This window comes from Corvus kubaryi, unplaced genomic scaffold, assembly GCF_017639235.1.
Source record: "Corvus kubaryi isolate FWS band 111438036 unplaced genomic scaffold, C.kubaryi_AGA036_p1.0 136, whole genome shotgun sequence".
In the NCBI taxonomy this organism is placed as follows: Eukaryota; Metazoa; Chordata; class Aves; order Passeriformes; family Corvidae; genus Corvus; species Corvus kubaryi.
Window position 1 is genome coordinate 11,146,052 of NW_024580670.1, and position 266,495 is coordinate 11,412,546.

The window sequence follows — 266,495 nt, forward strand, 5'->3', positions numbered from 1 at the left end:
CCGGCCACCCTTCCCTCAGCCTGCGATATGGCATGGAGACTACGGATCTCCTGCTCTGCATCGGCAACAACTCCCTTGGCATCAGGTCCAGGCATGGCAGCTATGCAGATGCCAGCTTTTGTTACGCTCCCGTGACACGAAAGACTTACTTCATTTCCTCCCCGAAGTATGGAGAGGGATTAGGATGTGTTTGCACCGGTGTTGTCACTGAGAAAAATGATATCATTGTGGCAGGCGAGGCAAGTGCCCTCAAAATGTCTAGACAAAGGACCAGGAACATTGAAATTTATAGGTGTGTACCCTTTGTCAGAAATCCCCTAATTATTTAAAAAATTTAAATCTAAATAGTGTCCCTGGGGACAAAAAAAAAAGAAAAAAGACTGTTACACAAAGCGTTCTTTACTTAAATTTTTTTTCTTGGAGATTTTGACTACTTTAATCAATTTTGTCACAACTTATTTTCATAGCACTGAGCTATATACATACAACCAAATCTTGATGCCTCTTCTCCTGAAAGAATGAGGGTTTACTTTTGTGGTATCTGTGTGTAAACGAGCTCAATTAGATCAATGCAAGTGGGTTTTATATTGTCCTTACTCAAATCTCAGCATTTTCCTTCGATACTTCTTTTCTAGGTCATTAGCAGGGGGAAATGAGCCAAGTGAACGACCCAATGAGCCCAGTAACACAGGGAAAACATGCTTCTCTGTTGATGTTGATGATAGTGCTTCATAGATTAAAGATAAGACAGCTCTAAAACCTCACTCTGTTTTTACTCATGTTTTTTTCAGATGCACACATTTTAAAGAAAACCAGACATTTCCTGGATTAAAGATAGAATTTTAAAATGGTGACAGCATTTTCAAATGCAAATGCTTAAATTTGATCAAATCAATCCATATTGAGGCAGGTGAAGTGGCCTTATTTTCAGCAGTGTTGAGCTCTCACTGCTCCCACTAATTTCAGCAGAAACTGTGATTGAGCAGCACATGCAGAAATAAGTGACTTCTTACCTTAATTAGGGTCAAATATTTTTGAAAGGATGTCTAGGATCCCTCATACTAAAACTACTTGATCTTGCAAATATTGGGCTCAATTTTATAACTTCTCTGTGAAGGAGAGAGCTCCTCTTTCATTGTACTGAGTTAAACACTGACGATTAAAGTGGGTAACATTTCCAAACAGGCTGATGGGACCTGGGTGAACCAGGGCATTTACAACTCTGGATTTTCCTACAGATACCACCAGCGAGGAAACCACTTTTGGCACAGTCTGTGCACCACCCAGCTCCGTGAGCTCTACGCACTGGGCACTGCCCACAACGACCTCTACATAATAGGAGGGCAAATGAAAGTGAAAAATCAGTATCTGGTCACAAACTGTGTGGAGAAGTACTCCATGGAGCAAGGCACCTGGAGGAGCACGGCGCCTCTGCCAATGCCATTGGCCTGCCACATGGTGGTGACAGTGAAGGACAAGCTGTACGTGCTGGGTGGATGGACACCACAGGTTGAGAATTGTGCCATTTACTTTGTTTGCTTTGTGCACTAACAAGCAGTGTTGTGTAATTTTACAGTGGTTCTTGCATGGGAAAATTGCATCAGTGATAAGAGAAGAATAAATCGCTCACATTCCTCTGATTAAACCTATTTTGTAGGAAAATTAAACAGGCTGAAGAGGAGTAATATCCATCTATGCCATCCTCAACGTAAACACCAACTTCAGGGAGGGCAGTTTTTATGCACAGAGATGCGGACAGTGGGCAAGCGTTTAAAATACATCTCCTTTGTCGTTATAGGTTCCAGCCTTTCTATTCCTTATTTACCATCCTCTTAATTTTATTAGATATAGTAACTAATGTTATTTAATAATACAGGGACCCTTAACTGTGCCCTGTTTTCAAAAAGCGTGTACACAGGTACACTTCAGGGACAGGGACTTCAGATTTACATATGACATTTAAAGTTCACCTCGATTTCTTGGGAAGCTTCCCTGGTTAACTAAAGTTAATTTGTTTGATTTTCATTACATTACATTTTAAATGAAAAGTCAAAGCATTCTCTGGGAAAGAGAGTCCTTTAACCAATCCATTTATTTGTTTCTGTTGCATTGCTTGGCCATGTAAAGTTTTTACAGGGATTTTCAGCAGGGCCACAGATACATGTTCAGTAGTAGAGAGATTATACAGAACTATGCTACAAGGAAGATGGATCTCAGGGGCACTGATTGCTCCCTCCAGTTGCTCCCAGTGTCAAATATCTTTCTTTAAGAATCTAGCCCACTTTTATGTACTGCTTGGTGAATTTTAAATTTGAGTGCTCAGGAAAAAGCCCCACGTTCACTTGACAATGAAGTGGAGCATCTGTAATCCTCGTTGCAATATGTTCAAACTGTCATAACAACTAAATGGTTTCTGAGCTCTTGAAATAAATTACTGTTCAAAGTATTTGAAAGTGAGATGCATTCAGCTAACAAGACTTCCACCTCTTTGGATATTTTGAGTGAGGGAGTCCCCAAGGACACAACAGAAAGATCAGAGAATATTTCTGATGCAGAAACAACTGTGCAAGGGTATCTCATATTTAAAGAACTAAAGTACAAAAACACTTAATGTAGAAACAATCTGTCAGTAAAAAAACTCAAACAGAAAGGTATATCATATAACAAAGATAGATGTTCAAGTCAGACAATCAGCTTTGTTAGGCTTTTTTCCAGAACATATTGTGAGAGGGAAAAGTGACTTTGAAGCCCAAGTCAGGAATATTGAGCCAAGAATCATTTTTAAAAAAACACCTTAAGTGGATACCTGCCTACCAGCACTATCAGTAACAATGCATGGGAGTCTGATTTTATATATAAATAGGTTTGAGATGAGCAGATTAACAGCAGTTGATCAAAACCCACAGTTTTGTAAGATTATGCTGTACCTGAGCAGACCAGAATAAATTAGCTAAAGTTCTCCAAAAAGTGCTTTAAGACTAGCACTGCAGAGTGCTGAATTCTTCTGGTACCGTCTATCTTCCCCCTGTCAGATGCAGTGATTGTGTATGTGGGGCTGCAACAGCTGCACTGGGAAAGCAAATGAGCTGGCCAAGGCAGGGGCTGTCCCTGTGCTGGAGCAGCACTGAATGTTCTGTCAATCCTGAACAAACACTAACGACAGCACTGACAGAGTGCCCTAAATGCACGTGTCCATTACAGGACAGGGATAAATACATGTTCCCTTCCCACTCAGGCTTTGTAATTGAAACAAGACAAGACAAAGTCAAGCCAGGACATAAAATGACAGCTTAAGAGGGCAAGGACTCGCTCACAGCAGCGCTGCTCTGCTCAGCTTTGGTCTGGTCTCTGAGGCCAAAGTAACCCAGCCTTGTAACTGGGACCTGTTAAAATGGAAGAAAATGTTTGGTGAGGCTGAGAGGAAGATTTCAGACCCCTGAGACACAGAGAAGGGCTGCAGGAAGTTATGTTTTCTGTACACAGAGAGCACAGGGTACACTCCGAGGAGAACGTTACCACAAAAATGAGGTTGGCTGTGAATTTACAGCACGTCAAGTGGCGTCTTCTCCTAAGTACATGTTTAGTCTGTGCTGAAAATACACAGCTTTCAAATACCCCTCTTTCAGTGAATAAATTAGTGTTTCACACTTACCACAGAGAAAGAACAAGCCCCAGGCACTTACAGGGAATAACCAAGGGGCTATATATTTACTCTGTAGTTTGCCTCCTACTATCTTGTTCATGACATTAGTGTTGGAAAGGTCTTTTGGGAAAGAAAAATAACAAGAAAAACAAGGACACATATAACACCATCACAAGCAAGCAAAGTACTTCTCTCCTTCTCACTCTCTCTATGTGAAAACTTTCATCCCAAAATATTTCAGGATCCTCCCTCCACATCCCACTGCTAACATTCAAGGATGTCATACCCAGAAAACAGCCTCTGAGTTCCCTGCATTGTATAAGACAGGCAGAGAAGGGGAAAGAAGATTAGAGAGAACAAGAGGAGTAGGAGTGAGTATAAAAACAGTGTTATGGCAGCAAAGATATAGTGAGGGGGTTAGGAACTTAGTATGAAAACTATTGAAATTACAGCTGTTGAACATTACTGTGCTTCGGCTGACTAAATAAACATGCATATGTTTATTAGGATAATAGACATAGATAGATATATAGATATAGAGATATAGACATACAGAGATAGAGAGAAATATATGTAGGCCTGAGAAAGGCCAGCAAAGTACCTGACTGAGACTCACAGTACAGCCTGAGTAATAGTGGAAAGAGATTTCAACATTTAGCAGGGAAAAGAAGATGAAGCGGTTTTCCCTCATTATTATTAAGACTGTACAGCAGCCTTGTGGTAGGGATATGTTCTTCCAGAGCTGGGAACCTTAACCCTAACCCTGAATGTACTGCTAGTACCCAAATCCTTGGCTTTATTGCTGCAGGATATAGATACCCACTTATTCCCTTGTCTTTTCCAGCAGACTCCCAGCCACCAGCCATGGGTGCTGTTAAACCCTGGGGAGTGCAATCCCCTGCAGCTGTAATTGATGTGTTTATGCTATTTATCTGCCGAGCTGTCTGCTGTGATTAATTGCCTGCAGGCATGTGCAGAGGGCTCCAAATGTTGTATTATTACATGGCTGTCATATTTCATACAGATGGATCTGCCTGACGAGGAGCCGGATCGATTAAGTAACAGAATGTTTCGGTACGACCCGGGCCAAGACAAATGGACGGAAAGAGCTCCAATGAAGTTCTCCAAGTACCGCTTCAGCACAGCCGTAGTCAACGGGGAGATTTATGTCTTGGGTAAGAGGAAACAGATTCTTAACAGATAGCACCATGACTTTTTCTTCTTTCCAGCAATTTGCCTTTGTGAAGTGAAATATCTCACCCTTTGTGATGTACTGTAGGACAAAGTACCTCGTACTAAATGGAGAGTGTTTTTCAAAAGTTATTTGTTCCCCACATTATTTCTTCCTTCTGTAAATTATGTAGATTAAATTATGCGATGTTTAGTGTTCTGGATTTGTGCAACAAAGGTACTTCACTTTTTAAGATACTTTTCTTTGGGGTATCAGTGTGTGTCACAAATAATGAATTTTTAAAGGTGAGTAGAGAAGCCTTGTAAGCACCATTTCACAGGTGAGCAGTGAAATGCTAAGGAACATATGCAGCACAGTGAAGGAAAGGATAAGGATAAAGAAAATTTGGATTTCCCAAAACCAACATCATGAGTGTTTCCTGATAAAACTCAGTGAATTATTCTCTTCCACCTACCTCAACACAGTGCATTTTTAAAAAAATATAAATATTTCCTTTTGTCAATTTTCAGTTGAATCCTTTCGGTTTTTATTTCAAAACAATACTTTGACCAAAAGTTTTATAATTTGTGCAAATGAGTTCAATAACCTCCTACCTACCCCAAAATCTTTTGCCCCAAAATCTTATTGTACATAGATATATGACTGGAAAGTTCTTGGAGAAGCGGGAAAAAAGTTCATCCAGTCAATCAATCTACAGGTGGGCTGTGAGTGATTCATGCCCTTCCATGCTCCCGTGGTCTCACAGGCAGCTTTAGGCAGGAAGAAAGCAGCAATCACATCAGTACTTCAGGACATTTCAATCCCTTCTGCTTCAAACTACCCCTGCTTACAAGCTTATCAAAGTGAATACAAAAATACAGTCTTATCAACTTAATACACCTCCTGTATCAGGGTGTTCTGGCTTTGTCTGGGTTGTTAAACACCAGGGATAAAGCAGAGTTTGTTCCTGCAACATAATACAGAGAGTGCTTTGCAGGGGATGTATGCAGGAAAGGTGTCTTTAAAGCAGAAGAGGAAAGTGGCTTTAATGCTGCATTTGTCTTCTTTTAGAGCAATTTCTTTATCTTAAGTGGGTTGAGAGAGGCTCATAGGCAGTACCAGGAGGAAGGGTGAAAGAAGCCCATATGGAAAAGAGTTTTGCAAACAGAAAGCCGTGTCATTATTGTCAAAGGTTAGTGATAGAGAATGTCAGTGTGCTGTTAAATAAAGAGAGTGTTGGCTGCCCAGGTTCAAAGGTGCTTTGAAAATGTGGAGACTTCATGCTTTGTAAAAGGTTAAATATATATAATTATTTATACTGACACTGATGCTCTAATGGGGCAGCAGAAGCATCTGGAATAGCTGGGAAGAGAACAGCAGCACTCATGCGTTTCAGTAAAAAGTGCTCTGAGATCAAGACCTTGAAGGCTGTGATGACACAGGGAGTCAGGGAGCAAAAAAAAGGAGCCGCCTTGGGATGCATGTGATAAAACAAATTTGACAGTCCTCTTCACAGCAAGCCTGACACTGGCACAAGGAAAAGGAGTGGCTAATGGGGAAAACTGCATCCATTTTCTTCCCTCAAAATCTCACAAAGCAAGAAGCATATCTGAGTGATTACAGTAATGAAGTGTACCGATTGAACACAAAACACAGCCTTAAATCTGGAAAGTGCCTGTTTAAGTGGCATTGAGGAAAGTTCATGGTCTCACGGACCTTCAGAAGCATTTTGCTAATGTTAAAAAGTAGAAAGCCTTGGTTTTGTATGTGTAGCAGCCAGTGCTGCTAGTATTCAGGGAGCTGAACACTAACTTGAATTCTTTCTTACCTGCTGGCCAATACCAATAATTCTGTGTGTGTGTGAGAGAAAATCTTTGCTACAGTCTGATCTGCACATGGGTGGTAACAGGGTTTTCCTCTGTCTCCACTACTTTGCTGGTTCACACACCTTCCCATGGCAGTCTTTATTTGAGCCCATTCCTAAGGGAACCAATGCACTTAATGCTGAGATTAACAGTTTGCTGCACTGGACCCTTCACTCCTGCTACTAAGTCTAACTAAACATTCATAAAGGCAGTGTTTGTTCCCAGTTTTGACAGTGTAAATCTGGGGTAATTTCACTGTAATGGACAAACTTGCTTGCAATTTCTACAAGGGTAACAAAGCTCACACGCTGCTCCAAGGACCAGATTTCTTAGGAAGATTGGGCTGGTTTTACCATTATATTTCTGAGCCTGCCTCCCTTCTGATGCTCTTCCCACTCAAGGTGTAACTGCAGCAAGTGCAGACACAGATGAGTTACTATCAGGTAGCAGGAATAGTAGTTGCAGAGAAGACATTTTGACCTAGGTCTGGGCTGCTTTCACAAACTCCTCATTGCCAGTTTTCACAAACCTTGTAAGAACTTTAACATCCATAAATCTGCAAAATTTAGTTGAAACTGGCCAACAGGCACAACAGCTATGTAAGGTAGAGAAAATAATGTAAATGCAGATAGAGAACACACATATAGTGAGAAGAATTGCACAAGTCTTGTTTTCTTAGGAAGTCAAATAATATTATAACTAATTTTTTAATTGAAAGACAGGCCTGACACTGAGCCAAAAATGATTTGTCAACAAATTCTGCCTTTGAATATGCTGGTTTAAATCCACCTGTAAGAGTAGGGGTGGAAATAGAGATTTATCTGTTAAAATTAAGAATACAACATGGTTGTTAAATGTTAACCATCACAGTCTGAAAACTGTGTGGAGAGATTAAAGAATTTTCCAAGACCTCTCAAAGTGGTGAAGCAATTTCCAAATGAACTCTGGTTGGAAACAGTGATACAGACATGATACTGGCACCTTACTCTGCAGATACCACATGTGGCCTCATCTCCAGCTGTAAACTCACACTTGCCAGCTGTAATGAATCCTCACACAGAAAAGCTGCATTCCATGGTTTATCCGTGGTGACAGGTTCTTGTTACCTTGTGAGTTCTCAGGCTGCTGGGCTGTGAGGTGGGTCTGGTTCCCCCTTGGACACAGCTGAGATGGTAACCCCGGCCGGGGGAACGGGCAATTCATGGCATTGAAAGGGAGGCAGTGAAAGTGCTCCTAATCTGGCTGATGTGGTACTTGATCATGCAGATGACATTCAGGAGAGAATGGGAATGGAAAGAACGGAGGTTGATAGTGACAGAGCAAAGAATAGCAACTGTCATGAGGGTAGTAAAACCATTGCAGGCTCCCCAAAGGTGTGGATCCCTCAGACAGCACCCTGCTTCATAAGGCGTGTTGGGCACTCTGGGAGTCTAGACAGATGCTGTCAAGGGTGATTTGTGCAAAAAGACACGTTCTGAAGAGGATCATAGCTTGTAGGTTGTTCTCATGTAGTGGTCTCAGAGATAGCTCAGGCACAATGACTAAGCTTTTATGCTACAGATGAGAGAGAGACTTCTGTTGAGTCTCTACCCTTGCTATTGATACCCTCCCCGCTCCTAAAGGTGAAGTGTGTGTGCACCTAACATCTAATGGGCTCCTGTGCAGCCCCAGTCAGGGGGCACTCAGTGAAGGGGCCATTCAGAAGCATGGAATGGCACTGCTTGGGTTCCCACAGGTATCCCCCACTTCTCCTATCATTCTTGTTTCTTTTGGAGTGCATCATCTCCACAGGCATCCTGCAGTCTGCACTCAGCTAAGGAGATCCACTGGGGGCTGCTGCAGGTAGAGGAAGGAAAGGAAGGGAGGCAAGGTGGAAACAGGTAAATGCAAGATATCTTCTGTATGCCTGGAGGACCACACCCTGCTTCCCAGGAACAAAAACATGAAATAAAGAGATAGTTCTAGCTGGGCACATAAAGTAGTGATGCAGACAGATGAGATTTCTTTCAAGCAAGTCTTGAAAACAAAGTCTTTAAATGAAGTAAGGTTGTCAGTTCTTTCCAGCTGGATCTCTGTCTTCCTGTACAACTTACACAGGTGTCAGCACATCGAGGGACTCTAGAGCATAAATGAAAAATCACTGCAGAGAAAAGTGATCCTCTCTAATGTCTGTGATGTATAAATGCAATTTCTATCATAAATACGAAGCAGAAAGAATCGATGGAATACTAGCTTTGAATAAGGTGCAGAAGCAGACTCTTTGATAGACAAGTCTAATTTTTGTTCTCATCCATGTAGGTGTAAATCTCTAGTAAGTAGCCTGCTGATGGCAGTTGTGTTGTGTCAGGCTCATTTTATTCTCACCCAGATCAGAACCTGATGCTCAGCCTTTGAAGTGTTAATTTCTGAAAAGCCCTATTGGCACAGCACAGAGTACATAGTCACTGTCCAAAAACCTTCCCAGCCTAATTGCCAGCTCCAGTATGTAAAACCCTAATGACTTAAACAGAATTATTCTAGAGTCACACTGATGGAAGGAAAATGAGAAATAGATCAGAGTTTTTGGTCTGAGTAATAGCATTGTTCAAGAACCTGTACTGTGTGTCTTAATCAGCAGTCCTGCAATATAATTGTCTGTTTGTTGTGTAATGTTCCTAGAGAATCTCATGCTATTTATACACCATACATAATCCTCATAAGTAAATGAACAGCATTTCCTAAGGCTCAAAATCCTTTCTCCTATTCATCTCTTTTCACTGGTCTCAGCTCTTTCTCTTCATATTTTCCCAGGAACATAACTATATTCGTTGGAAAGCCCAAGAAAGAGCAGTATTGTGTTCTTAATGACAGAGGCAATTGAGACACTTTTGGAAGAAAACCAGATGGGAGGGCTCTATTTAAGGTCATGCATTTTAATCTCTCACTTAAAAAAATATCCTTTCCAGCTACTTCTCTGAAAACTTATCACAGCCAACATACAAATTAGGAAAATTATCCAAACGAATGCATTCGAACGCCATATTCATTACTTATGTTAAAACACACTCAGTAGAACTACTGTCTCTGAAATACAGGTCACTGGTAAAAAAATGTTGTATCACCGTGACAGCTTTAACCATGTGTTGCTTTTATGCTCTATAATTCCTGCTTTATAAATAATAACGTATTGAAGGACTCAAAAGAGAAATCCTATTAGGGAAGATTTAGGAGCCAAAGAATTTTTGTTTATCCTCCTCAGACTGGCATCCTACCTCTTACAACTTGGGGATTTTTCCCCCCAGGTTCTTGCTGAAAGCTTCTTTTAAAAGTTTTAAACAGTTAAATGAAGTTCAATTAAATACTGAATGTCTTGATCATAAAATACTTATTTGAATATGTACTTTGGGGTCTCTCTGGAAAAGAAAGTGTGTGTAGGAGGAGCTGGAAGGAGACATTTTAGCTTTCATGCTTGAGTATTAACTGTGCATTTGAATAACGCTTTCTTTTAAAATAAACATGTCTATTTATAAATATGCTTTGGACTTCTGACAAGTAGCAGCTTATGGGTCTGATTCTGAGCTTTTATACCTGTGCAACAGCCTCCAAAGCACCCATGTGCAGGGAGGAACAAAAATAGGCAAAATAATTGGTCTGATAGATGAGATTGGAACTGCTTTCTACACATTTAAGAATTATCAAAGGGAATTAGAAAAGGCATTTCGTGAGAAAAGAAGGACCTGTATCTGAAATATTGACCATGTTTAGGAAGACAATCATCTGTTTTTTCAGCCCTGCTTCTAATCAATCTTTTGGCCTCATGTCTTCTACGAGCTGCATTGCCTCATCTGCTGTGCTCTGGGTTAGCAAAGGCTGACAGTGCTCCTCAGTTTCATCTTTGGAAGTGCCTGCCAGAGCTGGTTTATGGCTCCCTCATTTCTCTGAGACACCAGCTATGCAGCCCTGCTTAGCAGACAGTGAGAGGGAAATGTAACTGCTGAGACTCAGCTTGAGTGCTGGTAATGAACGGAAATGTTACCTAAGAGATTAGCACTATTAAATCCATTGTGCATTCCAGAGATCAATTTAATAATGAATTACAGGAGACAAAGCTTGGATTTAATTTGCTTGTTGAAGAGTCACCTTTTTTTTTTTTTTTTTTTTTAACCCATTTCCCAGGTTCCTTTGATAAAAATTCAAAGAGGCATTAGTGAGAGTACACATTGCTTGGTATTGTGATCTGAGGACTCAGTTTTAGGATAAAGAATAACAGTGAGTACCCTGAGGGCACTAACAGGTCTTGATCATCCTGAGCAGCATCACCTGGGACCTCCACCCACCCCTTTTGCCCACAGGTCCAGGAGCATCTGTTAAACACAGGCCTGAGGGGTCAGCTCCTTCCTTGCCTTTTTGCCTGACAGCTGCTGGTAGGACCTTCTGCAATTGCCTGTCTCAGGCTCTGTGGAGCTGTGCCCTCACGGTGAGCTCATGACCTGCCTCAACTTCCCTTTGGAAACAGCTCTGCTCTTGTTGTTCCCTGATACACTGCCCTGTCTGAGAGACAGCAGTGCATGTCTAATTTCAGACGTCTGTTGGCAGGGGAGCACTAAGGTGTGAATCTAGTAGCCAGTCTCAATGGAGCACAGCCCTGTGTGGACCCCCAGCCACCTTGTAGGAGTTATTTTGTTCAACCATCCTGTCTGTGCAATGAGCAATCTAGACTTAACATCTGTGTGGTTTTCCTGGAGGAAAAGAAATTGTCCTTGTTGGACTTGGCTGCCTGGCAAATTTAATTCCGTAAGAGCTCGGTGTGGATGTGACTTAGAAGTGCAATTGCTCTGTGGCAGTGCCCGCTTTGTACTGGGGACACGGGTGAAGTCAGTGGGTGCTGGAAAGTTCCCTGTTTCTTGGAACTCAACTGCTTGTCAGGCTCACTCCTATAGAAATACTCAGAGATCCCTAAAGCAGTTTTTGCCTTTGCACCTGCTGAACCAATTATTTCCAGTGACTCTTCACCACTTCGCCGTCACTTACACATTCCAAGTGCTGGAAGGCTGTGCTGTTATTAGGGCTGATGTGGCTCTAAATTACATTTGCTCTTCTCAAATGAGCACGGGGTAAGGGAGAGGCAGCTGACCCCAGCCCAAGGTGGGTGCTTTGCTTTCAGCCAGCTAGGAGCAGTGTGTGGGCAGAGCATGGCACAGAACCGTGCCTCACTGAAATGCTGAAGATGTGCTAATCACATCGCCTGCCCTGCCTTCTTGCATCAAAGGCTTGTCTTCTTTATCCTGACTTCTTAATAAAGATCATGTATTTTATTTATATATTTATTTTACTAATGGAGCTTCATGTTAAATTTAAAGTCCATTAGAACCACTGCTTATAGAGTGCCCTTGAAAATATGTTTGATTGCAGACTCATCCAAGTGTGACATGGAAAGCTCTCAAGCATTAATGGGCTGGGGAACACAAAGGTGGCTTCATTGGAATTTTTTAGTCCTTCAGAGGCATCTGAAATACCTCCTAGGGAAAGTGCATATTGAAAAAAGCCTAAAGTGTTGAAAGGATGTGTTCGTAAGGGAAGGGAAGACTGAGTTCTGGGACTAAATCCTCTGGTGTGATCAATGTGATAATGACAGAAGTGTTCAAATCTCCCAGTGAGAAATCCATCTTCCCTGCACAAAGGACACATAATTGGGCTTTGGGCAGAGAATTGAACTGGGTGGGGTTGAATTTACCTGCTCTTCATGGGTGTGGCTTAATGAGGGACCCTCCCCACACCATGGGCATGGAAATAGGCATTGCTGCCCTTGGCACACCTGCTGGGACTCCCAGGAGGCTGTGACTGCAGCAGGTGTGTTTTACTGACCCCATCTATAGTTCTGGGTGGCTTAAGGCACAATCACAAGTACACCACACGCTGCTGATGGATCACTTGGCACAAGAATATCCCTCAAATTACATAAACCCCTATGCCCTCTTTTCTGCATCCTGCCTTAGCTCCCTAAAAGTCTCCTCCACTTTATGCAGAGGCTCCTGTAGGAGCAGAACATGAGCTCAGTTCTTCTGCTGCTCTATCCAGAGAACCTGAGCTAAAGACAATCTTCGTGGTCTTAACTTTAGTCGCCTACGTCTCCACTTGCATTCCTAATGGTTTCATAAATCTGAATGAAGAAGCCAGTGGGACAGGATGATCTGGATTTTTGAGTGATGGAGCAGACAGAGGCCAGAGTTGTCTGACACAGCAAGGGGTTTTTTCCTGCCAATTTGAAGTTTTGCCTGGTATATACACTGTGGATGATGAATAGCCTGGTTAATGTGAGATTCCTTCACTTGGTTGTAGATGTGAATTCATTTAAATTTGAGACTTTGTTGTTGTTGCTGATTTTTTTATTCGGTTCTTTGGAAAGAGTCTGGAGACATCCATTTCCATAGAGGAAGAAATACATTTTCTCACAGGAGTAATTCTCAACTACTGCATCTGGGAACACTGCAAAGCAGTGCTCAGAGAGTCCGATATCCTCAGTTCCTTTGTTTGTTACATTTCAGTGTTAGCATTGCTTTAGGAGAGGAGGTTGAAGTTCGTGATTTCTTGTTTTCCAGAATGCTCTTTTTCTAAGCTTGAAAATTAAGTTTTACTCCCCTCTGATTTTTTCCTTTTTCCTGTCTATTTGTTGAGAACTTATTTTTGTTCTTGTAAATTGAATATGAAATTGGATTTAGCTGGAATATCTGTGCAGGGCTTAAATAAAATAGAGATATTTTGTACCTTCAGGACTGTCTCTGATAAAGACAGGATTAAAGGAGGTTAAATATAAGTTGCTTAAACCACCCCATGAAGGTTTCATAAATGCTTGAAAACATGTAGTAGCTCCGACATTTTTGAAAAGATGCACCAATAGAAAAGCTACATTTCTAATAACTATACAGGAAAAATGTTTGGTGGTGGATCCCCTGGACTGGCAACTGAATGTCTTCACTAACAGGTAATGGTTGTGAGGTTTTTTTGCAAAAAGTCACTGACTGCTGTGTCAGTTTTGTACCTGATTATCTGTGTTCTTTCTGAAGTTACCTTGCCCCACAGTTACTCTATTTAGAAAATTACAATAAAAACACAGTAAGAAATAAACAGCTATTATGCTTCTAGAAAAGTTCAGGGCCATTTTGTTCACCTCCCCTTCCCTGCTTGAAATAATAAGGCAATCAGCAAAGTTATTGGTTTCTGACACGCTGCATGCATTCCCTAACTGGTACCATTTATTCCTCTGATTGAACAAGGACCTTTTTCATTTTTCAGATGAAGACTTTTCTTTTGGGTGAGTGCATGTTCTTCAGTAACACCTGGGCTAATTTAAGAATATCTAGCTTGATAACCAGCAGCCATCTGTCTTTCGCACCACAAAGCTGTATTTTGAAAGGATCAGTTTAGTCAGTGGGGAGTTTTAATATTATTGATTCCCAGTTAAAACTGCCTTGAGAATCTCTCTCTGCGTTGCACTGCAGTCTGTGGACTGTACATAAACTGGTGGCAAATTGTCTTGCATGCTGTACTCTGTGAATCTGCCAATGGAAGCTGTACAATAAGAAACCCTATGAGATAAGCAATTAATTAAATAGCCTGATCAGTTAAAAAATGTTATTAGCTCTTAAAGCCTTTCTTGATAAATTTAGGGGTATATTGTCCTGTCCTAAGAGTGGCACCTCTTTAATGAGGCATTAAGGAGTAGTGGAAAAGACTGCATAGGAGAGGATAATGCTTCTGGCATAAAGAACAATACAATAAGTAAATGTCTGAATTCTGAAATACCCCAAGGAATAGCTCAGTGAGACTCCGTCATGAGAAGGGCTCAGCAGGGTGATGCTTCCCTTTTTGGCATGGAAATGATTAGCAAAATTCCATGACCACAGTTAATCCCTACCCCAGCTATCTTAGGTGAATCAAGCCTCAGAGGAGGAGCCCATTAGAGCAAATTCTGCTTTAGTTGAGGGTGTTAAGGTAATACTGAACACATTTGGATGCCAGCCTGGTGTAAGCACACACTAAGGGGTATCTAGTACAAACTGCAAGGACCTTGCTGGTGGTCCTATTGAGGCAAGTCAAGATTTGCTGTGCTGGAAAGGGAGCTGAAAACCAAACTCAGTGAAGGTTTTCAAATTCAAATATTGAACGAAATAAAATGCTGTTAATTTCAGGCAGAGGAAAACTTCCTGCTGATGATAATGGATACTGAATTTTATTCTAAATTTTCTGCTCTGATGGAGGTTTAACTGATTTTATCTTTGCCTGGCTCTAAAATACAGATCAGGAATACAGTGCTAGCAAACCTGGAGCATTGTGGTCCCCATTTATAGGTAGCTGCCTCTTGCAAACACTTTTGGAGAATGCACAAAAGACTTAAAAAATAACACTGTCCATTTTAAGAGGTAGATGAAAAATCATATGCAAGTAGAACTTGGAGCACTAGGGGCTCATTTCTCTGACAGACCAGCTTAACAGCACTAGGGGCAATATATTTTAAAAGCAGCTGAACCAGCACAGGTTGCACTTGCAGTCCTTTCTCTTTGCATATGCAAGGGCTTAATTACATGCTTACAACGCATTTTGGATTTACACAATTGAGCAGCCCTACACGTGTATCTGGAATGCCAGCCCTCATGTGGAAATGGCTTGCCTACTGCAGTCATTTTATGTTTAAAAGTGGTCACAAACACACACATGCACAAAAGAACGCCATCAGTGCTCATTACAGGGTATTGTGTCCATTGGCAGATGGAAAACCTGCGCGGGGACGTCAGCATATTAATTCCCGAGAACCAAAGGCTGTGCATTCAAAACGTGGATTTGATCACTGGAAGGGATTTGGAAAGGCAGTGTTTGCACAGCACTATCAGGGTACAGTGTTTCCAGTGTGCATGGGGATCCCAGGTGTATCTGCAGCCTGTCCCAGCAGATCTGCTTCAATCCTGCACACTGACTTCAAGCACCCTAATTAACCATTCAACAGTAGGGCTTGTTGCTAATCACTCAGCTGGCACTCCCATGTGTTGCATGAGTTTGTTCCTGGAAGTTCATTTGCCTTAGGAAATAGGTGTAATTTGCCTTAAGAGATAGGTGTAATTTTTTTCTTTTATTGTAGAAAACTAACCAACAAATGCAAATGATTGTTGGTTAACATGTGTGAGGGTCAAATCCACCAACGGTATTTGAAAAACAGGTTTTGATCCACTGCAATTTGTCCAGCAAATAGAACAAATAATTATGACAATTTCTACTATATGGGAAGAAAACAAAACAAAATACCTTTGTGTTTTGAAGACATTCTGCTTGTCCTTCCTTTGATACGAGACTTCAGAAAGGATCTTGCTTTGGTGTCTGTGGATAACGTCCTGTAGCTTCTGTTTTGTGTTCTCTCACAAACTTCTGAAGCTGCAAAGAGGAAAGAGTGGGAGATGAGAAGATGCAAACAGAAAAAGCAGCCAGCAATGTATTTTTCAGCAGAGCATGAGACTGCTACATTTGACCTACGTATCTTTTGCAGGAGGAATTGGGTGCCTTGGTTATGACAGAGGACAGACACGGAAATGTCTTGATGCAGTGGAGATTTATAACCCTGATGGAGACTTTTGGAGGGATGGACCCCCTATGCCTTCTCCCCTCCTCTCCTTACGAACAAACTCTACCAGCGCAGGCTCTGTGGAAGGGAAGCTCTACCTCTGTGGAGGATTTCATGGAGCAGGTACTAAAATGAGTCCGACATTCCCTGTGTAGTTAAAATCACTGGACACCGACTGACCCGATGAGTGATCAACCCTGTCAGGTGGCACTGGCATGCCCTGGAAACACAGAACCTGATTCTGCTCTTTGGACTGCCAGCTCCTAATGTTAATATGAATCGTTTTCTGTTTGACCTTTGCTTTTTTTTCCTTAACAAAACATGAAACTTTAAGGATTTTTCTGATCTGTGCTAAACCTGTCCAAATCTAAAACCTCAGCAGAATTATTCTGGATTTACATTTAGAGTTACAGAAATCAGTAGCTTAGTGTTTTATGGACATAAGAGAACTTGGGCATATTTGTTGAAGAATAAGGCCCTGTCCATCAGTCCTTAGCCATGTTATCTCACTCTGCCTATTTACTTACATGCTTTTCGCAATCAGTGTTGAAAAGCTTGTGTACTTAATGAGTACCCCGGGTAGGGAACTGAGATACAAAGAGACTAAAGTTCCAGATCTGGTGATTTCAAATAATCATAGCCCCATGGACACCTTTCTTCTTTTAAGTCTTCTTCCTTCCAATTTTGCTTAGCTCTGTCTAGATCTCCAGTGTATATAACCTATATTTTTTTCATTATAAATGCATGGGATTGCAAAACAAATACACTTAAAATGATTCTGCTACAGCTGCTATCCCAAATTCCTTTCTAGGAGAAAGCAATAGCACAGATAGCAATAGCAGTAACCTGCTGCTAATAAATGTCATGTCAGCCTCACTGTTGACCAGGAATGGTCACATATTATCACTGGGAGATATGTCCTTCTCATTACACTTTTACTTGTATAACAGTGTCTAAACTTAAAGCTGCTGTTATTTTAGAATGATGATTTTCATCAGCTAGTTCACAACTTGCCTTCTACCTTCACTTGCTACTGCTTGAGGAAGCTGCTTCTTGAAAACAATTGTTTGGCAGCTCTCTAGCAGGAATGCTCTCATGTTGTCTCTGATGGAAGTTCTGTGATGTCAGACCAATTATGCTTATGACAAATCACTGTGTTTCCATAGCAAACCTGTGCCATCCTAGTTGTCTCTTTCTCAGCAATATTATACAAGCCTAAAGTTAGTGGGTAAAAATTTCAAAAGGCTAATCTTGGGAAGTTGTTGAGTCACCATCCCTGGAGGGATGCAAAAGACGTGTGGATGTGGAACTTGGGTACACGGTTTAGAGGTGGGCTTGGTAGTGCTGGGTTAATGGTTGGACTGGATGATCTTAAAGGTCTTTTCCATCCAAAATAATTTGATGACTCTGTGATCATTAGCACTGACAAATGAAGCAATTTTGTTCAAGATGACTAACAGATTGAGATTTTCTGACTAGGGTAGCTTCAGAGCCATCAAAAACCCTTCTGGATAATACCGCCACATTCTGTCACTGAGTCATGTATAAAGAGTGGTTGTTCTGGGAGAGGTTGAAAGTCCTCCTGTGGATTTCAAAAGGGCCATCTTTTGTATATTTGTATAATGCCAGCTCAATGGGGTCCTGATTCCTCCCTCTACCATTGCAATCTATATAATTATGTATAGAACTCCTCTGCACTAATAGTGTTATTTAGATTGGAAAACAAGAAATCAAAGTTAGAAAATGCCAGTTTTGCAGTTACCTGTGCAACCTGAATCCTGACCCCCTACGTGTGCATTCTGTATACCAGTAGAGAAGTACTGTGTGGTTGTGTTGTTAGACATTGCTATGGTGTCTATTAACGAGGGAGCCAAAATAAGAGTGTCACTGTCAAACCAAATGTAACCACATATTTTGGGAGTTGAGAGGAACCTGTGCCTTAAAGTCAGGCTTCTTAATCTGTCTTTCAAGTTACTACACGAAAAGGGCTTTCTAAACGGTCACAACAAGAACAGCTTCTAGCTACCTTCATCAAGACAAGGATGGGTGGAGGCCATAAGCTGAACCTGAAGAGGTCACCTAGCTGGCTTCTCTCCCTGGCCACACACTCTCTTCAGGCTGGAAAGGGCTCTTGCCTGATGTACTCTTTGGGGATGAAGGGTGGAGTGAGAGAGGGTTATTACTGCCACATGCGAGCTTGGAGAGGGTGACTTGACTCTGCACTTTCACAATTACAGCTGCTCAGCAGCTTCAAGGTACAGAACAGCATGTGCTGCTGCTGATTTGGTAGCAGATAGGGTTATTTTAGAATGTGTTTGTTTGGTTTTAGTCTTTTGGGCTTCTTGGCATGTCACTTTGGTTTTTGTGAGGGATGTGACTGGAAGAGGATATTCCAATTTTACAAAACATTGTAATTTAGTTTCAGCCAAGTGGAGTTCTTGGAACAAGCTGGAAGCACAGCTGTAGTCTTTGGGTTTTCTGCCTGCTGAAACGCCAAAGGGCTGCTGTGAACATTCAAGAATAAGCACAGCAGAGAAAAAAAAAAAGAAAAGAAGCCAAAATCATTGCTGCAATGCAAAGTCTTAGCCTATGAGACTGAAACTAACCCTGTCTATAGTACAGATCTGTCCCAAACTCTTCAGCCTTCACTTTTGCTTTTTGCCTTTGCATTTGCTTAAACCCACTCTTGATCCAGCAGGAAGTTGACCTAGTAAAGACATTGTTGCATGTTATTTTTTTTACTGGTACGCGTCATGCTCTATATGCCTTCCTGCGTGCCTACAGACCTAAATGGATCATTAGAGCCCAGAGATGCTGCAGCCAAAGCTGAAAAGCAGCTGTTAACTGCTTAAAGGGCCCTAAATTTGGATGAAAGGATGAGTACTGCTCAGCTACCATCTTTTCTGAGTCCCATATGACAATTGAAGCTTTGTGATGCCAGGTTTCCCATTCCATATGTATTGCCTGTCACAAGTCCTTGTCTGCCTGAAGGCAGAACAAGTGCTGCAGCCCTATCTTCATCCCCAGGAGCAGAGGAATAAAAACTGCAGCTACTCTAGAGGGAAGTCAGCTCGGCCAGCTAACAGTAGCAATAGGAGTCCTTCTAAAAGATGAGTGAACTCCAAAGTGTGTTCAAGCTTCCTCTGAACCGCAAGGAATATTTTTCAATGTTGAGGTAGGTTGGTAAAGCTTGTAAGGCTTCCCCTGTTGATGTTAGAAGTTTGTTCAAAGTGTGGCCACAGAAGAGGAAAGGGGATTAATTCAGCTGAATCTTAGACACTTCTCTGCAGTGCCTACACTAAGACCTTGGTAACCCCAGGCTCCCTGCAGCAGATGGAAAACCTCAGACACTTCAGAGGGAGATTCAGATCCCTGGTGCTTTATATCTGCTCTGAAAGAGCAGAAAGAAATTCAGAACCCTGAGGAGCTCTCCTGTCTCATAAAGCTTCATGTTTTAATCAGGATGTAAGGGACTCTAACTTGGCTTACCTAGGGCAAACACATCAGGAACTTGGTGTCTATGGTTTGGTGGTGCAAACACCTGAGAGACCTCTGTATTGCATCACCAGCTGATGAATGCTGCATGTTCCTACAGTCCTAAGTACCCAAAAAACCCACTTCTTGTTTTGAATCTGTTTCCTCCTTAGCAAGACTTGCAAAACTTCATCTGTTGGCCAGTAGTTTATACAAATTAGCTCATTTTCTACTAAAACTATAATTTTAGGCAGGCATTAATCTGCTTGTCTTAGCTCCAGCTCATGCAGCCTTGTGTCGTGAATGCTGTCATTTTCCAACACTGTTTTAGCATTCCTCAAGATAATCAGACATATTTTAAATGGGTTTTTTCCATTAGTTTAGAGTTCTGCACGGAGTGAAAACATTACCCCTAGTATGAATACTCAGCAGGGCTCAGTGTGCAACAGCCAGCCAGATTTCTGCTAAAATACTGCCACATCTCCTGCTGCAACTGCAGATTTTAAACCAGCCTTTGCAGCCTGACTGTACAGTATTCTTGTTGACATGTTTTATTTCCTTTGCATTGAACTAAAGCCTGTCACTTGCACAGGCTGACAGCTACTGACATCAGCCTGTGCCCAGCAGAACCAGCCTCATTAGTGTGGCTCCCTGATGACGGGGGGAAGTAGTCCTTCAGGTATGCAGGATTACACCCTTTTAAAATGCCTGCCAGATCAGGTTCCCTTTCTTTTTGACTGCTTCTGAGCATTATAAACATGTTTTCTGGTGAAAGTAATGAAAGCAAGGGTATGTGCCTGTTTGCTGGGACCATGTCATCTGCTGTCACTGTCCCTTGTAGCCTGTGTCTGGGGGCTGGAGATTGTTGGTTTAGTTTCAGGCTACAGATGTTGGTCCAGCTTCCTGTTTCATAGATTTGAACTAAGAAATTGAAATCCAGAGTTGATTTTTTTTTTAAACTCGAAGCATCCTGGCTGTATCAGGAGGACCAGGGCCTGACTGTCCCCCCGTACTGGGCACTGATGATGCCACACCTCAAATCCTGGGTTCAGTTTTGGGCCCCTCACTACACAAAAGACACTGAGGTGCTGGAGTGTGTCCAGAGAAGGGCAACAGAGCTGGGGAAGGGGCTGGAGCACAAGTCTCCTTGGGAGTAGCTGGGGGTGTTTAGCCTGGAGAAAAGGAGGCTCAGGGGGGACCTTATGGCTCTACAACACCTGAAAGGAGATTGTAGCCAGGTGAGGGTTGGGCTCTTCTCCCAGGTAACAAGTAACAGGACAAGAGGAAACAGCCTTATGTTGGACCTGGGAAGGTTTAGATTGGATATTAAGGAAAATTTCTTCACCAAAAGCATTGCCAAACACTGGAACGGGTGGTCTAGGTCAGTGGTGGAATCACCATTCCTGGAAGTGCTTAAAAGCCACGTAGTTGGGGCACTGAGGAGCATGGATTTAGTGGTAGCTCGGCAGTGCTGGGTTAATGGCTGGACTTGGTGATCCTAGAGGGATTTTCCAATGATTCTATGCTATTAATTAAAATGCCATCTTTGCTGTGATACTGTCACCCATGTGACATCAACTGATGTGCAAAGTACAGGTACAACCACCTCAATGCAAATTATGAAATATTTAACCAATCTGCTCTTAGCAGCACGTATCCCCTAAAAGGTCTTATAATTTCATCAAATAATGGGGCTTGATGTGGACTGTCTTTCTTTGAACTGGCAGTTTTGCCATCTCCCTCCTATGCAGCTTAGAGCAGAGGAGGTGAATATACTGCTTCCCTACCATGTGTATGTTGAAAATTTCTGTAATGTGTTTAGCCCCGTGTGGGACCAGAGCTGCTTAATCCAGTTTTGTTATTTACTTACTGATGTCAAGTAGAAATTAATTTTTCGCTTAAATAGTGTTACAGCCAGAGGAAGGGGAAAGGGAAGAAATATCTATGAACTGGACATTCCAGAATATAAATTACTTTGGTTTTGCAACTGTTACCCAGGATAGGTGACAGTGATACAGGGTCCTATTACCTGTGTTAATTTTGATTGTTAAAAAAAAAACAAGAACAAAAACTTATCATGGTTTAATTTTCTAGTCTATTCTTCCTCATTTACATAAACTGCAATTCTTGCATTGGAATAGAAGCAGCTCTGCTTGCAGCAGTGCAGAACTGTGCAGTAATTACTGTATTCCGGCTGAGATAATGAGTTTTTATCTCCACACTGCCCGCTCCTAACAGTGGACTGGCTTAATAGTTATTTATTTTGACTAATCTCCCATAAAAGTTGTTCCCCTTAGTCTCCTCCATTACGTGATTTAGATGGAGAATCATTCTAGTGCTTGTTTTTTATTATAGTGGTTATGGAACATTACCGGAATTAAATATAGACATATTAAGGAGTCTGGCACAGTAAATACTGCACTTGTGAAGCTTGGGGGTTGAGAGATTGGAACAAAACCTGTTTCTCCAGCACCTTCCCATGTTCCCAGCTAAATAAAGCAGAGGTTCAAACCCCGGGCTGCTTATCTGCAGCACTGTTTGTTTCCCTCTGTTAAAATTTACTGGGCACAGATGAATAATTAAAGTTTTCCTGCCCACAGTTGCTGCCATTTGAATAAATATTCCCACCAATGGAAGTGGTTCAGGGCCTCTGCATTTTGCTCAACACAGGACTCTGCTCAGGGCTGCAGGCACTGCCATGGCTCTGCAGCCCTCGAGCTGTGTCCACCCCAAAAAATGCTGCTTGACCTTTCACCAAATTCTCCCTCAGCACCAGCATAAGCTGCTGGCACTGGGAGAGACCTCTGCAAATGCTGCCTGCCCAGGGAGGGCTGTCGCTCTACCCTGCTCATTAGCTGGGAATGTGCTGCTATAAACGAGGCCAAATCAGGTCAGGGGAATTGCTGGGCAACAGCACCTGCTCATTTCACATCTAAATTTGACCTACTCACTCTCTGGAAGCATGGTGTTAGCAAGTCAGGCCTGCTTCTTACTAAGGCTCATTTATTGTTTATAAAGAGTTAATGAATGATTAATAGATATTTTAATGCATTTTAATTAATTGCTGAAGAGGTCAATAGGTCATTTAGAAATGTGGCTTGTAGCCATGTATGACATCTTCTATTGTGTTCATAACTGCCTGTCATGCATACAGTCTAAACATGTTTTATATCCTCTATAAATAATGTATGAACCTATTGTAAGGCATTTAGAAACAGTATTTCAGGATGGGCTGAGCCCAGTAGTTCTCACTCTGATTTGCAGTTTTTACTCTATGTGTTCACATTGCATTGACTTGGAGAGCACTGAGCCTGCTGCCTCTGGAACCTGTGATCCTGCTATCACCTGCTTGTAACATTGTGCCTGAAGCAGGCCTTGGCCATGAAAAACAGGCAAAATCTGGAAAGATGTTAAAAGCTTAAGTAGCTGGATCAAGCCCAAGGCTAACAGTTAAAGCAACTGAATTAGAAGTTCCCTTCTGTAAACTAGCCCATTCTTCTACATTTTTTTTTTAGATTTAGTATACATTGATTTATAAGGGAATGGGGATCATGGAACCATGGTCCTGAAGAATTAAACAGCACATCAGGAGGAGAGAGGACCTGTCTATGAGAATGAGTCTCTTACCTTACTCCATGCAGGTGCTCTGAAAACAGTAAGCTGCCACAGTGGTAAATTCAAGCCCCAACCTTCCTCCCAGCTTTGGCTGTGTCTGGTGGGATACACTGCCTTGGTACTTCACATCATGAAGGCTGGCCAGCATGTTAAACAGCCAAGCAAAGTTCCCTCTCCTGTGTATTCTCTGCCTGCTTCTGCCCATAGGCACAGATGATGGATGTCCCTGACCCCACAAGCTGCTGGCTGTGTCACGCCAGAGAGGCTGGTGGAGTTAGGGGGCAGCTCACACACACAAATGGGATTGAAGGCCACAGACTTGATGAACTTAATATTTTTCCTACTGCAAATGAGGAGCCAGGACATCTGGTGGTAATGATCTAAATGCACTTCTATCCCATTGCAACACAAACATGAATTCCCAGGTCACCTAACTCTGCCTCATGTAATTATGAAAGCAGCTATTAGTGGCAAGGAAGATAAGTAGCAGAGGCTAGTCCCATATGTTTGAAATCATTCTCTGGTACAGATAATGGCATGAAAAAATAGGTAAAAACCAGCAGTGGAGGCTGAACTGCTCCAAGGCAGCTCTGGGTGGCTGTTTCGTGTCAAGAACTGGGGAAAGAAGTGAAAGAAACAGCTGACTAAATATTTCAAGGACTGTTGAATCAGCAAGCACCTTGTGATGTTTAAGTGTTTTTTTCCAGGGCAAGAGTAGAGCAGGCAGCAGTTTAACTGCCACAGGTTTGGTATCTTTTAATTTTTTAATATAAATTGATTTATGGCAAAAGAACACAGAGCTTATTAGGAACCTTCAGACTGGGAAGGAAAAGATGTTGTGTCAACCTGAGAACCAACATCAGGAGGAGCTCAGGCAGGTGGCCTGTGTGAAGATGTCTCAGGGCACAGAGCTCAAGGACAGATGTGACACTGAGACTTCCCCCAGCACACAAGGTGGCCCTGGTCTGGATAAAGTTGCTGAGGTGCTGCTGGCCATCTAACAGTGTGTCAGTGTAGCTCTGTCACTGCTAGAAGGCAGGTGAGCTTGTCCCAAAATCCTTTGGATATCTTTGCCCTGCACTGACGCAGAGGCATCATGACTTCTGACTTGGCACATGCTCTCACTGTCTCCACAACTCTGCCTCCTCATTCCTAGGCTGGAGCAAACATCCCAGCTGATGTCAATGGGCTTCTGGAAGAAACAATGAAATACCAACCCCATTTCAGCAAACCTGCCATAGATTTAACTCCAGTGAATGGAAATACAGAATGAATTGTTTTTTTTTTTTAGTTTAATCCTCTGGACACTGAGCAGGCTACAGCAGAGTGAATTTATTTATCTTGGCTGAAAAACATAATAGCTGCATGGTTAATAGTCCTGGATGAACTATGGATTTTCTACCTCCTAAGTATATTGCTTAATTCTTCTACATCTGCCTCCCTTTAGCCCTCCCAACTCAAAACCTAATAATTGTACCTGAATTTTCAGTTACAAATGAGAAAGAAAGGTCAAAAAAACCCCAAAAGTGATAATAAATATTATTGTCATATGGAAAGTTGTTCCTTTCTTCCCAGCCTCCAAATCAGAAATGGAATGTGGAAAAAAAAAAAAAAAAAACCAAACCAAAAAAAAACCAGAAAAGAAAACAGATGAAAAAGCAGATCAAATATTTATGTTGCCTGCAGTCATACTGGGGGTCTTTCCAAGAATCGTTCATCCTGATTTATGTTCAATCCTGATTCAAATGGCATGAGAAAACTTACGGCGTAAAATGAAGTCTGGCCATATTTGTGGAGTGAATGATAAACCTTTCCAAGAAAAAACATGATTGTGTATATGGAGTACAGGCAATCCCTTACAGAAAATTAATATATTTTTTCTTTTTTCTGCACATTCAAAATAAAAAATAATTGTGGGAAAGTGTTTTGTTTGCAGACCAGAATACAAAAGATAATTTAAAGATTAGATTTATTTTGCTTTGACTACTGTATTTGCATATATAAAATACAGTTTTAACACTTACGAATTAAACATTTTCAGGTATAACTTGAGTCTTGTCACTGGGAAGAGATGGATTTGTAGGCTCAGTGTTAGCCCTCAGTCTGCACTTGTACATCAAAAAGGCATAACAGTACCAAAAGAGTTCTGCCTCTTTTCAACATACCACAGTTTCTGCTGGGGATAAAGTTATGCTGGGATTAATGATCCCTATGCTGGTTTAGCCTCTTTCTTTCCTGAGTATGAATAAATCACTGTTTTACTGCTAGAAAAGGATCTGCATCAGGGTTAGATTTGTACAATCGGAATAATTCTAATATAAAGTGGTTTAAATCCTGTGCAGAAAAACACAGTGTAAGAAAGTTTCTTAAAACTTCTCATGGTTAAACAAGAATGTGCAGAAAAACACTGCCTCATTTTGTAGAAATAAAATGAATTAAATCCTTTCATTAGGTAAGGTGGTTGTCTGGTGAGGCAGAATAATGCTATGAGGACAGAGAGTTGTGTGGGGTGGCTTTTTAAGAAGGTAGCCTCTGTAATACAGCCAATTTCTTCTTGTAGGTGTCACACGGTTCTCTTGTAAGCAAAATTGGCTGCTAAGATATAGCCTTAAAAAAAATAAGTTGCAATTAAATAAGGCAAATCAGTGAGGTAGAATCGGGTATTATTTGCACCTTCAAGCAGTTTATTTGGATTAAAGCCCAAATCCAGCATTACAGCCTGGAATCAAAGGTGCTCTTCTCTTTGAAAAGCACCACCTTTTCTGTCGTTCTTACCAAGAAAAATTAAGAGAAAAAAGTAAATTAAAAAAATAAGGCTTGAGAACTGAAGTTTTTCAATTCATTTCTTTTAAATAGAAAAGGTGTAATGTTTTTTCTGAAGTATGACTATTTTGAGCAGTGCTTCGCCTCACATGAACTTTCTCATCTAAAGGGTGCTGTTTCCTTTCCTTTAAACAAGATAAGATTAGAGAAATGATTGCTTCCCTTATTTAAAAAACATACTCTTTTTATCTCCCAAGGGTTAAGAGTTAACTAACACTCCATGTGCTGGAAAGCAGAATTTCTAGAGTGGAACAAAACCAGTTAGAATATCCCACAGAAAAGGGAAACAAGGGACCCCAAAGGTTGAGAGTCACCAGGGTCAGGAAAAAACACAGCAAGGCTCGTAAGGAAGGGTTGCTGAATCTGCCTTTGATGCTTTAATTATGAATTTTTTTTTCTGAAGTGTTGCAATCACTCTCAGAATGTCTTGGTTCCAGCATTTGATTATTTTTCCTCTGATTGTCTCATTTTTGTCATCATCCATGCCAAAGAAAATCCAGGCATAAAAATTTATTGCATAAAAGAGATGATCTAATAAAAAAATACAGAGACAGGAGCCTCCTGTGTCACAGCTTTGGTCTGTTTGTGTCTCTGTATTTGCCTCAGGAAAAAGCTCTTCACTCTTGCAGGGTCATACAGGAGTTTGCTGGTACTGGCACACATTGTTTGCTGTTTATCAGTCATGTCTTCTCTCTTCACATGTAAATGGCTTTTTTAGCAGTTTGCTGTCTTTATCTTGAATGGGTTGTTATTGTGTTGTTATTCTCCCATAAAATCCAGGTTCAATAGGCAAACCATCATAACTTGTTTCACAGAAAGGAATGGAACAAAGACTATTCAGCAGAGACTATATCCTGAAATCTTACTCAAAGCTCCTGGAGAGTAAGCTTGTGGAGATCTATGAGAGTCCCAGAGGTCTGGCTTTGGACCAAAAAAAATTATATCACATTTATGTGTAACACAACAGGAGGGAAAAATGAGAATGGGCTCTGGATGCTGGGGTAGAAATGCTGTGCTGCCCTCCTTTATCAGATGAAAAAGGACAGAGATGGTGAGTGGTTGGTGAGTGGGTTCCTTAGATAAGCACGACAAAAATGTGCAGAAATGTCCACAAAACTTGTGCAACATCCACAAATCTTGTGCATGTTCAGGACCTGCAGAATACAGAACTGTCCTGTATCTACTCAGCAAGGAAAGCAGTCCTGGGAGAAGAAGTCTTGTTTCCATCTGACCTCCCCACATCCCAAAGCTCCTCCTTGCAAAGGAGCCTTAGGGGTATTTTAAATCCCACCACACAACATTATTGTAACATCAATACCAATTTTGCATGGAATCTAAACCATGACAGGGAGTCTTCAGGGTACTAAACCCCCAGGGTTGCTGTCCCCTGGAGAAATACGTGGTCTGTTTCCAACATGAGAAGCAATCTGTGTCTCTGGATCCTCTTCTGCTTTTCATTCTTTTGCCCTTCTTCAATCCATTACTGTCAGTTACACATAAGGGCAGTGCCCAAACCATGAGGTGCAACTGATAGATGTGAGAAAGGGCTGTTGCTGGTGGTTTGTTTGTTTAAAAAAGCTTCCCAAAAAGGATAGCTGAATGGGAATCTCAGTCTGGAGCCTGTAAATTTTATCCTGTCACCAGTTTCTTAAGACTCAGTCAAACAGCTTTGAGTATTCAATGTTTCTTGATATGATGGTTCTTATCCTGGTACCTGTCTGCTCTTGGAAGTCTGAGACCCTGCTTTTAATACATCTGTCCTGAGGCTCATCTGACAGCAAAGCATGTGCATGTCCTCAGCTCAAAGTAAAGAAAGTTTAGGCTAAGGTTACTTACTGTGAGAAAGCAACTTTAAGATGAAAAGTGAGCAGAAATGAAAGATGGTTTTATTTTTAGGAAAGAACTTGGGTTTGAGTAATAACTGTTGCAGAGTTCAGGACTGTTGTTAGCAAAGAAAGGGTTTGTGGTCTTGTTTAATATAGCACTGCTGGTTCTCTGCTTCATGGCGATTCTTTCATTTTTAGTTTGTCCCTGTAAAAAGTTTTTTGTCTGGAGATTGGCTGTGATTTAATGGCATTCTTCTAACCTGCTCGTCCATGACCAATTCCTCAGCATTTCAGAGCATCTAAAGTGCATTTAGAGCCCTGGAGGGTTTTTTCTGTCTTTATTTGTGAGGGGCCAACTCAGTTTTGTTATGCCTCAACAATGGTTGTCAGAGGCATGTGGAGGAGGGGTACACATGTGCCATGTGCAGGAGGCAACTAGAAGAAGCCAGGATGTCCAGACTGTGCACCCAAGAAAAGCCATAGTACTTGAGTGCCTTCAGCAGCCTGAGAACTGCATCTTGGTCAGGGCAAAGAAAAGAACCCACTGCATGCAGGCATGCTTGTGAACAAGAGGCAATACTCTGTCTCTAAAAGATGAGCATCTGACAACTGATTGCAGGATAAAATGCCACCTGCATACTTGTACCAAGATGGAGTACTTGATGCTTTTGTCCCTGGAACCCAGAGCGTGAGGACTGAATGCACTGTGGAGACTTCCATCTGCACTATTTCATTTGCTGTATGTTGGTAGCTCGAGCTCTTTGCACAGTGTTAGCACCACAGAAATTACCTTTTTATTGCCCACTTTCAGAAAGGTCATAATAACAACTGCCCAAACCTCTCTGATCCTGTTTGACTTGCCCCCTGATCCCTGCTGTTGTTGCCTCTGTTTTTCAGCTCGTCATGAAGTTATCACCAAAGAGATCCTTGAGCTGGATACGTGGGAGAACCAGTGGAACGTGGTGGCCACCAATGTCCTCATGCACGACAGTTACGATGTTTGCCTTGTGGCTCGGCTGAACCCGCGGGATCTTATCCCTCCTCCCCCAGATTTAGTGGACCAATAGAAGTTCAGTGACCCTCAGCGCTTCCAGATTCTGCAGAAACTGAAGAATTTGGGGAGACAAATGCTGCATTGGCTCTGGATCACAGCAGAGTCCCACAGAGAGGAAATGGCAACACGCGCTTAAGGACAGTATTGCCTTTGAGCTGTGCTTCTCTGACGATGCTTAATTTGCTAGTACTGGTGCTCTGGACTTCTGTGGTTGAAAGCCAAGGTTGTCCAGCCTTTGTGTGTGGCTCTTCGTCTTCAATCTGGCTGTGCAAGCTCCAGTGTTGGGTGCAGCCTGGGCTGCTGGGACCCTTTGCCTCACAGGCGAAGTGGCAGCCCAGGGCTCAGTTCACAGCAGACATATGACAGAAAGCTCTAGCCAGGGAAATCCCTCCTCTGCCGTTCATCCCACTTGGATCTACTAAGCTACCCAGGAAGCTAAGAAATAGATGAACTCAGCTGATGAAAACAAGTGCCAGACTGTAATTGACTGATGCAAAGGGAAAACACAGAAAAGCCTTTGTGTGAAACAAAATCCCATTAGCCAAGGTCCATTAGCCAAGAACACCAGCTCCTGCAAACGTTATCTAAAGCACAGACAGGACAGTCAAGACATCCTGTCTTTGCTAATAGATGGAACCTGTGCTAGCAGAAAACTAATCCTTTGGCAGCAAGTCACAGATGAGTCTTTCAGCAGGGTCGGTAGGCAATCTCTACCAAAGGCCAGAAGAATCTTAAATTTTCACATAGATCCTATTTCTTACAAGGTCTGGTGTGACCAGGACCTTAGAGCTCAGTTAATAAACTTCCTTTGAGAGATGAAGAAGGGGGTGCAAACTAAAAGTAATAAATGAGAGCAGTATTTGCATATCAGCATTGCAGCTACAGGGAAAGGAGAGATGTGCTAAACAATAAAGGTTTATATAATAGGAATAGCTTTAAAGAAGTAGCATAAGGCAAATTCTCTACCAACAAAATTGGTTATAATCACAGGGAAGAGGAACAATTCAAACAGTGCTTCTGTTTGAAGGCAGTGTTAGCCTTTGTAGGGCTTGAAGACAATAGGTTAAAATGAAAATTGTTACCAGAACTGCTATCCCGTTTGAATTACCAATAACTATTCATCAGTTCTCTGGTGCCTACCTTGCAGTGTATCTGTCACTGCCTGGGCAGTACAGACAAGAGAACTGGAAATCTCAGTTGTGCTCTTGGGCCACAGTTGTAAATGACAGCATGCTGCAATGCAGACTGAATGTCAGAGGCAAACGTAAGAGTAAACTATGATATTGTATGAGAATGATCATTGTCAGCAAGAAGTGGCTTTTGATCACTACAAAAGCAGCAACAAAAGTGGAACAAAAAATGGCAAAGAAATGAGGGAGTCCATCTGGTAGTTTACCCATAGTTACTTCCAGGGTTTATATTTTAGAGCATCTTGATTTTCTCTTTCAATCATGTTTTACGCTGCAAGAATGTCAGCTTTTTTTGTTGCTTTTTTGACTGCAGTGTTTATGGCAGAGAGGGATGGAGAGGATGATCCAAAAGCCCTTTCTCAATTCTGACTTTTGTTATTCATGAATTATTCTATAAATATCCAGAGGGACTATTAAGCTGTCATGTAAAAACTGTTAGCGGGAAGATCAGTAAGTTTTCCTGATAACTCCAGTAGGACACTGAGGAATGCTCAGACAATAAAGGAGTTGAGGGGAAAAAAATTGAGGAAAACATGTAGAAAAGAAGAAAATCCATGAGCCTTACAGCTAATTGCTTGTCTTCCTTTGTGTTTCCCAAGCAGAATGTGTGTCACAGCCTAAACATGTACTCTTGTGTTTGTATCATTTCTGTATTATTCAGCCATCCTTTTTTCTTTCCGTTGCTCATATGTAGGTCATCATCGGCCTAGAACAGAGTTGTGACAACCATGAACTTCAGTGGTACAAATCAGTGACCAGTTCCTAAAATCTCAACCCCTCTGGTAACCAAGCACAGTTGTAGGTGTAAGATCACGGAGGCAAACTCTGCTTTAATAAGTTTTTAAACAAAGTCAGCAGAAAGTTCTTCCAATCAATAATCATCCAATACTGGAAATCCTTCAACTTTTGTTGTTACTGCAAAATAAAGGTAATTTTTTTCTATCTTCTCTACATGGCTCTTAAGGCAGCTGGAAGCAATGCTCTTGAGTATCCATTATGGGTTTCCTTGTGAAATTCCAAATTCTGCAACTGTATCTACTGATTTTGTTTTTTCATCTTTTTTTTCTTTTTTTTTTAAGGAAGAATGTTTTAAAGGGTTTTTTTGGTGTTTGGTCTCTGCTCTGTGGTCTATTCCTTATGGTTCTTGTGGTTTAAAGCCTGGGCTAATCTAATGGATTTCACTCTCTGAAAGACAAGTCTATTTGGAATATTTCAAGGGAAGAAGGGAGATACTTGCAATCTTTCATTAGTCATATTTGACCATGTATGTGAAACTCAGCTGACACTCTTCTATTAAACTTTTGTTCCAGTAGTGAGCTGGCAGTTTCTTTTGCACTTTGCTTTTTAGACTGATATTTAATGAGCTGGATGGAAGGAAAGTATATACTCTGAGAAGGTCTGTCTTGGTAACTGAGGAGAGTAATGACATATATTTTATATATTGGCCTTGCAATCAGTGAGCTTGAGTTGCACTGGGCAGTTAACAGAGTTTTTTTCATGCAGCATGGCTAAGTAACCTTCTGCCACCTGCACTGAGCATCACCTTTCCTGCTGCCCACGGGGTCTGACTGCCAGTGGGGACCCTCATGTGTCTGTCTCTCTTTCTGCCCAACTCAGAATGTCTAGCACTATTTATCAAGCAGGGGAATGGGGTTTTTTTCTGGATTAAATATCTAGAATGGGGCCACTAACTTCTTAATTTTATGTGGGCCCCATTCAGTTCCTGGGTTGCCCTTGGGATGACTATGATTTCCAAACCACTATTTGAAAGTGTAGCTTGTCTGAAGGCAGAAGCAGAAACCATGCTTATTGAGAGGTATAGAACTCAGCCAAAATCCTTCTGAGAGTATAAGAATCTGCAGGTCTGCTATGTCCATGGGTAATTTCACATTGCTGTGGAAGTCATTAAGAGTCTTGATTTCTTCTATGACAAAACCTGATGCAAAAATAAAAATGAAATAATTACAGAGTATGCATTCTCCAACCTTAACCAAGTGTGGGTTTCACTGAAATAATATTTTACTGCAGCCTCTTTCCATCTGAGCAGCAGGTAGCTGAGTGTTTCACCAAGGCTGGATTTATATCATCCATAACTCGAAAATGTAAGCAGTGCTGGAAGCTACCGACTGTTTAAATGAGTGGGGCGTTATGAAGCAAAAGCATATACTACAGTTTCACTTGAAGTGCTGAAGTACTTCATCAGTTCCCATACATGAAGAAAAATGTTGGAATGGTAGCTGGTCACGTGGCACACAGGGAATAAAGAAAAAAGAAATACAATGCTACAAAAAGCTAATTGAAGCTCTCCATTTTTATCCCCAGCGAATGTTTTATTTTGATATTGCCCAGAGATAACTGATTTCATAAGGATCCCTGCAGATTTCTCATGTCTGTTTTCATACATGTGCTCACACAGGAAACCATCAGGCATCTGACTACTTATCCTCACACAGCACTGCTGGGGTTGGTTGCCTGTGCCTCAGTCCCTGCCCACAGCAGGCAAACACACACACGCATTTTGCATGTGTGCAATATTGAAATTTATGGGGCAGCATCTGTACTGTGTTCCAGCAGACACACATTGCCACTCAGAAAGCCTTGATTTGCCAAAAGAAAATTCCTTGGTACATGCAGAGCTGTCACCTCTTCTACCAGCACTCCCAAATATGCTCCAGGGAAGAGGCTGAGGGAGCATCAATACAAGAGGCCAATAACAGAGATGGGAAGTGTTCCCAGGGTGTTACAACACGTGGTGGAGTCAAGGTGGGATGAATGATCCTCCCTATCTCCCCCTGGGGATGGTTCAGAAGAAAAAGGATTTTGCCCTGGATCCTGATCCTGTATTTTTTCCTCTACATGAGATGTGCACTGAGATCCAGGATCATCTACCAAACAATGAAAATAAAAAGCTAGAATAATTTTTTTTAATGTTAAGATATATTCATAAAGATCTAATCTTTGCTTTTTTTCTGCTGATTTGGAAGAGAACAACCTTCTTTCAATAAGCTGTTTACCTAGTGATTGCTGTCTTAGCTACGAGGGTGCTCCCTTTCACTGGCTGCTCTCTTAATGGATTATGTAGCTCCTCTGAAAATAAGTTTAATGAATCACAATGCTTTGGATCACCTGGTCAGAAATTCAGTTCTCATTTGCAAATGTCTGTAGCTCTCCCCACAGCTTTTCAAGTGGACTCTAGCTCCAGCTTCAAAGAAAAGCTATTTCACCCCCAGTTGTGCTCAGCTGGAGCTAGTACATTTGCAATTTACTATCATTTGACGTGTAGAGGTTGAAAGCAAAGGAAATATTTGGAAATGGCAAAAATATACATAGAAAGTAGGCGGAAGTACACTTGCCTTCCCTCTTGGTGAATGTCTCAGTGTGTACTGCCCTGCCTGGTGTTTGATGGAGTGATTCACTAATCCCCCCTGGCTGCACCCACGGCACAGGCCAGGCTGGGGCTGCATGTTTGTATTGCTGGAGCAGAGAGACCCAGCATGGTGTGGAGCTGTGGCTCCTGACAGGCTGCCCTGCCCTGCCCTGCCTAAGGAATTACCTTCAAACCTTATCTTTAAGTGTTCCACAATGTCCACAAAGTGTATGTGTTTTATATACATATGTATAACATTATTTTTAGAAGTTCTTTACTGACAGCAGTAAGATCCTTTTTATAAAACATACCTGGCAACTCTGTCTTCTGCCTAGCTCATCAAAGTACTTAGAAAAGAAAGTGTTGTTCTTTAAATAATTGTAACTATTCTGGGCTTCAAGTCAAAAAGAACCTTAAATGCCTTGCTGAGCTAAGGAACAAATGGAGAAATCTTTTAGTACTCCCCTGTGTCTTATTCCTTCTCCAATTTTTTGCTGTCTGTAGCGCTCTCGTCAGAAGCTCAGTGTTTTCTCAAAACCTTTGTGCAAGTCTCTTCTGTTTCTCTTCCCCTAATCCCATTTCTTCCTCGGCCCATTTATCTGACCAGCTCTTAAACTCCTTTATTTCTCCTTCAGTTCCCCAGAAGCTGGGAACAGCCACTTGGGGTGTTCACCAGTTCCTGACCTTACAGAAGCCTATCACTCCAGCCTCAAACCAGCTTTGAAGGACAAAAGGAAGATCACACCAGCTCCCTGGATTTGAGGACACTCATTTTCAGGCAGGTTCTAGTGATGCCATGAAGATTTTTTGCCATTTCTTTTATACCCCTGTTATACCTTTTTTACAACTTCTGTATTCTTAGTGCTTTTTGCCTACATTCTTGGACTTGTTTGTCAAGCTGAGAGACTAAACATTTTAGAAGCTTCGTAGCTAGGGATCAGTGTGCCCCAGACCCCAAGGTCCTCTCCAGAACACATTCTGTAAACCAAGATAGAACCATCCAGGGGAAGGTTCCTTGGGGAGGGGGGCTCACTTGAGCCTCTCATTGGGGAATCTTTGATAGATATGCTAATTAGTAAAACCTATAATGTTATACCAGATCTTTGGGGATATACTTGGGGGGTGCATTTAGATGCATATGACCTGAACGTGTGCACCTAAGGATCCTTGAAATAAATACCAAGGTAAAATCCCTTTTCCCCTTCTAACCGTGTTTGACTCTTGATTTTAAGACCAGGAAAAGGCATCACTAGCCCCAGCCCAAATTCTGCTGTTCATTCTCATACCAGATGAAACATGCCTGCTCTGCAATGCTACAAGTGCTGTGGCTACGACCAGGGCTGGGAGGTGACCTGCATCCACTCAGCCCTGCCACGTCTCGCTGCATGGTGCTGGTGAGTTTGATGTTAAATGCCTCGCATACTGTGCATGCCACGGCTGTAATGACTGCAGGCACAAGCCATTATCATTACCTCTGATTCCTGAACACTGGTTGCTACAAAAACTGCCTGAAGCACAGAGGGAGGCATCTTCATTATTGCATTATAGCTCACGTCTTAAAGCTAGATTTCCTTCTGCATTTTCAGTCAGGCCAGGTTTCACTAAAGAACTGGGTCTCTAATTTATCAGGTTTTAATATTGGTATTTCTTCTCCACTTTGTCCTTTTCTAGTCATTCTTTATAATAATACAAGTGATTTCACCAGCTTTTCTGTGGAATGCATTATCCAAGCCAGCCTCCCAAGGCCACTGGCTTTTCATTATCAGGGTCCAAGTACAGCCACTAAAGTGCCAGTCAGCTGCACTACTTTATTTTCTCACTCAGCAACTTCATAGTAGAGGAAATATATTTCATCCATACATGCAGTAATGTGAGAGGAAACCACTTCCCACATACACAAATTCCTGACTCATTCCTTTCAAATGTGGCTAAAACAACTGCTGAATCCAAACATAAAAAGCTTTGATACCCTTTCAATAGGCTTTTCCAGGCTTCCCAGTATGAGGAGGAGGATCACAGGAAGATGTCTTGTAATGAGAGCACAGATTGGAAATTTGAACCTCTGGGGTGTGTTTTCAGTTCAATTACTCCATTTACTAGTCTTGGGCATCTGGTCTCCCCACCCAGGTTCACCCATATGAAATAGTTATAATAATATATTCCTACTCATTTTGTGGGTCTGCCTTGGTGTGTTCAGAGGGAGTGGCTCACATGTCTGTAATGTTGAGATCCACATATCAGAAAGTGTTATACAGTGGTAGAACACTAGCACTGTTGCACTGCTCTCACCTCCTTGATTTTTGGTAACATACTTGGCCCTAGCACTGAGAAACTGAGCCTTTCTGGGAAAGGAGAGATCAGACGTTTGCAGCCAACAAGGGCATTTTGTTTACTCCTTCACAGAAAAGCAGCACCACATATCTAATTGTTGATGTGTTAAGTAGAAGAAGGAATGTAGGGCTTATTACATGTGCCTTCATAGCCAGTCTCACTTGTACCCAGGCAGAACTAATCTCAGCAAATTGAGAGGTCACTAACTGAGGCTAAATTTGAACATTAGTAATTAGAAGGATGAATGAACTGTATTTTTCTCAAAGCAGATTTGATTTAATAAAATATGCTGCTTAGATAGACACAGTTGCTATGAAGAAAAAAAGAGAAGGTGCTTTGCAGAACTGTAGTAGATTTACTGGGTAACTGAGACCTGAATTTAGATGACCTACCACATGTTTTATAGGAAAACTTCAGCTCTCTGAGGAGCTCTGTAACAAATCTGTGATGCATTTAACTAGCCACTAAAAGGCCCTGCTGCATCCAGGGAGTCACCTACAGAACATGCATAAAAGGGTTTTACAGTATTGCTGAAACAATGTGGCATCTACTTGCTCAGCTACTGAATTAAATAGAACTAAGTAAAACTTAAGAGGTTCTTAATTTGTTTATTGCTTGAGCATCCTTCAGTAATGACACCTTTTAAGGTTGTGTTGCCCACTTAACTACTTGAACAGTCTACAGGTACACTATAAAGTGTAGAGGGAAAGGTAAGAAGATAAAAAAGTAAGAAGAAAAGTGACTTTTAAAGGCGTCTGATTCCATCTCCTCTTTTCTGTTAGCAGGGACACACCTCCATTTAGGCAAAGCTATGGCCATCTTGCAGCTGTGAGATGTGATTTTAAGCTGAATAGATGTACCCAAGCCAGATGTAATGATCAGCAGTGAAGATTCAATAGTGCAGGTGCCAGCTGTCGGAGCAATTCAGTCTGATCTCTAGCTGGCTTGGACAGCCCATGCTGAAGCCCAAGCTGTTACATGCTTGCTGCTCTCATTAATTATCAGGCTCAGCTGAAGCTAACTAAGGTATTCACTCATGTTGCAGTCAGAACTCCTAAACGAGCATAAAAAAGACTAAATCTGTAGTTCATCTGCAGGATTTGAAAACGCATTTTGCAGCCAGATCATTTTGTAGTCCATGTTGCCATGAAGCTACAAATTGCTTATACTGGCACAGCACAGAAAGAGGCACTGAGAACAAGTGCTCGCTAAGGGGTGTGTGGCACAGCAGCTGCTTGTGCCAGCACTGCCACTTCAAAATTCACCCATCAAAGCATGCCTTCATGCACCAGCATTCACCTCGGCTCTGCAGCCAGCCCACTGTAAAGCCAGCTCTTTGGAGTGCTCTGAGGGGACAAACCGTCAACTATACAGAGACTGAAATTGCTCCAAAGCCTTGTCATAGCTGGTGCATTAATAGCTTACTGCTTGATGGCTTCTCAGGCTCTTACACAAAGATGCCAAATAGCAGATGAACAAAACCACAGGACAGGAAATTCACCCTCTTTCCAGTATTCACAGATGATAAAACCTTCCTGACAGTTATTGTTCAGTGTTTTTCAGAAGGGATGAAGAATCCACTGCTACCCAGCACTGCAGCATGGAGCAGCCATCTGATGCCCAAAATCACAGCTCTCTTGCCAGGAAATTTGCCATACTAATGCTGCTGCCCTAAGCTGCTCAGTCTTTAATCTGATTTCTTTGTTTCTTATTTCAGGCAAGCCGCTGTAACAGCAACGTTCACTAAAGGCTGCTAAGCCTCTTGGCATGTCTGTAAAACTCAGGCGTGTTAGCAATTCTCTTGCTCTTCCTAGTTGGCCAGTGTCCTGCTCACTTGCATTTAAGGAGGACTTTAATGTGTTTTTACTACTCTGATATTGCACAGATCAGAGTGTAGTTACTGTTTCATTTCCCTAGATGAGCTAAGTAAATATTAATAAAGATTTATATGGCCTACTTTCATAAGGAAAGTAAATCTTTATAAGTAAAAATTCGAAGTGAAGCTATAGCTTGCTTTTTTTGGAGCCATGTGTTCACTGTGTATTTAATCATATTTCCATTGTTATTGGATTTACTGGATGCATTTTATAAAGTGCATTAGGAGATCCACAGGGATGTCTACTCAGAGGATGTGACCCACCAGCAGGATTTTTGGCCAATGATAGAAATAGAAGCAGGATGAAACCAAGCCTGTTAAATGTTAGCATTTTAAAAAGCCTTCTCTGAGACTGAAAAATAGATAGTAATCAAAAGTCAATAAAAAGAAGTGTCATGTTGTCATTTATATCTAGTTTGGATTTAAACTGCAATTTTTGCAAGGAAAGGCATGTCAAGAAAACATTTTGTATGCCCAACCTGAATCCAAACCTGAAATTATCCACCTGCAGAAAGTCACCACTGTTCCACTGAAAAATATGGGTATAAATTCTAGAGAAGGAACCAACTATTAGGATCAATATAAAACCCACTGTTGAACCATCCATAAAGATCATCTGCTCGATCTAAGTCATAACAGGTTTCTGACGGATCTCAAATCTACACCAAATTCCATGTCAGTAAACCAGCTGAGACAAAACTGGAGTCAGAGAACACTGGAAATTTAGCTGCCTGGGGACAGCCCACAGTCTGACTGCAGAAGTGCTGGTCACTGGGTTAATGACACATTGAAACCCTTTTGTAGTAGGGGGAAAAATCCATTAGAAAAACCTATAGAGACATCTAGCTCTACGACCTAACTGCTGCAGTTGTCTGCCATACAAGGGATTATTATGGAGATAAGCAAGCATGACAAAAATGTAACAATAACCTTCAAAAACAGGAGACTGGAAATACAATGCTGTTTTACTTGCAAAGTGTTTCTCATGCAAGTGTCCCTGGGAGATGTTTTATAATAAAGTTTGAATGAAATACAATAAAAATCAAATCAAAGCTCATTCACTACGTACCAAATGGAACAGTTCAGGTTTCAGCTTTGGTTTTAAAACCAGGAAGATAATTTACTTGATGAATTTCTGCTGCTGCTCAGAATTCCAGAAAAAAAGAAAAACACAGTCACTCAAAAGGTAGTTTACAAAGAGTTTGGATTTAAAAGCTGATGTTGTCAAGAGATCAAAATTGAAAGAATCACAGAATTATTCAGCAAGAGCTTCAAATATCCATAAAATAAACAGAAATCAGTTCTATTCCAGGATCAAAAGCAGAATTTTACATGTACAGCATTTTCTTTTCAAGTATGCACATGGTAATTACTGCATGCAGAAATGTCAGTGTATTACATGTTTCATTTGCATGAAAAAGCTATGCAGCTACAGGCAGAGCTCAGCACCACTCTGTGTGCACCCCACCACTACAGCTTTGTGTGAAAGAGGGGAATGTAACTCCACAGCCCTGTGTGCATGAGGTTATTCAAATTCAATAGCCAACCATTGATTTGAAAAACAACAGCTGATGCAGAAGTCCAATGTTCATGTTGTTATTTCACTACTGTCAGAACTTTCCAGCTGGACTAGAGGGACCCAGTGTCAGGTAAGATTTGCTGACTTGAAAACTAAACAGCCTGCTCTTATTGGTACTTTTCCATTCCCAAATACAGGTCCAATGGGGTTGTAGCACGAAAGGTATTTTTGCTAATGCTTCATAAAATTCTAGATGAAGTTAAGGCTCTGTGCCAAAAGCTGTCTCTGCAAAGGTATAAAGGCTCTCAGGTTAAATAGTGGTGATTTTCAGCCCCGGCCGATTTCCACATGGGGAATGTTACAATCAAGCTGGCAGTGATTTTTATGTAAATTAGTCCATTATCAGAGCTATATGTATCTGGCTACTAGTCTATAGGCCCTTAAGGAAAATTGACATCAGTATTTGCAAAACAAGCACTTTTTCCTTAATGTTCCAAACACTGTTGTTTGTTGGGTTTTTGGGTTTTCTTAAACAATGGTTCCAGGTCAATAGTTTGATGATTAAAAAACAGATCATAGAAGCAAAAGCTAGTTCTTAATCCCTAGAAATATGAAAATGTTTGGTTTAGTTAGCTCTATTATAATTTTTTACAGTATCTAGTTAGATAAGACACAGAAAAACAAGTAGGGCATGAAAAATAACCAATCTATGGGGGGGGGGGGGTAACATAAAAAAACCATGTTGAAGACTTCAGAAACCGTAAAGAAGCAGGAAGAGAACACCTGGGAAACATTTAGATGGTGCAGCGACTTTAACCTTGTATTAGCTGTAGGCCTTTCAGTCTTGCTGAAACACTCACCTGTTGGTTCACCATGAGCAGGTACAATTTGCAGGCTGTCAGCTGAGGACCAGCCATTATCAATCTGGTCTGATGTTCTGTGGCCAACACTGCATCCCTCAGGGAAGGCTGTAAAACCACTTCATTCTTCTTGCATATATTTCAACTGCCCATATTGCATGAACTGGTGGTGCTAAGTATCTGTCTGACCTTTTTGGCTGATCTGCATAATTTTACCATAATTTGTCATAATTTGCCCCCCTCATGGCATGGTTTAGCAAACAGAAGGTAGCTCTATTACAGAGCTTTTTCTGAATCAATAGTGCTGCTCTCATTGCAAAACTGCACATTACCTTTCGTTTCTACTTGACATACTGAGGTTTCACGTGAAGATGCGGGATGAAACACTGCTCCTATTGCAGTTCTGTTGTTGTTCTTTGCTCCTGTTGCAGTTCTGTTGTTGCTCTTTATTCCTATTGCAGTTTTGTTGTTGTTCTTTGACAACATCAGGGTTTAGCCACTGACTCTTTGTGCTACACAAAATGTGTGTTACAGAGAAGATCTTTTTTATCAGAGCCAGAAATCAGGATCCTCGTTATTGAGAAAGCACTGCTGTAATGCTGCCAGCTGGGAGCACAGCTCGTTAAAGGTACAGTGTTATACAGTACTTTAGATACCTTATTAAGCATTGCCATAAATACATGGAATAAAATGATGTTCTAGGAGCACCTGGGTGAACAAATTTGAGAAATAAGGGTGTGAGTCATAACAGGAGTTCAGGACTCAAAACATTTCATGGAAAGCAGTAGCAAGATATTCAGTTAACCTCTCATGTCCTGATAATGATATAGGAAATGCTTTTGTGCATTGCAATTTTGGACTTATGCCTGGCAGGGAAATTAAGCTTACTTCTTTTGATATATTATATTTAATCAGTGGTTTGCATATCTCATTTTAGATATTGAAATTGAATTTTTTTTCCAAATGGGCACAGCTATGAAACAACCAAGTGCAGGGCCCAGCACTTCATAATTGTTGAACCTTGTATGATTGGCCTTGGCCCATCAGTCCAGCCTGCCCAGATCCCTCTGTAGTGTCTTGTCTGGCAGATCAACACTCCCACCAAACTTGTTGTCATCTGCAACCTACTGAGGGTGCCCACCATCCCCTTGTCCAGATCTGTGATGCAGATATTAAACAGAACTGGCCCCACTGTGGAGCCCTGGGGAACACCATTTGTAACTGGCAGCTGCTTGGTGTTCCTCAGGCAAGCTGGGAGATTGTTTGCTGATTACAGACTACAGGGGAAACTCTAGCTCTGTGGAAATCAATGGAGTCTGGCTGTTGGCCTTAGGGAGCTAGCAGCTAAGTCTCTTTTAGGTTAGTAGCAAACTATTTACTTCAGGAATGTGGTCTACTCAGGGTTTCCTGAAGGTCATCCTTATGTCTGTGCTCAGCTGTCATTTGGATCATGAGCTTCCACTTGTGACCTTGTTTCACACATGCTACCACCTCTAGAGCCCATCTACCTGCATAAATAAATCTTTATGGACATCTTAACAAGCACCTGTCAAACAGCCTGAGAGACAGCATGGGGGTGGCAGGCAAAGGGGATGTCAAGTATGTCACAGTTGGGGCTGGTCCCTGGAACACTCTGTCAGAGCACTGGAGACGCAGGTGCTCCATCTGAGCAGGATCTCAAGGAGCTCCCCACGTGATGATCTTTTCGGGGGACTCGTGGTACAGCTGTACTCTGCAGAGAGGTCGCAGCGATCTCCTGAAGCACCGCGTGGGGCCCGGGATCTGTCTGCAGCAAGCTCTGTGCAGGACTGTGGACTGTGTCATATTACACTTAACACAAGGACTTCTGGTCCTGAAAGGGGCCCTTGGGCATTGATGCACTGCAGCAATTAAATAATGACGGTAATAAAACTTGCCTACACAGTTGTGTGCATTTCATGTAAGCTGAGAAGGCACCATAAGTAAAGCAGTTCTTCCACCTTGTGGTTACACAGACAAGTGCTGGCAGAGAACTGGATCCAAACACTGCTATTGCTGGGCTATTGCTGCCCAGGACTGCTCTTGCAGACTGATGCTGCAAATCTGAGCTAGCCTTGTTTTGCAAAGTGAACATCCGTGTGTGTGTGTGTGCACTTACACACGAGCGTACAAACAATAGCTCTGTGATGCCCTCTGGCCATTCCAGCCTACAGGTGCTCTGAGACCAGGATCCCAACAGCTGGAGGGACTCCTCCATCTTCCCTGGTAAGGAAAGGCCTTTACTCAGCACAGCAGGCAATCCTTGACACACTGATAAAATGTACTGGTGTGGGAACGGGGCATGAGCAAGTCACAGACATGACAAATGTGACCAATGAGAGATTGTAGCTGGTTTCTGCAAGCAATGGCTAGAACAAAAGGGAACCATTTAGAGGCAGAGAAAAATTCATCTTTGCTGCTCTCCCCATTTCTACTCTCTGCCCCTGTTTTCTGCTTTTTTAGAGTAATCATGTAGTCTTTGCTGTTTGCATCAGGGTACAATTCAGCACAATTAAGTCCAGCATCTGTAGTCAGTCACCACAGAGCTAAGGTTGATTTGAAAAGCAGTAATTAAATGTCAGCTTTGCAGTAATGCAGTAGAGGTATATTGAGATACATAATTTTGCAGTAAAGGCTGAAGATTTGCACTGTGTGGAATGGTTGAACACACTGGCTAACAAACTTCAGTGCCAGTAAGTGAATACTAATGTTTTTAATGGTCCTAAATTACATTATTTCTGAAGCAGGATTAGCTTGGTTACATAAAAGGGACTGACTTGGTTCGAAGAAGATGGCAAAACATGAAAAGAAAAAGTTGTTTTAAGTCTATGTCTGCTTCTCAGATGCTGCTGTTCTCTACAGGGCAGTTTACTGATTACATGCTATCCTCCTCCTCCTCTTCATCATCGTTCCAGTTGTACCAGCTGGCACCAGTCTACACTGAGTCCTCTTGCAGTAGTAGGTGCTTCCAAAACAGTTTAAAAATCAGCCCTATTGTATAAAATTCCTTTTTGGTCACACTGTCTGCAATTGGCTGCCAAAATAGTTCCCCAAGATAAACTGTCAAGGTCAGGGAGTCACACCAGGCCAAAACTGGACTCAGTGTCTCACATAGCTTTACTGTAATAATGCCCCAGGAACTGTATCTTCAGTTTCTTTTGCTCTTCACTTCTACAGAGTGACACCTGATTATACAGAGGAGCTGAACTTGTCTCCTCTCTGTGTATTCTTTTACTGCAGTTGGCAAAACAGTTTCTTTTTTCCACTGTAGGATCCAAGGAAAGGTTGCTTTCAGCAACCCTTTTTTCTACCTAGAATTGAACTTCAATGGCAAATTTTCCCTGTAGGACTGTATCGTTTTCAACCTAAAATGTGAAGTTGTTCATGCCCAGGATGGACAAAATAGAGATGTAGGCAAAATCTAATGAGTTTTCATCCTCCCTGTCTAAGTAGAAAATTCTATGTAATTATACTTCTTTTTTTTTTACAGTAGAAAACCAAATTATCTTCTTGTCTAAAATTACTTTAAAAAATAAAAACAGGAACACAAGAAGTCTGACAGGTGGGCCATGTAAATAACAGTCTATTAAATATTTTTCTCTATTCTTATGGGACAGACAAAGTTTACTAGCACAAAAAGCACGTGTGACTGTGCAAATTCTGGCATCTCATTGCATGCTTCTACCATCACTGCCCTGATCACTGCTGTGCTTCCTTTTCCAGACTTCCACAGAACCACTGCTGGTTCTCCCTTTTCCACTTATCAGCTCTGATAAACCAGTAAAGTGTTCACATCACTAAGTCAAAACAATCTTATCAAATCAACTCTGCAAGACAGCATGTCAGATGGAAAGCAGTTGCTTTATCTCTAACTAGAAATGGGTGGATTAAAACCAGTTTCAATAATCTGGATGTTTTGACATGAGCAATCCTGGACAAGAATTAGAACATTCTCACATCCATTGGCAGATGTCTTCAGTAACTTACAGAGGAGATGCGTGGTTTCAGAAGCCTGGAAAAGGGCAGGTATACAGTCCAACAATAAAAAACTGTAAAAGGAAAAAAAAAAAGAAATGGAAACTAGGGCTGCTCTTTTAAATTAATCTCAGAAAAGTAGGGAACAAATAATCAAACAAAGCATACCTAAGTGCTTAGAAAGTATCAGGGAGATTTTGTGGAAACCATTATGCATTTGATAGAGTGTATACACTGACTTTAATAGCTTTGTATTAGCACCTCTATTTACTTTAATCTTTCCCTTGACTTCTGTTTACCTTCCCATTCAGACCACTGATAACTCCTTCTGTAAAGGCCTGGAAAATACACAGAACATTGAGTGGTTCTTGGAAAGAAACACCTCAAACAATCATCCGCCGTGAGCACGTTTCCCTTGTTGGTGCTGCCAGGTGACACAGCGATGTGTGGATGTCCCTTGACTTCCTTGACACGTGGCCCAAAGCTTCACATTTTCATATGTTTCATATTTTATTAAAGCTCAGCTGGACCTGGGTGCGTTACACACGGCCTCGGGCAGGCGGGGACTGCGGGACACTGACACCAGACACCTAAAATGCAGGTATCTAGGCTGAAGTTGTCACCTTAGTTCCCTCTATTATAAATAGAGATAAATACCTCTGGAGGATGATTCATCTCATCTGAAAACATGTGTGAGATAAGCAGAGTAATTTCTCCAGAGATGTAATGTAAGCAGAGTATTTCTTCACTTGTATCTCCATTGACCACAGAGAGTCCAGAGAACTACGTACACACGTCACTTCTAAATGGCCAAAGGCAGCTGAGCCATTTGGACACAGCCACTCTTTCTGCCATCTGATGCATGACACTCGTGTTTTGTGGCAGGTGCAAGGAGGTTCTTTCTGCAGAGCAAGGCCTACAACATCCCATACAAAAACATACAACCAGAAAAAAAAAATTCTAAGTGTTTATTTATGTATTTATCAGCTGAAATATTTTAAACCAGCGCTACACTTTCTGGTAGCTAAAACACGCGTTCCTCGACACAACCTTACACACGTGCGAGTGCCGTACCGCACCAAGATGGCGGGGGGCGCAGGACTACAGCTCCCAGCAAGCGGCGCGCCGTCGCGTCATCCGCGCCATGGAGGATACCGTTCGCTCTGACCGCAGAGCACAATGGGAGTTGTAGGCGAAGGGCTGCACCGCCCGGGCCCGGCGCATGCGCGGCGGCGGCGGCGGCGGACGCGGCGCGTGGCAGGAAGCGGAAGGGGGCGGCCGCGCTCGGAGCCTGACGTGTCCCTCCCTTCGCGGCCGCCGCTCGCTGCTGCTCCGCCGGCGCCGCCATGGGCAGTGAGTACCGGGAACCCCCCGATTTAGCCCCTGCTGAGTTCTTGCTTCTCCCCTCCGGCCGGGAAAGCGCTGTTCCCGGGGGTGGCAGCTTATCCCGGCGAAGGAACCGGTGCTGTGTGCCCCGTGCCGGGCGCCCCGCCCGGCCCCGCCAGGCTGAGGGTGCCGGGCGCGGTACCGGGGCGGGGGGGGGGGCGGCATGTGATGACCCTTCCAGAGACACTGTCAGAGGGAGCTACAAACTCTGTCTGCAGCCCGGAGTGATCCGGTCAATGGGAGTCTGCAGGATCCCGTACCTCGAGGACAAGCTGCTTGGAAAGCGTCTTAGTCGATTGGTGTATTAGTGTAGATGTTGGAGACACCCTTGATTTGCTTTAAATTGAATATCGCGGTCCAGTGTAACTGTTCAGACAGAATCGTTTGAAATTAAGAAAATCTCTTTGTGGGCTGCTCTTAAAGCGTTACTAAGTTGCCGCTGAAGCTGCAGCCTTCCATGAAGAGGTGGAAAGGCACCAGTAGTTTCAGTTCTGCACTGTTGTGCTCTTCTTGGTTCAAATCAGTCCAAAATACAAGCGCTACCTTATATTTGCCTTTAGAATTAACTCTTCTTCAGCTTCAGAGCTCTCTGTTTATGGGAGAACTTGTGACTTTGCAAATCCCCTCTTCATTATATGCTTATTTTAAGACAGATTTCTGGTCTAAGGATGCATCTTTTTGGCTAGAAGGGGATCATGGCGTGAGGTGTTCTGTAGACTAACTTGAATTGATGCTTCTGAATTGTGTGGGTAGGAGTTATTAAGCTGTATGGCCCAAAAGTGTGTAGGAATTCTTAAACTGTAGAGCCCAAAAGTGATATATATACAATACCCACAGCACTTTTTTCTCATATATCAGGCTGGGGAGAGACTACCATGAAGTAAAAGCTCAAGGGTATTGATAAACTCCTGTAAAGCAACGACAGAGGTTTTTTTGGTGCTGTCAACCTTCTCATTGAAATGGGAAAACACTTTTTAATTCTGTTCCCAGTCCATACTGTACTTAAAATGTGCTAGCTGCATCTCTGTGTATTTAGAACAGATAAGAATTTAATAACACAAAACACTCCCCCCCAACTAACCAACCAAAAATTCCCCAAAACTGGGACTTGTATTATATAGAGTACATGTCCAAATTCAATTCAGCTTGAGCTTTTCCCAGTGTTTGATGTATCTGTGTGTTCACTTTGTCTTTTAACTTATTTCTGTGCAGTAAAATTTCTTGAAGTAATCAAGCCCTTCTGTGTTATCTTGCCTGAAATTCAAAAGCCAGAACGGAAGGTAGGTTAATAAAATTTTCTTCCTAGGTTTGTATTTGTGTGCTATAAAATGTTTAGAGTTGGCATTTTTGGGTCTTGGGGTTTCTTCCCTGTTGGGAGAATGGCAGTTTTAGGCACAGTTGTTTTTAATGGAGTGCATGCGTGGTGCATCTCATCCTGTAGATGTGGCTGTACAAGAATAAATGCAGTTGTGCAGATTTGGTTGTGTTATGTCACAGCAGTGCAGGGTGAGATGTTGAAGGCACTTCAGATTGAAGTGTAAACTAGAGTAAGTTATAACAACAGCTTGAAAGTCTCTGCTTCATAAGATCTAATCTAAGATTATTTGCTGAGATAAGCTGCTCTCTAATATTGTTTTTTTCTCATCATAAGCTCTTTCTCATGAAAATGTAAGACTCATTTCTGTGGAAGTACTGGAATTACCTTGCATTGACATAAGCTTGTTTATTTGGATTAAATTTTGAATGAAGCTTTGTAGCGTTCCTTGGTCTTATGTGGGATAAAAGGGATGAACAGTAGGTTATTTTCTTTAGGATGTTCTGTACTTTGTCCCTTCACAAGAAAATCAAATGTGCTACTATGAAAGTTTGCTTGATGGACTAGGTCTTGTTATCTTGACAGCTTTATCATCTGTTGTTGGTTTTTGGGTTTGTGTTTTTTCCCTTTAGATTCAGTTTAAGGAAAAGGTACTATGGACAGCTATCACACTCTTCATCTTCTTAGTATGCTGCCAGGTATGTTTCCTTCCCTTTTTTAAGGAAGAGCTGAAATGTTTAAAGCATGCTGTGAAGTCTCTAATTTAATCTCTTGGTTGGAAATGCAGATCCCCTTGTTTGGCATTATGTCATCAGACTCAGCAGATCCTTTCTACTGGATGAGAGTGATTTTGGCATCAAACAGAGGTATGGTCAGTCTTTCAGGAGGGCATTTTTTTTTTACCTTGAATCAAAATGCTTTTGGACTTTCGTTGCAGTCCATTTTAATGAAGAAAAAAACAGAAGTAGAGAATGAAAAGTAATTTTTCTGTATTACGTAAAGTCATAAACTAGTGTGGCATTGGGAAAGGCACAACTTTCTGGACAAAATGAGTTTATGGCTGACTGTGTTCAGTCTATTATATGTACAAAAACTGAGCTTTTTTTTTTTTTGAGGGAATTGGTTAGGGAAGAGACAGTTCTTAGTTACCTGCATTGCTGCTGTTGCAATCTTCAAGGTTTGTGATTTGTGTTTCAAATCATATTCCTTGAGTGCTGTGGTTTCCTGGGTGACATCTTTGACTCTGTCACAGAGAATATTGAAATGCATAGTAATTTATATAAATTTCAGTTTCTTGTAGAGGCTTTCCAATGCAGTTATGAAGGTTAAAATTCATGATAGTTTATATAAATTTCTGTTTCTTGAGGAAGTTTTCTAATGCAGCTATGAATTAAAAATGGTGACAGTTTCCTGAATTCACTTTATCATTCCATATCATTTGGGCTATCAGTTTATATCATACTTTGTTTTATGCAGAGTAAATCTGTTCTTGACAGCAAAAGTCTTTTTCAATGAACATAGTACTTTTGAGGTACTGAGGAGTGCTACATATCAAACTGACTGCTAACAAGCTTCTGTTGTTATTGAGAACTTTTACATTTATGGAGGTTTCGAGTTTTAGGTCTTCTCCATTGTGATGTAAAGGTTGATAAAAACTAATTTTGAACTTCTCTGTTCTTCCTGTGTCTTCCTGGCAGGAACGTTGATGGAGCTGGGCATTTCACCCATTGTCACTTCAGGGCTCATCATGCAGCTCTTGGCAGGTGCTAAGATAATTGAAGTTGGTGACACCCCGAAGGACAGAGCTCTCTTCAACGGAGCCCAGAAATGTGAGTAACAGCTCATGTAAAGCACTGGTGGTTAGAGTATCTCACCCTAACAGTGGAAGGTGGGAATTTACCATGGGATGAATGGTTGAGTTGGACTTGTGGGTTTCTGTCGTGCTCTGTGTTCGTGTTCTGCTGCAGATACTTGTATTTCATCAGTCTTTTACTGGCAGCTCTCTGCCTTGTTGGCTGTTAAGCTTCAAAAAGGTGTGAAAAGGAAAAGTATCACTGCAATTGGCATTGCTGCTGTAATCTCCCCAGATAAGTGAAGCAATGTAGAGACTGTGGGGACTCAACTTTTGAACTGTGATGGTCAGTGTTAATCTAAGTATTTCATAGTGATTAAGATGTTGGTTGTAGCTGTTTATACCTTGCAGTTCCAGGCATGGGTCTTTCTCATCAGTAAGGGGTCTCTGTGGTCGGTTGATAATGACTTCTAGAAAAAACTGAGTTATTTGATGCTGTACACTACTTACTGATATGTGTACTGGGAAAAAATCGTGAATTGCTTGTAATATCTTAACACCATCAGAGTGTATCTAAAGCAGTCTTTGGTAACCAAACCCACCTGCTTCTAAGTGCATTTGTTTCTGAACTATCTGTGTGTATTTCTATTTCCAGTGCCAGATTTCAGACAGCAGAGTTAACTTGCTCTTGAATTTAAACATCCTCTGAGTTACGTATTCCTTCCCAAGTGTTGTGGTTTAACCCCATCTGACAACTCAGTGTCACATGGGACACTTGCTCACTCTCCCTCCTGTGGGAAGGAGAGGAGAATCAGAAAAAAAATAGGAAAAAACTCGTGGGTTGAGATAAAAACAGTTGAATAACTGATAGAAAGTAAAAAATAATAATAACAATAACAACTGTAACAAGAAGGAGAGAGAGAAATAAAACCTCAGGGAAACAAGCGATGCACAATGCAGTGCTCACCACCTGCTGGCCGATGTCCAGCCAGTTCCTGAGCAGTGATCAGCCCCTCCTGGCCACCCCCCCCAGTTTATGTGCTGAGCCTGACATTCCATGGTATGGAACATCCCTGTGGCCACTTAGGGCCAGCTGTCCTGGCCATCCTCTCTCCCAGCTTCTTGTGCACCTGCTGGCTGGCAGAGCATGGGACACTGAGAAGTCCTTGACTTGGGGTAAGCACTTCTGGGTAACAACTAAAACATCAGCCTGTTACCAGCATTATTCTCATGCAAAACCCAAACCACAGCACTGTACCAGCTACTGCGAAGAAAATTAACTCCATCTCAGCTAAAACCAAGATTCTCTACAAAGAAGTGATTTCTGTTTCTCTAATTGCCCACTGATATAAATACCCAGGACAAATACATACTTTTTTCTTTTTATTCTGTAGTGTTTGGAATGATCATTACCATTGGACAGTCTATTGTGTATGTAATGACTGGGATGTATGGAGACCCATCTGAGATGGGTGCTGGTATCTGCTTGCTTATCACAATCCAGGTAATTTCTAGTCTACTTACTCTTCCCCTGAAAGGGTCAAAAAATCAGCCTTATGGACAGGCTGTCCCACATGCAGAGAAAAAAGGCCCAAGTATACCTGCTGCTTCATATATAGTCTAATCTTTTAATGCACATTTTTTTAACAAAATGGAAAAGACATGGAACTAACGCTGTATTTCTTTTTTTACTGTAGCTTTTTGTTGCTGGTTTGATAGTTCTGCTCTTGGATGAGCTGCTCCAGAAAGGATATGGTCTTGGTTCTGGCATCTCTCTCTTCATTGCTACCAATATCTGTGAGACTATTGTGTGGAAAGCATTCAGTCCCACCACAGTGAACACAGGGCGAGGTAATGTGGCACAGTCTGTTTTCTTTACCAATAGTTTGTACAAAAATGCGACTTTTTTTTTTTTTTTTTCACTCTTAATGCCAAATGCTGTTACTACTGTCTTGGCTGTGGAGTGACTCTTGCTAATGCAGCAAGTGCTGCTGTGCAAAGTGCAAACACAAAGACATTTTTTTCTCAATTTATAGTATCTCACAAGATATTTACTGAACTTGAATTTCTTACAGTGCCTTCATTAAAAGTCAGCAGTGGTAGACTGCCATTGTATTATGGTTGCTGCCCAACTTACTGACCAAATATTAGCTGTTTCTTTCTGCTCCTTGCCTTTTTTATACTTTGCCCTAAAGATCTTATTCTCCAAACTCCACTGGAGGTGATCTTGTTTGCCACTGTACAGTAGAAAACAGAAGTGAGGTTATGCCATTTGCTGTAATTCAAACAGTAACTTGTGTCTCACCATGACTGACACTAGAAAGCCTGATGCTTCCCTGTAAGCTTTTTGATCAGGAGGAGGGAAGAAAGAACTTGGTGCTTGTCAATGTTTCTAGAGACCAATAAAACTATCCCATGTTGGGTTATGATTTAGTTTCTAGGCCACTACAAGGGGATTTTAAAAAAAATCTTGGCAATAACATAGCTGGTATGAAGGGTGACAGTGTAAAAGCCTGAGAGCACGCTCAAGATGCAGAAGACTCAGAGAACTCCCATTCTGAATCCTGTGGTTCAGAAGTATGCTTAATGGGACAAAGCACTGAAGCTTGGAGATACTCACAACTCACCTAACCTGTTTTTTCTTCTCCTTTCCAAGGCATGGAATTTGAGGGAGCCATCATAGCTCTGTTCCATCTTCTGGCTACTCGCACAGACAAAGTCCGAGCTCTTCGTGAGGCCTTTTACCGTCAGAATCTTCCCAACCTCATGAATCTGATTGCCACCATCTTTGTCTTTGCAATTGTCATTTATTTCCAGGTCAGTTGGAATAATGAGGGTTGTAAAACTATATGGAAGTAGATCTGAAATCTGCTTCCTTCTACAGGAAGTGATATATTCACAAGACTCATTTTTGTACCTGCAGCATCTGGACGTTCATTATACATTGCCTTCTCTTAATCAGTTTCCACACTTACTGTAGTCACACAGAAGACTTGAGACTTACTTTAGTCTCTGAAAAAAGAAACAAAAAACCAAACAAAAATGCTCCAGATGTATGTGTGCATGTGATATTGTCTAACCCAAATGCTATTGCTTTTTTACTGGGAAATACTTTCAAGTCTTTAGACCTGTGCATCTCATACTGTTTGTTTCTGAAGAATATAGGAAGTTTTAATGTTTCTGTTCCTGGATGCTTTGTTCAGTCCCCTTGAAGCTTCAGATTTCTTCTGATGTCTAAGTCTTTCATACCTTCTTGTGTGTGTGTGCTTAGACAGCCCTGCAGGCTTGCAGACCCTTTGCAGAAGGGTTCTCATGAGGAGCCCTCTGGGCAGAGTATTTGTAGTTGCACAGAATGATTGCAGCTTTCTTCTGTTGCTCTCAAGGCCTTGCAATTTATGATCTCTGGTATGGGTTCATGTTCAGATGTAATGGGGGACTTTCTCTTGAAAACTTTTCAGGGCTTCAGAGTGGATCTTCCTATCAAATCTGCTCGCTACCGAGGCCAGTACAACACCTACCCTATCAAGTTGTTCTACACTTCCAACATTCCCATTATTCTCCAGTCTGCCCTGGTGTCAAACTTGTATGTCATCTCCCAGATGCTTTCTGCCCGCTTCAGTGGCAACTTACTGGTCAGCCTGCTGGGCACCTGGTCTGTGAGTATTCCTTCTCATCTTGCATACATCTTTACAAGGGCACCATTGAAATGTGGGGTTGAAGAGATAGTCTCTGATTTTTAGGACACTTTGATAAGTGGTCATGCACACTGAAACTCCTAAATTAGTAATTTGTTTGAATTAATGGTAGCATATTAGACCTGCTGTGAGGAATGTAAATGTGTGTGCTGCTGCAGTAGTAATGATGCAAAGTGACACAAAGGTGATACAAACTTTTCTAAGACTTGGATTAATGGGCAAGAAATAGTGAGAGGGTTGGTGACTGACTGCTTGCTTCCTTCTTCCAGGACACATCATCTGGAGGCCCTGCTCGTGCTTATCCAGTTGGTGGACTCTGTTATTATCTGTCACCTCCAGAGTCCTTTTCTTCAGTGTTGGAAGACCCTGTACATGCAGTTGTTTATATTGTATTTATGTTGGGCTCCTGTGCTTTCTTCTCTAAGACATGGATTGAAGTCTCTGGCTCCTCTGCCAAAGATGTAAGTTTAAAATGACAAATTATGTAAGCATATTTGATGAAAACAGATGGGTTGTTGTAAGAATAAGACTGACTTCCTTCTGGAAAAGCTGTTCTGCTGGTAATGTTGTTGGTAATATTCATTGTTTGTGTAAACAGGGACTGTGTCTTTTTTGCTATTGGGAAAGATTGAGACAGAATGGGGGTCATTTTTTTCCTCTGTTTTCTTTTACTGCTTTTTCAAAAAAATATCAAAACTTAAATAATTGCTTTCATTGGAATTAGGAAATTTAGAACACACAACATCTGATGAGTGTGAGAGCAGGAAAGATAACAGGAGAGGTAGAAACTCTTTCAGTTCCATGTGACAGGTGCACTGTGTGCAAGGCAGTTGCCACTGAAAATCTTGCAGATAAAGCTCAGACAGCCATTCCTGACATAGAGAGCTCTGAGCTTCCTTTGTGAGAAAATTAACTAGAGGTTGTTATTTTTAAGTTGAGAGCACAGATAATGGAGAAAACAGTGCAGTGCATTAATGTACTTGAGCCTAGCTTCTCAAAAATTCCATTTGCCACAGGATATTTAATATTCAGGAACTATATCATCCTGAAATTGGAATTGGAAAACAAGACAGAAAATAGCTGTCATTGTGGTATGTTTGTATTGTGTGGTTTTGGATGGGAAGTGAAGTTTGGCAGCCATGTGGAATGGTTTAATCCATTCTTTAACAAATATATAGTTGCACAGTTACTGTAGCAGTGTGAGCACTCTTGTTTTGGACTTGCATCTTGCTGCTTGTCAGGCATGCAGGGAGGCACTCACAGCCATGTACAGTCAGGTTTTTATTTCAGAGTAAACCAACAAACAGTTTTTAACACTTTAATACTTTTTCCTGGTACTAAGTAAAATTATTTTAAGTTCATGTAAATAAAGGTCAGAAATAAAAGTTGATAAATCATTACTTATATGTTCATTGTGTAGTGGAGAACTGGCAGCTTAATCATGTGAAAGTGTGTTTTCTCAGTGCATGGAGTCAGTGATGAGCACCTTCATGTTCTCCTGCTGGAGTTTGCTACCCACAGTTGTTAGTAAAGTGTTTGCAGGACTCTGCTGTAGGCCTGTGCAACTGCAGAAATCCAGTTTAAGAGTAATGTTCCAAGAAGGGATTCTAAGTGTAGTTTCTAGTGTGGCTCACAAATAAATAGTTGACTCAACTGAATGCAGGAAACTGAAACAGAATGGACACTTCAAGGAATGGTTCTGCAACATCTACTAGACCCTCATCAGGAGAAGGGTAGATGGCAAAACACAGATTGAATTATGTGTATGAGAGCCTGCCAGTATCCAAATTTTCCTTTTCTCAGTAGGACTAGAATTATCCAAAAAGCTTTGTGTAATTGACAGGTAGAAGAGTGCCTGTGACTGTAACTTATCTGAAGTTAAAATACTGGATATTTTTAACTCAGATGAGTAATGTAAAAACCAAAACAATACAAAAAGTGCCCAACTCCTCCACCATTTACTGCACTGTCTTGCTTCTGTTTTCCCACAGTACTGCATTCCATGGCCTTGGTAAATGACACTAAACTTGCTCCATTCCTTGATTCTGTACAGGTTGCCAAGCAATTGAAAGAACAGCAAATGGTAATGCGAGGGCACAGAGAAACTTCAATGGTACATGAACTCAACAGGTGAGCTACACATTCACTGGCTGTTCATGCAAAGTGTTGTGGGCAAATACATGGCAAAGTTTGCTTTGACTTCCATTTTCTAGATCCTAGAACACTAGGATCCTGATATCTAGATCCTGATATTCTTTCAGCTTTGATGTTATATGCACGAGACATAGAACATTACCTCATTAGTGGAAGACTTGTACAGTACAGCTTATTTTTGCCTTGCATTTAAAGAATTTGCCTTAAATTCTGGACCTTCTGTTTTCCTATTACATTTTTTCATTTATATACTCTTCTCAAGGTAGCTAATAATGAGCATTTCAGTGTACTTTACTACTTCAAACTGACCCAGAAGTATTTTCTTACTGTAATTTTTTGTGTCTTGAGTACTGTTTTCATGCAGACTTTGCTTCTAAAACAAATACTTATTTAAATCTCCTAGGTGCAGAAGTAGGCAGGGGTTGATGTCTCTAGGTTTTCAGATTTCAGGATAGGACCTTTGTGTTATAGAAATGTTATTGAAACTTTGGATTTCAGTCATCTACAGGTGACTTGATGAGCCAGTAGCCATAAGTTTAATATTTGCTCATAATTGCATGGTGGACTGTAATACCTTCTCCTCTTAGTGTAGCATTTTTTTCTCCTCCAGTCAGGTTGAGCTTTTTATTTCCTTGCCCAGTGTACTGGCATTTATTGTGTGTTCCTTACAAGAGAAGAGAGTATTCTGCCACTGACTTTTTTTGTCACTATCCTGAGCAAACTGTAATGCCCCTTTTCTGTTCTCTTTTCATGTTTTACAGGTACATCCCTACAGCTGCTGCCTTTGGTGGGCTCTGTATCGGTGCCCTCTCTGTGCTGGCAGACTTCCTTGGGGCAATTGGCTCTGGAACTGGAATTCTGCTCGCTGTCACCATCATTTATCAGTACTTCGAAATTTTTGTAAAGGAACAGAGTGAAGTTGGCAGTATGGGAGCTCTTCTTTTCTAACCCTAGCTTCTCATGGACCCAGGAAAGAGAGGAGGGACATTCTCAAAGTGTAGCCAGTCAGGTGAAAAGAAGTATCATAAACTTGATAGTGTCATTCTATAGAAACACATATTTTAATAATGTTTCCAAAGTACATTCCCTTACGTTCAAACTTTTCTAGCATACTGTTTGCATTTTATAAATTGATGAGGAAGATGTGCAAAAAAAATTTTTTAAGAAAATTGTTTTTTAATTATGTGTTAGGAGAGTCAGCTTTTTGACTTGGATTTAATTCAATGACTCCTGAAAATTTTTTGGGCCCCTTTCACATTTAGTAACCGGAAGCCTTTACAGGTTTTAAGTAATGTTTGTTAAATAAATATTTGCAAGGGATTTTTTTCCATTTAACTCGTTTTTGCAGCTCCTTTGCAGTAATGGTGAGAAAAATCTCTCCATCTGATGCTCAAGTTCCATAATTACAGTTGTAAGCACAAGCAGTGGTTCATGTGTTTGGGTTTTTTTTTCAGTATGGCAGATTTGAAAGGCAGTTGTTTCTTTTTACTAAATGATTAATTCTAAATGCGTTGTCTTGTAATTACTGCACTAGACTTTGTCAGATGTTGAGTATTGGCTTGAGACTGTTGTCAGGTTTCTATGTAAGAAAAGAGTGTGTCCTTTCCCACCACCTCTCCTCCACAAGCAGAAAACTCAGGTAAATCTAGATTCTGCCAAACCTGTGCCTAAGAGTTGCTACTTTGAAACTTGGTTAAACTGACTTTGTAAAACCTTCTAATTAGTTTTTATTGCCATTGGTGGCTGTACTTCTAGTTGTAATGGTGGCTGAAAGGAATGAGTGTGGTGGCTGCTTAGATGCAAATCTGCTTGTGCTCTTTGCTAGGGCGAAGTTTCCCTCCTTGATAATGAATTCTGGTCTCGTAGCAATCAGGATGTTATCTGATTACTCATATCTAGTGAATTTTGAGTCTCATTACCACAAAAGAGTGGGAAGAATGGATGTTACTTGTCTATTCCTCTAGATCTAGATACGAGACCCTTGTCAGATAATTCCACTAAGGGGCTTATGTAGAAGACTTTTCCATCCTATAATCTCACAGATTTGAGTGGCACATAGGAAAATACTCTTTCAGAAGGTATTGGGATTCCTTTTCTGAAGATCACACCTTCAAATTGGAGAGGTTACAGTTAAGGCTGTAATGGACCCAGAATAAAACTTAATTTTCCATTTTAATTTAGGTTGTCAGTACTAATTAGGTGCCTAGGACCAAATGCAAATATTTGTGTACAAGTTTGTAAATACATTTTTCCTCAATCAGTATTGGACAACATGGAAACCAGAACGAGGAGTTTTAATGCTGGAACTTTCCTTTACACTGCCTCAATATGCCTTCTGTGCATTTTTGCATGTTGGGCAGACAGTATGTGAGTCACTGTTCCTGCTGGAGTGGTGGGACTGTTACACACCCAGGGAGCACAGATGACATCCAGAAGCCCTTGTTAATACCCTGAGCTCAGATACCAAACACGTGGGAAATCTGCAAATGTGGAATGAGATGCACCTATCAATGAAAGTCAAACACCTGGGGTGAGGATCACGATTGGAAACGGAATAAAAGAACTGGGATGAAGTATCCATGAAATGATTGCTGTCAGCCATTCAGTATGATGTCACACTACCTTCAATCATTTTTGTGTTTTTCATAAAGTACTAGTGCACCACAGCACAACTGTGATATGAAATGGGGACAGTTAAAAAGTGGCATTAAAAGGAGAGGGAAAGGGTTCTGATACGGTTCTGCTTTGGGGATTTTTTTGGGTTGTTTTTCCAGGAAGCCCAATGCGAACTTTGTTTTGATTCAAAAGAGTCCACTTCTGTGCATGCAGCTCTGGCTGGGCTGGAGCTGTACTTGTATTTTTGGTCATATCATTTGTTTGAACTGGTTGCAGTTTAGACCATTTGCTCTTTGGTGTCTAAGCAGCACTTGTTCTGTGCATTTGTATTTTTGTTGTCTAGTGGTAAATCTTTGTTATCAAAAAGCTCTGTCCTCAAAGCAGGATCTGCTAGCCATACAGTGGATGTTCACAAAAAGAAATAATGCCTAAAAAATCTGCTTTATAATTAAATAAAGTACATCTTTGGAGCTAGTGCTTGGCTTTTGGTGCTTGGATACTGTTACAGTTCTAACACTTGTAGAATAACCTTACCCACCTGTGAGACTGAGAAAGTGATACCCTCAAAACACCTCATCAGAGCATCAGTGTGAAATCAAGACAAATTGTATTTGCTTCAAGGTCTCTCAGTAGTGGGTTCCCAAAATAACTGAACCTTGACCATTCCCCTAAGCTTTTCTTTTTTGAGTTGCAATTCTAACGGCACTGCACAAGTAAATAGAGAGTGAGTGGGGTAGTGATGCATCAGTTTAGCAAAAACTGTTTTCATGAGCGATACAGTGCCAGTCTTTTTGTAGCACGATAATTGGAACAGCAAAACTCAAAGCTGATGATATTCCCGATACTGTTTTGCCCTCTGAGTTTTTAAACTTAGGGAAAATTTTGCCTTCTTCCTGAATAGAAATAGCCCAGTACTTGAAAGCAAATTTACTTAAAATACTGTATAGTACTGGATGCAGGAAGTTCAGCCACGCTTTTGGTCGTGTATGAAGTCATTCTAAAGAGCAGCCTGATTTCTCCCTTGCTGTTTTATTTTTCACCGGGAAACTTGCACTGATGACTGTGGTTGCTGTAGGAATATTGTCATCAGACATACGATCACAGAAATAATTGAGGTCACTAGATATGAGGAGTTATATGCAAGAGAGCTGGGTGAGAGACCAACACCAGGGCAACATCTGACATCATCTTTCTGCTGGTGGTGTTCGTGCAAAATTCTTGGCATAGCCTTTTCTTCTGCCCTGCAGGTTTCATGTGAAAGCTTCTGTAGCATTTAAGTGCTGGGTATTATAATTTTGTCCCTTTTGTCATTATTCATAAAGCCTTGAAAATCGTCTGGTTCATTCTAGTTCACTTATTCCTAGGGCCTATTTCCATATAATTTTGAGATGGCAAACAAATGGACTTTTTTTCCTAATCTCTGAAACATTTTGTTGTTGGATTTTTATATTTAAAAATAAATTAATTCCTTTTGGCTTCAACTGTAAAGGTTGTTGCTTTACTCTAAACGTTTCATGACTGTGCTCCCTTGATTTCTTTTGGGGATAACCCTGTCCCATACTGTAAGCAGACTTATTTGTGGAACAGGTTTCGCAGCCAGCTTTTGGTAAAGGGGGAAGAGGAGTGGCCCAGTAACTGCTTTCCCTGACTGTCCTCTCGCAAGGAATAACAAGCTCTAGGTAGCCCTCAGTTTTCCCACTGCTGTGGGGAGTCCCCGAGGTTCCTGTGCGCTGTTTGCTCACGGATGCGGTGTGACACTGCCGGGTCCTCGGCCAGCCCCCGCAGCCTGGATCCCAGGCCTGCTGCCGAGGTGTTGCCGAGTGCTGGCTGCGTGCTCCAGCGCTTCCCGCAGCCCGGGTGCCTCCCTGCAGCTCCGTGCATGCTGCACGGTGTTTCCGCCAGAGGACAAGGGGGCTCTGGGCAGGGAGGGACACCGGGACACCTCTGCTGTACCCGGTGTGCGCCTTGGCTGTCCCTCAGCTCCCCTTCCCCGCCGCTCCTCCGCAAGGCTTCCGCCACGATCCCGCAGCTTTCGGCGGCCTCCTGCCCCCAAAGGTGGGATTGAGCCGCGGCAGGGACGGGCGTGCGGCTGCTGGAGCAGCGCCGGGGGCTCCGGAGCGGCTCCTCGGCTCCTCCGAGCCTCCCGAAGCTCCGAGCCCGGCCCGGGAGCCTCTGCCCGCCGGGTGGCAATGTTACCCTGCGAGTCAAGCACGGCACTCGGGACCAGGGAAAGGCGGATCAAAGCTCTTCCAAATGTGTGTCCTTTCTTTGCCTTCGCTGCGATGCCGATGGGCGTCGTACAGTGTAAAAAGTTCGGAGCAGAGTTTGCCAACATTTATTTGTGTTTCCTAGAGCTGGGGCCAGGATTGATGTTGTTTTAAGCTGAAAGGCTGAAAATAATCTTTTAGAGCGTTTATAATATTTATAATATTTTCTAATATATTTCAAGCATGCTGGGAGTCAAGGGGCAGTTGCTGTTAGAGCGTCTTCGTCTGCCACTTAAGCCTAGAGTGAGACAGTCTATGGAATTGGAGAGAAGACAAAAAAGAAGCATTTAAAACCAGAAACAATATTCTAAGCTGGGGACCTAATTAGTCAGCTAGACTTTAAGCTGCTGGTTTATAATATGCTCCTGGATGGATCTGCTAAAATTGAAACTCTTCTGTGGGCCAGGTTCTAGCAATCCTCTGGCCATTGCCAGCGTGGTTCCAGCCAAGCTGGCAGCACTTGGCAGAAAGGAAATACCGTGACACTTGGCACCTCCTTTGGCAGCTGTATCACAGGGGCTGGAGACTGAACAAGCACAAACATGATACACTTTGTCATCGCAGAGGGGGCCGTCAAGGTCAGAGATATTTCTTGCTGGGGAACAAGAAGACCAGGCCAATTTTTCAGAAACAGGAATACCTGGGAGCTTAAAACAGAGGGAACAAATAGAACAGCTAGGATACATATTTTTAAGAAGCTGTTTCAAGATATTTTTATATTGCTTTGAAGAAAATCAGGATACATGGCACATATATAAAATCCCAGATTCCCCTTCTTAGATATTAAGGCTACAGTGGATGATTCCAAAAATGGTGTGAGCACTGCTGGGGAATATTAGCTATCTGAAATCTCAGATGAGTATTATCCACTTTAATCTCCAGCGTGTCTGAAGCTCTCTGATGGTCTTACAGCTCTGATGTGTCTCATCTTTATACCTGTGGTATGAAGATTTACAAAAGAAAAACGCAGGCCCAGACATATGGGAACAGGGTACAGTGAGCAGAACATTTTGCCTGATTAACTTCACTATACAAGTGTGACTTTTATTTTTGTTTAAATAGCTTTATCTTTTGGCCATGCAAGAACGTGAAATTGTTGCTGCTGGATTCCCTAGGGCTGCAGAGCTAGGCCTAATGGAGGTAGAGCAAGGGCTTCCTGTGACCACAAATGTGGTCACTTACAGAATGATTTGGGATTGCAGAGCTCAGCTGCAGAGAGTAACTGGTGGGAGTGTGGTGAGAGGCCGTCAAGGAATTGTGGGAAGCAGCAGTGCAGGAGCCAAGGCAGTGAGGGGATGTACCCTTGTGAAGCTGGGATGTGGTGCTATGATGTGCCTATACCTAAATCACTATCTGAAAATGCTTTTGAGCTCCAGGATTTTGAAGACTGCTGACAACAAACTGTGAGTGTGTTGTGTGGCTGGGGATGGTGCTTAAAATGCAGAGGGGCAGCTGCCTGCTGGATCTCCCCTGCCAGACAAGCCCAGAATACCTGTGTGCTATAGAAATCAATGATTTGTTTAACCTTGGCATCCCAGCCTGACCTCTTGTTTCCTTTGCACTGTACAAAGTTTTCTTTGTGTTCTGCTGATGTAGAAACTTGTAAGATAGGAAAGTGTGTTTGTTAAAATAATTCCTTTTCTAAGCACTTTTATCTTGGATGTTTGAGGATAAAGCTTGAACTGTTGATTTTTAAGTTATTAGAAGAGCATTTTTTAACCTATCCGCCTCGCTTTGAGTGACTCTTGAAAGGAGGAGAGATTTATTGGGGGGACATGTTAATTTCCTTAAGTAGGTAGAAAAGAGCTGCCTCTTATCTCAGTGCTTCCTATTTCTTAAGCAGTGCAGGCTGGTGGAAACAAGCCAACATTTGGGATAAGACTTACCTAATTTAGTGATGGAACACAGTAGCACAAGCCAGGGAGTCTGACACTACTTTCTGCAACTGAGGTACATCAAAGTCATTTTTATTTAGGTTTAAACACAGGTATCCACCTTTTTGTAGTGGATAGCTGGAAGCTCTCATGATCCATTAAACTGGGATGGTGACAAGGATATCACACGTGAAAAGAGAAGAGTTCTAGTTGCAGAGCAAATAGACTGGAAGGGTTTCCATTTTTATGAAGTGGGTTCTCATCTGTTACTTGTGTTGCAGGAGTTGTTTCCTTTGCATGTAAGCTCCCATTTTGTGGGTACCAATTCTAATTACAATATCATGGAGGTTTTTGGCTCCAAAAATTGTACACTCTGTAAAAAAACCTCCCACCTTTTTAAAAAAAAAAAAAAAAAAAAAAAAAGCTGTGGAGCATGTCAGGACCTGTCCCCATTCCTGATCATTACCAGAGTCCTGGCTCAAAAAAGTGTCTGCCATCTCTTTACTTGCCTCTTCCACAGATATTGCCTCTTCTTAAAGCACCAGGCAGAAGTGTTAACTCTGTAGCGACTGAGATGCAGATCCAAACTGCACAGACGTATGTATATAAAGTAGGTGTCTTTAAAGTGTAACTGTGAACAGTTAATTAATGAAATAATACACTTAATTCTGTCCTTAACCCCAAAATCAGCGTGTGAGCAGTGACCTCACAACTGTGGGAGAATGGGGGTCAGAGAATCGAGTGGTCCATGTGCCATCATGGTCATGTTTTCTTTTGTTCGTGCAGAATTGCTGATACATCACGGTCTTGATCCTACTTCACCCTTGTAGAATATCTCTGCTTCTCCAGAGAGTGTTTCTTTTATGCATAATCCATTAAACGATGATCAGAGCTTTGAGTGCCTGCAATTCATCAAGTTTAACACTTTACCTTTACTGTAAGAGAAGACAAAACCATTTCTCTATGGTTTTGGTTGTTAAACATAATAGCTATAAAATCGGCTCAAATCTAAATCTTTTACCTAAGCAGAGGTGACGGATTGACGCTATTGGGGTTCTATAAGGTGTTATTGGAGACATCATGAAGTTGCCTGAAGGCTGTTATACTGCTGTCACTCTGGGAAGTTTGTGTGAGCATAACAAAACAGCACCCTCCGATTGTCAGGAAAAAGGATCTTTGTTTAGCCCAGGCTCCAGCCCACAACTTGAAAGACCTGAGCAAAATTCTCCATCCTATTTTCTTGTATTCCACAGGTGGATCTGTGCTGGGAGGTTCTTGCACAAAGCAGGCATTTCTCATCTCAGAGCTTCAGTCCTTCTGTGGAAGTGACCCTTAGACTGTCCAAACCTCACATTTCCCATAATAATGTGCTGTTGCAAATGCAAACACGTTGAGGAGCACTCTGTTCCCCAGCCTGGAGCCCCCTCAGCAGGTACCTGTGCCATCTGGATAGACACTGTTTTGTTCCATTACCCTGCAGAGCCATTACTGCAGCCATAAAGTGCAGCTTTGCCTTTCTCTTGTAAATCCTCTGGCAGGAGCATGATGTGGCTCTTGCCAGCTACTTCTGGCAGGGGTAGCACAAGCCAAGGGGTTTGAGGAGCAGGATGAATGCCCAGAGAGGTGGGCAGCAGAGGTCAGAGATGGCCTTTCTTTCCTGTGCATCAGAGCTTTGTGCACACACATCTGTCTGCTGGAAGGCATAAGAGCCTCATGCCCTTGGCTGCCAAATCAGATGGGGCACAGGAGCTTTGCGACCTTGTTCAATGTGACATTTCAAAGGGTGTGAGATGAGCTTCACACAATTTGTTCTCATCTTACAGCAATACCGAGAGCACTTGACCATGTGAAACTATTTTGCTCCATTTCTGTCTAAAAGGCTTAGCAATTCCTGGATGTAATTTTTTGATTTTCTCACTTGTTCCTATGTGTGTGTTCTGTTGCTCTTTAAATGCCATTTGATGAGTGCTTTCCTCCTGTCCCAGCACAGGTGGGGTGGCGTTACCCTGCTGTGTGTGAGGGAAGGTGGCTGGGGTTTCTGAAGGCAAGTGATGATGTGTGTGGATAGTCCTGGCAAGATCTTGCCTTCTGGATTGGACAAAGCAAATTCATCCTCTGAAAAAATCTATCCAGAGGGACAGGACCCTTTAGGAATATGTAGTTATCAGTCTCTGTAATCTTAGGTGCCTATCACCTGTATCCAAGTTGTACAATACAGATGTCCAGAGGGGCTGGAGCCATTCAATAAAGCTGCTGAAATAGTTCTTTACATTAATACTGAGTTTGAACTCATCACTCCTGCGGTCACTGGTCTGGAAAACCACACACAGCTCTCAGACCTGGAGAGTGTTGGGGATGATAAAGGAACGGACAGGCTGAAGCAGGGCTGAGGATCCTGACAGTCCCCACTTGGGACCCAGCAAAGCTGGTGCTGGGGAATTGTCTTTGGCCCCTGTGGCAGCATTTGGCTTGCCAGTTCCCAGTATTTACCTAAATATATTTTGGATTGTTGCAGCTCCTATTGTTTGTGATAAAGGCTTGGACAAAAGGTCTATTGATCAGGCGGTCCTGGCCATCCATCTCTGTCTGCCTCCGGAGGCAGCCGGGCTGTGGTGGCAGTGATGCTGCTGAGCCACTGCTCTGCATCAGGCTGGCACAGAGTTGTGCTTCCTGGGAGGGAAAAGGTGTGATGGCACCGCAGATCCCTCTGCCTTTCTCACCACATGCACATGAGGATCACTGTATGAATACAGAGTGATGTGGGACGGGCTCTGAGCCAGGTTCAAAGCTCACACTCATCTTGCTCCTATGGTCTGGTTTAGTAAGCAGCAGTCTGCCAGGTTTGAATGCTCGTGACATTCAAGCCCTGCAGAGCAAAGAGATTATCACAGACAAAGGTGCTGAATTTTACAATTTATTTTTTTTTTAATGAAGTCAACTACTGAGTGGAGAAAATCTTGTGACTGGAGGAAAACCCCTGGGTTTCTTAGGAAAAGTGAAATATTTCCTGTAGGTTTGAGCTAAACTTTGACTGCTTGTCTAATGATGAAAAATGGTGTTTGGTGCAATTAGATAATATATGGAAAATAGTCATATTTCTGGAATACTTGTTATTTCTTTTACTGTGTCATAGTCAAAATACAGCCTACGTATTTTGCAATGAAATTGCATCTCATGCAAAGATTCTTGCACTGACAGAGAAAATGAATATTTTTTTTCCTAAAATAGGAGAGGATAAGATATTGAAAATAAAAGGCATCAATATTGCTAATGTGTATACGGAAAAGAAGGATATGTCTTGTGGCTCTGAAGTAGAACTTACATCCAGTCATAATAATGCCGATACATAAAAACCTCTGTTTTGAAGAACTAGCTGGGGGGAAAAACAAAGTGAGATTTCAATATAGATACTTTTTAATGTAGTTAACAGAGTACAGTGTTAAGGACTGACAGTAAAGTTGGCCAGCTATAAATGGGAGTTATAGTTACCTGTTTTAACATTTAATAAATTGAAGTACTTATTCATTTTAGAGGAAGCTTTTTTTTTTTTTTTCAAGCAGTGGAGTTCAGAAGTAACATTATCACCTCAAAAATGAATATATTTTTATACATGTTACCATGTGTTTCTAATTTCTTTTTTTTTTCTTTCTTTTTTTTAATTTGAGCCTTCCCTGTTTCTGACACCCCCTGTTCCCGATCCTGCTGTTGTGAAAGGTGGGGATGGGTGTCCTCTGGCTGATCCAGGGACTCAGCACAGTGCAAAAGTCCTGGCTATGCTGGGTCTAGGAAGTTTTAGAAGCCTGGGTGCGGGTGGTGCCTGTAGAGCACAGACAGGCAGGAGCGTGAGCCGTGGGGGCGATGCCAAGGCAGAGCTCCGGGCACCGGGACGAGCCTGGGTGCAGCCCCCGTGGCTGGGTACGAGTAGGGCAGGAGTGGGGACAGGAGCCCGCGCGTCCCTGGGATCTCTGCAGCCTTTGGACGTGTCCACTTGCCGGACTGGCTGATGAGAAGTGCTGAAGTGTGGAAGTCATTAACTTCACCCGGATGGAAAATTGTCCTGTGCCTGCCCTCCAAAGGGAGCCTGCGGTGCCTTCCTGCGGGTGCCGAGCGCTCGCTGTGCTGGCCCTGCCCGCCGCCGCTCGCCGGCCTGGCGGCTGCTTCCCCCCGTCCCCGCCGTGCCCCCGCGCCGGTCCCTTCTGTCACCCCTCGTTTGCCGTCGCTCACATCGGCCGGGCCCGGAGCCCTGGCGGCTCGCCTGTCACCGCTCTGTGCCCCGGGGAGATCAAGGAGCACTGGGACAATGGGGACATTGTCCCCGGGTTCCTGTGCCCTGGCTGGGGTAGCGAGCCTGTCCCCCGCAGCGACAGCCCCGTGTCCCCACACCCGGCAGTTCACGGGCCGGGTGACGTGGGACTGATGCCGCAGACGTGCGGAGAGAAGCTCTGGGGGGAGTGAATTGTGACAGCTTTTGGCTGGTGAGATAACTGAGGGGAACTGAGCGTTTTGAGCAAACAGTGTGATAAACGGGGTGCAGGATTTGAGGTCCCCCCATGCACATACATTTGGAAAGCATGTGGCCACGGAGATGCCTCTAATACGAATTGAATACATTATTTGATTCATAACTTGAGGTAAAACCTCTGCCTGGGGTTTTGGTGGATTTGCTTCTCTACTCAACATTTTTTTTGGTTTGGTTTGGTTTTGGTTTCTTTTTTCCTCTGTTTTTTTTTTAGTGGCATTAGCTTCCTGCCAGAGAGCCTGCTGCATTTTCCAGGGGGTCTCTCTTTCTCTTGCTTTTCCCATTTCACCTTTCTACTCTTCTGTTCTCTTTCCCTTCTCCTGTGAGGTACAACCTTCTTTCAAACATCCCATCTCACTTGTGCTTCTCCTCTTGCTTTCTCTGGGATTGCATCTGCTACACTGAGGATTTATTCCTCCCCTCTGGTTGTGCTTTCTCTTCTCTTTCTTAGCATATTTCTGCCTTTCTCTCTTCTTTTTTTTTTCCCCTCATTCTCTAGATTTTCTTTCTTCTGATGCCATGAAGGTTTTTTGCCTTTTCTTTTATACCCGTTATACCTTTTTTACAACTTCTGTATTCTTAGTGCTTTTTGCCTACATTCTTGGACTTGTTTGTCAAGCTCAGAGACTAAACATTTTAGAAGCTTCGTAGCTAGGGATCAGTGTGCCCCAGACCCCAAGGTCCTCTCCAGAACACATTCTGTAAACCAAGATAGAACCATCCAGGGGAAGGCTCCTTGGGGATGGGGGCTCATTCACTGGGGAATCTTTGATAGATATGCTAATTAGTAAAACCTATAATGTTACACCAGATCTTTTGGGGGTCCATTTTGGCGGAGTGCATTTCGGTGCATTTGACCTGGACGTGTGCACCTAAGGATCCTTTAAATAAATACCAAGGTAAAATCCCTTTTCCCCTTCTAACTGTGTTTGACTCTTGATTTTAAGACCAGGAAAAGGCATTACTTCCTCACACTTTCTTCTCCTGTGTTGAAAATGTTTTATTTTCCATTCTCTTCTTCCTTGTACCTCTCAGGTTTGCCATCCTCCCTTGCAATGTCTGCTCTGTGTTTATCAGCCTTTTCCTTCAGTCCGTTCTGTCCTCTCCTTGGCATCTCAACAAGCAATAGAAATAAACTGGAGTCCCTGGCCAGGCCAGAGGTTCTGTCCAGTGTGATGGGCAAATAGGATCCTACAAATGAACAGGTGAGTTTATCTGTGTGAGGTCATTGGAAATTACATCTACCTTGCCAGCTCCTCTCTCACTAGTACAGGAAAGGTGGTGTCTGCTGATCATCCTGACCTTCCAGTTAGGAAAAAGTGTTGCTGAGCCCTGCCCATGCTTGGCGAAAGCAGGGACATGGGTTTATTTTGTTAGGCAATGTGCACCTTGTCCCATGATCCAGTCAAATCTCATCACCCAAGAAATGCTGGAATTAATCAACTCAGATAGGAAACCTGCCTCAGATGTGGAGATATTGCAGAGAGCAATTTATCTGAGGATGGTCTTGGTTCTCATTGGATGTGGATGATAATCCCATATAGCAGAGAATTGGGATCCAACCTCACAGCACTCACACCTCCACACTTCATGGTGTTGCTTGTCACGGGATTGAGCCTGAAGAAATCCCACTCCTGGCCATCCAAGCCCAGTCTCAGTGGTTCAGGAATATTCCATACTTTCTTCTTTGGGCTGTATGTTTTCCCAGACTTTTCCAGAGTGTGTGGCATTACCTTGCTCCATCAGAGTCATATCTCGCCCTAGAGACGGCTGCTTCTTGATGGCAGATGGAGTGATTGAAGCACTACTAGGCTGGGCCACTGTAAATATTCTTTATCAAAAATGAGCCTTGCAAAGAGGGCTGTAATTCTTTTGACCCCCTCCCTTTTTTTATTTTTTCCTGTAGGAGCATTTCAGCTATTTAATTAATTTTTTTTTAATATCTCTCTTTCCAGACTTTTTGTTCTAGTCCCACTGCCTGTGATTCCTGCAGGGTGTGAGGAGGAGGGCTGAGTGACAGGCTAATAACCTGCTCTGGCTCTCGCTCCAAGCCCAGTGGCAGGTGTCCCAGAACCCCTATTGAATGCCACCATCCAAAAAAAAATTTATCAACAATCTTCCTTCAACAATGATTTATTATTGCCATAATTTGCCTTGGTACAATGAGCTGCAGAGTGTATTTCTGCACCCGACTGACAGGTATTTGATGGCTCCAGGTTCCTATTTTATTTAGTCTTGAGCCTAATATGATTTGGTTACCCTCTCCCCCTCCTTCCCATCCCTCTTCTCCCTCCCCACCCAACCTTTTCTCATTTTGTTTTGTTTTCTATGAGTGTGTTTCGCATAACCCTGGGCTGGCTGACAGCGCTTGTAAAAACCAGAAGTCGATCTTGCAGTGGCTTTTCACCATTAATCAAGCTGCCTGGAATTGGAAAGTAACACTGACAGGCTTTTATCTTGGAGAGAAGGAGGATGGCAGATGTATTTTATGGTGGATGAGCCTTCACGGCTTCTATTAGACTGGGACTTCAGTGGTACAAGGTGGTGGTTTGGGGGAGGAGGGGAGCGAGGGGGAGGAGAAGCTGGGGAGCAGCCTATAGATAAATAGATCCGTCAGTCAGGCGATGTGGAGGTCTCCAGGCGGCCAGCCATTGTAGGTGACAGAAAAGGCAATCAAAGACAAAACAAATCAAAAGGTACATCTTATCAGCAGCAGGCCAGCTGGACTTCCACCGCACTCGGAGGCCCCGCCGAGGGCAGGAGAAATTAATCGTGCTGTCGAGGCCAGAGAAATTGTCGCCGCTGAAGGTCCAAGTTCAGGCGAGCGGAGGTGGCCAACATTAAAGGAGAGGGAGAGCGGGGGGCGGGAGGAGAGGAGCAGGGAAGCGAGAGCCGCTGTCCCACCACCTCTCTCCCTCCCTCTCCCCCCGGCCACCGCGGGCTCCTGACAAGAGCATTCATCGTGCGATGATAGCTCGGCACCTATGATTGGTACCTTTAATAATATAGCCCTCGCTCAGCTGTCACCCTGAAAGAACAATTTTTCCTCCCGCTTTCCTCGATGCAAAGATACATCTGTAATGAGAAGGGTGACAGAAAGTGGGAGCGCAGGGAGCCAAGGAAAGTTTCGAAGAACATTAATCAAAAAGTGAAGTTGGAGGTGATGCTGGCTGCTTGAGGTGCCTGTGCCTCCAGCGGGGAGCCAGCGGCGGGTTTGAAGCTGTTGTCGTGTTTCCTGGCCTTCAGTGCTTGGAGGCCCCTCTGTGAAGGGAGAGGGATCCTTGGCCCACCCTTGGACAGCAGCAACTTTGAAAGCCACTGTCCTCCTGCATGGCAGAGCTGGTCATGGTGGGAGGGATTGGCAAGCAGCCCCATGTGCTGGTAGTCCTTGGTGTAAACCAGAATGACTCCATTGTGCATGGATTTATGCTGGGCAGGGATCTCCCTTCGCCTCTGCAGCCTGGAGGAAGAAACATGTGGTTACAAGTCCTGTGACTTTCCCTGCAGCAGGACCCTTCTCAGGTCCTGCTCTGGTCCATCCTTTACATCCAGCCAGACTCAATCCACAGTGCCATCATTAGCAGCACTGTGCAGAAACTGCCTTATTTCCCCAAAGGAGGAGTTCTGCTTTCCAGGGCATGACGCCCTTGTCTCCAGGCTGCAGCGTGGCTGCCCCTGCCTCATGTGCTCTTGGGGCTCCTTGTGCTTTAGCCCAAAGCCTCTCTCAAGCCCTGATTATGGACCAAGCTGCAGTGTTGTGCTGCCTGGAGCCACTGCTCACATGTTCTGTGCCCAGGCCCATCACAGGAGGTGCCCAGGGATCCCATTGCAGGTGCCCAGCACTGCACACCCGTCAGCCCCTCCAAGCAATCATGTGTGGGGGGAGGCAGCTGGGGCAGTTTGGGGGAGTGTGTTCCACCCCAGATGTAAAAAAGACACTGGCAGCCCTGCACTGGGGGGCTGGGAAGAGCAGAAGGTGCCCACATCTGCAAGAAGCACTGAGGGGGCTCATTTTGCTGTATTTAGGGAACATGCCTATTTTAATTTAAGGGATAAGCAGCAACATCCTCAAACACAGTTATCTCCTGTGGTTTTTAGCAGCTTTCCAGGCTGCCCTGCTCTGCTCTGCGGTTGTCAGTCCCTCCCTGGGGTGAAGCCCCTGGGCTTGAATTCTTTAGCATTAGCATTTGGCAGTCAGTTCTCTCATTCTGTGCTCTCTTGTCCCTACAAATGATTTGCTAATCTGCATCTGTTTTTGTTTTTATCCTAATAAAAGTGGGGATTATATGAAGATCTGGATCAAACAGGTTGTCTGTAAAATGGGGGTGCTGGTATCTGTGGTCCACAGTCTCAAATCCCACAGGATCAGAAGGAAAGCAGGGAGGGTTAGGCAGCATCTCCGAAAGAAGTAGTTTGTTCTATCTGGTTTCCAAAAATTCAGCGGTGATTACTTCCTGCCTTCTCCGTGGAAGCAGATAACTTCTGCACGCAGTGGTTGGTGGGTGTGTGAACCATATGGCTGGGATAAATGTTGGTGATAATGGGTGGCAAAAACTGTCTTTGAGGAATGTTTCCCTCATCCAGATGGAAGAGTTGAACCCAGAACGGACAAGCACAGCTCATGCAGGGAAGCAGAGCTCTGGTCTCCATGCAGATCTTACCAAGGACACACAGGAAGGGAAATGGGTCCCGCACAGTTGGTTCGGTCTGTCCATGCAGGAGCTTCAGAGGATGCTTAAAAGGACAAACCCTTCATGTATCCTCTCCAAAGATGATTCAGATATGCTTTGCTGGCACTAAAATGAGTAAATAATGCTTTTTCCTGGTAACATTTTCTGCAGTCCATAGCCTGGAGCTGTAAGAGCAGGGACCTCTAACTCAAGAGCCCAAGATGATTTTGAAAACTGAACAATGGATGTCCCATTCAGGACAGATACAAGGTTAATAGACAATTTAAAAAAACTTTTCTCCTTTACTTCATGTTCGTTGCAATGCTCTGGGGCTCAGTTCAGTTACCTGAACACACCTGGGTATGAGGTGTGTGTCTCGGGACCCCACAGCAGCTGTGGGGGTTGGCAGCTCTGACAGGCGGAGCAGCCTCTGCAGGGGCACAGTGGGTTTACGTGGGGGTCCTGTGATTGAATGTTGGGGTTTTGTGGCAGTTGCTGCTGTCCTTGGGCAGTATCTCCACTTCCACAAGCGAATCCAGAGTGTTTTGTGGTCTGTGGGATCTGGCAGTGCTGGTCTCTGTACTGCAGCTCTGTACTGCAGCAGTAGCTTCAGATGGGCTCCCTGGAAGTCACAGACTTGTCTGAAAGCAAAATCTGTTTTGCCCCTTGCACCAGTGCTTGATCCTTGCAGGTTACCACCATTGCTTTTGAGGGGGAATAATATCCAGGGCAGAAAACAGCAAGCCAGGCATCAAGGGGATGAATCATTGACCCAGAACACAACCATTGCAGTCACAAGTGTGCTGAGCACCCTGTAAGGCAGAGCTGCTTGTGGCCAGGGGAGTTCAGTGCACTGGGGGGTGACAATTGCAGGGACAGTGCCCCAGGTCTAGGGGATCAGGCATGTGCTGGGAATGCTGCTTTTGTCCTTGCTGGCACTTACTTGACAAAGGTCCTGAACAGGCAAATGACTTTTACTGTCATCCAGTGCCATCCCCTCTCCCTGCTCGCACAGCAGCAGCCTCTGCCAAAGGCTGGGTGAGGGCAGACCTGATGGTCTTGGCACCCCTGTGTTCCCAAAGCCCAGGAGCCCATAGCTGGCCTCTCGGGCTGTCTCCTGTGCTGCTTGAGCTCGGTCTGGAAGTTGTTTTTATCACAGCTGCCTTCAACAACCCCTGTGGATTGCACCCTCCCACGGGAGACAGCATCTGCACGGGGCTGTGGGATCAGAGGCCATGCTGAGCAGGCTGTAAAACCTCAGGTTGTGCCGTTTTCCCACTTTTCATTGCAGACTCAGGAATGTGAGCTTTCTTTGGGGGAGAAAGAACGCATCAGCCGCAGATGTGAGCGTGCTCTTTGCTTCCTCACCGTCCCTGCACCCCTTCCTATGCCTGGTTTCCGACCTGAAACGTGCTCAAATCTCTCCTCTTTCCCCTTGTTTGCCTGGTTTTGCATCAGAAAACCATCGCAAGCTCCCCTGACTGCTGGCAGAGGCGTGGGGCCGTCAGCCAGCGGAGATGGGCAGTGGCAGAGCTGGTGCCAGGTTTGGAGGTCGGGGCTGGGAGCCCAGCAGTGCTGTGCAGGCTGCACAGTACAAGGTCAGGTAAGTGTTATGTCCTCTCCTGTTTGGAAATCCTGAACTGGCACCCAAAATAAAACCCCAAGTGAAGGTTGTTTACAATGTTTTGTAATAAAAATAAAGTAGTTGTTAATTTTTATTGTTTAAAGGGGAAAAATTTCTGCTCTTTCCCTGGCCAGCTCACTTCATCAAAATGTTGCTGTTAAATAGATTTTGTGGCTGTAACTCCCAGGATATCAGTGCTATTGCTTTGCTGGTGCCAATGACTCACTTGGACATGCACAATTAAATATGTACATGGATGCACAGGCTCCAAAGCTATTAATGGGCAGAAGAGAGACAAATTGTGAACTGAGAGCCCAAAGTGTGTTTATGCCCAGCTCCCAGAGCTGGTGCAGAGCGTAGCACTTGTGTGTTCCTTTTAAAGATATCAAAATGTGAGGCAGGAAAATCTCCTGTTTGCTTCAGGGCATTTTGAGGCTGGATGAGAACAGTGGAGTTTTAAATAAACTCCTGCTGGTAATGACTCTTGATTACCAGGTTATCTTCTGTCAAAAGAAATAAAAAGCATCATCATCTTCACCTCTCTGAAGTGTTTCCCACCCTGAGGAACACTGATGTATCTCACACCCCACCTGTGTGCACAGGCATCAGTACAGAGGAAGGGTTTCCCAAACAAGTGTTTTTCTGGTCCTGGAGGGTGTAAATCAGGTCACTGGGGTAACTCCAGCACATCATCTGGCCATCCTGCAGCCTGAGGCAAGGCTGTACCTGTGTCTTGTGCCTGCTGAGCCACAGCAAAACTCTTACCATGCTTTGAGCTGCTGTGCTTGCCCTGGTGCTGTTTGTGGGTACCCCACTTTCAAATGGTAAAAGCCAATGCAAGAAGGGAATCAAAGTTTTTTCCATTGAGGGCATCTGGACCAATTTTTGAGATTGGGAAGATTTCAGGATGTGTATAGTCTTGAGTTTTCTTGACAGCGATGGTCTCCTGGCTGGGTCAGCTTTCCTGTTTTTCTCACAAAGGTTAATTGTGTTTTAAATGCTTTTGGCCACATGAAAATTAAGAGACAGCGATTTCTGCCCTTGGTGTGTACAAAGAGGGGGAATCAACTCTCAGGTAGTAGCAGACCATAGCATCTGCATAGGAGGCACGTACACTGGATTTATGTGTATCCCCTGTCTCAGAGCAGGATCCAAGTGTGGCACCGCTCCACATCGAAAGGAAATCACAGCTTATAATATTCAACTGGTTACTATAACCCCCACCCACCCCAGGTTTAATATTAGAACTATTTTTCACGTTGAAACCAAAATAGTACAAAATATGGGCTTGCTGTAATTGTTGTTAGATTATGTGTCACCCTGATAAGATGTAACAAATATTTTCCTATACAGCAGGGCCCGTTTCCCTGCGAGTAATGGATGGAGAAACTTCTCATAGTGTGTAGGCAATCGGTCGTAAAAACTTCGCTGAGAAGATTAATGCATTAAGTGCAACCTTTGTGGAAAATAGGAAGAAAAGAATTAAAATAATAATTTGTTCTTTCACGTTTAATATGAATAACCAAACTTATTTGGTGGGAATGTTCCTTGCTGCCTGTGCCTTCCTCCTTCAAGGGGCAGCTTTGTGTCACAAGTATTTCTACTTTTTCTGAAGATCTTTCAGCAGCACCTATTGTATATGGTGCAGTGATTCTTTCAACAGAACTATTTTTATCAGTAATATGAAAGACTTTTTTTCATGGGCAAAGCTTTGACACCAGTAAGTCTGCTGGACGTCACTTAATAGGCTAGATAAACACTGGCTCACCATTTAGCGTGGAAGGATTTTCCCTTTGTACCACAGCTCTACGTCTTCCTTAGGCACTTAATGGCCAGAGAGGTGGCACCCTGGGGACAGGGCCCTACGGAACTGGGGCAGGGGCTTGTTTGCTGTACAGACATGAAAGTGCAGAAGGGAAAAGTGGGGCCCTTCTAGGAGCAAACCCTGTAGGAAACTGCATCCCCTCCTGAGCACACCCTGCACTGAGTTCTGCTGCTGCCCATTAGAAGGGCCCTTGCTCCTTTCTGGGGATTCTTTGGGAGCAGCCCCTGCTCTGCCACAGATTTGGCAGATGGAAGGATGGTTTTGTAATCATCATCTTGATGATGATGTAATGTTGGTTTTTTTTTAATTGCTCAAGGTTTGGGAAAACTGATTTAGATTGATTGCTGCTGCTTTCCCCCCATGTGTATTTTGAGATCTTGTTTTCTTCTCAAAGTACACTTGTGTACCTGCAGTCAGTCTCAAGTGACAGGTACCATCAGTCATGAAGTCTGCTGTGAAACCGGGGTCGGATGGAGCTGCTTATTTGCAGTGTGCGGCACACAGTTCACTTCTCCCCAGGTCTTTGCTTGTATCTGAGGTCTGGCAGGCTACCCAGCTTGAGTTTTACAGAGAATCACTTGTTTTACTAGTTGTGAGCACAGATATTTCCCCCCCAGTTTTACAGAGCTTGAATTTTTATAAAGAACATCTTGTAAGCAAAGAAACAATTGGCTTGCTAAAGGAGAACCAAGAGTTTCTGCCCCTTCCTGCTGATGGTAAGTGGGAACAGTGGTCTTAAGATTTCAGTATTCCAGGAGGTAACCACCCTTCACTGCCCCAGTAGGTCTGTTGCTGCTGAGTGAACAGAGACAAATTTATCACTAAAAAGCCAATGCCATCAAACGCTGATTGGGCCTTTGAACTGCTCTGGCATTCAGAATTATTTAGGGCTTATTCAAACTTCTTTCTAAATTGATCAGTTAGATATTTCAAAAAACTCCAAGAAAAATGGTACTTATATTCTTGAATAACTGCATTCATCATTGCCAAGAAGGACTTTCAAACTGCAACAGGAAAAAAAAAAGTTCAATTTTGATCATGCAGCAGCTTAATTCACTGTCTCTTTCTATGCTGCCATAGCACTAAAACAGGATGTGCCATCCAGCCACAGTAAAAAGAGATTTTAGAAGCACTGTGAAAATTAGTCTGATGGTGTAATTGCAATCTTTGTTCATTTGGAGTCAGTAAGAGAGTGGATTTTTAGGTTTGAAAGCAGGAATGCTCCTTGGCCAAAAATATTCACAGATAAACCAAAAATCATTCATTAAATGTATCTGTCACTATTGCTTAGTTGCAGATGTAGAGAAAGGAGTAGATAGATTATTTAAAGTACAAAAGCTAATTAGGGCTGGCTGACAAGGCTACTGAATTTTACTTTGAAGAATGGGACAGGTTTTTACATGACTAAGATGGTAGAATGTGATCAAAACATTATTAAATCCAAACTACCCAGCTTGCTTCCAGCTCTTTTTTCTCCCCAGCAGTCTCTGCTGTCCAGTCCAGTTTCTGGAGCTGAAAAATCATTAGCAATTTCCACTAACGGCACTTCAGCACAAGGAAGACAAGCCTCTAGAGCATAAAGGGGTGAGGACAGAGATTTTTAGCAGCTGGACTCCTTCCCCAAAGAGATGATGACTGAGCTCCTGCATGTTTTAGAAGGCAGAACTCTCTGATTTAACAAGGGAGCTTTGTTACATTTGCTCTGTAGCAATTAAGCCATGTAAATATATTTTATACAAACGTGCATGCTATGGTTTTGTGATAATTTTAGCTTCTTTAATTACCACAAAGTCTTTCTCTCAGGAAAGCAAAATGAATAACAGAGGTGGATTTTACCTTTAAAACATAACAGAAAACCCCCTAAACCCTAAAAGGCCTGTGATTGCCTCATGTAGTATTACTGAGACACTGACATCTTGTGAAGGATTCATGGAAGGCTGAGTAGCTGTTTGGTATTTGTGAGACAGTGTCTCATTCAGGAACACAGATTTAAATTTCTGATGAGCTAAATGTATTAATTGAAAACTCACCCTCTTCACTCTGCAGATGCTAAAAAGGGCATTTAAAACTGGGCTCCTGTGATAAGTTACTATTTTTCCCCTTCCCCCCCTACCCCAAGAAATGCTTATTTAAGTAGTGTACATAGAGTTTTAAACCCTAAAGATTCTAATAAGGAACCTAGTGAGGTTATTCACTTAATAAGGCTTCATTTTTTCCCCAATACATCCATTTATGTGGTTACAGAGATTTGTATTTCAGTGTTACAAGGATCTAAATCTTTATTCAGAGTGCTGTGAAGCAATCAGGTATCCATGCTTTACAAAACAAGGAAGCACACTTTGAACATGAGACTAAACTGAAGTTCATCCAAAGTCTGTGCAGAGTGGGATTTTGGTTTTAGTTTGAAATTTTTTCCTGATCCTGAGTGATCAAGAAAGTGGGGATAGTGGAAAAAAAAAAGCTAATCATGATGGAAAGCAATTTTTATTTAATCTGCTTTAGGAAAACCCAAGAAAAGTTTAAGTTACTCTGGGGGAAAGGCTTTCAATAGGGCCAAGATAACTATTATGTATTTCTGCATTCTTCAAGGAAGTCTTCTGAAAATAAAACCCAAACCCTACAAAGAAGTAAACACTTTTTAAAAGTCCTAATCTATTTTTCCCTTTGCTGCAATCTATTTTTGTGTTGCAGATCCATTTTACTCATACTTGGCTTTGTTAATTCCAATTTATTTTGACTGTTCCTTTGACAGGCCAACACCCAGAGTGAACACACACTTCCAATATTCTTGACCTTTTTTTATTATAAAGCACTTCAGACAAACTTTGATTCAAAACCAAACAGTTCTCATCTGTAAAAGGAAACTATTTTAAAACAGGATTCATAATGAAAATAGACTGTTCTTAAGCATCAACTTCAGTTAGAGCTCTTCTGTAACGAAATCTAAAGACAAAGCTGATGGGTCAAGAGCTATTCATTTCATATATACTGATAAAAGGGAGACTAAGATGTTACACACACACCATGGAGCATCTTATTGTTGATAATGAAGTAGGAACACTCGATAGTTAATTCTGGCCTGACAAAGCAGTCCAACATTTAAATATTCTTCAGTCCCAAAAGAGACAAACCATTAACATTTCTCATTCAATAACTAAGCCAGCCCTGGCTAAGGGTTAAAGCTACTTTAAAGCATCTAACATGATAAGCTTTTCATTTCATGTACTTCTCCTGTTGATCAGCCAAGATTTTTGCTGAGGATTTAGCATCATAGAAAAGTTCATTTATTTCTTCAATATGCTCTTTCTCAATGCTGTCTTTCCCATTAATCTTGGCAAGCAGGTTAGCTGGGGTCAGCAACTGCACAGCATACCTGTGATCAAACAGAGGCAGATGAGCAATTACAACTCAGCACATGCCAGGGAACTGAAGATATGGAGGGGTGGGACATTTGCTGGGAAACACAGCTCTGCCACCAGTAAGAAAAAGTCAGCAAGCACTCCAGCACATGCATTCTTTAAAGGAGAAAAGAGGAGCATTACCACTCTTTTTTTAATGATTGTTAACACACCATGTCATTGTAAAGGAGAGGTTTGTCTTGCTTCCAACAGTGAGTTATCTTACCATGAGTGGATTTAGACTCAGTCATGCTTAACAGAAAAGTGTGCCCAACTTACCTTAGGGTTGTCTTGGTACCAATTTCCCCTAAGTGGTTTAGAGCTTCTTCACTGATATTAATCCCTTCTGTCTGAGCACGGAGCTTTGTGATCTGTTGGGAAGAATAAGTGAGGTAGGAGTCCAAACAATTAACATGCTAAATTACTTTAATTACCATCTATAAACTGTCAGCTTTGAGATGACATGCTACAAAACAAGATGGTGTGGAGAGTTACCCTGGTATAACTCACCACTAAACAAGAATTTGTAGAATTTTAAGTCTTTGAACAGGCAAATATAATGTTAAAAAAATTATTATCACAAAAGGAAGGTGAAGTAACACATCCGGAGTGCTAACCCTTCATGGTAACTGCATGGTTAGCAAGGCCTACCTACTAATAAGGAGCAGAATATGAGAACTTAAACAAGAAAATGGAAAATACATGTGAGAAATCAGTGGCAGCTGGAGTCTTGTGGACACACCAGTTACTGGATTCTGCAATGTATCACTGATGCTATACAGCAGAGCCCTCCAAAAAGCCCTACAGAAAGCTACACCCTTCCCATAGCAGCTCACAACACACTTTTTATTCAATTGACAAGAAGACAGTAAAATAAATCAAAAAGTTACTTTCTATGATTCACCTATTCCTTCAAGAAAAAAAAAATCACTAAGAAGAATCTAATCTTTCAAGAACAGTCTCAGGCTTGTACCAGTTTGAAGATCTTTACAAAGTTGGGGAGGAAGATATCACCAATAAGCCTGAGCATATAAAGCTGTAACAGAAGTGGCACAAGTCTCTCGGTAGTCTGTATTACCAGCTGAGTGATAAGGGGCAGACTGGATAATGATGTTGTGTTGTAGTGCTGAGATAACTCTGGAACTGCAAGCCTCATATAATACAGGTATTTTTCACTTTGGCAGCTTTGTAAACAAGATATCAAGAAGCGCTCGTTTAAATTAAAGCCATAAAAATGCGCTCAGGGAGCCAGGGTAGGGAGCAGAGTAAGAGAGGGGCTTGAAATGGCAGAAAGTTGGTGCTGAGATATGTACATTGACTATTGGCAATGCTGCTGCAAATCCCAATTTCAGGTTCAAGATTTTTACTTGCAGATCACCCAGATGTCCCCTTCCCTTCACTCACACACTGCTACTTTGTTCTTCCTCTGCTACAAACAACAAGGTATCAAATGCCACATCTTTAACAATGTTTTTTAAAAGAACTTTTTATGTAGCAACCTGGTAGAACACTACTGAAGGATTGGGGCCCAAGCCATTAACCCACCAGCTTGCTTACACATGGATTTACTATGGAATAGGAAAACAAGTGTTTATCAGGCAAAATACATTAGGAACAAAACATCTCAGTTATAACCTCTAATATCCAACAGGAGGCACATATGCAAAAAAGTTTGATTATAACAACACCTGACTAGAATAAGCATAAAAGTGAATTTTTTCCCTATTCTGGTTTCACCAAGGTTACTGTGTGTTTTGTCTCAGAGCAGCACTTCACAATGCGATTCCTACTTTATCAACATGCACAAAAAAGTATGTTGAACTGGTTATGAACAAACTTTCAGTAGATACATGACCAGATTCTGTGCTGATAAAGGAATCAATTGTGAAGGCAAGGGTCTCACACAGAAACATCATCTGCAGAAACCTCTTCCTAACATGAAAGACAAATGAGAGCAAAAATAGAGAATTAAACTTATGGGTGCCTTGTTTTTACCCCCCTTCCCCACCAGCTGTAGTCAGTTAGAAGCCAGAGTTAAATGTAATAGCTCCTCCTCTTCTCCCATGAGAAGCTGCCATTCAAAAGCCTTAATTTAAGGGAAGATGAGATTATCTGACTATGGGAAAATGATTTATGGGGCCCAGAGTCTGGACTCTATTTTTAGCTTTAGGCAATGCTACTGTGAACATTTCCTTTCCTTCAGCCCTGGGGAGGGTGGAAATAACAGCACTTACCCCGCTCTTCTGAAAATCTTATCTGCACGGTAATACAGCACTAACTACACAGAATTCACTTACACTACAGGGAAGTCCACACAGTCTTTAATACCGCCAGGCTGAGTAAAAGTCACACATGAAAATTTGTTTTGTATAGAGACTAAACCTAATTGTATTGTTAAATCACTGGGCTGCTTCTACTGCAATCTACACCCTAATGCTTCAAAGTGTCCTTTAGGTACAAAAAAATCATCCTGAGAACAGCTCAGAAAAGCACCAGTGAAAAGCTCCTCAAACCAAGTGAAATGAAGCTTTGCCTCTGCGTTTAAGTTCGATAAATGCCTGGCTTCACCTTGGCACTTATTCAGCAGCAGGAGACCATTATCTGGTGACAATGCTCTCCTCCACTGACACTATCTCTTAAATAATACAAAGAATTGACATGGTAAACCCTAATGTCTTCTGCATTGTGTCACTTCCCGGCATTGAGACGCTAATGAGGGGGGATCTTTGACACAATGCATCATAATGGCACCAAGCATTATAATCGATACACAATACATTGTGATGGCCCCACAGGAAAACTTCCAGGCATTTGGAAGGGTATCTCTGCAACACTTGCTGTGCTTACATTTCCAAACTTGACTTGAGGAGCATGAAAAGTCTCCCAGTTTTAGGAGACAGCCCCAGTACGTTAAAGCTACAGTACAGGGCATAAAGGCAAAAATGCAGCGCATGAGGTTGTACTCCTCAATCCCTTTTGTGTCTCATGTGAGGGAAAAGCCCGAGGTCTGGGACTCAAGATCCCATTATGTGACACTTCAACTTACACCACCTGAAAAAGCACTACCTGCTGAAATCTGCAAACTATAGAAAGCACACCAGTGCAAGAGATTTCTTCAGCTGACAGTTGATGCCTTCCCGCAAGTGAGGTGCCACTTTCAGCCCCAGATGTGCATAGCAACTCCTCAGTGGCTGGGAGTCAGACCTCTAGAGAAGTTGGGTGCAGTTTTAACTAGCTCACTGTATTGGCTCCTAGAGAAGCAGGCTTTTAACAAGCAGGAAGCTTTCTGGCACAAGCCCTGGTGACCACAGAGTCAGACAGCTCTACAGTAACAGAATAGGCAGAAGCTGTGCACAACTTTGGGGACTTGTAACGAGTTCTTTAAAACGCTGTGCATACCTGCTTCATTTCTTGGGGTGTATAGAGCATGGTTCGGATAATCATTACTCGATCCAGCAGGTCCAATGGTATTCCATGAGGAGATACGATATCCTCTGTGCCTCTAGAGGAGAAACCAAACAGAAAGACATCACACACTAGTCTGAGTTCAGTACATTGATTGGGTTAAAATCAGTAGAAAGTGACTATACTAGTTTACAATTGTTGTGTGTCCACAGAGACACACACCCATGGGTCAGAGACAGGAAACATTCTGGTCTAACGTTCATTCCAGACAGCCCCAAGGAAACAAGTACTATTGCTGGAGCTCTTAAACATGCCATTCAAAAATAGTGAGAGGTGCTTTCCTGCCTTTTATCTCACAATACAGTCTTATCTAATGTTCCAAGGTATCTTCCAGCAAGGAAAAAATCATTCTTACTAAGTTGTTTAGCAGGATCAGCAGAAATTATATATACTATCATCCATCTGGAGAACATGCCCTGTTGCTGAGCAAGCCATTCTTTCCCCAGTCCCTCCAGTGAATAGTTCAGTGGTTTACATTCCATGCTTGCAATCCAGCAAACTGAGAAGTGTAGGTCTCTGTATGAAGGACAGGGCAGGATCTAGATCCCCAACCATTTTATTTGTTTGATGTACAACACCCAACAGCAAAGCCTGCAGATACGTGTACTCTTGGTTTCCCAAGACCACCATAATTTGCTGTGAAGTCGAGAGTGAAAGATACCTAGATTTAATTTATGACCATTGCAGAGATCGCAGTAAAAACAGTGAAGTGCTGGTAAAGAACTATATTTCTAAGTTCAGTGCTAGTATTTAGGCACTGCAACTCTTGCCATGGTCCTCCAATACTAGATGCCACTGTTATATGGAAAACTTCCTTTCTTAAATCACAGCTTTTTCATAACAAGATCCACAGTGAATCCATGCTGACAGATCTCTATTTCCTTTACTCTTACAGTCTTTTTGTATCTTTGCAAAGAGAATGCTGTAATGTCCACCTTAAACATTTTCGAAGGGCTTATGATTTTCACTTTTAAGCAATGCAAACAGAGGAAGATTAATACCAGATGAACCACTATGAGGGAAAGGAAAAGCTGGTTATACAGCTGAATTAAATTAATTCAAAGAGTAGCAATCATTGTTAATGACAGCTTGTTTAGACATAATTAGACCTAGACCACAAACTAGTAGTAGAACTTACAGAAGAGCCTGAAATAGGAGAGCACTTTTACTGAACATGCAAAGAATGCTTTTTGTGGGTGCAAAATATCAAAGTGAAGGCACAAAGTGAAATGAAGATGAAAAACAAGTTGGTTGGCAAGACTGAAGAATCACAAAAAGCCAGACCAACATAGCAGGGAAAGGGAGAGGCTGAACTGTGACACATATAAGAGTAAGAACAAGAAGCTGAAGTCTGATGGAATTAGGATAGTAAACAGCAAAATAATCCAGAAGCAGGAAACAATGATTATTAGAGGTTTGTAGCTCTGGTGTTTTTGATGTCACTAATGTGCAGGCAACAGATGTACCGAGGTATACAATAAGAATGGTAACTGTTACAGATCACCCAGGAAGTGAAACAATTCAGAAGCTGTTAGAGGAGGAGAGATGTGCTAGGGGGAAGGAGGAATTTCAGTCAGCCTGGCATTAAATGCTTGTCCCATCATGAAGCTTATGAGCAGCTTTTGAGCACTGATGCACCTTGCAACTCATGCAGAGGATTATCACAGGTGTCAGTGTCACAGACAAAAGCCTTCAAAGATTGTAACTCTACTGATACAGCTAATTCCAAGGTTTATGGACCAATGCAAACTGGAAAATTCAAGTTTTGATGTCATACCTGATAATGCAGTTTCCTCGGTTGGAAGCAAAGATGACAATGGGGGAAATAGAAGATTCCAGAGCTCGGTGCAGGTATGTGAAACACTCAATATCCAGCATGTGAACCTCATCCACAAAGAGCACACCTGGCACTAGCTCTGCAATGCCTTGATCGATGTATTTGTTCACCACCTTATTTATCTCTCCTCGAAGTTTGTCTGAGAACAAAAAGAAACTGTTGGTTGTTCTGCTAGGGAACAATAGGTCAGTAGGTAAAGACTGAAGCAAGGAAAATTCTTCTTAAACTTTTTCATGGTTTGCTATCTTACTACCACAAGGAAAATATCTGCGACACTAAAATTTTGTGGCATTTCATACTGTACTGGGGAGCCATCTGTGCAACAAACTATTTAAAAATTGCATTTCTCACACTTATGAAGAATTGATTGTTGGAGGTTTGTGGAGTTTGGTGTGGGGGGTGAAGAAGTCAGTCAAACATCAGTTTAAAACATGAAACTTACTGAAGTTTCCAAGCATAGCTGAAAAGAACATCACTGAAAGAATGAAATCTTTTTATTCTATTTCAGCAAAGAAGTTGTGTTTAACAAAAAAAAAGGCTATATAAGTTTCTGTGAACCTACTACTCTCAAAGCTATGCCAGATATTACATCAATAAATCTGGTATTAGAATAAGCAAAGCAACCTCTGGGACAGACAAAATACTTCAAAAGATGGCCATTGAGTTAGGTATTGAAACAGATTTTGATTTAAATTTAGATAGTCACTTAGTGAAGCATCATTTCTTTCAAAGCAAAAAGGAGAACACATCTGTCTGTAGATACTGTTTCCTCCAAACACCTGTAGTTAAGATAGGAAGAGCAGCAGTGCATGTGGAGCATCAGGTCCTTAGACAGCTGTTCCAGAGGTGCCATTTTTCTATTCCACCAAAATTCAGAATGGTTGCTACAACATTTTTTAGACGTTGTGTATTACTGCTGTTCAGTTTGGCTCTTTGTTGAAAGCCTGAATCTCACACTGTGGCAGGAATGTTGTGGGAAGGGGGATGGCACTGCCATTCCGACCTCTCCCCAGGAAGATGGGTGCAGAGCAGTGTATACATTTTCCCACTATATGCATGAACTTGTTGCACTGTCTCCAGCCACTGCAATTCTAGCAACTGTATCACTGCTTTGTGAAATTGGAGTATTTATGAATATGTATTATGTAGGCATTAATTTCAATATTGTTACTCTATTTTCTAATCCTTTTCTAACTGGAAAACACATAGATTATATTGGTCTCAAAATACCATACAGGTTTCATACCAGTGATTTCAGTTTTCTTAGGCTTCATCAACTGTCCCATCATAGAAAGGATGTCTTGCCCTCCCTAGAAAAACAAAGTTACAGATCAGCTATGACGTCATGTATAAAGCACATACCTGGGGAATTTTATAGATCAGGAATTGGTCAAAGAAGTTGTTTCTTACAGTTAACTTGACATTTTATATCAGCAGTCTTTGATAATAGGTCTTTGTCAAGGTTTAGGCCATTTCACCACAACAGTATTCTAAACATAATCACCTATCTACCTCCTCATCCTTTGTTCAGCCTTGCTCATTTGGAGAGCATAAAAAATCAAAATGAGATATCCTCTCTTAAAAAAACTGTCACAGAGAAAATCTTGAGGAATGAAATTGTCAGGGAACACAGAGACTTCGATTGCCTGCATGCACAGTAGGTGTTCAGCCTGTCAACATGGGAAGAATTATTCTAAATTTTATGACTTTTGAATACCATTATTTTTATCAAATAAATTTTTTTTTGTAAATAAGGAGGTTTATTTTGAAATTGAGTAAGTTAAAGAGTTGTATTGTTATACTGTAGGGATTCCAGCCTTTAAACTTGTTAATGACTTTGTTTTTGACACAGACAAAATTCTCTCGAGTGAACAAGACACAGCAAGAAGTAATTCTCCTATTTTTTTTTTCTGCAATACATGCAGAGCTCTACTGAAACTCACAAAGAAGTTTAACAAGTGGCTATGAAACATTTCTGAACAAAGGGAGGACATCAGTGGAATCCACAGCGGAAAAAATACTTAGTACCTCAGTCCTTGCAGCTGCCATTTCACAGCCATGAAACCATAAACACAGAGCAGAATAAATTAATTTGCATTCAGAATTTCCAAGAAATGAAATGATGCAGGTCTGGCTGCTGCTACCTCACACCTGTAGGCAGCTTTCCTTCTGGAGAGAAAGCAATAATCTCTTTTCCTGGTCAGAGGAAACAGCCCACATCACTCTTTTCCTGCAAGTGATGGGGCACAGTGGTGGAGGGAAAGAGAGCAGGGTCTAGATTATGCATTAACTGTGAAGGTGGTGGATCCCAACCACGTGGAAGCTCTTCTACAACTCCAAGACTGTTCTTTGTAGTGCTAGAGTGTTACTCTGACCAGTATTCCATGATCAGGTGCATGAATTTTAAGGAAGCAACTGCATCTTTAACCTCCATGGCAGGGCCCTGAAGGCAGGCAGCTGCAGCATGACCTCCCTGAGGAGAGAAGAGCTAGACTGGCCTTCAAGGTGTAACACCCACTGCTTTTCCTACAGTGGAATCTTTGAGGGTGAGTGAGTTAGCTCAACTTCCTACATCTCAATTATTCTGGTAACATCACATCTATGTCAAATAATTTTTCTGAAAAGACTTCATCTGTGAAGTCAGATACCTGAGGTCGAGCATTGGCCACATCCAAGTCATGCAGGGTGACATCCTGAATAATTTCCTTTTTCTTGTGCACATCACCTTTTGGCAAGGGAACATACTCTTCAGCTTCAAGGTCAAATTCCGTAGCATAGGTATCACACCTGCCTTGCCTCTGAGGAACAGCAAAGAGAAACCCAGGTATAGAATTAATTTCAGTTCCAAAACCTTGAGTGACATGAACTCGATAACGGGGTTAGTTCACAATTCCAGTTCTGACAAGCTTCAGCTGACAATCCAGACATCCCACTCCCTGCTTAGCAACAGGCATACCCTATCTACTGATCAAAGCTCAAACACTCTGTTGAAAAACGCCTGATATTTTCAGTGGCAAGAATATTCCATTTCTCTCTCCCCTTCTTTTAACCGTATGCAATTCTTGCTAAAGGACAAATCCAGCAGATTAACCAGAGATTGGGAGAACTGTTCAAGACTCCTTTGTAGGTGGGTGATTTATTATATGATAGAAAATATTATGCTCATCCATTAAACAGCAAGTATCACTATACACTTACTTTCTAAATCAGATATGAAAAGAATGCTAACTAATGCAGTATTCCCTTCTACATGTATATATCTTGTGGAGAAAATACCAGAGCGATAAAAGAAAGATTAAATACGCTGCACATGTCAGCCTGAAAATGACTAAAGTTGCTTGGTTTTTCCCCTCTTCCCTAAGAGATGCCTTGATCTTACAGAAAAGAAAACTCATCCAGACAGCATCAGTGATAGCTTCCTTGCCAGATGACCTTAATTGTGAACCGGATCACCATGTTCTTTGGGTGCAAAAGAGACTTTTCTCTCCAGATAAGGACAGCACTGGGCTCTTTTTAAAATTTCCATGTAACCATTTTGTGTCAGTTAAGGTTAATAAATCAGAGAGCCTTCTGACAAAGCCAGAGAAAGGTCTACAAGAAACATACACCTGCATAAAAGTACAGAACTTTTCTTTTACCTTGACAGCTCCACTGTTTGCCTCAATATAAATAACGTCACCAGTTTCCACTCGCTCCTTCTGCAAGCTTTCAAAAATGCTTGGGTCCAGCTGGAGACAAGCAAACAGCACAGTTGGTCAAAACAGTTCCATATTGTTATGGTAATCAAGGTAAAGAAATTCAGTTTGAAGCTCACTCCCACCAGACAAAATTAAACTGCAACTCACCCCGACAACACCTCTAGGATTTTATAGAGCTGTAACATTTGGAGTAGGGATAGAGAATAAATCTGAAAGATGCACAGAACTCACTGTCTTACCAAAAAATCTGCTATCCAAAAGGAAGTGACAGTGCCAGAAACATAATGGTACCAGCTACAAAACATACCTCTAAGTAATGTGACAATGTATTTATACCTAGGAAACAGTAGTTCTCTAGATTTCTAGGAAAACTTTTATAAAAAAAATCTGGCTATAGCACTGAATTATGTTCCTTGATTTCTTGAGTCCTTATCCTCTGTGGAGCTCTGTGAGGGAGAGTGGGTGTGGAATACATTAGATGCCTTTGTTTCTCTTGGTACATGTTTATTCACTTTTGCTCTTCATTTCCTTCAGAGTGAACAAATGAAAGATGATACTTAACAGCAGAGACAGCTTTTAGTTCTCTCCTAGTCTGACTGGGAAATTGAATGGAGACAAGAAAACAAAAGGAAAGTGGGCCTGAGCTGGCAACACACCAGCTCAATTTCCAGTTCTCTATCAAATATTCACTAGAGCATGACACCCCATGCAGAAAGAAAGGATGTGACAGAAAGAACAATTTATATTTAAACAGGCAATATTTCCCTAGCCAAATCCTCGAAAATTTGGTTCCTGACAATTAGGAAAACAAAACCAAACAAGGCCTTTCTTGTATGTTTATTACCATGAACATGAATTTATAGCCAGGGTCAGAGTGTATCACAGACTGAGACAGAACAAAGTTCAGACTGCCAGCTCAGCCCATTTTTTGTGGTACTAGTGATCAACAAAACTGTATCAGGATCTCTTCCTACTAAAACTCACCTTTAACTCACTGAAGACATACAGTTATGTGCTGCCAGAGAAATAACAGCAGCTGCTAACCAAGTGATGATGGGTTTATCTCCTATTTCAATTAGTAGGAGACAAGACCAATATCCAAATATTCTACATAAAGCAGATAAACATGAACAGTCAGGATAAAGCTGTCTAGCCAAAGAAAGCAGCCTCCTGGCAGCCCCACTTGACAGAGATGGAGATCAAGAGCTTGAAATGGAAATAAGAAGTGCCAAAAATAGAAGCTGCTAACTCGAAATACTTAAGGAAATCTCTGAGACTCTACCACACTTACCTTCAACTGTTTGGTTCCCTTTGCAGTTTTGAGTCCTATAATTACATGGCTGATGGTTTTGCCATATCCCCCCATAGGGTTCTCAGTCTCACAGGGAGTTAGTTCTGTGACTTCTCCTTCATAAACCTCCTTGGTCTCTTTAATCCTCAGTCCTGCAACAAATTGTTTAGAATAGTTTCAGTATACACTTAGGAGTCTGCTGCTTTACTGTCAAAAAAATGTAACATATGGTTAGGCTGCATTACATTTCATGGTAAAATTTTACTTTTATAGGCAGAAAGATGAATTATTGTTCTCTTCTTCAATTTTAAGTGAGAATACTCATCCTGTGCACCAGAATGAAAGCTCAGCCCAAGTTCTGACCTGCTAAGAAGTTCATTAAACTTTTAGAAATTACTTTTTTCCTACTCATTATTACTAGTTTTTGAAGCAAATGTTAGGATCCTCTGTCTCTTTTCCCTCCCACAAAGAGGGAATTTGCTTGATTTTTTTCCCCTGTGCTAAAGCCACAAACACAGATCATCTTCTGAAACTAGTGACATTAATTTAACAGTGAGTTTTACGCAATTTTTGGACCATCAGAAAAGCCCTGCAAAGTTAACAAAAAGATAGGAAAAAAAAAAAAGGAACTCCATAAAAAACTTGACATTTTAGCAACTGAGGTAAAAATATTACATAAATTGATTAACAGGTATTGTGCTAGAACATCATAAAATTACTAAGGGGTTATTGTATAATTTCAAATATTTCTCAAGTTAATAGCAAAAGCTGAGCTAGACAAAATTTAGCAGAAACTGCTACAATGCAAATTTAAAACTATTTCAAAATAGCTGAAAATTACATCCTCACTTTGCTACTTTTCAGACAGACAAGCAATCATTAGAGTATCTGGTTCTAGTTTGTGTTTTTCTGCTCTAGTCACAACTACTGTTTAAATAACTAGGTTATTTTAAATTGATAATATTGAGCTGATGAGATTTACAGGTAGACCGTTTCAAAGCAAACCCACTATCATCACCACCACCACTACAATTATGTACGTTCTAACTACATAGAAGTTCAAAGAATCCACATCTGAAGAACTCTATGAAGTATTTTATGAGACACACATGCCATACGAAAAATAATGAATGGGCTGTAACAAGATATAAGGAAGTCATCCTGCCCAGTCTGAGGGTATTGTGACTCTATAAAACTTTCCTTGTTCCGTAACTTTTCATTTTGCTTTGAAATAGATCAGACACTTCACCAGTAATTTTGAGCTGCTGATAGGGGCTATAAAGAACTGACAAATACGAGTCTGTCTCCCTCTACTGGGCCTAAATTCAAACCAGGATATGAAATGCGAGAAACAGCGTAACTGTGGATAACATGACAAATTCTTGGTAAGAAATGATTGCTTCCTCTTACTTAAGACTACATAAAAAGTTGTGTATGAAGTTAATTTCAGTAATTTTAAAAATGTTTTTCAGGTATGTCAAAACACCAGACAGAAATTAATGAACCTTTGAGTTATAAAACTGACCTAGACGAGGCTGCATCACACTGGCTCATATGCAAGGAGTGTGAAGCAATATGGGAATTTGCACATTGAAACTGCTGTTGTCACAAACTGGACCAGGTTTGCGTGTTCTTTTTGTTTTGCTTTTAAACTTGCAGCACAAGTTCTATTCTGCTCTGAAAACCTGGCAGCCTGTTTGTGTTTAGGGTACAATTTGTATGCTGCTGAAGCATGCAATGAATCTTCCAGTTCCATTTCATCTGAAAAGAATCCAGTTCACGTGCTCATTCTGTTCACCAACACAAGTCAAAGCCAAGTCAGCAGGGCAAACGCAGGGATTTGCTTCAGAAGCCTGCCTCTAATCCAGACTAATGTGCTTTTAAGAGATGTGTCTGTAGAAAATATTACAGATGAACATGATCTGAACAAAGGTAATTGATGCTTTGAACTTGCTGCTGATTATCCTTTGATTTCAAATTAATCTGCATGTTTCAACTATGAACTTCATTCTCAAAAGAGTTCTTAGAGAGATCTACTTCCAAATCAGACACAAATCCAAGGCAGCAATTGTGGGCTATTTCATGTTTTGGTTCAACAGCACTCCATGGAGCTAAACAGTGCTTGCTTGACTCACTGGCAGGTACAACCTGGCAACACAAGGAACAGTCATACTATTGAAGTGGCTACTGCAGCAGTTATTTTTGATTGCAACTGAGCTCTAACATTAGCTGCTATCATCATCTTCACCAGCTGCTAATGAGCTCTATACTGGATTAATCTATCCCAGGTTAAATTTCTTTTAACCCATACAGCAATTCGATCTGCTCATTTCCCACTCTGTCGTTTCATATTTCTTACATATTATAAGCTCTCTACTGCATTCCAAACACTACTTGGCCTTGAGACTATGTCAAGTCTGTTATTAAAAGACTCTAAACAATAACAATTCTGTGAAGTCAGAGTAACTCCTACTTTCTTATAAAGTGATGGGTCCAAACCAGTCAGACTCTGTAATTTCCAAGAAAAAAACCCCAACCATTAGGTAAAAAAATTGGTATTAACATCTCTGATAATTAAATCAGGTGGCTAAACCCCTTGAAAGTAAAATCCATTATATGAGCAATGATGATGTACACAGAAGCTGCTACCAAGGAACCATACAAAAAGCCAAAACTCAGTAATACCTAAATGAATACTTCAAGTACTGATGGATGGGTGAGTTAAAGGTTCCCTTGCACCCAGACCCAGCTGCCACTGCACAGAATCATTTTTTTAAAAATGCACCCTTGTAAAGTATTTCTTTATCAAGCAGGGAAGCTAAAACCTACCTGAGATTAAAACCCAACTGGAAAGTGTTTCATTACAAGAAATGGTGATTACTAGTCCTTTAAAATATTTCATAGAATTTTTTCTTACATTCATAAAAATATTCAATAAAGGCTGTGTTATGAAAATGTGACATGGAATTCAACAGAAAGGAATAAAAGAAGTTCCATCTTTCATTAACACTAATATTTGTTTAGAAGTGTCTTTCTATTGACATTCAGGGAATGCAGGGAACTAACAATGTAGCTGGCTGTTAAACCTCAGAGAGTTAAAATACTGCTATCTCTAGAAATGACAACATGGATGGCATAAGTTTCATCTGTTGGTTCAGGTTTCCAAATCTCTGACAGGGAACTTCATCACATCAAGGAAATTTTGCAGACTACCGAGTCTCCGTCTTCCCTCCCCCAGGCCCTGCCAGTTTCATGGTAACCAGAAGACCAGAGACTACTGAAAGTTGCTCTCTTATAAAAGTCAAAGGAATACTTTTGTTTCACTGAAGAACTGAGAGACTTCTTCACCCTGCTGCTGCCAGATGAAGTCCAAGAGGAAACATGGTACTGAAACAGGAAAATGAACTGTTAATACGTTCAGGACTAAAATCAACTGGGCTCTCTTTAGCCAATCCTCACACAAATAAGGGCCACTTCTGTCTGCATTTATCAGCTGTCAGCAGCAATCATATAAGAGATTTTAGACAGTCACTGAGGCTGTGCTGCAAATAAAGCCAATTTACATCAAACTTGTAAATGCACCGTAGACTTGAGGAAGACATTGAGTTGAAGTGTGTGCTTGCTGGAACAGTAAGTCAGGCTAATGCTGCTGTTTGGGAGCTCCTGATTAAGACTGTTTAGTAGGGTGAAATCACTAAAACAAAAAAAATGGGAGGAGAATTTTTCTGTCTGTAAGTATTTCTGCTAACGTAAGAAATTAAAAATTATTTTTTCTTTCAGCTTTATTCAGTCACAGGCAAAACGGAGAGGTGAATGTGGAGGACGAGAGAATAATTTGGTGAAGTATAAACCATAATACAATAACTAAGTTACAGTTTGTAAACAGAAAACCTGACTCCACTAAGTGTGAAAGAGATTCACTAAATTAGGACCAGCACTGAAGAAAATAAGCATACAAAAATATGAGAACATTGTGACCACTGGAAACTTCTTATTTTTTAGGTGACTGGAAAAAAGCAAAGTATCATGCAAATACTTAATTCTTCTTTTCCTGAAACTTACCAATTGCACGTCGGAAGTTTTCCATTAGGACTTCTGTTTTCTTGATCTCAGTGGAATAGACCTCACTTCCAACCATAGGACAAAAGGGAACTTTGCTTCCCAGTTCCTGAGCAATAGCTAAAGCCAAAGCAGTCTTTAAAAGGAAAAAAAAAAAAAACAAAACCAAATACAAAACCCAGACATTAATTTTGAAGAGAATTAAGGATTCTTTTTCCACAAAGTTAATTTTCCTCATTATATCACTTTCTATATATCAACTATCAATTTAATAGTAAGACTATTCTGTCTGACATACATTTCTCACATATAACAACCCTCCTTCAACACAGGTGACTTTGGCCAAAGACTTTCAAAAAACCTTAAAGAGCCAATACTGGGCATTTGAATGCAAAAAGCCTTAAATAGCATGGCGGAAAAAGTAAACCAAACAAAAACTATTCTGGCTTTAAATATAAAAGTAACTTCTAAAACTTTTTCAGAGCCTGTGTTACCTATGTGTTTACTACCCCACAAGAGGTGGGTTCACACTAAAGATGCTGAACACACCACTGGATACTGCAAGTGTCGACGACATGGCAAAAGTAAAAGTATAAAGTAGGAAACTATACCAATACACCGATTGAAAAAAAATTCTGGTAGATGAAAACATTTTCTAACCACTACCCTAAAACAGTTTTGACAACAAATTAGAATAGATTTGGAAATATTTTATTTCATAACAAAATAGAAAAATAGTACCTTGCCAGTTCCAGGAGGTCCTGCCAACAGCACAGCTCTGCCAGCCATTTTTTTGCTTTTGATTAGCTCCACTATAACCCCACACGCCTATAAGTTAAGTATTTACACTGTTAACACAAGTACTGCTATAGCATCTTCTGTTCCAACACTACCTAACGAGTTTAGAAAAAATAGCTTTTACAAAAAGTAAAGATTTCAATTTCATGCACACAAAAAGAAAAACAAGATCAGAAAAACGTGATTTCTACAATTATTTTATCTAACACAGACATTAAAAATCACAGACAAGATAACTCAATCTGTGAGCTCTGACTCCTCTTCCCTCCCGCAGTCCCACACGCAGAGAGAGGTTGGAAAGTAAAGCAGGAGATCAATCTTCGCTGCCTGAGCCGCAGATCCTCTACAGATCCTCTTTCACGGCCAGGCTGGATGGCGCTCCGAACAACCTGGTCCAGGGGAAGGTGTCCCTGCCCACGGCAGGGGGCTTGGAATGAGATGATCTTTAAGATCCCTTCCAACCCAAAGCATTCTGTGATTCTGTGAGGCTTTTATCCGAACACCGCACTGAAACGGATGCTCGAATCCCTACTTGCACCAAATCTGTTAACTTTTGGTTGGTTCCGTTGCCTGTAACACCGCAATTTCTACGCCCGACACCCGGGAGACCGTCACCGTCCTCGCACAGGCGGGAACGGAGCAAGTACAGTCCCGACCGCCCCCACAGCATCTCACACGGCAGCAGCGACACGGGGGAGCCCAGGCACGACTCTCACTCGCTGTCGGGACTTGTCAGACGCCCCGGCCCGGCCCGGCCCGGCCCGGCCCCGCGCTCACCTCCCGCGCATTCTCCTGCCCCACGAGCCCGGCCCCCGCCGGCTTGGCGGCGCCGCTCTCGTCCAGCCCCAGCCCCTTGACATGGCTGTGGGCGGCGATGCGCTGGGTCTTCGAGGTGCTCTTCACCTCCTCGATCTTCATGGCGGGGCAGGGGCAGCGCAGGGGCAGCTCCGGCCCGGCCGCCCCGCGCTCCTCGCACGCGGCCCGCGCGTTACCGGGGCTCCCGGCGCGCGCCCGACGCGCCCCGCCCCCACCCCGCCATTGGCCCCCGTCACGGCGCTCTCGGCGCTCATTGGGCGCGGGGCCTGCCCGTCACCCGCAGGGGCGCAGGTTTTTAGGGTCCGCCCGCCCGTTTCCGCGTGCGGCGCGTGCGGAGGGTCCGGGCGGGCGCGGGCGCTGCGGAGGAGTTGGGCCGGGAAGGGGAGAAGTGGTGGAGTCACTGTCCCTGCGGGTGCTCGGGGAAACACTGGACGGGGCACTCGGTGCCAGGGTCTGGGTCAGAAGGTGGTGGTCTGTCATGGGCTGGACTCTGTGCTCTCGGAGGTCTTTTCCAACCTAAGTGGTTCTGCGATTCTCTGAATCGGCAGGGGCGGTTTGGGGAGAGGCGAGCGGAGCCCTCCTGGAGGGGGAACCAGCTCGTTCTTGCTCGCAGGTTTCTTAGCCCTGCAGTACCATCACCACTTTCTGCCTTCCTAGAATCCGGTTTGGTGCTGGAGCCAGCGTTTCTCCCCGCTGCCAGGGCTGGGGGAGCCCCGGGTGTCCCTGGCTCGGTGTGGGGCTGCTGCCCCTCTCCCGGTCTTGTCGCTTGCCCACCCCCAGCCGCCGACAGTGCGCCAGGAACCGTGAGCCTTATCAAAACCTCGGCTGGCTTTAGCTCACAAAAATAAGCTGAGGCTCACCAAGGGCGTTTTCTAAAACTTTGTCAAAGATTGACAGAATTGTTACAGTTGGAAGGGACCACTGGAGATCATCTAGTCTAACTCCCCTGACAAGGAAGTAAGGGTGGTCTCTTACCTGCTCGGTGTTGCTCACTAGTTTTTAGCATTCAGTGAAACTGCAGAATAATTCTATTCCACATCTCGGAAGGAAAGCCTTCCTGTAAGCATTTGAGGCTGTCACACGTGCTGCACCTACAGCACGTATTCGTTATGAGCTTTGAGCAATTGAAATGGGTAAAAACACTCCAGCTTCTCAGCAGGTCGTTTCATGGCCTCACAGAAACATCCACGTTTCATGAGGTCTGTGGTGTTACAGCTTCTAACTGTGGTTTGGTGGTAATTCTGCTGCACCTTCTATGAAGGGTTTAAAAGCTTAATATAGAGATCACTCCCAGTGACATTTTAGATGGGATCTGGGAACCTGCAGTTCCAGTGAGTTCTCCTTGTTGGTAGATATTGTGATCTCTCTCCCACAAAGAAGACGGGGGATTCTTCCCATGGATATACAGAGTTGTCTGTGATTATAAACCCCTGGCCGTGTCTGCAATTTTTAAACCCTGTCGATGAATGTGGTATGAAGCAGGACTGATGCCTGGTGGCATATTGGCTTTCCCGTGCACTGCCAGGGGAATTGCAAAAGCAGTCCTGTGACAGCACAAGCTTCTAGAGCAGTTTTAGGGAGGATGGGAGTTATGGTTCAATTTGCAAAAGCCCAGTGAACCACATACATGCTATTCATTCCCTCTTTGTTCAAGAGCTTCCATTAGTTTTGTTATAAATGTCATTTGGCAAAGACAAGACTTTGCTATTTGTTGCTTTCTTTTCCTGTTAATTTTTCTGTCAGTTTATATTTACATATTCTAGTTTAAAATTGTAATTGCAATATAATTGCACACATGTGTGGTTCAACACCTTTGTAAGGGTATCCTGCTATACAACTGTTCAGCTAAGAATTTTGGCCAACAAATATGAGCCATTCTTTAAATAATTAGAAAAGCATGTATGCCATTAGACACTGTACATCTTCTCAGGGTCATATTAGTCACAGAACACAAATGCCTAATAGGTACTGAATTGCTGACTTTTTCCTTTGTAAAAGAGCAAATATACAACTTTGATTTCTCCAGTGCATTAAACTGCCGCAAGTGCTGTGGGTAAGTCTGGTCAGAGTTCAAGTTTCTGCCAGTTCTGGAAGGATAATTAGCAAGTCTGGTAAGAGCTCTGAAGGCAGTGATGTTGCTATCAAGGGGTTCAGGTTAAGTATGACCCTCCTTTTCCAAAGGGTGAAATACATAATAATTTGTTAACTTAGACTGAAACCTGTCCATATGGTCCATGTTATCTTGTTTGATGTTGTAGCAAGGCCTGTTTTTGAGATTATGGCATTTCAAAGTCTATTTAATAATATTTGCTTATTTATTTTTGGTGAAATTCAATATACAAGAATGTAGATGGCAGGAATAAAAAAATTGCTGTTAATCTTCACTGTAACTTGGAGGAAGGATAGAAATATTCTATGTCTATAAAAATCAGATATGCTACATAAGGTTAACTTCAGAAATACTAATTAGGGATTTTTCCTGCTTAAAGTGGATAACAAACAGAGTGTTAATTGTTTCTCTACAGCAATAAGATGTCTCAAACCCAGAATTTAGAGCCTAAAACTTCTGTCTGCTAGTGACCATTGCTGTTCAGTAAATAAAATCTGCTGCCACACTGAAGGTACAATTTTAATATTGACCTGCAGAAAATGTGACTAAAATTATTTGGGTTTGTGTTTGTAGTAGAATAGAAATAAGAACAAGTGAAAAATAGTTTGCTGGATAAATGTGAGGCTGGCTTCTCCCTCTTTTTTGCTCACAAGTATTACTAAACTGTGTCAGGTTTGGCATTGCTCATTGTATTGATTGTTTCACTCATTCCATTTGTTCTTTGAACGTTGTCCTGAAGTTGCAGTTAAAGAGGGACAAAAGAGGACATTCAGATGAGGGAAAATAAACAATAATCCTTTAGACCACACAGGATTAGTTGTTTATTCCCCAGGAAGAGCAGAGTACAACTGGAACTACTGGGAAGTTTAGAATTGAGCTTCTATAGTGTAAATCATCTTTTATAGCTGGTGTCTTGGGTTGTGGTGCATCAGTATGAGGAAATACCAAAACTCAACTTTTACATGATTTCTGTGATTTTTTGAATAGTTAACATATTAGAGGGGGAGGATAAAATAATTCAATTGCAAAGCATGAGTCTTCTTTCTCCTTTGTCCAGGCCACCAGATAGAACGTAAGTAGGTTGTGCGACCATTCTGCCCAGCCCATTCTATGGATGCTTGGAGTATAATTTAACATTTCACTAGCCAGCTAACCAGAAAAATAATACCTGTCACTAACAGCCTGAACTGTTATTCCCCAAGTTTAATCAACTCATTTTACCAACGTTTCTTTTGCCCCCTGGTTTGAGGTCTCCTATTTGGCACAGACGTCATGCGATACCCGATGTGGGAGCTGGAGACTTGAGAGCTGTTTTCCTAGACTAAATGTTTGAGGTTACAGGACGTGGCCTAGTTTCACATAAGCTTTCAAATTTCAGTGGGACATGCTGAATCCTGAAACTGTCAAATAGTGTATTATTTTTGGAGTGAGAGTACGTGTGTGTGAGTGTGTGAATGACCTCTACATTTTTACCCTATCCCAAAAGTCTGACTTCCTGCCCTTTCTCCCATGAGTCCATAAACTTTAGCAATTAAAGTGAACATGTTTTAAGGAAGAAATTTCATATAGGAGAGAACAACTAGGACAGAGAATGGTGTGTTTAGGGGAAAACAAGGAAAATAGTAAAATGCTACACATTTTGTGAGGGATACAGAAAAATCCGGAGAAGGTGGGATTCTTTCATTTTGCCAGGTTCCCCTCTCCCTCTTAGTAATACCAAGACCTTCATGTGGGGGTAGGGAGTGGTGTAGACTGATCACTATGTAGTGATCGTGTCTTGTTTTGTTCCCTGCAAAAGAAGCTGATTTTTTTGCTCTTCAAAGCAATAGGAATGATGTGTCTTACTGAATGCCACATCTTAATTTCCAAATTTGTAATTAATTCTAAAACTTTGTAAGCTAACAGAATGGACCTTTCTAAATGCTGAATGAAAGTGCTTATGTCTGTCTTTATCAGATTTCTTCTTGATATTGGTGATTTAAGTCATTCATTTCACAAGTACTATGTGCACTCTAATATTTCCTCAAGTGATATGTGGCAAAATCAGATCCACAGGCTCTAAAATCCTGGAGAGAGGTATGTTCTGAGTGGTAACAACAAAGCTGTAGGCATTGGGTTTTTTTCCTTCCCTCTACATAAGAACAACTGCTTCCCTCTCTAGAGAGTTGCAAATCTTTTCTGTGTCTAAAGGGAGAAAACCAAACCCTCATTTCTACCTGATACTCCTCCTTCTTGCAGGTCACTGAGGAGTAAAAGAAGGGCCACCATTGTTATATGAACAGTGGAATTAAATCCATTTTCCTGTGGATTTTTATCCTCCTTCCTTAGCTATCCGTAACAGAAAGAATTATCTTTTTTTCATCCCTTAAGTTCTGTCCAGTATCCCTCTAAATTCTGGCTGAGCAAAATGTATCTCATCATTAGGCTGGCAGACCAAAATGGATCTCGCCTGAGCTTTGCTGTGGCCTCTTACACTGTGAGTATTGAAATGGGACCTCCTTGGCATCACTGCCAATTTTCTCAAGAGTTGTAGAAACTTTTAGACCTTTCTACTTTGTCAAGGCTTGTTGAAAATGGCTGTTATTTTAGATATTTTGGCCAGATCTCTGGATAATACCTTTCTGGTTGAGAATCAGACCTTTTCCCACCTCTTCCTTCTGAACTCATCTAATAATGCTAAAAGAAAAGAAGTAAAGGGTAACATGATACAAGGATATCTCTGTGGATTCTAACTGTTTAGGGCCTTATGGGAATTGATGTAAACTTTCCCTTCCCTTTGCAAGTGCATATTGATGTACCAGATTCAGCACAAGGAAGTGTATATGAGCCTTATGATTTAACAGGAAACTGTTCAAAGCCTGGGAACTTGGTCTGAAAAGTGACATTATGCTTAATTTGGCTCCCATGACAGAGCTTCCATCAGGCTGAACTGTTCTGTTCAAGAAGCTGATTAGCCAGGCTAGCTCAGTATTCCTTGTGAGTTCACATCTTTCCTTTAGGGAGACAGTTGTCTCTCAAATAGCACTGAGTGCTAGGAAGAAATGCAATTCCTCCCCCCACTTTTCATTGAGTCATTGATTCTGTCATCTTGACTTCCATATGTTTGGGAAGGAGGAGTAATTTGCATCCAGCTCTAAAACAAACTCTTTTATATTGAAAGTGTTGTTATATAAAGCAGCTTTCTTTGTAAGAAAAAGCCTGGAGTTTGGAGTCAAAGCCTAAAAACCAAATGCAAGATGTTGACAGTAGCCTTAGGCAAGTCATTTTACACTTCTGGCTCATTCATTAGTTATTCAGATGTGAATGTTATTACTATGAGTAGTATGTACTACTGCACAGAGTGAGCAGAAAAGCAACAGCACTGCTCTCAAAGAAGAAAAAGGTAGAATATAGGACAAGTCTAGTCTACTTTGACACCTGTGGGAAGTCCATGACACGGTCCTGGTTTCTTCATTTATGAAGAGCTGTTATCATTTGAAGAGGTACTTTGGGCTCCTTAGTCTCTACTGAAATGCAGAGCACAGGTGTTAAGCTTTATCCTGTAGTGCATTTGGCCCCTGTGCTCCCTGGGTTATCAGTAAAGTCAGGCGACTTAAATCAGTGAAGTGATCCTGTCCTCTGAAATGCCCTCAGGCTTCTCCAATGTTCCTCTACCTGTTGTTGTCTGTTTTGGTGGTGGTTGGTAGCAGTGGTTTCCAGGAGAGCTGTTCATCACTGTTAATAATCTTGGATTCTTAATCCACTAAGGATATGATTTTTAAAGCAGCATCTTACCTAACTTAAATATGCTTTTACAGGAAAATGAATTATGTAAGCCTAGAATTTATTAAGTCTACGGGGAGTAAATGACCTTCTTTTTCACGTGGGTTTGCAAATGTCCATGCGCCTTTGAAATCAAACCTGGTCACACCGGGGTGTGCTTGGGGGCAGAATGGAGGGGGTGATGTGACAGTGAGCGGGTTTAAGCAGCCCTGCAATGTCTAATTAGCGTGGGCGAGATGAGAGCAAAGGTGCGGATGCTCAGTGGAATTACAGTGCCCCCTTCCCAAGGCTGCTGGCTCCCAGCTCTCCCTCAGGCCGGGCACACACCGGGGAGAGGGCCCAGCTGTTGGGCATGTGGCCTTCAAAGTAACCTGCTGAAATTGCCTCTCTTTATAGGGGCTGCCTGGCAGGGGCAGAGTGGGGCAGAGCGGTGAGCTGGGGCGTTTGCCGGGCCAGTGGTTCTCATCCCCGGCCGCGGAGAGCACGACCCGCCCAGCCCCGAGCAGCCCAGCGCGGCTCTGCCCAGCCCCGGCCCCGCCGGTCACCGTGCGCGCGGGCCCCCGGCGGGCGGAACGGCGGCGGCGGGGCCCGCGTTGCCGCAGGGGCGCTGTGGGGACGGACCGGGCGGGCGCAGCGCCGCCATGGCCGCCCGCGTCCTGAACGTGAACGTCGGAGTGCTGGGCCACATCGACAGCGGGAAGACGGCGCTGGCGCGGGCGCTCAGCACCACCGGCTCCACCGCCGCCTTCGACCGGGCGCCGCAGAGCCGCGCGCGGGGCATCACGCTGGACTTGGGCTTCTCCTGCCTGCGCACCGCGCTGCCGCCGCAGCTGGGCCCGGGGCCCGGCGAGCTGCAGTTCACGCTGGTCGACTGCCCGGGACACGCCTCCCTCATCCGCACCATCATCGGCGGTAAGGGGGGCGCGGGGGTGGCCGCCCGGCCCGCCCCGGTGGCTGTCGCGCCTCCCGGGGGGCCCCAGCCCTCGTTGGGGTCCGCGCCCCGCGGGGCTGCGCTCGCCCGTGTCCGTGGTGGGAGCGGCGCCGCTGGGAGCCGGGGTCTCCGGCTACGCCCAGCCGAGGGAACGGGGGGTGTCAGGTTTTTCATGGGCCTTATGACTTTGCTACACTTTATCGTAGTTACTCTTCAAGCAAAGAACCAGTGCTCGTAGAAAAGCACTTTGTACTTGTGAGTTCTTGGGGTGCTGGTTGGATGGTCAAGTGTGCTCAGGTTTCTTACGCTTTTTGAAAAAAAAGTTTTATTTATTTTGTATGGAGGCCCTATTAATGGCATTGAACGGCTCTATACATTTCTATTTTCTCACCTGTTAAAGCTGTCAGAGTTTATGTTGCCTGTAGTTGAGAGCTGTGATGTAGTTGCTGGACATGCTCGTGTTGTCTTGGAGGACCAGGGAGTTCTAACATGATAATTTTAGGCTTAGAAATAATTTCGTGGATTTTGGTAACTCTACATTTTAGTCTTCGTAGGTGGTACCGGAAGGTTAATCTGGTTTGCATTAGGACTCATTTTAAATTAGTTCACCTTGTTCTATCTCTATCTTCTATTTCTTCGAAAAAGTGTTAAGAGGTGGTTGGTGCTTGACTAAGGATGTGATGGAGTCACAGCTGCACAAGTTTAAAGTAGTCACAGGTTGATGCAATTGCAGGGATTAGCCTGCAAGGTCAGTTCCTCTGCGTTTCCTCTGCCAGTGTCTCTTTAGTGACAACTTGGTGGTAGTTTTGTAGGACAGTGTTTCTTCTTGGCTAGACTGAGGTTGAGGCTGAGTTACTTTTCATGATATATGAATTTAACCCCCTTTTGAACAGTTGTGTTATTTGTAAGTTTCGTTAGCGGTAACTGCGTTTTATTGTTTGTGCTTCTTGTGGGTAGGATAATAAATATTTACTTATCTGTCAGTTTCACCAGCAGTAAAGTGCTCTGTATCATCAACTTGTGCTTCACAGCTGCAAGGGAGGAGTGGCTGTGTGATTAATTCCAGAAAGTTGCAGTCTTGTAGTCATCTTTTGTACTTGACAATCCCTTATCATTTGTCAGTAATTGTAAGCACCTATTATCCTCTAAAGAGCAAAGTTTACTTTGGCAAATGTTTCTTAGATGTACTGAAGAGTCACTTATAGTCAGACATTCCTTTTTGCCAGAAGCAACTAATCTCAGTGGTGTAAACTTCCTCATGAAGGGGACATGGGAAAACTTAGAAATCAGCTTTAACCAGTTTTTCAATAACTTTAACACTTATTTGGGGTCGTTGTTTGATACACAGACTTCTTATTGCTTTCTGTTATTTTTATGAAGATCTTCAAAGTATTTAGTCACAGCTGTCCACATCAGCTGAATAAGTTATTCAGATTTGGTTATTGATGGGCTATGCAGGGAGAATGAAGGCATGGACTGGATTAGATGACATGATAGAGTTTTCTTCCCAGCAAAAATAATTCTTTACAGGTGGTAATTCAGACACATAAGCGCATCAAACTCGCTTAGTTCCAGTTGTACAAGGTTATGTTTCTTACTGAAAACAGTTGATTAGTGTGACTTACTGCAATTCTGTGTGTTAAGAAAGGGTTGTAGAGAAAATGCAGTATTGTGTTAATAGTTTAAAGAATTAGGAACTTCAGTTTTCTGCTTGATAACATAGATGTATCTTGATAGTGGATGCTTTTTTTGTTTTTTACTACCAGGTTGGAAAGGTGAAACCTTGATGATAAAACCTGATCTGTGCCTGTGGGACTCTTCAGGTGCTTACAGATTTGGTGTGGTTTAGTGAAACTCAAACTGAAGTGTAGCATGTCTTGTGTAACAGGATGCATTCTTTGGTGTTCATGTGTGTTTCAATAATGCCAACTTTTTCATCACTTCAGGCATGGAAAGTGAGCCCTCCCAGATAATGATACTTGAAAAATTTAGGTTATTTTCATCTACTTCCTTGTCACTAAGCGTTAAGGGTTCACCATTCCAAACATTTTCTCTGCAACCAGGAATGCCACTACTCTTTTCTTCTTGATGGAATCTGTGATTTCCTTGTTACTGCACGTTTTCTCTATGTATGGTTTCTAAATAAGACATAAGTGCAAAGTGCTTTATCCTCCTGTGTTTATTCTGCACCTCGTATTTCCCATACCTCTTTAAATTATCACTGTTCTGAATTCAAATTCTGAGGGTAGCTACAGGTGGAAGTTAATCTGCAGAAAAACTGGAGGTAGGGTGCCTGTGGGCAAGGGAGCTGGATGTGAGGATTTGGAAGGTGGAATGACAACAGATGAGAGGGCTGCTTCAAACCTCTGTGTAAGTCAGGTGCATGCAGGGTTTGCAGGAGAAGCTACAGCTGTGAAAATGTTATTTTTTGAAGCTCTTTTTTCACTGAAGGTGGGATAAACTAGTTGTCTTCCCCTTGGGTGATCCCGTCTCATGGAAACACTGTCTGCTGTGGCCGGGTAGCACCAGCATTGTTCACTCAGGTCTCCCATGAGGTGAGGAGCTCAAGGGTTTCCTTCTGAGGTGCCACTTCTTGGCTCTTCTCTTTCCGAGTGCCATTTTCACCAGTGGTGTCCCAGGTTATCTCTCTTGTGTAACTGTCATCTTTTCTGTGCTCCCAGAGTGCTCTAAGGGTTAATTCCTTTGCTGTACATGGCTCATAAATCTGCTCACAGATTAAATGTTACTATTTACCACTCTTTAACATATTTCTGTATGTAGCTAATTCCTGAAGTGGATTTTTTTCATGTCAGAATCTAGTATTACATTTTTGTCATGCTATGCCAGGTAGTGCTTGACCTTGTGAATACTTCTCAGAGTCACTCACAAGATGCTTGTTCAGACACAATACCTTAGGATTAAATGAATGCAGAATATTTGAGCAGTAACCAAATGGAATGAAAAATGGAAGTTGTATTTCATTCTGTGTGGCTACATTTTTCTTGTGAAGCTTGTCCTTGAAAACAAAACATATCAAATGTTAAATCAAAAGTGTTTTGTTTTGGGTTGGTTTTTTTTTCTTTACCTGCATGCTGGGAATTGGAAATGTTGCAGACAGTTTCACCCAAGATATTTTGTTTAAGTTTTAACTGGAAGGTTATAGTCAAGGTTGGAATGGAATAAATAATAGTCACTTGGTGCACTACATCATGCCTTTCACTTGTGTTTAAACCCTACTGGTTTATATTCTTTTAAGGCTCTTGTGTGTCTGTGGCAGGAAGGCATTAATTTAGTGGGTAGCTGTATGGCTTGGACTGTGCTATGTATTTCTTTTTGTCTTACTCTTTCAAACAATAAGAACAGAACTCTTTAATGTAAAATAAAATTTCAGACTTTCCTGTGCTTTAGCAGGATCTTGTCTCAAGCAATGCAACAAACCCAGTATTTACAGGCATTTGTGTCTGACTTGCTATGGAGAGCAAGCAAGCCTGGGTGACTGAACCTTAAGGGCCAATTCTTAGCTTGTCCCGAGCAGTAAGAAGCACCCACGTCAGCCTTATGCTTGGTTTGTGCACTGAAGGAATGACTGCAAGACGCAGGACTGATACTTTTGTCATTCCTGCATTCTTCTGTTGCTGTAGAGATTTAGGGTGGTATTTTTGGTAAAATTTCACACTGAGATGGGGTAGTTTCTGTCACAGCATTATGGGGTTTTTTAAGCTTCTCTTCTTTTGTTAATGTTCAGATCCTGATCTTCCACAAAGCTGATGTTAATGTCATTGAAATAAAATAAGAGTTGCTTATACGTTTGTTTGTCACAGACCTGTGCACCCAGTAGGGTCTGGAATAGTTTCTCAAATGAGTTCAGCAGGAAGGGATGCCTGCTGAGAGGTTAGACAAGTTAATCTGCCAGAAGAAATTCAATCCCCATATTTCATTTTAAGACCACTTTGCGTAGCAAAGTAGTTTAAGCAGTAGCAGATTTTTTCCTTACTGATGGTTAATTTCATGCCCTACAAAGGGTCAGCACACTAATACAGGAGAACATGATTACCTCATCCCAGCTTCCCCCACACAGGCAGCCAAGGGATACTGAGTGTTTGCTTTAGGTGAGCTGTTTTCAGCTGCCCTTTATCTGTTTGATTTCAAGATGGGTCCTCAAAAGAACTTCTAAATCAGAAAATTGTCCCTTCCCCCCCACCCCGCCCCCCCAATGAAGTTCAAAGGACAGTGTATCCTTATAGGGTTTTAATTGGAAAGCTACTGCTTGACCCTGGTTGTCTAAACCTGGGCTGGGGGGAACTCTGACAAACTTGTAGTTTTGTAATCCTTATGCCTGTCTGAACCTTTGACCTTTTTACTTTATAACTAGAGCTTCATTGTCACCATTTGTCCCTGCAGTTCCTTTCAAAGAAAACTGCCTTGCAAGTGTCTGTTTCCACTTTGCTGCTGTGTTCGGCTAAGGAAGGGTATTAATTCATACTTGATACATTGGAGGGGCCAAGACTTTTGAACTTGCACTAGAGCTTGGGGAGGGGGAAATGAGCATAGCAAAAGCATGTCTTGCTGATGCAAATGAGTACAATGAAAACAGGCTTGGGAGATCAAGGGAAATGTGGTCTTCCTACCAGCATTCAAATTCAGTCAGACGCAGATTATTTGTAAGATTAACATATCACAAAAAACCCCCACCTTTTATCACAGATTACTTGTTTTGCTGAGTTTGTTGTAAGCTTTTAAGAGGATTTGTAAACTCGGGGTTACCTTTGCATTACTGCAGTGAAAACATACTTCTGTTGATGTGAGCTTTTGTTTGTTGAGGCCTTTGTGAAGATGTGACAGTTCTTGTTTTTTTCTAGGTGAGTGAGCGAGTAGAGTTTTATAGTTGTATATGTGGATGACTTGCTGTTGAGTGCAGATGTTGAATGAAGAGAAACCTCTGGAGGAAAGAGTGTCTTGTGTTTAGTGGCTGTCATTCTGGTCAGAACAGTCACTGTAGAGGCTTGAGATCTTTGGCTGCCAGCTTGAAGTGAGAGTAACATAATAATGAACCCTGTTCTGGTGGAAAAAATTAAAACAACATACAACTCTTGGGTAGTGTAATTTCGATTCACAAACCTTGATGTAGTGGTTGATGTTATGGAAGTACTCACAGGTCAAGAGACTTCAGCTAGCACTAGTGTGAGTGTTTTCTAAAATGTATTAGACTCCTTGGGGTCATGGTGCTTGTGAATTGCTGACACTGCTTTGTATTAAAATTTCAAATAAACTTATTTCTGTAAATGAAATTGAAACTGTCTTTTTTTTCTAATCACTAGAATTTGGCTGGTACCTGATAGTTGCCTGACAACACAAAGGAGTATTTTTATTGACATTTTAAAATGAAAGCCACCTTTTTTTTTTTTAAATTAAGGAGCTATGCGTGCAGAAAGGCAACCAGTATAAAAATTTTGTTGCATGGTCTCCACAACCTCCGAAGTGGAACTTTGTCTCCTGGATGTTGCAGTGCACAAGAGGGCAGTGTTTGCTTACAATGTAGGATCTTAGGGAAAAGTACTCAGGGTAACAGGTCAGCATGGGGGGAGTGACCTCGCTGTGAATCGAAACAGAATTAAGTAGAAGATTTGGAACACAACTCTGGCTTAATTTTCTCGTTCTTAAAGAAAACATCCTCTGAGTTTTAAGGAAGGTTAGTCTTATTTCATCTATAATTTGGGTAGTGGTTTTTATACCTTAAGCAATAAAAACGTATGGGGTGTTGTTTTAAATGTGACATGAGACACAGGTAACAGGGGAAAAAAACCAACTAGTTTGATGTGGGAACCATGGAATTTAGTGTACACAGTTCCTTTATTTCCTTCCCCATTTCCCCATGTCTTTTAATAACTGGGCAAAAGCAAGCTAGTTGTGCTAAATCTGCTTTGAACCACTTCTGTGTGAAATAGGATTTGTTGTGTGAGATTGGGTAGAATGAAACTTGGTACCAGGGTACTTTGAAATAAGGTCTTGTGGAATTTTTATCTGTCTATATCATAACTTTAATGGTTCTAACTTTCTGTGTATTGCATTGCTTCTCCTTTCTGTGGGTTTTGTGAGTGGTGTGACAGTGGGACTGCTGCTGTTATTTCTGTTCTATGCCCTTGTCTGCAATTTTGACTTGAAGCTGATTTCCCTGTTAAAGTTACACATGTTCAACAACTTCCTAAACTTACACAATAACTCTTAGGTAATATTAGAGACCAAAGCAGGAGGAGTCTTCTGTTCATTTTCTGGGTCAAAAAGTTTACAAGGAGCAAGAGACCCATTGTCTCCTGATATCAAAAGTTGTAGTGAATAATCACATTCTCTTCTGCTTCTTCTTAGAATTCTGTCAGAAATGTACTGGTTTCTGTGTTCGGTTTAAAAAGTAAAAATAATTGGGCATTTCTTGTTTGGAAGGTGTGATTTATAATGGAATTCTCAACTTAAGTATAGATTTTAACCAGGAGAGGTTTCATTTTTTGAATGTTAAATTGTCCCTTACTATTATATGACAATTTTTCTACAAAGCCTCTGAGTGGTTGTGTTTGTTTGCTTGTATACAACAAAATTATCCTGATTGACACTTTGACACAAAACCATGACAGCTTCTCAGGAAAACTTAATAACCAAGCACTGTAATGGTGCTGTTCAAGTCTGTTTGATCATTTTTCCTACTGGTTTAAAAACAGAATTTCTTTGTTCCATCATACTGTGTGCAAGCATTCATTGAATAACCACGTTTCATTTCACTTTTGCTTCATGTTTGTTCTTGCTTTAACTTACTTTGTAAGCTGTTTGGAAGAGTGGGGAAACTTTGTTAATCAATTTTTAGATGTTTTAAAATATCAGCTAATGTAGTGAAGTATTTTAAATAGCTGCATAAAATCTAGAACAACTTACTGTAAAATATGAAGCATGTTTATAGTTAAAATTACCCTTGTCAAAATAAATTCAAAGCACATTTTTCAAAGTAGCATTTTTACTGATGATGGATATGCTTGCTTGCTAAGTAGTCCAATTTAGCAATTCAGTGGTCTGCTAATCGACAAACCAGCCTTATAAGGTTCTACTGTATTTGTTCTTCCTCTTGATTTAGAAGTTGTCTTCAATTAGTAGATGCTAAATAGAAGCTGAATATGTTGCTTATGTATAAACCCATTTTTAATAGCTAGTTAGCTTGATGGAGCCATGAACTGTATTTCCTTAATATATTTATTTGGTTTTTTTGTACTAGAAATAATAATACATATTTTTGTGTGGCTGTTGTAAAGTACTATTTATGAAAACCCCTAGAAAAACAAAATGCAGATAGAAAAATTGAGGTTATAATTGTGAAGCAGATGCGCAATAGATCTCACTAAGTGAGCAAACCAAACCTGCACACTGTCATTGCTACAGCCCATTAAGTGTAGTAAAAAGTTGATTTTCCTTGTGGTAGTGAGTCATTTTCTGCCTGGGAACCCTAAGGTTGGCCTGGCAAGCTGAAGAGCAAGGACAAATGTTCTGCAGTGGTGATTTCCAGCTGGGTTCTTGAACACATTGTTTTCCGTGGTTCCCAGCTCATAATAGGGTAGAGCTGAATGAGAGCTTCAGTGAAGAGACTTAAAGAGCTCATACAATAGCTGGGATTGTGGAGATACTGGGCATTCTGTGAGAAAATATTCCATGTGCTATCTGTAAAATTCAGATTAGGTAGCTGTTCTGAAGTGCTTCCTTTAAACTGTTTGCTTCCAGAAAGTGTTGCAGGCTAAGTAAATACTAATAATTCTTATTTCCCATCTCCTTATCAATTATTTTACCAAAATGTTCTTGCACAATTTATCTAATCTCTTCAAGTGAACATGAAATGGTTAGTGTTGGCTTCCAAATTGAATTACAATCTTGCTTTCAAGTTTAAGATGATTAATCCTACATTAGATTGTAATTATCAGCATTACCAGCGCTAGGGGTAGTTGGGACCAGACAAACAATAATAAATATATCTATATCTCTATATATATATATAAATGTTTAATGTAACAGCAGAGGGAATTGGTGAATAGTAGAAGGAGAGGAAATGGAATAGAGAGGGTAGCTTAAATAAAAATGAATAAATTGTATTCAGGAGCATCTTGGAGGTAAAGGATGATAAGGGGGAATAAAAATTGAGGTTTGAATTTTGAGATTTATAGAAGTTGATCTGGGTAAGAATCCAGGCTCGCTCACCTCAGGTTCCAGAGGAGAGATGATTCATTTGGGCTTATGGTTTTGTTGAGAAACTCCTTTTTTACTTCATGTTATAGAAGAATGATGATGACTCTTTTGTCCACTGCAGAACTGTTCTTTTCTGCAGTACTGGAAAAATGAATTTAATACAGTTGCCTGTAGCACTTTCTTGTCTTTTGTGCTTACATTTTCCTTTGTTTTCTGTCTTATTTGGGATGCAGTGTACGATTGGCATATGAGAGTAGCTGGTATTCTTGGATCTCAGGAGCTCTTCTTAATTTTTAAACTTTGCCTTAATTTTTTTCAGCCAAGTTTTACCTGTCTTGCTTCCATTAAATGCATTGTAGAGCAGGTGAACATACTTTAGATATGATTCTCCTGTATATGTAAAATTTGAAATGGTCTTTAAGAACCTGTTGGGTAAAGAAAAGCTATAGAAGTGTTTGAGAGTTGTTGATAGAACCATCCTATCATATTAATAAGGATAGGCATGGGAAATGGGTTTTTTTTTGTCATAGATGTTTATTCATGCTTACATCGACTTTGCTTATATTAAAAATAAGCCTTCCAGCAGTAATACTTTGGGGAAGAAAGTTTTCCAAAGTACGCAAAAACTGCATTTCAGAGAGAAAAACAAAATCGTAGCTTTCTTTTTTAGGATCAAGAAGAGGGGGAGGGAAACTGGTTTCCTTGTATTTGACTGTGCTGTTGGATGGAAGACAAAGCTCAGTCTCTCTTGCTGACTAATGTCATCATCAAGGCATTTTTTTCTCCCACAGAGCAATTTTGTCTCCATTGAGACCCCCACAGCCATTGGCAAGACCATGGCCTGAGATTAAATCTCACGCTTGGGTGAAATTCTAATGACTGTAATTGTTTCCTCTTTTTAAGTCTGTGGTCCCTTCATCAAAGAGTGGTGCGGAAATTATGCATTTATGTTGTAGAAAGAGAGGTCACGATTACCTGAACCTGTGGTTGACTTGGGGCGATTCTGTGTCGTGTTCTGGCAGTGCTTATCCACGCTGACATTCCAGTGTGTGAAATGATTTAGAGCGTGGCGTAGGGTGCACGTGCAAAGTACGGCTGTGGCACAGCTCGCTCCTTGCTGGCTCTGGGCTGTTGCCGTCAGGTGAGCGCGGCAGCAGCAGCGGCTCTTGAGTGTTGGTCACCTGCTAACAGGAGAGAAGAAGTAGTAAATGTGGGCTGAGGGAGGTTTCTGTGAATGATCTCTTGCAAAAGGCTTGGGACCCATCAGCAAGTGTTATTCTTAACCCTCACAGTGCTTATTGGAGGTGTTCAGCATCTTGAAGGATGGCACCAGTGTGGGTGGTGCTGGTTGTGGAGAAACGTAAGCATAGATTTGAAAAGAATTACAGACAGCTTTGTGGAGGTAGATTGCCCCATCCTGTAAAATCTGAATGTATGTGTGCAGCAGCGTTGCTGTGTGATGGAATGATTCAGATAAGTATTTTGTGGTGTTTGGCTTTATTGTGCAGTTCTGTATGTACAGAATTTTGGGACTGTACTGTCCCCTAACTCTGAAGATTTATGAAAAAGAAGATGAACTGTGTGTTAAATAGAAAACATTTTGAGTTTGTACTCTAATTTAGGAAGTGTCCTTTAAAGACATCAGAAGAACTGACCAAGACACATTTCATCAGAAAATACGGAAAATGGTTCAAATAGTACCTAATTTTAGGTGTCTAGGTTGCATTTATAGACTAAAGAAATTCCAAAGCATTGTCATTCTTAAAAGCATTCAGCAGTAGAGTCTTTCCCTGATCTCTGAAATGATGAGTGTTCAGTTTAGAGTATTAAAAAGTCTATCAACAAAAAGCAACCAAGTGTCAGCAGTGCTGTTCACTTAAGGGACTAGCTTTGGGCATTTGAAACTGAAACCTGGCCCCTGTCTGGCTATATTAGGACTTCAAATAATATGATAATATGCCTAATTAAAAAATTCCTTAAAGCCTGAAAAGCAAGGTTTTTCACTGAAATGATACCTGTTTGTTTCTATATTTATAAATAAAGCAAATAATTAAAAAATGGAAATAATTGTTAATATTTGTTCTTGTGTATGGCTAAAAATTCGAAAGTCACAAGTTAGGCACCCTGACAAGTTTTTTTAAGGAAGTAATTTTATTCTTTGGATTTGCTTGCTGTGTGATAGGTTTTCACCCTGTGGGAGGGGCCATCATGTGTATTTTTTTCTCTGAGTGGATTTTTCACCTGATGAACAACTGAGATTGTCCCATTATTTCAAGTGCTGTGACAAAGTTGTGGTGCTGGTGGTGTTTGCCCATGTGTTTGTAGTTGAGCTCTTTCCTTTCTCTCTCTGGTGTGTATTGCTATATCCAGCAATGATGGTTTTTTATGTCTAAAATCGGTGTTGAACTGGAGTCTCTTGTGGGAAGCAATTCACCTGTCTGTGGTGCTGCACAGAGCTTTTAGGGGAAATTTAAAAAAAAAAGTGTATTTGATTAAATTGAACTGTACCAAGCTTTGTGTAGAAAAAATAATTTTCTGCTTAAAGGAACAAAAGAGTTTTGAACTGAAGCTAAATTGTGTTTAAAAAAATCCCAAAAAACCAAAACAAGTGACTGAAAATTCAGTCTTTACAGAAAGTTTGTCTCAGATGTGTTTTCATTACTGAACTGTCTTCACTAACAAATTACATGGAGGCGGATGTTTGGGAGTACTTTCATCGTATGTCCCTAAATGTGCTTGCTTTTATTTTTAAACTTTATTTACAGTATAAAATAGTTGATTATTCTAGTAATAGCCAACACTGCTTTTGTGGGGTTTAATGCTTTCTTTTTTGGTTTGTTGAGGCCAAACAAAGCAAAGTGAAGATAAATTTAGCTGTCTGTTTCTTTACTTACCCTGCACCAAGAAACCAGTGAGCCCTAAACTTACTGTGTAGAAAATGCTGGTTTTTTTAAGACTTGCACTCAAATTAATGCAGTGGATGAAAGTTATTTTGGTCACTGTACTTTGTTCTTTTTCCTTTGCATTGTAAAGAATGTATTTATTTTTGTCCCATTAAAAAAATGGTGGAGTGAAGCTAGGAAGAGAACAGATCACATGGAAAGTGATGTCAGGTTTATGGAATGTTTTGTTATGTTCTTGCATATAATTGAGTCAATCCTAGGTAAAACAAGAAATGACTAAGGTGAAATTTAAATTAGTTGACAGTATCCTTTCAAGGCTTGTGTACTGTTTTAAATTTTTTTGTAGTAACTTATGAGCTCCTGTAAGAACAGTTGGAACAAAATAGTTACAAGAGTGTTTGAGGTGATAGTGTTTAATATTTATTTTAGTAGTGTATGCTAGTTTCACTTTCTGTTGGAGAGCTAACAATTTTGTAGCATCTCAGGTGTACTTGTATTTACTGTTGTTGTTGGATGCTGAAAATTTTCAGGATGACACGATGAAATCATCAAAATGCACTCATTTTGAGGATGTTAGTCCATTTAGAAGCTTTATGTGAAAGAGTTACACTTTTGTCCCAGTTCCCCTTTATGCACTGTTTGTTCGGAAGTGGGATAAGTAAGTTCTGTGAATGAAAAATCTGTTTCTGCTAAGAGGATGCTAAAGTGGAGTCTGATGTTCTCTAGCAGTAACAAATTAATTTCTGGGTCAGAAGCACTGTACAGTATAGATGCAGTAAAAGCAGCCAAAGTGAGCGCAGCTGCAAGAGGCCATTTATGAGAACTTGTCATGAGAGTAGAGTTCTGTGGTTAAGTCATGATGGAAATATGGGAAGCTCGGGCATAGTCTATCGGTGGCAAATGTGATTTTGTAATAGGTCAGCAAAATATCCAGCCAGTTTTTCAAAATTAAATACATTCTGGAAAATATGTTTTTCTGCTAAGTGGTAACAATAATTGTAAAATACTTCAAATGCATGAGTTGTAATCTCTTTTTCTGTTAGCTGTGATCACCTAAAAAAATTGAGCTTTAATCACCAAGGCTGTATTCTTTCTTGGTGATTTCAGCATTTCATTAAGGAGTGATTAGTACTCTTCAATTATGCATTCATTTGTCTTAGTGATGCATTTACAGTTAGAGATAGTGTTGGTTTATTGAATTTGGCTGATGCCAAGCAGTTTCAGCAGATTTTTTTTCTTGCCATGTAAGAACACGAAAGAAAGTAGTAGAGAGGGCTTTATAGCCTTGGCATCATTTTAAATGATAATCTATTCTGATTTTTATAGAAAAAAGAAAAAAAACAAGGCTTGATTTTGGGATTTTAGTTTATTTGGGTTTTTTTGTTGTTTTCTTTTTCACACCGCTTTGGACTTCTAGAATTCCTTTCTGAAGTCCATCTGCAAAGGCTTTGTCTGCTGAACATCAGTGGTTCATGGTGTGCCTCTTTCAGGTATGGGGGAATAAGCTCTGTAGCAGGCTGCTCTGGAAGCTTGTACTTGGAATAGATTTTTCTCTATGTTCATAAGCTGGCAGTTCCAGATATGAGTTAAAAGATCTTATTTACCTAAAGGGATGTCAAGGAAGAAGGAGAAGAGGAGGGACAACATAGTGTGGAATGGGATTGAAAACCAATTTCTTGATGTTTATATGGTGTCCTTCCCTGTATGAATAAGAGGGAGAAGAAAAGGATCTTGACTTTCAAAAACTGCCCTTGTTTGTTTTGTATCATAACTGGGGTTAAATTGAAGTGGGCACTGTTGGGCTGAGAGTTACGGTGGTTTGTGGCAGGGGGAGTTGGGTTGCTGATAACCCACATTGCTTCACTTCTGTTTGTTTCATGTTTTCTGTTTACATGTTTTAAAGTTATCTGATCGGTTTGCTTCCAGATTTAACAGTATCCAAGCCTGAGTTCCAGCTTATTAACAGAGCTGCAGTGAAATAGGCTTCTCTGCCTGCCCAGTGCTTCTGCAGAGGGAAGAGATTGTTGCTGCTCTCTTGGGACTGAAAACTTCAAAGCTTTCATTTTGCTGGTAAAGCCCTTCCTAAAACTTGTGTACTTTGAGATGTTGTGATTCAATTTTCCATGGACCAACAGAATCTAGGTCCCAGAGACAGGCAAATCTTCTCATTGTACGCTGAATTCTTGTTTTCCTGAGTAACAGGAAGCATGAGGTATGCTTAAAACATGGGAACTACGGATGAGAAAACTGCTTTAAAGCCTTTTTTCCCCTCTTGTAGTGTCTCAGGTCACTCCCCAGGCCCAATGTATACCTTGCTTTTAACAGGACCCTTGAGGTAAAAAGCATGTAAATGGATGCTGTTATTACTTTATTAAGGGAAGAAAAAAATTAAGTATCCATTTCTATGACTATTTGATTTTTTTTCTTCTGTGTATACCAGTCATTAGACTATTTCATTTTATGTACCTACATACCTTTTTCCCTCTTCATATGCTTTATTTCAATGTTATATTTTTGCAAAATGGCAAGATAATTTTTTCCTCAAAAGCAAATTAACTATGACATTTTAAACATAATTAATAAAAATAATTTATTGGAAGTACTTTAAGGAAATCTTTTAACAAAATTTAATTTAAGTCTACAGTAAATTGTCAGTAAGAATATACTTAATAAAGTTCCATTGTATTTCTCTTCCGTTACTATTATACGATTCTTCAACAGCAGTTGTCTCCATCATTTGATGTGAAGGCCAAACTGGTTAGATAACAAATGAAGTATATTTATTTAAGTTCATTTGAAATTAAATTCTCATTCTGAGTTTTCCATCCCTTGTTCTGTAATTCTAGTTCTTACTGTCGGGAAGTTCAATTTAGAATCTATTGTGCTCTCTGAGTCTACAAGATATGAATGGGAAACAAGACCTAACAAAATGTGAAAAGCAATAATGAAAAATACAAAAAAGGCTCGTACAAGGCAAAAGCATCCCGGAAGGGGTTTTGTAGAAGAGGGGAGTGTGTAATCTTTAAATATTCTTTGTATACTTTGATATACTTTTGATCCTGTTTTGTATTCATGCTTAGAATTTTTTTCTCTCAGTCACAGAGGTTAGATTGGCAAGGGCAGATGACATTACTGGACTTCTGGGCACTTCTTTTCTAGAACCCCATCCAAGCTAGAGAGTGATGGCTCAGTGCCTGCACTTGCTGCTCTTTGGATTTTTGCTGGGACTGGTGTTCTCTTGAAATGTGCAGTTAAATGCAAATTTACTGTTACAGCTTTGGAGTAGCAGCAGTAGTGCTTTGCACTCCATGTTATTTTCTTGTTTATCCAGGATTCTTGCTTGTTGCTTATTTCCAGTGAATAACTTGAGCAGTGCCAGCATTCCTGAGAGCTGGTCATATGAGCCTGGCAGAGCAATGTGTATTCTGAGCAGACTTTGTTTTCTGTAGGCTTTCTTCCCACTTCCCTGGGGATGCTGTCAGCTTTTGTTTTAGCTTGAAAATTTAAATTTCGATTTGTGAGAAAAAAGTGGTTTTTAATCATCAAATGAAACAGGAGGGTGGGTGTAGGATGCAGAACTGGGAGACCTGCTGTACTTCGCTTATGATGATCCTCCTTTGTCACAGTTCTGTTCTCTTTGAAGGTTTTGAACTTGAGTGATGTTTTGTTTAACCCACAGGTGTTAGTGCTCACAAACTTAGCTTACACAAACTGCCACTACTGCTTGTAAAATGCTTGTAGCTTTGTGTCAACACTTGTATTTTATTCAGTTGTTCACTCATCCTAGAGAAAATGCTGGAAGGACTTGCTCTGAATTATACTGAAATATCTATGATTAAATAATCATGTTCTGGTTTATATAGTGTTTGAGCTGTCTTATGAAATTTCTGTGTAGGGTTGTGCTGAACAACTTCGCTTTTGGATATTCTTCAAAATATGTAATTGAAAACTTTTTTCCTTTATTTATGAGGGCTTTTGGAGATAAAGGGCCTGGTTTTCTATGTTGATGGTTTCTATATGTTCACGTCACAAAGATCTATGCTTTTCTAAGTATAAAACTTGAAGCAATAACATAACATGGTTGTGTCACAGATTAAAATACTTTCATTATTTTAGGGAGCAATGGCTCTAATTTAGTCTGTGAGCTTTCTAAACCTAGGGCCTTGTTTTGTGTTTATCTGTGAAGTGCCATGCACACTTGCAGCATTGTAGAAGTACCAGTTCAGTGCCCAGCTGGGTGTTCTAAATCCATGTAGCCTTGTAGGAATGAACTCAGTAAGGAAGACTGCAGGATTAAGGTCCAAACCAATATGAAGTCAGACCAGGTCTGTATTTTGCTCCTTGGCTGTAAAACTTCATTCACATGAATATCTAATTTTAAACAATAAAGTATATAATTCAAAGCACTTAAAATATTTATTTTTAAACTAATACTTTACCAGTGAAATTTGGAATATCTTTATGGCACTCACTCCGCTGTAAAATTTTTTTTAAGAAGTCATCTGGCTATAAATCTTGATAACTTAGATTTTTCACCTTGCCTCCTATTAGTACTTTGGAAAACATTTACTCAGGCATTGCTACTGTCTCTTATCTCTGTGTGGTTATAGATCATTAAATTCCAGCCCCTCTTAACACAGTATAAATTCTAATCTTGGCAAGTATTGTGCCTAGTTTTATTTAGTAATTAAACTTTGTACAGCTTTCCTCCTTTACGGTGAGCATCACCTTTTATATTTTAGTGGAGTTTTATTAATTATATGGAGAATGTAATAATGTGAACCACAAATGCCATACACCCTGCGATTTCTGGAGTGCTTTGTGGTGTTGGCAATTTAGATAGCATATCCACATGATATAGTTTGTTTTGTCCTGAAGTACTGGGATGGGAGATTTACATGGCTGTTGACCCCTTAGGACTGCTCTGAAATGAGGTGTGTATCTTGTGCAATCCTAGTCAGCAAAAATTTAAATAAAAATAAATATACTGTCAGAAGCCCTTGTGCTGCCCTGGCAGGAGGTATGAAATAGTACCAGGTGCTCGATAATGGCCTCCTCGGAGAAGGGTCTCTGGCACAATGTGATGTGACTTAGTGGAATGACAAACTATGCAAAATGCTTGCTATTGTCATGTTTAGGTAGTGAATTGTTAGGCAGGGCCTGATGTCTGCCATGGACTGAAGGCCAGAGAACTAAATACAAAATAAATCTTTAATGAAATTTGAGTGGTGAATCCAATTTATCTTTTAAGACAAACAGAAGTTACAGCCTTTGTGCACAAACACTGAAAACTCAGAGTGAACTGCGAAGAAACTAACAGATCACTGCTTTGACTTTGGTTTTCAAGTGGTGAGTTTGTGGTGATTTTTGCATATAAAAACTTCCCTTGGTAGTTCAGTATAAAGTCTTAAAACCTTAGCCAGAACAATTTAATGGTAGCATTAACTCTGCAGCTACCCTTATGCTGAAATTTGTAAATTAGCAAAGCACCTAATACTTAGCATGGGCAAGTCAGGATAACTGTCTGCTGCCTAGAATGTGTCCAGAAAAATTAGTTTTCCAAAGCATTGCTGGTTACTGTGGCCCTAATTATCTGTGCACACTGCACAGAATGAAAATAATCTATTTCTCAGAACTGGCATGTTTAATGTGTTTGGGACTGATTTGTTTGATATTTCTTTCTGCATGCTGTACTGCTGCACTGGTGTAGTAATGTGGGTGCTTGAAATTAAAGCTTGACATAGAAACTGAGATTGTTTGCAGGGTGTCTTTCTTGAGAACAGCCTTACTTTTTCTACATGAATCTGTTTTTCATCCTTGATCCCAATACTGTTCTTGTAAAGATTATAATTGTTGTCGGTGTTTGGAGATGGTGAAGGTTTGGAAGTTAGAGTGTTAGTGTTATAGAAGTCTCACAGAATTTTGGATCATGACGTTGAATTAATTTCCCAGTTCGCATGTGTATGGAGTTGTATGTTGAAATATATGACACAAGAAGTAACATAATTGTTCTCTCTTTGTGTTTCTGTTTGGTTATGTTCTGCAGCAGGAATACAAACACAACTTTTTTCTTCATTACTGTCACAGAAATCAAGAAACTTGCATCAAAATTGGGGTTCACTGTGCTCCAATGTACAGAAGACTCTAAGGCAAAATGTAATATAGTCCTGATAACTTGAGGTAGTTGTCTTCCAACTTCCCACTAGGTAGTAGTAACTCTTCTACTCGTTCTACATTGACCTGTTTAAGAGAAGCAAAGCTGTGGTTGAGTGTATGAAAGAGATATATGTAAGAGATTTTAACTGAAATAGGCATGTTTATTGCTGTTAGTTGTAGGGGACTGTACCCTCTCCTCCAGTGTCCAGATCAGTGTCCAGATCCAGTGTCTTCTTTGTTCCTTGTTACCCCGTCCATTTGATTCTCAGTTGTTGTGAGATTTGCCCTTTCTTGATTGACAAATTTTCTAACTCTCTCCATAGCATTCTGTCAATGCAGGTGATGACTTGGTTTTGTAGCCATGGTGTCACTCTGCAGCTGGGCACCACGTCTGTGTTTTGGGCAAGCTGTCCTGACTCCTGGTCGGAGCTGGGGCTCTCTTTGAGAGGAACTTCTTGACCCTTTGTACTTTGTACAGTATGCGCCTCGCAGGCGGACTCTGGAGCCGTTGTCTGGAATGCGTGTCTAACGCATTCCACTCGGACCTCAGTTCCATTCCATAATGTTAGCTTTAATTGGCTGGTTCTAAACTTCCATGTACAATTTGGTTGTACACGGTAAATTACCACCCTCTTTGCCTTTTCCTAGGAGCACGAAAGTAGAATCCAGGCTCTGCTTTCCTGTGCTGCCTTTTGGTATTGCCCTTGAGCTCTTTTAGGGACAGCACTGGTGGGTAGTCTTTTTCAGAGGACAGGCTTATTTTCTGGTGGTTTCTTTTTTTTTACCTCTAATCTTCCAAAGACTGTACCTTTTAAACATTGTGTTGTATTTTTGAACTGAATTCTGCATTTGAAAGTTTAAAAAGAATTAATACTTCTAGCCCAAAGAAGTATCTCCAGTTTAGTAACTGTTGCCTAACTCTTAGTGTGGCTAGATAGCCAATGTGTTCTCCAAGTGATTTTTCTTTTCTTTTAAATATTCCTATATTTTAATTTTAGTTACTTTGTTTGAGTGCATGAGAACTTCAGGGCAACATCAGTGATATAACCAAGGCTGGTCTTTACTATGTAAGAATGCCTTTGTAGGTGCTTCTGAAGTGTCAGAATGTGTAGTGTGGGCAGAATGAGAGTCTGTTATTATACAGGTTTCATCTAGGCTTAAATGCTTGATCAGAGCATCAGCAAAAGCTATTTTTGAGAAAGAGGGGTAGTTGAGTTACATGAGGAAAAAAATTTGCAGTGCTGCATACAAAACAAATTTTGCAGTTCAAGCTCAAAACAGTGATGAGTCTCTTGTTCATACTTGGTATGAATGAGGTAAAACAAAGCCTGCCTTTATCCTCCACATCAGGCTTATGAGCTCATGTTTCGGCTTTTCCCTTCCCCTCCCTTTCTGACATGGACTCTGTCTTTTTTTTTTCTTTGCTAAACAGACAGTAACTCTCCACAATATTTTTAATCTCAACAAGACATCCAGTGGCTGATGATGCAAAAGTGTTGCGTCAACAAAGAGGGGATGATAGCTGGAGCATTCCAGGTCTGACATTTTTGGCTGAGGAGCTGTGTATTTGTGGCCACTGATTTCTCCCGGCACAGCATGCTTGCTTTGGGCAGGAGAGTACTTTTCACTGACTCCTGTTGTGTGCCTCCCTGCTCCTTATTTTAGGCTTCCCCAAGAAGTTATGACTGGGAGTTTCATGGTTTTAGATGAAAGAGCCTGTTGTCTTGTTGAATTATCTCCTTTCTGTCTATATTTAAAGCAAAGTTGGCAGGTAAAAAAAAATGCAGTAAAACAAAAGCTCTCTTATGGTAACATCTGAGGCTAGATTAGAATAAAACTGAAAGAATGATTTAATATTTTTTGTTTACGTATGTTTGTTGAGGCTGCTTGTTTACCTGTGGTTCATTGGCACCCAGCAGTGGAACTGTCCTCATTGCATTGACCTTAAGATGGGTTCCTGGGCACTGGTGGGATCTAACCCGAAAAAATTTTTCCACTGAAATAGATCATGATAAGTATTAGATTATTTGGATTAGAAAAATTAGTATTATGGAATTTAAAAATAATACACATTTATAATCATCGATACTGAATAGCCATGTAGTGTGCAAGTGCTTGTACTCCTAAATTTTTGAGAGAAAAATTACTTTAAAACCTAAAAGAAATATTTGCAATTTTTTCATGCTGTAGTGCAATATTTTAAACTAATGGCATTTTTTATTGACTGAAGTGAACCCAGCTCATGAAACTTTTCATTCACTAAAAGTATTGCTGATGCTTTTAAAAAGTAAGGACTTAAGAACTTCCTCATGACAGCTAAACTTCTTGAAACCATATAAAAATCTGCTTATACCATAATTCAGCCTTGCAGCACTGGTTTTATTGTGTGAAGAACCTATCAGAATTAGATTTATAAGCTCGTTGTTCCCTAGATGTGCCTGTTTGTTATGTACGACTGTTCTTGTTCATAGTCTGTGTTCCTTCACAGCATAAAACCTTCAGCCATCTCTGCAGCTGTGCCTTACACTGTTTCCATCAGGTAATACTTCCAGTCATGAAGTTTTCCCCAATTTAATAAAGGTAAGGTGGGATAATTTGTTGTTTGCTACCTAAAAGCATCATTAACCATTGCAAGAGGGGAAATTAGGGCATGGGTTTGGTGTCTTTTTTTTTTTTTTTTTTTCCAAATCTTATTTTTGATGCAAAGGCAGTTCTGTCGCCAGCCAGTCCAGCATGTGGAGACTCTCCCCCCTGCCATAAAACAATGAGCACATTCAGGCACAACTCGTGTTTTCAGTTATTAAAAAACGGAGCCGTCTGTCTCTGCCTGTGACTTTAATCTTTAAGCCTTTATTCCCTGTACCCCACCCCCTCTTTCTTTCCCCAACCTTTTGTTTGTGAAGTGCAGAGCTACAGGATATGTGGGCCTGGAGTTTCTGAATGTATTGTACATTCCCCTGGCAATTACAGATGTTTATAACCCTGACTGATGTTATTTCAGTATTGTGGAGGGTGAAGAGAAAATTAAAGAATGCGTTTTTCATTGCCCCTAGCAGTCTTCAATTTTATTTTGTTTTTGAGGACAGCAGAGAAGAAAAAAAAAAAAGCAAAATGTAAACTGTTAATTTAAAAAAAAAAAAAATAAAAATCTTGTTTCACATTCTCAGATGAAGCACATCTGAGACCTGTGCAGGAATATTCCCATACTCTACCATAACTCTTCTGTTAGGACAGTGTGTTGCATACAGTGTTGTAAAAAGCATAATAGGACTGGATTTTAATACAAAACAAGCTCCTTTAGTGCAGGGTGCAAGACATTTGCTTACTTTATTTCAAAGACAGAGACAAGGTAGCTTAGGGCTTGCAACAATTTAAGAGCAGAATCACATAATTTTTTTTCAGCTTGGTATGGAACACTTTATTTTTTTTGCAGAATAATGATTTAGAATCTGATGAATTGGAGTTTTACTTGTGGACTTGATGACTTGGTGACAGAATTGTTTAAGAAAATTTATTTTTGTCAGTCTTGTAGAAACATGCTCTTGATCTGTATAAGGTTTTAAATCAATTTATTACTGGTGGTGGTTGAGGTATCTAAAGCTGCAGGTGCACTACAAGATTAATGTCCTTGAATTGACAGAGGGGTGGAGAGAAGAGAATCCTGTAGCAAATCTCTGATCAAGGTGATAACTTGTGTGTTTCTTGGGGATTCCAGTGCATTTCCTGATTTTTAGAGTAGTTGGCCTAAAACATTGAATTTAAGTAGAGAAAAGTTTATTGGAGTCAAGAATTTCAAGGTGGTTCAGCAGTATCTCTCAGGTACAACTTTCATATCTATACTCGTTTTCAGCTGCATGCAAACTGCTGTTTATAGGTTTTGGAAGTTTGGAGTTGCATATCTAAATGTATATTCAGGTCCGTCTACCTGTGTGATGGTCCTTATCTCCAATGACTGCTGCATGGAACTTTTCCTTAGACTGATCTTTCAAAGATACAGCAGAAGAGTGAACAAGAATTTACAGTGAGATATCCTTTGGCTAGGCAGGACTTGAAGAAGTTAACACAAAGATAGCAAAAAAGTCTCCTTGACATCTAATATTAAACTGATTAAAACATGCTTGAAGAAATTCTAACAGATGTTCCAAGATGTTTGTAATTCAGTAATTCTCCAAAACACCCAGAGGGAGGCAATAGATGCCCTGTAGTAACAGTTCTTCAGTCCTCTGGGAAGGAAAAAAATGAACTTGTTGGTCATTAAGCATAGCACATTCTTTTTATCCTGAGATAATCAAGTACTGAAGTTGTGTATTGCTTGTGTAAGGATTTCTGAGATGTGCTGGTTCTCTTTGTGTTACAACATGGGGGCATGGATGTGATCGAATCCTAGATATGCTAATGGAAAGATACCATCTTGTACAAATGTTAAAAGAGCTTGAAAAGTTGAAGAGCTGAGTGTGAAATAGTACTGATAGAGGGTAGAATTTATAGAAACGTTGTAGTTATTGTTCATGAGTCTGGTTTTGCCCCCTCTGAGTCCAGTACGGAGCCTGTATGTTGTAGTAGATTCAAATATGGACAGAAATATGAACAGATTGGTTAGGAAACATTTCAGTTGGTCTGTTCTTGGAAATCAGCGTGTTAAATTGTCTGAAAAGCTAATACAGGAGTTCACTTACTGAAACAGCTCACTGCTTTGAAGGAAAATACGTGCACTGGTGGCTGTTTATGTGCATCTCTCCCTGAAACAATCTTGGAAAATATATAGAGTTATTCCAGTAATTTTTGTACTGCTTTTCTCTTTCCGGTATGAACCTGATTTTGTATGACTTGTCATTTGTAGTAAAAGGCATACTGGTATAGGCTGCTGTCGGCTCTGGCCTGAGGATCCTGTAGTATCAGGGAGGTAGCAGGAATTCCCATGGTTGTAGGTACTACAGAGGCTTTCACTCGATATTTGTCTCCACACTCCAGTTAGTGGAGAAACCTCAGGTGCAGCATTCTTGAAGCTGGGAATAGTCTGTTTCTGTGTGGTGTGAACTGAGTAATGAGAGATGGAGCAGAAGGCTCCACATGTGTGGAAGTCGATCAGAACTGGGGATGGGCTCATGTCCTCATTGGTGCAAGTTCAGTGCCTTTGCAGTTCTTCCAGAGGTTTGATTCTTTTTATACCTCTAAGCCACTGTTTTCTCTTTCAGGTCTTGGAAATAGCTTCAAAGGTAGTGTCTGTAATCTTTGAAAGATGCAAAGGACAGAATGGTCATACTTGGAGTTGTATTTTTTGCAATGTATTTAACATTATCACATGCAAGTATAATTACTTTTTTTTCTTGAAACTTGGCAGGAGATCTTGTAGAGAGCAAACATAAAGCTGATACGGGTCAAGACTATAAAAAGGATATTTTTTTTGTTCTTGGTCCTCTGACCTGTTTACTTTACAGTGTTTATAGTAAAGACTTTATGGACCATCAGGGACCATTTATGGTCACTATATAAGGCCCAAGTGTAATGTTACCTTACGTTTAACTCTTCAGAGCAGTGCAAAAACACACGTGGCATTGATACCAAAACAAAATACCTCTGAATAACAAGTCTGAAACTTGACCTAATCACTCATTAGGCTCCTAGGAAAGCTTACTAGAACCCTGAGCACACAATATCGTCTGAGGAGGTCAAAGCAGGGTTTTACAAGTATCCATTTTTTTCTACTTTGCACCTTTTCTCCTGAAGCATGAATGTCAAGTGTTGATTTATTACACAACTTACTGTCACGTTGTTTTAGAAACCTTGTTTTAGGAACTAAAAAACTCCAGCCAGAAGGAGCAGGGCACTTCATTGCAAATTTCTAAGTTTGGGTTTGATATGAGTTGGTGGAATTACAGGTGCCATTTTTGTATGAGATTGGGAACCTAGAAACTTGACATGACTGTTTCTTGTTGAAATAGTTTATAACCTGAATTCCAAAATACGAAACTGAACTTTTTTCCTTTTTTCTGCTAGGTGTAATATAGGCAGGTAGTGCAAAAAATAAAAAAAAAAAAAAAAAAAAAAACAAACAAACAAAAAACCCCTGGACAAACCAGGTTTACAACATGGATAGTAATAACTCAGTTGGTTTCTTCTGTGCTTTCTTTTGCTTTCAAGTGTATGAATTTTTTTTTTTTTTTTTTTTACTATATGCCCCTGATTGTACTTCAAGGCTGATGAGCTGTATAGTGACATTCAGTCTAAAATGCTAAGTAACTGCACTGTAGTTTTGTGCAGTATCCTAAACATTTAACTTCTCAGCTTTTACTGGTGTCTGTATTTGCATATACATATATATGAATGACACTTTAAAAAGTTAATGTTTGCTAACTAATTCACAATTTATGCACTTTCGACTTCAAGCCAAGAAAGAAATTAATGCAGCTGAAATACCATGGTGTTGTGTAATTCAGCAAATGCTACCTTTTTTTGTAGCAGTCATCTGTGTCTACTCAGAATGATTGTTGCTCTTCCAAGATATGTAGGCTTTCTTGAATTGTACCATAGTTAATGCTTTCAACATTAAAATAAGTAGAGGTCTGTTTTGGACTCTGTCCAGTTTGTGCCCTGTCAATATAGAAATTCAGATCTAGTAATAGGTAATATTACAGAAAAGGACTTTTGTGCATATGGAAGAAGGATGACGTCTTCTCTCATATGGTACTTTACCTCCATTTTTACACATGCTATGTATTACATGGCACTTCTTGTTACAAGGCAAGAATTGTTTGCTTTGCTCTCCCCTCATTGTCTATAGGATTTTCATTTGGGGTGATTTTCTGGTTTTCAACAGAAATATTTATTTAAAGAACAGGAATTTAAATGCCAGACCCTAGTAGTCACTCATGTGGTTTGTTACCTTTTCTTTGGAAATAGTCAAAATGAATGTTTTATAGGGACAAACAAGAAAGTCAGTGATGGAATAAAGTGTCCCTTTCTTTAAGTTTCATCTTAATACTCCTTACACGGGATAAAATCATAAATGTTTTATTAAAAAATGAAGTTTCATCTAGCTGGATGTAGCTTTAAAAATCTTAATGTATAAAGCTGTATTTTTATTTGTCTAAAGACAGGTGCTATTTAGCAGCACTAAGTTTAAATTGTGCTACTTAAAATTACATAATTGATTGTGCTCTTTTATTGGAGGTGTTTTATTTCCCATCTTTCACTCAATTTCATTTGTGTTTGTCACTGTGTGCTGTTAACATGGATTTTTTTCTTTGTAAGTGAAGTTGTATGTGAAGGACCTGAGTGCATTTGTCTTGTTTCCTTTTTTGAAGCTACCTCAAGATTCCTTCTCCTGAAAGTGACCAGATCAAAACACAGGATTTTATTTCAATATTACGTTGGATATAGGTCAAGTCTAGTACTTTGCCTTTTTTTGCTGCTTCTAAACGTAAAACAATTTTGCATTGAACAGCATATAATGACTGTATCTTTTCAGAATTTTCTGAAGTAATAGCACTAGTTTTGTGTATATACACATGTACTTGAGTTTCTTTCAGTTCTTCCTAACAATATGTGGACTGTTTATTCAGCTTTAAGTTTCTCTGTAGTTCCTCAGGCTGCTGTTCAATGAACCTCTTGGCCTGCAGCAGCATCCTGTCCCTAGAAACAGGAGGTTTGCTTTGCTTTTTCCCATTTTCTCTTGGCAGCTCTTGGCTCTTTGGTCCTGCTGCCTCCCTTGTGCCAGCTCTGGCTCTCCCTGCAGCAGCTGGGCCACCTCGCCAGTCTCAGGGAGAGCTCTCCGCTGTGGCTGGATTGAACCGACTGGTCTGAGCTTCAACTTTGCCTTTCATCAGACCCTCCATGAACTGTGGGAGGCCTAAATAAACACAGTGCTGGGGAAGCAAAGCTGGGAGCAGGAACTTCCCAGCTCAAGGAGCTGCAGCCTCCATGACCAGGTGCCAGAGCCTTTTCACTGCTCTGCTTCAGTGACAATTGCTTCTAGATCGCTGCCTATGTACAGGTAGTGATGTAGATCAGCACAGTAACAAAATAGTGTGTGATTGCCCTGGCTTGAAACCACATGGGGAAAAATGCCTTTTTCCCTTGCATGTTTTGTCTTTACCATGGAAGTGAAGGATATTAGTTGCGGCCTTTCCTTGGCTGTAGAAGGATGTATCCTTAGCAGTGGCCATTACTTGTGCTGCTCCAGCTTATGCTCAGGCTGGGAGGAGGTGAGGTGTACTTAGCTTCCATTTGTGTTGGGGAGAGGGGAGGACAAGTGTAGGAAATTAATTTGTTACCTTAATTAAAAAGGTTCATAGCAATCTCTCTTTAGTAGTGAATTTCTATTTGGAAGTCTTTGGAGGGAGGTTTCTCTATAATTTTAGTTTTTTTACAAAATTATGTGTAAATTTAATGTGTGTTTAACCAGTGAATCTAGTCAGATTGCAATAAGGGCATCCAGTATTTGTCTTAAGAATAGTGTCTCTTCCATAAGTGGTGGAAACTACCAAGGCGTTCAGACATTTCTCAGGCTTGTGCTTTTGGCCTTCCTCTGAAGAGGCTGAAGACAGCATGGGATTCCTTACATTCTGTAAATCCTTGCAAAGGATCTCTTGATAACCTTCTTTCTTCCTGTGTTGTACTGCATTTTTTGAGAGCGTTTTCACTTTAAGGTTTGTTTGTGATTTTTTTTTTCTCAATAACTCATCCATTTAATATAAGCTTAATCCTGTGTACAGTATTGCAATAGCTTGACCAGCATATAATAAATTATTGGAAGATATTCCTCAGTCTTTCTTAGCATGACCTTCATAGAGGCTTTATCAGCTTTGTTCATGCTACTTCAGCATGATCAAGCTTATTGACATACTCAATCATTACAGGCATTTCCTCCCTTTGAAGAACACAGACTTGTTTCTGACACGTAGTTAGAACTTATTCAAACAAGATAGATCCTTGGATGACTTGACAAAGGATATGGTAGAGGCATTCGTGCCTTTGTCCTCTTCAGAACAATATGGCACACTGTTTCTTCTGGCAGATGAAGTATAAAGTATATTCAAGGGGATTCTTGTATGATGTCTTTTGCAAAAGAACCTTTTATTTCTTATTAGCAGTTATCACCTACTACTTGTAGTTGAGTTGAATTCGCGTATACAGATAAATAACTGTAATAGATGGGTTATTTGACATACAAGAAATGGACTTCTTACAATTATGCCCTTATGGCCACACTTCCTTTCCCTTTCCAGCTCTCAGTTACAGACCAACCATAGTGGCTGGTTTTCATCTGAAGAGAATTCATGCAATGACATAATGCTTCTAATTTTAAGCTTTATTGTGCACTCAGAAGTGTTGTGGGTTGCCAGTCTGATGCTTTCTATCAGAGATGTTACAAGGGATCCTGAGTTTGAGGCTGCACAGCTCCCTGTTTGTGCTCTGAGCTGCTGATGGCTGCTTCGGAAATGATGGTGGGATGCTTGAACTCCATGAGTTCCTTTTCTTTTCAAAGTGTTTCCTAACAGGAGTTGTATCGGTTTTGATCCATGATTTGCATTGCTTTACAGAAGGTGTCTTCATGTGTAATTAATGTAAATTCATGTAAAACCCCAGTTGAGTGCATGCCTCTCCCTGCCTCACACCTCCTATTTCTGTTTGAATTTTGGGAGATTCCACATCCTGTAAAACATCTTCCTTATTCACCACAGTGCCTCCCTTCTTAAGGTAACTAGCAAAATCCTGTGTGACTTGTAACATCTCCCGGGGTGTAACTGTATATGGAAACAGGGAATAATTTAGTTGTTTCTGAATAAAGTTTCTTAACAAAAAAAAGGCGGGGGGAGGGGGCTGGGAAAGGGGAAGCTGGATACTCACTGCATGATATAGACAATATTTCCTGAGACAGGAGATACTAACCTCAAAGAACTCAAAATAAAACATTGATTTCATTTTTTTCTTTTTTTTTTTTTTTTTGAAAGTGGAATAGTGGAGGTAAAAATGGTAGAATAGTTGGTCTTTTTATCCCGTGTGCAGATGAAATTGATTAAACCTTAAAAACTCGCCTCAGTCCACCCGGTTTATTAATTGAAGAATTTCCTCTTTCCCAGAATGGGAAGTGCACATTAAAACAGAGCTTTGCCCCTGAGTAGCAATGATACTTGAGAACGGTACATTTTCAACAATCCTATTTTCTCTTCTGCACTCGAGGAAATCCTAACATGGTAAAAAGCATATTTAAAAAAAAAAAAAGTATGTTTAAGGAAGTCCTCTTTCATTTCCTTGTAGAGCATGAAATCAAATTATAGCTCATGGCCCACAATTATTTTATTTTTACATTTCAAATTCCATTTTCTGCTTCCTTTTGCTGCCTGTGAACAAGAGTTGCACTGTTTGTGCAAAGTCAGCTAAAAAGATTACCACAAACAGGACAGGACACAGTAGCTTAAAGGAGCCACCAGTCAGAATCTGTGCCTGTGTTCCATGTTTGTGTGGCATGCAAAACCTCCCCTTTGTTCACACAGGGACCTGATCCCCTCTTCTTCCCTCCATTCACCAGGTTTTACCTTTTGAAGCCAAATCAGCTTTATGTTGATGTATTATGGGGAATCTAATGCAATACTTTAGTTATGCTTGCCAAAATAATACAACTTAAAAATGCTCTCCTATTCTTGATCTACATTTGGTAAAGACAAAACAACTGAGATTCTGCCTATTTGTTGAAAATGCCTTTTGGGGTGGGCTTTTCAGTAAGGAATTGGTAGCTAATTTAGTGCTTGGAGATTATAACTGGATGGTTCTGAAAATGGGCTCAGTGCATGTATAATAAAATAGCAATATGTTTTTGGAGCTGATAAACTAATACATGAGGCTGAAGTGTTTGGGGGTTTGTTTGTTTGTTTTCCTAGATCTAATGATGTCTTCTTTTTCTGAATTAGTGTTAATGTTATATTTTGCTGTAGGGTCACAGCTCAGTCTGGGAGTTGGTGTATAAAGTTTACAAGCATGCAACAGGCTGCACGAATGGAAGGTGCTCTGAGTTCATGTAACACACAGAACCACAGCAGCCTCTGTGATTGAGGTTGAAGGAGGTTTGTTATTTAAGGTGTAATGTTCTGTTCCAGAATAAAGCATTGCAGTTACAGTGCTCTACTGTTCTGGAAGATGTGTCTGATGTGTTGGGTACTCCCATGGTGTTTCCCTGTGAATGCTGGTGTAAGAGCTGGTTTTTACTAATTGTGTGGGACACTAAACACATTTATGAGGAGTGAATTTGATGGAGGGGATGAAGGTCTGCAGTCTTGTTGCCTAGAACTCTGGGTAGGCCTTTTTTCCTGTTTCAGCAAAGGTTTGAAGAGATAATATATTAAATAATGCAAATGTAGAGAATGCAGTGAATTTTCTCCTAAAGACTAAAAGTTCATTGATACATACTTTTAAAATGCATACTGTTTTTTCAGTGTACTCAGGCAGCAGCTGGTGAGCTCTTTCAGGATCCAAGAGTGAGAGCTAGCTAGGAATGATGTTGCAAGTGGTACCATTTTGCTCTTCCCGTGAAGAAATTGAACTGGTGGCCACTTTAGGGAAGCTTGAGTTGCTGCCTTCTGCTCTTTGGAAATATGTCATAACCTCTGACATCTGTGATTCAACTAATCTCCTCAGTAAAGAGTAATAAATTACTTCCTTGATGACTTTTTATAATCTCATACTCCTCAAAATTCAGGAGCAAGCATGGGTTGTATGTTCAAAGCAGTAGCTGGACTTTATCTTGTCTGTGAAGGTGTTCTTCTTATTTTCTGAGCTTTGTGTTCCCTGTCACTTTAGTGGCACAAATGAGTGCTGCTGCCTCCAGGTTTAGCTGGCACTTGCAGTCTCTGTGATGCTGTGCTGCTGGTCTTGTGTTTTTCCTGTATCTGGCTGTCATCCAGAATCTCTCAGTTCATGTTTTATCTTTCTTGTTTGTTTTTCTTCACTCAGACTATCTACTTTATTTTTGCTGTGGTTCAGCTGCTTATCTTTGAAATATAATTCCCATCTTTCTCCACCCCCTTGTGTTTTCTGATGACAACTAGTTTATTTCATTTGCTTTTTACAGGGCCTCATCTGAGCTGTGTGTCATCACACAAAGGGTACTCCAATAATTGATCTTTCATTTTCAAGCAAAGTGAGAAATCACACATCAGGATTTATCTTTCTAAATGTTCTTGAACGTGTCTTTCATAGATGAAGTGGCAAATAAAAGGTTACACCCATTTTCTCTGTAGTAGAAATAATTTGAGTATCTTAGTTTAACTTTTTCATTGATTCTATGTGACCTGCTTCAGTGCAGATAAAATATTTTTGATTGCTGTGCTTCCTTGTATGCAGACTTGTCCTTTGCATGTGTCTCTGATTTGTTCAAAGTAATTTCAAGCCATTTTCTTGCTCTGAAGGCTTGAGGAATACTCAAATCATCCACAACGTCTTCCCTATCACTGTTCTTAACTGTGTAGGCCCATATTTTGTCTCCTTTTTTGAGGAGTTCAGTTCTTTGTTCTTTCAGTTCTTCTGTTTCATTTTGCACAAGAACCCATGGCTGGCATTTTGTTGTCATATAGTGCAGGTGTGAGTAATATTTTCACCTTGTTTTATTCTTGTTACTGTTTTTCAAGTCTCCACAGAGTATTTCTGTAACATTTTTATGCCCCAATTGAAAAATCTTTCCAAATGAGATTGTATTCATGAGAATGCTCATATAATCCATCCTCACTTCACTGTTCCTAGTTAAATCTTTCTCAGCTGTAGAAAATTATTCGGAAATATTTTGCCTTTTGTTGACTGAACTCTGATATGATGGTGAACTGATTGTTTACTAGAGATTATTTAAGTAGTGAATATAAAGTTAAACATATTCTGTCTGCTATTACCATTTATATGTTTTGAGGAGAAAATGTACTGAATGAGGTGTTCATGGTAGATGGGGGAGTGTTACAGTTTTGTCATCTTGGCACAAATAACCTGCCAGTTTTCCTGATTTGAAATGTGACGTTGGTGAATCCTTGTACGCTTCTCTAGATGATTTTGTTTCAGTATTTAATGAACTATTCTGCATGGATGATGGGCAATGAAGGAAATGGGTTCTAGAATAAAACAAAATGTAAAACTGTGTAGGAGAAGATGGGGGACTGGGAAGAAGGTGAATTGTCAAAGATGGTTTATTAAACAGCTCAAGGAGGAAAGTTGAGGAACTAAATTTTAGGTTTTTTTTTTTTACCTTGTTACTCAAGGGTCCTGTAAACCTGAGCACTCCTGCCTTGATATGCACGAGTAGACACGTACAAGGCATTACAAAACATCCTCATGCCTTGGGGAGAATGCAGTTCAAGTATTTCTGTCAATGCTGTCATGATCTTTCCCTTGGCTCCACGACTCCTTTGAAGGGCAGCAGCTTCCCACCCTGCTTGTGTGCCAGCTCTGCCTGCCATGCCTTCTGTCCCATCTTGTGCCATCTCTTCGGAGCTGTGGCCAGTCAGCACGTTGGGGCTTCAGAGGAGGCACAGTAATTGTGCCAACAGTGTTTGTGAACTTGTGTGTGTTGCTGCTTCCTTGACTTGAAGTATTTTTTTGTCTGGAGTGTCATGGTGTGTCTTCTGGTGTTTCTGGAGTTTTTCCATGGACTGTACAGTTATTTTTCTTTGTTCATCTTCTCGTTGCTCTGCAATGCCCCAAGGCAGACATTCTCAACCTTCTAGCAACTGGGTTGATGATTTTTATGGCTCTTTTAAAGTGTTGCTAATAGATTCATAAATACAGCAATTGCAAGCATTTGCTTTATAACAAATGCATTCAAAGCAGTTAATTTAGAGTTTCAAGGTAAAGTGGCCCCTTTTATTGAAACTACATATTACAGTTCAGTGCAGATTTTGTGTTCTTTTGGAGGGAAAGATACCACACTGTATATAATGACTCTTATGAGCTGCCCTTTTCAAGGCCAGGTTTGGTTCTGGTTGCTTTGGCTTAGTTTTGGAGCATGAGGATCACTGTGCTTTAGTAGTCACAATAATGTTTGGTACGGCTCAAGCTGCAGCATTGTTGTGTTACCAGAATATCCTTTTTATAGTATTCATAAAGAATTGGACTTGATTGTTTGGTTTTAATTATTTATTTCCATTCATATTGAGGATGTCAGCTGTGTAGAATAGTGTAATACAAAATATTTTAAGTTTATAGTTAAGTTTATAGTTAAGCCCTGCTGTAAGTATTCACAGAAGTGGATCCATTCTGATTCTTAAGTGCTTTGTCCCACTCAAACTATTTTCATGCCGTTTGTTTGCCTTGGTTTCTGACCTTTAAGTCTGCACTTGGGTGGTGTATAAAGTCTGAGCCTTTTGTACAGTCTTGATGATGTTTGTGTTGCAATTTAAGCAGGTTCTAAATCAACACAATTCCCAAAACAAAAAAAAATGCAAACTACTTTTGAAGGTATAAAGCCTATCTTCAGTTTGTCAGGCAGAGATATTTGAAATGATTGGAGAAGATTCTGCAGGAGCACTGGAAATATCGTAATTATCCAACTAGTGCTCCGAAGGGCTTAACATTCATTATTACAAGATGAAAGCTCTGGTAGGTTAAAATAGTCATTTGTAACCATAATTTTTTTTCTTGTTGTAGTTCCCACCCGCTCATTCACCCATGCACTTCAACCTTGGAATGATTTCCTATCCTGAGTTCATGGGAATTAAGAACAAGGGTAGCTGTTGTCACAGCCATTGTAAAAGCCTTAAAAACAAAAAAAGGCAAGGGAAACGCTGGAGAGGGCAAAGGAACAAGGAACAGTTGTATTGATTTCTTGTTCTTCTGATCTTAAGGCAATTATTATAAGTACTTAAGTTAGAATGCTGGCATTTTACATGATTTCTAGCTTTTATCATCTTTCAAAATGTGCTTTTTTTGGCATATGACTTTCTGGTAGTTAGTTCAGCTTTAATTTCTGTTTTTCTTTATGTTTAAACTTTCTCAACATTTAAATTCTGTTGCACTTTTCTATTTTGGTATTCAGAGTATTTCACTTACCTCAAATGAAACAAGAAAATTCTGAATGTAATTAATGGAAGGCCCAATGTTCATCAGATCTTCCTTGAAAACTAATTTAGATCCATGAAATTCAGGTTGCTTCAATCAAAAGATTATGGGTTCATGACAACAATGCTTTGAAAAATAAAAATAATCCATAAGCATGGTAGGTAACTTCAGCCTAAAATGTAGGAGCTTTTCCACGAAGTGATCTAGGAATCAGATCTCTGTTCCTGTGCTTGAAATCACATGTTCATGTTATGTGGATCTGAATGGGGAGTGAATGATGATATGTTGCAGGTTTTAAATTGCCTCTTCCTAACATTGAGGGACTCAAGAATTTCTTTAGACTTTGGATAAACCTGTCTCTCATGGTGATCACTGTTTTCATTTTTATCAAATTTTGGACTTGGAAAGAAAAATGCTGGTAAGCAGGCAGGGACTGAGGCTTGTGGATATTTTTGTAGAGTACATGGTCGGCCCTTGTTGGGGTTGCTCTGAGTGTGCAGCTCCCTGCAGTGTTGCTGGGTATTTCTTTGGCTGTATCAGATTCTTGCTTAGCTGCTTAGATTATAATTTTTAACTGAGGCAAATGTCATGCCTGTGTTGCTGCAAGCTTAATTTTCATAGTATTTTTTTAAATGCAGTGAGATAACAGCCTTAGACTTGAACTATCATATTCTTCCCTGGTTTTTATGACCTGATGATAGCCTATAATAGCATAAATTCCCAAGGTCTTAATTTCAAAAGAGCTGTGGCATTCAGTGCTTACTTTGACACGTGTTTTGTTTGTCTTTCTGGGCATTTGTACATATGCTGATAATTTTAAATGAAAACTATTTGAGAAAATGATCCTTAATCTTTTTATGCTGTGGCAATACTAACTCTGAGTTCTCCTCCAGGTGCCCAGATTATCGATTTAATGATGCTTGTGATAGATGTGACAAAAGGGATGCAGACACAGTCAGCAGAGTGCTTGGTAATTGGGCAAATTGCCTGCCAGAAGATGGTGGTAGTTCTGAACAAAATAGATCTCCTTCCAGAGGGGAAGAGACAGAGTGCCATTGAGAAGATGACTAAGAAAATGCAGAAGACCTTGGAAAATACCAAGTAAGTGAGCAGTAATACTAACAGGTAACTTGTAACAAAATGTTGAACAAAAATACCAACATTTCCCTTCCAGTGTGCTTCTAAACATACTAGCATATCTAGCAAAAATGATGAGAAGAGGGTGAAAAGATTTACAGAAACTCAGGTGCAATTCCAAATTCATATCTGCAAGTATCATGTGTAGAGAAATACTTTCCTGTAATTAAGCCTTTCAATTTAAAGAGCTGCTTGGAGTTCGGGTAGGATAATACAAAGCCAGAATATCCAGGTGAAGAACTGATGGATGTGTGTTTGGCTAGGTGTGTTTGTTGTGGGGGTGGGTTTTTGGTGGTCTGGGGTTTTTTTGTTTTGTTTTTCTTTGTTTGTGGTGAGGTTTTTTGTTTGGTTGGATTTTTTTTAGCTTATGGGCTTACAACTTCTGTTATGATCTTTAAGTCTGTTTCACTCCATAGAAAGTGTTAGGAATTTTCCTTAGCTGAGGATGACAAATGTTCCCCAACTAGGGAAAGCAGAATGATGGAAGTTTATATAATGTCATATGGCTCTGGCTGGCACAGTGGAGGCTGGCACACAGCCCTGTTTAGGCACATTAGTTGAGGTATGTGATGAGTGAAGTGCAGGGAAATTCATGAGTGGGAATGTGGCTGTTTTGAAGTGGGAAGCTAAAATATTCACACAACATTTATTTAGTGGTTACAGAAACTGCAGCACATGTTTGCTTTGCTCAGGGATATAGGGGGACATAACTATTGGGTCACATTTTGAGTTGAAGAATCTAAGGAACAAGATTCAGAGCACAGAGGAGAGAGAACCAAATCTAAGTTTCGTATGTGCAGTCCGTGCTTGACGGTGCTTTGAAAGCTGACCTGGGTGTGATTGCAAAGTGTTTGTCCTGTTGTATCTTGGGCATGTGGAGTTTCTAAACAGCCTTTTTCCCGCCTGACTTTGAATCTCCCAATGCGTGGTTTTTAAATGCTTTTCTATTTCTAAACTATTCTTATTAGCAGGATATATGCTGGTACTATTTGACAATTGCCTCTAACCCCAAACGCATGGCAATGAGGGGTTTGGCTTTTGAAAATATATCAACAAGTAAAGTATTTTAACTATACACACAGGTGTGCATGTGCAATTCCATAGCAGTAAGCAAAGCTGAAGGCTGTTGTAGAGTAGATGTTGCCACCAATGCTGGGCAAATTATTGTAGTGTTGTCAGGAAATGGCAGAGGAAAGTAACTTGTATATTTGAGTAGTTTGATACTTGTAAATTTACCTAATCAAAACTTAGTTTTCTGTGAATTGATACCAAAACTAAAAGCAAGCTGCCTCTATGAATGGAATTTCTATTTTTTAAAGAAATTTGGTGTGATGGAGTAAGAGTTTCAGTAGGGCTGGATCATGTTTAGAAGTGCCTCCAAATGCAGTATACAATTACTCCAGTTTGTTCTGGTGTATGGGAAGAGGAGTAAAGCATCTGGTTCAGCATAAATTTGTTTATCGCAGTACAGTGCTCTGAAATAATTGTATGAAAATAAATTTCCAAAAGTTTTCTGGTTAATCACAGGAATTTTCAGTGCACATTTTTGTTACCCTTTGTCCCTAGATGCCTCAGGCTTATGGCATGTAAACAAAGAAAATACCTTATGTGCCTGATTACAGATGGGTCAACGAGTGAGCTCCCTTTACAGACCTTAACATTTCTTCTTTAGCAAGGCACTGTCTCTTCCCTCCAGTTTGCTCCCTTTTGAGAGAAAATCAGTGGGGGGTGGGTGTCAAGAGGATGGCCACAATAATTTTGGTCTCATTCTGTTGCAAGAATTAAGTACCTATGAGAACCAGTCCCTTTTTGGTGTAATTAGCATTTATTATTCCATTACTTTAATATATGTTTTATGTGGTTAATCCTGATTTTTGCAAAAATGCAATAACCAACACTAGGTTGTATTTTAGGGAGCAAAAGTTAAGCCTGCTGACTGAATTAGTAAAAAAAAAAAAATCTGCTGTAAGTTAAGGATTTGAAGAATAAAACTGATTGTAGGATAAAAGGTAAACTGAGGTCAGCTGGCTGTACTGTGCCTCTCTGAACCTTTGCATGTTTGAGATTTGTGAATTTTGCAGGCTTTGATTTCAGCAGATTCACATCTTTCTGTTGTCTGCAGATCTTGCAGACTCAGGTAGTCATCATGTGGTATCTTGCATTTGGCTCCTGTTTTGAAGGGTATGACTTTACAGTTAGGATTATAATTGTTTTAATGAAAGTTAAGAATGTGCTAGTCTCCAGGTAAAATGACTTTGGATGCAAACCACTGCATTAAGACTGGGTAACAACAGACCTTTGCTTCTGCAATAAACTGAATCTTGCATTTGACTGTTACAGGATTGAATCAGTAGCTAATGTGGAACAGGACTGAAGCTTTCGTAGTGAAGTCCAGTAGTGCTGATCTGCTGGTAATTCAAGAAGAAATTGTCAGTCACATTGGGGGAAGAGCAGATAAATTGGAATTTGAGGGAGTTTCTTAGCCTTCAGATGAGCCTGGAAGTTCTTTATGTTGACACTTATAGGAGATCTGGGGTCTAATGGTCAAAGTCTTTCTCTCTTTCAGGTTCTCTGGGTGTCCTGTTGTTGCTGTTGCAGCAAAGCCTGGTGGACCAGAAGCCCCAGAGTCTGAGAATCCACTGGGTGTTTCTGAATTAATTGAGGTACTGGCTGAAGAACATGCTAATAACATGAAAGTATCCATTCTCAGATGTTCAAAACCCTTAGTTATGTCACATGAAGTTTGTACTGTGAAGGGCAGGACACCTGAAATAACTAAGAGTAGCTTGTAGCTTGCAATAGACTCGTCACCCTCTCTGTAATTAGCTTAGGGAAAGGAATGTCTTTGCCCTGGAAGGATGCAGCTGTTGCTTCAGACAGCAGAAAATAGTCCCAAAACAAAGGCATCATTCTTTGAAGACTTGTCAAATTCTGATTTGGATGCTGCCAGGTTTAAAGTACTTGTAAATTGCAGTAAGGTGCAGCATCAGTCATCAAAAAATCTCAGGATGTCTGGCCCTGGGCACCCAGGCTTGTATAAAGGCAGGATGTTCCTCAGGGCTGCTGAGTACTGAATGCTCTATCATCTCCCAGGCTTGTGTGACTCAGGATGGGCATGGGATGTAGTATGGCCTTAGACTGAACTTAGCCAGGACCAATCTGCCCACAGCAGTTTCTAGAGATGAGGAGATACTCAAGTGCTTACTTCTGCCTTCATCTGGTTCCTGTTAGATTTACTGGGATGTTCCTCAGGGTTAAAACCTTTAAAGGAAACACCTATTACAGCTGTTCTGTCAACTGAGACCCAATATTAGACGAGCTGGCAAATGCTGTGTGAGCCCTGCCATTTAACTTCAAACTATTATCCCTTCTGTCCTTCCTAAGAGACTTTCCATTGTTCTGCCATTACAGCTTGGGCTTGAGCTGCAGTTTTTGACCTTAAAAACAGACATTAAAGGCAATACCAAGTGTATATGCAGGTGATATAACAGAGATCAAAAGTGATTTGAGACAGGAGTGAACCAGTTCCTTTGAAGCACTGTTGAGTACATGACTGCCTTTCTATAATGAAAATCTTTTGTCTGATGATATGTTTTAAGAAACATAGTATTTGTCAGCAAAAGAAAAATCCTAAACTCAGAGAATTTCTCTAGAATGTGGTACCTATGTAGTTTTTCTTAGTGGATTGATCCTTCAAGAGGTGCTAACAGAAATCTGAAGGGGAAGTTGACTTTGAAAACTTAACCCAGTATTATAGTTTTTCTGAGAGGGAGGCAGAGATGGGCTTTATGGGGCACTAATATCTGTACATAAGTTCATTTTCACAGAATCCAAAAAAGCTGAAGTAGCAAAACACACTGTAAAATTGTACTTTGGGGGGGGGGGGGGAGGGGGAGATGACACATGTACAGTTATTTCTTTTTCTCTTTGCTGCAGTGTTTATATTGAGTTTGGCAGCAACTTTATCGCCAGTGAGGTTTTGCTAACCAAGCTAAATGTGCAGCACCAAATCTTTCTAAGGCAGAAAATCGAACTTTTCCTGCTGCTGTGTGTGTGTCTCCTCCATGGCACACACAGTTAATTTGACATTGGTGAGTTCTAAGCTCATTGGGAGATGCCTGAAATCAGTAAAATTGCAAGCTTGTTCAATCAATCATCTACTTGCCTGCCTTCTGCTGTGTTGCTGTCATGACTTTTCACCCAGGCATGGTGCTGCTTTTATCTTTTTTTTCAGGTCTTGAAGTCTCAGGCTTACCTGCCATCAAGAGACCCCTCGGGACACTTCCTTATGGCAGTCGACCACTGTTTCTCTATCAAGGGTCAAGGCACAGTGATGACAGGGACTATTCTTTCTGGCTCTGTTAGCCTTGGTGACAGTGTGGAGATTCCTGCCCTGAAGGTGAGTCTCTCATTTTCATTCCCCCTGCTTTTCCTGATAGAAAGAGACACTCAACAAAGAAGAGTGTGTTCTCTTCCAATCTGAAATTACTCAATTATTCTCAATTTTTATTTTTGTACTCTATTATAATCCAGTTTATAACAGGAAGAGGCATAGTAATTTTTAAATAAGGCAGTGAGTAAGGTTACCTGCTCAATTATTTAGTTGGATGAAGACTGATCTAGATTAGCATGTTAGGCTTTCAAATTCAGAAAAGCAAGGTGGGCATGTTTCCAAGATGGGAAGCACCCAAGGACTGAACAAGGTTTGAGGGAGGTTACTTTCATTTGAGATATGCTGCAGTCGGAAGGTTTGCAAAAGAATCCAGGTAAGTAGGCTTCCAGAAATGTCTGAAAGCAAAGGAAATGACAAAAAGAGGGCATTGAAATGCTTGATGCACATTCTCTTTGTTTGCTGAGGCTTTAATTGATGTCAGCATGTTCTGAGAGAACTGCTGGGATGCAGTAGGTGGCTTGCTGCCATTGGGCTCTTTAGAGAGCCTGTAGAAAGTCAAAGAGACCTTTCAGTGGCCTTTGAACTGCTCAACTGTTGTTACTATTTAATTTCTTAAAATATATTCATCCTTTAAAAGAAAACAAAGTGACATATCTTGGAACATGTGAAATCTATTTCACAGATGCTGACTTGCACTGCTCTGATTTTCCCTTAGTATTAATTGCCCAAAATGGATCAAGACTTGAGGAGTATTTTGCAGCTACCACTTAAAAGTGGACCCAGCTGATTACATTCTGTGGGCAGGCAAGTTTTGGCCTAACAAGCCTGGGTGGGACTCTTTTGATGCTGCCAGTATTATCTACGAGTCATTTTCTGTAAGGACCTTACTGTTTCACTGAGTGAATGTGCTGTTTTGTCATTTTTGACTGTACTGTTTGGACAAGTGAAGGATTAGTGAGGCATTCTGATTTCACCTGAAGTATTTGGCTGATAGCTGACAATTCATTTCTGGCCAGCCTCCTCAGTGACAGCTGTGGCCATCTAGTTTATATCCTGTTGTCCTCTACATAGAAGTGATTTGTATGATACACTTCTATGATACACTTCTGCTTCCCCAGTGGAGTTCCTCACTGCCCATATTTTTATTTACAGCATGAAGCCTATTTTGGGAGCCATGCTTTCAATTCCTGCAGGGAATATGCTTGCTGGGATTGTAGCTCTAGCTTTAACCTCTCCTGGTTTCCACTTGCCAGTGTTCCTTCCTTTTCTGTTGTGTCCTGTTCGCAGTCCTAGGCCCTCCTGTGCTTGGGGTCCAAAGAGGTACAAGTAGTTAGGAGTGTGAGATGGCTCCTGCCCAAACAGGGCCTTGCATAGCGAGTTCACTGCTTTCTTTTTGGCATAGCACTGGCCAAACTTCCTGTCATTTTGTGCTTCAGGAGATGGGGGAGACAGGGCAGAGTAATTACTTCTTGCAAAGAAAGAATGCATCACTAGATTGTATCTCGAAATGACTATTCTGCTTTTCATGTACAGTCCAAGAATGTTTTGAAGAAATATGTTTAGGAGTAAGTCTGCTTTTTGAGAATCCATATGAAGGGGGAAATAACAAAAATATAGAATAACTTGTAAATGGGTGTTTAAAAGGACAGTGGAAAAGGCTTTAAGTGTGACTTTTTTAGTGGGCTTTCTTCCCAGGTGACTGGGAGAGCAGTCACTGAAGTGACAGACAACTTAGCAGATAAACAGGTCATTTGCAAAGAAAAGCCAAATCACTTGGCTCTTATGGCATTAACAAATTAACAAACACTTCCCTCAAAGTTTTAGTTATTTTTCCAATTGCTGTTAATGAATTAACATTAAACCTTCCTCTGCTATGTGTGAAATAGAAGGTGTGTCCATGCCTCTGAATGATAATAGCAGTGGGCAGAGTTTTGTATTTTGGCACTAGCAGCTTGTGGACATTCACCTTCATGTTGCACAGGTATGGAAACCAAGGCACGGTACAGGAAAGCAATGTTTCTGAGTTTGAGCTGTGTGTTGTACTTACCCCTGCCAGCATCATGCAGAGCTGGGTTAGGATACCTATGAAAGGTCAAACCTTTCTCAGGCCTACAAGGTAACGGAGGAAGCACATTTCACAACACATTGTGGTTTATGACTCTCTCTGACCTTTTTTTGCCCTGACCCAGTGGTAACTGAGATTGACAGCTGGTACCCGCTGGGCATTTAGGGACATTACAAACCAACTGCTTTTTTTAAATTTGAAGAACCCTCTCACCAAATGAAGTGGCATCACCTCCCAGTTCTACTAATGGACTTCGACATCTTTGACCGCTTGAACCTGCACAAAGGAGGGACACAGCAATTAAAAATAAACAGTGACATTCTCAAACGCCCATGCTTGCTCTGATTGAGGCTGAGAGCACCAGCAGTGCATGGATTCCTTTATGCTTTGCCTATGTAAATTGCCATCTGGGGTTGATTATCCATATAGCAAAAAGAAAAATTATATATATGTGTTTGGCAAAAAGCTTTGACGCAGCAAACAGTTCACTATCCAATCGAGTTAGTACTATTTGCTCCTTAGCACTTGAAATCCACCTTGAAGAGCATGAACTTAAGATTTCTGCAGCAAAAACATAGTGTTGGCAGAATTCTGAATGTCACTTAAGATTATTTCAGTGGTCTTTCAATCTCTATAGTCTTCGAGTTTATAAACTGCAACAACTTGTGACACTTGTATTTCTGCTTTATAAAACTTGCAGGAGTTTGAATAATAAGGATTTTTTGCAATTTAGTTTCATTTTGTTTTACTGATATACTTTAGATATCAGTAAAATAAAAACTTATGTTGTTTAAAGATTTTAGTTCAAGTGAGGATGAATGTCAAACTCCAGTGCTGCTGGGTCTTTCCATAGCACACTTTAACTGAAAAAGGAAAGTGTTTTCTTTTCAGTGGGGGAGATGTATCTTTTGCCTTCCTTATCCAGGTGAGAGGGGAAATCAGAGTTCATGATTCTATCTTTAGATTTCACAGTTGCAAGCACATTAGAAATACTGGAAGATTGGGTGAAACAAAGACATACTAATATATCATCTAAAGATGTTTTAGGGCATGGAAAATGTTCCAGGTTGGTTTATAAGAATCACTCCCTCTGTCTTAGGAGCTGTGAAAGATTGTAGAAGAGGTTAGGTCTGAGTTGGGTGCGGAGGCAGAGAGAGATGTGCATAGCTCATGGATCTGGTTATCCTGAAAGTGTCCACTTGGCATTGCCTTTCCTGTGATCAGGGGCTGTGGGTGTACATGAGCCAGAGCATGTACATGGCAGCCAAGTACGAAGACCACTGCTGGGGCTCTATTTCAGGAATTGTAAGTAGTAGAAACTTTTCTCCTTGTCTTATAGTCAGGTTCCTGTCTGTCCTGTTTAATGAATTGCTGACAAATGCTGGAGCAGGTTGATGCAAGCTGAGTGGCTGGTGGAGGTTAATAAATGACTTGGAACCTCTGTAAAGTCCAGTGTGCTGCCATTTGTATTCCGTGTGTGTCAGAAGTTGTGAGCGTCTTGAAGGCTGAGTAGCTGTGTTCCTGCTGAGTGGATACATTCATGTTTTTCTCTAGGGGGATCATCATGTGGGGATTCTCACTCTGTGCTGAATCTGAATAATGTATCTAGTGTTGTATGGCACAAAGTTGTTTCTTGCATAATAAATCTCATTAAAAGGAAAGAGAAATATTCTTACCAGCTCCAACCTTGGCCATCCTGGAGGTTGGCAGTAGCCAGTTGCCATTATCAGTGTAGAGCATCTCAGTCTCAAGAGTTGCAAGCGCATTTATGAAATGCTCCCCTCGTATTTGGAGAGTAATCATCTGGATTGTTTCAGTACTCAGGTGAACTTTCAAAAGGTCGTGTGAGACTCAGATACGAGAAACGTGAGAAACTTGCTTCTGTTTATGTAGTCAGGTATCCTGGTAAATGAGAGTGTTAGTTTAAACCAGTAGTGGTTCTGTCTTGGCAGGAGCCTGTTGACTGTCAGATTATACTGACTTCATGAACTTTCAAGAAGCATCATTTTGTAAGTGTGATACTGAGAAGCTTCATGGTTTCATATGCTTTCAACCATATGAAAAGAGATGTTTTCTTCTAAGCTTTTTTTGTTGGCTAGATAACCTTGGTCTGTGTTTTGGCAAACATTCTATAGCTTTTGTGGGTCATACAACAAAAAAATTCTCCACTGTCTGATAGAATAACTCAAATAGTATTTGCAAGACTGTTTCCTTCAAACCATTGTAACTATTAAAATTGTAACAGAGAGATCTGCTTTTGTCCATGTGAGTACTTCAGTCTATCTGATGTCCCAGAACCTCTGATTAGTGAGCTTTAGTATGTATATATATGTAGTAAGAAATAATTTTAGTTTATTTAAGGACTTTTATCAGAGTTGCACAGTTAAGCCTTGTCAGAGGACATTTAAATCTCAGAAAACAAACTTAGATCAAACCCCACTGAAGTGGATCACAAAGACATTTGTGTGTGGACTTTCATAGTGCAATCTTAAAGAAGTTTTTGCTTTTACCATTTTGAGCACTCTGGGCCTCCTAATATGCCCCTTCCAAATTGCAGTCAATGTTGACTACTTTTTGCACTGTGAATCAAGAGAACCCTTGCTGAATTTTCTGAGAGTCTGAATACTGTTTCTACATCTGTTTTTTCCTATGCTGCTTGGGTTTTTTTTGCCCAATACCAATATAAACAGCCTTTAAGATGCAACAGTTCCTCTGCTGGGAAGCGAGTTTTCCTTGCCTTGAACATTTTCTTTTCACTGGAATGCTGTGAAGAAGGGCAGTTCATAGAATTGGGTTGGGGGAGAAACACCTAAATATAGCTGCTAAAATTGTGAAAAGGCAGTTCATGGTGCATATTAAAAGATGTGGGTGAAAAAATGCAAGAATCTTAAATCCAAAAGCAATAAATTAAATGTATAAACATAATGTTATACATGCGGTTTAATTCAGTACAAGAATTAAACTGGTTTTTTTATTTGTCTGCTGCTTCTAAAGCATGGGTTGTGTTTTTTTGGAGATTTTCTTCTTTCCTAGAAAACATCAGTGTGAATCCTACTGGTTTTGCATCTGCTGTGGCATTACTTAAAAGCAAAATATGCAGGATTTGGCTTATACTGGAAAGTACTTTGCTTTCAGCGTTTAGGATATTATCAGTTGTTTTGGAAGAACTAAAGTGCTCTGCACAGTTCTTTGTGGTTAAGTAAAGGATTAAAGACCTGATCCTGTGCCTGTGGAATGAAATTTAGATCTGGCAATAAAAACTTCTCAAATCTTTTTGGCTTGATCTCTTAAGAGAATAAGAGTAGCAGATGCTGAGCTCTTTCTGAAGATCAGTTCCCTCATTTTCAAGTATGGTTTTGTAACTTTTTACTGTGTGGTTTTTTGGTTTTGTTTTTTATTTCTGTTTTAGTTCACATTTTAAAAAAACCAAACCAACACCAAGCCCTCAAAAAAAAAAAAAAAGCCAACACAACCTCAAGCGAAGCACAAAACTCATTTTAAGTTTGTATTTAAAACCATACAAAATTGTAGAAAAAACTTTAGACTTACAAAAAATCCTCAGGAATAAAAATGTTCAGGAAGAGATTTGTATGTTGCAATTCATTCACTACCTGTTACTGAAGTACAATGTTTAGTTCATATCACTTGCAATTTTGTATTGAGTATCATGTAGGTACAGTAAAGTGAGGGAGCAAGATAAAGGACTTTGTGCATTAAGGTTTGTTTTATTCAGGACCAGGGATAATACATAATAGAAAGGAATCTTGATATGTATCATGGGGCTTTTAATTTTTTTTCTACTTGGTCAGAGCAGAAGGGAAGGAAGCCAGGGGAGAGCAGCCAACCTGAGCAGTGCTAATCCAAACCATACACTGTATTTTCGGAGCTTGTGTGTCTAATGTGATCTCTGTAGGCAGAAAAGTGGCCTAGTCAGTGCTGGCCAATTAACTCTTCAAATACTGAAATTCATCTGCAGCTTTTCTTGGAGATCTAGGTGTACCCTGTGCTCCCTGCCAGATAGAGACAGTTGGGGTACAAGATCAATCATTGGGGTACTTTTTCTCATCCATTAGAAGGCAAAGAATATGAGTTTCTTCTTACAGTGAATCTGAAAAGGAAGAGATTTGTAACTTCTGCATTGCTTCTACCCATTTAAATCTTGAAATGACTGTTGGGATCAAAGCTCCACATGAATGTGCAGCATTGCTGGAAACAATATTGTTCTCCAAGGTAGACTTAACTTCTGCAGTATTTCCATGGCACTGCTTGCTTGTGCAGGGTTATCTGCAATGCTGACTGGTAATGGTTAATGTGTGAGATTAATTTGGAGTGTGTATTTTGTGCCATTGCCATGCAGATAATTTTGCCTTAATAGTTAGCTAGTGCAGAGAGCTGTTTCTGCCTGAGAACTGGTATGCTCTTCAGTGGGGTTTAGAATGAAAAAATAATGCAAGATGATCTTGACTCTAAATAGAAGAAAATACTGTGTGATGTGAATGTCATACTTTCATTTGATATAATGACCGATTTTCTTAGATAAGTCAAGATACGTTTTTTTTCTGTCAAGATTTCAGTATACATTTTGTCCCATGAGAACTGTTAGAAAAGCTGAAGAAAGTTGTGACAGAAATACAAGGTGGTAAAGAAACTGATATGAAGTAGGAACCATTGTACTGACAGGAAAATTATACAGGCAGAGTTGTTCAGAGTTTGGTCTTGGCACTGAAGTGGGATAGTTCCACTAGTGACTGCACGTGCTGCCCCATGTATGTAGGCATTCTCCCCACTAATTTGCCACATTAGTGTCCTCCCTGGACTCTTGGAGACTGCTGGCAGATGTGACATCCTTGTGTAATCTCTCACGCCGAGCATTCTGTAGCTCTTTTGGAATTACCGACTGGATTGCAGGATCTGATGGTAAAGCCTCCATATCCCAGTGCTCAAGTGTGCTACAAATGGAAAAATGGATGATGCTCTTGTATGCTACATGAGTGAGCAATTTGGCTTTGGTATAGCAACACACGAGGATAAACAAATATGCAGGTTTGTTACTCCAAAACAAGGTTGAAAAGAAAACTAAACATCTAGTGAGCTGTTAAGATTACTCTTGACATCTAGATTTTTCTATATTGTCTCAACTTCCTTTCTCTGCTCACTCTACTTTTTCTCCTGCCTGTTCTTTTTCGTCCATTTCTAGCTTCTTTTCCAGTCTCAGAGTTTGCTCTTCAAAGTGATTGATCTTTTCTACTTACACCATAGATTGAAGAAACCTTTTTCTTTCTCCATTTTCTCATCTGCTGTTGCAATTTTAAGCCATGACTGGGATGCAGCTGAACAAAAAGGCACATGTTATCCTGGGACTTAGTAGGTAACATCTTTCCTGTTGAGCCATTGCAGCTCCAGGGATCAAATGTTGTGTTCTTAGCTTTGTGTGCCCTGGGGTTCAAGATCACTTTGAAACTAAGTTAATGGACATTGCTGTAGTAATCACAAGTTGCATCCAAATGCCTTTTTGTTTAACTTTATGGTAATTCCTTAAGGGAAAGGATGACTGGATTGTGTTTGCATAACTTGTTTGCTTAAGCATTGCTGCTGCCAGGTCATTAACTTTATTTTTCTTTCTTTTAATTTATCAGGTAGAATTGTTCTCAATGCAGTTCAGTTGAAAGCAGACCCACGTGCAGGTACACAAACTGTTTGAGCAGGAATATTAGTGGGATGCTTGAGTAGTAATTGGGCAGGTAACCTCCTGTATGGTACACACAGCCTTCACATGGCATTCCTGCTGGGACTGCAGTGTTATGAGAAGGCTTAGTTAGGGCAGAGAGGAACTCTCATGTTTTAAATATTTAAATTCAAGTGCAGGAGGCCTTGGCAGAATTTCAGTAACCAGAATGAAGGAAGGGAGTGTCACCTCTCTTCTTCCTTGGTCATCCATACATAGTACAGTTCCTCATTTGATGAGGCTTTTAGAAGCAGAACATCTCAGCAAGTGCCACAATAACTAAGCTGTGGTCTGTATGTTATAAAGTTCTGCTCAGTTCTGGCCACTGGCAAAGAAGGGATCTGAATACTGAAAACGTTGCTTAACCAATGCTGCTGAAATTAAATTTGACCAAGAGACAGAAGAAAGTGGATTAGTGCGTAAGTGCCCAGAAATCTCTATTTACTCTATTACCAGAATACTTTCTTGAAGTATTGCTATGACACCATAGCAAGTCCTCTGGATTTCATGCCTTTTACTGTGTGTTTCTGAGATGACTTAACTTAGAGAACTCTCTACATTTTATTCTTTGATACTGCTATGAAAATTACATGAGAATTTACTTCGTTCTTTAAGGTTTATTCAGCTCATCACCTGAATCTGTCATCGTACGCCTGTGACAATAACGTGTATTGTTGAAACTAAATGTAAGATGCATCTCTTCACTAAAATATTCCCATAACTTCATGTTATAATAGCTGGTGCAGCTTGAATTGGAAAAGTTAATACTAGAGAGAGCCAATACTTACAGTATCAGCTGGAATGATATAATTAGTTTAGCTGCCCAGATAGTACTGTGATGAACATGATATGAATGCCTAGATACAGATTTTCATTTGCAGCTGTCTGAAACGAAAGCTACAAACTCCCAGGCTCTTCATGGGAGTAAAGATTAGCTTCAAGGCATATGACATAAAATTGGCTTCCCTTTCTTTCTCCTCTGATGAATAAATAATCAAGAATAAACATTTCACACTTTAACAAGGAAAGGTCAAACAGCCTTTTAAAGAGTCTCTGTAGCTAATACATTTTTAAATACTAAAACTGTAGACTTAAAAATCGTCTTGTGTTTGTGAAAGTCAGATTTAGTAGTCGAGCTGTTTCTCTCTAGGCAGCCTCTATTTAAGATATATTCTCTCAATATATGTGTGTAATAGATTCTGCAACAGAATGGCAGAGGTGGCCTTAATGCTTGTGCAGTTTGGGTGGCAGGAATCAGCCATGAGAACAGATTAACTCATTGGAATAAATTACCCTGGTGTATATATACACCTGTCAAGGTTTTTTCTTCAGCAGAAAGGGGTTAGAGGTATGGAAAACAATTCAGAAATTTGTTTGTCATGTAAGTTTTGTGTGAGGCTTCAGAATGTCTAGAAGTTTTTCTGCTCTTTCTTGGTATTCCTCTAACTTATTTGCTTTTGTTTTCTTCATTTCAATTGTTGTGTTGTAGTTGCTTTTCCTTAATAATATATTAATTATATAATGAATTTCAATAGACTGTTATGCTAAGCATCCTTAGAGGAGGTTTTTGTCTGATGTGCAACACCTAGTACATAGGACTGCAAAAAGTCAAATGGTGGCTTAGGGAAAAAATATGTACTGTTACCACTCAGTTCATTTTTGAAATATGGATATTATTCATGTGGTATTTTCTTGCCCAGTTGATGATGTTGATCCTGCTTGTGGAGATTAGCTGCCAATAATTTGAAGTCTTGAGGGAGTGAGGAATATGCAGGTATACCACAAACACTCAAAACCACAGAGAAGAAGGAAAGCTTGAAAATACGTATTTTTTTTCTAAAGGATTGGAATAAATGCTCAGTAAGACTAAAATAAATGTCCAGTTTGGCCTTGAGACAGCACAGAGCAACACCAGTTGGTTTTGTCTAAATGCAAATCTTTGTAAAATAAAGTAAAATAAAATAATGAATCCCACTGTAAACTATTTTGCATTCAGTTTTAGGAGAAAGTTGGAGTCAAGTGGTGATTGAACAAGAATAATGTTTTGTACAACATGTGTTGCTGTTTCAAATGTTCCTTTTCTATTGCTGCCATGGTGCTCCTGTTTGGGCAAAAGTTGTTGTGTGTACAAAGTGTATTAAGGTGGCAAGGACTCTCATATTAATGCTTCCTTCTAGTCTAGTCAAAGGCTGCTTGATTGTTTGGGCTCTAGAGGAGGTTATTAGATATCTTCACCCCAGGGTAGGTCTTTAATCACTTATGGGTGAGGTGCACAAAGTTCTCCAACATAGGATAGAGAGCAAGGCCCCAACTTGTTCTGAGCCCTCTGGTGAGTCTGAGATGTTACATAAGATTGAAGTTCAACATAATTTATTCTGGTGTGTTAATATTTTTTGGGCATGTATTTCCCTAAATAGTAGGAAAAGTGGAAAATTCCTAGGTTGTTAGAAATCACAGTATATGCTTTTCTTTCTTGCAGAAAGCACTAACAGATTAGTCAGAAGTTCGAAAATACAATTGTGGTCAAACACTTTTTTGTAGTACAAATTTTTTTTCAGGTCTTTCTTACTTGTCTTTGCTTTGTTTTCATCTTCACTTTTCCTGCCTACTCATCCTTTCTGAGGAGGTTGTTGAACTTCCATTTTTAAATCCGCTTTCCAGATGTGTGATCCGTGCAGGCAGCACATCCCTGTTTGTCAGAGCTGAGATCACAGGCTCTGGCTGCCCTTCTGGAGAGGTCCTTGGAGATTTTAAAGTCTTTGGGGCAGGGGGGAATTTTTTCTCAACTTGAGATTTACTATTAGGAATAGAGAGAATGGGGTTAATAAGATTAAGGAGAACATGTTTAGGGAAGGCAGTTGTGGCTTCAGTAGCCTCTACCTCTGTAAAACATGTATATGCTGAACTGATTTGGGAGATTACTAGAAACATTGAGGTGCTTTTTCTTAATTTTTAAAGGGATGTTTTTGGCAGGAAACAAAGCAGTGTTTTTTAAAAATGACAGTAATTCTCTAGTAAAAACACACAAATGAAAATGTGAAGGTAAGGGTTCTATTCACTGGGTTTGTGGGGGTTTTGTGGTGTTTGGTTTTTTGTTTGTAGTTTTTTGTTTTTTTAAAATTTTCATGAGGATGGGGGTTTTGGGTTTTTTTGTTTTGTTTATTTAAACAAGGGTGGTTCTGTATGTATTGCATGTATTCAATATTGTCGAGGTGCTTTGAAGGTGCATATATGGGGAGAGAGATAGGCAAAGAAGTTTTTACGTCAGATTTAAATGGAGTAGGGAAGAAAACTTAATGCTCAGGCATAGTTTTGTGGTTATACTGTGACTCACAAGAAAGACTTAGTCCTTCTGACATGTACATTACAAACAGTTGTAAAAACATGCCATTAGATATCCAGAACGAGGAGTGGGCTGAGTTAATGTTATTTTGAATCCATAACGTTCACGTTTTCTGGCACAGTGAGTGTAAGGCTGCACATCAAACATTGTATTACTGCTTTTTCTTTTACATTACTTTGTTGTCCCTGATGGACAATGTCCCTTCTGATCAGCTCGGACGTGAAGTTTTAATCCTGCCTTTCATTTGTTCTGTGTCATCTAGTGATGCTGACACCAACCAAGGCTTTTTATTTGAGTCAGGATTTAGATACACTTGGACAGAGAATGCACTGATGTGATTTAAATTTTTATAGTTATGTGCAGTGCTTTACAGTACACATGCTGAGTTTCTTGCTGTTTTCCTACATATGAAGAATCAAATTTGCAGGTTAGATTTATGTTGAAATGTGATTATATTTTAAGTTTTCATTTATGTCTCAGTTGTGTGGTGATAATTTTCCCCAGTGTGAATATTGTTATAAATATAGTTTTAAACCTATTGGAGCCATACCTATATCTGAGTATGGCCATGTAGAAATGAGTCTTGTATCTTCCTAATGTTTTGTGGACAATTAATATTCGTTGGTAATCTTTGTTCAGAATTTGGATTCCTGTGTTTTAAGTTTTTGAAAGTAGTGGATTTCTTAGGTTCAGCCTGGGATCTGAAGGAGACATTATAAACATTTAATAGTTTTAAAAGAAACTTATTAGAAACTACAGTATCTGTGGCATGTGCTAGATGTAAGAGGTTTTTTATATTTTCATTTCAGAAGAGGGTTGGTTTTTTTTTTCTAGAAAGCTATGAAGATGAGCCTTTTTTTGTGATAAAGAGTGAGCTCTAGGATCTGTTTCATATTCTGTTTAATCTTAGCTTTAACCTAGTTAAGATTTAATTCTGTATTTAAATCCCCTTGCCAACGTAATTTATTCCATCTATTGTTTTTTTACCTGTGTTTGTAAGTCAGATACTAAGACTCCAGTAGGTTGATAAAGAAACTAAGAACAGCATGTGGAAAAAAAAAAGTCTTCTCCAAATGTAGCAATTGCAGCAAGTGGGATTTGGTTTGAGAGGCTGAGTTTCTCTCTTACACTGATAGTACCAGGAAGGTACTTTTCAGAGTGCACAGAGATGGCACAGCAAGTTTTAGAAGTTGAGTGTGTTGGGTTTTTTTGGGTTTTGTGGGGTTTTTTTTTAGGGGATGGTCGTGAGAGTGTGGTTGTTAGATTTTTCTACAGAAACTAAAAGTTCAAGTCACAAAGGAAAACAAATTCATGGAGATGCTGATTATCCCAGTTACCACTCAAATAATTTGCAGCCGTGAGAGCTCAGTGTTTGTATAAAGCAGACTGCTGTGCTTTAATGATGGATTTAGTTGCTTAATTGTAAAAAATGGCCAATGAAGTATTGTAAATGTGTTTTATTTTGGGACTAAGACTTTCCCCCTGTTATATTTAAAGAACACATTAGATGCATTTCTCATACGCAATTTTTCATGTGGCAGTTCTACCTAGATTGAGTTTGTAGTGCTCTGATAATGATCAGAATTCTGCAATAAAGAAAAATAAATCAGAATTGGAACAGGCAAGTATTTGTGCTTTTGAACCTGCAGGGTTATTTTTTATCTTTTTTTATTTGTTCATAAATAAAAGAAGCTTTAGTTTCTTTGAAGCAGACATCTCTCTGCAAATGGGAGAAGCTGAAACCAGCACAGGCAGGTGTTGAGCAAATGTCTCCAGTGAGCTCTCACAAGGGTTGTGTTATAGATTTTTGATTGTTTTTATTAGTCTGCTCAGAATCTCGCTTCTCAGGTTTGTACTTAATTGCTGGGTGATTCTGTGGCATAAACATCCAGATGTCTACCTGTTGTTTAAATCTGATTCCAGCCAGTCTTCCAAGCAAGACGTGTTTATCCCTTGTACATCCAAGGCTCACTCAGGTACCTTCTCCTCAGAGCTGGAATGTTGTTGCTTCAAGGTAATTTTAACTGACAAATTTACAAGACCACACACTTGGGGTATTTAGTTGTACCTTTTGAACCACACTTACAAAAATGTAGGTGTTCCAAAAGCATGAACATTTTCAACCTCATCAATTATTTTTAATATTAAAAGTCAGCAGATGGAGCCAAAGGCTTGTAGAAAAATGACTTGTGCTGAATGTGTATTAAACCACAAAGCCCAGTAAGTTTAACTAATAATGTTTCTACTAAAATTTTTAACAGCAAAGCTATTTATTTGCTGCTAAACCTCATACTAGCATCCCTTTTTCATCCCCTTGTCTCTGTGCAGAGTGAGAGCTCATCCCTTCATGTACCAGGGGTCTAAGAAGACTAAAAAGAGTGAAGTTTCAGTGGGAACCTGATTTTCTTCGTAGATTTACATGTGTGATGTTTTCTGTGGCAGCGTTCACTACTTTATCAGAAAAAATGGTGCTATATTTTGTCAATATTTTTCCTTCTCCTGTGAGCATGGTAATTGGAATCCACTATTGAGGGTTAGACTGGAATTCATTGCAACCTCATTTCTATTGTTGCATGGTTGGTAAGGTACTGGGGTTTCATGTTTTTCTTCTGAAACGACTGAAATAAGTCATTTTAGAAGAAATTTTGCCTTACATAACTTTATATATATATATATATATAAATGTTCATATTTTCCTTAGATAACTTGTCAGATTTGGTATTCTAATAGGCTAACCTTATGCTTTTTGTTAAATATTAGCATCCTTTTGGGATTTAAAAAAATATTTTCATAAAAATAAGGGATGTGATGTTTTGTTAACAGTGTGCAATTTATCCCATTTTTATAAAATAAACCCCAAAGGCAACGTGGTACCTACCTTTTGTAGGAAAAGGGGAAAAACAACTTTCATAGTTTTAAAATATGATATCCAAAGGGTATACAAAAAATTATGATGGCTGAACAGAGGATGTTTCAGTGGTACAGTACTGTTTTGCCTTTTAAGAAAGAAAAATGAAAATGTTAAGTGACTAATGGCAGCTGTTTTGTCAAACTTTATGTAAAAAACTTTCTCCTCTAAATCTAATTTTCTGAAGGAATATGAAATGTACCTATGTTACACATGAAATCTAGAGCCAGTGGGATATAAATGGTACGCTTAAGCATTGCATGTATATTTTTTTCTCATTTTTGTTTTACTGATTCTTGAAGCTCAGTATCTTCAGTTTGAAGCAAGGATCCTTAGAGAAACTTGTGAAACTTGGCTTACTGGCCAAGTTAAAAGCTTTTCTTATTTTTCTGTTTATCTTTGGCCTCATCTCTGTTTAAATTATCTTTCCTGCACTCCTGCTGTTGAAAGACAGTGATAAAACTTCCACCAGTTGTACCAACTTGCTGACTTAATTTCCTCTAAGGAGCATTGGCTGTAGTAGCAAGAGTTTCTAACATTGACATTTTTCTTTCAAATGATAGCGGTCAGTTTTTAGTTTCAGATTCACTCTGGACTTATTCATAGGCTTTTCTAGTAGACATTTTACTTCCTAAATGTGTTCAGTCACTTCCAGTGAAATTATATTTTCCTTTCAAGCCCCTTGCATTGTGCTAAAAAACTCATACAGGACTGGGACAGTGCATCCCAAATTACATCTTTATTCAGTCTCCAAGTAACTGAATCTTGCAGTCTCACTGTGATATGAGTATCTTCTATGTTTACATTTACTGTAGATGAACATTAATGCATCTTTTAATACAGAGAAAATAAACTGATAACAGAGGAAGGCACAGTGCTTTTTGTTGTATTGGAGCTATGAGAGCTAGTGAGTAGGATGAAAAAAATCTGCAAATAAGGAAGCCTGATCATGAAGAAATACTTAAAAAAATCGTATGAAACTTTTAAAAAGACATTGCCTTCCCAAAAATCCAAACACCCAACCCTAACTATCTAGTTTCCAATAATGAAAAATTTTTGCATTGCTGGATAGGCTAGATAAGCTTCTTTGGACTGGATTCAGTCATCTCAGAGAATTTTTTGTGGCCTGCACACTCTGGATTACATGTAATTTAAACTTTATTATAAAAAGAAAAGGTTCTAGCTTTCAGGACTTGGAAGGGAGTGACAGTTGTAGTTTTCCAGTCTTGAGTGCATACAGAGCATTTCACATGTGAAATCTTCTCCCAGTCTTGGAATGTTAATTTTGAAGCCTAATTGTGTTACTTTGAAATGTCATTGGCCATTTTAGGGAAAGTTGTCTCAGCAGGTGTGATTGGGCAGCTACAGTCCTGAGACCCAAAGGACAGGAAGTGACAGATTGTGCAAGGAAAGAAATCAAGCAGAAGAGAGATACATAGTAAAAAAATATAAAGGAAATGAAAAGCTGGTTTTTGGTGTGCTGCAATACCACTTAAAGACTTGTTCTTCACTCTGTGAAATACCTTTATGTGCCAGCATTAATAGGCTACTGTTCTTTCATAGGTTTCAAGTTGCCCCCATTACTTTTACTGAGCTTCTCTGCTTGGTGCTTTGCTGTTAGGTGTTCTTACGGATGGCTCTGGAGCTGCCTCCTCTGTTAAACATGTGTGTTGTAACCCCAGTCAGCCTATTTTTAAGGTTTCATCATGGACCACGTCTAGCTTCCTTTTAAAAGACCCATAATGGATTAAAATTATTTATAAATTGACAGCTCTTTCTCCTGACTGATGCCTGTTTCCTTATCATTGATATTATAAGTGCCCAGCGCCGATATTTGTCCTATTTGTCAGAAAATACTCTGATAGCGTGTGTTCTAAAACAAAACAATAAATAAAAACACCAACAAAAGCAAAATCTCATTTTGTTCATAGTTTATCCTGAATCTTTCGGTAAATGTTGTATTAGCCAAGAGAATGCTGTTGAGCATTCTCTGTACCTCAGTGGTACTTGCACATCTCTGCACAATGGGCCAGTTCCCTTCCCTGAGTTGCAGTGGATTTCCCGTGTTTCTGTTACAGGTGTCTGTGATAACTTGGTACTGGAAAATGAGGCTGCCTGTTTTAAATAAGAGATTAATTTGCATAGGTACTCAGAAATAGTAAAATATGCTGATGATAGCTGTAATTTCTTTGGATCTTGATGAAGGTTTTAAAAATCATGTCAATAGGACTGCCAGTAGAAAGTGCCTGTGTGGAAAATATAGAAATATTTATTCACCTGATTACAGCTGAAAGGTTTAGGCAAATAGATAATAGAAGATTAGAAGTGTTTAGAAGATAATAGTTTGTACTTCCATCATTTGAATACAGCTCCTGGCTGTCATTGTCAGAATATACTAGGTGTGCTTGCAGCATGTATCAGGAATTATTTCTTTTATAGTCAAACCTAGGGTTTTTCAAATTGGACAGCTCTTCCATAGCAAGTTAACAAATCCTTGAGAGGCAGAGAAGTCACAACTCTACGTCTATTGTAAATGCTTGTTGTATCAGAGGTGAGGGACCCTTTTCATGAGTTAATCAAAAAGACCTATGCAAATAAGCAGGAGGATTTTTTCTTCAGTCAGTCACTACAGTTACAGAGCCTGACATTGTTAGTGAACCTTCATGATCTCATAGGCTACCGCAGACTCTTGTGCACCAGACCCCTCTTAATAAAAACGTGAGGCACTGGATACACAAATTCATAGCAGCTGTCACAGCTGGGCTGTGGTGAAGTTTGGTCAAGACCCTTTGAACTTTTTATTTCACACTAATCCCATTTAGTGTGATCAATATAAGGACCTCCAGCTCCTAGGTCTGTTAATTAGGTGTCAAGTGTTGGGTTGGCCTGTGTCAGGCTGTAAAATACAAACACAGAAGAGACTATCGGTAGGGAAGTAAAGTGTTTATTGTCTGAATGTATAAGAGTGAAAAGTTGCCTTCCTAGCCTGAGATGTCCTTAGGGATCTTAAGGGTCTTTTGTTTCTCTCAGTAAGGTAATTGTATAGTTAAATATGCATTTGACCAAAAATAGTAGTGCAGTTAGGGGCTGCAGAATAATGTAAAAGATCTAGTTCTGCTAATAATTTAATGCTGGAATACCTCTTTGTCTACCTACCCCCATGCCTTTTCCCCTGATCATAAATACACTTGATTGCTCTGGTAACTATTTGTGTTGGGTTGCTTTAAGATGGGAGTCCTTTCTGCACGTGTATGTCTAAAATGAAGTTTCTTCTAGGACTTACCAGTATTAATTTTAACTTATGCTTTGTAGCACTCAGGGAATAGACAGGATAACTTAGATCTTCATTTCCCCATCTCAAAGAATCTCAGGAGGCTTTTGAACTCCCCCATCTTTAGTTCTCTATCATTCAGGGAAGAGTAAATACGTAGAATGATATTTCAACTTTCATACGTTTTTGGGTTCTTTTATTTCAGTCTTTCAGTGACAGAAAGGACTGGGGAGTTGTGAGTAGTTTGTTTCATCTCCTTTGAAGAAAACCTAAAATTTATAATCCCAGATCAGACCTTTCCTATAACTCACGCAACTCATCCTGTTAACTGTTTTAATATATGGCACCGCTATTTCATTAAACAACATCCAGGAATAATTAGTTCAGCAACGATGCCTCGGAACAAAAGCCCTTGATTTCGTTTAACTTTATAAGTTGGTCTCTTTTGATCTGCAAGAACACATCTGGGGCCTTTAAGAAAGCAGAAAGAAAAATATTAAATGTTTAGTAAGGCTGTTGGTGAAGGTTTCAAAGCACAGTAACCCTTTGGTACCATGATGTAGCTCAGAGGCAAAAAAGTGTGAATTTTTTATTTCATAAGCTATCACATAGCACCTCTGTATAGTAAATGCAGGTTTTGTTAGCTGCTGACGACTGCATTTTGCCTTTATGTCCAGTTTCATAAGAGGGAATATCTTCATTCTTTCCCCACTTTTTTTCATCCATTTTTCTGACCTTTTACCCTCATTTTCCCTTGGCTGTATTTGAATGAAGTAATCAGGATCACTACTGTAAACGTGACATTTTTTTACCAGGTATCTCTGCATTAGAATTTATTTTTGCTGCATCAAACTTTGCGCTGTACTGCTTTGTTCCTTTAATAGCTTACTGTTATTTGCCAGGGTGGTAGGGATAAATAAATTTTTTCTTTACTCTAGACTTAGCTGCTTAGATTTTGCAAATATCCTACAGTCCAGAGGATATAAATTTACTCATCTAATCTTAATCACTGTTACTGACTTGTAATAGAAAATTGCTTACCAGTTGAACTCTTTAAAATTTGCCACTAAAAAAATCCTGCCTCGAGGGAAAGCTATAAAGATTTTGTATGCCAATTGTTTTTTATTTCATAAACTAAAAAGTATGGTGAAAAATACACGTCTGATAGTAATTAATTCCTTTTTCTTTTCTTCTCCTAGCAAAGGTAGCCTTTGTTTTGACTGTAATTAGCAGAAGGAATTCACCAGGAGTAGCACCATATCATTTGATTTGTACTGCTGTGCGTGTTGTGCTTGCTTGTTTGCTGTATTGCACCCGAGTGCTGCTGGATTTATATTCCAAGCATTTCCTAGAAAATGTACAAATCATCACGATTAATGTTAACGTTTGCCACAGCTAATGAAGCCTACCAGATCTCTCAGTAATTATTCATCACCTTTGTTTCATTTTGTATAAATCATGGCTTCTATTAACAAGCTTGTTTTAGAGAAAGGACAGGAGAACTTCGTTCATGAGAAAGAAATGAGCAAAACAACTTTTTTTTTATTTCTCCCTTTGACCTGTCAAAATAGAAGTGAAGAGTTGAAAATATTATTTTTCATTCCAGGTTTTATTTTTAAATGCAGCTTTATGTTCACTCTGTGTTTGTTTTCCTTAGTGAGCCTTTAACTCCAAGGTTGTGACCCAATAATGACCTCCTTTTCCACTCTCAATTGCTTTTGACCTACTCCAATAAGTAAAAAGAAATAACCCAACAGAAGGGTAACCAGATCACTGCTACCACACCAAGGAAACAGGCAGGCTTTGGGATGCTCTTCTTTAATCTCTCTATCCACAGAGCCTTCATTTTAATTTGCAAAATTGAACCCAGATCGAGAGCAGTAAAGCCTGAATACGGTAAATATTCATGCCTCAGTGATCTAGAGTGGCTCCATTACATTTCAGAGATTGGGAGAATTACCTTTTGGATTATGTATATTCATGGGCTGATTTTTATTTGAGATATAATATTACTCACATTGGGCTACATGTCGCATATTCTATCAAAACCAGCCTTCTCACAAAGCTCCAAATGTTCCTTACACGTAAAAGTTTTACTTCTTTTCCCTATAGTTTCCTCCCTTTTATGCTTTTCAAAGACTGGTAGTAAACAAATTTCTTTTAAAGAAGAAGGGAAAAAAATGCCAGTAGAAATTCTTCTATAAAACCTTCAACCCTGTGTTTACTGTGATATATTCTTTTGCATGTGACTTTGAAGTCTCCAGATAAAAGTATTATTATTGTTCTAAACCTAAATCTATTTGGAAAAAATAATTCAGTTTGTTCTGTTGGAAGAAGAAAATTCCAGACAGGCTTTCTTTAACCTGTAATTTTGCATTGGTTTTTGACTTCTTTTTTTTTTTTTGAAAAATGTTTTATTGAAATATTTTTGATAAGTTGCAGAAATTTTAATTGGAATGTAAATGTTAAGCTGCTTCTGTGTCATGGTTTTACTATGGGTCTGACATTCTCTGCATAGATACTTGCTACCTAAACTCACTGGCATTATACTGTGCTTTTAAAATGCATACTTTGTCATCTGTAGTGATAGGTGGCACAAGTAGTACCACTTAATTTAGGACACTTGACATCTTACTATTCCTTTCTTGTTACCAAAAAAACCTGCTATGAGATATTTTAGTCATTTGGAGATGAAAGGATTATGGTAGGTGTCTGCCTTCTGCATCTTTCCACATATCTAGGGACTGTAGGGATCTATTCCCTACCTACCAGGCATTTGATGTGTATGGCTCTTAGGCTTTTCTGGCCTGAGGACTAAAATGGGATGTGGTCCTCTCCTGGGTGAAAAGATTGACCCAAATCTACAAGAGGCAAAGCAGAGAGAAAATAAAAGTGCAGTGGGGCTTGGTACTCCTGCTGAATGCTGGGCAGAGGTGAGGGGTGGGAGCCAACGAGTGTGTTAAGGACGTGTTTTACTGGGAAATGCTGCGAGGGCAAATGGTGCTTGAGCAGCCCAGTTGTCTTCTGGGGCAGAACACACAGGCAGGAAGAGTCATGACTTGAGTGAGGTTTGGGCAACATCTCTCACAGCATTCTCATGTGGCAGCTGGGGAGGGATGGGATGGATCCAGGGGGTTCAGTGTGAGTTAAAAGTTGCCTGGAGTGGTTGAGTCTATTGGGAGCTTTGCTGTGGATGAGGAAAATTGCTATAAAATTATAATAATTCTGGAAAATCAGCCTTTTGCTCTCAAAAACTGGGCATTGGTTTTCTTTCCTTGGGAATTTGGATCGTGACAAATGATGCAGTTGAGTTTATCTGCAGTGAGGTGTAATGCCATGTTATATCACAAGGGTGACAAGATTACTGGAGTTTACCAAATAAATACTCCAGTAAGATAGCCTACGTGTAATACAGTGGGAATTTGATGGTTTACAGTAAATAATGAATTCCGGGCAGTTCAGTCATGAGAAGAAAATAAATAGAGGATAGTTTTTTTTGTTCAGTGAGATTTGTCCAGCCTATACATGGGATAGATTAGGTTCTGTTGAAAAAATTTGGGATTATATATTTAAAGGCTAGAGGAGACTGCTTAAGCACAGGTCACTTAAGTTTACCTGCAGAATCCTAATCTTAACACTTGCTAATTTCTGATTTGTGATTGTCTGCATAAATATAGCATACATGTAATATAAATTAAAATTATGGTGTTAAAGCAGAGTATCATTAGAGTAAGGTCATTGACCTGCTTCTTTATTTACTGGGTGCATAGTCATATTTTAGATGCTGAGAAAGGAAATAAGCTAAATGGATTTTCGTATCCCCTTTTATATTGCTTTATTCCAGTGTTGCAGTGCAGGCTCTTCAGGCAACGGTGTTATTTTATCCAGAAGGAGGAATATGTTAAATAAAATCTGATAGCATGTGTGTGGTGTTACATAAGCACCACAGTGGTCATATGGTGAATGCCCTTATAAACCTCACTTTAAAAAAATTAAGTTAAAAGAATCATTCAATGTGAAATAATTTTTTCTCCAGATGCTATATTCCTTTCCCACATGGAGGTAAGTGAGGCCATGGAGAAATAATAGATTCTAGAAATATTCAAGGTCTTTCAGAAAATTGCTACTAAGCCACATGATCTTGCTGGAACCCACAAACTTGGAATTATTTCTGACTCTTTGAGGTTTCTACTCTTTGTGGCTGGTCCTAGCTGCTTTTGTGATGTTGGCCCAGGAGAGAAAGCTTTCCACAACCTGAGCAGTGGGCAAAGTTTGTATTGTGTGATTTGCTGTTCTATGGTGTTATTGACAGCTCCTGTATTATTGACACCACCTGTTTTACCTTCGTTTTATGCTGTTTTGAAATCCCGGTTAAAGTTGTCAAACTCATGAGTTACAACATGAACCACAAAGGCATCTCAGAGAATCTAGAAAATACTTGGTACATAATTTCTTAAAATAAAAGATTTTTTTGATTTCTTAATTCTGGTGGCTCATTGTTGCTCTCTTGTGCCTTCACAGCCCGTATGTCCTTTCAATGCTTTTGAGCAGGAGTGGTTTGCCAGCTTCACTGAATATGTGGCTGCTTGCTCATCTATGGGATTTGGCTTTGCCATCCTCAAAAAAGCAAAGAATTTGACATTCTTCATGTTTAGAAGAGAATTTATAAAAAGATCTGCTTACATGTAGGGAGCAGTTTTATGTCTGAATTGGAGCTTTGCTTCATTTCAGTTGATGTGCTTAAACACAGGCTGACTGAAAACTAAAAGTTGTGGTAGCCTTTCAGACAAGAGGCCAGTGTAGTCTGGTATCTTCTGACCACCAAGAGGGGATACTGGAAGAAAGAAAACGCGGTACCTTATTCTTTGAGTTTCTAGTAGATGAATAGGAGGAAGGAAGTTCTTGCTTTCAAAAGCAGCAGGTATGGGATGCATTTTGGTCATGCACTTGGGAGTTTGCTTGCTCCCCTTCTGCTTATAAAGATGCACTTCTGGATGATACTGAAGGTAGTGTTTTGTGTATTTGGCACTTTGTTACAATGTATGGCCAGCTTATGCTTCTCAAGAGTGTTTTTTCTTGCTAGGGTGCTGATTCTGCCAGGCTTGCACTTGGTGTATTTTTAAAGCTCGGGGCTGAAATGGTGCTTTCTTAGTTTCAGTTTATTCTTGGAGGTAAGTTTAAAGATGCAGCTCTTAGCGACTGGGCTCTGAAGTTGATTTTTATTTTTAAACTTGTTGGGGTCCTCAGTATTTGAAGTGGGGTCTTTCTTTATAATGTATATGCAATACTCCTTTTATAAATACTGCACTCATAATCATTATTTTCTCTAACACACTATTGAGACTAATTATTTTAACTTTGCAGTTTCTCATCAGCATTGCAGGGAAGCATGGTTGCTGTATCTCATCTCAGAAAGATGCACTCAGCATTGAGAGGCAGCAGGATGGCTAGGTTTTTGTCTAAAGAAGCTATGAGCAATGGCATATGGCTGATAACTTAATGGAAGTTGGATAAATAAAGGAAAAAAAAGTCTGACATATCAGTGCAAAAAGTCATTAGTGGACTTTTTCTGTATCCTGTTTTCTATTAGTCCGTAGTAAACTGCTTTGAAAATCTTAGTGGGCTTTTCCTTTGGTCTTAAAATAATGGGTTCTCTTATATTGGATACATTTGTTTATCTCAAGGGCTGAACTGTTGGGTGCTTTTGATTTCTGTTTTGCGTTTTTCAATCTGCATTTGAACACAAATGTTTTTCTCACCCTTTTTATGGTTCTTTACATAATGCTTTAGGAACATTATTGCGATTATACAAATTAAAATTTAAAAAGGGAAGCAAATCTCTGCAAATGATGTAAGATTTCAGCATGAGGCTCTTGATTTATATGTTGACATATAATCAATTCCCCTGTGCCATAAGAAAACAAAATGTGAGTGAATTTCTTAGCAAAGTCTGTGGCAAGTTTTGTAATGGTAACCCAAGTTCTCCATGTTTACCTACATGGTTCACATGCAATAAAGCCTGTCACTTTAAAGTTCATCTCAACATTGTTCACTTTCTGTCTCTGTAGACCTAATTTTCCCACTGTGAGTGGATTGCTAAAATGGGCTTTGTGCAATTTTCATGGACAATGTAAGATAGAAGTTGTTCTCCAGACAGCAGTTTGAGGACTAAAATGGGGTGCTTGAAATAAATGCAAAGAAATGCCAAACATACTTGTGATAGCTGGTCTCAGTTACAAATTCCTGTTGATCGGGACAGTGCTCTGAAGTATTTTACCTCATTCTGGTGGTGGTAGAGGTGTGGACTTGAGTGATCCAGCCCCAGCTCCCTGCTTGAAAAATCCATTGCTGTATAGCTAAAGAAAATATGTGAAAGCTTAGAACTGTGTTATAGCTTGTAGGGATCCCTTACATAGGGAAACTAGATATGCATAGGAGAAACAAATCTAATACTGGAGGTCAGTTGCATCCTTTTCAGTGCTTCTGGGTTTGTATTTTAAAGGCCAGACAAAACAAAGATGAATTTTACTTATGTACTTGAGCCTCTTGAAGACAAATCCTACATTTGGAGTATTTTAAACCATGGGCAAATGTCTCTGTCAGTCGGGGTCAGAGTGAAATGGAATGAAATACTGTACTGATGTTCATGGTCTGCTCAGAAAACAGGAAATCAATGATTTAAAGCTACTCTGGGTCTTGTTATTTGATCCAGTGGGTGCAGACCAACTCCCTGATTCACTTCTGTACTGGTTCCATGTCTGACCTTTTGAAGGAGATGCAACTCCGACTCACTTTGGGTGATCTAATCCACCCCCCAGTCACACTCTGGCATTGTTCTGGTCAGATTCGAATTCCTACGAACTTCATGCTCTTGGAACAGAGGTTATGGTCAGTTAAGATACTGTGCTGTGTGCTCCTTTGACAGTTCTGGCACTGAGAACAGGAGGGGAAGAAAGGAATGGGCTCGAATGTGTTCTTTCTCTGATAGGCCTATGGAAACTTCAGATACAATAATAGATGCTAATTAGAACAAATATAGATGGGCTTTTAAAATAATCTGCAGGGCCCTGGATAGATCAGCATGGGGTAGTGATTCCCAGTAGGTTGAGTGATGCAGTGTCATTTTCTCCTCATGTCTGAGGACAAGCAGACCTGTCTGAAAGCCAAACACAGCTACACCGAAATCAGGTGATTCTTAAAGCTTGGGGAGAGCACAGCCAGGATGTGCAGGGCTTCCCTCCTGGGAGAGAGCTGGGGGCAGCACAGATGACCGGCTTTGGTTGGCGGGGGGGTGGGGTGGGTGTATCTTTATATGATTCTGCAAATTTTCAATGTATTTTAAATTAGGATAATGTTTCCTGAAAGAGAATTAGTCAGGATCCAAACTGTTCTTAAACTGGCATTTGAAACTGTGAAGACCATGAGCAAATGTATCAACAGGAGCCTCATCCAACACTGGAAAATACTTCTGTGTTCATACTCCACTGCAATGTTTGTCCTACACATAGGAATTACAGCAAACTTTCTGTCATGGGAAGCGATACTTTTCAATTGTATATTGCTTAATGTAATTGAACACTGAGGAATGTGGCAGATCACACCTTATATTCTGATATAAGCCAGCTCTGCACGCCATGGTTGAGAACTGCAAATCACAATTAAAAAAGATTAATCATGTGAAGTGAATATTTCAAAAGTACTTGTTCATTCTCCTTCTCATCGTTGTTTATGGGCTGCATGTCGAATGCATCAATCCTAATCATTTGAGTTAATTTAAGAGAAGAGAGTAGGCGTAACACTGAGGAAAGTTTCATGGATACCTAATTAAAAACAAAGATGTGTTCTGAGTATATGCACGCAATGTGTTTTATAATCACATTTTTTATTCTTAAATGTTATCTAAATTCTGTTAAAGATATTTCAGATTAATATATGTAGACTGTTTCTGTAATACTTTCATTCATCTGTTTAGGTGGGTAATATAATAATAATACATAAATAATTATGTATATAATAATATATAAATATAATAACTGGAATGCTAATAATAAAGTCTTTGTGACTTCATTTAAAATAGAGAACTAGACAGTTCTCTTGTGCATCTTCTGGTTCCAGTTTTGTTTTGAGGAGTGACACTGCTGGTAGATTCCTTAGTTCTTGCCAATTTATTGACCCCATCCATGGTTGTAGAAGAGGAAAGATTTACTGCCAGTATTATCACATGTGAAATCACAGAAGTCTTTGAAAATGGGTTGGGCTGTTATTTTTCATATGGCAGTTTAATTCTTGCAGTGCTTGTAATGTCTCTGAAACATGTTTAGAAAACTTTGGGTTTTTTCAGTTTTATTTTTCTTCTTGGAGTCCGTAAACATTACTTGTATTGCCATTGTTGCAACTGTAACAATGATTGAAACTGGAGAGGGAGGGGGAGTGGATGAAAGAAGGAAGGGTTTGGGAAAGGTTTGATTCAAGCTCCTGTACTTCCAACCTTTAAAAATACAATTATGTAAGTCAGTAGAAAGCTGGAGGTAAATGCTAAATTGTTTCTCTCCAGTTTATCTATATGGGTAGTACTGCTGAGGAGGTTTAGCTAAAGGGATAATGAATATATTTGAGGACAAAAATGCTTGAAACTGAAACTACCAAGTATTTACAATGGCCTTTTAAGTCTGTTTTGACCTTAATTAATTATCTTGACGAACTATTTTGGTTTAGGCTTTTTTAGTGAGGGTTTTTTCCTCTTACACGAACATACTTCTTGATCTCCTTTCTCATACTATTTTGTGGATTCTTCAAGAATTCACAGGCATTGATGTGGCATTTGATTTGAAAAATGTTATAACAATAACATTATAATCTGTAAAAGGGTGTTTCTTTTGGTTTTGGTTAGCAGCCAGAGGCTCAGGGAACCCAAACAATATTTGTAGTGGTGAAACTCATGGGTATTGTTAGTTGTATAATTATGATTTCCAAATGGAATACAAGGTTTTTGTTGTTTTCCAGAAGGCATGTAGCTGCTACATTTTTTTCTCTCTTTTTTTTTTTTTTAACAGCTTTCTGTATATTGCCTGTGACCATTTTTTGCTGACTTATTTGGAGGCCTCTTTATATTTCAGTTACTGAAGGTATTAGTTCAGCCAGAAGACTTTCCAGCTGCTCCTCTATTTTGATCTAAGTTTATGCAATTTGTTCTCCTCCGAGTCCAGTGATGTTGGGAATAGGCATAGACAGATTATCTGGAGCCAAGTGAGATGTCCTCCATACAGAGCAGCAGGCTTTGTAGGAAAGGAGAAGGTGAAAAACATTGTTTTATTTCCACTTACTCATTGCAGCTAAGATGCAGGAAAAAAGCTGATATTTTCAGTATTATGAATTACTGAGTAAATAGCTCCGTGATTAAAATAATTAAGTTCCCTAGACTGTATTGAACTGTCCAACCTAAATGCTGTGCTCTGACACTGTGTGACATCTGAGGATGAAGCCCAGCACTGCTGAGTCCAGTCCTTTGGTTTGGCATTCTCTTCATCAGTGCTTGCATTTTTTGGTTTTTTTTACTTTCAGGAGTTAGAAGATAAATGGGTGAGCTGGGATTAGAAGATGGGCTACTAAGGGACATGCAGTGGTTGGAGATTGATTTAAGGACAGTTCCAGCTGAGTAAGAAAATAAAGGCTTGAATGCTGAGAGTTGCACAGTAGCACTTGGCACGAACCTTTTCGATAACTGGAGAATTGATGCTAAGTAAAGGGAGAGGGAAGAAGAAACTATACTGAGAGTTGAGATCTGTCCTAGCAATGTTGTTGTTGTTCTATACGCTCACAGTATGATCTATTTTATATAGATAAAAGCATACTAAAAAAGTTATCTCTGGAATTGAGCATTCTCATGGTGAGTTCAGTTCTTGGATCTGAATGTTGAGGTCTCAGCCTTTTAAAAATGCTGTATATAACTTTACTGTCATAAGGACTTTTGTCCAAGTATATAATATTTATTTAGGAGATAAATATTTTTTTTATTGCCAAAGATATAATTTCAGTATTAAAAGCTACCTAATGTAGGGACTTGAAGCAGAGTGGTTACCTATCCAAGCACCCAGCATTAGCACAAATGCAACAGGTGGCTGTATTACCAGAAAAAAATTTTGGTTACATGCAACTTGAGGGGATAGGGATACTTATTAAGGGTGATGGTTTGCTGAACTGAAAAAGAAAAAATGCCAAAATGAATCCTTGTTAAACTAAACCGGTTTAGTCTGATCAAGCTCAGCCTAGACTGATCTTTAAAAGCTATTTAATTCTTGTCCTCTTCTTGAAATAAATATTACAGTAGCAAGCTCATTAAGGTCAAAGTTTGATAGCATCTGAGAAATTTTGGTATAAGTAGTGTTTGGCGCTTCACTTTTCCTACAATATTCCTGAGATATGGAGCCCCACATTTTGGTGACAGCAATGCTAGCTATATATGAACACTCAAATCTTCCTAAGAAGGCCTTGAGGATTTTCTTTTTTAGTATATGGAAAACTATAGACTAGGAGAGGGTAGGCTTTTATATTACTAATTATTTTGCAGGGATGGTTCGTAGGAGTTCATTGTGCAAACACATTACAAGTTTTTTTTGCTCTGAACATTTTACAGTTTAATTCAACTATGTCAAGGAAGTGTGTGAAGGGATTTTTATGGAAGGGCTGGGAAAACAGGCACATGGGTGCTTGAATGGGTATTGTAGTGCTATACTTCTGATGCTGCAGATGCTTGAGGGAGTATATTTAAGCTATTCCATGGTGTGGGTATGTCTGATTATTTGCAGATAGTATTGAGGGCACTGCAGCATAGATGATGTAAATATCGACACAATTGTGGTCATGCCAATCTTCCAGTCTCATGAACACAAAAAGAATAAGGTAGGGGGTACAAATATGTGGTAACTTTAAATGATGGAGTTCTCAGTCTGTTGGCTTTCTACTTTTTGAGTTGTGGACTCTCCTAGAAGGTCACTCATCTTACAAGACAGCAGGCTGTCATATGTGGCTGATACATCACCATATAAGTACATATCATGTGACATAAACATGTATGATGCACTCATGTGCAATTAATTGTTTCATTCTTTTTGTTCCCCTTTCATCCGTAGGTGACAAAGAAGGTCAAGTCCATGCAGATGTTCCATACTCCTGTGACTTATGCAATGCAGGGTGACAGAGTAGGTGTCTGTGTGACCCAGTTTGATCCCAAACTGCTGGAACGAGGCCTAATTTGCACCCCAGATTCACTTCACACCATCCACGCTGCCATAATTTCCTTGAAGAAAATTCAGTATTTTCGAGGAGCCCTTCAGACTAAGGCCAAGTTCCACATCACAGTTGGTCATGAAACAGTTATGGGAAGAGTGATGTTTTTCAGTCCAGCCCCTGCTGACTTCAATGAAGAAATTCAAGAAAATGTTTTTGATTTTGAAAAAGATTATCTTTATCAAGAGGAATATTTGTCCAAGGACTTGGTTTCTTCAGAGGAGAACAAAGAAAATGACCAGGCAGGAGAAGTCCAGCTCCCAAAACAGCAGTGGGCTTTGCTGGAGTTTGAAAAACCAGTCACTTGTCCTAAACTGTGCCTTGTGATCGGCTCTAAGCTGGATACGGATATTCATGCCAATACCTGCAGGCTGGCATTCCATGGGGTACTGCTCCAAGGCATGGAAGACAAGAACTACACAGAGACTTTCCTTCCAAAGCTGAAAGTGTACAAACAGAAGCACAAAGAAGGACAAGTGGAAAGGGTAAGCTGTCTCTCTAATGCTATACATGGGAACTAGAAATACTTGTCCTGTGTAAGTACATATGTTGGTGGGCTACAGAATTGTCACTGCTGTGTTCCAGAGCCTTTACACAGGTTTTTCTGATGTTCATACACCAGATGTATTACATCTGGTCTCCTTGCAAACAGAAATCACTGTTTAAAGGGACTGGTTTATTCAGTGCAATCCAGTATTGAGTAATTTGAGGCTGGTTTTTCACTGATCCTTTTGAAGTCTGATCAGTGTGTTCCTCCCAGAGACTGGCTTTGTGCACCTTTCTAAGTGACCAAACTTCCAGCTTTTCACTGACGTCTTCTACACAGTCTGCAGTACATTGAAAATATAAAGACAGTAGAAAACACAAAGTAGCATTTGATCAAATAACACAAAGAACACAAGTGATTATCTCTTTGTATTTTTACATTTTAATAAGTAAGAGCATTTATTTTAGCATGCAAAAAAAAAGCAATTTCCTACAGGATGCCTTACAAGTGATAGCATGTTGACGTTGGAATTGGGTTCATGACATGGAGAACTTAAGCTGTGCCTAAGGCATGTTGTTTCTATGTCACACAGGTAGTAATCATCATCATCATCTGCTATAGTGCTTGTATTTTGACCCATCTCAGTGTGGCAGAAGACGGAGGTGCTTGGTGGAGGAGTTAGCAGCTACAGTGGAAATGAAAGGGGATTTGTTTGTACTCTGCCATCAGTGTGGAGAGATGTGCTCTCTGTAGTGGTTTGGTGTTACATTGATGGCATAGGTTCGGCCTTGGTGGTAGTTACCCTTCAGTCAACAGTGGGGAATCACTTGTTTGTACATTGCATAGTGGAATTTTTCATGATGAATAGTTTAGCTGGAGATGTACAATATATAAATGACTTAATTGTTTACCCCTTAATGAACAGAGTTGATGCAAACTTCAGCGTTTGTTTACTTGATGTATTGGTATGATCGGTGATCTATTAAATATTGGATAAAGAACTCTTTTAGGGTTTTTTCCCTAACTCAAACTTCGTTGTTTGAACAAAATGTTTAGCATTCTTCTTTTCAAAATTCTATAAAGCTGAGTTGAGGATTGCATAACATCTCTGCTTAATTTGCTATAGAAGACTAAACACTTGGCATATGATACCATGTTTGCAAAGTATAATGCAAAACTTCTTGAATATTGTTTGTTTGCTTTACTAATTTAATAGTAGGAAGATTCCTGCTAGGGCATGATTAGTGAGGTTCTTCAAAATGCCTCCCTAAATTAATTGATCAAATAGCCAATTCATATTTCTTCCTTTTTTTCCTGAGGTTTCTGTTGCATTTTTAGCTCAAAAAAAAACCCCAACCAAACCAGAAAATGAGTTTCTCCTTCGAATTTCCACTTCTGATTTTGGAGGCCTTTTATTTCAAAGGAATAACAGACCTGTGGCATTGTGTTGGTTTTTTGGACGCTGGTTTTGTCAGTAGGAAGGGAGGTAATTAGGAGGGAGATGTCTGTAGCTTTCTGAAAATTTTATCTTTATTTATATGAGTTATCTGAAACACCCAAAATCTGCAGTCACTCCTCACAATTTTGGTAGCAGGGGTACTGTCTCCTTTGTTTGATGTGTCCAGCTGCCTTTCTTTCTAGCTGGCGGAGATACTGAATCAGAACTAGGAGTCCAGAGTGTTCTGAGCTCGATGCTGCGGAGAAGCTCTAGACCAAATGTATGTCTGTCATTCTTCTGGCGCTCTGGAGCTTTCTGAACTCATGAAACATTAGCATTTATCTTGGCTAGAGATTGACTCACTTGTGTGTGGCTCATGCTGCCAGGATCCAGTGAGACCTGGCTTACAATAAGAATGGGAACAGAAGTTTGTGTGAGCCATGGAGACATATGCTTTTCTCTAACTGAGGTGAGCTGGTCCCACATTCTTTATTTTTACTCCCCATACATGGCACTGATCTATGGCACTTGAAAACTTGCCGAGTACCAACTGTGTGAGTTGTCTGATGGGGTTTAACAGAGTTTGCTGTTAGCTCTGGTCATACAATTTCAATTGTTTTTATTTAGTGTTATTTTCAAACTGTTTGCCAGTTTATATATTCTGCTCTTGATTTTACTGTGTAAATAATGGAATAATGTTAATCAATTACACATACTTTATTTTCTGGCCCAAAAAATAACCAATGAACATGGGTTATTTAATATTTGACCAACAGAGTAATTTATTAGGCTATGTTAGTGAACTGTTTTATCTTCCTGTGCCTTTTAAAATGTAGATCAGGGAGGTTTATTGTTTTACCCTGCTTTTGTCTCACAGCGTGCCCTATATATGTGCCTTGATCACTGTGTGTATGGATACTCATCGGTCCTGTAAAGGGACAGTTGCCATCAAGGAGTTTCTGCAGCTTTGTTTGCACCCAGATTTTGCCTTCTGCGGTACTGCAGATGCTTGGAGCTGGCATTTTCCCTGATGCATGCTGAAGGGATGATGGAGCAAATAATGTAAGAAAGGCTCATGGTGTAAAGTCCCAGGAGCACTCAGGGACTTGGAAGAGTTGGTGGGAAGAGGATTGTGCCAGGTATAAAGGGCCTGCTGGGGAAGTACTTACAGCCGAAGTAGCCGCTGGTTAAGTCTGCTTTGCAGAGCACAGCAGCAGGAACAATTGGGTGGTACAGAGACTTATTTTTGTACACAAAGTCACCAGCTAATAGAAAATCTGAATCAGCTGGTTCCACCCTGCTGCTGATGGATGGCTGGAGATTAGGATCGCTGAATTTAGGGTGTCTATTCTTGGCACTGATACAGGAAAATTTCTTTCTCTGTTGAGCAAGGAAGCTCCCCCCTCCTCACCTTCCCTGGGGAGGCATAAAATAATAATAATAATAATAATTAAAAAATACATGTTACCTTTACAAGAACAGAACTTTTCCTTCAGAGAATACTGCTGGGGAAAATTAGCTGCATAGCTTCCTGAAAGGCTGGGAGAGAGGGAGGCAGGGGCATGTAACGTCCGCCTTCCCAGGTTCGGGATAGAAACATGCTCCCATAACTGGGATGCAGTGGAATTCAATAGTGCCCATTTGTAAAACATTGCTGCTAATCTGATGTGGGGTCTCCCAAGCCCCCCTGCTTGCTGCTGGAATTAAAATAAATTCCCTGCAGTTTAACTACCAGTTTACCCAGGAGAAATCAGGCATTTATGGTTTGGCTTTTTGTTCCTATTCTGATTACTTTCTGAGCACTGATGGAATAGCAAGAACTGTAAATTCATTACGTTTCAGCATCACGGTATTTTTCTCATGTGCCCCTTGTGCACGGCACCCTTCTGGATTGTAAGGTTAATTTTTTTTTAATAAAACAAGAATATTTATTCTCCAGCATTTTTTTGTCTCTCTACAAGGAAGTGTGACAGTTTTCCTGTTTCACATAGAAATCAAATCCATGGAAACTATGGCATTTACTACACCGTATTTTAAAGTAAAAAGTCATACTTAAGCTAGTGAACAGTCTTCAAGTAGTACATTTTACATGAAATCTTATGCCTAAGCTTCCTGTTTTTTCTCATCTGCTGAAGTAATGGAAATGTTCTACAAAAATTCAAGTACCCTGTCATTGCATTTTTTACTGCTCACTTTTTCCTTTTGGTATCTTACTTCTCTAATGCCAAGATGGAGTGGAGCACTGGGAGAGAAAGAATCAAACTTGACTACTGTTGTTCTTCAAAATCTTTGTGTATGCCTGTCTGTAGTGCATCCTTGCTTATTTATCCACTGATTTTTTTGGGGGAAGGAGGGTAAAGGGGAATATGTATTACTGTGGTCTATGACAAATTAGTATACAAGAAGTTAGTGTTGTCTGAGGTGCTGGGATTGCATATTGGTTATGAAAAAGTTGTGTGATTCTACTGCAGTAATGGTTTTTATCTGGTATTATATAATTTGATATTTTTGAGCTGCTATGGAAATGTGTGAATGCTCCCTCTTGCTTTAGACTGGTTTGTTGTTTTGGTTTTTTTTATGTTAAAGTAAGTATGGTAAGTTTTAAGGAAAATCAAAATACGCTATTCCATCAGAACTAAGAGGGCAGTGGCGGAGGTTTGTATTTGCTTAACTTGATGGTTTCAAAAACAATATGAAATACTAGTCCAGCTTTCCTCTTGCAGAGAGGACTTGAGAGAGGGGAGAAGTTCAGTGGGAGGAAGTTTCTGTCAAGAGCATCTTTCTGGTGTGGTTATGTGGAGACAGAGACTGTCGCCCTCTGGATGCTTTATTTTTGCAAACCCTTGGCTGCCTGACAAATGTGCTTTCAATAGGAAAAAGCTAGGCTGGCAACAAGTGGCTTGTACTGATAAAAAGGTAAAAGAGAGTGTTATTGTGAACTCCAGTGTGGCTCTAAGGAGTGTGATGTGGGATTCTTGGTAAAAAAAGGGTAAACGAGTGTGAAGGAGGTTTTGTCCCTCTGATTTGGCATTCAGTGCTGGTGGTGGGTGTGGGCTTGCTGAGCTGCAGCAGGTCAGCAGCTCCTGGAGTTGGAGACAAATGGCCAAGATTAGCGGCAACTGTTGTCCTTGGTCTTGTGCTTCGCTTCTGGAGACAAGCTGCTCACCATTCAGCTCTTCACAGTTCTGTGGGCAGAGACTTGTATTAATCCTACATCATCTCTGAAATACCTTCTTTGAATTTCACCTCTGTGCAGCATTGCAGGTTAATTCTAGTCTGACTCATGAAACAGTTACTCAGTTCCTGGGATAAATCCTTTGTATTTGTCACATTATTTGCTCTTCAGCTTCCATGAACATACAGGTTGAATGGAGAGAGTTTCAACTAAAAGGTGAACCATAGGAGTGCATCATGCTTTCCTGCATGACTCAGATATTCTGCCTGTTTTGAAAATGTTTGCACAAGCAGGATTTATCTTAGGATGGTTGCCACAGGGTCCTATTGTCAAGGGTACTCGTAAATCAGTAGCTCTGTGGCAGAAACAAAAGGAGAAGGAAAACTCTGCCTTGCACAGTGTGAGCTGCACCTTCTGCACTTCAGGCTTGTGTAGTGAAAAATACACACGTGTTGGCTGGAATGGTTTCCCATTTTAAGTGTAGCAGATTGCTTGTCCTTTCTAAAGATACTTTATCTGTGTTCCTCTGACAATTAGAAGAATTTTCTCTATTTCAAAGTTTTTAATGTATCTTTCTCATTACTTGCCTTGCTCTTAGGCTTTACATGATGGTAATCATGGTGCATGGTGTCCTGGTTTTGTTAATAGCCACTTTGTTCACAGGTTTTGTGGGTTTCTGGATAGTGAGTTTTCTTCTTGTACTCATTCTCTGGGGGGCTGAGGCCATCACATAGCCAGCATGCTTAGTTTCTAGGGATGCTTATTGCTTAATAAGAGCATGTAACTAATTGTTTGGATATTGCTGTGATCTAAGTGTCCCCAAGGAGAAACTCTTTGTTGCAAGAGCAAGATGTGAAAGCAGGGTAAGTTATCAAGATCTTTATCAGTGCATCTCTTTTGAAGCCTGAATGGAGGAGAGAAAGCTTATCTTTCAGCATCTTTAAAAAGTGTTGGGTTTTTTTCTTCTTCTTACAGCAGGATAGGAAGAGCTTTGTCAGAGCAAGTGCATTACCTGAGTGGTCAAAGGGAAGGTCTTTGTCTCCATCACTTCGCAGATCTTTCTGGCCTTTCAGAAGAAGGATGGGATATTGTGGAGACGAGTACCAGTCAGCATCTGCAGGAACTGTGACAAAATGGTATTAAATTTGTTGATGACCAGCAATGACCCAGATTGTCCCTTGGGGACCTAGACATTTTCAAAAGCAGCAGTTTTGAAAATGGTGGGTTTTTAAAAACTATGAGCCATATTTTTTCTTTTAATTCCTTATGGCTTTTTATGAGTAGAAACAGCAACATTTAGTTACTGAGCACATGCCAAGTTTGTAGTAGCTCAGCCACAAACTTAACCAGACTGCTGAAGGAGGGTGCATAGGAGGAAAAATGGACTTGCCCATGAGTGAATAGGAACATTTGACGTGATTAATTTAAGGGATGTGACCAGTTCTGTGGACATTACCTTTGCTTGAGGAGGCAGTAGGTTAATGTGGGAGTACCAGAGTATTGCTGTCTGGAAACATTCCTCGGTGGTGGATCATGCATAAGCAACACCAGTATTTTTTTCACTGAATCCTTTCCACATACCTGTAATACTAGAATTTGTTTCACAGAGTTGTACCTATAGACTGTTTTTAAAACATGTGCGACAGAAAATACTGTTCCTTGAATTTTCTTTTGCGTGGTTGCATGGTGCTGCTATGAATGAAGAGAATTAAATTTTACCTTCTTGGATAGTTAGATTCTTCCATCAAACGTATTTCTAGGTAAAGGATGTTTCGTTGCCTTACTGGAGCTAATGTTGCATCTGTTATTTTCTTATAGTGACAGTGTAGTGCCAGGGGCATAGCAAGTAAAACCCTGCATCAGCCAGGTAATGATGCTTTCTGGGTGACTGAGGTGGGCTGTGCAGGCTGATAGGGGCACAAAGTGAGTAACAAGGCCAGACTGTGAAATCTGATTGAGTGCTGCCTGCAGGCACAAGCAGTGGCCTGGGCTGTCTGCAGAACCCTCTGTGACTCTAGCTGGGAGAAGTGGTGGATGTCACTCCATCATCTACTATAAACATGCAGACGCCACAATTAATATTTTTCCTGCTTTGAAGTCTGAACATGAGTTTGTTTGGTTCTGCTTGGCTGCTGATGGTATGCTAAATACAGTAATAATACAGAGATTAAGGCAATCAGGTGAATAAAAGTGCACAGCACATTCGCTAGTTCAAATGCACTGCTAAATAGGAATATAAAAGATGCATTTATTTATTGCCTCTTGTTTCGTTTCTGAGTAAAAGAGTTTGAGAAGCTTGGTGGGAGAAGGGGGAAGGGAGGGCTTACTGCCCATTAAACAGAAATACCATTTCTGCTAAACACTGCTGAGAAAAGGATGGTGATGTTTCCTGATATAGCCTAACTCAGCATATGGGTTAACACAGTACAATAAATTTGTCATAAAAGTGAACCAGGTAAGTTGCAGAATCTGTTTTCTTACCCATAGGAAAAAAAATGGTTTTTTTCACTCATCAGCAAAAGAATGGCTTGCTCCATGTGACTGGGTAGTAGAATTTTGCAAGGTTTGAGTAACACCTATGGTTATTATTTATATTATTAAATTTAAAATGCAGACATGCTTTTGAGTCTTGCAAGTGTGTGGACAGCTGGTCTTGATTTTTCTGAGGTTGTGTAAGAGTCACCTGTGGGGGAATCAGTTTGTCAGCAAGGCAACCAATACACCATTTTATTTATTGGATACAAAAATAAATTAAGAATGTTACGTAGGTTGCAAAATCAAGAACTTGAAAGTTAGGAAATACCAGATTTACAGTTGCCTATGCAACATTAATTCTGTTCCCCTGTGCCTCTACCCTGTGCACTTAATAAGGCAAGGTTCCTCTGAAATTTTTTTGGATGTGGTCATGTAAAGACTATATCATGGGGCATATCAAAGAGGAACAGGGATAAGGTTGTATGGACATCTGGCATTTCTTAAGTGCCCAATTCTGCAACTTACATTTATATAAAACCTAAGTTATTTAATTTCCTAGGTATTTTTAAAGTAAAAAGATAAAGTAAAACTAAACCTCCGTATTACTGAAGCATGGCCATGCCTTTGTTGTACACCTTCACTGGGGCTGGAATTGCAAATATCTGACTGTGTAGCAGAGGCTTCTGTTCCTTGATAGCACAAACCTTGTTAGCCAAATGGCAGAAGGAAGCTGTTACCCAATAGAGGTAGCAGATCCAATACTGGAGTTAGAGATCCTTAGGGGAGGGGACAGACTCAGGATATTTGTATGTCTATGCTGTGTCATGAGAGGGGAATGCAAATCTGTCAAGAGCCAGCTATCTCCCTTCCTCAGCATCGGTTGCTTCAGGCAGCTCTTTCCAGGCCTGTCCTGTCCTTGTTGCCTGCTTAATTTCCAGTATGGATTTTGTAAGCCTCTGCTCTTTGTTCCCCCTGCCCTCCTCAATCTATTTGTGGGCTGTTTAGAAAGAAATTTAACTTACTGTCACTATACCTGACCTCCTGCTACGTGCCAGGTCTATGCAATATTCCAAATGAGACTTGCCATGTCCTACTGATGTATCCTTTTGGATGTTTAGGATCTGAGAACCTGAAATCACCACAGTTAAAATACTTGAAAATAGTTAAGAAATTGCCTGTATGTTTTTAAGTCATGGAGGTACCACCAGAGTCCTCCTGGCTGCTCAGAACCTCCTCCAGGAAGAGGAGCCCTCTTCAGCTTGGCAGTCCTCTCTGTGTCGTGCTTACAAATGCAGGTCAAGACCTGTACATTCCATCTTGTCTACAGAACAGCCCGTTTCTTGTTTTTTTTCTTGGATAGTAAACATCACAGGGTTTTTAATCTGTGTAGAAAGCCAAGGCTGGCTGATCTGGAGATGGATGGTGTAGGATGTAGTAACACTCTTGAGCCTCCTCTTTTCCATATCTGTTGATATTGCCTTTCCCACATAACGGGAATGCAGCATAGATTAATAAAAAATGAAATCATGACACGAACCAGTTTCTTCTTACTTGGTAAAACTAATGTGTTCATTCAGACCATGTCAGGAATTCAGTGCCTGTGTTTGTTTTGGGATTCAACCCTTCTAAGCTTTAAATAGAGGTGAAGGAAACTTGGACTGTAAAGGTGCATAATGAATGAATAGTGCCCTGTTGGTACCCTGTATGTGCCTGGAGAATGTTGTTGGGCAGGTATGGAGCTTTTAGAACCTGAAGCAGTCTGGTCGTGCGCCTCTCACTCATTGTCCTGACTCAGTACTCATCACTCCTTTTTTTTGCTGCCAGGCAAGGTTTTACCAGGCTCTAGTGGCGGCACAATGCTCAGCAAAGAGAGGGGGATTTCATGGCTGCTTGTTAAATATTCCCAAACACGATTGTCCCTTTACTCAGAAAGGCAGAGAAAGGAAAATGTGTCTTGGATACAGGAAACATGGACTGGGACGAACATCTGAAAACCAAGTTAATGGATATGTGGAGATGTTGATGGGATGGCTTCTATGAAAACAGCAGTAATGAGACCTGAAGCTGAAGGCTTCTAGTGCTGGAGGCAGTTGCAGAAAGAAAAGTCTTTATGCTTCCGTAAGTAAGCTCTTGAGGAAAAAAAGCTGTGGCTGACCAAATAATTCTTTCTTTGTATCAAGTTGTTCACCTAGTTCTCAGTAACCAGCTATAAACTAGGAGTCTTTGTAGAGTCAAAAAAGCTGGAAATTCAATCATTGGTGCAATTCTCTCAGTTCCTTTCTCCTTCACCCTTTTTGTGGCCTCATGTACCATCATTTTCTCAACGTATGAAACTTTGTTTTAAAAAAGAACTGGAATTTGCTGCCTCAAAAATATTCCCATTTCTGACACAGAAATGGAAATTGCTTGAAACTGTTTTTTAGAAATAAATGAGCTGTCACTGATCATGATGAAGATGTCTCGAGTGTACTTTTTCTGAGGTACAAAAAAGTAATAAAAATGCTTTGTATTCTCTGTGTTAGTCATGGGTTCTTTTTGTTCCTTTTTCCTCTCCTGTTGTTTTTCTGCTTTAGTTTCAATGAACCATTTATCAGTTTGCTGAGAAAAATAATCCTTAGGCTTTTAAAAAATGTTTCTTTTTACACTCATATAATTTTTATTAAATCAGAAAAGGTTATTGCTTCTCTTTCTCTGTATATTTTCTAGTATTTAATATTCAGTGCTTTTACTTTCTCTGTCTTATACCTTTCCTTATTTCCCTCTCATACTGGTACCACTTGTGTATTTCTGTTCTGATCCACTTTTTCGTTCTCCTACAGATACATTAAGAGGTGAGAGTTACTTGCTCTCAAAATGTGTGTGATGGATTGTTTGAGAGGGTGTTCAGATGACAGTCATTTCTAAATTATTGTAAAAAGGAGGACCTTTAACAGGCTGGACAGTGTAACTTGCTATCCTGCTCCAGGGGGAATCCCGGAGTTGTTTTTCCTTGGAATTAATACTATGGTTTGCACTGAATTCTAGCACATAACATGAACTGTGGTTTTGCAAACAGTCTAAGGCAGAGTAAGTACTCCTGAGATGGGGAGTGCGAGTTGGTTATTTTTTTATGTGAACTTCTCGGTTTTAGCACAAGGGTTATGTGCCAGAGATGCACATACTTCACCTATGGTTACAAAGCACTGTTTACTTTTTATGTGCAAACACAAAAGCCAACTGGGAAGGGATATTTCATAAACTCAGTGCTATTGTGTCCTCTGGTCTAAGCCATAAAACAAGAGTAACAGAGACGTTCCCTTTGAACTTGAAATCCCTTTCTAAGCTGCTGATCTAACCTAAGTGAGAGGGGGAGACTATACCAGCCAGAAAATTTCTCTTCTGGGTATTTTTCCCTTCCCGCCCCTTTTCTTTTTCTAAAGTCCTTAAGTGAGTTTGATGCTGCACCTCTGCCCATAAATTTAAAAAAATATTATCATAATGTAGGTCAGTGAACTGAAACGCCACTGTACACCATGGGGGATTAAAGTCAGAGGCAGCCCTCTCCCACTCCTACTAGGTCATATGACAATATAAACAAGAAATGCAAGGAGCCTTCAGCTTTTTCTTGCCCTAATCCTTTGTTTATGCAGCACTTAAACTGACTTTTGGGGTCGTCTCTGTCTGGCATTAAAGCCCTAAAGCTTTTTGAAGTTTCCCTGAAGTTAATAAAATTAGTCTGCCCTCATTGCTAGGCCCCTTGCTGCTGCTTCAGAGCAGACTGCGCATCCCTTACTGTCTTTGTGGCATTTGGCTTTGTAAGTTCATAATATTTTATACTGAAAAAAAGTGTTTGAGAGAAAAGCAGAAAGCTCTCCCAAAAGGCTGTTCAGCTAATAGGCCAAGTGATTGCCATTGTAGATGTTCTGAGAACTCAAAGGGGATTAACTTAAAATCCCACAATTGGAGGTAAATTGCTGGTAAAGTAATTGGAAGTGTTGAGTTTCAGTTAGAGAGAGCAACATGTATTTCTCTGCCTTTTTACAAAGCACAACTAAACCAAAAATTTAATTTTTCTTTTATTTTTTTTCCTAATGTAATCTTAAAGTTCAGAAAATGAGCTTTCCTTCATAGCAATTCTCTGCTACACTCATTTATTTTAATGCAGAGACTGATCCAGTTATCTTAGTTCCTGTTAGGACAGGCATTCTCTAGTTATTTTGTCTTTGTCAGGGATAAATTGATGGTAGGCTCACCGGAGGGCATGGATGGCACAGGATGGGGTGTGTAGTATTTAGTGTGTGAGACTGAGACCTTGGGTCATAAAGATTTTATTCCAAATAGCCAGTCAGGCAAGTCACTGATCACTTACTATCTCAGCACCACTAAAGTGGTTTTGTTTCTAATGGCCTGTAGAGATGCCCAAGGAATCATGGTGATACCTACAGAACGTATTGATTGGTTAAAGGAGGGATTTTTTTTTTAAGGAGTTGACCATTAGAGTGAAAAGAACAGTGCATCTGGAGCCCTTGGTTACTCTGCTATACTGAATGTACAAGAGCAAGACCCTAAAAAGCACCTTTCTTTATAAAAGATGAGGGTTTTTTAATTCAAAGGTTTTAAGTGAGTGTGGCATAGCTAAATGGTGATAGATTTTGTTTCTGTTCTAATAATCAGTTAAAGGTTGTCATTGCTGGTTTACTCTAAGGTACATGATGCCTGTAACACTTGTTCACAGAAATCACTGGGGTTTTTTCTGTCAACCTTGCTGGGGAGGCTCTAAACTGAACCATGCTAGCCTAGTATGATTGCTCACCCTGTAATTCCATTTTTAATTAAGTTAACTATAACTTTGAAGTGCTCTTGGAAAAATAAAAGATGTTTGTGTGGCCTTTAAAGTTGGCTTCCTGTGCCATTTGAGGGATAACTGCAAAAATAATAGATATATTGGAGATCTTCCCTGGAGCATATTGTACTGTCTGTATTTCAAGCATGGGGGGAAGAAACATGTAGCCAGCAGTGGAACAAGAGGGATGAACAGTTTTGAAATTCTTGCTTTAGGAATAAAAGATTTATAGGATGAAGTAACACTTGAATTTCTCCAGCTACTGCAACTGGAAAAAATGTAGGTTTTGAGAATGTAAGTGCTTCTTCAGGTTGGAATTAACAGCTTCTTTTTCTTCTAGTCTTCTGTTTCAGACCCAAAGAAAGGTGAGTGTGCCTGAAAGCTTCTGCCCCCTCTACCACCACCTATTATCAGGGGCTCTAGGAAGAGATACTATTCAGTTTTACATTTCAGCCAAGATGTTGCTGGGCAGTGATACTGCCATCAGTGGTTCACAAGCTATTTTGAAGCAGTGGGAGAGGTCAAACACAACAAAAAGCCAGAAATGTGTCGTTTTGGGGAGAGATGAGGAGTGGATGTTCGGGTAGTGAATGTTGTTGAGGCATCTGAGTGTTTCTGCCTACAGCCTTGGCTGCACCCAGAGCAGAGCTGCTTGTCCTGCTGTCATGTCCATGTGACAAAAGCAAGAAGGGCTGTAGATATTTCTCATCCTGCATCTGGTCAGGACAGGGAGAGGTCCTGCCAGTGCTCTCTAATACTGCACAGCCCTTTCAAGGCTGTTTATAGCTGAGCAAGGAAGCTCTGTTTAAAATAAAACAAAAATGAAATTTCTGATGCTAGATTTACTACCATACTGAGATTGGCATTAAAGTAGAGGCATATATGTGTAACAAAACAATAACAGTCCTAGGGATTTGAGTCTCTGTATGCATTATAGTTTATGGAGGAGGCTTCAGGGGAGGACAGTTGCTTAATAAACCAGCAATACTTTGAGTCATCAATATTTTGAGTGCATTTAAACTGGAGGAAAGGAAGTGTTCAAAACTGGTTGTAATTCTTTACTGTTCTAAGTCACTTTGGTCTTTAAAACCCTTAGGTGTAGCTAAAAAGGTTCCCAAGATATGAAGAGGAGCTGCAACTTTTACCACAAAAAATAATCTTGGAAAGATTTCAGTAATATCCCCATATTTATTCTGATAAATAAATGTTCTTTCTGCGTCTACAAGGTAGAGTAACTCCAGGCGTCGGGTATACAAGGATATTCACACCTACAGGATTAGGCTCACTTGACTGCACCTTATACTTTGTAATGCCTAAGGGAGGGTTGTTTATCTTGCCTTACCCACCAACCTCACTGCCTCTTGTTCCTGATAGCTTAATTAAGAATTCAACTTGGAATGGTTCTTCCCACTGGGTTACAAACCTTGAAATTAAAATTGGATACAATGGTCATAAGGCTCTTGGTTTAACAAATCAGTATGTATGTAAAGGTGAATATTTAAAAGGCTCTATTTAGAAACACTGTCATTCTTTGGAAGTGTAGCTGTTGGAGTGCAGGTCTGGAGCTAAGAGAAAGAATGTTTATGTAGGTGATAATGTACTTAGCTGTAGAATAAATAATGAAATAAACTTTTTTGTGAGCATAGGTACTTAAGTGACTTTCATGGAAAGGTTTCAAAGCAGAAAAAAGATTTTAATTAACTGATCTTTACAGCATGTTCTGATGCAGGTTTTATTCTTCCTATGTTTTGGTAAGGGAGGTAGAAGCAGAAATAGGTTAAGTCATAAAGTCTTCTATGATTTTAGACACAAATTGCCTTAAACTCAGCAGTTTAGATGACTCATCCAGAGTTTTGCTCATTTGGGGATAAATGGTTTGTCAGAGGCAGAGTGATAGAAGTTGCCAAACTTAGCATGTATCATGGATAATGTCTTGTCACTTTAGATTGTAAACTTATAAATCCTTTTTTTTTTTTTGCAGGTGATGGATGATTACAGTGTGATTGGTCGTTCGTTGTTTAAAAAGGAAACAAACATCCAAATTTTTGTGGGTCTGAAAGTGAAACTGTCTACAGGAGAAGATGGAATAATAGACGGTGGTTTTGGACAAAGTGGTAAATTTAAAATCCGAATTCCAGGTAGGTGCTTAGCAGCTAACAAATACTAATCTGTGTCAAGTGTAGAGGATGTTTCCATATTGCAAGGTAAAGTGCTACCAGTAATCTCCTGAAGTTTTGAAAACGGCTCATACCCAGTTGGAGCACTGATCTGGTGGGGACTGTACCTCTTCTAATTACGTGATGGAGGCTGTGACTTAGTGTGAGACCGAATGGCCTGAAGCCACATCCCCTGTGTCAACAAACTCAGGTCTCAAAATGACTTCTTGTTAAGTGGCAGTAACACAGAAATCATGCTGTGCCCAGAAAGGTTTGTGGTAATCTCTCCTCTCCTAATGTATGTGAACAAGTAAAAGAAAGCAAACCTGCAATCATTTTTACCTGTAGCTACTTATTAAATATAGTATATTGGATGCAAGTTCCTTAAATTGGCTGTTCTGCATGTTATTACCTAACTTGCCTTCAAGCAAGAACTGCTTGATAAATGGGTTTTTGGACATCTTGAGAGTTTTTTATTGTTCGTGTCTCCTGGTTTTATAATATTACGTACAACGGTATTTTTCATCCTTGGTGAATTACAGGAAGGATTTATGCCTCTGTAGGTTAGAGCATGGGAGATGATGGGTGCTAGAGTTTGTAAGTGTCATTACTGTTTTGGTTTTTTTCTTTCTTTTAAGGCAGGAGAGTAGTTCTGAGCCTTTTCAAAAGGCAATAATAGGTGTTGCATTTAACTCAGATTGCAGGATAAGATTTTAAAGATACGAGGCAGTATTTTTGTATTTCTCTTGTGTCTTCAGCCCATTTGTCACTAGTTAATCCCCCATCCTCTTAGGGAGATGAGAAAGATTACTTCTGTTGAACAAGTGGAGAAAAGAAATTATTATGTTCTATGACAGCAAACAATCAACATAGCAATTGATCTACAGAGAAAGGTGAAGTTTCCTGATTTCTTGCAGAAGATGGTCTATTTTCCATTTAACTTAGTGTGATGCAACTGCTCTAATTTTGACCCTCTGCAAGTTTCCTTTCTTCTTCCTATTACAAGATAAGATTTTCTGACTATATAAAATATCTCATGTGTTCTATCCTAGCTGTACTTCTAGTTTTGTCACCAAATGCTAGACTTTTCAAATAGGTCTGAGAGCCTAATTAGCAAAAATACACATTTAAAGAAAAGGTTACACCAGATACATGTTTGCTTTTAGTTTTCTGGTATAGAAGAGCTTGTAGGGATTCACTGAGGGTCCCTTCAGGTAGGTGATGAAATGATGCATAGATGACCTTAGAGCTGAAATCAAGATGATGTCTTGCTTTAAAATATAATTATGTAATGCTCTTAGTAACTTTTTTCTCCTGGAGGCAAAAATTTGATGAACAAGAAGAACAGGAGGATGGCATTTACATTGCTATTTCTACATTTTTGGATGGAGGAAATGGTTCTTCCTGGGACAGGGAGAAGCCTTATAAGGAGTCTTTGGCACCCTTGTGGATGTAAGCAGGAGCTGTAATTGTGAACCAGTAATAACATGAAGAAAATAGTATATAGATTTAGATAATGGCATTTTGCTCTGTCTGTTGAGTTAGTGGGAAGAAATGATAGCTTTCACCAAGGTGTTCATTATCTAATCTTGGTTACACTCATCTGATGTTGAACAGCAGACCTTGAAAACAGAGGACCCTTTATGGTTTGTTCTTTCAATGAGAAGGATATGTAGCAGAGTGCTAGAATTTAATACCTCTCTAAGGTAGGCAGAATAATACAACTTAGTTTGCTTTGCTTTAGTCTGGGTCAAACTTGGGTACTCTTGTTGTCTGGAAAGAAAAGGCAATAGGTTAAATTAAGTCAGGTTAAGAGTATCAAGGAATGGGAAAGAAGCACAGGATTTGAAAGAGCCTGAAAACCTGTATCTTTAAGAGTTGCAGTGATTTGGGTGTAGGGGGAGGGCCATTGCTGTGATGCTGCTTGAGTCAACTGCAGTTCACATTCCTTTGTTAGATCAGTGTTGCTTTTTTAATGTGTCTGCATCCTGTTTGTGGGTTGGGGTTTTTTTTTAATTTAACTGGTCAGACTTTCTCTCCCTTACCCCCCAACCTATGCTTCATCCTTGCCTCTTCTCATACAGTCTCTTACAGATTTTTTTGCAAAGAGCTTTTTAAAAATTTTTCTGAAGTAATTTTTCTGTGATTCCTTTGGAAATGTATCAGAGTGGGAGGGAAGGGAAGGAAATGTCCAGGTTAAAAACTGCCTTGTACTGCCTCAGCCTGGCATTCAATCAGTCCTCTCATATTTAAAACCAGTCTTGAACTCTGGAACTGAGTTAGCTTGCTCAGCCAGTTGACCTGATGATAGCTGATGGCTGGTTTTAGAAACAAACCTCTCCATAGCAGTAAAAATTAAGTAGATGTGTCAGAGATTTGTGTCCTGACTACTAAAGGTAATGACAGACCATGGCACGCCTTAGGGTGTTGCATGGTCCCACTGGTGCCAACAGCACCCACTCGCACGAGCAAGTGTTGGGCTCCCCTGGTGTTGTTCCAGACTCACTTGGAAGTGGCTTGTGTTTGCTTACAGATCAGCCTGGGAGCATTGTCTTATGTCATCTGTGGGCTGTAACTTGGCAGACCACAACTGGGAATGGCAGAACGTGGATCTGTTTCTTATTCTGGCACTGCTTGTGTGCAGCAATAAGGCAGATACTTCTCTCTGCTCTTCTGCTCTGTGAAATGGGGATAATTACTATCCATTCTGGAAAAAAACCCAAAATAATGAAATTCCTGATTTAGATTTGTTCCAGGCTTAGAGCATTAATATTTATTGAAAAGATGTAATTATCTTTCTTTAGATTACAAAAAACAAATCTAGAGTACAGCATGCAATTGGAAGTTCCTCAGTCGCTGAGAGATGTCAGTAGTTTGGAAGAAATTCAGGGAAGAGCAGCAAGAATGCTGGAGAGGCTGAAGGGATTGATTTATGAGGGAAAGAAGATGAAAAGAAATGCATGAAACTTGGTTAAATGATGTCTGAGCAGGAGATATGATTATCTGCAAGTATTTGAAGAACATAACAGAGAAGAATCCCTTAGGGTGGTCCAAGGAGGTGGAAGCAAAGCTTAATAACATGAAATAAAGCAAAATGTAACTTGGCTCTTGAGAGATGTTACTTAGCAGAGATGTCATGCACTGCCAGATCATCTCTGCAGAGGAAGATGATGAATTGCAGTTTGACAATACTCATGTGTCGTTTGCCTGGATGTTTGCTCATGCAGGGTAAAATGGGCAGGCAGCAGGGTGGTGGGTGAAAGTAGGATTTATTTTTCATCTCACTTCTGGTTTTGTGTCCAGGCATGCTTTTATTGCTTGAATGACAGGGTACAACCTACTTTCTAGAATGTTTGCACCATTATCTGAAAGAAAAAAGCCAGTATTTGCTGGCAGATCTGCTGTTCTGTAGGGCTCCGTTGTGGAGCTGTTTGTGCTTTAACTGAGGGCAAAGTTTCAAGGCCTGTTAATTGACAGGATGACGCTTCCTTTCCAGACTGGTTGCATGATCAAATGCATAAGAAGGGGGACATAATCTCTAAACTCACAAGAGAGTTTTGCTTAGTTTAACAAGGTGCTTAAAAAGCAAACAGGATTTGAAAGGCAATTTAAACTACACTGCTTTTAAAGTTATTCTTTGTGTGGATGAGGGAGCGAGCTACTGATGGGGCACTGCTTGCTGAGGTGGGTGATATGTGGCAGCTGTTTTAGTTGTAAATGGAAGACTGTATAGGGTAAATGAGTGAAAAGTATTGTTCAAGAACAAGTTTGGGGAGACAGGGACTGTATGTTTAAGCGTCTTATTCTAAAGAAGATAAAAGCTAACAATGACAGTCTTTGGAAAATGCTTATTTCAACATACCTCGCACCAAGGAATGTTGTGCCAGCTGATAAGAAATTTAGAGGAAAGTTCAGCAAATCATTTTGAGTAACCTAGTGCTAATTGTGGATTTTATTTAACTGTCTCTCACCCAAGAACTGACCCTGTAAAACTCTTCTTGGTTTGCAAAATCATGATCTGTTGATGTGTGTCTTGACATCTTCTAAGAGATTGACTTTCGATATGCCCATTTCTTTGGTTTTGGCTCATTGCATCTGTCTTGTGCTTGATTATTGTAAAACTTAGCAACTTTTTAAATTTAATTGGAGCATGTGTGATATCTCAGGCGTGGTTCACTTTCTTTTCTGTCTAATTGCTAGTGAAGTGTTCATCCTTTCTGAGGCACTGCAATGTGTTCAATTGCCATTCTCCTCTTTTTAACTAAAAATTGCTATACATGACTTAGTTAAGAGCTACCTTATTTCTTAATGTGAAAGAAGCAGTGCATATCTAACACTCCTTAGAGCTGAACACATTTCTGAATTGAGGAAATTTAAATGTAATAAAAGACACTTTTCATAAGAGATACAAATGAGAATATTGGAGTACAAGCTTTGTAGCTTTGCTGTTCTTTTTAGCCATACAGGATAACAGGAGTTTTAAGTTTCTTATAACGGGTGAAGACAAACTGGTTTATGACTTTGTCTTTTGTTCAGTAACTTTTTGCCTTGCACTTGAGAGAACAAGTCCATTTCAGTGTTTCCACTGCTTGTCATGGTAAGAGGGATTGAATGTACCATAAAAGTCTGTTCTGAAGTACCAGCACAGATGTGCTCCCTAACCTAGGACACAGCACTTCTGGGATCCAGCTGTGTTGGTATAACATGACATAGAGGGATAGAGGGGTCAGAATTAAGCAAAGTGCCTTGTTCTTGAGAATTCCTTGTATTCTTATGTGTGGAATCAAGGGTAGAAATGCAGAATATGTTTCCCTTTCAGCATATTGTGGATTTGGTGCATCTTTGGTGGTTTTTTATTTTGCCACTTTTTTCATTGGATGAGATCCCACACTGGCTTGCAAAGTACTTAATGACATTGTGGGAGAGCTGTGATGTAAGAGCTGTACATGAACAGCACTACTTTGCATAATTTCAATTCCAGTTAAAACTGAGGGTTTAAAAGTGGGATTCAACTTTTTTTTCAGTATTTTTTAGCACTTAAGCAAGGAAGTTGACTAGAGGTTGAATAGCATGAGGGAAATTAAAGGTATATGAAGATTGAAAAATGCAACAGTAAAATAATGTGTGTATCACATTGTCTTCTGTAATCTCCTCCTTAAGACCTATCTTAATTGTATTCTTTTTTGATATTCAGGTTGTTTTTATTACTATTCAAAGTGTATGTCACTTTGTTCAGGTAGGTCTCAACACCCCAGCATAGCTGGCATTTGTGGAATGTTACTTTCAGGGTTTTGGGTTTTTCTTAACAACTGTAGGAGACAAACTTTAAATGGTTCACTGTAGATAAATGTCAAATTCCCAACTCTGTGATTTAGAGGGTACTCCTTACTGACATCAGCAGGAATGGGGCAGTCGAAACCTTTTCATTGCACAGAGAATAATTAAACATCCTGTCACTAAGCAGCATACCTTTTTTGTGGGAGATCTTGACATTTGGAATTCTTTGCTTGTGTTGCATTAGAATAGGATAATCTTCTCTTACGCCAAATGGAATTTAGGCACATTTAATGTCCTTGTTTTCCCAGCCTGGCTCCTGTTTTAATAAAGGAAAATAAAAAATTGTTGGCTGCAAGGGTCTGGTGGGTTGCCATCCCTGTCAGAATCAGGTGAGGCTGAGCAGGATTTCAGTCAAGAGGAGAAACAAAAGCCCAAGGGCAAAGAAATCTGTGTAGCTGTGTTTTATTTAAAAGCTGGAGATTAGCTCTGCTTGTTCTTTCACAGTCTCTTTTCCCCTACCCTCTAAACCAAACAAAACCTAAAATCCTTAAGGGGTACTTCAGGCATAAATCTCCTTCTCTCCGTTTTGTGAAAGTTGGCTGGTGTACTATGGACAGAGGCTGGGAGAGGATTGCTGCCAGGGAGGCATCACTTCCTTGTGTGATCCCCTCTTGAGCAGATTAAACTGTAGTGATGTGGAAGTCCTGGTGACCACATAGGAACTAGGAGTTTGTGCTGCATTTACACAAAAAGGTTGGCCTGAAGGAATCGAGCCTACCTTTTGAGTAGTGACATCGTGTGAGCCCATGTTGACCTTTGAAGCTGAATAACCAGATTTATTGGCCTTAGAGTGTTCTTGTGGAATCAAAGTCAAGATTTGTGCACGTTCCTTCTGAATGAAAACAGAAGTCAAGGAAATGTTAATTTACTAACTGCCTGTCTGCCTCGTTCATGTTAGGATTGGGAGATCCTGGTCTTGTCTGCAGTGACAGAATTGCAGGAATCTCTGAACTCAGAGCTCTGAAGGGGGAATGTGTTGATAGTAAGATTGGTTTCACAGGCAGCAGGTCATTGCACACAAGAGCAGATGCTGTTCCCAGGGGAGGTTATGACTCTTTGGATTTGAAGTTTCCATTGGAGTGTGTGTCCAGCAGGTTGTTTTTCTGGGATCAAGCAGACATGGATTATGGAATTATCAGGCATCAGGTGATGTAGCAGCATTTGAGTATGTCGGCAAGAAAAGAGTCCAGCTCCTGTGTAAGCCCTTGTGTTGGGTACAGTATAGGCTACACAGTGATCCTGTGAGTCATTGAAAAGAACGAGAGGGAGCCGTTTATTTTACTGCCACCCACCCTTTCTATTCTTGTGCAAGGGGAGCTTAATGGAAGCGTCATTAGTGCAACAGAAGGAACATTGGTGGTTCTGCAGCACATGGTGCTACTGCAGCGTTTCTTCCCTACTCACCACATCACACCAGTAACCATCACACTCCGCTCCAGGGCGGGGCCTTCAGGAAGAAGTACTATTGCTCTCTCACCTATCCTTCCATGGCAGTAAAGAGCAGTGTGTACTGAACTCCTTTTGCTCCCCTAAGTAGCAAAGCACCTCACACTTGCACAAGTGTGAGCTCAGCCCCAAAGCAAACTGAGCTTTGCTGCCTGTTGGGTTTGTGTTTAGTTTATTTCTGTCCTACTCAGTAGAGTGTGTTCTTCTGAGCTTACTGTTTGTATGTGGAAAGCAGTAAGGATGTAGGTGCTGCCTCCATCTATGAAGAAAATTACCTTTAAAAAACAAGGCGGTAAAGTGAAGCATTTAAAATTTCAGATACAAAAAAGAATATCTTAATTAGCTCTTCATTGTGAGATGCATTATGATACCAGCTCTAATTAAGTGATTGCATTCCCCGTGCTGACACACACAAGGAAAACTTTGCTGGTTTTGGGTGGTGCTTTGTAATTGACCTGTTGCCCTGTACTGAGGGGTTTTTTTCTCCTCAGTGAGTAATCAACTGCTTTATTTTTTGCATTTCACTGGAGTCCTGCTGTAAATATGAAATTAATTATTTGTGCTATTTATGGGGAAAAAAAATCCTATTAAGAAAATAAAAGAATTCCAGCAGATGGAATTTGTTTGACCATAAGGTATCTTAACTTCTACAGATTTTACCACTTGGGAAACAGAAAAAACCCACAACCCACAACCAAAAGAAGCCCCACTTGGCAATCACTTGCATACATTTTTTCTTAATATTTGCTTCCAATCTCCATTGAGTCTCCCTTCACTTTGACTTTTTGCTAATGCTCTCACCTCTCTCCTGTTTGCCTCTGTTCTTTATTCATCTGCTACTGCATCCCCTGCCCGTCTTTCTTGGTCCCTGAAGTTGAATTTTGTCTTCAAATATTTCTACCAGCATTTTCAGGCTTCTGTAGGGATGTGCAAGGTAGAGGCAATTTTTCTGACCTGTGGATGTTCTAGTGCTGCAATATTGTGAGCTCTTGAAAGGAAGGGCTGAAGGGAAAATCCAGTCTAGCTCTGTGCCTGAGATTGCCCTCTGCAGATGGAGGCTGTTGGGAATTGAGCTGCCAAAATAGTCTGCTCCAAGTGCATTCTAATTAAGTTTCCCTTTTTGCTTCCAAGAACAGCAATTGCTCTACTAGTTACCCTGAAGTTAAGCTTCAAATCCCCGTTGCAAAATAGAAAGATGCTATAATAGCATTTGTTTATCTTAATTTGAGGATAAAATCGGGATCTGATAGTGTGGGGAGAGCTTGGGAGCCGACTGTGGGTTTTTATAAGTATTTTTGAAACTGAACAGTTGTTTCAGTTGGCAGTGACATTGGTAGTCAGCTGTCCAAAGTACTCAATGATTGTAAGCCCCCAAAGAATGATTTTCCTTTTATTTAAAAAAAAAAAAATCTGTAAGGATTGTTTCTTTTCTTAGATAAACTCAGGTCATATATAAGATTCTCCTAAGCCACAAGAGCTAGATACATAAATTAAACAAACTGAGATTTGCACTCAGTTGCATGTTTTTAGGATCTGGGATTTCAAAAGAGGTGCACTTATCTTGAGATTTGTGGTAAAACTGAGAGCTGGAAATGCTGCTGTGTATAATAACCTTACTTCTGTGTAGAGTCTCTTGTGGTCATAAGTCTTTCCAGTTAATCCAGGCTTTGTTATTTTGGGGGAATGTAGTTATTGTGGAAAGTTGCATTCCCTGGGAGAAAATAAGCATCTTGCATATTTAGGGCTGTTACTTTGCTGAATTTTGAATAATTATAACAGCGACTGTAAGCTCTTGGAGCCCATTGCCCAGTGCAGCTCTCTGGCAGGACATGTCTGCAGTGGATATGCCCAAACAGGCAGCTCTATTTGCCTGTATTTGTTCTGTGCTTGTATTTGCCATCACATCACCATTAACTTACTTGGGCACCATTTCCAAATTATCTAATGCCTTTTGGCCCCATGCTGCTGTTACGTAAACTGCTGCTGTTGGGCTGTCGTGAGTCTTGCCTCACGTGCTTCGGAAATCCTTTGTTCAGTGGGGTTCCTTTGCTGAAGGTTACCTTTTTTGAAGAAAAAACAGGGAAAAAAATCCAACATGTGGGTGGGAGGCAAAATTAAATATTCAAAATGAGGAATTGAATGAGTTTATTTCCCCTATAAAAGCAATCCTACCCTGTTTTGCATATGTGATGGTTCCATAAACACACAGCTGCAGAATAGAACCATATTCAGGTTTTAAAATTTCTGCTGCGTTTTTATTTTGGATATTTTTCACTTTAAGTGGAGGTGCCTTGCACAGTCACTACAACCCAAATATCCTGTTCCTTACAGACCAAATTCTTCATTTAATTTTGGCTTCACTGGTTTTATGCTGCTGAAGTTGCAAACAGTTTGGATTAGAACAGGGCGTGGAACAACATGATTGCTCTTACTTTCATGAAATAGTAGAGAAGTTTAATGTACCACACATCCTGCACACAAGAGCAGGATGCATGTGCTGCCTTCTGTCTGTTCTTTGTTGTTGTCCTTTTTAGGTGTTTCATTTTGCAAATTCAATACATGCTTGCTGTAATTTCAAGTGTGAATATATTTTTTTCTTGAAAAAGAATATAACTAACAGTGAGTTTTATTAAGTGTCTCTACAGTTTGGCTGAGCAACCTTAGAGCATCAAAAAATAATAATTTGGTAATACTTTGTATCTCCTAGAACAAATGGGAATATATATATATATATATATATTTAATTTTGTTCTCATATACTTGCCTTTGCAGGTTTGGGATACTTCAGTGAGTGCCTTGGAAAAAATTACAGAAGGAACAAATTACAGTTTCTTCTGAAGAGTGAAAAAACATAGATGTCATAAAAATTTCTGTTGGTTTACTGCTGCTCAGTTAAGCATTGTCCTTCTGGGAAGGAAGGGCCCTTTTTCTTGCTGAGGACTTAGCTGATGTCAGTACAGCTAAATGTGAGGGATTCAGAGGATCCCTGTGGTTTTGGGTACATGACCAAACTGCCCAAATATGGTACTTTTTAAAGTGATCCTTAAATTCTCCCAAAAATGTGCAGGGGATTTACACAATTTATAATTGCTTCTTTTGATGTTTAAGGTGGAATTTTACTTTCAAGGGTTACTTTTTTTGGTGAGAGATGACTGAAATACTCTGTAGACAGGTGGACCAAGGGTCTCAGGATGAGCTGGTCAGGAGGAGCTCGCTCTGTCCTATTTGTAGCGGGCAGCTTTCTCCAGGAGTCCTCTTGTTTACGTAGAGAAAGGAAGTAGAAGCCATGAATCTAAATTTTGTGTTGCCAGGTCTGTAGTTTATTTATACAATACCAAAGAAGGAATTATTTCTTTCATCTTTATTTCTGCTTTCTTGTGTGCAAAACGGGATGCTAGTTTTTTGGATGTTACAGTTCTCACTCATGGCTTTGCAGTATCTGGGTGGAAAATACTCAGGTTCCAAGCCTTTACATATCTTTGATCTTATTAAAAGTCTCCACAAGGGTCATTCATGCATTCAGGTTGCCTCCTTGCCATGAAATTTCTCTCCCTTTCTGTAAACTGTTTGTGCTCGTTTACTTGATTTTGATCGTTCATCCCCTGGGCCTTTCACCTTCCCTTTCCACCAGTGTTTGTTCTAATAGCTTTTTGAAGTCTGAGTAAAAACATACACCACAGGGGCTTCCTGGAGGCATAGAGCTTTGTGGTTTGCAAATTGTAGAGTATTTGAAGTATTGACTCGCAACAGTGGCCAGTGCGCAGTGGATGAGAACTGTTGTGTGACAAGGACGTTAACCTTGAGAGCCTGATCCATGTTTTGAGTTTGGGGACAAAAAGAAATAGTTGTTCTTAATAGTATGCATTGATTTCAAGGAAGTCTGTGTAAAGCAGTCTTTGGTTTGTGTTTTCACAAAGGGATTTGAGTGTTTAATAAAGAATAGGAAATAACTGGAGCTTCAATAGACCTGTTTTGATAGGGGGGGCTCTGCTGTAACATGATTTTGTATAATGTTATACATAAGCAACAAAAGCATTTCCTGCCTGTAGCTACAGTATTATTGCATTTAAAGAAAAAAATCTGCAAAAAATACTTTTAAAAGTACTTAATACATGGAATAAAAATTGTAGGTAAAGTAGAGAAGACCGTCATCCTGCTTAGAAAAGTCTTTCGTACAATATCTGAAGTTGTAACTTCAATCCTAAGAATTCCAGATTGCATGCTTTTGTGCTATGGGTTTTATGACAATATTTTTTTTAACCTCTGAGCCCTCAATTCCCTCACCCTTTCCCCTCATCCCTCTCAACTATTCCAGAGTAGCAAATCAAGACAACTTGGTGATTTGGAGAACCTGTTCTTTCCTCTTACAACTGATGAGTTACCCAGTTTGATTTTTTTTTTTTTTTTTTTTTTTTTTTGGATGTTTAACCCTAATCCATTTCTACTCTCTCCTCTCCGCTCAGTTTCCTCTCTGGCCATTTGCCTTTTCTTAACTTCTGCAGCCCCTTTCCCTGTCCTTTCCCACAGAACCCTGAGCAGCCTCTGCTGCTTTTTAAGGGTTTTTTAATAAGGTAAATAGATAAATGTATATATATGATCTATGCCATCCCTTTGATTAGTTTGTTGTTCCATCCTGAACTATGCCATTGTATGTAAATGAAGAACGTTGTTTGTGTGGTGCAGGCTTTTGCTGTGCACCTGAGGACTTTTAATTCAGTACGAGTTTGCTGCCAGGTATGTATTTACTCCTCAGTGCATTTGTTTACCTTCTCAGCTTTCTATCTGTGAAAGAACAACGACATTCTGTCTCCCTAATATGGCCAGTTGATGCATGGATGTGTTAGGCAAGGGACTGTTTGCCTGCTGAAGTATCAGCTCATCAGGACTGGTATTACAGCATGAATGCAGCCTGAAGAATATGCATTTGTTTTCTTTATGATTGCAATGAATTATGTTTTCAAGCTCCCACAATGGTAACATGGGCTGTGCCAAGCAGCATGTGCCAGGCTTAAGAGAAGAAGATGTTTTTTCAGGACTGGAAATGTGCTAAAGAAGGCAAGTTCCTGCTGACATGAGAGCAGGCTGTATATCATGAACTGGGGATTTTCTTTTCATGGCTCATTACAATTGACTGTTCTCACAAGTACCTCCTTAGAAGATGTACGAAGATTATAGTCCCTTTGGAGTTCATGTGGAAATGGATGCCTGCTTCCCCAATCCCAGACTTCTTTCCCCTAGTTTTTTTTCATATTTTCCTTGTTATGCTCTGAAGTGAGTAGTTTGCGGACATAATGTAATTGGATTTAGTTGTGGGTTTTATTTTTCTGTCTTGAAATTGTGCACATTCAGAGCAAGATTGACTTATTCAGTAAATTATCAGTGTTTTTATTTTTTACTTGAAGTGAGATTTAAGTTTGGATTTATTGACCCAGGCTCTCTGTTGAGCTACTCTTCCTTTTAAGAGAAGTTGAATATTTTTAAGAACATTTTTCCAGTGACCAAGGTCAAATAGAAAGTTTTTTTGAGAAAATACTGAAATATGTATATAATTTAATATTTGCCAATTTATTCCTGTGAAAAATCAAATTAATTTTTCACATCTGTGAAAATACAACAGCTTGACTATTTCTGTTCAGTTGAGCATTGTGCAATTCACTAATGTTTAATTTTAAATATGCGATTAGATTTCAGAGTAAATGTATGCTGGGGCAAAAGCAAGAGTGAGTCTGTTTTAGAACTTATTTCTTATAAGCACAGAAAAAAAATAGTTTCATTTGGCATTTGGAAAAAATTATAGGTAGATTAACAAGATCTTAAATGTCTTTTCTGTAAGATTTTGAGCTTTAATAAATACTGATACTTGTAAGAAGACTATGCTGTAGGGTTTTGCAAATGATTTTGGTTGAATAACCTTATTTTCACTAATCTTCAGAAAGAAAGGATGGATTTGTAGTATACACAAATGATTGCTTTTCGGGTGGCTGAGAAATGAGAGAAATCTTGTAAACGTGGTGGGGGAGGGTCTGTGTTCTTCAGACTCTGAAGTTTCCTGGTTTTGCTTGCTGATGGCTGGGAATCTTCTGTTTAAAGACCTGTTGATTCTCTCTGTATTTAAAGCTTTTACTCATATATTAGGTTTTGATTTCAGGACACACATACATATGGATTACACATAGAAAAAGTAGAAGCATGTTATGGATTCCCTGCTACTTTCATTGAACCAGGTAGTTAGGATTGGCTTGGGGAGGAAAAGGAGGAAAAGACCATCTGTAAGCAAATTGATGGAGGGTATTTCAGTCCACCCCTGCCGATTATTTCTAATTGAAGCTGTCTGAGCCAGTCTTAATACAATTTAGTTATCGCCAGCCAGAAGGATTTTATTTATGGAACAGGGCCTGTTGGAACTTCCTCCGACCCCAGAGAAGCTGTGAATGAGAGAGAGCTGATCAAGCAGGCATGCCTGGCTAGCGTATGCATTTCTTTAATAAGGCAGGGATTGATGTCTCTTGCAGTTCAGGGGTTAGGTAAACAGCAGTCCCTCGGTTCAAGGCTCTCCATGTTCGGTTGTTTGTTTATACGGATCTCAGAAGGTTAGCTTAGCCTTCTTGACATCCCAGGGGAGCTTTCCTGACCATGCTATAACCTCATCTGCTCCAAAGTTGCTCAGGAGGTGTCACATGGCCTTTTAGGAAAGGTACTGGCTGAATGGAGTGTGCAGCTCAGACCTGGTCTCGAGGAAAGGTGGATGTAATCAGAGTGGCTGGAACACTGGGTCTGTCTTCAGGAACTCATAAATAATTTGCACGTGTAGCGTACGTAACTACTGTGCTTTCATTCTCAGACTTGGTACTTGCACACAAAGATGACAACAGCATGCAACTCAGGCTCTTACTGAATTGCAGTTCTGAGAAATCAGTGACATACGTGACTAATTTCACCAAAACTTTGAGGTTAAATCTTACTAATTTGTGCTTCTATTGACTTGGCAGTGGTAGTCCATTAAATTGAATGGGATAAACCCCAAATAAATAAGTAGCTATGTTAATAATTTTTTATTAAAAAAATTAGTGATGATTGCGTGTTGAACAATACAGAGAGTTAAAGCATGCATCTCATTAGGCTCATTTTCATAGCTATTGTATCCCAGTGTTCTTCCTCCACAGAGAATGATGACGGTCACATGAGAAATGAGAAAGGAATGGTGCAAATTCATCTGGGTCTTATTGCAGTGTAGTTCTGATGAGTAGAGTTGTTCTGGAATTTGAGGATGACTTTGCTCAGGGTTAGAAGTGTGCTTTATCACATGTGGGCCTGGCTGCTTTTAAAATGTGACATGTTATGAAGTTGGCTTAAATCCCAGAATTTGTTGAATTAGTTTTTGCTGATTTGATGTCTGGTTATTCGTACTTCTTCTGCAGCACCTTCAGTCTGTTATTAATGTCAGACCCAAACTGACATTAATAAACTGGCTGCACACCTACAGCACAGCTTGTGAAATATGCTCTTGTACAGGTGGGGAAACTGAGGCACAAACACAAGCTGTTAATGGCCGCTGGACATTTTTGAGAGAGCAGAGATCTGTACTGACCCTTCTTGTCTTGTAACCCCCAGCGTTGTGCTGCTTGACCTGCCATGTCTTTGTTTCCTTGAGATCAGTTTGTGTGCTCCTAGAGCTTCTCAGGAAACCTGAACTTTGTCTGGTATTCTCAAGCAGGACGGTGCTCTTAAAGTATCCTGTCCTGTACAAATCCATATGGGTGGCATCCCAGCTGAAGGGTGTTCAGAGTGGGAGGGGGAGGTCACTTCCATGCTGGCTGAGGTTTCAAAGTGCCAAAATATGAACATCTTGTCGCTTTTAAATAATGTGTGGGGTCTGACTTCAACGTTGGGTTTCGTATTTAATCAGTATTAATATGATAACAGGAATGTGACAACTGAAGCGAACACAAAGAGATTATCTTCTTAGCCAAATGCCTCCATTAGCTAGGAAATATAGGTTTCTATTAAATGAAGCGGACAGATGGAGTATTGGAGGTGACTGAGAACAGGAGGGGGAGGGGGCTAAGAGGTGAAAGTTGAGGTTTAGAAAATCTCTATAAAAATAAAAACAAACCATCCATCTTGATGGCTGGCGTTTTACCCTCCCGTTGCACTTTCAGGATGGTGCTCCGATTCATATCAAGAACATCATGCTGAAATTTAATCTAACAGAGCACTTACTCCTGCCAAACTCTGGCTCAGCAACTGCTCTGCGCCCCCAGAAAGAAGTGGCCGACAAAGCTTCAAATAGAGGACAGTGTTGTGCCATCTTCAGGAAAGCTGCTACTTTGAGATCCCAAGGGAAGACAGATTGGATCTTGTCCCTCTAGTTGTGGTGGGTTTTTTCTTTTTTTTTTTTTTCTCTTTTTTTTTCCCTTTGTTTTTGCTAGAGAAGCATGTTGGGGAAACAAAATCATGTTCCAGCATTTCAGAGCAGTTGTAAAGTAAATTATTCATCTCAGTGTGTGTATGTATAGGAACTCTCATCTAATAACTGTTGCAACAATGTTTATAACCAGTGTTTGAAACCAAGGTTATAATAGTATAAATAATTTCAGATAATGCAGATAACAAGAAGAAAATAATATAATTAGAATTTTACAAGGTGGGCAATTCACTAAGATAGATGGAGTAACACAATACATTAAAAAAATAAATCTGTAGCAGCGCAAACATGACACTGGTGACAGGAAACATCTGCACTGCCAACCATCCCTGGGCTGGCCACAGCCTCACATCTGCACCACCAGCCTGGGAGCTGTGTGTGCTCCGTTGCATGAGCACACTTCAGACCCTCTGTTCTGCCACAGAGGTTTGGGTTATTTTCTTTGGGGGCTTTGTATTGGTTTTAAGTCTATAAGCATTTTACTTGAAAAGCAATTGAAGAAACCATGTAGGATGGTGCTGCCTAGGTAGAGTGGACCAAGTGTGAACAAACTGTAGTTCATTTTTTTGAAAGCTGTTTTGAATTGGACCTAATTACTGTCATGGCAAATTCTGCATGTGAGCAGTGAGAGTCTGGTTGGCTGCAAACAATTTTTCATTGCTCGTTCTTATCTTTCATCCCATTTTGATTTTGCTGCTAGTGATTATTCCTCCCCTGGATTTTGAGGAATGTGCCAAGCTTCCTCTGGCTAAGCTTTGTGTGGAGTTTCAGATTTGGTGATGGTGGGGAATAGGAGAGGGGAAAAAATATGTGGCAAGAGGGAGAAGGAGCATCGCTCTTCTGTCTGGTATTTCCAGGCTTCACACAGTTTTGTAAGTGAACTTTATGTTCTTTTACTTAAATTCACTCTTTTTGTCTGCATTACTTCTGCCTGAATTTTCTCTTAAGCCTTTGGGTGTTAACAAAAATGGGACATGTGGAAGTCCAGAGTGGACTTTTCTTGATCCTCTACACTTAGCCCACTGTCCATCTCTAAGCTGGTGCCAAATTAACAGTGACTGGTTCATTTGGGCAGCACAAACTGTACGTTATTACCATCTCCGGATCCAAGAAGCTTTTAGAAATTTAACTTTAAAACCAGATTGGGTTTGTATTTTCCCATAGTCCATGGTGTTCCTTATTTCTATATACACTGATTTCTTTTCCCCCCTTACTCAACATGCAGTGGGTAACAGGAAGGAGAAGATGATGTTGGAGAAGGTGTGTAGGAATAGGTGATGATGCAGAGACGCCCATGCTGGTGGTAGCAGGGGAAGGCTGTGGCAGGGCCCCGTTCCCAGCAGGGAGGTGTGTACTTTGCTGGCTTCTTGAGGGGGTGCAGGAGGTGCAGAGCCATTTTTCAGGCTGTCCTGTCATTCCTGCTTGGGAACCTGACACATGGGCCTACTTTCTTGCTTGTGTTGTTTTTTAGGAGGGAGGGAGGTGACTGAGCGGCTAGCCCCTGACGGGGCAGTTTTAAAACATTCATAAAACTTTTATTGGGCTGCCACCCTTACAGATAAATATTTTCTGAGTTTATGGGTTTATTTTAAGGATTGAAGCTTAATAGCAGCTTTGTAGCCCTATCTGTCCCCAAAATAGCCTTTTGGCAAGCCCCATCTCTGGAGGCTGCCATGCTTTCTTAGGTCTTTGCAGTTTCTTCATCACTAAATTATTACCCTTTTGCCTCCTTCCAGCTTTGTCTGACTAAATGTGACCAACTGTTAAACGAGTCTTTCCCCTTCCCCCAGCCTTGCTGAAAGCTGATGCTGTGTACCCGTATTTGGTCATCGTGAAAGGAGAAAGATTGCAGTAGTTATAAATTAATTTCTTTTATTCAATTGGTTTTGTTAGACCTGTTTTATATGAATCTTACTTATCAGTCTTTTCTTAAGGCTGCATGTGATTTTAAGATGGTATAGGCTGGTGGCATGTCAGACGTGTACTGACACTTTTCAGGCACTTTCTCAATATGCTTCCACAAATATAAAAGCTTTAAAGCTCGTCTCAGCATTAAGTGGGGAAGCCAGTGGGCTTGCAGCCAAGGCTGTACAAAGGAATGCTATATGTAGTACTTGCAGGAAGATGAAGCTGCAGTTTGAGCATCCCTCCCTGCCATTTGATTTCACTGTGTTGTGTCCAAAGAGGTTTCATAGATTTCAGAATGGGCTTTTGCTCAGCACTGACTCAAGACAGCGTGTGCATTTTGGCTGCCCTGGGAGAGCCATGTATGATTCCCATGTGTTCCAGCTCCTGAAAAGTGAGTGTTTTTAGCACCTGGAGCACTATGACGTGTTTTGGTCTCTTTGTATCCCAGTACAGTTGCTGATCTCCCTTCTTTTCTTACCAGAGACAGTTGTAATGCCTAGAAGGAAAGTGTGGAACTTCTTTTTTCATTTGCTCAGCTGTGTATTATGACGCTACTTTCAATGACAGATTTCCTGAACAGCAAACCTCTGGCACATGGTATTGTATCATGGCATTTTGTTGTCTCATCCCAAGTTTTTTGAGGGTGTGAGTCTTTTTCTGTGCAGGAGCCCCTTTTCCAGCATATGTGATTGTTGGTCCCTCAGACATACTCAGACAAGTGCCATGGGTAGGAAACAACTTAAAGGTTGGGTTCAGGGGTGTTTGTGGAAGACTAGTCTATAGAAGAGACAAAGATAAAATAAGAGCTTCAGGACAACTGAAGAGATTAAAATAGACTTTATCTCCCTTAAGAGGGTCACTTGGTCCTAACAGATGTAAAAAAAGCCAACTCACTTTATTTTGGGTGAGGTTGACAATATATATAGTCAGGGAACTCCCTTTTCCAGACCAGTCATAGTTCAGCAGTACATTTGCTGGGTTGTTTTTTTTTTTTTCTTCTAAAAATAGGAATATCTATTTTTGTACAAAACAATGCCCTGAGACTCTTGTTTCTGGATTTCCATGACTTCTGTTTTTTCATGTCAGCACATCTTGGGGCTTGTCCTAAGAATGGAGCTGATGTAATAATAATGATTTTCTGGACATCTTAGCCATCTGATTTGTTGCTTAGAATATGAAACTGTTTACTTTTGCAGGACCATTTTTCTGCAAGTTTTACATTGATTAAAAAAACCCATAGGTATCAAGAAAATACTATTCATTGTAAAAATGAGTTCAAACAGCTTATGTGCTCAAGTAACTCAGCACAATGTGCCTATCTCAGTACAAGCACAGAGGTTAAGGCTTTTTTTTTTTTTTCTTTGCAGAAGACTGTTGAGTGCTGGCAGTGTGCACATTATATGCAGAGTTCTTGTCCAGCAAAATTCTGGGCAAAGCTGGACAGTTTGAATTTTTGTATATTCACATGTGAATTTTATTGCTATATCCATTTTGTAAATACGAGTATAATGGATTGTAACTGTTTCAAGTCCTTTTCTTGACATTTGGTAGTGGTGCTCCCAGCTAGGGCCTGTCTCATATCAGATGGAGTTTATTCTTTTTTTCCCTCTAGAAAGCAGTGGAGCAAAGATGTAGAGATATTAGATAAGTTGCCAGCAAATTCATGGCAGTGCAGTGAAGAAGACTCTGGAGTTTTGGTTTAGCACCAGTGTAGGTCCATCTCCTGGAGCTCTGGCAGTGTGCTGTCTTTCAGGTTAGTTATTGGATCAGCCAGAAGCCTGTTGGCATTGACTGTTAGTAATTTATTTTTTTTTAAATTGCTTGTCATAATAGTGTGTTTTGATCCCCTGCATTCATTCTCTATTTTGGATTAATCTTCGGAAGAAAACTGGATGTTGTCTCATTCCTAAGATTTGTAAAAGAGTCTGGGAAGGTAACCAAAGGTGTACTTTTGGGAAATATCCCATCCTAAATTGAGATGTTCTCTGGATGATCTAATAAGTCTCCATAATTATATATACATCTTATAGTTGTAAGGACACAGATCAACTTTTTAGCAAATACAACTTAGTAGTTTTTGAGTTTTTTCACTCTTTCTTTTTGGTACCTTTTGATTGTGTTGTGACAGGACAGTAGGTTTTTGGTTTGTTGGTTTGGGTTTCTTTGCCAGCAGCATTGAAAGACCCACAGCTAGGCAAGCTGAGAGATACTTCTTGTTCTTATTTGACTTTTGAACTCTGTGTCTACGTTTTCTTTTGTTGTGGTTTAAATTTCACATTACTCAAAAGCTAATGCTTCTTAAGGATGTAATTTACCTTCAACATGATTCTTCTTGGTGTAAATATAGTTCAAGCACTGTGGTTCTGATGAGAAAATATGAACTGCAGGCAAAAGTTCCTGCTGTGGAAACAGAAATAGTGAAACAAGGAACAAATATGACTTTGGGGTAAAAAATACACTTCTCAAGTTTTGTTGTAAAATAATTAGCCTTCTGTGGAGGCGCAGAGACCATAGAAAAAGCACAGGAGCTGCTCAGTTGCCTGTGATTTGACTTAAAGTTTATGACCTTGAGTAATGTGCCTGCTCAACCACTCTTAACAAAAGCATATTTGATGAAATGTTAAACTCATGAATTACATCTCCACTGAAAGCCTTTTTTTAAAATTTGTAAAATCAGAAATAAATCAACATCTTCAGACCTCAGCGGAGTTGTTTAAACATGGCATTAAAAGGAGCAGGCTGTTTCATCAACAGTGACACTTTGTAAACTTACACGGAATGTGTAGCTTTTCTTCAGGTTAAAAAAGGACTCTGTATTCCAAGGTATTGTATAAAGAACTGTAGCATTAGTAACGCCGTTTTCTGAGTGGGGAAGCTGAGACAGAGGTGAAATGTTGTGAACTGATAGAAGCCAAAGAAGCCAAACTGCCTCAGCCTGAGTTTCTTAATTTCCAATCTAAATGTCTGCTGTAAAAATTTGAGAGCAAGTTGTGTGACAGTTTGGAGGCTTCTGGAAGGCACTGCCTGTCCCTTTGTTTACCTTGTTGTGAGCAACAGGTACTGGTTCAATTGTCCTCTCATTTCAGCCATCAAATGTGTAGAGTTATTCCCAGCTTATACTTAAAAAACAGTTTACTTATGTCAGAGTGTACTTATGTGAGAATAAACATGCTGTCCCTGCTCACACAGCAGCAAGGGCTGGTATCCCTTCCATAGACCTGTCAGCCCAAGGGCTTGCATGGCACTGGGAGCCTGTTCTTCTCTTTTTGCTTCATGAGTTTTATTTATCTGCTTTACTGTAATATATTGGAGTTGTTACTATTTATTATTTCATTTGTTTGGGGATTTTTTATTAAATAATTGGGTACTACTGTGTTGAGACAAAAATAGGAAACGTTCTCTTTGACTAGATGTTATGATTACTGTATAAAAATGAAAATACAGTTTTTATTTTCTTGGAGAGCTTTTACCTTTTTTTTTTTTCATATATTAGGCATCACATCTGATGCTAAAGCACTGTATAAAACATCTTTGTTGAAAGCTGGAAATTTCCCTGTAAAGCTGGATAGATTTTTTTTTTTTTTTTTTTTGTCACAAGAAAGTTTGAAATGCACAATAGCTCTGAACATTAACTTTTCGCTTTGTCCCTGGAACTTTTGAAGAGAGAGTTGCATTTTTTGGCATTGGTCAAGTAGTCTGGTCTTGATAGAGTTGCCATCTGTAGTGTCTTTGTGTTAAGTGTTCCCCCTGGGGCTCCATCTTGTGTTTTAATTCCCAGTTTGCTGCTGATGTATGGGCTCTTCTGTTAAATAACTTTTATTTTCTATGCCATTATGCCTACATACTTTATTTGATTTGTGTTGCATACAGAGTGTTTTCCCCTTGTTGTGTTTGGAACTGGTTTGTAATAGGGTTATTGTTGTGTAATTCTGACTGAAAGTTACAACTTTATCAACAAACACAAAGGGCTTGTTCTGGTTGAAAATTTGTGTTTTACACTCATCATGAACTATTTATCCATTATGTGCTGGTTTTTATCGTTTAAATAAAAGAAACCACTATTTCATACATGCTGCAACTTAGGAAGTATTAAAGAGTCACTGGTATGTAGAGCACTTAATGCTGTGAACACAAGTGAAGAGCTTCTGTAAACAATTGATTCAAGATTTCAAAATAACACAAGTGCTGAGAAAACTGCTGCACTCAACTATACTGTCACATTTCCATGGATTAATGAGTTACTGTTTGTTATCTCAGTGATAGTGACTGAGTGCTCAAACCCCATCACAAATGTGCTATAAATTCATAAGCTCAGATCTCTCTTTAAATCCCAGTGAAGATGTTCTGTTGTGAATACGATGTGCTGAGGAGCATATGCACAGTTACTGAAGCTCAGCTGATAGGCACTGACTCGCTTCTGTGTCTGAGCTGTAAAATGACAAATGGTTGAAAAATATATCCTTTGTGCCAAGATCAGAGATTTCTGTCTGCAACTGTGGAGTGCTTTAGAGCAATTCAAGAAAATATTCAGATGTTGGCTGGAGAATACATTCATTCTTCCAAGTTGTGAATATTCCACCAGTCTGTGACTCTACTTTTGTCACTGTTACTCATAAACTTACTGTGCTCAGTGATCCCCAGCCTCCTCACGCTTTCTAGTCTTCCTGCCTGTCTTACTTAACCCCTGGCTTCACTTACACTTTTATCCTGCAGGGTCTGTGATGGAAAGCACTGTAAATATGAAGAAAACTCCTGGTCTGTTGAATCCATTACTTGGGTGTACCTGTGGTGGGCATGGTAGTGTGTAAATCTAGTCAGGCTTGCAGAACTGGTCAGTGTACTTTCTCTGGAGTATGTTCAGTCAATTTATCTAAGTAGGTAGTATTGCAATTAAATTTTTTTCAGTAGTTTGTCCTTTTGAAATTATGCGTAAAAAAGTCCAGGAGCTTTTTGAACTGCAGACTGGCCATGTTTGGTTGGGGATGGCTGAATGCTGCATCCAGTGCACATCACTGCAGTGTATACTGGATGCTGTTTTGGTATTTAGGAAGATGCAGCATGTTCTCTGTGCAAACCTGGACATATAAATGTTCACACACCGTGTATATTATGGCTGCACATCTTCAGCTTGTGTGGTATGATGTACACACTCGTGCACGCCCACACACTAAACCTTTGCAGGTCAAAAAGGGAGGATAAACTTTTGAACCCAGCTGCTTCCAAATTAAGTACATGTGCAGGGACCACCAAAGCTGGGGTTACCGTATTCCAGAAAAGTGCCGGACACTGACACCCACATCTTGTACTGCAGGAGGCTTCTTGTTCTTCCCTTAGAGCCTGAAGCATGATGCCTTGGAAACATGCCGTCCTCTTTGCCCTTTCCTTGTCACCAGAAAGGACAGACAGCAGTTTGGTGACTTCTCCCTTCGTTATGGAAATGGGACTGATACAGTAATCAGGATGCTACATATGGAGCTTTTTAAATTACTGCTCTTCAGTCTTTTGTTAGCCTTCATTATTCCTGAAGATTTTTTCCAAGTCATAAAAATGACATTTTTAATATGCAGAATTAAAAAAAAAGGCAATATGAAGAATACATTTTTGTCAATAAGCTTTTACCTTTTAAACCAGTTATCTTAGTTTCTGCTCTAGGTATTTTAATTGAAGATTAACTACTGTTAAAGAGTATACAAATTAAGGTAGTATATATTTGAAGTAGTAAAATAGGACTGAATAAAAGCTGGGAATAGAGTGGCCTGTCCATTATAATTTTAGATTGCAGAGCACAAACTACCCTTCATTGGAAGTCAGGACTGCTGACTGAGAGGCTCTTCTAACATTAAGAATTTTTTTTTGTTCTGATGAAGTTCATTAGAAGTATACTTTGGAATTGCAAGTTTAGCAGGTCTTACCTGGAATGCTTATTTTATTTCTGCTGCGTTTTTTATTAAAAAGTTGCTAGGTCAAAGCTGATGTATGTAGACATGAAACAAAATGCTAAAAATAATTGTTTTATGGTTCTTTTGACTTCTGCTAAAATGACCTTGGTGAGCTCATTTTTGCCCAGTACAGGAAATAATACGGTTCATTTCTGTCTGCAGACTGATAATTTCTCTTGCACCCTGAGCAGCCTTGGGTACCACATGGGTTGACTAAAATAGGGGCATTCAAGACATGGAGGCTGATTTTGTTCGAGAGAGAGGGAGTTGAAGAGGCTGCCTCACTCTAACCACCTGCCTTGTCTCTTGGGCAAAGTACCTGGTTACCTTCCGAAGAGAGAGGCTCCTCTCTTCCTCACAGTATCCCATTTTTCTTCCAATGATAGCTGTCCTTAGGAAAATCTACTGTTTAAGCCTATTTGGAAGGGAGTGCATCTGGTAGGTTTTGCACACACTTGGATTTTTCTTTCTCCTTGGAGTTTTTACTAGAGCTTGAATTTTAGCAGCATAATTATTAACATAAACTTCCTGTCGATCCATAGCCTTGATGAACTGCATGTAAAACACAAACTGTTATGAACACTTTTATGAATTCCTTCATCATCTAGATGCAGGATGAGGGAATGCTGATGCTTCCATTTTGATCTCTGAAAGCTGCAGTAGCCTAATGAAACTGGGAGCTGGTGCGTGTGCTGGCACATTAACCTGCATGGAGACCTGATTCCTGGCTAGATCTTCCCTTGTGCAGTGCCTCAGGTAGCCCTGCACTGTGCCTCAGTCTGCAGGGCATGGAAAGCTTTAGAAGGAGAATAAGGCTCGATATTGTGGTGTGTTGCAGACTTTCCCCTCTGCTGCCTGCCTGTAAGGAAGGAACCTGGATAAGATAGGACCTTGGGCTTGGCTTAAGGCAGTGTAATAGTCTCTATGTTCCAAGCTTTACACAGACAAAGCTGTGATCGGACAGGCCTTTATCCATGACACTTCTGCACTCCTTCCCTTTTCTTGTTTTTTTTTTTTTTGCTTGTTCTTGTTGGTTTCCCCCTCCTCATAAGGAGGGAGGGTTTGAACCGCAGATTTGCCATGATTCTGCTGCAAAATCAGTAACAGCTGTTGAATTGTAAATGGCTTCTTGGTTGCCGTCATAGAACCTGCAGTTGATCAGCTCTGCCCTGAGCAATAACTGGAGACATCAGGGCTCTGAATAGAGAACACAGATGGGTATTGGAAGGGACAGGGTTTCCTTTTATTGGATGACTTTTCCAATGCTGTGAAGTGCAGAGTTGACTGGAGCAGCGACATAATGGGAGCTACGAGGAAGATGTAGCGGGGCTACCAGAGAAAATGTAATTTGAGTGTGAATTTTTCTTCTATTGCCCCCTTTCAAAAATCCAGTATTCTAGGTAAAGTCAGTAGGCAAAAGATATTCCATGGTTTCATTGGGTCAGTCTACAAGTTATTTATATTGATAGGCTAAATCCTGTGTTGTCTTTGAGTAATTTAGGATATCATAAACATTGATATGTTAATGCATGGCAAATGTTTGACAATTATTTGTCAAGAAAAATAAATCTTGAGATCTGACAGCCCCTGCTCCTGAAATGGACTGTATTAGAACCTAAACTTAATGAAATCAATAGTCATCACACAAGATGCTGCCTTTGTGGTTTTGGTAATGGGGCTAATTTAGTCTTAACTTGTTTGTGTGTTTTGGCTGGTCATATTACATCTTCTGTAATTTAATTTTCCTCTCCTTCAATGCTGCCTTTTACTGCACTCCCTAGAAACACCGTATTTATTTATGGGGGTTGGATTTTTTCGCAGTGCAAGTCAGAGTGAGTTGGTGTGTTGGAAATGTGCAGTGGCTTTTCAATCAAGGTCCTCGCTCCATGGAGCTGGGTTGGCTGTTGTACCCTGCAATACCAGTTGTGAACCTTTTCCCTTTCACAGCTGAATTTGGATCCAGACACTCAAACAGCTTTGCATTGGTAGTGGGAATTGTGTATATTAGGTTGCTGTAATTTGTTCTGTTCCAGCCAGCCACCTTCATCAGGACTCTTGTTAATAATTTATGCATCAGAGCCCTGTGAATTGCCTACATCTCATTTCTAAACAGTGTGATCAGCACCTGGAAATCTCAGAAAGATGAAGAGAGTCTTTTGGGGTGATGGTTCAGGAAAGCTAATCTCCTTCAGCCTAAACGTGATCTGCTTCCCTGGGCTTGGACAGAGGCTGTACCTGTTTTCTGATATTTTACTTGACTGGGTTTTGGAACAGTTTGTGCCCCAGGAAGAGTGTAATGAGGAAGGAAACCGAGCCCTTGGGTGCTTGCCTAGAAAAATGGAAGTATTGCTGTGGCATGGATAGAGGTATTAAGTTATTAATATGTGCTAGGTCTGTGTCACTTTATCTCTGTAGCTTGTACTATCTCATTTAAAGTCTCACTTGCTGTGCCTGTCCCTTTATAAACATATCACTGCTTATGTTCAACTTTGTTGGCATTGCTGTTTATTTGAAGCCTGAGTACTATAAAGTAATTATTAGAAAACATTAACTTTTATATTCAAAGTTTTGTTTCTGGTCTTTGTATTTACTGAGAAAAAGCACGAAAAGATGGAACTAGGTTTTGATATTTAGAAGGGAAATATAAATAATTTATTACTTCTAGAATAATGCTTATATAAATTTTAAGCATTTTTATTTGGAGAGTGGACTGATGACTTTGCATTTTTGAAATTAACAATATTGAAGCAGCTTACAGAGAGTCCCATTCTGCAAATCTTCCCCCCTCTTCTGATAATCATTGGTTAATTTATTTCTATAAAAACATTGTAGAATATTGTAGTTAAATAATACACAAAGAATCAGTTAAGGCTCAGTAGTGTTCAACAGCATGTGAAAAGCATAGTGTCTTAATTAAAAGAAATGCAGGAAACTTAGTTACTGGAAAGTATTTTTCACTGCTAGAGGATTTGTGGATGACTAAGAAATTTATAGACTTGAGTTTTTTATTTTTTAAATAAAAGCCAGATACATGTCTTCATCGTTTGGCTTGTTGACTCAATTTGCTTGGATGGAATTTTTCAACATTTAAAACAAATTAAAATTCATGAATCATTTCTGCTTAAAGGCACAAGCTTTTATAGATACAACAGTTGAGACTTAACTGGTTACATACATAAATACTGTTTTGGATATGTAAATTTTGTACTTGCTCCCTTAAAAAATGTAGATGAGGGTTTGAATAGTTGGGATGCAGCTGTGATTACCTCTTACACAATAATTACTGTGCTTGAATAACTGTTTATTTTAGCGTTCTATCGTTGTAGTCTCTTTCTCTCTTGTTTCCTGCAAAAGCAGCGACTACTTTGCAGGACAGCTGTGAAGAAAACATCCCACCGTAGCAGAAGGCAACAACGGGATTTGTAAAGCTGTTTTGTGCTGCCTTAGTCGCAGTCTGCAATTTCCTGGTACTTTAAGAGGTTTTTCAGTTTTGCTGTGTTGATCCATATTGGCTCTTGAGCTCTGGTTTTGCTTCTCAGTGCTGGTATGGTGTGACTTGTTCAGGAGGGGAAGGTGTCGTTTCAACCAGGGTACATCGGTGTTAGATTAGGATCTGCATTGTTTTACTCTATGGTAAATGCAGCATGTGAATTTTTTAATTGTTTTAATTATCGTGGCCACTTGATTGCTGGTACAGCTAAGTGAGCTTTTCCACAAATATTCTGTAAACGTGGCAGGCTTTATTGTGAGGTTTTAAACTGTGCTTTCCTGGAGTTTGCTTAAAAACATGACTCTAGGAACATAGGTGAGCAGTCAGTGGATGTCAATGGAATATGACAATTGTTCCAGGTCAAAATGTCTGTTCTCTTTCAAATCTATTATTTCAAGAATATTTTGAGGATTTTATGTAGTTCAGTGTTCATTTAAGAAGCTCTTTTCTCTGCTGCTGTAGTACCCAGGCAGCCAGTCACTGTAGCACAGCTCTGGGCACTGTGTTGGTGTTCAGAGAAGTACCAGCCACAGCTTGTTTTTTTTCCTCTGGATTTCTTTTGCAGAGGATAAGGGGGAACAAAGTGAGGGGCTTGTGGCTATACATATGCATGCATATGTACTGCTGGAAACTTTAAAGTAGTTTTAGTAGAATGTACAATTTCTGAGTAAAAAGAAAGGTAAAATAGTAGACAAATTAGGAAGCAAAGTCAGAATACACCCATTTGGATATTCCTTGCTAAGGCTGCTTTGTATGTAATGTCCATAATTTGTACATAGAAGTCCATAATGGACTTTCACTGAAAGCTGTGTTCATTTCTGCAGAAGGGAGTTTTTAAAGAATATTGAATTGCTGAGAGTGAGTTTTGTTACATGAGCCAGGTAATTGGTGTTTGAGCGTCCACTATTGCTGGAAGACACAGTGCCTGTGAGAGCAACCCTGTCCAGTCTTGTCCCTCAAGTGGCCTCTACTTATTCAGTGAGCCTTGCTTTTCTCATGCAGCCTTCCCTCCTGTGTGGCTGAGGTCCACCTGTGGGTGGGGTTTGACTCTGGGAACTTCACCCAGGAACACGTGTGTGCCCCACAGAGCTGCTGCATCTGAGGGTGTTTGAGTTAGCCCTTCATGATCTTCACCAGTTTCAGTGTTGGCTGTTGGTCTTGGCAGATTGTGAAAGACACTGGGAGGGGAACACACTGTGGAATTGTGAAGAGTCATTTTAGGGAAGAAGTATATGAATAATAAAGGAGAAAGAACTGGCAAACATTTGAATTTGGTAAAACAAAATTATACAAATTTTTAGTGGGTTTTTTGGTTTTTTTTGGTAGAAAGTCATAGTGGAGAAATTTATAGTTTATTAAAAAGACTGAAAGTTTCATACTAACCCAAAATTCTTATGCTGTTTATTCTCCTCTACCTCCCACAACATTTTATTTCCCTTGTAATAATTAGTTTGAACTTTCCTCTATTTCTCTGGATCAAGTAATTTTCATACAACTTTGGGATTTTTTTTCATATGCTTTAAATCTTTATTCTAAATAATGTTTTTTATAACAAAAAAAAGAGCCATGAATACATTATAATTTCAATTTTCATGGTGTGTGAAAGATTTCTGCACTAGGTCTTTATTGTTTTTGAAGAATTCATCACCCTAGTTAAGAAGCTTAATATAAATTAAAGAAGGTATTAAGGAACATTAAGACATCAAAATGTGGAGCGTTCTTTTCCTTTCGATTGCTCCAAATGCAAACAAGTTGAATAAAATGCAATCAAAGGGCCTGTTTGGAGAACATTGAGTGGCTTTACAGCTGTGCTGTAGAGAACCTCTGGTAAGAGCATAATTCAAATAAAAAGGCCTTTCTTTCCTCCTCCTAATTCTCTTTGTTGTGGTGACAACAGAGTACAAGCCCGATAAAAATTTAATCACCTTATCTTTTTAAAGCAAATTGCATATTTGTTTACACACAATATACATAACATGAAAAAGCAAAAGCTGCTATCCAATCCCCCTCCCCTTCTAATCGCATTAAAGGCCCTTGCCTAGAAGTTTAAAAAAAAAAATGTTTAAATGTTTTATTCTTTATTCTGAAGTCCCATTGTTCGGGATTGCTTTAAAAAGGCAGCCCAGGGGAAGATGAATATCACCAAACTTAAACTCTGGACCAGTGCTGAGCAGCAGATGCCTGGGATATGTCAGCAGAGTTGGTCCAGCTTAACTGGCTGCTGCGGTGCCTCCTCCACATCAAGAGTCGCAGGCGAGATGGGAGGATTACAGACAGGCCTGCGGATGGAGCACTTTGATTTGGAGCTGCTTTGTAATGAATTGCCTTTGATTCTGTGTCAGATCTGCTAACCTGAACTTTTTCCACATTGTATATGTTTCTGAGAGGCTGCTGTAGGAGAGATTGGGCGCTGCTGCTGGTTTTGTTGTTGTTCCCTTTTCACTGGGCTGATGAAGTTTTAGTCCCTTGTGTTAATGCAAAACCTGTTTTTAGTTGTTTCTGCTCACCTTGGTTTGAGCATTGTTGGTTTTATTTACTGTTTAATAGGTATTGGAGTTCTGACAAAAACAATCAAAATTGTCTTCTGGCCCACTGCTGTGTGGCTCTGGGCTGAGAAACTAGCTCACTGGATAGAAATTTAGTGCCAAAGGGATGTTCTATGGTTTTTAAAATTAGGAAAGCTCCTGTGCTTAGTGGGTCCTAGATCTGTTTTTACATAACTAACTGTACTCTCTAGGGACATGTTTGTGATATTGTTCCTCTTGATCTCAGAATTTAATCAGAAAGAACTACTTCAACAAGGTAGTGAAAATCTGTCCTGTACAACAGTTGTCATAGACTCTTCCAAATTCTACTCATTGTGTTTATATCTGCATGTTTCTTAGTGCTCTCCCAGGAGAGAGGGGGAGAGAACTTAGGAGATCCAGTGACAGTAATTGTGATTTCAAGACACTGTTCTGACTTTGAGTGTTTTGAATGGTCTTGGGTATTTCACGTTGACCTGCCTGTAATTTTTCTACTGTTGAATTGCCTGTAATACCAAGCTTCCAACATTACATTTATATGTATTAATAATTTGATTTCTTATTAGTTCCATTATTTTTTCGTAGTTGTTCCTGTTGTGCACTGGGCATTTTCCACGCATTCAGTTTTTGTTTCAGGGAGCTTGAAGAATGTGTGGACTGCAATCACAGCACCAGTGTGAGTGGTGCCTCTCCCTGCAAGTATGCTGGGAGAGCAAGTACAGCACTTAGGCATGATCTCAGTGGCTCTGTGGACCTTGAGTGGCCATCAAGTGAAAATAGAGTTTGAATAATTGCTGGTATGATACATCAGCTGGCATAATTGCAACCTTGTTACTGTACTGAAAGCCCATGAAGAAATTAATTTGAAAATTTCCTCTAGGCTAGTAGAACAGTGTTAGATTTGAGGCCAGAAATATGATCATAGTGGTTGTCTTGTAGCTCAGACAGTTGATCCATTGTATTGTATGTACACTTAATTTGTGTAGCCTAGACCTAGTCCGTGGTGGACTGGAGTCTCCTTGTAACCTGTATTAAGGTTAGTCCCTGCTGCACAGAAACACAAGGTTTTGTAGAGCATACAATTCATAGTTGTGTTCCAGGAGTGCAGGGTAGAAAGTCCTCTGCTCTTTAGGGGAGTTTCTCCAGGACGGCTTGGCCAACAGATGGTTGTGGTGTGCTGTGCAATGGCAGCTGTGTTGGCCTATAAAATGGGGTCAGGTTTGGTACTTTCAACTGATTTGTGCTGAAGGATGGCCAACTGGCCAAGAAATGAAGACCTTAAGTATTTCACTTCATCTCCATGCTGTCATTTAGGGCTGAAGGGTATGTTGGATTAGGGTGTGTTTTGGAAAACCCACTGTGGGAACTGCAAATATCTTTCTGAAGTGTGTGTGGTCTTGTGTAGACTTAAATAATGACATGGGTGCAGACCAGTGGTTTGATACAAGATGGGGATTTGTCAAGTTCAGAAATCTGTCCTGCTACGTGGCTTCAGATGACAGTGGTCCATTTATACCTGGTGTTTAATAGTTACATTTTATTTTTGAAAAACAAGGTTAAAAACGTGGTTGTATTTTGTAAATTTGGGAAATCAGATAATATAGGCTGGTCATCTTGCTGGAAATTGAGATGTATAAAGCTGAATGAATGGCATACTCAATACACTGTGTTATGCTGGGTCTCCTTGGTGTGGTTGACAGGTTTAGGATGAAGAGAGGAGAGAGAAGGGGAAGGCAAGGCAGGCACAGGGAAGTGCACCACTGATACCCCACTCAGCAGCTATGGTGTGGTGCTGGAATCTGTGCTCCATTTAGCAATATGAAAAATATCAGACTGAAAATCAAGACGCTGACTTCATGTAGAGGGTATGGCAGACTAATTAAAGAAAAAAATGTGTACCAATTGAGCCTATAAAACTCTTCCTGACCTTGAGAAAACTCCCAGGGAGCTGTGGGAAACTCCAATCTGTCCCCTCTGAACTTTTTTGTGTTGTTGTTTAAATATAGTAACTGCTTTTTTAATTAAAAAGAAAAATTAGATGGCATTTCAAATTGTGTCCATGGTGCCTTGGGGACCTATTACAGTGCAAATTACCCTCTACTATTTAGTGAGGTCTTGTTTACTATTGTGTGAAGCGAGGGTTACCAGTGTAAGGATGTAGGACAAGAAGGGCCCTTCTTTGAAAGTCTGGCTCTGCACATGAAAGTGACGCCAGCAATTGGAAGCAATTTGTGGAATTGTTTGATTATATTAATTATGGCACCAGCAAACAGTGCTTGGGAAACAGTTTTGTTTTCGTGCATTCTTTCTTGATTGCTTGCAGCAAAAGCCAAGATACAAAATGTGCCTTTAAGGACTGCCGGAGAGCACGGTTCAGGCCATTGTGTGGAATTGGCACTGAGCTTGAAGGGTTGTGTCCGGTTTGATGGGAGAGTTTTCCAAATACGTCTTTGGCCTGAACTTCACCCAGGTCAGCCTCTTAAATTAAAACAGCTTCTGTCTTCCTCATCAAGGAAGATCAGCTCTTTCCCTGTGAAGTAGGAGCCCGTAATGAAATCCATGTTACTTCCAGTAGTACCACTTCTTGTAATGATGTCTTTCAGTCCAAAAGCCTGTATAAACTTAAATTGATACACAAGACTCAATCCTGCTCACCACTGAGCTGCAGACTTCTCTGATGTGGTACAGGGCAGCTGTTCCCCAATTTATGGGAAGATGTTTTATTTGTTAAGGATTTCCAAGCAGTCTGCTATGCTGAGACTGCAGGAATAGCTCTGCTGATGCAGGCTGGCTGTCACAACAGTGTTTGGTTGGGACATGGAGCAGTCTACGTCTGCTTAAAGTGGCTGTAAGATTTTTTTTCTCTTGTCTGTCATCAAACAATGAATTATGAATGTTTTGCGTAGATCCCAAACATCACACTGAGGATTTAGCACATTTGGAAGGAAGGAGTCTCCTTTCTTGTCTCCTTGGAGGCTGGTTGCTCCCTGGCCAACTTCTTGCTGTAGCCCTATTAATATTCACAAGCCAGGCAAGGTGATATAACTGATCTTGTACTGGCCAGAAAAGAAAAATGACTCTTCTCTGGAGTTTGAAACTCTAGCAGAATATTTGAGAGAGCTGACAAGAGATGTGGGAGAGGTGGTGTGAATTCAAAATAGAATTACTGGAGAATTGTGGAGGGATTTACATAAGTAAAATTTGTTGCCTGATCTGTGAAAGTAATTGAAGCTCAAATCCTGAGGTCTTGAGAGTAGCAAGGAAAGGAGTATCCCTTGTTTCTTGAGTGAATCTCTGGTCAACTATTACATTGAAATTGTCTTGGTAATCATATTATACTTGTTATCATGGTGATGAACGCCTAGGAACAGAGTAGATTGGCTCCTGTAAGAGGACTGTACTTAAATCTTTTGCCTAGAAAAGGTTTGTAGGTGTAGACCCTGATGTCAGGTAGAGAATTCCTGCCTGATCCTGGGCTCCAGTTAGCTCAGGACCCAGTTTCACCCCTGTTCTTTCTAAAGCACAGTATATTCATGACAGGCAGATGGGATGCTGAGCTAGATAGGACCAGCAGTCTCTAGATGACCCATCCATCATCCAGTCCACTAGATGTGGCGTGGTGCATCTGAGCTCCCTATTACAGTGTTAATGGGTACAGTCACACAGTACTTTTGTCCTTGGAAGGCTCACAAAGATCTTGTTTCTCCTGATCAGTTAGGGGGGGTTTTGGTTTGAGTTTTTGTTTTGTTGGTGTTTTGCGTTGGGGGTTTTTTGTTTTTCTTCTTTTTTTTTGTTTTGTTTCTTTCTGGAATATTGAAGGTGAGAAATTACTTGAATAAAGACAAACAGTAGGATTTGGGGTATCTTTAGCAGAGGAGAAGAGAAGCAGAGTTGCTAACTGATGGCTTAATGTAAAGAGTTGAGGCAGCAGGATGTTATATTTTGTTGTTCTTGTCCTTTCTGCCTGATGGCAGAGATAACTGTAACAGGAGAGGCTGGGCAAACTGATCCTCTCATTTTGGGGTGCTTCTGCCTTGTGTTTGAATCAAAACTCCGGAGTGTTACTTTAGGGATATTCCATGAGCTTTTCAAGTTTTTAGGGTGCATAGAAACAGTTTTGTAGAACTGCTGACATGTTTGGGGACTAGTTGGAAAACAAATGTGTGCTTTCTGGAGTATTGTGGGACTCTGAGAATCAGTTCTTACAACGTTGGTATTTCTATTAATTTTGCTGGAATATAATGATGAATTTATTATTCTTATTTTAAAGTTGATCAGAATGTGAAAAAAAATGGGAGTGCTGCTCTATTTGAACCTTGTACCCTTCTTTGGACATAGGTAGCTCTGTTTTTTAAGTATGAATGCTTTTTAAGGATGAATGAATGTATATAGCTGTTGCAAGAAAAGAAAAATGAATTAATTTTTAATTGTATTGTGCTGAAGTACAGGATTCTAGAGTCCTGCAGTACTGGCAAAAAGTTTCTGTTTTCTTTCAGTGGTCCGTCATTGCAGTAAGCTGAGGGAGAGGCTGGTCTTTGTACACTCTCCAGTGCAGCCCTTCTGCATCAGCCTGTGGCATGAATGTCTCCATTTGGGCCTCTAATTATTTCTGATTTTCAGGTCGACCAGCTTTTGTACTCTCTCTTAGCAGGAGAGTTGATGCAGGCGCACACTCTCTAACTGTGTGATTTGGGTTCAGGTTCTGAGAGTTCAATTTAAGGAAATCCCGAAATTGTGCAAACCAGCTGTTCTGAATAATCCATTGTGAGTGAGGATTATCCCCAACACTTTGCCTCTTTCAAGTTTTGCCCTTTTTTTCCTTCCCTCAGGAGGAAAGAAAAATGTCTGCCTGTCGTATTAAAAGGTTACGTGTGCCTCGGATAAAAATTATTTCAAACATCAAATGTGCTAGGTTAACTTGTTCTCTGGTGTTCAGTCAATTTTTAACATTTGAATGTTGACAGGAAACAAGAAGCTGAGTCTTCTACCTGCAGTGTTTGAAGGAAGTGAATAGGATATTTTGTTAACAGAAGGGAAAAGCAAGTTCAGTTTCCCACTGAAACTCTGCTGACAAATTCCTGAATGGAATGGGAGGTTTGGCAGTAGCATTGGCTAGTCAAGAATAGCCTAGCAATTTCTTAATATGTAATGCAGAAAGGAATATTTTCTATTCCCAGAGTAGCTGCTGGTGTGGCCTCAATGTGCTTTTTCCTGACAGCATGGTGAGGATCCTGAGCCAGTGCTTTTCCAGCAGACCATGGCAAGTACCAGTGCAGGGTAGGATGAACTTTTAATTTTGGCCTGAAAGTAAAGTTCTCATTAATTGGGAGCATTGAAATCTTTTAACATTATTTTTTTTTCCCCATTACAATTCTTGATGCTGTAAGAAAACTGTGTAATCATCCCTGCAAATACTTTCATGTTCACCAGCATAGTTAGAAATAGGCCTTTTTTTTTTATGAGTGTGCACATGAGAAGGGAGTTGTTGAAGTTCAGCAAAATAAATTATTCTCCCTGGCTCTGCTGGAGAGCATGTCCTGCACTTATATTATTACACCTGTTTTCAATGATGGGTTTATCAGTTGCTTAAAAATTACTCCTGTCTCTGGCTGGGCTACAAGGAGATACTGTATTATCTTGCTTCTCATCTGAAGGGTGTCTGGCATTCAGTCTTTAAAATCTTGCATTCAAACACAATGTTTCGTTAGCTTTGAAGGAGACAGGACTATTCCTAAATATTGAAGAGAACTGTGAAAATAGGAAATGGAAATACAGAGATGGGAAATCTGAAATACTAAGTTGGAAAAGGGGGAGAGAGAGATAAAACTCCTGAAGGGCTGAGTAGCAAGTGCAATTGGGAGTCAAGGAAGGAGGAGCTGGACTTTAGAAAGAAAGAACAGAGACCACCCTTGGCAACCTTTTGAAGGAGCAGGGGAGCAGAAGGCTAATAAGAAAAAAAAATCAACAAATCTGGCAAGGGATGTTGATAAAGAATGACAGTATTAAGTGAAGGAGGATGTCTAGTGGAGAAGCTAAAAGTGTAGAAGGCAAAGTAGAATCCAAGTTTACAGGTAATAGATGAAATAAATATGTATATGGGGCAAAAGCATAGAAGTGCTTCTTTACCCTGCTGCTGGGTGAGCCAAAGGAATTAGAGGAGTGGATACAATGTCAGCTTTCATCCTCCTTCCAGCTGAAGCAAAAGTAAACCTGGTTATGGTGCTGTGTGTGGGTGTTGTGATTTGTGTCAGGGCTGGCATTCCCTGCTGGCTGGTCGCGGAGCCTGTCCCAGGCCCACCGCGGGATCACCGCCCGGCTCTGCTAAACCGGAGGGCAAAACTTGTATCCTTAGGAGTAACTTCATTGGAGAGAGGGAGGGAGTGGAGCTAACTGGGTTGTGTCTAGATAAAATTGGATTTTATCTATACACAAGAAGGCGTCCAGAGTTCTACAATATGGAATATCCATGTGAAGTAGTAAAGATCTGCGTGTTTCTACGCTAATTTCTTGTGTAATTGTAAAACTCGAGGCTGCAGTTCACCGTGTCAGATACTGCAAATCACTAAGCTGCTAGCTTTTTGTTTTTGAAAATTGTATAAAATATTGTGCTTATTCTTTATTTTGTGCACATGAAATTGTTTTTAGACTTGGAAAATATTTTTCCTGATGTGGTATTGCTTTTCATTTGAATTTGAAAATGCATTTTTTTAATTGATATTATTTCTAAATGGGTCAGTTTGGACTAAATCCTTCAGGCCATTCTGAGACAAAGGATTTTAAAGAGTCTGTATTTTTATTTGTTAATTATTAACAGTAGTTGAAATTAAAATAGTGAAGTAGATTACACTGTTTTACAACTAGATTTTCATATCTAACCTGAGTTAGTGGATGCTAAAAGTACATTTTGCATAAGACCTTGTCTGCGCGCTTCTTACAGACATGGTTTTGATGGGTGCGAATGAATTTGCTAAGCTTTCACATATCTTATGTGCCTTTGAGGATGGCCCATTAATAATATTAATACATAGGTATTTTCCATTGTTGTATGCAAGGCATTTCTTAGAACTTTGAAGCTAAAGTCTTTTTTTTAACACACGGACCTTTTCAATTTAATCTATTAGCAACTTGGCAAAATAAAGTAATTGTCCAACAGAGGAAGAAAAAAAAAAATCTATTAACATTTGCTACAAATCCGAGTAGTACAGGCAGCACTTAATTAATGGAACAGATTTCTCACTATGTGTTCAAGTTAACATAGCTATTGTTCAGGAGAGATTAGACCCTTAATGTAAGTAAGTTAAACTAGACCTCCATCTAAAAATACCCATCATTTCAGCTATTAAAGGTCTGATGTCTTCTTCGGTGACAGATATATTTCCCTTCATTTCCTTGGTTTTGTAAAATGTAAAGTATGCATTGTGTGTAATGCGAGAAATCCACGGAGGTAGATGAAACCCCGATTGTGCCTGTCTCTCCCTGCCTGCTCCTTTGTGCTGCTCCCCGTCTCAGAGCCTCCTCAGCCCTGAGACCTCCTGGCACCAGAGCAGAAAAACAGAAAATGCCATTTGTCAGGGTATGATGCCAGCCACCTAATCTGTTTGGAGAATGAGGACCATGGGATCTGATTAGGTAATTTAGATACCGTGTGAGTTTAATAATACCTGAGCTGCCTTTGGCTGTCAGCCCGTCACTTCACTGGTAGGAACTACCACGTTCTGCCATTTCTTCTGTAAACTTCTTACCTGGAATACCTTATTTAGTCCAAATAGGTGTTAAGTGGTGCAGGTGAGGTATACCTTTACTACTTCTATGTGGAAGTTAGTGATAGGGTGGAGGAGGTGAGATGGCTCCATTTTAAATGCATTTTCCCCAGCAGGGTTTCACATGCAGAACATGTTTTTTTCTTGAAAATGAAGCTTTTCGAGCATGAGATGCTTTGTTTGAATACTGCAGATGCTGTGCCGGGTTTCAGTTGCGTTGGGCCATCCAAGCTGATGTCACTGGAAGGTTTTGAAGCTCAGTTTAACCAAGGTGGTTATTTCACCCTCATGGCTGAGACTTCCCTGGCTTGCTGCTGCACCCGAGGGTCTCTGTGGGGTGAGAGGCCAACCCCCCCACCGTGTCCCTGTAAGGGCTTGCAGAGGCAGCCTGGGTACTTCAGATACCAATAAGGGAAAGTTTTGGCTACAATTTTAATGCCACATCTCCTCCCTTCCTCTCTCCTTTCCGCCAATTAGCATTTTTTGGAAATTAGAGTCTCACAAAGCCTGCTAACATAAATAAAAGTGTTTTAGGATTTGTTTGCTTTAATTAAAATGTGTCTTTCTGAAAGGATTTAGTTAAACATCTTTCTTAAACAGTGCTGTGCCAGTAACAGCAACATTAGTAATAGTGATAAGACCCAGAAAGGGAAACCAACTAGAAAGCAAAATGAAATGTTTCTTTGTCCAAAAAATAAATGGTCATCTCAGGAAAGCGGAGGAAACCCTGTGCAGGGACAGTTACAATTAGGTTTATCAAAACAGTAGAAAACATAAAGTATTAAATAAATTCTTCAAAGGTAGCGAGTGGGGCTGCGTGAGGTCAGTCTTTCTGCTGTTTTTGTTTTGTTTTCCCATTTTTTGACTGTTGCTATTTTTTTTTCTAGCAGCACCCAAGATACTCTCAGAGCTTTCCAAATAGGAAATAAGTTGCTTTTCATGTAGTGATAAATTATTTTTTGTAGTGAAGATGGAGTGATTGTAAGGGTAATGATATTAATGGGATTTATATGAAAGCATCCAATTAAAAAATCGAAACAGCTGCATCAAACATGACTCTACAATGTAATAAAATCATATAATAAATATGTGGTCCCGCCACACCATATTACCTAGTTTGATTAATTGAACCTTACATGTGCAAAGATAGTCATTATCAGACTTCTCAGCCATCAAGGAAGAACAGTCTCAATTATTTTCACAATGAAATAATCATTGCTTTTTTTGTGTCCTGCCATCTGGAAAGAGAAACCAGCAGCTGCCATGACTGTGAAATGCCTGATCTTGCAGAACTATAGAAAGTTGATTCTGCTTAATGCTAGACTCCTGCAACCTTAGTGTGGGCTGTAATTTCTTTAGTTATATACTAATCTTGTTGCTTTTCTCCTCTTTTGGACCCTTGTGCCTTTTTCCCCTTTTGTTTTCCCTCCCCCCCCAAAAAAAGACCCCTCTCTCTCCAAAAGTCTCCCCACTGCGGGGCCTTAGGGATGGTTTACAGCCTCTGGTTGTGAAATAGCAAACAGGCAGTTTCCTGGTTTTGCTTCAACACTTCCTTGTTTCTTCTCTTCCTTTGGCCATGCGGTGGGAATGCTGCTGGAACAATTTGCTCCCTGACACAGCAAGATGAGAAGGTGGGCTCTGGGGCTGTGTCCCCCTGCCATCAGCTGGGAGTGCCTCTGGATGTGTCTGAGCTGGAGCAAATCACCTGTGCCCGTAGACCTCCTGTCTCCAGTAAATCATAAGCATCTCAATCTTTTTGTCAGGCCGTGATATGAGAATCCGCAGCTGAATTTCAATATGAGGGGAGAGAGGCTGATTAAGTGTTTGAGATAAGGTTATGTGACACCACAGGTTAAAAATACCTGAACTGATTTTGGCCCAATGCCTGAGAACCACATTGCAGCGTATTCAGGTAGCCCTGAAAAAGCTTCCGAGGAGTTTGTTGTCTTCTGCTTTACGCAAGCACTTCTTCAGGAGTGGTCTTTTAGGAGCTGCATCTCTCTTGTTTTACAGCTTTTCTTTGGACTTTGCTTTCCTGCATTTCTTACCTAAATTGTTACCAGTGTGTTGAGTTATAAGAAAAAATAAAGGTGTAATAAACCCTGGCCGTTTAGGAAGAAAAGGACAAATAGTTTTGTTTGGCACAAATGTCTGGAGAAACAACCCTGAAATACTACACAGCTTAATTCTAGTGCCCTTAAGCAATGCAAGTTGGAACCCCTAACAAATACTTTGTCTTAACAAAATAAAAACAAAATCCCAACAAACAAAAACACAAAACCTGTATAATTTACAATGTGCAAGTTATAAACAAGGCAGTGTGCTCCTGGTAGATCTGGAAAATAGACTTTAAAAAATTCAAGAATCTTCTGAGTCTTATGACTCTCTATAATTTTAGTATTTTACCAGTTGGGTTTTTTTCATGACTTATATTTTTATAAATATTCTTAGTGATGACAAGAAACTTTGGGTATGTGTCTAAATAATAGGAAAGGCCTGCCAAGTAAAAGACTTAGACCAGGCAAGCTGGTCTGGCTTGTTTAAATTCTTGCCTGTGTTTAATACTTTAAAAGCTGTAGATGGACACAGAAAGATTCAGGATACTGCACTGGATTTGTGGTATCGCTGTTGTGAACTTTGTTATGACTTCTCTTATTTTCTATGTAAATTACTGTATTCCAGGAGTCTTACACAGATATGTGACTTCCCTAATGCATTTCATTTACTTTCTTCTTTTCTTTGGTTGATTTCAAATGTAAACTTGCCTGCTCATTTTTTCTAGTTCTATGAAATGTGATGTTGAGTGCGTAAGTCGTGTGTGTTCTTGTTCTTTTACAGATGGGCTGAAGCCAGATACCAAGATGCTGCTAACTGCTGCCTCCAAGAAGAAATCTAAGGGGGGAAAGGGGGATATGACCAAAGAGGATGAAAGCAGCAAGAACGATTCAGCCCAACCTGTTACTATCTCTCTTATCTTTAAAAGATATATTTTTGACACACAGAAGAAAATGATTCAATCCTGAGGAAGCAAGAGAAGCCCCTGATTATACCTGGAAGTCCAGACCCTGAAATGCATTGAGGTGGAACATGTTTCTTGTCCAAACACATTAGACCTGTTCCTTCCTCACAAACAGAGCCTGGAAGCTTCTGCTGACTGTGCCCCCTTCCAAAATCTCTGCAATCTCATATTGTTCTGTTTGAATTTTCTTATTTTGTCATCTCTTGTGATGTGAATGTTTATGACATCTCAGAGAATCTCACCTGCCAGATGAGCACATTTGGGTGTACATTCTAATTGCACTGTTTTTCTGGAGAATTGTGTTGAAGTTTCTTTTGATTTAGAAGTTTGCCACCAATATTAATCTAAATCAAGTCAAGATGTGAATTTCATGTGACCCACAAAGTGAAGCTGATTATTCTAGGCTTACTTCCTTGAGCAAAGTGGGAGACAGCGCACAATTTAATAGATGAAACCTAAAATGGGTGTTTCACATACCTTCAGTTGCAACTATGTAAGATGCTATCTGAGAGATGGTATGGATGTTTTTTATAAATGATTTATATCTAGAAGTGGTTTTCATATTAAACATAATGTTCTGTGTAGCTGAGAGTCTTAATTGTTCTGTTTGCTGTTCCAAAGGTTCAGAACTTACCTTCAATGACATTTTATGTAATGTTTCTGATTTTCCTGCCTGTTCTGCAATGAATTCTATTGCAGAGCTGTTTTCTTTCTTTTTCCTTTTTTTTTTTTTTGTAACCAAAATGCCTTTTGTGTGTGAGAGAAAAAGTTGCCTCTGGAAATAGTCAAGGCCTTTATTTCATTAAAATAATGATAGAAGATTGCTGCATAAGCCTTGTAAAATGAGTATCTCCAAGATGCTTTAGAAACCATTAGTTGTTTAATAGGGATTTCATGGCTGCTTTAGCTCTTTCTCTCAATTTCATGTCCTAGGCTCATAAAAAGGAGAGCACTGGTAATATCCCTTCTTGCATACAAAGTATAGGGCACCTTACATTAAAACTAACAGCAATTGCACAGGTACGAAAGTTGCAGTCTGGAACAGAAATTGGACTTGGCCTCAGCAGTATGGACAATGTTAATTCCTGCCTTTTGAACAAAAAGAGTACCTGCTTGTTGATGCTGAATAGCAGCCTGTGACCCATTTGCTGAAGTCAGCTAGAGATGGTGACCACATGTATAATGTAAGTGCATTAGTTGCACATGGAGGTAAATAATTGCTACATTAATTCTTATTAATCATATTATTATATCCCTTGATGGTCATGAGTCCATCAGGTTAAAATGATCCTGATTTTTTTCCAGTCTTTTCCTTTTAATTTCCAGGTAGCCAAAGTGTCTACAAATAGCAAAGCTATCAGCTATTGAGGGGATATTTACAGCTGGACAGCTGTGAGACAGGGCAAGCCTGGTGTCTAAACTAGGCTAATGGTGTCCCTTTAAATCAGAACAGAATTAGTGCTTTGTGTAATAATCCCAAACAGTTTCTGCTGAGTGAGTCCCAGCAAAGCTTTAGCACATCCCTTAAGATTATGGGGTATGCTTTCAGTGTGATCCCAGAGGAATTAGGCAGGCAACTTCAGCTATTGGCTTAACGTGACTTGTGCTGCCAGCCTTGCTGGAAAATGTATCCTTCTGTAATGGAAAAAATGCATTTCACACCCCTGTCACCTCTCCTTCCCCATTTCTCTCTTCTTCCCAAACACCCCCAAAGGCAGTCTTTGGAAAGAATATTTATAATGTTATCTTTCTTTTAAGCCTTTATCAAATCCTGTTTTGTACTCTGCACTGTTACCCCTGCCTAAGATACTGCAGTGATGGAACATAGAGAAACAGATGACATTGAAGGAACAATGTTACTATCATTCCAGGTTAGTCTAAGAATTATTGGTATTAAAAAAACCCTAATTAAAAATACCCTAATTATTAAGGAACTTATACTTGTATCTGCATAGTTCTAGTGTCCTTGCCAAATTTTAAATGGGTTGCTGATTTGGAGTATTGGAAAGAAAAAGGGAGTGATCAGGAGACGTGCTTCCAGAGTTGTCATCCTTGCACTTACAGGGGTTTGTCTTTCTCATTTCTAAGCCACTTTTGAGAAGTTCTGGAGAGGAGGTTGTCCGTGTAAATGGGGATATGTATTTTTACAAAGGCCTATCTGATGAGTGTTTCCCCCCCCCACCCTGGTGGAGTGCCCTTAACAGGATCAGCAAGTCTGTTGTTATGGAACTTGATCCCTTTGAAAACCCATTAACCCTGAACACTTAGATTTGCAGCCCTCTGCTTGGCTGAAAGGACTCCTAGTGCAGGGAGTCCCCTGGTTTATTTGCTTGGGGTGCTCCAAGGGAGTGAGCAGCAGTACTTCCAGAGCTGTACCTACATCCCTTTCTCATCCAGTCTCTTGTAAATATATTTTTAAATCTTCCCCCTATCTTCCATTTCATTTCCAGACTAGCATGCTAACTTTGCATTTTTCTCAGTCCAAGACCTAACCTCCTTCTCAGCGCTCCCATTTCCTTCTTTGCTCATTGCTTCTCCTTGCTCTGGCTCTGCTCTTGCCCTGGAGATCCATGGCAGGGCTCCCACGATGGTTGCTGGGAGCCCAGTGAGGTGGGAAAGGCTCTTGGCCTGCAGCTCACACCAGCTCCTGTATGCTGCCTCTGTTCAGGCTGTGACCCTGGGCAGCTCTGATGGACCCACAGGAGCAGGCTTTGCCTTCACCTGCCACCCTACCCTGTCCTTGTGCCTTGCAATCCTCTGTGGACAGCCCCTGTCACAAAGCCCCATCTCTCATTTTGCTCCTGTTGCAGAGGTTTGTGTAGGACACACAGCTGGGAAGGGATCTTGGGCTTGGTTTTGTGTTTCTCCCGATGTAGAATTCCAAAAGGAGAACCTAAGTGTGCCTAAGAACTTTGATTATAATGTGCTATTACTGCAGATCTCTGGCTGCTGTCCTGAGGCTGTTGGATACATATTCGAAAAAGGGTGAAATGGTGGAACAAAATGATTATGGGAAAATCAAAGCTTTTAAAGACATTTGTAGGATGAACAGATGTTCAAACATTTTTTTATTTGGTTTCCAGACAGACATAGAGACTTTCCTTTCATCCTCATAATCAGTGCATTATGCTGTAATTTGTAAAAATGGCATTAAAAAAATATTAACAGGGTCATATTGTGATCTACTGGCTCTGTGTCATTAAGCTGTGAAGTTAAGAACGGCAACTGGGAACACGGGTTAAATGTTGCAGAATGTACTGTGCTAGCATATATTGTCAGACTGTATTATAATGAATCCAAAATGGAATAAAGATGTAAGGAGTTTTTTTAATACTGCTAAGGTTGTCAGTGTTGCAAAACTAGAAATTATTATGGCTGTGCAGATGTTCGGTGAGTAATACATCTTCGGGTTGTGGGGAGAGTAGCAGGGAGAAAAGCTTTGTTTTTACAAGCCTGTTCTCTACTTTTCCTTGGAATTTATTTTGGGACTGCAGTCTGGCTTGTGATCATGCCAGAGGTCTGGAGCCAGGAGGGTCAAAGCTGCGCTCGTGGTAGCAAGGATTCAGTAGGTGGCATCCTTTGCTTGGAATCAAAGCTGAGTCTCCCCACCTAAAAAGGGGGTTTTCACTGGAACTGAGACTGAAGGGTTTGCATCAGGCTTGCAACCCAGCTCTTAAAGAACAGCTTCTGTTAAAAACTACAATGCATTTAATGCCTGGGACAGAGCCATCAACTCCAATCCGTTGACCAAACCCTGAGGCACTGATGTCCTTTCTCTGTGTGTTTCTGGCTCAGCTGGAAACAGCTCTGTCTCTTAAATCCTGTGTTAGTTGGTTGCAAGTATCTGACTATGGAAAAGTGAGCCATCTGCACCAGGGGAGTTCTTGATGTGTACAAGGCATCTCCTTCTGGGAAATAGCATTTTCCTTGCCCGTTGGACTCTGCAGTTGAACAGCCACGGGGTGGCAGAGCAAAATGAGAGCCCAGCAGAGCTCATGGGGAGTTGCAGTGGTGCAGCCACGGTCCACCCCGGCACTGTTTGCCTCTCACTGCTGGGAGAGCAGCTCTGTGTTTACATCTGCAGAGTGCTCTGGGATCTTGTGAAATGAAGCATGAAAGGCAGCAGAGGAATGCTACCTTATTAGCAGTTTCAAAAAGCCTTCATGTTTCCCTTTTAGTTTAATATCCACAGTGAGCTGGAAAGCTCTTCATTTACAAGCACATGAGTTTTAAACAAACTTACTGAGGATATAAATAGAATAATTTTAAGATAGAGCCTAGCACTGGGAGCTAACCTGCCAAACCTGGGAGAAGGGGAAATACTGTATGACTGCAATCTGTGGTAAGGCCAGTTTTGGTAGATGATGGGCATCCAGAAGGAATCCAGGGGCTTGGGGAGGTTGTGTTTAAGCAAAATACTGATAGTCTTCTGGAATTCCCCACAAATTTTCCTGCTGTTCTGTACAAAAATAGGTTAAAGCCATCATTTTACACAGTTGTAGCTCCACTGTAGACAATATATGAGGAAAAGGAGTACAGTGGATCTGCTTATTTCCCATTGTTAGTGCCAGATTATGGAGTCTCTCTCTGATCTCCTGCTGTGCATGCTGTGCTAGTTGAAGTTCCAGTTGTTGGGTTTGCATTCCTCAATGAGTGTTACAGTTCTTTATTTTCATTTGTGTGTCTGATACAAGTGCTTTTCCAAGATGGTATAATCAGTCTGTAAGACTTCCACTTCCTCTTCAAGGTGACTCTTGTTTGTCAAAGGTGAGTCCTCGAAGGGGCATCTAAGCTTTTTGTATTTTGTATGCTTTTCCTTGTAAAGGACAGGAGAGAGATTCTGTCAAATTCTTCTCTTTCTGTATTTTGCAGTCAGCTGTGAAAGGAACTCATGGAACAGAATCAGAAAATACTGCAAGATCTTTGGTAAATCTCAGCCCTGCACTGCTTTACAAGGCGCAGTCTTAAAAACGTGACTGTCTTTTTGCCTATTGAGTCCTTGCCAGTCCTGCCTGTTCTAGTTCATATTTCTTAACCAAAAGGTAATTTGAGGTCTGGATCAAGTGCTGCTAAACTGACAACCCCAGTAGTGAATGAGGTGCCTGCTAACACCCTTGTACTGGCATTTTGGCTAAACTGATCTGATTACTTTTGATCCTTTAAGAAAGCTAGGCTGTTCATTTGCTCTAGCATGTTCTGTTTAGATCAATTTCTTCTCCTTTGAGTGGAAGTCGTGCAGTCTTCTTGTGTTTTGGTTGATCATTCTGAGATTTCTCAAGGGCCTCATTCATGTCAATCAGGGAGACTCCATCCTTTTTGGACCACAAAATTGCTTTTATTAGGCTGTATGTGGCCCCCATTCAGACGTGTAGGAACCAGTCCTTTTATACTGTTTTCTGTGAAAACTGATATTTTAGTGCCTATAACTTCAGTCTGACAGTTAGGAGTGATCGATGCCCTCATGGTGAATTCATTCCCAAAACAGCATTCCATAAGGACAAGCTGAAACTTAGACCCCACACAGAGGTTTTGCCTAAATTTCTTAGTTTTTGCTAAAGTAAGCGATCCATCGTCTAGTTTTCTTTCTTAAGCCTCACTTCAACCAAAGCTGACTTGAACTCTGCACTCTCTGAGAACACAGTTTTGTTACCTGGAAAGATCAAGGTCTTTCAGAAGCTCTTCCAGACACTGTCAAGTTACTGAAATATTATCTACATTGGTGCCCACCTCTGTTAAATAGGTGTGGGATTCTTTTTTCTGCAGTGTGCTGGTCATACTCTCTGTGAGGACAGTAGAAATGCAGGTGGGGTACTTAGTTACTTACAGTGCAGGAATAACTAAAATTATTCCCCCCAAAATATCAGGCATCTGAGAAGTGGGTTTTCTCATTTGTTTCTTACTTGTTCCTTCTTTAGATGAACTAAGGTAGGTTTTAATTGTTGGTGAATGTGGAAGAGAAAGGGAAGGGATGATGTTGTGTTTTCTTGCCTTTTAAAAATATTGTTGGAGAGCTCTGGCAAGAGAAGCATTTTGTTCGGAGAGAAATGCAAATCACTTTATACCTCAGTGTGGGAGGTTTTTCTGTTGTTTTTAACTGTGAGGATTGATCTGTGCTTAGAACCCCACTGGGTAAGTGGACAGTTTGGGCTCCATCCAGTTCTAAGTTGAGCTGTAAATCTCATTTGCCATCTGGCCAAGCATGGCGTGACTGGGCAGTTTCAGGCAGAGATCTGGATTTAGAACAGTGGAAGAACACAGAGGTTGCCAGATTGGAATGAAAATAAAAGTGTCAGGAACACAAAACTCAATGAGGCATGGGTTTAGGCTGACATGTATTTGTAGAGACCTAGAACTGCTGTAATAATGGTATCTGAGCACATTTATTTAGCAATTCTGTTGTTACAACAGGTCCATAAATGTTTAAGCATCACAGTTTAACATCTACAATTTCTTTTAAAGCTGAAGTTGCTGCAAGATCAGTATTGAGAAAAACTCTTGCAAAGCATTTTGCTTTCTCAGTACTAAGTGCTGACAGTATTTGACTATTTTTGCCCTTGATACATGATGTATTTCAAAACTACATCATTATGTACAACTTACCCTCACTGATGTGTTTGTGCAGCAAATCCATGCTCAGCTGATGGGTACAAAAGTGGGAGGATGAATTTGGTCAGTTGTCCACTGTCACATGTGGGATGTCACAGGAGCAGAGCTGAGTCTTCAGAGTATGGCTCCTGCTGCTTCTCTTCCCACGTTTCCCTTGCTGCCAGGTGAAGGGCACTGATGAGGCTGCTGTTGCCAGCCTTGAGGGTGGTTAGCCTGGACTCCTCAGAACATTGCTTTCCTGGGACAAAAGTAAGAGGATGTCTGTCATAACTTTATCTTTCACTGAGGCAGTGCAGACAGAGTTTGTCCACATGGCCCATATTTGGTTTGGTCCATCTTGCCAAGGCAGATGCTAAAATGGATTGTCTATGGATTGCCATCCACCCTAACATAGAAAGCTCATGTAGGAATTGGTGCTTGTACCCCACTACTAAAACAGGCAGAAGGGGACTTGTGGTAACTTTGTCCACAGTTATTTGCTTAAAATACTAACATTAAAGTCATCTATGAAATAGCAGCAAAGACCACCTTCAATTTGTACATAAGACTTGCTAATTTGCAACATTAGTTTTGCTGGTTAGTGTGGGGTGTTTTTTTCCCCTTAATTAGAAATTTTAATTAGAGCATGCTGTGTATTAAGATGTTAAAGCTTTGACTGGCAGTTTGGAATTGCAGAAGGATCAGCTGTCTCTGTAGGGCTGCAGCACAACAGGGATTAGCTCGCACCCTCCTGCCTGCAGGTGTGTTTTGCTTTTTGAGTCGGATCATCAGGAAATGTTCCTCCAGGTAGGAAACATTCATCTCACTGATCAGACCTTGTCTGTTCCGAGGAGCCTGAGCTTAGGGAAGAGCTGCAGATTCACATCCACAAGGTATAAGGACAAAGTCTCAAACCTGAATGACAAACAGGTCAGTGTTGGAGTGTTTCACCCTGGCAACTTTGTCCACTCGCTCCAGTTGTGCTCCGCCAGTGCAGGACGGTTCCTTTGGAGATCAGTTGCTGTGTTGGCACTTCTGCAGCTCCAATTTTCAGTCCTGTAATGTAGAAGAGCAACCTGAAGAGATTTCCCCATCCCAGAAATCCCATCTGCTGATCTGGGCTGTCTGTAACACACCATGCATAGGGAGCTGCTGGGTGTGAGGGAGCCTTGTGGCCTGATGTATTTTGAGTTGCTCAAACTCCCTTACCTCATTTTTCTTCTCTTCTGTTTTAAAGCAGATTCAAGGGGAGATAGGATAGATTCTTAAATATTAACATTCAATATTTCCAGCATCACACTTCTGGAAAGTACAAAAACTTCTGCCATGGATAATTATGGAATAACCTATATAAGGGAACTGTTTCCCCAGTCTCCTCACACTTGGTGGGTATCTTATGTCCTTTGAGCCTGAAAATTCATATTTTTGTTCTGTCTAGAGTAAGTGTGGGGTTTTCTGTTAACCAGACAAATACACAATCATTTAAAAAACTGCTGAAATGCATTTTCCAAGAGATCTTGTGGCACTCTAACCCACAAGCTAATTATGGTACTGCAATTATAATTTGCTCTTTTGAGTTGATTTCATGTTCTGCTGGAACAGAAGTCATGATTTCCTTTATTTCTTGCTGTTAGTTTGTTTATCAGATGTCATCTGTCTTCAGAAGTGCAAATCTTTGCAAGCTCTGTTGATACAGAAAACTATCTATGCTTCTAATGGTTTTAGTAAATCAATATGCTCTTCCAAATGAAGACTGATAAGCAGAGTTTTAATAATTTCAATATTATCTGTCCCTTTTCTTAAGCATCCATCCCACAGAGTCCTGCTGTGCAAGGTCCCTGTTCTATTGAGTGTTCAAACTGATGCCCAAATATTTTGTTGTGGATTCTTCTATTTAGATATCCATGTAGTTCAATGTATATGTTAGTGGTGGTTAACTTTCACTTGTCAATACTCGGTTTCAGCCTAGATTTGGTAATATGTAAGTTCTTCCTCCTCTTCCTGACAGCTAAATTAACCTGCTATTTGCAAATCTTGTCCAGTTATAGCTCTTCCCTTTCTGGAGGGTCACTAGTTAAGCAGCACTGAGTTAGTGTGGACTTCTTTAGCACTTGTTGGATCTTTCATTTGATTAAAGCCAGATTCTTACTTTACTTCTGTCCTTTTCTTTCCTTGATTTTCTTGCAGAAAGTCTTTGGTAACCAAATGGTTCATGAGTGTGTGTATATAATTCCAGTATAGTAGAGGTGTACCCAGTTTTCCTTGGCTTTTTTTGGTGCTTAGTGATGACATTGATCAGGATGATTGGCCAGCCCGGTTTTGGTTGTTGCCTCATGGTTTTATCTGGTATGGAAGTAAGCTGACACTGGTCTGTAATTCCCTTGTCGTTCCCTTTCTGTTTTAAAGAAAGTGATAACTCTGGTAATTGACGGTAGTTAAGAAATGTATGTCTGTTCGTGTGTAAATATTTTAAAATGCTGTCAATAATCAGTGAAGCATTTTATCTGTCATTTTCTGCTGATTGCACACTTAATTAGTGGACTTGTCATTTTTATACCAATCAATAGAAGTGACTAAGTGGATAATTAATGAATGTTACCGAGCATCGCCACTTTTTGCTGAGCAGTTCTAGATCAAAGCTGATCACAAACACAAGTTCTAGAGTTTGTTACCTGATAGTGAAGGCAGATTCTGTTTCAATTTTGTAAAGATAAAATTTCTATTTTCATCTGAACTTTAAGCTAGCATTGTCAGAAAGCACCATGGAATGAGTTTTTTGCTGGAAGGACCTTTGCAGGTATTGTGGATGTTGAGGTGGGCACCCCTTGAGGAGTGGCTGAGCAAACCCAGTGTCACCATTCTGCACTTGGCTGCTCCTGAATCCTGCCTGTTGTAGTAACTTTGAATCCAGCATTTCACTGTCTTAAAAAGGGAACATCAGGAGAGGCTTTGCAACAAGTTGAAAATGAGCAGTGGTGTAGAAAATACACCATGATTGAAAAAAGGCTGATTTAATTAAATGTTTATGGCTGAGACATTCTGGTGTAAACAGCCTGTGGCTCCTGGCTTGCAAATTAGATGTCTTTCTGTTTGTGGCCAATCTCGTTGTTTGTGCTTGTGGTACTGGAGTTTCTGTCACTCTGAGCTCAAAATATCAAATCCAGGTGAGTGACTTGCACATTATGGAATAGGAGAATCCCTTCACTTAAGCACAGGTGAGCAGCCTTTCCTGGAGGGGTGGTCAGCACCAGCACAGTCGGTTACAGAGCAGCAATGCCACAACCATTCCAGCTTGTGGCATTTGTGTGTGAAGAGGAGGAGCTCTATGGCTTGGAGGACAATACAATACTGTCTGTCTAAGACAGCACCAAATCCTATTGAAAGTACTCTATACTGAGCTTCCACTCTGTTTCTGACATCTCCATTTTTGTCTTGGAATCCTGTGGCTTGCTTTGTTATCAGGATAAAAATATTAAGAGAGCAAACATTTTTTCCTGTTCCATTAGCAAGATCTCTTCAGAATCTGTGATTGATAAGCATCTCTCTGCACCTTTTCAGCAAGGAGCTGTCATCTGTTAGATGTATATAGAATGGCAGGAACTATTACGTTTAAAAGGAAATCCTAAAGTCATCTTGTCCCTCTCCCTACCCAAAGGAAGGATCGGTTGTATGTATGTTCTTTTCTGGTGTTCAGCTAACTGGGTTTTAGAGATTTTTGTCAGTAGCTGTCACAGGACTTCATTATCATTAGGGTTGTTTGGGAGAGCATGGGAACAGATTTTTTTCTCCTAGTATTTTCCTTGCTGCAGTGTAAGCCTATTTATTTATTTATTATTTATCTCTATCCACTGTGATACAGAGAACACTCTATTCCTTTTCACTTTGCAGCATTTGTTATGTACTTAAAGACTGAGCATGGATGTGATCAATCTTCTTTCTTCTGGACTAAATGTTCTTTGTTGGTACAGTCTCTCCCCTTGGGGGCTGTGTTTCCTGGACCTGGGCTTGTTTCTGTCTTCCTGAGTTTCTCCAAATGGTCAGTGTCTTGTTTTAAGTACATTTCTCTCAGAGACCTCATGAGTGCTGACTGATTCAAGCAGGATTTTAACTTCGGGGGTGTCTCAGGACATCTTCCTGTTTATGCTTCCCTGTCTGCAGGTTTTGCAGAATCAGGAGTTTATTGCCTTGAGTCTAATGTGTGAGCTCAGATCACGATGCCTCTCTCTAGGTTTGTTAATATAGGCTTCCATTTCTCATTCTGTACTTACACATTTCAACATCCTCTCTTAAAAAGCTTCTTTTTTTTTTAGATTACTGTCCCAGTTTGCTGGGTTCAAATTCTAGTCATTTCCTCTAGCATATTCATTTCCACCTGATCTATCCAGTCACTGAGATCAGTAATGAAAATATTGAATAGAATTAGCTCAAGGTCAGGCTTCTGTGAACCATCCTTAATACACCCTCTCAAACAGCATACCATTGATAACTCTTCTCTTAATGGTCTCCAAACAGTCTCATGCTCAGCCTATAATGAGTTTCTCTAGGTGACTTTTCCCTAGCTTGCTTATGCAAATGTCTTGTGGAAAACTGTCAAAAGTTTTTTCTAAATCAAGCTACCCACACCTATATTCTAGGTGATATTTTCAGTTTTTCACTCTGCTTTTGTTTGGCTTCAGCTGCAAAACTGGACCTGTGTGAAGCCTGCTGCCCCAAGGCATGTGTTTGTTTTTGGGTTTTACTAGAACCCATTTTTCGTAGAAAAATTTTAATTTTTAATGTGTAAGAGGATGTTTAGGAATGTGAACCACTTTAGTGCAAAATATGCTGTACACAGGTGATATGCAAGTTATCTTGGTTCTGTAGGCGCATTTTAATCTTGACCTGCAAGTCTGTGTTCACAGCCTGGTTTAAGTATGTTGCACTCACAGCCCTAAATCAGAGCTGTCATCAAATACTCAGCTGCCAAGCATCCAAATGCAGCCTGGACCCAGTTTCAGCCCTGCAGCTTTTCTCTCTCATGGCTCCTGCCTGAATCACAGCCTGTAAGGCTTTCAGGGCTAAGAAGCAGCAAATTTTGCAGCTGAATTAAACAACACTTTGGTGACAAGGGTGAATCCTAACAGGAGCCTGAGGAGACATTCGGGGTCATTTTCACATATGGAATAAGTGGAGATTTGAATTACAGGTTAGTATTGTGGTCCTTTTCAGTATCATGATGCTTTCAGGTGTGATTAAAATGTTTTTGTTAACATTAAAAAAATCAAATAAGACATTTTCTGATAATTCCTTCTCCTTTCTTGGCCTTGTAATAAGCATATAATAAATTCAACAGCTGACGTCACGAGGAGCTATTGGATTTAAGCCCATCTGAACATGGAGATATTAGGACGCCTCCTGCACCTTTGTGTGTAATGAATGGGTCTTAGTTATTATAAACTGCTGCACAACTTCACCTCTGCACAGGGTGCTCAGCAAACAATCCCCAGCAGAAAATGCCTGCTGTTTCCTAAGCCATGGGAAATGCTCTCTTACTCCATTAGCCCCCCTGCACTTGCTTGGTTTTTCTCCCTACTCGCTCCAAAGAGGAGGGAAGCATATCTTTACAGCCACACTAGCAAGAATTAGCCCAACTGTATTTTACAGGTAAACTAACAAATAAGAGGAGAATCTGAGCAGCCCCCAGGGACTGAATTTGTTTGCTGCTGGGCCGTTCTATCTGCAGCTGGCATCGGTGGAAACCCGAGTGCTCCATTAAAAGTCGACAACCTCTGTTGGCTGGGGCACGGGGCAAACAGAGCCAGCCTGTTCTGCAGACAGGCTGACGGCCTTTATCTCCCCCCACCCAGCTCAGGATGGGAAATGATGAGACTCTGAAACAAAAAGCTTGAAACTGGGACTCGGAGCTCTTACCCTGCAGCTGTTGTTCCAAGGAGGAGCAGAGACACAAGGTTGCCTTCAAGGGCCATGTGGGAAATTCACTGAGTGCAATGCATTAAGGGAGGATTGGGGCTCATCTGTGGGAATGGGGAATAATGCATGGGGCTGGTGTGGGCCCCCAGGTAGTTACATGGGGGTGTGCATCTGCAAATCTTCATTCCAGAACCTTGGGGATGGTGTGGGTAAGTTACCACTCTAAGTTGATGAGGACAATAATATGTTATAGGGTCTACCCTTTTAACCATGCCCATGGAGTAGTGCCTTAAGCAGCAGCATACTGCCCTCTCACCCACCCCAAGGAGGCTCAGGCCTACGCTGTCCTGTAGCATTTTCTTCCAGTAAATGTGACTGCTCAAATGATGCCTTGATGTTCTGATTACTCACCAAACAGAAAGTAGGGGTTATATGTACTTCTGTTCCCATGGTGCAGCAGAATTAGATTGCACCTCAAACACCTGGGGTTAGGGATGATTCATGTGAAATACCCAGTATTTGATGTTTTCATCTTTTCAAATGACAACCCTTCAGCCAGGGGACAGTGTGCCACACAGGAAGTACACTGGGCTTTGATGGTATCGTCGTCTGAAGGGAAATGCATGATAGTACTGGGAACGCAAGGGAAGTGGTCTTTCCACCCTGAGTCTGCAGATATTTGAGTGGTGAATTCATTGGTTCTCCCATGCAGAAGAAGTTATCTTGACCCCATCCTTGCTGCTTCTCTGTCCCTCTGTTCCACCAACAGTTTTTATCAGTAAACTCTTTGGTACAAAAGTTGCTGTTTGTCATAGGCTTAAGGCCTTGTTTTGTCACTAAATGCTGCTGTTTTGTTACTTGCTCTTTTCTTTTGCAGTCTGGGTCCATGTGTTGTTACTCGACAGTAACACTGGAGCATTGGGGATGTTGGGGGTTTGTGCATAGTCCTGCTATACTTTTACTTGTTAATTCTATCAGGCAATGTTATAAAATGTGTAAAGGGAGAGTTCCTTATATCAGCTGCCTTTTGTTCATCTTAATCTCTAGTCAGTGTGAGTGACCTTTAGATAACAGCCAAGATAGTAGTTTGTGCTCTAAAAGCTTGAACATAGAAATGAATGTTGCAAGTATCCTTTTGCTCTTAGCTGTCCGCCCTGTGTTGGGTATATAGGTTGAATCTTTATTCTAATTACTTTTTGCAGGTAAAAGTGGTATCCCATGAACGGGATTTTCAGAAGCAGTAACCTGAAACCTACTCTTAAAACAGTCAGAGTGAGTTTCATGGCTAACTTCAGGGGTAGGAGTGTACCCACAGCATGCAGCTGAGGGCCCCAACCAAGCTGCTATACCTGGTTTGGTATGGCTGCAGGAGTGAGCTTGGTTGATCTCCAACAGAATTAGGGCATTTTCCTCTGAATTACAGGGTTTTAATGTCTTATTTGTAGGGCATACTCTGATGTCTGTTCAACAGTCTCTAAACCTCTCACATACAGAGTAAACTCTGGTATTCCTGCAGAGGGGGGGGGAAATGAAGGGGAAACATCTGGGGAAAGTAGAACAGGAGCACAGACCACTGAATGCATTTGGATGTTGTCCTTTGGTTATAACAGTGTGTGAAACCTTGGGATGATCCACTGCAAAAACAGGGCAAGGATGGCTCCATCAAAAAAAATACTTCTGGCTTAAAGCTTGTGCCCAGGTTTTTTGTCAATTTGACCATGGTGTTGCGTTGTATCAAAGAAAAATACAGTTTGTGATTCGCCTTTAAGCCCTTCTCCCTGCACCATGCATAGGTCCAAGCCTACTGCTTGACTTTGTGGGTTCTGAGACTTCACAGGAGTTGGAGTGGGGAAGAAGCCCAGTGATCCAAATGTCAGCAAGGATTTGGCTATCCTGCAGCCTCCTTAGCGAGTCTCTCTGGCGTGCATGTGGAATATTTTCTGCCAGGTAAGTGGATCATGTGTCTTTTTTGGTCTTAGTTGCAGCTACTTTGTGTGTGTCATCTTCGGACTCCTGAAAAATTGCCCTGGGTGTCCCATGGTCTCAAGAATACCCATCTCTAAACATTTTGGTAGATGTCTTTGATTTGCACTGTTCTCTGCCGCCTGGTTTGTGACCAATGCTTTGTCTCCCTTCCCTGTTTTTTCTGACATGTTTCTGGTCAAGAGGTTTTGTTCCTTATAGCACCAGGAGCAGAGTTAGAGGCGGAAGTAATGCAAAACTCTGATATGTCCACATCTCTCTTCAATCTGTTTATCTTCCGCAGAGGCCTGATAGTGAATGACATTCATATAAACAGAGGGTGAAAGACCTGATGTGCACAGTTCAAACATCCTGTCATGGTCTGGGCACATGTACCTGATTGAAAAATAAACACCTAACATGCATAAACATCTGATGTGTTTTCCTGGTTAGAATTTTGTGTCCCTGTGCAGTGTTTTTGAAAGACCTACAGTTCATTCTTCTATTTTCCCACAATCCAGAAATTATAACCTGGTTTTAATTCTGCCTTGAGCTGCTGGCCATGACTTGATTGATGATGTAGGCACATTTATCTGAATGCAGGTTTATGTGATATAACAAACAGTACTTCAGAGAAACACTTAAATGCTTTTCTCTTTCCAGCAGTGACCTGTAAACTTTTTTCGCACAATTCAACCTTATCTCCCCCTGTCAGTATGCTTGAGGGAAAGGACAGTGCTTCAGTCTAGAAAGCCACGGAGGTTGGACCAGGCTATCATTTCAAAATTCTGGAATCTCTATTCTTGCAAATTTTTCAGGACCAAACTGGATAAAGTCCCCAGGTCTGAAATAACTTTGCTTTCAGCAGAGGTTGGTGCTAGATGGTTTCCCAGTATCTTTACCAATCTGAGTGATTCTATGAATCTGTGTTAGACCATGTGTGGCCATAGTTAAAATCAGGTTTGTTCACCCTGAAATTCCTGTAGCTTGGAAGAACATCATCCTTACATACTGTTCTCATTGCTGCTTCTTTGTGTCAGCCTCCTATCGTGGGATTTTTGACCCGAAGATCAGATGTTTCCTGGAACTGAGGGCATACAACAGATAAATTGCTGAAAAAGGTGTGAACACAAGATGCAGTAAAACTCTTCTAGAGGCATCATTTGTAGCAATTGTGGTCTGGTTCCAGCTTCCAGCTGTGCACAGGGCTGGACAGTCCTGAGCATCTGTGGTGCTGCTCTGGCTGTGGTGGATTCTCTGTGCTGGGCCTGTGAAGATAAAACTGATCCAACATAAATGGCTGGGAAATTCCTTTTCATGGCAGGAGGGTGTGTGCTCTCACATATTGCTCAGGGGACGGACCTCGGGCAAAGACATTCAAAGTTTGTGCTTTCTCCTGCATCTGGGGAAGAAGATGGCAAACCCAAGCAGCTGCTGATGTTAGAGGGGATCAGGCTTTGAGTCTGAAAGTCCTCAGTGATGACTATTTTGGCCTGTAACAAGGCTTGGTAAGATCTCTGGTAGAGAATTACTTGTGCAGTTGACAGTTTTGCCTATGAGAAGAAGTTTGTTTTTGCTATGAGCTGCATTGTGCGTGCTGTTCATCCCTAGCTGTCTCTTTGCCCTCCTGCTATCCTCAGCTCTTTTCAGAAACCTTAGATTTATCGCTCTTGGATTGTCTGTCTTGTTCTGGCTTTCAAAAATAAAAGCTTTTCAAAGGGCCTTTGGAACAGGCTGTGTTATTTTTGGCTCAGGCTCTTAGTGACACTCATTGCAGAATTAAAACTTCTAATTAGAAAGCAAAAAAATTGCAAGGGAAGGAAAACACATTGCTGCAAAATTAAGGTGGATATTTTAATTGCCCCAGAGGCATGGAATTGCAGTCCACTGCAGAGTTTGCTCTGCCCCAGAAGATCACTGTAGAAAATGATTACTGTTTTCCATAAGTAATCTAAAACCTTTACATTTTAAAAGCTCAAACAAACATCTCTGCCAAGATACTTGGATGCTGCCTGAGTTTGATGCAAGTGTCCTAATAAGAATCATTTAAAATTTACACATGTGATGTTGGGAAGATGATGTAGCGGGAAAAAGTAGTGAATTAAGGATGGCAAGGGAAGAAGATTGTTGTAATAAAACAAGAGATACAATGGAGTTGGAAGTGCAGATGACCTCTGTGACCTTGGATTTTTCAAGTGATTAATTTCTCCTGTGCAAACTTCTTGAAAATTGCTTTGGGATCATCTGCTGTGAGGCTCTGCACGAAGGGACGTGTCTGTGGGAATTCATGTGGGCTCCTTCCCGGTTTAGGTGGGTGCTGCCTGATGCTGCTCTCTTTCCTTCCCATGTCATGCTTGGCCCTGGTCAAGCCCTCAGTTTTTTCCATGGTTCTTTTCACTGGGGCAGGGGTGGGAGGGTTGTGCTTATTGGTGTCTGTGTGTATTTGTGTCTGCCAGAACCCCCCTGAGGCCCCAGTTGTGCTCTGCAAAGCTGTTTTGGGGGGAGAAGAAAAAGAAACAGAGAAAAGGAGATGATTGACAGTAGCCCTTTAGATTTCTGTTGTTAATGCACCAGTAATAAGATAAGGCTTATCTTTAAATGTTCATGGAATCGAGACTTTGATGGAAACAGGCTTTTGGGTTAATATATTTTTGATAGATAAAGCAGAATGAAATGAATAGACCAGGGGAACATACAGTATTTAGAGAAAGACATATTTTTTGTTTAAATCTCTCTCCTGGCATGCTGTCTGGGTGCATGTGACACTCACACATAAATGGTGTGTTTGTAAACACATGCCGGTGCGTGTGTTTTAGGGGGATGTGGGGGCCCAAATGGGGTGTCACTGGGCTAGGAGGCCGCTGAGTGAGATGAAATCTGCCAGTTGAGATGAAAAATCTCACCTTCTGTCCCTCCACTTCCCTTCAAGTCCAGCTCTTGCTGGGTGGGTAAATATGAACAGATAAGAGTTTGCAATGTAGAGATTTTGGCTCCCTCGTGCTGTGACATAAAAGAGGAGTTGTGTGCCGGCCTCTTGGAGGAGTTTGGGCAGCAATGTTCTGTTGTCTGAGCTGCACAGGGGGAGTTTGGGATGTTGTAGTCATTAATGCATTTCAGCTCAAGCCCTTTGGATGGTCTGTTTTGCATATTTGCACATTTGGATGAAATTATCTCACAACCGTGCGTAGTACAGTGTCTGGGAAGGCCATGCCAAGGGGACAGAGCCTCCCCACAGCGAAGAGCTGCAGCATCTGGGGTTTGCATCCCAGATCACTTGGTTGCTGCTTTTCAGTTGTGTGTTTACATCACAATTGTTGAATTTTATCTGCCTAGTTTCATGCCTCTCTTTTATACCTGTTCACTGAGGAGGCATCTGTCCTTCCTTGTCTCTCCCCGCCTGGGAACCTCAGCACTGCAGACCCAGCCATCTGAGCCAAGCAAGTTCATTTTGTTTGTAACCTGCCTGGACTCAAAGTGATCTCTCCCTCTTAGGCTATGCTGACATAACCCCAGCATCTTACCAAATCTTACTGTAAACAGCTGCTAGAGCATCACAGGGAATGGCTGGTAGATATTGCCTGGCAAGTGAGTGGCACAGCTGGGAGAAGGTCCCAGAGTCCTCGAAGACAGACAAAGGGGTCTAAAAAACCTGTAATTCAGATCAACCTGGGGGAGCAGGAGACATGAGTTTTCATTTGATTACACAAAATCTTTGGTGTGGTTATGCCAAATTGGGGCTTTGATTTCACTGGTTTTAATACAACCTCTTTAGCTTGGTCCAGGGTTTTGCTTGTTTTAAGGGGTTATAAAGTCAGGTCTGGAGACACAGGGTAAAAGCTTTGGTTCTTTTCAAAACTGGTGACAGAAGTCTGACTTAATGCCATAAGGATTGGCATCAAATCCAGGCAAACAATTTTTCCTGGAGTAATTTTACATAGAACAGACTAGAAGTGTAGTAGGGTCCAAATTCCTCATTCATTTATCATTTCTTGTTTTTTCAGCTTTTGACTGAGTGGTGGGCTCTGGGCTCTGACTGCCTGAGCTTGCTTATCCCTGTTTGTGGTCTCCTGCTTTCAGCTGGATGAACATATCTGTGCTTGTGGGCACCTGTCACAGGTGCCAGTCTTTGTACCACCCTGAAATTTGCTTCCTTTGAACAATTTTCATGGGGTTTGGTTCTTTAGGAACCAAATGCATTTTAGAAACCTGCATGTATGTTGGTTAGAATGTATTTGTGTAGCTCACAGACCTCTATATTTAATTAACGTAAAACAACCGTCTTGAATCTAAGAAGCTATCTAGTTGCAATTAGTTCTTGTTTGCTAATTAATTACCAATGGATGATTAAAGACTTGTTTACTGGGGTTTAGCAGCTATCAAGACACACATCTAGTACTCAGGGGATTTACTATGCGGTAACTGGATTGTTGAATTAAATTCTTATTGGAGACCTTTAAACTGTGACTGAAGAAAGCTGCTCTGCTGACGGAGTTTCCTTTAACAGCTCACCCGGCTCCTCCAGGTCCTGCTGCCATGGGTACCGTGGCTCTTAAGGGGAGGGGAGGTTAGGCTGATCCTCCTGACTCATTGGGATGAGCAGCTCATTTCCTTCTGCAAATTAAAGGCAAGAAAAACCGGGATCCCAGGTCTTGGCTGTGTTGGTAGAGCAGTGCTGCTCACACACACTCCCAAATACAGTCTGTCATTCCTGGCACTCATGGGTCACCTTTGTCTCTTCGTGGGTGCTCATCACATCTTGGTCCAAGCAGACAGCCACGAATAGAGTCTTGTTCTGCTGGGATTTGTTTGCAGACTGGCTTTTGCTTCTGCATGGAGGCTTTTGGTTTTGCTTCTTTTGACAATTTGCTGGGTGGTTTTGTTGAATTGTTTAAAGTCTGTGGGTTTGTTTCAGATTCAGTCGCTGTGTTTATGGACTATTCGGTCACCAAAACCCCAAGTTTCTGCTCACCACTTGATGAATGGGAACAAGATTTATGGTGGCAATTAGTGGCTTTTTTGGGTAACCAGCTCGAAGAGGCTTGAGAAGGTGGTGTGTTCGCTGCTTTCTCAAAGCCAAGCTCTTGAGGTGCCTGGAGATTTGCAACCATTATTGCTCACTGCTTTTGAGTGCCCTGCCCTGCACGTTGTGGATAAAACAACAGAAGCTCTTGGGTTTGCCACAGAGGGTGGCTTCCTGCAGATTGGCATGAACAAGAGCTGTCCATGCAGGTGTTGGTGAGTAATGAGGGATAGAAATGTGCTTTATGAGAGCAGCAGTTCAGAGTTTGGAGGGTTGGCTTTAAAAGCTGCCTGCAGGTTCTTTAGCCTCTGTCAGGGACTGCACTTGCATTTTGGTTTCTAGCCAGTAGGTCATGAAAGGAGGTAGGAGACCAGGAAGGGTGCTGGGAATTTCTACATGGAGACAAGCTTGGTAGGATTTCATGAAACAATTTTATCCATTCTTTCATTTTCTCTTGTGCTTTCCTTATTTATAAGCCTGAGGTTTGGATTGCTTTTCTCCAGACTCTCTCACTAAGCGGAGCTGGCAGGGGAAAAAAAAAAAAAATCAGGGAGAATGAGCAACTGTGGCAGAAAACTGATTAAAAAGAATAATTAGCATTTGCCCCTGATAAATGAGCAAAGCCATTAATTAGACTGATTTACTCCTGGCTTTTTTTTTTCCTTCTCCCTTTCCTCTCTCATTTTTTTTTCCCTCTTTATCAAATGGCAGTGCCGTGACTGCCCCTTTGGTACGTTTTCATCAGCTTTTCACCAGTTGTCAGAGCTAACACCCTCCTTTCCTGGAGCCCAAGCAGCCTCTTGTAGCTAATGGATATGGAATGCAGCCAGAGCTGATAGCTGCTAGATCTCCACTGGCTTACAGGTGTTTCCATCATTACTGGCATATTATCTGCCACTGGTCTCCTTCTTCCTCCTCCTCTTCTTTTTTTCTCTCTGTTTTCGCCCTTCTTTGCAGTGTTCTAGAAGTAATTACAGTTTAAAAAAAGGCTGGCAGATTTTTAAGAGTTTTATTTTATGCAACACGATGTCCCAGTGATCAAATCAATTTCTTTTTTTGGCACGGTGACAAACAGCGATGCTGCCGCTGTTGCCTGTTTGAATGTAATTACCAGGATGAAAGGGAGAATTTTAATTAAGACAATTTCCCCTCACACCTTCTTCCCTCCCCCTTATTCAAATAATGAGCTGGGGGCTGTGTTTTTCTAGTGTTGGGGTTTTTTTAATATGTGCTTTTTTATTGAGAAATACTAGTAATCATCAGACTATTGCATATTATATCATGACTATGGGGGGGGGGGGACCGCGCCCGACACACACTCCCACCCTGATGAGAGCTGGCTGAAGGCTTGGGTCTGTGCAGAATGGGAAAATGATACATTCACAGTCTCAAATGAGAGCTTGGCATTGTACAAGCCTATATGAGCATAAAAGCCGTGGTTTCAAATCTTAAATGGTGCAAAAGGGATCACTGGCATGTATATGGTGCTTGGAGGCTTTTGTGATTAATTATTATATGCATTCCTGTAATGCCCAGAGGTCAAATTTTTCATGCAGTTTAGGGCCCTGGAAGCAGAGACAGGCCCAAGTGGCTGCCTGGGAGCCAAATGCCACAGAAACATCACAACATCTGGATTTGACCTTCATTCTTTAGTCCCAGCTCTAAGCTAGGGAAGCATTTGAATTGTGTGCTGGGCAATGGGTAAGAGAAAGATGCTTCTAGGGTAGAAGGAGGAAGAAAGTTGCTGGCAAAGGGCAGATGTGAAGGGAAATGGGAGAAGAATATGTTGGGCTTTGTTGGAAGGAGCTGGTAGAAAGCTGAGGAGAAGGAAAATGGCAACTGGAGCTGGGAAATAAGGGAATGAGAGTTTGTCTGGAATGGGCTTTACTTTTAAAGTTCAAGCAAGTACAAATGGTAATTCTTATGAGCCTCTGTCATGGGAGGTGCGTTGGCAATGGGTTTGCAAGTAAAGACCATCAGTTCGAGTTAGGGCTTTGTGAGGAACATGTGAGGTGCTGGGCTAAGATTTTGGGGAGTAGTCAACCAAATTCCCTAATCATTCTGTGGGTCTTAACTTTTATCTCAGGGGGGTGCATGCTGGGGATGATTTTAACTGGCTGTTGCCTTGGAGGGACATGCTACCCTGTAGTACTGTCACCTCTGTGTCCCTGAATCTCACCACCATCTGCAGAAGTTATACAGAAGTCAAGTTCTCTGGGACTGTACCCTGATGCACAGGCAGGAGCATGGAGAGGAATTTTACTTTTTTGTTTTGTTGGTTTTTGGGTGGGTTGTTTTTTTTTTTTGTAGGGAGGGCAAGGGACACCTTCCCTGTCCTGCTGAGATTTGCCCCTATTTGGGTTCACCCCATACCATGCATCACAAACCCACTGTGCTCTCAGACACAGACAGGGCATCCTCTGCAGCCTGGCCACACAGGTCTGTTAGCAATCCAGAGTGGCTGGTTCAGGGTAATTCAAACTGCCTCCTTCCCCCAGGGCAGGACACGCACTGCCTCCAAAATATGCATTTTAACCTGCAGCCTTGGGAGCAGGGCAGCGCCATTACTTGGGACTGAAATTAGGTCTTCAAAGTGTTGGTGTTGGAAGGGGCTACAAAGAGGAAATTCATTTCCCAGATGTGTTTTTGAAGCGTGTCTCGTGTCAGTGGAAGGTAATTTAGACCAATCTGGGTGCTTAGTTTTCCAGAACAACTGCAAGTTTATGTGCAAGTTCCTTGGCTGTGCTGCCCATGGCAGGTACCCTGGGCAGGGCTGGTCCCCAGGCTTCACCCTGCCTTCCCAGGCATCACTTCAGGCATGACGTGAAGACTGCTGGACAAATAGGAAAACCTGCAGAGCAAGGTAGGTGCCTGCCAAAAAATGAAGGCAGTGAGCTCTGTTTGTGTCTCTTCACTTGTTCAGTGATATTCAGAAGGGTCACAGCTCTGCCTCCCACCTCGCCTGTCTCGCCAGCTGCCATGGAGCAGTGGAGCTCAGGCATTTGGGCAGAGCTGGTTGAAGCAGCTGAAAAAAAGGAACTGGTAGAACTTGAACCTTGGCTGAATGGCTGCCCTTGTCCTCTGCAAAGAAACCATTCCTGCTTATAAAATCCATGTGCTTACACCTAGGTTTTCAAGTCCAAAGGGGGAACTTTTCTCCTTTATTCCTTGCCAAGTGTGTTGGGGGATAGGTGAGCTGTGGTGTGCAGTGTGAGGACCAAGGTTACTGGATAGAGTGGGTCAGAGGGTTTAGGTGAGGTACAACAACAGAACAGGATGGTAAGAGAGTAGGGTGGATATATCATTGTGCTTCAGGAGGCCTTGGGCTCTGCTGGATTCATCCTAAACCTGACAGCCATTCATGGGCTGACATTCACCACCACAATGGCCAGTTGTGCTGGAAGAGGTGGCTGCTTTAGGATGGCAGCCCTCGAGGGTTTGGCAGAGCTTGGATGCACTGGGTTAACGAGCAAGGATCGGTATGCATGCCCCAACCACACACAAACAGATGCAGTAATCTGAATTATTCGTGTGCAGCCCAGGTCCCCGGCTTGCTCAATCCCAGAGTGGAAATTGTGCCTGAGGTTAATGCACTGCAAAGAATGTAGGGGAAATGTTTTGCATTTTAAACAAATAAAAATCAGTGCGTATTTTTTTAACGCTTGCTGACCAGCTCTTCACATCCTGTTAAGCTAAATATTTGCACGGTGGTGGTGCAGGGAGGGCTGAGCAAGGAGCCCCTGTGTTTCGTTTGGGTGGCTCTATATTGCGATCAGCTGCTCTTTCCTCTTCTGTCTGTTTTTCTTAGCAAGGTCAGGACGAGTTTCACAGTCCGAATGGTTCACTGCAATTCTCTACAGGATATCCTCATTTTACTTTAATGGGGAGGAAATTAATGAAACATACAGGCCCTGGGGCTTCAAATACTATACATTAATATTATCCCAACGTATTGTGGTATGTGCACTCTCTCAGACTAAACTTTACACTGGACAGAGGAAGTTGTGATCAGATTCAGGTGCCTGTGAAATTTAAGTGGTGGGGGGGAGAAGGGGGAAAAAAAATAAAGGAAAAGAGAAGCTTGAAGCTGTTTCCTTCCGTTTCAGCCCCTGATCAGTGTGAGAACAGGGATGTTCAAATGGGATCAGGTCAATACAAACCAAATAAACTATCCCAGCTCTTAGGACAGGAGTATTTAGCTGTATTTGTGTATCTGAGAGACTATTCTTTTGATTTGTTGGTTACCTACTTTGGAGAGCAAATTCTTCCCATCTGTCACTAGGCCAGTAGTAATTCTAAGGCAGTGGTGGTCTTTGCAGAAGATGGGCTGCTAAAAGATTGCAAATCTTCCCACCTCCCTTTCCTCCGAGTGAAAACCACCACAAAATGGGAGAATATCATAGGAATAAAAGAAAATTAGGTTCAGCTTCACTTTTCTTTGGTGGTTACAGGGAAAAATGAGAAGACAGGTCTGAGCACACAGCTGTCACCCCTTGTGCCAGCCACCTCACAAGCCAACAATTTCCAGGCAGAGATGCATTCTGGCTTCAGCACAGCCCAGGACCTTCAGCTGGGGGTGCCTTGCCCAGACAGTGGATCTTGATGTTATTAAGCTTCTCAAGACAACCAAGAAGCCTTGGCCATGTATTGAAAACAGCTCAGACTGAGGGTGCTCAGCTGCCATCCCACGGTTGCTCTGAGCTGCTTAAATACAGCCCCTCTTGTGTAGCTGCTCCTGCAGCTGAAGGGGGGTCACTAACACTGGGCTGTATTAGACCCATGCCTCAAAGCTGCTGACAGTGAATTCTGTTTTTCCTTCTGGGATTTTTTTTTTTGTTTTCTTTCTCCTTGTGCTGTGATTTCCTCATGTTACAGCAACTGGCACTGCCTTTGCATTGAAAGGAGCAGTCCTTCACAATTTTGGTGGAAGAATGTGGAGGAGGGGATCTTGTTTGGAGAAATTGGCTGCATCAAGGAAAAATAAGAATTTAAAAGGTCATCATGGTTTTGGGGTCTTGGGGGATAACAAGGCATTTTTTCTTTTTCTTAGAAATGCACTAAAATACCGTAAATTTTATATGGGCTGAAGTAGAAAGCAAACCCCCTCCCATTCCCAAACCCCACATCCCCAACTCTGTCCATTTGATTTTAAATGTTGCTGAACTGCTTGCCTGGTGGAGAAAACCACAACTTGAATATTACCACATTTTGCAAACTGAAGGCTCTGCCTTGGGATATGGGGACAATTTATTAGTGGAAATATCTTTAATTAATTTGTGCACAAGTTCGTGTTTTTCTTTAATTCTTCTCCCCAGGCACTTGACCCATAGTAATGAAATCCGAGAGCCCTTTTCAGAAAATTACTTTCTCAGCATTTTTGTTCCTTTTAAAGTTAAGTGTATCGCATAATGACCATGAAATGTTATCCTCTATTAGGAACACACTTTTCACTGAGAGTCTTCAAATAGAGTTTATTACCAGGAACTCTGTGGTAAGCTGCCATCCGCTGCCTCATGGTCACACAGGCCTGGCTTTGAACTCTGCACGGGAGTGTCTTCGAGGACAAGTGCTCTCGGTTGGGACTGGTAGTCACTGCGGGAAGGTAGGTCCAAGATTTGGTTCCAGCCTCAAAAGCCAGGCTCAGGAGGGAACAGAGTTCTGACATCAGTGGCCAAAAGCTGGACAATGGGCTCCTGCAACCCAGCCGTGTTTGGGAACGACATGTGACCTGGTCCCTGGGCAGGTCTAGGTGCCTCCAGTGTTGCAGTTGGAAACCCAGACCTTTGTGTTAGCTCTGAGCAGGGACAATGGCCAGAATGGCTCTTGCTGGCCCTGCCAGTGTCATATGGCAATGTCTCAATGCTTTCTTCTTGTCCAGGCTGCCCCCAGGGAAGGGTTCCAAGCTCAGGAAAGCAGGACGTGCCTAGGGAGGTGCTTTGGTGTCTTTGATACACTTTGCCTCTCGCTGTAATCAGTCCATAAGGACGGAACTGTTTCCTTTCGCACAGGGATGGGCCAACAGTCCCCTGTGGTTTGGCATGTGGGGATGTTGGCACTGACACAACAGACACTGATGATTGAGGGGTTGTTTGGGAGTAATGCTGCCAAGGCACAATGGGATTTTTCAGTGTTTTGCAACGGAGAAAGATGGGAGGGGGGTGCTAAACAGCAACAGGCGATGAACAGTTCTGATTTATAACCCATCTGAAATATGTTATCTCCCCACCCCACCTTCTGCCCCTCAACTGCCACTGTCTAAGTCTGGCACCTTCTGATGCAACATTTAGGTGCTGATTCAGACTAGACTTGAAGGACATGGTGTCGTTGTGGAGGAGTTCAGATGGGTGTTTCTTAGAAGGTCTCATTCGAGTACTGACTGGGTTTTTACCTCCCTGGACATATGCCAGGGATTCACCGTGCTGTAACATTACTGAGTTGTCCTGGAACGGGCAGTCTTGGCCAGAGCTACAGAGCTCCTTGCACCCCTCTGACTCCAGGTCTGAATCCTTTTTTGGGGCAGTAACACAGGGCACTCACTGCTCTCTTTGGTCTCTGATGTTCAGTCCAAGTAGATTCAAACCCCAGGGGTCAGAGTTGGTCCCCTGGAACCAATTCGCATCGTGCCCAAGTGATTCATCTTATCATAAAGATATTATTAATGTTTAGAAGCCCCTTACCAGCACAGAAAGGGCTGTTTCACAAAGGGCCTGTCCCCATTGTTTCGAGGTCATCCATCTCCCTGTCCTGGTCCCATTTTCACTCTAATTTGTTTAGACCACCGAATGGGCACGTGAACAACTCATTTTGTTTTTGTTTTTGACGGGTGACCACAGGAACATTAGCCGCACGTGCTTTTTGTTTGGTTGCAGTTTAACAGCTGTTCCCTTTGAAATACCCCCTTTTCTGGCTTTATTTCTTAGCTGCTCTTACCCAACTTTTCTGTCCAGTGAGGCTTCCCCCTCCTCCCCACCCACCTGGCCCTGTTCCCTGCCCTCCCCACCACTACCCCAGGAACCCTTTTGGTTATTTCAACCTCCGTGATTAAACTGGCCCCCAATTGTTATCAAGAAGATTCAGGAAGGAGGATGAAAAAAGGAAACATAATCTTATCTGAGAATAGAAAATATGATAAGGGCCCCCTATCTGGAGGCTGCAGTGTCCCTCGTGGTGGGGCTGCAGCAGTTCCTTTGAAAATAATCACCGACACCATCTCTGCTAAATCACCTTTCACACAGCTCAGGCCTTTGATACAAAGGCCCCTGGCAAAATTAGAGCAGGATTGTGTAGACCGCAGAGCAAACACATTAAATGCTCAAGAGATCAGAATTAGGGGGCACACAGATATAATTGCTTAGGAGGAACTTGTGTTCCTGCAGGGTGACAGTGTGCCTCTGTGGGTGGATGTGTATGCACATTTGTGGCTCTGTCTGGTTGCTACCAGACGATGACTGCAAGTTATAAGGTATGACATGAGGTGCTAATTAAATGGCCTTTGTACCTTTTAATCATCCACCTAGGAGAGGAGTTAATGCTGGACTATATGCAATGTATGATGATTGAGTGCTCAGCTCTCTCAGAAAGCCTCGGATAAAGCGTGAGCAGGGCTGTGCTGGTTACATGGAAACAGCAAGACCAAGAAAGTAATTTTTGCTTTTCATTTTTGTTGTTTGGTTTTGGGGGGTTTTTTTTCTGTGTTTTGGTGTTCTCCCTGCCTGTTTTGGTGTTGAAGCCTCAGGGTTAAGCTTTTCCTCTTTTATTTCAGCTGAAGTGAATTTCATTGTTTTTTATGCAATAGATCCTATTAGGCACATTGCAAAAACTCCTCCATGTGTTGCTCCCAAGAACTTGACAGACCTTTTCATGAATATACCTGGCCCAAAACAGCACTGGTGCAGTATGGGGAGGCTGCTGAAGCTGGGAAAGCAAAATACCCTGCAGGGACAGGATGGAGGTGCATTGAGTAGAATCACAGGAAATACAAATAAGTGGCCATAAGTAGTACCTACTCAAAAAAGAAAATAAAATCTCCCCTGTAATTTTCCTAAAATTCTAAAAAACGCTTAGGGATTTCAGGTACTCACTCATTTTTTGGGTTCTTGGAGTGGGGTGCATTTCAGAGAGTGGCATAAAATAGCTCTTTTTAAGCAACTAGGCTATTTTTAAGTGTTTGAAATTAGTAGCGTGAAAATGGACGTTTCCCAAATCCAAGCTCACTTGAGAAAATTGTACACTGCTAATTGACTCCATGCATTTATGATCATCATGGTTTACATCCTTTAGAAAATTATTTGGCTTGAGCTGGAAAACTCTGAGCCACCACCCTGACTTGCAGGTGTTAGCCATCAGCCAGACAACCCATTTCCAAGGTACTTCAAGGCAAAGCTTAAAAATATGCTTAAAAAACCCAAACCAAAACAAAAACCTGTGAAAACCTTCAACAGCCAAGCAATCTCCACTCCTCTGTGAGTATCAGGTTAGGAAGTTTTGCTCGGGGCATAGGAAGTGCTGAAATTGTCACATCTTGTGAAATTGTTTAACTAAAGAATCCAGGCTGAATCTGGCAAAGCTCAAACTGTAATGAAGTTCCTCTGCAACATAATAAACTGGAATTAAACTCCTTTTTCTCATTAGAGGGGAAAAATACTCTTTTCTCATACATTTGTGGTGGGACCCTGCAGCACAGGGGAAGGGCATTGTAGTGTTGCCACCTGGTATCTCAAAGTGAAGTGTTAACTTCAGCACGGCATCGTTATTCTCAGGCAGAAAGTTTGTAAAGTAACCCAATTTTAAGTGCAAATTGCAGTGGTGGGAAATTGGCACGAGAGGTAAGAGATAAGCTCAGAAATCCTCATCTTTCTGCTGATCTGGCTTTCAGGGACTGGCATTTGTGAATGCAGCCCATTGAATAGGAGTGCTGTAGTTTGCTGGTCTGTAACAGAGACGTGGTCCATGTGGAATAAGGTTGTGAATGACTGGCAGAGCCTTCTGTCCATTTTTTTCCAGATACACAAAATATGCCCTTTAGGTCTTTTCCTCCTATTCTTCCCCTTGACAGCGCAAATTATGGATGGAGGTGCCAGCCTGAACACTAGATTTCCTGTTCCATGTTGATTTGTGGGTTATTTGTGCAAGTGAAAAACACACTGATTTGTGGAGCATTCACAGAGGGCTAAACAGTGAATTTGGACATAAATCCATTTTATCTTTCATAGGTGGGTGGAATCTTCTGTCACTTCTGTAGCTGGCTATGAAATGCATCTAAACCAGCTCCTCAAATTTCCTTGATCCTTGTGGGAAGCTTCAATCTGAGATGTCCCACAAGAGGTGTCTAAAAGAAAAATCTGGATTCACCAAAACAGCTGTGTTTTTTAATTAGATATAATTACTGATCTGGAGACACCACACTCTGATTCACTTGCAGAAGAATGAAGCAAGGCACGAGCCAGCCAAGGCAAGCCCTGCCTTCATCTGCAGAGCTCACTGGCACCACGGTCCAGGGGCATTCCCAGCCTGCAGCAGCCATCCCTGTGATGGTGACCATGTGGTTTTGTAAGGCAGTGCAGTGAAATATCTCAGGGAGCTTATCCAACTGCAGAAGAAAGAGAAAAATCCTGCTCTTGTGTGTCCTGTGTGTTTCTTGTTACAGTGGATCAGTTCTCCAGCCAGGCTGATGTCGTGAACCACTGCAGCAGCACATGGAGGGTATCACACACTGCAGGGCAGAGGCACTCGGAAGGGAATCCCCAAAACTGGAATTGCCACCAGATCTAACATGAAATTATAGCCCTAGCAAAGCAGGAGAGAAAGATTCCGTGAACAGTTTAAAGAAAAAGAAAAACCCAACCAACAGGGAAAAACTGTTTTGCTGAAGAAAGTACTTGGTGGGAAAAAAAGCAAACCTCCAAAAAAACCCCAACACAACCCAAGTCCTTTTTCATACGTAACTGTTGAAGCTCAGTCTTCCTCAGCCTGACTCAACAGTGTGGAGTGGGCCATTTTGGGAAGCTTTGCAATGCAGGAGGGGAGAGAGCGAGGCAAACAAGCAGCACCAATGAGTGCCAAGAGAGCAAGACTCAACAGCCCTCCCTCATTTGGGTTCCAGCAGCAGAAGTTGCTGTTGGTGACCACGAAGGGAGGAGAGTTCTCCCAGAGTGTCTGACCCTGGCATCCCCATGTGCAGCCCCCATTCCCTGGCCTTTTTTCTGGTTGCACCTTTTAAAGAGGGGTTCCCAGGCATTGCTCAATCTGTAACCTTCGTGTGCTTCCTGTGGAGCACACTCTTAAATTGTTTTTTATCAAAAAAGCCCAGAAATTTGATAGGGGAGATGAGAAGATGGGTACGATCAGGGAGGATAATAATGAAGAACTGTCACTTCCCTGGCTGTAGCTTTGTTGGCCCTCCTGCTTTCTGAGATAAAGACACAGCAGCTGGTCTGGGTTCTATATTAAAAGGCCGATTTGGCTGCTTGATTATATATGAAATATAGATTTAAAGCTTAACTTATGTTCCCAAAAGTGAATCAATTGCAGAGTAAAGCCTGACACATTTGTTAGGATCACTAAAAAGCTTTGCTTGGCTTGTTGGTGCTCATAGTGGCTGAAGGGGTTTTAAAAAGCTGTTTGGATCCAGTTTGGTGAAAACTTACCAGTTCAGAATCTATTGATATATTTATTAGTAACATCTCAGGATGGGAATGTTTTCCTCTCTGCTATCCTTCTCCACCTGAGTTCCAGGAACCTCTCCAGAGGAGTTAAACCTCCTTTTGGCAGGTAGAAAGGAAAAGAGAGGCAGAAAAAATTCCAGAGCCAGTGTCTAAAAGGATTGTGACCCAGCCAAAGTATTTTATTTCTTCTGGAGATGACCTTGCTCAGCTTCTTGGTTAAACGCTTTGCTGGATCTGTTGCTTTAGGCTTTGTTCCTGGAAAGCTGAGTGTACCAGAGCTAGAGAAATGCTGCCCTAGTATCCCTAAATGGTTCTGGTACCCATGCAAGCTCTCATAGAACAACCTGGAGCATCTCTGTGGGTGCTGGAGGAAGAAAGCACTTTTCAGGGGCTGTGGCTCTTTGCCATGGTAACCTCCCTGGCAGCCTGACAAGTGCACAGCCAGAAGGTCAGTGCAGCACCAGGAGTTTGCCAGGAAGCGGGGCTGGAGCCATCCTGCCTTGGCTGACAGGCCTCTGGGGCTCATCTGCTCACAAATGACACACACATGCAGGCACAAATAAAACCCTGGCAATCGCTGTCTGCAAGAGCCTCACTGCTTCCAGGGGGAAGGAGTGCAGAGTAATTTGATGCCTTCATTATCTCCATAACATGAACCAATTTGTCAGCAAACTACTGTGCGTCCTGATTCCTGATTGCAGGGAAAACCAGGCTGGGAGAGAGGACTATTATTTGCAACTAGTTTAAGCATTGTTCTCTTGCAGAGGAATATAAATACACTGTGTAGAGCTGGCTCATTAGACACTTATCCGTTTGTATTTATGGTTTAATTAAATAACTGCACGGCAGGACTTTGGTTTCTAATGGCAGTTTCTTTCTGAGGAAGGTATTGCAGGCATGAGCACATTCAATCTGCCAGCTCCCATTCCTTGATGGAAAGAAGAAAGTAAAATACTTTAAGCCCCAATATATGGATGAGGGAACTGATAGATAAAGAGTTTCAGTGACCAGCCTCAGGTTATGCTGTTTACTGACTTCTTGTGAGAACACACTGAGTTTTCTGCTGAAAAGCAGGGCTAGGAAGTTAAGTTGCTGATTGCTCTTTGCTTCTAAACAGATGATCCCCCACAGAACTTTCCAAGCACCACTTTTGCCTGCTGCCTTCTTTTGTTACAAATTCCAAGCTTAGTCCATCTTTCCAGTCACCCTGAATCTGGCTTGTCTTGAAGATTTGCTTGTCGTGGCTCTGATTTTAACCCGAAACAGCAAGAAAGCAACATACTGGGTATGATTCCTCTGAATGAGCCCCTGCACAGAGTCCTGTGCTACTTCCCCATCCTAGGAGCTGGATTCCATGCTGGAGGTGGCAGGAACTACCTGCTAGGTTGGGTGTACAGGGTTGTGAGGTGAGTTACAAACCAGCAGAAAAGCTGCAGCCAAGTCAGGTGACCCTCTGCCTGTCTCTGAAATGGCTCCCACTCTGGTGTTGCTTCTGTTCTGGTATTGTCTTCTGGTACCAAATCCAGTGGGGTTTTTGCCACACCATATTTCCTATAAAAACAGTTCCACGGAAGATGTACTTTGAGATTCTGCTGAGGGAGAGTCTGTGTCATGGCTCTGGAGTAGAGGCCAGGTAAGTACAAGGTAAAGGTAGGCTTTCTGTGTCTGCCCATCCCTTCACTTCTTGCATCAACTTGCATCTCTGGTCTCAGTTTGGGACAGAGGACAGCAGGGTTATGAGATCTCCTGATCAGGCATGCAACTTTCAGCAGTGCTTTGACTTTGAGTGTAAATTTTCTCTCTGAAAAGTCAGGGAAAATCTAAAGGAGCTGCCTGTTGCTTAGAGAATAGAGAGGAAGAGTGCTTTGACATTATATTTTCTTATTCCTAATCCCTGAGGTAGCTGATGTTTTTATTTAATATTTTTTACTCCCTTCCATGTTTAATGTGGTCCCTTAAATTGCTTAAGCTTCTTTTTCTTCTCTTTAACTCAGTTAAATCAGATTCCCCTGTACCCTGAAATATAAAATACATGGAGGTTTTCTCTAAAGCATAGTTTATGCAAATAATTCCCTCTCTGCATTCCTGTGCTAGAGTCAAGCACTGCATATCTGATTGGGCTCTTAATGACTTTTGGGAATCATTTAAATATCTAGCTGACTAGCCCAGTTAATAATCAAAGCTGCAGCTTCTTGAAGCAGGAGTGACTCATGATAGAAGAAGAAAGCTTCTGGTTATTTCTAAGCCTCTCTCCTGCCCCTTCACTGCTGTGCAGTCTCTGAAGGGCACGGCCTTATCAGATGTTCCCAGGCAATGTGCATCCTTTCTGTCTTGCTCCCAGTCACACGTTCAGGTGTGCAAAGTGCCAGCTTGGTTGCTGAACATCTGTTGCCTGTGCACCCATTGCAAGGAGATCACTGGAGCTTGCAGATTAAACAGTTCAGGGGCAAATTTACTTTTTGAATTGCAGATTTTTCTGGGGGAGGGGAGAACCCTTAGGTAATTGCAATGGGGATTGTTCTTGGGAGACAACTGGCTTTACTCCTGTGTGCTTAAGTGTGTCCTGATGCTGCCGGTACTATCTGTGGATGAATCAGAAAGCAGTGGACATTGGGATTTGCCTTTGGGATCGCTTGTCTAATTCAGTGTCCTTTCCCAAAAGAGCACTACCTTATTCCGATGTTTGTTTTCATTCTTAAGGTATTTTCCGACCATGTCACCTAACAGTTCCTGAAGTTTCATTTAATTTCTACATTTTTTGTTCTAGAGTGCCATGGATCATTGCCATGTGCTGCAGCCAGACAAAAAATCTGCTCTGGTAATGGAAAAAAAAAAAATAATTGCTGTGTTTCCCCTCCTCTTGCACCCCCAGATTACTCTCCTGAGCACTAGCATGATGTTAGGACTACCTCTGGCATCTCTGTGCTCCCTTTTGTGTCCTGAATGGCAGTGCTCACTGAGACTCACTGCTTCCCTGATTTATGAATCGAGATATGTTCCACCAGAGAGAATGAGTGCCTGGGGGAGGAGAGCAGGGCTTTGATCTCACTGTGCTTTTGAAATATGACTGTAAAATCAGAATTAGATGGCAATCTCTTTAGGGCAGGGACATCTCTGTTTGCCCGGCACAGTGCCTGGCATGCTTTGGGTGTTATGTTATCAACAACAGAGGTTGAGTAATGGGTGATGCTCTCAAATTGTGTCTATTGACTGTGAAGAGTTGAGGAGCTGTTCTCTCCTCATCCTATTATTAATAGTGCTTTTGTTTTCTTCCCCTGCTCCACAGTACCTGGGCCTTGCTGGACCCTCTGGCCATAGGTGTGGTGGCATGGAGCTGCTGCTGAGCTATTGCCTGGTGTTTGCACTGTGACAGGAGCTGTGCCCTCTCCTGTGCACAGCCTCGTGTCCTGCTGTACAAACCATGGTTTTTCTGTGCTACTCACTCTCCACAGTTGGCCTTAAGCACCGACTATGGCTTCAGAAAGCCTTAAAATAGTGAAAGTAGCAAGGAAAGCACAGGAGTATGTTTGCATCTGTAGCTGCTGGGACCAGTCACAGATTTTTCCCTTTGCCAATGTGAGTGCAGAGATGCCATCTCATTCTTTCTCTTGGTTTAAAGTTTTGGAGAAGATGTACAAAGACTGTGAAGGATTTAATCACTGAGCTCAGTTGTTCTAAATCCACACAATGATCCTTTGAAATTTCTTTTCCTTAACTCTTTCTTTTTTTCCTTCAAACCTACTTTTCTCTCACCTCCAGATGCGAAATGTCAATTTTTCATCAACCTAAATCAAAGTTTTTCAGTGGGGGAGGTACAACTGAAGATGCCTCATCCGCTTCTAGAACTTCTGTTTCCTCAGCTCTAAAAGCAACACCACACATAATGGTTTCACCACAGTTTTGCTGTCACTGCTACTAAAGAGCCTGATTTAATTCACAGTCATTGCATTTGAGTGGAAAAATTGCCTTATCATTATAGGGCAAGAGGAAGGAAAGGATACTCAAGGTGTGATTGCTGTGATTCCTAAATGAGTCATGGATTTTGATATGGAAAGAGCTGACCTTGTCCTCGACTGCATACGTGGCTTTGCTTTTTAAGGTGAAAGATGGGATTACTGTCTGTTCTGCACCTGCTGGTTCAGACTTGAGGATAGTAGTTTCCATAGCCTTGACGGTTAGAGCTGGAAATTTGGGATGGAGGGCTGCCCCTCTCCAGGGTGAGCAGGATGGGAGCTCAGATTATTTGAACTGAGTTGTCTGTGAAATACAGTCCATGTGAAAATTCTTTCAAAGAGAACTGTTCTTGTCCTCTGTCCTGATGATCGTGCTTTCCTAAGAGTCAGGCAAATTGATAGGACTTTGGAGAGAAGCAGAAAAAAAGCCTTTTTTAAGACCCAGCAAACTGGGCTAAGGCTGAGGTGCGCTCAGGTGACGTCTTCAGCTCAGTTGCCTATGGTGCTCTGCTCTAAAATGGGACATGGGACATCTCATGTGGGCTACTGAACCTGTGTCCTAAAACTCTCACCTAATTGTCTTAGTTCTCCAGCTCCAAAGATTCATTAGTGGAGATGGAAATTTCTTGCCTCCCCAGCCAGGAATATAAAGGCAAAGGGATGGGTGAAAGGGAGTGGGGAGAGCTCACAAGGAGACTTTGCTGGCAGACATCTGCAGTGGATCTTACAGCCCCATCCAGCACATCTGGCTCTCCAGAGGAGCTGATGGCACGTGTGAAATGCAGCGAGTCCTTGGGCTATTGTGTAGCTTGGGGGATGCCTGCAGCTGCTGTTCATAATTAATCATTTAAGCAACAGTAAAATCAAGTGACTTTACTGACAGTATCCAAACTGCTGACCTCAATGCATTTTAAAAGTTCGCTGGATACTGAACCTCAAATGACCCATGGATGGATCTGGAATAATAATTTTCATAATCCTCAAGTCATTATCTTAAGAGGGAACGTATTGTTCTCCTAATTAAGTCTGTCCACACGCTGTGCAGCTTCCCATGCAAATGCACTGTGCATAAACTAATTAAAAGAAATATACAGCCACAAGGACTTAAACGGTCTTTTATGCAATCTCTTTAAATTATAGTTTCCCTCCTCCCCCCTCACACACACAAACTAACAAGGGATTCAGCATCATATTCAGCAGGGAAAACCACTGAGCAGTTTTGGATCCCAGTCTGGAATCCCCCAGAATTTATTAGAAAGCTTTTGTTTTATGACGTTTTTGTGAGGGCCCTGGATGTGTAGAAGACCCTAATTAAGTGAAAGTTATGATTGTTTAATAGGAGACAGTCCCTGCCCTGAAGAGCTTACAGTCTAAACAGACAAGACAGCCAAAAGCTGAAAAAGCCTTGTTTTGCAGTTGAACAGCTCAGCCATTGAAAAGTTGAATGACTTTTTCAAGGTCATATGTACAGAGCTGGGAGCTGGAGGCACACCTATTCCAGCACTGTAAGTACCTGAGTCTTCTACCTTTAGTAACAGACCCAAAAGACTTAATATACAGAAGCCTATTTCGTGCAAGAGCACCAAAGGCCAATTTCACACTGACCCTCACTGGTATTTTGTTGGCTGGGAAGTGGCTCTGAGACTGCTTGGCTAATTTCAGTAGCTGTTTCATGTTCTCTGGTGTGGTGGAGGATGTACCCCTGCAAAGCAGTATGTTGGAGGCATGTGAGCATCCTAAAACATTTTGTGCCAGGTCTCCCCACTTAAACCTCAGCAACACTGTGCAGATACAGCAGAAGCCTCCCTGGCCAGCAGTGTGTGTGTGTGCCTCACATTGGATCATGAGTTTGATGAACCCTGGACTGGCCTCTGTGTTTGGTTGTGAACATGGATGAAGCAAGATGAAAGAGATCATCAGGGTTATTCTTCTGTTGTTTCCCTTGGGGCTGTTGCTGACACTGCCTTTGGCTTCTACTTTACAGAAGAGGAGTGGATGCTCTGGGTGTAGGATGTTCTGCTTGCTGTTTTCGCTCTTCTTCTAGGACGTGTGTTTGCCAGACAAAGGAATACTTTCTGAGTGGTCTGACCAGAGCAGAGCACCCAGACAAAGAAGCTGTATTTGCACTGAGGTGAACTGGAGCAATGCAGCCATGCCCATCCATGGGAGAGGACGCAAGCAATTGTTGAGCAGCTCAGCTGCTCTGAGCAGGTGGAATGATATCAGCTGCTAGATGAAGATGGACTGTGTAGCTCACAGCACTGCAGAAGCCTTAAGTTCTGCCAAATAGACATTAGTTGGTGTCTGCAGCTTCTGAACAATTATCGAGGCAGTGGAACTGTAAATGTTCAGAATGTTCAGAAAAAGGCCAATGGTGTGTGAATGCCATCCACAGTGGGCCTGGTTCAGGGGGAAGTGGCAGCCAAACCCTCAACAGCCCAGGCATGGCTGGATAGGAATTTGCACATAAATTTTGAGAGAGAACAGGGATTTTCTTGCTCTCTTTTTTAGGTGGGTGTTTATGAGTGTGAAGTGGAAGATGAAATTTCCTTAGGCTGGTCTCAATTACGGTCTCATTCTTTGCATGTGGCAGGTTTCCTGACAGCATCCCTCCCGATGCAGCAGCCATTGAAAACAGCAGCTGGAAAAGGAGGGTGAGGAAGAGCCTGGCCTTGCAGCTGGGAGGCCCCTCAGCGCAGGATCAGAACCGCAGTGAACAAGCAGTTCTCCTCTTATCTGATGTAGCCTGGAGAGCAGACAGATAGGACTGCAGCAATCAGTATGATGGGAATGCGGTGGGTGGACTCTATCAGGAGAAGAGAAACCCTCCCCTCTATGGATGAACCTTCATCTCTGTGTTTTCCCTCTCTCCAGTCCTCATTCCAGTAAGAGGGAGGATCTTTTCCCCATCCAGCGATGAGATGAAAGAGTGCCCCACATTTGACACTTCATGAGTTGGCTGAACCCTACAAAGTGATCTTCATAAAATCCTGATTCCAAAGCATCAAAGCCTTTTCCTGACTGGTAAAAACCCTAAAAATTCCTGGAAGAACTGCCAAAGGGCAATGGGGCTGATTCTGTCAACTGCCTTTGGTTAGAGCCGGGTTTGGTTATTTATGGGGGCTGGGGGAGGCAAGAACTTTCCAGATGGGCGGCTCAACCAAATATAACAATGATAAAAATCAATGCAGTTATGTGCAGGGAAAAGAATGCCTGTGCATGAGGCACACGCTCCTCTGTGCTGAAACATCCCTCAGCACAGTGCTGCTCAGGGCACCCCACCCCAAGCTGTCTCACCCCTCTGTGTCTGCCCAAATGTGCCCTTTGCTGGGGGGATTCTGGCTTGATTCAGTGGTACCTTCCTAATGAGACTTCACACTGACTGAGGTGCAAATCCTACTAGAAACCTGTCCAGGAGAGTAATCACCCAAATACAATGAGAAATCATCCCACTGCAGTGGGATTATAGCAGGGCTGGTCTGTCAGCCCTCACAAGAAGCCAACAATGGATTACGAGCATGGCTTTGATCTCCCTGTAAAGGTGGCAGTGTTCTGATGCACAGGTCATGCTGGGACTCCAAGGAAGCAGGGGTGTCTCTCGTCAAACTGTGCCTCGGAGTTGATGTGTGAGGGATGGAGTTTGGGACACAGGGTTGTACAGAAGCCCTTGGATGAGAAGCAAGGTGTAAAGATGAACACTTCCTGTCAGAAAAGGCTGAAGAAATTTGCTGTTGCAACGTGATGGTGTAAAGGAACTGAGAGAGCAGGAGGACAACCTTCAAAATCATCTGGGTACTTCAGGCATCCTGAAACATTAATTCTGAGAATTCTGAGTCCTGTTGGGGTGTGTGTCACTGCAAAGCTGTGAGTCAGAGTGAAAAACTGTCCCTTCTCCAAAGAATAGCAGTCTAGGCATGCAAGGGAAGAGAAAGCACGAGAATGCAGGACTTAAGGAATTGGGACTGGTTGTTAGATCTTTTATACATCCAAGATTAGAGGAGGAGGATTCAGTAACTCCTTCAAGAAGGAAGCTTGCTTGCCATCTACTTTGCAAGGAAGCATGCTGAGCATCTCAGCAAGTGACTGAGATGACTAGGAGCAAGTGAAGATGACTAGGAGTCAGGACTGAGTGGAGTGTTGAGATATTTGATGAGAGAGGAAATTTGGTGGAGAGAGTTGGACTTGGTGACTGCAAACTGCTTTTGTATGAATGCACCCCTGTTTTCCCTATGTTAGTGGAATTTTGGATGTCTGCATGGGTTGTTATATAGCCATACCATTAGCCAGTCCAGTATCCTCATCTTCTTAGCGCTGGTTTTTATTTTTGGAGGTATCCTTTGGTGGAAAACCTCTAGTACTCTCATGGAAAAATTGTTCCTTGAGTAATTCCTTTTTTCCCACTGAGTCCTTTTGTACTTCATAGAATCATAGAATGGTTTGGGTTGAAAGGGACCTTAAAGGTCATCTAGTCCCAAGCCCCTGCCATGGGCAGGGACACCTTGCACTAGACTGGGTTGCTCAGAGCCCCACCCAACCTGACCTTGAGCACTTTCAGTCTGGTAATTGCACTCCTTGGCCTCACCTGTTCACCAATACTTGTTTATGCTGTTAAAAAGTTGGTGGGGCTCAGCCTACTGAGGTTGCTGTTCATCACTCAGCTCTGTGGGTAAGTGTAATTAAATTTTTTCTCTTATCCATCAGACAGAGCCTTACTGAGTTCTTTATTTAGGTCAGGTTCTACACTTGTGTGAGTGGTCCCACCACTGGGTTGCCTTTGCCCAGTCTTGTCTTGAGGGAGCCCAGCCCTGGCCACAGTCATCGCTCAGCTGAGACACTTTTTCCTCTCTGCTCCTTACCCACAGATGGAGCCTGCTTACAGCACTTCAGCAGGAGAGGGACAGGATGAGGTGAGTGATTTGTTTGCTAGTCAGATGGCAGGACCCTTGTCTCTTGTTAAAGGCCTGTAAGATAAGAGATGCCATTGATGTTTCAAGGTGTTCTTATCATAGGCCTTAGTCTGAAACCACACTACTCATCCACACTTTCTCTCCAGCTTGTTGATGAAAATAGAGAATGTTCTTCTGCTCTTACCAGTCTCTGGAATGCCCCCAGACAAAAGAATTTTTCAGACACATCATTTCCTTTTGTGAATCAAACTCTAACCCCTTAATGTTCAGCAAATAATTTGTTCCAAAGGGACTGTGTTGTATGTGATCGTAATTACATTTGGGTTTTAATAATCATAAACACTCCTGTTTTCTAAGAACCAGCTAAACTGATTTCCAAATAATTTAGTTTGAATGGCATGTTTTGTGTTTGTGTAGCATCTTCTCCCCCATACGCACTTCTAAAGAAAAACAAACAATGTATTTTAAAAAAAAAAAGCAAGTGTGGGGTAAAAAAAACCTTGGAGAACTTTAAAAGACTCTAAACCTGAAAAGGGAGGGTGGGATCAGCTAATTTGTCCCTCTTTTGTATGGTTTATTAAGCCTTTTGTTCTGGAACGCATGGGTTCAGTGGGAAAGCGGGTTTTTGATATATAATGTATTTACTTTTGCTAATTAATTAAAGCAGTATTCATATGAAAATGCCGACTGATAATGGCTTTCACAGCAACAACTGTGTTTTTTAAAGTAGCAACTTTTAATTACAAATTGACTGGCAGAAATATATAAACCCAAATATTGTTCCACTGATTTCCTTTTAACTCTGTTACTCTTGCTTGATTTATCGGATTAGGGCTTTTCACACATAGTGCGTACAAGATATTGTTTTTAATGAGAAATTAAAAGATTACCAACAATACCCATAAACCATTAAAAACACAAACTCTAGATGAATGGTAATTAGACAGAATGATTTGAGGCTGATAAATTGAAAGCAATTAATGTATTTGTTTGGGATTTTGAAGATAGCTCTGGGTGTTCCAGAAAGCACTGAAGGGTTCGGGTTTGGGGTGGAATTGCATGTGGAGATGCCTTGCACTGCTTCAGGTGCCCAGGGTACCAGTGGAGAAGATGCTGACAGGGCTCCACTGGGTTCTGGGAAGGGGAAGAGGTGAGGAATTACATGACGGGGTTTTGTGGGGAGGGCTGAAGGGATGTACCAGGACAGGTTTTCCTTGGATCAAGCCTTTTCTGTGTTTCACTGTTATCTTTGACATAACGTGAGGGAAAACTTGAGGAGGTAAGGCAGGGGGAAGTGCTGAGGAGAAGCAAAGTTGTCTCATCTCTGCTGTGGTTTATCAGGAATGCACCTTCTGTTCGATTCGAGCAACGTTAAGTCGGTAAAGCTGCACAAGATGCCCTCTTTTGAGATATGAGGAGGTTGCATTTGTTAATGGTGGCTTCTAACCCCAGCAAGAGCATCCTGTTTCTATTCTTTCTCTTATTCTTGGCAAAGCAAATGTTTTGGGATTCTGTTTCAGCAAAAGGAAGTACTCTCGGGTGGTGATGCCTTTTGATATTGTTCCTTGTACTTGGGTCTAGAACAGAGCTCACTATGATTTCCCATCTCAGAAGAATTTTTCAGCACAAGAAAAATAGGCAAAACCAAGTAATCTCCTCAATCAGGATAGTGATGCCTCTACTCAAAAATCTTAAAACAAAATAGTCCTCCGCACCATGAAGCTTAAAGGCCCAGGTGACATATGATCTGAACGACTGAAACATCTAATTTTAGTCTTTGCTATTTTTATTTCAAGTCCTCTCCAAGTGTAAATTAGAACATTCAAATGAAGAGTCACGGCAAACAAAAACTGGAAACCTCTCCCCCATTTTCCCCCAAGTCAGGAATAAAATCAGCCCTTTCTTAGACACATTTTTTTGTGACAATTTGAGATTTCTGATGAGGGGTGGGGTGTTTTTCATGGAAAAAAAATCTTGACGTGGAATTCTGCAAGTAGAAATCTATCTCCACCATTGGCTTATCTCTGTTCCAATCCCTCCTTCAGATGTATTCCTTCCACAAGGCTTTTCAGTTCTTATCCACTGTAGAAAGAAATGCATTATTTAACACGGCAGGAGTACGAGCCCAGTGTATGCTCTTCATGATCTGCCTTCAGCTGCTGGTATCTTGTGAGGGAAACCAGGTTTTCAGAGGAGCTGGAGTTCTTGAATGCACTTAGCTCTTGATGCTGGTGGGTGCTGAGTTCTTTTGTAAACCTGGTCATTGCATTCTGAATGAAAGATGTTGGACTGAACCAGGATGTTTTTCCTGAGTCTTTGCCTCACAAAAAAAGGTGTTTTCTATGGAAATGCTGTGGCTTTTTGCATTTTCTTACTTGTTGTCTGTCTCCAAGGTACACTTAAGTCTTGCAGGTGCTCTGAAGCTTAGATTTGCAGGAGCAGGAGCCCTGCCATCTCTCCCTGTGGCTCCATCCCTGTGCAGCACATTGTGGCTCTTGTAGGGTGATTTGTTATAGCTCTTTTACATCCTACTGGAGTCACAGTTGGCTGCAGAAAAAAGTAGGTGTTTTATCAAGAAGTGCCTTGCTTCCAACGATGGACTGGACAAGGAACCACTTCACCCAGCAGCCTTACTCTGGGGAACATTTCCTGGGTTGTTGCCGCTGCTGTGAAGTAGCGTCTTGGGCATTGCATTTCAGTATTTTTCATTCCTCATGCACTGGTTCAGCCATCAAATTAACAAATAAGGCTCTTGGAGGAGCCACCTGGGGCCTATTGCACAAGCTGGACGCCAGTAAAATCCAGTTGTGTGTAGCAAAAGGGAAAAGACCAATAAGGAAACAATAACAGAAAAGCTCTGTTAAAAAGGCATATGGGTACAATGCTGCTGGCCCAGTTAAGGAACCTGTTACATTCAGTAGTGCAATAAAATCCCAAGTAATTGCAAATGAAACTTAATGCCTTGTAAAAGAGCTCAGCTCCTTTCTCCCATAGCTGCAGCTTTTTGAATGGAAGGCCGGGTCCAGCAGGAGGTGTATTTGTGCTGCACAGCCTCGGGAGGCTTTGAGGAAACAGCTGATCAGCTGTGGGCAGTGTGAGGGTTGTTTGAAGTGTTCCAGGTTTTTTGGCCAGCCTGGCCTTCTGCAGGAGAATGTGGAACAGGGCAGCACACAGGGAATTTGACTCTGACCCTGTATGTGTGGGATCCAGGATGTTCTGGTTTTCCCACAGGGAATCACTTCAGACTGGTCCAGCCAGGACACTGTTGAGGTGATGGTTACTTTTTCCTCTGTTTTCAAATCCCTGTGTTCCATCATCATCATCCTGACTAGACCAGTGGGCTCAAAAGCCCTGCAAAAGCAAGGCAGAGAAGCCCTCCTAACATTACTTGTGTGCATATTCCTTCTGGGCTTTTATCCAGACTTTTTCCTGAGTTTTTGCAGCACATGATTCTTGCCTGCTTCAAGAAAACGCCATTTATTTGGGGAAAGAAAAGAGACTTGTGGTTCTGCTCTTTATTACAGATTTTGTATCGTAACAGTTTCTTTAAGTCATAGGGCTAAATCCTGATTGTCTTTCCTCAGGTCTCAAGTCAAACTTCCTTTATGTGAATAAGAAATATGTAGGAAGAGGGGATTTGCAGCACCAGGCTTTCCAGTGAGGATAGTGATATTTTTTATTGTTTAGTGTCTGGTCTTTGGGAATTAAATAGCTGCTTGAGAATTTTAACTTCATTTCAAAGGCATGCTTCTAGTCCTGTGTGAAGTCCACCCCCCCCACACACCTCCCCATGTAATTTGAAAGTGTGATTTGGTTATGCCTGAAAGACTCAGGATCCAGAAGGCAGAGAAAAACAACCCAAAGCTGATTGTTATTAAAAACAAACACCACCGTCCCCTCCCCAAACTGATGGTATTTGAATTCCTAGGTTTGCATTGCTGGTTTTGGGCCAAGGGAAATGAAGGCAGGTAGAAGCCTGACTTGCATTAGAACAGAGAAGCCAGAACCTGGTGGTTTGCTCATAAATGCCCTGAGCCTGTTACACCTGGTGTGTGAGTGCCTGCAAAATGGTGTGAGCAAGGACCAAGTGAGTGCTGTGGAGGGGAATACCAGCCCTTAGAGAAAATCCTTCCTGCTTCCACACATTTCCCTCATTTTTCAGTCCTGCAAAGTATGACATCTCCTCCTTCTCCTTTATTAATCAGGTTTTCATTTAAACTGCAATGCTTTGTTTCCCCACACATTCGCTATAGTTGGTAAATAAAGCAGTGAATGGCCCTTTTAAGTTCAAATGATGGTTCTAGCTGCCCACACAGTTGAAAATGTGCAGTGTCCTTCTTTCCCGGCATGAGCTAGCAGAAATCATGGGGTACACTCTGAGAAATAGCCCCTGCTTTCTTTATTGTTGTTGTTTCCTTCCTCTGATGGCATGAGTCAGGGGCACTGTCAGTCTCTGAACCAACAGTGTCTCCCTTTCAGCAATTAATCTGCCCGTTTCATTGTTTGGCTGAGCTCTGGAATGCTCTAAGGTTTGTCTTAATTCTCTGTAGTTGACAATAAAGGGACAAATTTCTGAAATTCTAGGAGGATTTCTAGAGAAACTTTCTTCCCCCTTTCCAACCCCCCCCTCCCCCTCACCTCTAAAGGAAGCAACTTCCTGCAAACTCATCAGCCCATTTCTTTTCTTACAGGGTTGGGGCTGACATCCTTTGTTAACTTCCTGCATAACCATGGGGTTGACTTGGCTTCTCCCAACGTTCTTGCTGAATTTGGTCCAACACTTTATCCTCACATCCACCCACGCATGTGAATTCCTCGGTGTCATAAGTTGGTTTGGATCCATGTAAGTCATGGCATCTCTTCGTCTTTACCCCTTCGTCCACCCCTGTGAAAAATGTGTGGAGTGTAAAGTGAAGGCAAATGCAAATAGATACAAGGTGGGGATATGGAACTAAGAGGGGAGGACAGTGAAGACAGAGTCTGTGGGGTTTATTAGGCCATTTCAATAATGAAGTGCAAGACTGTCACTTAAAGCTGGATGTGAAAACTGCTGAGGCAATAGAGATGTTTGTATTGATTTCAGTGAACTCTGGATCAGTCCCTTCAAAAGCAGCAAGGAATATGGACCTAATCAGATGATGCCACTGTGGCAAAAGATAAGGCTTAGCATCTATGTAGGACCCTAAATAAGACCTCAGGTCTTTCAGAAGTGCTCCTCAGGAAAGAGGCAGATCCTATACTCAGGGAGGCTTGCAGCAGTCTGAGACCAGTGCTTTGGAAATTCTCCTCTCTTGGCTAAATGAGAATACCTTGCATTTTCAAATCTGGTTCTAGTTGTAGGCGTTGAATGAGTGAAAGTCTATTTCTGAACAAATTTTTAAAGACTGCCTCCCCTTCCATGTCAAAACTGAGTTTTCCAAGGTGTTGTGTTCCTTCAGCTTTTAGGGCTACTCGTACACACAGTCAAGGACTTAGGAGGATCACTGATGGGAAATGAAAAATTCAGATAAAAATGGTGTGGCTATTTAAATCAAGGATATGGACATTTGAGACCATTCTAAAAATGGCAGGCCAGCCAGCAGTTTCACCACCAGATCTTGGTTTGAACTCTGAAACCCCAGCAAAGTTGGGGTATGTGATCCCAAGACTGGAGTTGTCTCATCATGGAAATCACTCAGAACTCAAGTCAGCAGAAATGTATGTAAAGGCACTGAATAAATGCAGCAGTCGTGGGGAGCTAATCTCCCCACCCAGAGCTCTGGAGTTCTCAGTATGCAACCATTATCATCTAAAATATTACCTGTCCTGTCGCAGCCTGGATTTGGTCTCCTTGCATGTGGATTAGACATAAGGAATATAAAACAAAATACATGCACAAAACCCTTGTGTTTCCTTTGCAAAATCAGGCTGTGCACATAGCTAATTCTTTTCATGTTAATCTACACTTACAACCTGATAACAAGCTACAGCTTTCTTCTAACCAGGCTTGATTAAATTTGGAAGATTTCTTCCCAATAGGAGAACCCTTTCTGCTTTCATGCCGTAAACATGATTTTGTGCTTTCTGTATTTCCCTTTTTTATTTTTATTTCAGGAATTCTTTTTTCCCCCCCTATTATTATTATTATGAATAAGCTAGTTTTAAATCAATTTCAACAGCTGGAATTAATTTTCCTGTTACTGACTCTTCACTTGGGCCTGTCACAGAGCGGGAGGCTTTCTATTAGCATAAACATAACTGAAAGCTCTGGAATTTGCATTAATGTACTTTTAACAAGTTGACAGTCTTTTGGCAAACGCTCCTGAGATCTGAGAAGCAAGGGAAAAAAAGACTGTATTATACCTTACACTGGCCGGATTGTAAGAAGCTGTCAGGTAAAACCTCAGCTTTCTTTTTCTACTACAAAAATATGGGACAAAATATCCACTCATAAGCAGGTGCACATATCTGACAATTTTGCAAAGTCCTTACTGCCTTCCTCCTAGTCCCTGGAAGAGCCTGCTCCCAGCTTGGGAACAAGCTGTTTTATTCTTATTTAATGGATGTGGAACTCGTGCAAG

The 266,495-nt window shown here is 41.0% G+C and overlaps 5 protein-coding genes and 2 long non-coding RNA genes across 12 annotated transcripts in view; 4 read left to right on the plus strand and 3 right to left on the minus strand.

The window, feature by feature from the left end:
* The window catches only part of MGLL (monoglyceride lipase), a 101,156-nt gene extending 84,891 nt beyond the window's left edge, over window positions 1-16,265 (minus strand). For 2 of the 3 annotated variants that reach the window (XM_042016997.1, XM_042016990.1), the window contains exon 1: window positions 15,956-16,081. In XM_042016997.1, the coding sequence (XP_041872931.1) occupies window positions 15,956-15,974 (19 nt within the window). In that variant the 5' untranslated portion in view covers window positions 15,975-16,081. Of the gene's footprint in view, window positions 1-15,955; window positions 16,082-16,180 lie in introns of those variants that run through there. The other variant, XM_042017005.1, reaches the window with a different exon arrangement.
* The window catches only part of KBTBD12 (kelch repeat and BTB domain containing 12), a 41,642-nt gene extending 9,420 nt beyond the window's left edge, over window positions 1-32,222 (plus strand). For both annotated transcript variants that reach the window (XM_042016960.1, XM_042016970.1), the window contains 5 exons: window positions 1-292; window positions 1,239-1,509; window positions 4,668-4,818; window positions 16,194-16,391; window positions 28,904-32,222. The exon at window positions 1-292 is cut by the window's left edge. In XM_042016960.1, coding sequence (XP_041872894.1) covers window positions 1-292; window positions 1,239-1,509; window positions 4,668-4,818; window positions 16,194-16,391; window positions 28,904-29,073 — 1,082 coding nt within the window. In that variant the 3' untranslated portion in view covers window positions 29,074-32,222. The remainder of the gene's footprint in view (window positions 293-1,238; window positions 1,510-4,667; window positions 4,819-16,193; window positions 16,392-28,903) is intronic.
* A 321-nt stretch (window positions 32,223-32,543) lies between these two features.
* On the minus strand, window positions 32,544-40,624 carry LOC121659168. Its single transcript, XR_006014195.1, has 3 exons — window positions 40,536-40,624; window positions 38,894-38,965; window positions 32,544-33,135 (listed from the first exon to the last, which is right to left on the minus strand). It is a non-coding gene; the product is annotated as an uncharacterized LOC121659168 (long non-coding RNA).
* A 73-nt stretch (window positions 40,625-40,697) lies between these two features.
* LOC121659173 lies at window positions 40,698-44,853 on the plus strand. The gene is made up of 3 exons (XR_006014197.1): window positions 40,698-40,831; window positions 44,508-44,627; window positions 44,716-44,853. It is a non-coding gene; the product is annotated as an uncharacterized LOC121659173 (long non-coding RNA).
* Window positions 44,854-45,418: 565 nt separating this feature from the next.
* On the plus strand, window positions 45,419-57,629 carry SEC61A1 (SEC61 translocon subunit alpha 1). The gene is given in 13 exon segments (XM_042017057.1): window positions 45,419-45,508; window positions 45,510-45,549; window positions 46,795-46,862; window positions 47,530-47,595; window positions 47,685-47,763; window positions 48,595-48,726; window positions 50,084-50,193; window positions 50,387-50,540; window positions 51,346-51,506; window positions 52,148-52,345; window positions 52,654-52,845; window positions 54,438-54,514; window positions 55,300-57,629. Coding segments are annotated over 13 exon segments (1,554 nt in total). The 3' UTR covers window positions 55,487-57,629.
* A 19,087-nt stretch (window positions 57,630-76,716) lies between these two features.
* Window positions 76,717-93,502, minus strand: RUVBL1 (RuvB like AAA ATPase 1). Its single transcript, XM_042017072.1, has 11 exons — window positions 93,257-93,502; window positions 92,423-92,509; window positions 91,685-91,817; window positions 87,623-87,774; window positions 86,272-86,361; window positions 85,282-85,431; window positions 83,880-83,943; window positions 82,574-82,772; window positions 80,731-80,833; window positions 77,611-77,702; window positions 76,717-77,306 (listed from the first exon to the last, which is right to left on the minus strand). Exons 1-11 carry the CDS (start codon window positions 93,395-93,397, stop codon window positions 77,147-77,149), a joined length of 1,371 nt encoding a protein of 456 aa, XP_041873006.1. The 5' UTR covers window positions 93,398-93,502; the 3' UTR covers window positions 76,717-77,146.
* Window positions 93,503-99,776: 6,274 nt separating this feature from the next.
* EEFSEC (eukaryotic elongation factor, selenocysteine-tRNA specific) lies at window positions 99,777-224,265 on the plus strand. Of its 3 annotated transcripts, XR_006014201.1 has the most exons (8): window positions 99,777-100,079; window positions 133,298-133,505; window positions 136,108-136,204; window positions 137,776-137,940; window positions 166,376-167,017; window positions 180,911-181,067; window positions 196,028-196,242; window positions 220,754-220,822. XR_006014201.1 is itself a non-coding variant. In XM_042017085.1 (7 exons), exons 1-7 carry the CDS (start codon window positions 99,809-99,811, stop codon window positions 220,936-220,938), a joined length of 1,725 nt encoding a protein of 574 aa, XP_041873019.1. In that variant the 5' UTR covers window positions 99,777-99,808; the 3' UTR covers window positions 220,939-224,265. The 3 variants fall into 3 exon arrangements, 2 of the variants coding, with proteins under 2 accessions (XP_041873019.1, XP_041873029.1); XM_042017085.1 differs by lacking the exon at window positions 196,028-196,242 and having other exon boundaries at window positions 220,754-224,265; XM_042017095.1 differs by lacking the exons at window positions 99,777-100,079; window positions 196,028-196,242 and adding an exon at window positions 113,148-113,285 and having other exon boundaries at window positions 220,754-224,265.
* The last annotated feature ends 42,230 nt before the right edge of the window (window positions 224,266-266,495 follow it).

Coding starts and splice junctions, on each gene's coding strand:
- RUVBL1 (XM_042017072.1), bottom strand. CDS start 93,397: ATGAAGATCGAGGAGGTGAAGAGCACCTCGAAGACCCAGCGCATCGCC. Junction 82,773..83,879: donor TAAGAAAACTGAAATCACTG/GTATGAAACCTG, acceptor TTTTGTTCTCAG/ACAAACTTCGAGGAGAGATA. Junction 80,834..82,573: donor CGAGGAAACTGCATTATCAG/GTATGACATCAA, acceptor TTTCTCCTCTAG/AGGCACAGAGGATATCGTAT.
- EEFSEC (XM_042017085.1), top strand. CDS start 99,809: ATGGCCGCCCGCGTCCTGAACGTGAACGTCGGAGTGCTGGGCCACATC. Junction 133,506..136,107: donor AAGACCTTGGAAAATACCAA/GTAAGTGAGCAG, acceptor TCTCTCTTTCAG/GTTCTCTGGGTGTCCTGTTG. Junction 181,068..220,753: donor ATTTAAAATCCGAATTCCAG/GTAGGTGCTTAG, acceptor GTTCTTTTACAG/ATGGGCTGAAGCCAGATACC.